This window comes from Ranitomeya imitator, chromosome 3 (assembly GCF_032444005.1).
Source record: "Ranitomeya imitator isolate aRanImi1 chromosome 3, aRanImi1.pri, whole genome shotgun sequence".
Taxonomy (NCBI): domain Eukaryota; kingdom Metazoa; phylum Chordata; class Amphibia; order Anura; family Dendrobatidae; genus Ranitomeya; species Ranitomeya imitator.
Genome location: NC_091284.1, coordinates 209,653,005 through 209,941,362, shown reverse-complemented (window position 1 = coordinate 209,941,362; position 288,358 = coordinate 209,653,005). Strand labels below are relative to the sequence as shown.

The window sequence follows — 288,358 nt, the reverse complement described above, 5'->3', positions numbered from 1 at the left end:
ATTTGTAAAACACTTATGAATGTGCCTCTCATCTGTCGTGGCTCTGCAATGGGCGTTGCTTTCTTCTACTCCGTTAGCCTACAAGAAATTTTCCTGCTGGAAGATAGCAGATTGCATGTACTGTATATGTCTGTTTTCCCGGTTTACTGCATCCCTGCTGGAGAATACCAGATAGCATATACATCTTAGCTGTTCCTGTAAGTATCCACATCTATGCAAGCAAGTGACCAGTTTGCCTATACATCTACTTTGACCATGTATATCCTCACGCCTGTCTCTGCTTTATCTGCTGCTTCCTGCTCTGCTTGTCTATCTGCTGTCTTCCATACCATGCTCTCCTTTTTTTCACATGCCATCCACTGCACCATCGCCACCTGTCTGTACTGCTAACCCTGAAATACAAGTTGAAGAATCCATGCTATAGCATAATGTACAGCCGAACATAGAGTTGTGTAATGTAGACTCTACCAAAAGAGCAAATACAGATACCAATCGTTGGCTTACTGCAGTGTAGGAGGAAGTGTATATTGAGAAAGTTTTGTTTAAAAAAAATAACCCCTTCTCCTACCTGTCCTTTGCATTTATATACAGTACAGACCAAAACTTTGGACACACCTTCTCATTTAAAGATTTTCTGTATTTTCATGACTATGAAGATTGTAAATTCACACTGAAGGCATCAAAACTATGAATTAACACATGTGGAATTATATACTTAACAAAAAATTGTGAAACAACTGAAAATATGTTTTATATTCTAGGTTCTTCAAAGTAGCCACCTTTCACTGTGATGACTGCTTTGCACACTCTTGGCATTCTCTTGATGGGCTTCAAGAGGTAGTCACCGGAAATGGTCTTCCAACAATCTTGAAGGAGTTCCAAGAGATGCTTAGCCCTTGTTGGCCTTTTTGCCTTCATTCTGCAGTCCAGTTCACCCCAAACCATCTCGATTGGGTTCAGGTCTGTTGACTGTGGAGGCCAGGTCATCTGGCGTAGCACCCCATCACTCTCCTTCTTGGTCAAATAGCCCTTACACAGCCTGGAGGTGTGTTTGGGGTTATTGTCCTGTTGAAAAATAAATGATGGTCCAACTAAACGCAAACCGGATGGAATAGCATGCTGCTGCAAGATGCTGTAGTAGCCATGCTGGTTCAGTATGCCTTCAATTTTGAATAAATCCTCAACAGTGTCAGCAGAAAGCACCCCCACACCATCACACCTCCTCCTCCATGTTTCACAGTGGCAACCAGGCATGTAGAGTCCATCCGTTCACCTTTTCTGCGTCGCACAGAGACACGGTGGTTGGAACCAAAGATCTCAAATTTGGACTCATCAGACCAAAGCACAGATTTCCACTGGTCTAATGTTCATTCCTTGTGTTCTTTAGCCCAAACAAGTCTCTTCTGCTTGTTGCCTGTCCTTAGCAGTGGTTTCCTCGTAGCTATTTTACCATGAAGGTCTGCTGTACAAAGTCTCCTTTTAACAGTTGTTGTAGAGATGTGTCTGCTGCAAGAACTCTGTGTGGCATTGACCTGGTCTCTAATCTGAGCTGCTGTTAACCTGCGATTTCTGAGGCTGGTGACTCAGATAAACTTATCCTCAGAAGCAGAGGTGACTCTTGGTCTTACTTTCCTGGGGCGGTCCTCACGTGAGCCAGTTTCTTTGTAGCGCTTGATGGTTTTTGCCACTGCACTTGGGGACACTTTCAAACTTTTCCCAATTTTTCGGACTGACCTTCATTTCTTAAAGTAATGATGGCCACTCGTTTTTTTTTACTCTGCTGCTTTTTTTTGCCATAACACAAATTCTAACAGTCTATTCATTTGGACTATCAGTTGTGTATCCACCAGAGTTCTACTCAACACAACTGGTGGTCCCAACCCCATTTATAAGGCAAGAAATCCCACTTATTAAACCTGACAGGGTACACCTGTGAAGTGAAAACCATTCCCTGTGACTACCTCTTGAAGCTCATCAAGAGAATGCCAAGAGGGTGCAAAGCAGTCATCAAAGCAAAATGTGGCTACTTTAAAGAACCTAGAATATAAGACATATTTTCAGTTGTTTCACACTTTTTTTGTTAAGTATATAATTCCACATGTGTTAATTCATAGTATTGATGCCTTCAGTGTGAATGTACAATTTTCATAGTCATGAAAATACAGAAAAATCTTTGAATGAGAAGGTGTGTCCAAACTTTTGGTCTGTACTATACTTCCACCACATGCAGTATCTGTAAACTAATGGACCCATACACATTAGATTCAGTTTGACCAAATGTTCAGATCTTGTCAAAATTGGATGAAATGTTTTTGGGGCCTCCTGACTCAAAGCTAACGGATGATGTTGCAGAAGAAAAGGATTCGGCTGTGGGAATTTCATTGGCCAATCCTTTGGTTTATTAGGGAGATAGGCCGCTGCCTGAGGAGTCTGCTCACTCGCAGGGAACACAGGAAGACTGGACAGAGTCGAACATTCCTGTGTTTGTTGGATCTGGAGACGTAAATGTCGGGCGAAGGATCGTTTACCGGCGTAGCTAGAGCTTTTGCCGCCCGGGGCTGTTCCCGAGTTTGGCGCCCCCCCCGGCTCAATACACACAAAGGTTACCAAAAACGGTTTTCCTGTTTTGTAGAACTTAAACTGGGCCTAATGGTGTCACCCCCACATGCCACACCTGTGACTTAATACCACCACACCATGACCAGGCCACATAGTGACCGAATAATACTACATACAAGGGACAAATACCACAACACCATTTCCAGACCACATATTACCACCACATAGTGACTGAATACTACAATACTGATCAGTAATAAAAAAAAAACCACAATACTATCACCATAAGTGCCAGTATTCACAGGAGATCTGTACTTAGTATGCAGTGTCTGTGTTGAGGTAATACAGAGATCACTGGTGACATTATACACAGGACCTCTATATAGTATACAGTGTATAGTGTCAGTGTATAGGTAACACTGACTCACCAGTGACGTCTCTAGGTGAAGTCCTTCATCTTTCATCCAGCACAGACCGCCATCATTCCTTCCAGCCAGGACTCGTTTCTGCAGGAAATAACACAGTTATCTCGAGCTCCGCTTGCAGAACACATTACTTAATTTTTCACAACTTCTACATTACATCACATGAAGAAAAAAAGGTGATATAGTGTCACTCTGCACAGTAACAGGACCGCCCCCCCATTTAAAACAGTATACTCAAAAAATAAAATAAATACATCACTGCAGTAATAATATCCCTTAATTAGCCCCTATGGTAATAATATTCCCCACCCTGGCCCCGTTTCTCATTCCTGGCTCCAGCCATATGTTCTCGCATCCTGCCCTCATGAGTATCCATTCTACCCCATATGATCTCCACATCCTGCCCCACCAGCCTCCATCGTATCCGTCCTGCCCCATGATCCAATCCTGCCTCGTGTCTCCAATCATGCCCCGTATCTACATTCTGCCCATGCCTCAAGTCCTGCCCCCAGTGTGTCCAGCATATTACCCCCATGTTGTCCAGCAATCTGCCCCAGTGTGTCCAGCATATTACCCCCATGTTGTCCAGCAATCTGCCCCAGTGTGTCCAGCATATTACCCCCAGTGTGTCCAGCAATCTGCCCCAGTATGTCCAGCACTGCCCCCAGTGTGTCCAGCAATCTGCCCCAGTGTCCAGCAGTCTGCCCCAGTGTGTCCAGCATATTACCCCCAGTGTCCAGCATTGCCCCAGTGTGTCCAGCATATTACCCCCAGTGTGTCCAGCAATCTTCCCCAGTGTCCAGCATTGCCCCAGTGTGTCCAGAAGTCTGCCCCAGGGTCTCCAGCATTGCCTCAATGTGTCCAGAAATCTGCCCCAGGGTCTCCAGTATTGCCCCAGTGTGTCCAGCAATCTGCCCCATGGTCTCCTGTATTGCCCCAGTGTGTCCAGCATTCTGCCACATGGTCTCCTGTATTGCCCCAGTGTGTCCAGCAATCTGCCCCATGGTCTCCTGTATTGCCCCAGTGTGTCCAGCATTCTGCCACATGGTCTCCTGTATTGCCCCAGTGTGCCCAGCATTCTGCCACATGGTCTCCTGTATTGCCCCAGTGTGTCCAGCATTCTGCCCCATGGTCTCCAGTATTGCCCCAGTGTGTCCAGCAATCTGCCCCATGGTCTCCTGTATTGCCCCAGTGTGTCCAGCAATCTGCCCCATGGTCTCCTGTATTGCCCCAGTGTGTCCAGCATTCTGCCACATGGTCTCCTGTATTGCCCCAGTGTGTCCAGCAATCTGCCCCATGGTCTCCAGTATTGCCCCAGTGTGTCCAGCAATCTGCCACATGGTCTCCTGTATTGCCCCAGTGTGTCCAGCAATCTGCCCCATGGTCTCATGTATTGCCCCAGTGTGTCCAGCAATCTGCCCCATGGTCTCCTGTATTGCCCCAGTGTGTCCAGCAATCTGCCCCATGGTCTCATGTATTGCCCCAGTGTGTCCAGCAATCTGCCCCATGGTCTCCTGTATTGCCCCAGTGTGTCCAGCATTCTGCCACATGGTCTCCTGTATTGCCCCAGTGTGTCCAGCAATCTGCCCCATGGTCTCCAGTATTGCCCCAGTGTGTCCAGCAATCTGCCCCATGGTCTCCTGTATTGCCCCAGTGTGTCCAGCAATCTGCCCCATGGTCTCATGTATTGCCCCAGTGTGTCCAGCAATCTGCCCCATGGTCTCCAGTATTGCCCCAGTGTGTCCAGCATTGCCCCAGCCCCAGACAGTCAGACATAAAGAAAAAAAAAAAAAAGTAAAATCCTCACCTCTCCCGTTCCTAGCGCAGGTCCGGTGCAGTCAGCGTCTCTCCGGCTCTGCGACGCTCAGGACAGAGAGGCAGAGCGGCGCGCACAGTAGTGACGTCATCGCGCCCTCTGCTCTGAGACGTCGCAGAGTCAGAGGACGCTGAAGCCGCAGGAACCAGGAGAGGTGAGTATAGAGCGGGGGGCGGGGTCCGGTGGTGGGGGGAGCTGGCCCTGGTCGTGGCGGCGGACGGCGCCGCCCGAAGATTTAAAGGGGCGTCTTTTTTCTTTTTTTTTTTCTTCTCCTGCAGCGCCGGCCGCCCCCCGCATTGTGCCGCCCGGGGCGGACCGCCCCCCCCGCACCCCCCTTCCTACGCCACTGCCTGAAAGCTATCTGATGACAGCTATCTAATGTGCTTGCGGGCCATAAAGATCTATTATGAAAACTAATACAATAATACAACTTTTTATTCTAATACCAAGAGATCACTGTAAAATAAGTTCTAATATTTGCACTAAATTCATGTTCTTCCTCTAATAAATGATATTCCTCCCATTTTCTGTCTACTGATGTCTATTCTTTCTACATTCATAAATTGGGGGATTTCACAAGTATTGATGATAGAGCATATTGCCGAAAATGTAGAGGCAGACGGCTTATACTGTGCACCAGCCAAAATGAGGACCATCTATCTCATAGTCATCATACTGTAACCACACAGATGCTGAGATAGAACTGCAGTCCAGATATCGATATTAGACCAGAATCTGGAATAGTTCCAAAACATCTGCAGATACTGAATCCCAGCTATGCTATTAAATGGATGTGATCTATTGCTTCCATTACCAAATGTAAGTATACAGTGGGGCAAAAAAGTATTTAGTCAGTCAGCAATAGTGCAAGTTCCACCACTTAAAAAGATGAGAGGCGTCTGTAATTTACATCATAGGTAGACCTCAACTATGGGAGACAAACTGAGAAAAAAAAATCCAGAAAATAACATTGTCTGTTTTTTTTATCATTTTATTTGCATATTATGGTGGAAAATAAGTATTTGGTCAGAAACAAAATTTCATCTCAATACTTTGTAATATATCCTTTGTTGGCAATGACAGAGGTCAAACGTTTTCTGTAAGTCTTCACAAGGTTGCCACACACTGTTGTTGGTATGTTGGCCCATTCCTCCATGCAGATCTCCTCTAGAGCAGTGATGTTTTTGGCTTTTCGCTTGGCAACACGGACTTTCAACTCCCTCCAAAGGTTTTCTATAGGGTTGAGATCTGGAGACTGGCTAGGCCACTCCAGGACCTTGAAATGCTTCTTACGAAGCCACTCCTTCATTGCCCTGGCAGTATGCTTTGGATCATTGTCATGTTGAAAGACCCAGCCACGTTTCATCTTCAATGCCCTTGCTGATGGAAGGAGGTTTGCACTCAAAATCTCACGATACATGGCCCCATTCATTCTTTCATGTACCCGGATCAGTCGTCCTGGCCCCTTTGCAGAGAAACAGCCCCAAAGCATGATGTTTCCACCACCATGCTTTACAGTAGGTATGGTGTTTGATGGATGCAACTCAGTATTCTTTTTCCTCCAAACACGACAAGTTGTGTTTCTACCAAACAGTTCCAGTTTGGTTTCATCAGACCATAGGACATTCTCCCAAAACTCCTCTGGACCATCCAAATGCTCTCTAGCAAACTTCAGACGGGCCCGGACATGTACTGGCTTAAGCAGTGGGACACGTCTGGCACTGCAGGATCTGAGTCCATGGTGGCGTAGTGTGTTACTTATGGTAGGCCTTGTTACATTGGTCCCAGCTCTCTGCAGTTCATTCACTAGGTCCCCCCGCGTGGTTCTGGGATTTTTGCTCACCGTTCTTGTGATCATTCTGACCCCACGGGGTGGGATTTTGCGTGGAGCCCCAGATCGAGGGAGATTATCAGTGGTCTTGTATCTCTTCCATTTTCTAATTATTGCTCCCACTGTTGATTTCTTCACTCCAAGCTGGTTGGCTATTGCAGATTCAGTCTTCCCAGCCTGGTGCAGGGCTACAATTTTGTTTCTGGTGTCCTTTGACAGCTCTTTGGTCTTCACCATAGTGGAGTTTGGAGTCAGACTGTTTGAGGGTGTGCACAGGTGTCTTTTTTGTTGTGAATTCTGTGGCTGAATTCACTCCTGTGGTCACAAGTGGTACTGCAGCTTCTGGGCTTCCTCCCTCAGGTGTTCTGGTGAGCTCGTTGGCTGCCTTGTTATTTAACTCCACCTGATTCTGTCTTCCTTGCTCCTTGTCAATGTTCCAGTGTTGGATCTGAGCTTCTGGATCTTTCCTGTGGCCTGCTGCTCTGCTTAGATAAGTGCTTCTTTGCTTTTGTTGCTGTTTTTTTCTGTCCTGCTTGTCTATTCGTTTTTGCTGGAAGCTCTGAGACGCAAAGGGTGTACCGCCGTGCCGTTGGTTCGGCACGGTGGGTCTTTTTGCCCCCTTTGCGTGGTTTTTTGCTTTAGGGTTTTTTGTAGACTGCAAAGTTCTCTTTGCTATCCTCGTTCTATCTAGAATATCGGGCCTCACTTTGCTGAATCTATTTCATCCCTACGTTTTGTCTTTTCATCTTGCTAACAGTCATTATATGCGGGGGGCTGCCTTTTCCTTTGGGGTATTTCTCTGAGGCAAGTCAGGCTTGTATTTCTATCTTCAGGCTAGTCAGTTCCTCAGGCTGTGCCGAGTTGCATAGGTAGTGTCAGGCGCAATCCACAGCTGCCTTTAGTTGTGTATAGGTTAGGTTCAGGTATTGCGGTCTACAGAGATTCCACGTCTCAGAGCTCGTTCTATTGTTTTTGGGTTTTTGTCAGATCACTGTATGTGCTCTGATTACTGGCACACTGTGTTACTGGATTGCTTTCATAACACTTATTATACTGATAACAAGTTTAAACAGGTGCCATTACTACAGGTAATGAGTGGAGGAAAGAGGAGACTCTTAAAGAAGAAGTTACAGGTCTGTGAGAGCCAGAAATCTTGATTGTTTGTTTCTGACCAAATACTTATTTTCCACCATAAAATGCAAAAAAAATGATAAAAAAACAGACAATGTGATTTTCTGGATTTTTTTTTTCTCAGTTTGTCTCCCATAGTTGAGGTCTACCTATGATGTAAATTACAGACGCCTCTCATCTTTTTAAGTGGTGGAACTTGCACTATTGCTGACTGACTAAATACTTTTTTGCCCCACTGTATATGTTTTTTATGGTAAAGTTGTATAGTAACAGTATACAGTACACAATATTTATACAATCGTCAGATGCCAGTACATCTCAGGAATCACATATGGCGGATTAAGATTACAGTATAAAAAGAAATAACAAGTGAGCAAAGGAAATATCTGTTTTTCTTAACTATTTCTATAATAACTTGATTGTTTTAATAAGTCATTCCTATTATCCACATTCACAGAATTCAACCATGGAAGCACCTCTTCTTCTAAAAGTAAGAATCCTGCTCACGGCCTGCATGTTTTTCCGAATGCTATATACATGGTGGATGACGTGACTTCTCCAAGCAGAGATTATGCCTACAATTCCTGTGAGTGTACATCCTAATGGAGAGTTGCAATCTGCCAGAGTCCTCATAAAGCTCGGAAGAGCAGAATTATACTAACCATTGGACTACTGCAGTAGAAGAGGAAGAGTGTGTTGAGAAAATTTCATAAAATGAAAAATTAAGCGAAGAAATAAAAAAATACAAAAAAACAAAGAAAGTTAATCCGAGATATATTCTTTAAATAAACCCTTCTATACCATATAAAAAATATAATCTCTTTCATTACTCAAACCACAAACAAAAACAAAAAAGATATATACTCTAAAGTACTGCACTGCGCAGGCGCTGGGCCTCTCTGACCTTTCCCGGCGCCTGCGCACTGCAGCACTTTGCTCTGCCCTCAACAGGGCAGGCAAAGTACGCCGGAGCCGGAGCCGCAGCGTGAAGACAAGAAGAGGACGTCATCGTAAGAAGATGGGAGGCCCCGAACTGGACCGTGACGCCCATCGGACCGGACTGCAGCGGGACCGCCCCTGAGTGAGTATAATCTAACCTCTTTTTCTCAACTTTCATGTACATCGGGGGATTATCTACAGCATTCCAGAAAGCTGTATATAAGCCCCTGATGCCGGTGGGCTTAGCTCACCTTTGATTTTGGGGGTGACAGGTTCCCTTTAACCCCTTCATGACCCAGCCTATTTTGACCTTAATGACCTGGCCATTTTTTGCAATTCTGACCAGTGTCCCTTTATGAGGTAATAACTCAAGAACGCTTCAACGGATCCTAGCGATTCTGAGATTGTTTTTTGTGACATTTTTAGCTTCATGTTAATGATAAATTTAGGTCAATAATTTTTGCGTTTATTTGTGAAAAAACTGAAATTTTGCAATTTTCAAATTTTGAATTTTTATTCTGTGAAACCAGAGAGTTATGTGACACAAAATAGTTAATAAATAACATTTCCCACATGTCTACTTTACATCAGCATAATTTTGCAAACAAAATTTTTTTTTGCTAGGAAGTTATAAGGGTTAAAATTTGACCAGCGATTTCTCATTTTTACAACAAAATTTACAAAACCATTTTTTTTAGGGACCACCTCACATTTGAAGTCACTTTGAGGGGTCTATATGGCTGAAAATACCCAAAAGTGACACTATTCTAAAAACTACATCCCTCAAGGTGCTCAAAACCACATTCAAGAAGTTTATTAACCCTTCAGGTGCTTCACAGCAGCAGAAGCAACATGGAAGGAAAAAATTAACATTTAACTTTTTAGTCACAAAAATGAACTTTTAGCAATAATTTTTTTATTTTCCCAAGGGTAAAAGGATAAACTGAACCCCAAAAGTTGTTGTACAATTTGTCCTGAGTATGCCGATACCCCATATGTGGGGGGAATCACTGTTTGGGCGCACAACAGGGCTCGGAAGGTAAGGAGCACCATTTTACTTTTTGAATGAAAAATTGGCTCCAATCTTTAGCGGACACCATGTTGCATTTGGAGAGCCCCTGTGTGCCTAAAGATGGGAGCTCCCCCACAAATGACCCCATTTTGGAAACTAGACCCCCCAAGGAACATATCTAGATGCATAGTGAGCACTTTCAACCCCCAAGTGCTTCAAAAATTGATCCGTAAAAATTAATAAGTACTTTTTTTTCACAAAAAACTTATTTTAGCCTCAATTTGTTTGCTATCACATGGGTAACAGGATAAAATGGATCCTAAAATTTGTTGGGCAATTTCTCCTGAGTACACCGATACCTCATATGTGGGGGTAAACCACTGTTTGGGCACACGGCAAGGCTCGGAAGGGAAGGAGCGCCATTTGACTTTTTGAATGAAAAATTAGCTCCAGTTGTTAGCGGACACCATGTCGCGTTTAGAGAGCTCCTGTGTGCCTAAAGATTGGAGCTCCCCCACAACTGACCCCATTTTGGAAACTAGACCCCCCCCACGGAACTTATCTAGATGCATAGTGAGCACTTTGAACCCCCAGGTGCTTCACAAATTGATCCGTAAAAATGAAAAAGTACTTTTTTTTCACAAAAAAATTCCTTTAGCCTCAATTTTTTCATTTTCTCATAAGCTACAGGATAAAATGTGTTGGGCAATTTCTCCTGAGTACAGTGATACCTCACATGTGGGGATAAACCACTGTTTCGGCACATGGCAGGGCTCGGAAGGGAAGGAGCGCCATTTACCTTTTTGAATGAAAAATTAGCGCCAATCGTTAGCAGTCACTATGTCGCGTTTGGAGAGCCCCTGTGTGCCTAAACATTTGAACTCCCCCACAAGTCACACCATTTTGGAAACTAGACCCTCCAAGGAGCTCATCTAGATGTGTGATGAGCACTTTGAACCCCCAAGTGCTTCACAGAAGTTTATAACGCAGAGCTATGAAAATAAAAAAATCTTTTTTCTTTCCTCAAAAATTATTTTTTAGCCCACATTTTTTTATTTCTACAAGGGTAACAGGAGAAATTGGACCCCAAAAGTTATTGTCGAGTTTGTCCTGAGTACGCTCATACCCCATATGTGGGGGTAAACCACTATTTGGGCGCATGGCAGAGCTCGGAAGAGAAATAGTGATGTTTTGGAATGCAGACTTTGATGGAATGGTCTGCGGGCATCATGTTATGTTTGCAGAGCTCCTGATGTGCCCAAACAGTAGAAACCCCCACAATTGACCCCATTTTGGAAACTAGAGCCCGCAAGAAACTTATCTAGATGTGTGGTGAGCTGTTATGAATTCCGCTCTTGGGCTCCCTCCGGTGGTTGTAAGTAGCATTTTTGTGAGTTCTGCTCTTTGGCTTCCTCCTGTGGTTTTAGTGGTATTGCTGCTTCTTGGATTTAGCTTCAGCAGCTGTTTTCACTGATCGTCTTTCTGGCTTGGCTATATTAGTCTGGCCTTATCCCTCATTCAATGCCAGTTGTCAATTGTTCCTGCCTGGAGTCATTGCTTTTAGGACTTTCCTGACACTCTGACCAGTTCATCAAAGCTAAGTCCTTGCTTGTCCTTTTGCGGTTCTCTTGTTGTGGACTTTGTTGTTCAGCACTTTCTTTGTTTTTGTTCATTTGTCCAGCTTTTCAGTATGGATCTATTCAGTTAAGCTGGAAGCTCTGGGCAGCAGAGTTTGCCCTCCACACCTTTAGTCAGGTGTGGAGATTTTTGCATTTCTCTGCGGTGGACTTTTTCTAGTTTTTATTACTGACCGCACAGCGTTCTATCCTGTACTATTTCTAACTAGCTAGAAGTGGCCTCCTGTGCTAAATCTTGTTTCATACTACGTATGTCATTTCCTTCTCCTCTCACAGTCATTATTTGTGGGGGGCTAATCTATCCTTTGGGGATTTTCTCTGAGGCAGGATAGTTTTCCTGCTTCTATCTTTAGGGGTAGTTAGCTCTTGGGCTGTGACGAGATGCCTAGGCAGAGTTAGGAGCATTCCACGGCTACTTCCAGTGTTGTTTTGAGCTTAGGGACTGCGGTCAGTATAGTTGCCACCTGCTCAGAGCTAGACGCATGTCGCTCCTTAATCACCAGATCATAACAGTACAACTGGCCAAAAATGAGCTGAATGCCTCTCAAAAGAAGGAAGAGAAAAAGAGTTCTGAGCCATTTTTTTTTCTTTAGTTTGTTTTGTCTTTTTCCTTCCTATTGATCTCTGGGTGATTCGGGATTTGGATGCAGGCATGGATGTTCATGGTTTGTTTTCTCGTGTGGATCAGCTTGCTGCAAGAGTACAGAGTATTCAAGATTATGTGGTTCAGACTCCGGCCTTAGAGCCTAGAATTCCTACTCTGGATTTGTTTTACGGGGATAGATCTAAGTTTTTGAACTTTAAAAATAACTGCAAATTGTTTTTTGCTCTGAAACCCCGTTCCTCTGATGACCCCATTCAGCAAGTAAAGATAGTTATTTCTCTACAGCGTGGCGACCCTCAGGACTGGGCATTCTCACTTGAGTCAGGGAATCCGGCATTGCTTAATGTAGATGCATTTTTTCAATCGCTCGGATTATTGTATGACGAACCTAACTCTGTAGAGCATGCTGAGAAAACACTGTTGGCCCTGTGTCAGGGTCAGGAAGCGGCAGAATTATACTGCCAGAAATTTAGAAAATGGTCTGTGCTCACTAAATGGAATGAGGACACTCTGGCAGCAATTTTCAGAAAGGGTCTTTCTGAAGCCCTTAAAGATGTTATGGTGGGGTTTCCCACGCCTGTTGGTTTGAGCGAATCTATGTCTCTGGCCATTCAGATTGATCGGCACCTGCGCGAACGAACGCAAAGTGGTGCACCATATGGCAGTGTCCTCTGAGCAAAGTCCTGAGCCCATGCAATGTGATAGGATTTTGACTAGAGCGGAACAGAGGGGATACAGACGTCAGAATGGGCTGTGTTTTTACTGTGGTGATTCTGCTCATACTATTTCTGATTGCCCTAAGCGTATTAAGAGGGTCGCTAGATCTGTTACCATTAGTACTGTGCAGCCTAAGTTTCTCCTGTCTGTGACCCTGATTTGCTCATTGTCATCTTTTTCTGTCATGGCATTTGTGGATTCAGGCGATGCTCTGAACTTAATGGACTTGGAGTTCGCTAGGCGCTGTGGTTTTTCTTTGCAGCCTTTGCAGAGCCCCATACCCTTGAGGGCCATTGATTCTACACCATTGGCCAAGAATAAACCTCAGTACTGGACGCAGATGACTATGTACACGGCTCCTGCACATCAGGAAGATTGCCGTTTTCTGGTGTTGCATAATTTACATGATGTTGTTGTACTGGGTTTTCCATGGTTACAAGTATCCAATCCAGTGCTGGATTGGAAATCTATGTCTGTGACTAGTTGGGGTTGTCAAGGGGTACATAGTGACGTTCCTTTGATGTCAATTTCCTCTTCCCCCTCTTCTGATGTTCCTGAGTTTTTGTCGGATTTCCAGGATGTATTCGATGAGCCTAAATCTAGTTCCCTTCCACCACATAGGGACTATGATTGTGCTATTGACCTAATTCCAGGTTGTAAGTTCCCTAAGGGTCGACTTTTCAACCTGTCTGTGCCAGAACATGCCGCCATGCGGAGCTATATTAAGGAGTCTTTGGAGAAGGGGCATATTCGGCCATCTTCTTCACCATTGGGAGCAGGTTTTTTTTTTGTTGCCAAGAAGGATGGCTCCTTGAGACCGTGTATTGATTATCGCCTCTTGAATAAGATCACGGTCAAATTTCAATACCCTTTGCCCTTGCTTACTGATTTGTTTGCTAGGATTAAGGAGGCCAGCTGGTTTACTAAGATTGACCTTCAAGGGGCATATAATCTTATTCGTATTAAACAGGGTGACGAATGGAAAACTGCATTTAATACGCCCGAAGGCCATTTTGAATACCTGGTGATGCCATTCGGACTCTCTAATGCCCCATCTATGTTCCAGTCTTTCATGCATGATATCTTTCAGAGTTATCTTGACAAATTCTTGATTGTGTATTTGGATGATATTTAGATTTTTTCCGATGATTGGGAGTCTCATGTGAAGCAGGTCAGGATGGTATTCCAGATCCTTCGTGATAATGCTCTATTTGTGAAGGGGTCTAAATGCCTATTTGGAGTTCAGAAGGTCTCTTTTTTGGGGTTTATTTTTTCTCCTTCGTCTATAGAAATGGATCCTGTTAAGGTCCAAGCCATTCATGACTGGATTCAACCCACATCTGTGACGAGCCTTCAGAAATTTTTGGGCTTTGCTAATTTTTATCGCCGTTTCATTGCCAACTTCTCTAGTGTGGTTAAACCCCTGACCGATTTGACGAAGAAAGGCGCTGATGTGACTAATTGGTCCTCTGAGGCTGTTGAGGCCTTTCAGGAGCTTAAACGCCGATTTACTTCTGCCCATGTGTTGCGTCAACTGGATGTTTCTCTTCCTTTTCAGGTTGAGGTTGACGCTTCTGAGATTGGGGCAGGGGCCGTTTTGTCACAGAGGAATTCTGATGGTTCCTTGATGAAGCCATGTGCCTTCTTTTCCCGAAAGTTTTCGCCTGCAGAACGCAATTATGATGTCGGCAATCGGGAGTTGTTGGCTATTAAGTGGGCATTTGAGGAGTGGCGACATTGGCTTGAGGGAGCCAAGCAGCGCATTGTGGTTTTGACCGATCATAAGAATTTGATTTACCTTGAGTCGGCCAAATGGCTGAACCCTAGACAGGCTCGGTGATCCCTGTTTTTCTCCCGTTTTGTTTTTGTGGTCTCATATCTTCCAGGATCTAAGAATGTTAAGGCGGATGCCCTCTCTAGGAGTTTTTTGCCGGATTCTCCTGGAGTCCTTGAGCCAGTTGGCATTCTTAAGGAAGGGGTGATTCTTTCTGCCATCTCCTCTGATTTACGGCGGGTGCTTCAGGAATTTCAGGCTGATAGGCCTGACCGCTGTCCTGTGGGGAAGCTGTTTGTTCCTGATAGATGGACGAGTAAGGTGATTTCTGAGGTCCATTGTTCGGTGTTGGCTGGTCATCCTGGGATTTTTGGTACCAGAGATTTGGTTGCTAGGTCCTTTTGGTGGCCTTCCTTGTCGCGCGATGTTCGTGCTTTTGTGCACTCCTGTGGGACTTGCGCCCGGGCCAAGCCTTGCTGTTCCCGCGCTAGTGGGTTGCTTTTGCCTTTGCCCGTCCCGGAGAGGCCTTGGACGCATATTTCCATGGATTTTATTTCGGATCTTCTTGTGTCCCAGAGGATGTCTGTTGTCTGGGTGGTTTGTGACTGGTTCTCTAAAATGGTCCATTTGGTACCTTTGCCTAAATTGCCTTCCTCCTCTAATTTGGTTCCATTGTTTTTTCAGCATGTGGTTCGTTTGCATGGCATTCCGGAGAATATTGTGTCTGACAGAGGTTCCCAGTTTGTTTCCAGGTTTTGGCGGGCCTTTTGTGCTAGGATGGGTATTGATTTGTCTTTTTCTTCGACGTTCCATCCTCAGATCAATGGCCAAACTGAGCGAACTAATCAGACCTTGGAAACCTATTTGAGATGCTTTGTGTCTGCTGATCAGAATGATTGGGTGACTTTCTTGCCGTTGGCCGAGTTTGCCCTTAATAATCGGGCCAGTTCGGCTACTTCGGTTTCGCCTTTCTTTTGTAATTTTGGTTTCCATCCTCGTTTTTCTTCAGGGCAGGTTGAGCCTTCTGATAGTCCTGTGTTGTGAATTCTGTGGCTGAGTTCACTTCTGTGGTCACAAGTGGTATTGCAGTCTCTGGGCTTCCTCCCTCAGGTGTTTTGGTGAGCTCATTGGCTGCCTTGCTATTTAGCTCCACCTGAGTCTGTCTTCCTTGCTCCTTGTCAATGTTCCAGTGTTGGATCTGAGCTACTGCATCTTTCCTTGGGCCTGCTGCTCTGCTAGATAAGTGCTTCTAGTTTGTTTTCTGTTTTTTCTGTCCAGCTTGCTATTATCTTTTGCTGGAAGCTCTGAGAAGCAAAGGGGTGCACCGCCGTGCTGTTAGTTCGGCACGGTGGGTCTTTTTGCCCCTTTACATGGTTTTCGTTTTAGGGTTTTTTGTAGACTGCATAGTTCTCTTTGCTATCCTCGCTCTGTCTAGAATATCGGGCCTCACTTTGCTGAATCTATTTCATTCCTACGTTTGTCTTTTCATCTTGCTAACAGTCATTATATGTGGGGGGCTGCCTATTCCTTTGGGGTATTTCTCTGAGGTAAGTCAGGCTTGTATTTCTATCTTCAGGCTAGTCAGCTCCTCAGGCAGTGCCGAGTTGCATAGGTAGTGATAGGCGCAATCCACTGCTGCTTATAGTTGTGTGAGGATAGATCAGGTACTGCAGTCTACAGAGATTCCACGTCTCAGAGCTCGTCCTATTGTTTTTGGTTATTGCCAGATCTCTGTATGTGCGCTGATTACTGCACGCTGTGTTGCCTGATTGCCAGCCATAACAGTACAAGGAGCCACCCAATGATTCCCAATAGAGGGAAAAAAGAAATCCTGACATCATTTTTTTTTCTTAGCTCTGTCTTCAGTCTTTTTTTCCCCTAGACATTGGAGTGCTTCAGGACACAGCTGTGGACATGGATATTCAGGCTCTGTGCTCCTCAATGGATAATCTCGTTGTAAATGTACAAAAGATTCAAGATACTATTGATCAGAAATCGATGCTAGAACCAAGAATTCCGATTCCTGATTTGTTTTTTGGTGACAGAACTAAGTTCCTGAGCTTCAGAAATAATTGTAAGCTATTTTTGGCCTTGAAACCTCATTCTTCTGGTAATCCTATTCAACAGGTTTTGATTATTATTTCTTTTTTGCGCGGCGACCCACAGGACTGGGCGTTTTCTCTTGCACCAGGAGATTCTGCATTGAGTAATGTTGATGCATTTTTCCAGGCGCTGGGATTGCTTTACGATGAGCCTAATTCAATGGATCAGGCTGAGAAAAATCTGCTGGCTTTATGCCAGGGTCAGGATGATGTAGAAGTATATTGTCAGAAATTTAGGAAGTGGTCAGTACTCACTCTGTGGAATGAATCTGCACTAGCGGCTTTGTTCAGAAAGGGTCTCTCTGAAGCTCTTAAGGATGTAATGGTGGGATTTCCTATGCCTGCTGGTTTGAATGAGTCTATGTCCTTGGCCATTCAGATCGGTCGTCGCTTGCGCGAGCGTAAATCTGTGCACCATCTGGCGGTATTGTCTGAGAGTAAACCTGAGCCTATGCAGTGCGACAGGACTATGACTAAAGTAGAACGGCAAGAACACAGACGTCTGAACAGACTGTGTTTCTATTGTGGTGATTCTACTCATGCTATTTCTAATTGTCCTAAACGCACTAGGCGGTTCGATAGCTCTGCCGTTATTGGTACTGTACAGTCCAAATTCCTTTTGTCCATTACCTTAATGTGCTCTTTGTCATCGTATTCTGTCATGGCGTTTGTGGATTCAGGCGCTGCCCTGAATCTGATGGATTTGGATTATGCTAAACGTTGTGGATTTTTCTTGGAGCCTTTGCGGTGTCCTATTCCGTTGAGAGGAATTGATGCTACACCTTTGGCCAAGAATAAGCCTCAGTACTGGGCCCAGCTGACCATGTGCATGGCTCCTGCACATCAGGAAGTTATTCGCTTTCTGGTACTGCATAATTTGCATGATGTGGTCGTGTTGGGGTTGCCATGGCTACAAACCCATAATCCAGTATTGGATTGGAACTCTATGTCGGTAACCAGCTGGGGTTGTCAGGGAGTACATGGTGATGTTCCATTTTTGTCTATTTCGTCATCCATTCCTTCTGACATCCCAGAGTTCTTGTCGGACTTTCAGGATGTATTTGAAGAGTCCAAGTCTGATGCCCTACCTCCGCATAGGAATTGTGATTGTGCTATCGATTTGATTCCTGGTAGTAAATTCCCTAAGGGTCGTTTATTTAATTTGTCCGTACCTGAACACACCGCTATGCGCAGTTATGTGAAGGAGTCCCTGGAGAAGGGACATATTCGCCCATCGTCGTCACCATTGGGAGCAGGGTTCTTTTTTGTAGCCAAGAAGGATGGTTCGCTAAGACCGTGTATTGATTACCGCCTTCTTAATAAGATCACTGTTAAGTTTCAGTATCCCTTGCCATTGATTTCTGACTTGTTTGCTCGGATTAAGGGGGCTAGTTGGTTTACTAAGATTGATCTTCGTGGTGCGTATAATCTAGTGAGAATCAGGCAGGGAGATGAATGGAAAACGGCATTTAATACGCCCGAGGGTCATTTTGAGTATCTGGTGATGCCGTTCGGACTTGCCAATGCTCCATCTGTTTTTCAGTCTTTTATGCATGACATTTTCCGTGAGTATCTGGATAAATTCTTGATTGTTTACTTGGATGACATTTTGATCTTCTCAGTTGATTGGGAGTCTCATGTGAAGCAAGTCAGAATGGTTTTCCAGGTACTGCGTGCTAATTCCTTGTTCGTGAAGGGATCAAAGTGTCTCTTCGGTGTGCAGAAAGTTTCATTTTTGGGGTTCATCTTTTCCCCTTCTACTATCGAGATGGATCCGGTTAAGGTTCAGGCCATCCAGGATTGGACTCAGCCGACATCTCTAAAAAGTCTGCAGAAATTCCTGGGCTTTGCTAATTTTTATCGTCGCTTCATCTGTAATTTTTCTAGCATTGCCAGACCATTGACCGATTTGACCAAGAAGGGTGCTGATTTGGTTAATTGGTCTTCTGCTGCCGTGGAAGCTTTTCAGGAGTTGAAGCGTCGTTTTTGCTGTGCCCCTGTGTTGTGTCAACCTGATGTTTCTCTTCCGTTCCAGGTCGAGGTTGATGCTTCTGAGATTGGTGCAGGGGCGGTTTTGTCACAGAGAGGTTCTGGTTGCTCAGTGTTCAAACCATGTGCTTTCTTTTCCAGGAAATTTTCTGCTGCTGAGCGTAATTATGATGTGGGCAACCGAGAGTTGCTGGCCATGAAGTGGGCATTCGAGGAGTGGCGTCATTGGCTTGAGGGTGCTAAGCATCGCGTGGTGGTTTTGACTGATCATAAGAACCTTACTTATCTTGAGTCTGCCAAGCGCTTGAATCCTAGACAGGCCCGTTGGTCGTTATTTTTTGCTCGTTTTGATTTTGTGATTTCATACCTTCCGGGCTCTAAAAATGTGAAGGCGGATGCTCTGTCTAGGAGTTTTGTGCCCGACTCTCCGGGGTTATCTGAGCCGGCGAGTATCCTCAAGGAAGGAGTCATTGTGTCTGCCATCTCCCCTGATTTGCGGAGAGTGTTGCAGAAATTTCAGGCTAATAAACCTGATCGTTGTCCGGCCGAGAAACTGTTCGTCCCTGATAGGTGGACTAGTAAAGTTATCTCTGAACTTCATTGTTCGGTGCTGGCCGGTCATCCAGGAATCTTTGGTACCAGGGAGTTGGTTGCTAGATCCTTCTGGTGGCCATCTCTGTCACGGGATGTGCGTGCTTTTGTGCAGTCCTGTGGAATTTGTGCTAGGGCTAAGCCCTGCTGTTCACGTGCCAGTGGGTTGCTTTTGCCCTTGCCGGTCCCGAAGAGGCCTTGGACACATATTTCGATGGATTTCATTTCTGACCTTCCCGTTTCTCAAAAAATGTCGGTCATTTGGGTGGTCTGTGATCGCTTTTCTAAAATGGTCCATCTGGTGCCCTTGGTTAAATTGCCTTCCTCCTCTGATTTGGTGCCTTTGTTCTTCCAGCATGTGGTTCGTTTACATGGCATTCCTGAGAATATTGTTTCTGACAGAGGTTCCCAGTTTGTCTCGAGGTTCTGGCGAGCCTTTTGTGGTAGGATGGGCATTGACCTATCTTTCTCCTCGGCCTTCCATCCTCAGACTAATGGCCAGACCGAACGAACCAATCAGACCTTGGAAACATATCTGAGATGTTTTGTTTCCGCTGACCAGGATGATTGGGTGTCATTTTTGCCGTTGGCTGAGTTCGCCCTTAATAATCGGGCCAGCTCGGCTACCTTGGTCTCTCCATTTTTCTGCAATTCTGGGTTCCATCCTCGTTTCTCTTCAGGACAGGTTGAGTCTTCGGACTGTCCTGGTGTGGATTCTGTGGTGGACAGGTTGCAGCAGATCTGGACTCAGGTAGTGGACAATTTGACCTTGTCCCAGGAGAAGGCTCAGCTTTTCGCTAATCGCAGACGCCGTGTGGGACCCCGACCGTGTTGGGGATCTGGTTTGGTTATCTTCTCGTCATATTTCTATGAAGGTTTCCTCTCCTAAATTTAAACCTCGTTTTATTGGTCCGTATAGGATTTCTGAGATTCTCAATCCAGTGTCTTTTCGTCTGACCCTCCCAGACTCCTTTTCCATACATAATGTATTCCATAGGTCGTTGTTGAGGAGATACGTGGCACCTATGGTTCCATCTGTGGAGCCTCCTGCCCCTGTTTTGGTGGAGGGGGAATTGGAGTATATTGTGGAGAAGATTTTGGATTCTCGTGTCTCTAGACGGAAACTCCAGTATCTGGTCAAATGGAAGGGTTATGCTCAGGAAGATAATTCCTGGGTTTTTGCCTCTGATGTCCATGCCCCAGATCTTGTTCGTGCCTTTCATGTGGCTCATCCTGGTCGGCCTGGGGGTTCTGGTGAGGGTTCGGTGACCCCTCCTCAAGGGGGGGGTACTGTTGTGAATTCTGTGGCTGAGTTCACTTCTGTGGTCACAAGTGGTATTGCAGTCTCTGGGCTTCCTCCCTCAGGTGTTTTGGTGAGCTCGTTGGCTGCCTTGCTATTTAGCTCCACCTGAGTCTGTCTTCCTTGCTCCTTGTCAATGTTCCAGTGTTGGATCTGAGCTACTGCATCTTTCCTTGGGCCTGCTGCTCTGCTAGATAAGTGCTTCTAGTTTGTTTTCTGTTTTTTCTGTCCAGCTTGCTATTATCTTTTGCTGGAAGCTCTGAGAAGCAAAGGGGTGCACCGCCGTGCTGTTAGTTCGGCACGGTGGGTCTTTTTGCCCCTTTGCGTGGTTTTCGTTTTAGGGTTTTTTGTAGACTGCATAGTTCTCTTTGCTATCCTCGCTCTGTCTAGAATATCGGGCCTCACTTTGCTGAATCTATTTCATTCCTACGTTTGTCTTTTCATCTTGCTAACAGTCATTATATGTGGGGGGCTGCCTATTCCTTTGGGGTATTTCTCTGAGGTAAGTCAGGCTTGTATTTCTATCTTCAGGCTAGTCAGCTCCTCAGGCAGTGCCGAGTTGCATAGGTAGTGATAGGCGCAATCCACTGCTGCTTATAGTTGTGTGAGGATAGATCAGGTACTGCAGTCTACAGAGATTCCACGTCTCAGAGCTCGTCCTATTGTTTTTGGTTATTGCCAGATCTCTGTATGTGCGCTGATTACTGCACGCTGTGTTGCCTGATTGCCAGCCATAACAGTCCTGGTGTTGATTCTGTAATGGACAGGTTACAGCAGATTTGGACTCATGTGGTAGACAATTTGACGTTGTCCCAGGAAAAAGCTCAGCGTTTTGCTAACCGCCGTCGGTGTGTTGGTCCTCGGCTTCGTGTGGGGGATTTGGTTTGGTTGTCCTCTCGTCATGTTCCTATGAAGGTTTCTTCCCCTAAGTTCAAGCCTCGGTTTATTGGTCCTTATAAGATTTCTGAGATTATCAATCCTTTGTCTTTTCGTTTGGCCCTTCCAGCCTCTTTTGCCATCCACAATGTTTTCCATAGATCTTTGTTGCGGAGATATGTGGTGCCCGTTGTTCCATCTGTTGGTCCTCCTGTCCCAGTGTTGGTTGGGGGGGGAGTTGGAATATGTGGTTGAGAAAATTTTGGATTCTCGTTTTTCGAGGCGGAAGCTTCAGTATCTTGTCAAGTGGAAGGGTTATGGCCAGGAGGATAGTTCTTGGGTTGTTGCCTCCGATGTTCATGCCGCCGATTTGGTTCGTGCTTTTCATTTGGCTCATCCTGATCGGCCTGGGGGCTCTGGTGAGGGTTCGGTGACCCCTCCTTAAGGGGGGGGTACTGTTGTGAATTCCGCTCTTGGGCTCCCTCCGGTGGTTGTAAGTAGCATTTTTGTGAGTTCTGCTCTTTGGCTCCCTCCTGTGGTTTTAGTGGTATTGCTGCTTCTTGGATTTAGCTTCAGCAGCTGTTTTCACTGATCATCTTTCTGGCTCGGCTATATTAGTCTGGCCTTATCCCTCATTCAATGCCAGTTGTCAATTGTTCCTGCCTGGAGTCATTGCTCTTAGGACTTTCCTGACACTCTGACCAGTTCATCAAAGCTAAGTCCTTGCTTGTTCTTTTGCGGTTCTCTTGTTGTGGACTTTGTTGTTCAGCACTTTCTTTGTTTTTGTTTATTTGTCCAGCTTTTCAGTATGGATCTATTCAGTTAAGCTGGAAGCTCTGGGCAGCAGAGTTTGCCCTCCACACCTTTAGTCAGGTGTGGAGATTTTTGCATTTCTCTGCGGTGGACTTTTTCTAGTTTTTATTACTGACCGCACAGCGTTCTATCCTGTACTATTTCTATCTAGCTAGAAGTGGCCTCCTGTGCTAAATTTTGTTTCATACTACGTATGTCATTTCCTTCTCCTCTCACAGTCATTATTTGTGGGGGGCTAATCTATCCTTTGGGGATTTTCTCTGAGGCAGGAAAGTTTTCCTGCTTCTATCTTTAGGGGTAGTTAGCTCTTAGGCTGTGACGAGATGCCTAGGCAGAGTTAGGAGCATTCCACGGCTACTTCTAGTGTTGTGTTGAGCTTAGGGACTGCGGTCAGTATAGTTGCCACTTGCTCAGAGCTAGACGCATGTCGCTCCTTAATCACCAGATCATAACAGTGAGCACTTTGAACCCCTAAGTGCTTCACAGAAGTTTATAACGCAGAGCCGTGAAAATAAAAAAATCATTTTTCTTTCCTCAAAAATTATCTTTTAGCCCGCAATTTTTATTTTTACAAGGGTTACAGGAGAAATTGGACCACAAAAGTTGTTGTCCAGTTTGTTCTGAGTACGCTGATACCCCATATGTGGGGGTAAACCACTGGGTGCATGGCAGAGCTCGGAAGGGAAGTAGTGACTTTTTGAAATGCAGACTTTGATGGAATGGTCTGCGGGTGTCATGTTACGCTTGCAGAGCCCCTGATGTGCCTAAACAGTAGAAACCCCCCACAAGTGACCCCATTTGGGAAACTAGACCCCCCCAAGGAACTTATCTAGATGTGTAGTGAGCACTTTGAACCCCCAAGTGCTTCACAAAAGTTTATAACGCAGAGGAATGAAAATAAAAAATAATTTTTTTCCTCAAAAATGATTTTTTTAGCCCGCAATTTTTTATTTTCAAAAGGGTAACACGAGAATCTGAACCCCAATAGTTGTTGTCCAGTTTGTCCTGAGTACGCTGATACCCCATATGTGGGGGTAAACCACTGTTTGGGCACACGTCGGGGCTCGGAAAGGAAGTAGTGACGTTTTGAAATGCAGACTTTGATGGAATGGTCTGCGGGCATCACGTTGCGTTTGCAGAGCCCCTGATGTACCTAAAAAGTAGAAACCCACCAGAAGTGACCCCATTTTGGAAACTAGACCCCCCAAGGAACTTATTTAGATCTGTGGTGAGCACTTTGAACCCCCAAGTGTTTCGCAGAATTTTATAACGCAGAGCCGTGAAAATAAAAAATCTTTTTTTTCCCCACAAAAATAATTTTTTAGCCCCCATTTTTTTATTTTTCCAAGGTTAACAGGAGAAATTAGACCCCCAAAATTGTTGTACAATTTTTCCTGAGTACGCTGATACCCCATATGTGGGGGTAAACCACTGTTTGGGCACGTCGCGGCTCGGAAGGGAGGGAGCACCATTTGACTTTTTGAATGCAAGATTGGCTGGAATCAATGGTGGCGCCATGTCGTGATTGGAGACCCCCTGGTGTGCCTAAACAGTGGAAACCCCTCAATTCTAACCCCAACACACCCCTAACTCTAATCCCAACTCTAACCATAACCGTAATCACAACCCTAACCCCAACACACCCCTAACCACAACCCTAACCACAACACACCCCTAACCCTAATCACGACCCTAACCCTAATCCCAGCCCTAACCCCAACACACAACCAACCCTAATCCCAACCCTAACCATAACCCTAACCACAAGCCTAACCCTAACCTCAACACATCCCTATCCCTAATCTTAACTCTAATTCCAACCCTAACCCTAATTCCAACCCTAACTCTAGTTCTAGCCCTAACCCTAAGGCTATGTGCCTACATTGTGGATTCGTGTGCGGATTTTTCCGCACCGTTTTTGAAAAATTCGCAGGTAAAACGCACTGAGTTTTACTTGCGGATTTATTGTGCATTTCCAGTGTTTTTTGTGCGGATTTCACCTTTGGATTCCTATTGAGGAGCAGGTGTAAAACATTGCGGAATCCGCACAAAGAAGTGACATGTTGCGGAAAATACAAGGCAGCATTTCCGCATTGTATTTTCCGCACCATGGGCACAGCGGATATGGTTTTCCATAGGTTTACATGGTACTGTAAACGTGATGGAAAACTGCCACGAATCCGCAGCGGCCAGTCCGCTGCGGATCCGCAGCCAAATCCGCACCGTGTGCACATAGCCTAAGGCTAGGTTCACACTTGCATTGTGCAGTCCGTTCAACAAATCCGTTAAACGGACTGCTCTAACGCAAGTGTCGACTTTGGCACTGCGCTAGCGCAGATGCAGCATCTGCTAGCTGCATCTGCGCTAGCAGTGCGCTAGCAGTGACGGACCCGGAAATGCTGCAGCCCGTGTCTCGGGTCCATCACTCAATGACGGGACAATGGGCGTGCGCTAGCGATGCGTTCGCCATTGCAAGTAAAGATGGCGTTAACGGACTGCGCTACATCGCGTTATGCCATGGTGTAACGTAGTCCGTTAAACGGGTTCACACAACGCAGTGTGAACCCAGCCTAATTCTAACCCTAATTGCAACCCTAGCCCTAACCCTAGCCCTAACCCTAACCCTAACCCTAGCCCTAACCCTAACCCTAACCATAGTTCTAACCCTAACCCTTGTGGAAGAATAAAAATAAATATATTTTATTTATTTCATTATTTTTCCTACCTATGGGGGTGATAAGGGGGAGCTTTATTTACTGTTTTTTTTATTTTGATCACTGTGATATAACCTATCACAGTGATCAAAATGTATCTGTAATGAATCTGCCGGCCGGCAGATTCGGCGGGCGCATGCACATGTGCATGCGCCCCTCAAATTGGAAGATGGCGGCGCCCATCGAAGATGCCCAACGGAACTCCCGGGACTCCAGCGGTACGGGGGTGGGATCAGACAGCAGGGGGGCACCGGAGGGGAGAGGAGGGGAGAGGAAAGCAGCGGAGAACAGCGGAGCACCGAACGGAGGGGAGGAATGACTGACAGCAGCGGCAGATCACCGCTGTCAGTCAGTGGGGGGGTCAGATCGCGGTCTCCAGCGATGGCCGATGATATTGCAGCATCGGCCATGGCTGGATTGTAATATTTCACCTGTTTTCATAGGTGAAATATTACAAATCGCTCTGATTGGTATTTTCACTTTCAAGAGCCAATCAGAGCGATCATAGCCACGGGTGGGGGGGAAGCAACCCCCCCTGGGCTGAAGTACCACTCCCCCTGTCCCTGCAGATCGGATGAAATTGGAGTTAACCCTTTCACCCGATCTGCAGGGACGCGATCCCTCCATGACGCCACATAGGCATCACAGGTCGGATTGGCACCGACTTTCATGACGCCTACGTGACGTCAAAGGTCGGGAAGGGGTTCAAGAACAAAAGCATCTGCTATCTGAAATCGTACATACCGGATCATTATCTCAACCTATATCATCAATCAAAGGCCCCAATACGCATTAAACTGTTGACCGAACTAATAAATATTTGCAGATTCGAATGAAGGTAGTTTCACTTGTATGGATGCTTTATCTACTATCTAAAATAAATATTCCCTCTTACTGAATGGGCATATAACAGCTTATTTTATAGGAGGAGATTAGTGATGAGTGAGCAATAAAATGCTCGGGTGCTCGTTTCTTGGGTCGAGCAGATTGGTATACTTGGGTACTCGGCCAGAACAACAAGTCCAATGTACAGTTAGTGTATGGGAGACCAGAGTATTTTTACCGCGATCCCCCCGGGGGGTCATTTTAAGGTCTAAAAACGCCTGAAAATGATGGAATCACTGCTCAAATGACACAGGGATCTCATGGGGATCACCCATGGAAGCATTCCTGACTCCTAGTTCACAGCCTTAATCATTTTTTTCCGAGATTCATGCCATTTTTCCCGATGCAGCAAAAAACACACTAAAACGAAACCAAAAACAGATTTTGCTGGGAAATATGTCAAGGTACATCTTTGCAGGTTAATGACTTGCCTGTAAGGCCAAATATTTAACCCCAGACCAAAAATTTCCTCCCCCACTTAGGCTTAGTTCAGACGCAGCGTTTTTGAATCGTTTTTCAACTTTAACATTGCTTTCAACCACTACACATGCATTCAGTGGGAAATGTCATTGTAACATTTAACAACCCTAGCTGGCCATGTGGTGTGTGACACATAAGCAGACCCATCTTGTTTCATTTAGGAAGGAGGGACTCTTAAAGTCACAGAGCCTATTTTTGCTGGTGCATCAGGCGGCATTAATCTTCTTAAAGGGCCTTTATTAAACAGTAGGTCTCCTAAGCTGTTGTAGCCTATGTTGTGAGTGGATGGGCTGCCAAGAATTACGACGCACCACAATACCCCTTTCATAAGATGTCCAGGGGGGACTCCTGAAAAAGTGTTGCATTGAATTCAAGGCCTACCCTGCTACCAATTCATATGCACCCCAATAAGCCTTTGAACCCACATACTGGATGGGCCCCTTAAAAATCCACTTCACAATATGCATTTTGTACTCTGTACTCCTTTGTTTTACACATTGGCAGCAAGGCCAGCCCTGCTGCATAGTCAGTCATATGTACCCTATTACGCCTTGGAACCCACATACTGGATGGGCCCATGAAAATCCACTTCACAATATGCATTTTGTACTCCGTACTCCTTTGTTTTACACATTGGCAGCAAGGCCAGCCCAGCTGCATATTCAGTCAACTCTCCTGCCAAACTGAAGCCTCCATTTGCCACGGATACAGTCATAGTCATATGTGGAGAGAGAATACTCCCACCAAGGGCAGTCTCTCCCACTGGCCCAAGGTTTTAGAGTCTTTTAAGCTTCACCAAAATCCATCAGGATGTTCTGCACAATTGCAGTGATATTGCAATTCCATGTCATGGACAAATTCTGGCTTCTGCTCAGCCTGCCATGGTCGACCTCATGGATTCTACACGGTTAGCTGCCTCAACAGGCTGGGGAACGGGTGGTCTTTGAAAGCACAGGACCAGAAGTGACAGTATCTTCACTCGCATCACCCATCTGGACTGCTCCTGGAAGCTGGAAAGGGAAGTTTTTGCAGAAGGTTCTGGGTTTAGCTCATCATATGTGATAGGAGCCCCTTTCTCCTGTAGGGCAATGAGCCATGCTAAGGCATCTTCTGCTAGGTAGGACATTAGGTATCACACCTTGGCCCTATCTGAGGAAAACTGCTGGCTGAAATTTTCATAGTGCTGCATGCACTGCTACAGGAGCTCATGGCACTGCTTTGGATCCCCATAATATCCAGGTGGATGAGACGGGACGGGTTTCATTATGGGAGGCCAAGTTTCATGCTGACCAGATGTCAAGGCTTCCAGTCGGGCATCTATTGTCATCTGATGTAACAAGGGGTGTAGCTAAGTGACTTCAAGGAGTTCACTGGAGCTCCTGATGGTTGAGACAGTTTGAGCTGCAGGTAGCCGCCAGGTGCCACTCCAAGGTAGAAACTGATACTGCAGCTGCTGGCCCCAAGGGTCAGGTTCACTGACACTGATTTGGGATATGTACAGACACACAGATTTGAGGATACTGAATCCGGGACTGGCCACACATAGAACAAGGCAGAATGTTCAGGCGCCGGCTGCACTGGGACCAGGGGACTTCGGGAACAGGACTGGCCACAATGGGACAAGGAGACTTTGGATTCAGGACTGGCCACTCCAGGACCAGGGGACAACGTTAATGAAGTGGCTGCACTGGGACCAGGGGACTACGGGAACAGGACTGGCCGCATCGGGACCAAGGGACCTCGCCATGGGCCAGAGCGGTGAGTAAGCCGGTTTCTCTGCATAGAGGGAGAAGGGGACACCATGCAGGGGCGCCGGCAATAGCACTACACATATGTTCTCTTGACGCAATTAAAAGAAGTGACATGGTCATTTAATTTTACCTATTACTTAAAAGCATAGAGTAAAACACACCTGAGCCGATGCAGCCGAAAAAAGCAAGTCAGAACCAGATGTTGTCTTGAAGCAGTTTCACCTGGGAAAGCTCTGTGGGTGCGAAGCAGTGCCATGTGCTCATACCCTGCATAAGGTTTTCTTCAAGATTCATGGATCAGCTAAAGAAGTGCAATCAGCTTAATAAAAGAATATAACACTAAAACATTATTCATGCTCTCAATGTTTTAGCAATTGTATTTCACCATTACACATACATTTGAAAATACCAACAATGACACCGTGTCTGCAAACTGAGATACTGATTTGGCTTTTATCCTAAGTCATATTGCACGACTCGTTAAAGGGTTGATTGTGACTTGTAGAATCGATACTTCCAACAGGTGGCGCTATAGAGTTCAATTTGCATACATGTGATTTTGTCATTTCACACTTTTTTTGCTAGTAAGAAAAGCCTGAGGGAAAAATATTTTTTATTTATGTTATTTTATTTATGTGGAACAGCATGTATAATGGTTACACTTCAGTGTTACAAACAAATGTAATAAATATGTCTGTTATGTTCAATTCTTCCACTTATTATTTAAAATAAACTGATATATCTATTATAAAGCACCATTTAAATAAATCATGGTAAATGTGACTACGATTTTAGCAAATGTAATACTATTCATACGGGGAACCACACATTAAGCTTCACTTACTATGACTACTGCCAGCGCAAGGCAAGAATTCCCCTGGGGTGTCTCAAGACTGAGTGTCTCTAATTACCAATGATATTTCCCTGGGGAAACCCATGACAAACATTACTACTATTTCCACTACCTATCCTGATTTCTCTGCTGCAGCTTGGATTGTGTTATCAGAGTTCCCTCTGCTGGCTGCATTTCATTATTGCAGCTTGGTTAAGTTCCCCCAATGAATATTTAGTATGTTTTTGACACTGCACATTTTTGTGCAGAAAGAATGTGGCATGTTACAGTACCTGTGGTGCAATTTTGAAATCTGCAACATCAAATTCTCTTGCACTTTATATCCTTTTATCTGTGGATTTTTCCAATAGTCTTTAATATGATGAAGAAAATCTGCAGACAAAAAATATAGGCATTTTATGGTGCTTCCACAGTGGAAGCATACATTAGTAAGAATAGATTTAATTTGCATATGACTTTATCAATAAAGTTTGATCACAGCAAATAGGAAACTGAGAGAGGATAACAACAGGGTACCTCTTGTGGTCACATACAACCCCCACATGAGCATCCTAAGGAAAATTGGTGCTGATCTTCAACCCATATTCCATAGAGATCACAAATTGAAAGACGTATTCCCAGAACTACCACTTCTCTCCTATAAACAGCCCCCTAACTTAAGGAATCTGCTTGTCAGAAGTGTCCTCTCATCGCCATCAGTGACTGGCACATACCCCTGTAACAATAAAAAATGCAAAACTTGTACCCACATATTACCAACAAATATAGTCCATGTACCAAACACAACTCAGGACTATAAGGTCATGGGTTCCTTTCCTTGTACATCCTCCAACGTGGTGTACATGATACAATGTACGAGGTGCCCTGGAAGTATTTATATTGGGGAAACTATGCAAAGACTACAAACTAGGATGAATCTACACAGACACACAATCAGGAATGAAGTGGACACACAGGTGGGAAAACATTTTCTCTGGACCTGGACACAGTATGACAGATTTAAAAGTCTTAATACTAAAAGGTAATTTTAAGGACCACAGGGAAAGAAAAATTTGTGAATACAAACTAATGAATATGTTTAAGTCGTTGACACTAGGACTCAATTTAACACCTGGATTTATGAGTCACTACATGGATACAATTCACACCCTCACCTGACATACTCCAGATAACTAAGAACATTATTCCCATTGCCTCTACATTTGTAAGAAAATGCCTAATTTGATTACCTTGGCTTATCTATGGACTCATCACACTTCCACCACCTAACAAATGTCCTACTGCAGTATTCTTTAAATGTTGTGCTTTTTTCTTATTAATCCATTTGTAATCTGCCTGAAGAAGGAGCCACTGTGCTCTGAAAGCTTGCAAACATATTATTTTCTGGTTAGCCAATAAAGGTATCACTCCTAGAATACTTCTGTCATCATTGGGCAGAAAAGTATTCACATCGATTTTTCTGGCTAACACGGTACCACAATACAATTTGTTATTGTACATCATCACAGCAAATAGAAAGTTTTCAAAACAAAGTAGGTTTATTTAAAAAAAAAAACATACCAAAAAGAGATAAAAACTGTACCTGAAAAAAAAAATGCAATAAAAATACATGAAAAGTAATGCAAGTAGCCTAATTTAGCTAATTGGTGCAGAAATGCCGCAGAAAACCCGCAGCAATAATGTGGCTGTCACAGATAGGCAGTAGTCCCAAGGCTGTCTTTAGGAAAACATGTTCAAGGAATGTACAGGAGTGACGAGTATAACCTCATAGTCCACTAATGCTGAGTACTCGAATTGTTTGACCTCTCACAAGTTTTATAAGTTTGTCATTAATATGGTTAGGCTTCTTTGATCACCAAGGAAGATCAGTTTTCCACAGCAAATGGAAGGGTTCCCAGCCTAATTCCTTGGTTGTTGTTGTTGGCAAACGTCATGGACAGGTTTGGAGCCACAGATGCAGAAGCCAAAATGAGTAAACTTACCTTTGCACCTCCACCTCCGTAATATACCTCATAAGGATTACAACAGCTGTTTTACACTAGGGATGAGGAAGGTATCTGTAGATTGTACCAACCTCTAAAGAAATAAAAAAACAGACAGTGGCACTGCTCTATCAGTACCATAGAGGCTACAATGAAAATAGCTCCTCAACAGAACCCAAATAGTTTTACCCAACACCTAAACACCTAAAATTTGTACGCACCTGCCACAAGCTCAACTGGTACTTGAGACACTTTGTGGGACAGAAAATTATTACCTATGAATGGCCAGAATGGTTCGGGTGGCAGATTACCAAGAAGACTCTAAAAGAACACACTGGCAAGAATAGAGACCCTGTGTGACCCTACAGTTGACATTTTCCCCACTGATTCTTGGAGTACCAAGGTATCTGGGGACGAAAGAACATAGTATCTTAATACACTGACAAATCCCTGGGTCCTGGAGAAGACAACTGGGACAACTCAAAGTCCTATGGCTTCCAGTACCATCTACATGCTGATGACACTCAGCTCTACCTCTCTGGCCCAGATGTCACCTCTCTGCTCTCCAGAATCCCAGAGTGTCTATCAACCATATACTCCTTCTTCTCCTCTCGCTTCCCCAAACTCAATGTGGACAAATCTGATCTAATTATCTTTCCTCCATCTCGCATACCCTCCCTACCTGATCTATCTATCATAATAAATTAATTCACACTTTCCCCTGTCCCCAAAATCCGCTGCCTCCGATAACCATTGACTCTGCCCTGTCTTTCAAACCGCACATCCAAGCTCTTCCCACCTCCTGTCGCCTCCAGCTCAAAAATATTTAATAATATTAGAATGTGATCCCATACGTTATGATAAATGTAATCCCAAACGTTATGTAAAATGTTCCCAATAAAAGCTTCAACTTAATCCACAAAAAAAGCAAGTCCTCTCAGATCTTTCATCAGTTAATGGAAATATTGGGGGCTTCCACGCTACTGGTAGCACTAAGGGTCTGGAAAAGCTAAATGACTCCTCGCTCCCCAAAAGAAATTGAGCAAATTCTCTGCTGCCAAATCCATATGCCCCCCCCCCCCCCCCGTTCCTTCCAAGCCCCAGTGTGCCTAAAGCACATTTAGTGCCCACAAGTTTGGCATTTCTGTAGTGATGAGAACCTGCCTAATTTACCGGTGTTTGTCTCCAGAAGCATGAGCTGGGCATAATGTACTGGTGACTGCAATGTACTGGTCACTACAATGGCAGTTTGCAATTTTCTCTCAGCAACATCCACTGCTGCCTGTTTATGGAAAATGCCCATGGAGTCAAATTCATCAATACATCTGTAGATAAATTCCCAAAGGGTTATAATTTACGAAATGTCATTACTTGATGGGGATTCTGCTTTTCTAGCACTGAGGGGCTCTTTATATGGAATCTGCAAACTAGTCTAGGAAAATCTGGGCTCCAGGAGGCAAATAATGCTCCGTCCCTCCTGAGCCACTTCGTATGGCAAAAAAATAAATAAATAAAAATTAGATTTTATTTATGTCCGCGGTTCTACGTTATAAACTGCTGTAAAGCACCTGTTGATTCAAGGTGCTCAATGCACATCTAGATAAGTTCCCTAAGGAGTCTAGTTTCCAAAATGGTGTCAATTGTTGGGGATTTCTACTGTTTAGGCACATCAGTGTCTCTCAAAACATAACATGCCACTCGCTAATTTTACATTCAAAAAGTGAAATGGCACTCTTCCCTTCAGAGCCCTGCCATGTGCCCAGACAGTAGATTTCTCCAACATATGGGGTATTGACATGCTCAAGAGAAATTGCACAACAAATTGTATGGTCCAGTTTCTCCGGTTACCCTTGCAAAATTAAAAAATTATGTCTAAAGGAAAATGTTTGTGAAAGAAAAGTACCGTATATACTCGAGTATAAGCTGAGATTTTCAGCCCAAATTTTTGGGCTGAAAGTGCCCCTCTCGGCTTATACTCAAGTCATGGTCGGCAGCAGGGTCGGCGGGTGAGGGGGAGAGAGGACTGTCGCATACTCAACTGCTTCCGGGGCTCCTGGCGCTCCCCCTGCCTGTCCCATGGTCTTCGGGTGCCGCAGCTCTTCCCCTGTTCAACGGTCACGTGGTACTGCTCATTAAAGTTATGAATATGGACTCCACTCCCATAGGGGTGGAGCCGCATATTCATTCCTCTAATGAGCAGTGTCAGTGACCGCTGACAGAGGAAGAGGCTGCGGCACCCAGAGACCATCTGTCCGGGAGAAGGAGCCATGGACACCGGGAGCAGGTGAGTATTACATATTTACCTGTCCACGTTCCACCCGCCAGGTGCTGCTCCATCTTCCCGTCCTCTGCACTGACTGTTCAGGTCAGAGGGCGCGATGACGTACTAATCTGCGCGCCGCCCTCTGCCTGAACAGTCAGCGAGGAGAGACGCCGAGACAGGACGCTGAGGAGCTGCGGGCAGCAAGAGAGGTGAGTATGTCATTTTTTTTATTGCAGCAGCAGCAGCATTATATATTGCACAGCCTTATATGGAGCATCTATGGGGCCATAATGAACGGTGCAGAGCATTCTATTTGGCACAGCTTTATATGGAGCATCTATGGGGCCATAATGAACGGTGCAGAGCATTCTATTTGGCACAGCCTTATATGGAGCATCTATGGGGCCATAATGAACGGTGCAGAGCATTCTATGTGGCACAGCTTTATATGGAGCATCTATGGGGCAATAATCAATGGTATGGAGCATTATTGTTGTGAATTCAGCTTTTGGGCTCCCTCTGGTGGTTGTAGAGGGTAATGCAGTTGTGCCTGGACTGCAGGAGTGGACAGGTGTATCTACTAATTGCAAAACTGACTGGGGTATATAGCTTTGCAGGATCCTTTAGTCAGTGCCAGTTGTCCATTGTCGTTGAAGGATTCACTTCCCTACTGGTCTCTCCAGTTTGCTGTGTTTTTCTACAAAGATAAGTCCTGGCTTTGTTTTTGCTGTCCACCTGCTGTGGACCTTATCGTTCTGTGCATTCTCATGTTTTTGTCTTGTCCAGCTTAGTCTGTGAAGGATTTTTTGCAGCCTAGCTATTTCTCTGGAGATGCAGATATACCCCCCATGTCTTTAGTCAGATGTGGTGATTCGTATTTTCTGCGGTGGATATTTTCTAGTGTTTTTATACTGACCGCATAGTACTCTGTTCTATTCTTTCTTTTTAGCTAGTATGGCCTCCTATGCTAAAATCTGATTTCATATCTGCGTATGTTATTTCCCTCTCCTCTCACAGTCAATATTTGTGGGGGCTATCTATCCTTTGGGGATTTTCTCTGAGGCAAGATAGGTTTCCTGTTTCTGTCTTTAGGGGTAGTTAGATCTTAGGCTGTGCCGAGGGGTCTAGGGAGTGTTAGGTACCCCCCACGGCTACTTCTAGTTGCGCTGCTAGATTCAGGGTTTGTGGTCAGTACAGGGTCCACCTTCTCCAGAGTCCGTCTCATGCTGCTCCTAGGCCACCAGATCATAACACATTATATATGGCACAGCTTTATATGGAGCATCTATGGGGCCATAATAAACGGTGCAGAGCATTATATATGGCACAGCTTTATATGGAGCATCTTATGGGGCAATAATGAACAGTATGGAGCATTATATGTGGCACAGTTTTATATGGAGCATCTATGGGGCCATAATGAACGGTGCAGAGCATTCTATATGGCACAGCTTTACATGGAGCATCTTATGGGGCAATAATGAACAGTATGGAGCATTATATGTGGCACAGTTTTATATGGAGCATCTATGGGGCAATAGTGAAATGTATGGAGCATTATATGTGGCACAGTTTTATATGGAGCCTATATGGGGCCATAATGAAATGTATGGAGCATTATATGTGGCACAGCTTTATATGGAGCATCTTATGGGGCAATAATGAACGGTATGGAGCATCTATTTTTATTTTTTAAATTCACCGGTAGCTGCTGCATTTCCTACCCTAGGCTTATACTCGAGTCAATAAGTTTTCCCAGTTTTTTGTGGAAAAATTAGGGGGGGTCGGCTTATACTCGGGTCAGCTTATACTCGAGTATATACGGTAAATGTTTATTTTTTCCATCCACATTTTAAAAATTCCTGTGAAGCACTTGAAGGGTTAATAAACTTATTGAATGTGATTTTGAGTACCTTGAGGGGTGCACTTTTTGGAATGGTGTCATTTTGGGTTATTTTCTGTCATATGGGTCCCTCAAAGTCACTTCAAATGTGAGGTGGTCCCTAAAAAAATGGTTTTGCAAACCAGAAATTGCTGGTCAAATTTTAACCCTTATAACTTGCTAACAAAAAATATTATGTTTCCAAAATTGTGCTGATGTAAAGTAGACACGTGAAAAATGTTATTTATCAACTATTTTGTGCGATATGACTCTCTGATTAAAGGGCCTAAAAATTTAATTTTGAGAATTGTGATTTTTTTTTTTTTTTTTTGCCAAATTTCCGTGGTTTTTTAAAAAATAAAACGCAAGTCATATCAAATAAATTTTACCACTATCATAAAGTACAAAATGTCACAAGAAAAAATTCACAGAATCACTGGGATCTATTGAAGCGTTCCAGAGTTATGTCCTCATAAAATGAAAGTGGTCAGAATTGTAAAAATTGGCCTGGTCAGAAAGGTGAAAACAGGCTTCAGTGTGAAGGGGTTCAAATCCAAAATGTTGGCCTACTGAAATGTATGTTCAGTAAATGCACTCAATACTTGGTTTATTGCATCAATGCAGCATGGCATGGAGGCGATCAGCCTGTGGCACTGCTGAGGTGTTATGGAGGCTCAGGTTGATTTGATAGCAGCCTTCAGCTCGCCTGCATTGTCGGATCTGGTGTCCCTCATCTTCCTCTTGACTAGAGATGAGTGAATATTTCAATGTTCGGTTTGGCTTACGATTGCCGAATTTCCAATATTTGCCTATTAATTAGTCGATTATTCGCTGAACATAACCGAATGCCAATCATGTCAATGGGAGGCAAAAACAAACGCATGCACAACACCTTATAACAGCCCCAAATGCTACCAAAACACATCAAATGAGGGACAGACACCAGAAAAGTGGCCTCAATTCACCCAAAATTGTAGCATGGCACTGCAGCAATCAGCCAGGAATAAGGTATCGGGGTCTGGGACAGCATTTACAGCTTTAAATTTAGCGTCACAGTAAGACGTGGTGGGGGAGGGCTCAGTGTAGGCCTCCTTTGCTGGGTGCCCTGACACCACATGCAACCCCTTTACCTGCTTTCATGCTGAACCATACTCAGGTGGCACCAATATCAGTTAAGTAGACAACCATTGTCAGAAAAATGTAAGGATAGTAAAACAGGTAGTTGAGTCCAAGGAAGTGGAGGCCTGATAGACAATACCAAAATGGCATCAATTTTACCACAGTAGAAATAGTACAATAGGGACTGACAGGTCTTCCACTACACCCGATCAAGCAGATGGACACCCGACCAGGAGTGTTCACATTTAATCAACTGAGGGACTTACATCACAGAAGTGCCATCAATTTCAGGAGAGTAGAAATAGTATAATAGGGACCAACAGGTCTTCCACTACACCCAATCCAGCAGATGAACAACCAAACAGGAGTGTTCACATTTCCAAAAATTATTGGCAGACACCACCAAAGTGGCATCAATTTAAAAAAAAAGTATAGATAGTATAATAGGGACTGACAGGTCTTCCACTACACCCAATCCAACAGATGGACACCCAACCAGGAGTGTTCACATTTAAACAAATGAGGGCCTTACACCACATAGGTGGCAACAATTTCACGAAAGTAGAAATAGTCTAATAAGGAGCGACAGGTCTTCCTTTACACCCAATCCAGCAGATGGACACCCAACCTGGAGTTTTCATATTGTAAAAAATGAGGGTCACGAGAATAGAAATAGTATAATAGGGACCATGACTGTTCACATTTCCACAAATTTGTGTTAACATCAGCAGCAGCAGCCACAGCAGGCACAGAAGCCACACTAAATATATCACAGAGTGCAGTTGCGTGAGATTAATTTAATGCATCACACTAAAAAATGCAATGTCACCTAGTTTGTACAGTCTGCAATTGTGGTGCACAGGTCCTTAGAGATCCATGACTTGTTCATTTTTATGAAAGTTAGGCGGTCTACACTTTCAGGGGACAGCCAGCTCTGCTTATCGATCAGGACACAACTAGCAGCACTAAAGACACATTCTGAGAGAACGCTGGCTGTTGGGCACAATAAAACCTCCAAGGCATGTGAGGCAAGCTCAGGCCAGTCATCCATTTTGGAAGGACAAAATTTGAAGGGGTCCAAACCTTCCATGATGGTATTATGTTAAATTCTAGATACTCCGGCACCATTCTCTCTATTCGTTCACCATGTGTAAGACTTGGACTCTGTTATGCAGGTACACGGGCTAGTTCCACTTACACCACTGCTGCTTCTGCTGCTGTTAATGTTTAGGCATTGACGAATTAATGGGCCAGAGGTTGGAAGTCTAGAGCTGCGATGTGAACTGTGTGCTTCACTGTTGTCTTGGGAAAAGTTCTCTCATGGTGCAAAAGCGTGTTCGATACTCCAGCATTTGCAGGTCCCTTTCCAGGGTGGGAAGCATCTGGCAAAATTTTGTTTTATATCGTGGATCTAATAAAGTGGCAACCCAGTAGTCATCATTATTCCTAATCATAACTATACAGGGATCATGTTGCAGATAGTGCAGCAAGAAGGCACTTATATGTTGGGATTTACCTTGAAGTCTAAGTCCATGCTGTGTTGGTGTCTGGGTAACAATGATGCTTGTTTCCCCCATCCCCTTCCACCAACCATGAACAACAGAGAAGGGAGGATTATCCTCTTCATCTGACAGTTGCTCGCCTATCACCTCTTCCTCCTTCATTTGTTCCTCTGAGCTTGCACCTTCGATAACAGTTTGTCTGTTATCACCAGCCTCTCATCCATCGCAGTAATCCACCCTCACTTGGCACATGCCTGTGTTGACGACAGTCTGGAACTTAGAGACAATGTTATCCCTTCCACATCCTCCTCTGCCTCCTCTTCTTCTGGGACCACCATCTCCTCCTGCAGGCTAATCAAAGTCTGCTCCAGTGCATAGATGACCGGAATAGTGATGCTGATGATGTTGTCGTCAGCGCTAGCCATCTTAGTAGCCATTTCAAAATTGTGCAGAAGGATGCAGAGGTCCTTATTCTGTGCCCACTCTGTAAAAGTGATATGCGCCAAGTCCATACTGCGTTGGTCCAGACCCCGGTTGGCATCAATGAGGAGCTCCTTTATACCGGCTTCTACAAACAGACTTAGTGGGATAATAATCATGTAGTGTTGGTATATTGTTTCCCTATCACCTGTACTTCTTTATCTTTTTCAGACTGAATTATTATCCATGCCTCTTTGATTCCCCCTATGCAAGCAGTTTGTGACCACATCTGGATCCTCACATCGTCTTTGATACATAAAGTTTACATCTGACATGTGTCTCCCTCTATGCATTGTATATATTTTTTAGGGAAGTTCTTTCGTCTTGCTGCCAGCTGTACCCGTTCCTATATGGGAACTGACTCGTTTTTGCTTTAACCTTGATATTTGTTTTCTTCGTTGGAAAATCTTTATATGCAAGGTGGTATTCAGTTGGGGGGGTCGTGGTTGTGATATATTACGCATAATTGATTAACGATCGAAGCAAAGTAGGCATTCTCTATCTGTGCTCATTGATAATAAAGGAGACAAAAAGAAGGAACAATCTGGTGTCCATTGTGACTATTCAGCTGATTGGGAGATGTTGGCCTATTTGTGATATCCATGGGGGCGTCTGACGATTGGGAATTGATTATTCTTTTGCTGACATCCATGTTAAGAGATGTCCTTTTTGAACATTCTCTCTAGGAATCCACCCAAATGCCTACCATGTATGAGCAAATCTTGTACCCTCACCTAAACGTATGTACACACGGAGGATGGGGTCCATGTTGATCCCTGATTTATCTTTGTCTCTACATACCATATAGCCCGATCAGTGCAAGTGGTGTGCACTTATACTGCTTGCTCTTTGGGTAATCTTTGCTTTCGGGGCAGTATGTGAGGTCCATATCTTTGGACCTCCACTGCCCGTGGCCTTGGAAAAGTGCTTTCTCCATGGGTATGGTCTTGATATAGCATTGGTATTATCTACGGTTTGATCTGCAAAATTGGCACATTAGTACTATAGTATACTGACATGATGTTCCTTGGCTATCAGTGTAGAATTAGAGAGAGAGAGAGTACAAAGGAGGGCAACAAAATTAATAAAGGGGATGGGAGAACTACAATACCCAGATAGATTAGCGAAATTAGGATTATTTAGTCTAGAAAAAAGACGACTGAGGGGCGATCTAATAACCATGTATAAGTATATAAGGGGACAATACAAATATCTCGCTGAGGATCTGTTTATACCAAGGAAGGTGACGGGCACAAGGGGGCATTCTTTGCGTCTGGAGGAGAGAAGGTTTTTCCACCAACATAGAAGAGGATTCTTTACTGTTAGGGCAGTGAGAATCTGGAATTGCTTGCCTGAGGAGGTGGTGATGGCGAACTCAGTCGAGGGGTTCAAGAGAGGCCTGGATGTCTTCCTGGAGCAGAACAATATTGTATCATACAATTATTAGGTTCTGTAGAAGGACGTAGATCTGGGTATTTATTATGATGGAATATAGGCTGAACTGGATGGACAAATGTCTTTTTTCGGCCTTACTAACTATGTTACTATGTTACTATGTTAGATGGCAAATGCCTAAGTGCCTCGCCTTTGTAGGATATATATATATGAATGTGTCCTTGGGTGCAATTGGTATAAAACCTGATGCCCTTTACCATCATAGGGTTTTGTTTGCATGGATGAATGGTACTCCAGTGTATATCTACAGGATTCTTATATGACTGGTAGTCATTGGAAACCCATGCTATATGTGCCAATCATCCATTTTTACTTTATTTTTGGTTTACAAAGGAGTAATAAGACTCATGGCTTATGATCCTGTACATAGGGACATATAGTGTGTCTTACAATGTAGATTTGGGAGGCCATTCTATGACTTGGAGTATGAGTACTTGAATTTGCAATGGCTGCTATGGTCGACCCGGTGCATGCGCAACAGCTAGGCTGGGTGCTTCAAATTATATATGTGTCTGTGTCTTCCCCCCATCGCCATCATGCATGCTGCTCTGTAGTTAACTTAGTGCTCACACTGCCCTCATTACTAGAGCGCAGGCGCGCTCAGTGGTGGCTGTGGTATTCGCCGTTGTTCTGACACTCTATGCGCAAGTGCATCTGACTTCGGCGCACTGACCGTGTTGAGGTATGCGCATGCGCTTATTAGTGCAGAGGAGCGCATGCGCGCTTAGCGATAATTGTGTCATTCATCGTCTCCATGGCATTTCGTGCGCAGACGCACTCAACTCCGGCCTACTTACCATAGCAAAGAACGCGCATGTGCCTTTGGGAATATGGGGCTAATGTGTCTACCCGGAATCTCTTGCTGAGTAAATGAGCAGAGGGATGGGAGTCTTCCTGCACGCCGTCATACCCTCACAGGTGATGCCTACTTTTATGTAATTATTTCTATATAAACTCGGCAGGGTTTAAGTATTACTCACATTTTCCCCTGAGGAAGACGCTCTAGTAGTGTCGATACGCGTGGGGCCTTTGCTCCCCCACGGACTACACCTGGTAATGTGCTTTTGCACTGGCAAATCTGACCACCACCATTGATTTCATACGCCGGCCGTCCATAGAGTCTTTGTGGTATTAGCTAGGTTATTTTGTTCAGGCTTGGCACTATCTCTGTGATGGTTGGGGTTAGCATGACTCTTTATTATCAGATGCCAAGGTGGTGTTTTTTTGGTAATGCACTTTAATTGTATATAATATAGGGTTGGTAGGATGCATGGGTGCTTACTCTGTGTGAACAGGATATCTATTATCATATCTCCCATGTCTTAGTAATGTAACCTTTTTTTATACTATTTATGGTATTTATTGGGACAGGTGGCTGCACAGTGTATAGTATTTTGATATCTACATGAGAAGTCATACTTTAAAGCCTGTACCTAACCTATTTGTACCATGTATCTCTCTATGAGCACTACAATTATTGCATTTTTCTGTCCGTTTGGGGTCACTATGTCAGGGCTATTTAGCCTTTTTGGTTTTTAAATGCTTTTAAATTTGTTACTTTCCTTGCCCTGTTTGTATAAGTCATATGAATAAAGTATAATATTCAGGTTGATCCCTTTTGTGTGCATATCCTTTTCTTGTTCTTTTTCTGTGCTGCCTCATATGCACGTGGTAGATCCCTCTTGTGGATATTGATGTGGTGCCCGCTACATCCTTTTTTCTCATGGTGAAAAATTTAACAGAAACAAAATCTAGATAAACAGACACCGCCAGTGGGACTACAGTGGGCGTGTATTATGAGACATCTATATATAGACCCTTGGACTGCTGAAATCTTCCCAGTTTGCTACTGTATTTTGTGTCATGATGGATCTTCGCATGGAGAGCTTTTATTTCAACCTGGATTTAAGCATCAAGCAGTTTCTTGCCTGTGCGTTTGCTTGGGAGCAACAAAGAAATAGAGAATGACAGAAAAGGACACGGCGTAGGCGTTTTTGGAGACACTCCATTATTGAACTCCGGGAGAGCCGTGGAGCCTACCACATGCTATATAGCGAGCTTAATGCCAACCCGGACAAATTCCCTGAATATACCAGGATGTCTCAAGAGTCAAGACTCTTTCCGGGAATTGCTTGATTGTGTCCAAGGAGCCATCCAGAGACAGGACACCCAGCTCCGTAGAGCGATTCCAGCAGAGGAATGTCTCCTGTTTACATTAAGGTGCATAATAATTCTAAGCAAATGCCAGTCATAATTATTATTGGTCTGCCAGGTATTTGTATTTTCCTTTAGGTCTTTAGCTAAACACCACCATAAATGGAATTGATTGTAAATTTATTTTTTTATTCTTATTTCAGATTTCTGGCAACCGGAGAGAGCTTATCATCCCTCCACTTTCAGTACCGGCTTGGAATTTCCACCATGTCTGGAATAGTTGCGGACACCTGCCGGGCTTTGTGGAATGTTCTTCGGGATGAGTTTATACCCCTACCCACGGAGGACATGTGGATTGAAATTGCTGAAAAATTCTGGAGTGTGTGATTTCCCCAACTGTTTGGGTGCAGTGGATGGAAAGCACACACACATTATCAAACCCGCCAGAACTGGATCGGAGTACTTCAACTACAAAAAATATTTTTCTGTTGTGCTCATGGCAATAGCAGATGCGGACTGTCGCTTCATCGCCATGGACATTGGAGCTTTTGGCCGTGGGAATGACTCACAGACTTTCAAGAACTCGGATATGGGCCGACGTGTGTTTTGAAGAAATTTTAATTTTCCACTGCCACGACCTCTCCCCAACACTCAAGGCCCACCGATGCCATTTGTCATGGTTGGGGATGAGGCCTTTCAGATGTGTGAAAATCTACTGAAGCCATATTCCAATCGGGACTTGAACCACACTAAAAGGATTTATAACTACAGACTGACCAGGGCCCGAAGAACAGTGGAGTGTACCTTTGGGATTCTTGTCTCAAAATGGCATATTCTTGCGACAGCCATTAATCTAAAAATGGAGACAGTCGATGAGGTGGTCAAAGCCTGTGTGGTTCTCCACAATTACATAATGGCTAAGGAGCAACCCAACATTGAACTGGATGAACCAGTTGCAAACCCATTGCCAGATTACCAGCATCACCCGCTGCGGTCAACTGTTGCAGTTGGCCACATGCGGGACCAATTTGCTGCCTATTTTGATTCTGATATTGGACGTGTGGCATGGCAAGAAAATATTGTGTAAAATGTCCTGTTGGGTTTGGGTCTGTACCAGTTATGTTTTAAATGTTACTAAGATTTTTTGTTAATAAACTTCGTGTTTTGATATCTTGACCGAGTCTCCTATGTATTTCCTCTAAAAAACACTTAGGTTGCTAGTGATAAGGTAGTTGACGTCATTACGTCCTGATTCTGTTCTGCAGTATCTATTGGACGCAAACTGAAGGGACGATGGAGGCATAATACAAAGCAGATCTACACTCATCAAGTCAGGTGTCAAATAATGAATTCATGATGCACAAATAACAGCCTCATGAATTCACTATTTCTGACACATGTCCAGGTGAGTATAGATATGCCTTATATGACCTCCATTGTCTCTTCAGTTTGTGTGAAATAAATTACGTACACTGAAGAAAAAATGGAGGTTATACATGGCAGTTCTCTACTCACCAGGTCAGGTGTCATAAATAATGAGTTCAAGACGCAGAGTTTTGTACATCATGAACTCATTATTTATTACATATGACCTGTTGACTATAGTTCTGCTTTGTATTACTGCCATATTCTCTTCAGTCTGCGACACAGATTAATCAGACTGAAGAGATTATAGAGAAAATACAAGTTATATTTTCTTTTTGCCACCTCATAGCTCTATACCAAACACACAAAGCTGCAGTGTTGTACTTAATAACTACTGGACCTATGAGTTGGCAAAAAAATATACTGTGCGGCGCAGTGTTTTATTATACGCACGGTGTGTGTTGTCGGCGGCGAATTACACAAATAACCAAATATTATTGGAGGCAAAAAACATTATTATTTATTTTTTACCAAAAAAAATTAACTGCGCCTGCTTGGGATAGAATGAAGGAACTGGGGGGGGGGGGGAGGGGTGTAGCTGTGAGGCCTGGCTAAATGTGGAGGAGGTCCAAGCTGGAGCAGTAGTTGTCATGGTGGTGGTGGCGGTGGCTGTCCAACAGCACTCGGCATGGTGGTGGTGCTGTAGTGGTGTCCGGCAGTGCTTGGAATGGAGGTGGCTGTGCAGTGGTATGCAGCAGAGCTCAGCATTGAGGTCAAGCGTGACAGTGTTGGCACATGTGGATATGCCGCCACTGTCTGCTGAAAATACCGACTCTGCTGCATAGCTTGCATGTAAGTAGAATTGCAGGCCTGCATGACACTAAGCTGGAGATCAAGAGAAAGGTGTTCCGACATGCCCTGTTCAATTTGATTAAAAAAATGATATTCTGGCCTTTGGAGGTCGGCTTTCACTTGATTAAGGCTTTTGGTGACCTCCTGGATACGTGTATTCATATGGCTAATGGCAGTATCCAGTCAGTCACCCATCTCCTTGAGTCCATGATGAAAGACCGAGCTCAAGTGCAAAAACTTGGGCATGAGTGAGCTGTCCGAGGCCCTCTGTCACTGCCAGGAAGAGCCCCCCCAAAAAGGGGCGGAAGCAGAGGACTGGGAAAGGGGATCACCTGATGGACCAGCTTCCTAGTCTCCAGTTTGTGTGGCAGGCCCGCTTGCTGCAGTGCTGCTGGATGGCTGGGATGGGTCCGTGGCTGTCTGATGATGGACCTCTCCAGAACCAGGATCAGGAGTGCTGCTCCATGTGCTGTGAAAAAAGAAGAAAAAAAATTAATACCAAACATTTAAAAAATGCCAACTCCTGTGGAATAGAAACATACAGATTATGGCAATACAACACAACCTAATACACCAAAAAATACTTACGTTCTCTGGGCAAGGACTGGTCTCAAAAATGCCTGAATGCGGTGGTATTTATCCTTGCTCCCGAACCTCTAGGAAGCCGGCTCTCTTGACGAAGGTCCTTGTTGAAGTGATCCTTCATCGAACGCCAACGTGTTTTGACTTTAAACAAAAAAAAGAATGGTTAGACAATGGACTTTTGGCCATGATCACACAACTGTGTGTGACGAGAGAAACTCCTGAGAGTTTCTCTCATCACACACAGTTGTGTGATCCCAGCCAAGGTCACTGCTGCAGCACACCACATTGCAATACTTACAAAATGCATTTCAGACCCGAGTCGGGGCATTGTCCCAGCCATCCCACATCGCTTTGGCCACCTCATTCCATAGCCGCCGGATCGTCACGTTGTCCGAGTGCTGCGGAACCCGGGTGTCCCACAACGGGACTTGTTCATGGACCAGGGAGATTAGTAAGTCATTTTCAATGAGGTCCTCATCCCATTCTGGAACCTAAAAAAAAAAAAGACATTAATGTTGGAGAGATTAACATAAGGAAAAGAAAGAAAACAGAGACAGAAAACTGGCATGAATATTGAAAGTCAAGAAAAAAAGGAGTCAGGAAGTAAATGGTAATAAATGAAGATTGTAAAGAAATGAACATTCAAGAATAGTAAAGTGAGGATACAATAAACAGTCAGCCAGGTATACTTACACGCTGCCGCCTTGCCACCCGACCGTTAATCCACTGCGCCTGCTCAGCCTCTGCCGCAGTGGGAGAAGTGCTCTAAAAAAAGGAAAAAAAATTGTCACATGTGTAGATGTCTATAAAGGCACGGATGATTGACCTCGTGGAGACCAAAACATCCAACACCGCGGAGACACCATCACGTGTTTCTCAACGCAGTGATCCAGAACACTGCCCCCAAATATGCAAATGCAAGTAGAGGAGCTGCGGAGACACCATCACGTGTTTCTCAACGCAGGCAGTGAATAGCCAGGCCTTTCACCGGGAAGGAACAACCAAGGGAAGGGCAGCATCCAATAAAGGAAAACATCCAATAAAGGAAAACCACCTATGCCAAGCATGGTATCCATCCACAGACAGCTGTTTCGGGGTTTTTGCCCCTCATCAGTGTGGAGTAGGAAACTGGCTATCAGGAGCAGTGCCTAGTGGAAAGTCTATAAAGGCACGGATGATTGACCTCGTGGAGACCAAAACATCCAACACCGCGGAGACACCATCACGTGTTTCTCAACGCAGTGATCCAGAACACTGCCCCCAAATATGTAAATGCAAGTAGAGGAGCTGCGGAGACACCATCACGTGTTTCTCAACGCAGGCAGTGAATAGCCAGGCCTTTCACCGGGAAGGAACAACCAAGGGAAGGGCAGCATCCAATAAAGGAAAACATCCAATAAAGGAAAACCACCTATGCGAAGCATGGTATCCATCCACAGACAGCTGTTTCGGGGTTTTTGCCCCTCATCAGTGTGGAGTAGGAAACTGGCTATCAGGAGCAGTGCCTAGTGGAAAGTCTATAAAGGCACGGATGATTGACCTTATCATCCGTGCCTTTATAGACTTTCCACTAGGCACTGCTCCTGATAGCCAGTTTCCTACTCCACACTGATGAGGGGCAAAAACCCCGAAACAGCTGTCTGTGGATGGATACCATGCTTGGCATAGGTGGTTTTCCTTTATTGGATGTTTTCCTTTATTGGATGCTGCCCTTCCCTTGGTTGTTCCTTCCCGGTGAAAGGCCTGGCTATTCAATGCCTGCGTTGAGAAACACGTGATGGTGTCTCCGCAGCTCCTCTACTTGCATTTGCATATTTGGGGGCAGTGTTCTGGATCACTGCGTTGAGAAACACGTGATGGTGTCTCCGCGGCGTTGGATGTTTTGGTCTCCACGAGGTCAATCATCCGTGCCTTTATAGACTTTCCACTAGGCACTGCTCCTGATAGCCAGTTTCCTACTCCACACTGATGAGGGGCAAAAACCCCGAAACAGCTGTCTGTGGATGGATACCATGCTTGGCATAGGTGGTTTTCCTTTATTGGATGTTTTCCTTTATTGGGTGCTTTCCTTTATTGGATGCTGCCCTTCCCTTGGTTGTTCCTTCCCGGTGAAAGGCCTGGCTATTCACTGCCTGCGTTGAGAAACACGTGATGGTGTCTCCGCAGCTCCTCTACTTGCATTTGCATATTTGGGGGCAGTGTTCTGGATCACTGCGTTGAGAAACACGTGATGGTGTCTCCGCGGTGTTGGATGTTTTGGTCTCCACGAGGTCAATCATCCGTGCCTTTATAGACTTTCCACTAGGCACTGCTCCTGATAGCCAGTTTCCTACTCCACACTGATGAGGGGCAAAAACCCCGAAACAGCTGTCTGTGGATGGATACCATGCTTGGCATAGGTGGTTTTCCTTTATTGGATGTTTTCCTTTATTGGATGCTGCCCTTCCCTTGGTTGTTCCTTCCCGGTGAAAGGCCTGGCTATTCACTGCCTGCGTTGAGAAACACGTGATGGTGTCTCCGCAGCTCCTCTACTTGCATTTGCATATTTGGGGGCAGTGTTCTGGATCACTGCGTTGAGAAACACGTGATGGTGTCTCCGCGGTGTTGGATGTTTTGGTCTCCACGAGGTCAATCATCCGTGCCTTTATAGACTTTCCACTAGGCTCTGCTCCTGATAGCCAGTTTCCTACTCCACACTGATGAGGGGCAAAAACCCTGAAACAGCTGTCTGTGGATGGATACCATGCTTGGCATAGGTGGTTTTCCTTTATTGGATGTTTTCCTTTATTGGATGCTGCCCTTCCCTTGGTTGTTCCTTCCCGGTGAAAGGCCTGGCTATTCACTGCCTGCGTTGAGAAACACGTGATGGTGTCTCCACAGCTCCTCTACTTACATGTGTAGATGTGACAGTGCATACTTGCCAATCTGAGGATGCGAGTACTCACTTCACTGACATGTTCGGCTTGTGCAGGCCCAGGATGTTGCTTCTCCTCAGAAGAAGATGACATTCTAATGCATGCAGAAAGAAAAAAATGGCAGAAATTAGGACATATAGAGACAGAAAATAGAAAATAAAGGCATTGGCTTTGATATACTCACATTGTTCAGAGTCTTGTTTCCTCCAAGGTGCTTTCCTCTGTCTGGTCTGCTTCTCAGTCTGCTGTATAGTGACCTGCAAATGCCCACTCCCTCCTTTTATCAGTTTGTATGTGGGGGGTGGCTAATCAGTGTCTAGATATGTTTTCCTGTGATGCAACGCATGCGTTCACATAGACCGCAATGCGTTTTTTTGCTGCATTCCTTCACTTAACAACCACATACCTTTCTAGGCGGCAAATTGACACCTCTAAAATTACTACATGTAGCGTTTACTGCACCAAACCGCAGACGACGAAACGACGCATGCATCGTCAAACGCGGCAAAACGCAACTGATCGCAGACACATGCGTCCCTAATGTTAAATATAGGAATACACGACGCTTGCGGATAATTGCGGAAGAAATTTTTGTTTTTAGGGTGGTGGGAATCCACGGTCGTCTATGTTTCAAGCCAGTACAACAACAAAGTACGCCATTGGTCGCGATTCATAGACGACATTTTCTTCATTTGGTCAGGTTCTCCAGAGGAATGTATGGAGTTTTTGGATTTGCTCAATCATAATCCCTTTAATATTTTTTTGACTCACCAGTTTTCTTCTGTTGCAGTTTATTTTTTAGACCTTGAGGTCAAGTGTCAAGACGGCATTCTGTCCACCTGCCTATATCGAAAACCTACAGCGGTTAATAGTTTGCTGGAGTATCGCAGCTTTCACCCTGGACACACGAAAGATGGAATTCCAAGAGGCAAGTTCCTTAGGACAAGACGTAACTGTACAAGTTACGAAGACTTTCGAAAGGAAGCACGAGATCTCACAGAAAGATTTAAAATGAGAAATTATCCCAGGAAGTGCATATCTCGAGCATATCAGGGAGCCAAGTCTAAGTCACAGGATGTCCTACTTGTCCCCAAAAAGAAAAAAACGGACAACTTTGCACGCTTTATTACAGGATACCACACTCAGTGGGATCAGGTAAGAAACATCTTAAATAACCATTGGAGAATATTGACTACGGACACACAAACGGCGCAAGTAATTAGCCCACGACCCTTGGTGACGGCTAGAAGGGCCCCAAATTTTAGGGACATGCTCATGAGGAGCCACTACTCCAGGCCCACCATTAGACTCAATCGTGGTATCTGTTATGAGAGGCAATTCAGTACCACAATGAACATAGCGGTCAGAGCACATACAGTGATCTGACAATAACCCAAAATCATAGAACGAGCTCTGAGACGTGGGAACTCGGCAGACCGCAATCCCTAATCCTCTCCAAACAACACTAGAGGCAGCCGTGGATTGCGCCTAACTCTGCCTATGCAACTCGGCACAGCCTGAGAAACTAACTAGCCTGAAGATAGAAAATAAGCCTACCTTGCCTCAGAGAAATACCCCAAAGGAAAAGGCAGCCCCCCACATATAATGACTGTGAGTTAAGATGAAAAGACAAACGTAGAGATGAAATAGATTAAGCAAAGTGAGGCCCGACTTTCTTAACAGAGCGAGGATAGGAAAGATAACTTTGCGGTCTACACAAAACCCTAAAGAAAACCACGCAAAGGGGGCAAAAAGACCCTCCGTACCGAACTAACGGCATGGAGGTACACCCTTTGCGTCCCAGAGCTTCCAGCAACAAATTAGACAAGCTGGACAGAAAAAATAGCAAACAAATAGCAAAGACGAACTTAGCTATGCAGAGCAGCAGGCCACAGGAATGATCCAGGGAAAAACAAGTCCAACACTGGAACATTGACAGGAAGCCAGGATCAAAGCATTAGGTGGAGTTAAGTAGAGAAGCACCTAACGACCTCACCAGATCACCTGAGGGAGGAAACTCAGAAGCCGCAGTACCACTTTCCTCCACAAACGGAAGCTCCCAGAGAGAATCAGCCGAAGTACCACTTGTGACCACAGGATGGAGCTCTGCCACAGAATTCACAACAGTACCCCCCCCTTGAGGAGGGGTCACCGAACCCTCACCAGAGCCCCCAGGCCGACCAGGATGAGCCACATGAAAGGCACGAACAAGATCGGGAGCATGGACATCAGAGGCAAAAACCCAGGAATTATCTTCCTGAGCATAACCCTTCCATTTAACCAGATACTGGAGTTTCCGTCTTGAAACACGAGAATCCAAAATCTTCTCCACAATATACTCCAATTCCCCCTCCACCAAAACCGGGGCAGGAGGATCAACAGATGGAACCATAGGTGCCACGTATCTCCGCAACAATGACCTATGGAATACGTTATGTATGGAAAAAGAATCTGGGAGGGTCAGACGAAAAGACACAGGATTAAGAACCTCAGAAATCCTATACGGACCAATAAAACGAGGTTTAAACTTAGGAGAGGAAACCTTCATAGGAATATGATGAGAAGATAACCAAACCAGATCCCTAACACGAAGTCGGGGACCAACACGGCGTCTGCGATTAGTGAAACGTTGAGCCTTCTCCTGGGACAAGGTCAAATTGTCCACTACATGAGTCCAAATCTGCTGCAACCTGTCCACCACAGTATCCACACCAGGACAGTCCGAAGACTCAACCTGTCCTGAAGAGAAACGAGGATGGAACCCAGAATTGCAGAAAAATGGCGAAACCAAGGTAGCCGAGCTGGCCCGATTATTAAGGGCGAACTCAGCCAAAGGCAAAAAGGACACCCAGTCATCCTGATCGGCAGAAACAAAGCATCTCAGATATGTTTCCAAGGTCTGATTGGTTCGTTCGGTCTGGCCATTAGTCTGAGGATGGAAAGTCGAGGAAAAAGACAAGTCAATGCCCATCCTACCACAAAAGGCTCGCCAAAACCTCGAAACAAACTGGGAACCTCTGTCAGAAACGATATTCTCTGGAATGCCATGTAAACGAACCACATGCTGGAAGAACAATGGCACCAAATCAGAGGAGGAAGGCAATTTAGACAAGGGTACCAGATGGACCATCTTAGAAAAGCGATCACAGACCACCCAAATGACTGACATCTTTTGAGAAACGGGAAGATCTGAAATAAAATCCATAGAGATATGTGTCCAAGGCCTCTTCGGGACCGGCAAGGGCAAAAGCAACCTACTGGCACGAGAACAGCAGGGCTTAGCCCGAGCACAAGTCCCACAGGACTGAACAAAAGCACGCACATCCCACGACAGAGACGGCCACCAAAAGGATCTAGCCACTAACTCTCTGGTACCAAAGATTCCAGGATGACCAGCCAACACCGAACAATGAACCTCAGAGATAACTTTATCAGGGACAAACAGTCTCTCCGCTGGACAACGATCAGGTTTATTAGCCTGAAATTTTTGCAGCACCCGCCGCAAATCAGGGGAGATGGCAGACACAATTACTCCTTCCTTGAGGATACCCGCCGGCTCAGACAAACCCGGAGAGTCGGGCACAAAACTCCTAGACAGAGCATCCGCCTTCACATTTTTAGAGCCCGGAAGGTACGAAATCACAAAGTCAAAACGGGCAAAAAACAGCGACCAACGAGCCTGTCTAGGATTCAACCGCTTAGCAGACTCGAGATAAGTCAAGTTCTTATGATCAGTCAATACCACCACGCGATGCTTAGCTCCTTCAAGCCAATGACGCCACTCCTCGAATGCCCACTTCATGGCCAGCAACTCTCGGTTGCCCACATCATAATTACGCTCAGCAGGCGAAAACTTCCTGGAAAAAAAAGCGCATGGTTTCATCACTGAGCAATCAGAACCTCTCTGCGACAAAACAGCCCCTGCTCCAATCTCAGAAGCATCAACCTCGACCTGGAACGGAAGAGAAACATCTGGTTGACACAACACAGGGGCAGAAGAAAAACGACGCTTCAACTCTTGAAAAGCTTCCACAGCAGCAGAAGACCAATTGACCAAATCAGCATCCTTTTTGGTCAAATCGGTCAATGGTTTGGCAATACTATAAAAATTGCAGATGAAGCGACGATAAAAATTAGCAAAGCCCAGGAACTTTTGCAGACTTTTCAGAGATGTCGGCTGAGTCCAATCATGGATGGCTTGGACCTTAACAGGATCCATCTCGATAGTAGAAGGGTAAAAGATGAACCCCCAAAATGAAACCTTCTGCACACCAAAGAGACACTTTGATCCCTTCACAAACAAAGAATTAGCACGCAGGACCTGAAAAACCGTTCTGACCTGCTTCACATGAGACTCCCAATCATCCGAGAAGATCAAAATGTCATCCAAGTACGCAATCAGGAATTTATCCAGGTACTCTCGGAAGATGTCATGCATAAAGGACTGAAACACTGATGGAGCATTGGCAAGTCCGAATGGCATCACTAGATACTCAAAATGACCCTCGGGCGTATTAAATGCAGTTTTCCATTCATCGCCTCGCCTGATTCGCACCAGATTATACGCACCACGAAGATCTATCTTGGTGAACCAACTAGCCCCCTTAATCCGAGCAAACAAATCAGATAACAATGGCAAGGGGTACTGAAATTTAACCGTGATCTTATTTAGAAGGCGGTAATCTATACAAGGTCTCAGCGAACCATCCTTCTTGGCTACAAAAAAGAACCCTGCTCCTAATGGCGACGATGACGGGCGAATATGCCCCTTCTCCAGGGATTCCTTCACATAACTGCGCATAGCGGCGTGCTCAGGCACGGATAAATTAAACAGTCGACCTTTTGGGAATTTACTACCAGGAATCAAATTGATAGCACAATCACAATCCCTATGCGGAGGTAGGGTATCGGACTTGGGCTCATCAAGTACATCCCGGTAATCAGACAAGAACTCTGGAACCTCAGAAGGGGTGGATGACGAAATTGACAGAAATGGAACATCACCATGTACCCCCTGACAACCCCAGCTGGACACTGACATGGATTTCCAATCTAATACTGGATTATGGGCTTGTAGCCATGGCAACCCCAACACGACCACATCATGCAGATTATGCAACACCAGAAAGCGAATAACCTCCTGATGTGCAGGAGCCATGCACATGGTCAGCTGGGTCCAGTATTGAGGCTTATTCTTGGCCAAAGGCGTGGCATCAATTCCTCTCAATGGAATAGGACACTGCAAGGGCTCCAAGAGAAACCCACAACGCTTAGCATACTCCAAGTCCATCAAATTCAGGGCAGCGCCTGAATCCACAAATGCCATGACAGAATATGATGACAAAGAGCAGATCAAGGTAACGGACAGAAGAAATTTTGACTGTACCGTACCAATGGTGGCAGACCTAGCGAACCGCTTAGTGCGCTTAGGACAATCAGAGATAGCATGAGTGGAATCACCACAGTAGAAACACAGCCCATTCAGACGTCTGTGTTCTTGCCGTTTAACTCTGGTCAAAGTCCTATCGCACTGCATAGGCTCAGGTCTAAGCTCAGGTAATACCGCCAAATGGTGCACAGATTTACGCTCACGCAAGCGTCGACCGATCTGAATGGCCAAAGACATAGACTCATTCAAACCAGCAGGCATAGGAAATCCCACCATGACATCCTTAAGGGCTTCAGAGAGACCCTTTCTGAACATAGCTGCCAGCGCAGATTCATTCCATTGAGTGAGTACGGACCACTTTCTAAATTTCTGACAATATACCTCTATCTCATCCTGACCCTGACAAAGAGGCAGCAAATTCTTTTCTGCCTGATCCACTGAATTAGGCTCATCGTACAGCAATCCGAGCGCCAGGAAAAACGCATCGATATTACTTAATGCAGGATCTCCTGGCGCAAGAGAAAATGCCCAGTCCTGAGGGTCGCCGCGCAAAAAAGAAATAATAATCAAACCTGTTGAACAGGATCACCAGAGGAGCGAGGTTTCAAGGCCAGAAATAGCTTACAATTATTTTTGAAACTCAGAAACTTAGTTCTATCTCCAAAAAACAAATCAGGAATAGGAATTCTTGGTTCTAACATAGATTTCTGATCAATAGTGTCTTGAATCTTTTGTACTCTTGCCGAGAGCTGATCCACAAATGAAGACAGACTTCTAATGTCCATCCAAACACAGTGCAAAGAAAAAAAAATGGTCTCAGAACTTCTTTTTTCCCTCTATTGAGAATCATTAGTACTTTCGGCTTCCTGTACTGTTATGAGAGGCAATTCAGTACCACAATGAACATAGCGGTCAGAGCACATACAGTGATCTGACAATAACCCAAAATCATAGAACGAGCTCTGAGACGTGGGAACTCTGCAGACCGCAATCCCTAATCCTCTCCAAACAACACTAGAGGCAGCCGTGGATTGCGCCTAACTCTGCCTATGCAACTCGGCACAGCCTGAGAAACTAACTAGCCTGAAGATAGAAAATAAGCCTACCTTGCCTCAGAGAAATACCCCAAAGGAAAAGGCAGCCCCCCACATATAATGACTGTGAGTTAAGATGAAAAGACAAACGTAGAGATGAAATAGATTCAGCAAAGTGAGGCCCGACTTTCTTAACAGAGCGAGGATAGGAAAGATAACTTTGCGGTCTACACAAAACCCTAAAGAAAACCACGCAAAGGGGGCAAAAAGACCCTCCGTACCGAACTAACGGCACGGAGGTACACCCTTTGCGTCCCAGAGCTTCCAGCAACAAATTAGACAAGCTGGACAGAAAAAATAGCAAACAAATAGCAAAGAAGAACTTAGCTATGCAGAGCAGCAGGCCACAGGAATGATCCAGGGAAAAACAAGTCCAACACTGGAACATTGACAGGAAGCCAGGATCAAAGCATTAGGTGGAGTTAAGTAGAGAAGCACCTAACGACCTCACCAGATCACCTGAGGGAGGAAACTCAGAAGCCGCAGTACCACTTTCCTCCACAAACGGAAGCTCCCAGAGAGAATCAGCCGAAGTACCACTTGTGACCACAGGAGGGAGCTCTGCCACAGAATTCACAACAGGTATCATACTTAGGGGTTCGTTCCCATGTGGAGATTGTACGGTATGTCCATATATGCATCCCACTCGTGACAGTTTCATTAACCCACTTGATCAGAGGACTTATAAATTGAAATCTTATATCAACTGTAAAACCTCTAATGTTATTTATGCCATCATTTGTCCCTGCCCTCGTGTATATGTAGGGCAAACCTCACAAGGGTTAAGACGAAGGATTCAGGGACATTTCTCTACGATCAACACTGCAGCTGCTGACAAGCGGAAAGGTAAAACTTTAAGCACAGTGGCAGCTCATTATCTGACCCATCACACTGGGAGCTATACGGATACGAGGGTGGTTGGACTTAAACATTTGAAATGTTCAGGCAGGGGTGGATCTTTACGGACCAAGCTGTTACAGGTAGAATCCCGATGGATCTACCTACTTCACTCCATGGCACCCCACGGGATTAATGAAGATCTTTTATTTACAGGCTTCCTGGGATAATTGGACTTTATTATGTGAACACGAAATGGGACCTTGTCTAGTCAAAACTACATCTATACCGCGTGGATCTGGAAAATATGGGGCTGCGTGCTATGTTCAAGCATGAAGAATTGGTCTCTGGCGAGTGAGACTTGGCTCGATCCTGCTCGGGAGATGATTATATGAGAACAAACTTTGTTTTGAATGGAAGAAATTCACTGATTTTTCGGCATCTTGGCTGTGCATTGCCATTCATTTGCTTGTTCCTTATGGAGAATGCATAAATATGTATATCACCATTTTGTATTCCTACTAATTATATATTATGGACATCCATGTGTATGTATTTTTCATGTTGTTATAATATCTAGTGTGGCATACACACATCCCTATGCCTTATTTAATTATGCAACTTCTCTTTCAGATTAGGGGGGGGACGTTCTTCTGCCCTCCTGCTTTTTCTTGGGCTTATATAACAGCTTTTTTTTTTTTTTTTTTTTTTTTCTTTCACTATAGGACTTATCTTTGTCCTCTCTCTGCATATGTGTACAAATTAGTTATCTTCTCATTTTCTAGTGTGTTCTCCTTGGTACTGTGACAACAGGACTTATGGCAATAGGACTTATTTTTGTCCCCTCTTTCTGCATATGTGCACAGATAAATTATGTCTTCATTTTTCAGTGGGTTCTCTGTGGCACTGTGACAGTCGAGCATGTTTGACTGTCACATCGCCCGCACCCGGGAGCCGCGCGTGCGCTTTAGCATTTCCTATCTATTTGTTTTCCCCTGCTCCAGCTTCTTACTTTTTCCTCTGTGCGATCCGTCGGTCTGGCAGGCCGGCGTATGCGCTGTTCATCCACCAGGGGTCAGTGCAATATCTTCTTACTACAGCCTCTGACATCGTTCCTAATTACCTGCACACCAGACTGCGATCTGCTTCATTAGATCAGGTATATACAAGCACTGTTGGTGCTTTTAGAGCTCACTTCCCCTGACGAAGCTGTCTTGAACAGCGATACGCGTAGGGCTCCCCCTCCGTTGCCCTTCACTTGCTGGCTGCCCAGTTCTTGCTATATTTTCTCTATATTTTGTGAGCCTTCTGTCTGGATCACCTTCTAGCTGCCGCAGCATGTTCCCCTCTTATGCTCAGGACGGGTGACAGCCGTGCTCCTTTTTCCTATTTGGGGTAATTATTTGGCCGTATTTGCATGTGCCCTACTAATTATATACCAGGAGGACTATTTGCTGTGGGTCAGCTGCAGCCTGACAGGGTTTTGCTATTGACAGATATCTTTTGCTGATCAGGACAGGGCGGCTTTGCCAGTAATTATTTGTGTGTATACTATTTGATTATCTGCCATATTTGATGCATGTTTTCCACTACTATATGGAAGTATTGGGCAGTGTTGGGCACACGTATATGGAGGGAGTTGTGTGTATGGTTTTAATTGTTTTTATATGTTACCAATAAAGCTTGTGTGACTTATTATAACTTTTGGTGGTGTGCATACATTATAGTGGCTTTTCTTTTCTTGTTTATTATCTGCTCTGTGTATTAGCCATTGTTTTGCACCCCCAATATATATTTATTTATTTGATATCATTGTGGTGCGCCAACTAATTTTTCTATGATGCATAATTGTGGAAGAAACGCTGCGTATACAACCACAAATGTGAAAACAGCCTAGCACACTAGATGCTACAAACTACCGTATATACTTGAGCATAAGCCGAGACCCCTAATTTTGCCACAAAAAACTGGGAAAACTTCATGATTCGAGTATAAGCCTAGGATGGAAAATGCAGCAGCTATAGGTAAATTTCAAAAATAAAAATAGATACCAACAAAAGTATAATTAATTGAGACATCAGTAGGTTAAGTGTTTTTGAATATCCATATTGAATCAGGAGCCCCATATAATGCTCAATACAAAATACACCCCATATAATGCTCCATAATTTTTATGATGGGCCCCATAAGATGCTCCATAGAAACATTTGCCCCATATAATGCTGCACAAAGGTTGATTATGGCCCCATAAGATGCTCCATAGAAACATTTGCCCCATACAATGCTGCATAAAGGTGGATTATGGCCCCATAAGATGCTCCATAGAAAATGTGCCCCATATAATGCTGCATAAAGGTTGACTATGGCCCCATAAGATGCTCCATAGAATATTATGCCTCATATGCTGCTGCGATTAAAAAAAATGACATACTCACCTCTTGTCCTGAGCAGGCAGGGACACCAGCACTTGCGATATTCACCTGTCCTCGTTCCACTGCCGAACGCCGCTTTGTCTTCTGGCTCTCTGCAGTGACTCTTCAGGCAGAGGGCGGCGTGCACTAAACACGTCATCGCGCTCTCTGACCTGAACGTCACAGCCAGAGGACGCAGAAGACGGAGCCCAGCGGCGGAACGGGGACAGGTGAATATCGCAATGCTCACCCTCCCTGTCATACTCACCGATGCGGTCCCTGGCAGCTTCTCCGATGCGATTGTCTCTGGCACTGGCAGCTTGTTCCTGTGTTTAGCAGTCACTGGTACCGCTCATTAAAGTAATGAATATGTGCTCTACCCCTATGGGAGTGGAGTCGCATCCATATTCATTACCTTAATGAGCGGTACCACATGACTGCTGAACACAGGAAGAGGTGCGGGTGCCCGGAGACCATTGGAGAAGCTGCCAGGGACCACGCCGGGAGGGTGAGTTTGATGCAACAGTTGCCGCTCCCCCTCCCTTGTCGACCCCCTGGGACAATGACTCATGTATAAGCCAAGAGGGGCACTTTCAGCCTAAAAAAATGAGCTGAAAATCTTGGCTTATACTCGAGTATATATGGCAATTGAATGTGAAATATCCCCTACTGTATGACACTAGGAACAGAAGAATTTTTTGGTGGTCTCTGTATCAGGCCTCTATAACACACTAGATGCTACAAACTATTTGGATGTGAGATATCCCCTACTGTATGACACTAGGAGCAGGACAATTTTTGGTGGCCTCTGTATCAGGCCTCTGTGAGATATGGGAAAATGATATCTAGTTAATATCATTTTGATATCTGATGGAAGGCCTTGTCAGATACATTTTGCCCCAGAATGCGTGCTCCCAAACTCAGCCCCCACCCTTGGGATTCCACAAGACTATTCATTGTTTTTCTTTAATTAACCCAAGCAACAAGTCTTTTGAATCTCTCTAGGGGGACCGAAAGCCCTAGACTGTGTCCCCAACAATTATCACAAGGGTGTGCCACCTGGGTTCCTTTTGTTTGCTGCCATCATGGCACAACAGATCCCAGGCTAACCAGTGCAAGGTTCTGAGATATGGAATCTAGAAAATGACCTATAATAAAAGAATGAAATATCTGTGAACCTAGCCGAGCACATAATCAGAATCAGCATTCCTTTTCCCACACCCCCCATACCATTTAGCCACCTACAGAACTCTGCATTATAGAGTTATAAAGCATAGCTACCAGGAATTAAATACATTCGCTGTATTTAGTCTCCCTGCACAGATAAAATCCAGCAGAACCCAGTGGCGGTGCCGCCGACCCATTTGGAGCTACAGGCGGAAAGTTATGGGCCATCCACGGTTCTGCCTGGAAAATCATACTCTCAGATATGGGAGAAGGGAGGTGGCCCAGCCCAGGGGTTGGGTGCAGCATGTGGGAGGGAGCATCCTAGGAGATATTAGGCAGCCCCCTCATTTTGGACTTAGTTTTGCTACTGGCAGGAGGTCCGTTATCTGACGCTGCCAGAGGGAATCACTAAGTAACTAAGATTTGGACCTGTGATCCATCAGTTCCTCCCTGTGGTCACATGCTACATAACACGGTAATTGTAACCTATCTGTACTCTACCCTTGTACCACACTCTTGACTGTATACCTGTATATTTGCTCTTGTATATATACCTGTATTTTTCTAGTGTGCCTTTTTGGGGATTAAATATAAAATGAATCTTGGGCTGCTCTTTTATCTCGATTCAGGAATCCCCACATCCGCACGCTCAGTTGGTTATATTAAACGCTACCCCAGGGTTGGTTCCTGACCTGATATAAGCCTGTTGTCTGACAGGACTTGTATATTGAATGAGGAACTGGTGGCAGCATACCGTACTGGGTTAGTGAGGAACTCTGAGAGTGATGGCCAGTCTGGACTGGTGATATATATCCCCCCTCACTGGGAGCACCTCAATAACTTGTACCTATAAAGGAAGACTTTCGGTGACCATTTGCCCTCGGTGCAGTTTCCTGGCCTGGGGCTAGTGGTGGCACCAGAGAGCCGATCCCTGCTGAATCCTTCTCTCCCCTGCCCAGTGGTGGGTGAAGTCAACACACCTCTTCCCCTGTGGATCCGTCACAGACTCTGTAACATGCTACAAACTAAATGAATGTGATATGTCCCCACTGTATGAAACAAGGAACAGAAGAATTTTTTGGTGGCCTCGGTATCAGGCCTCTATAACACACTACATGCTACAAACTATTTGAAGTCAAGTCCCCTACTGTATGGCTCTAGGAACAGAACATTTTTTTGGAGGCCTCTGTATCAGACCTCTATAACACACTAGATGCTACAAACTAATTGAATGTGAGATGTCCCCTACTGTATGACACTAGGAACAGAAGAATTATTTGGTGGCCTCTAGATCAGGCCTCTATAACACAGAAGTCAGATCCCCTACTGTATGACGTTTAGCAACAGAAAAATGTTTTTGGTTATGTGTGTCAGATCTGCAGACAGCTTAATTTCAACCCAACAAAATGAAAAAGTGTGATACGGCTAACTTTTTGTAACTGAAAAACTAATATTTTTTTTTTAATGTGTGTTAGGTCTGCAGACAGTTTCAAATTACCACAGTGACAGCACTAAATGACAAGGTGGGATACAGCAGGCTGTTTCCCATTTAGCTAGTGAAAAAATAAGATTTAGAACGCGATACTCGTGCATGGAGCACAATAGAAGCAGTGCACAGCACACTTGTAGGGCATGTGCCCTGCTGGCTTTGTCTGTGGCTAAAAAAAATGCTGTAAGGTCAATTTAACAGCCACACTGGACACTAGCTAGCTACACTATCTGACTGATATACAACTGCCTAGCTAATTAGCGAAAATCTTGCTGCTAACAGTGCCAGCATCAGAAACAGCCTCTCTTCGCTGTTACAGTGTCAAAATGGCGCTAAAACAAGATGTCAGCTCTTTATGTCACGCTCCTGCACAGAGGGCATAGCAAAGTACTGCAGTGCGCAGGCGCCGGGCAAAGTCAGAGAGGCCCGACGCCTGCACACTGCAGTACTTTGCTCTGCCCTCAACAGGGCAGATAAGTACACCTGCATAGGAGCGCAGTGCTGGCGAGTCATGACGCAAGCAGGAGCATGGCATTGCAAGAAGGCGCTGGACATGGACCTGCAACACCCATCGGACCGGACTGTCCCCCGGGTGAGTATAATAAAACTTATTTTTCTTATCTTTCAGGTCAGATCGGGGGCTTATCTATGGCATTATAGAATGCTGTAGATTAGCCCTGAAAGGTGGTGGCCATATCTTATAACGGCCAAAACTGGTGACAGGTTCTCTTTAACAAAGCAAGGAGTATAACATAAAATATCAGAGACAATCCTAAAATTACAGCGAAGTGCACAGCACAAAACAGAAATGTCCAGCAACTATGAAAGCGAGGCGCGACCGCTAATACAAGCAAGTTCAGAAGATATATGAAGCAAGAGTGCAACCGGCACTCCTATGTGGTGGTCCAGAAATAGGCAGACAGTGGAACCGACACCTTTCATGGAAGTCCAGAAATATGCAGGTGGAGCACAAGAAGTCAAAAGTTTTTCAGTGTACCTCTTTTTGGGCTGAAAAGTCCTGCTCAAGTCCAGCACAGTAGCCCACACAGAACAGTCCTAGAATTAGTTCTCAAATAATAGAAATGTCAGAAATTCTTATGAACCACAGCAGAACCAGGAATGTATAGCTCCTCTCTTTAGTAGTTTGGACAAAAGGTAACCACTAGGGTTGAGCGACCTTGACCTTTTTAGAGTCGAGCCGTGTTTCGCGAAACCCGACTATCTTAGAAGTCGAGTCGAGTGGAATCGGCCGATTATCGCGAAAAGTCGGGTATCGACCGAAACACGAAACCCAATGCAAGTCAATGGGGGAGCATAGTCGGCAGTGAGTGGAGGCCAAGAAAACACCTACACTGCCCATTTTAATGGCAAAAACATCCATTCTTGTTACAGAAGCTTGTCAATCGTAATTTACCTTATAATAATTGGAAGGCATTTGAAATTGGGGGTCATTTGGCTAAAGTTGTGGGGGGTAGGGCTGGTTCAAGCAATTAGTGGGCCCAGGAAATCTGGACCACGTCACGGCAGTGGAGCAGGGAGAGGTAAGTATTTCAACTTTGCAAGTGCTGTGATCCTGAGCAAGCAGGGAGGGCCCACTCGTTGGCATTGGCACTGGCACAGGGCCCCTCAAAGTACAGCGGTGTGTTTGCACGGCGGGGGCACCTCCCACCAGCAGCAACACTTTTGCATACTATGAGAGGCCCTGTGCCAGTGACGTCACCAACTAGTATTCCTCCCCCCACCTGATGAAGGAACCTGCACTTTCATCTTCACCTTCCTCTTTGTCCCCGTGTAAGGTGGTATGGTATGCGGGAAGAGGAACCTGACTTTCAGCAGGGTCACAATCTTGCTGTGTAGCGTGCACGGGGAATGTTGCGTTATGGGTCAATGTACCAGCAGACTCATCTATCACTGGCTGGGCAATGGGCAGGATGAGGAGGAAACACAGATATAGGCCCAAAGAATAAAGTGGGCTAAATGCAGTTCAAAATTGGTAACACAGGAGTAACCAGGGGGCATTGCAGTGGAGGACAACTGGAATGAGAGGCTGACACAGAGAGTAGGCCCAAATCAGTAAGTAGTCGAAATGCAGTTCAAAATTGGCAACCGTAGTAAACAGGCGGCACAGCTTTGTTCAGTGGAGGAGAACAGCAAGGAGTGGCAGACACCGATAGTAGGCCCCAACCCAACTAGTAGGCCAAATGCAGTCTAACATTAACAACTACTTAACGAGAGCCTGAAAATGGAATTTCAGGACAGGAAACCAGGAGAACAGCAAGGAGCGGCAGACACTGTTAGTAGGCCCCAAACCAACTAGTACGCCAAATGCAGTTGTTCCATTTAACCACTATTTAACAAGAGCCTGAAGATAGAAGCTCAGGAAAGGCAACCTGGAGAACACCTTGGAGTGGAAGACACCGTCTCTACACCCCATACCCAATTTGTAGGCCTAATGCAGTGTAGTTTCCAACAACTACTAAACGAGAGTAGGAAGATCGAAGCAATGTGGACGAAACCTGGGGAACACCTTGGAGTGTAACACACCGTCTCTCTACACCCCATACCAAATTTGTAGGCCTAATGCAGTGTAGTTTGCAACAACTACTAAACGAGAGTAGGAAGATCGAAGCAATGTGGACGAAACCTGGGGCACACCTTGGGGCGGCAGACACCGTTAGTAGACCCTACCAAAGTCTAGAAGAGAAGATAGTATTCTGCTACAGATGGATCTGGATAAGTTGGAAACTTGGGCTGAAAGGTGGCAGATGAGGTTTAACAATGATAAATGTAAGGTTATACACATGGGAAGAGGGAATCAATATCACCATTACACACTGAACGGGAAACCACTGGGTAAATCTGACAGGGAGAAGGACTTGGGGATCCTAGTTAATGATAAACTTACCTGGAGCAGCCAGTGCCAGGCAGCAGCTGCCAAGGCAAACAGGATCATGGGGTGCATTAAAAGAGGTCTGGATACACATGATGAGAGCATTATACTGCCTCTGTACAAATCCCTAGTTAGACCGCACATGGAGTACTGTGTCCAGTTTTGGGCACCGGTGCTCAGGAAGGATATAATGGAACTAGAGAGAGTACAAAGGAGGGCAACAAAATTAATAAAGGGGATGGGAGAACTACAATACCCAGATAGATTAGCGAAATTAGGATTATTTAGTCTAGAAAAAAGACGACTGAGGGGCGATCTAATAACCATGTATAAGTATATAAGGGGACAATACAAATATCTCGCTGAGGATCTGTTTATACCAAGGAAGGTGACGGGCACAAGGGGGCATTCTTTGCGTCTGGAGGAGAGAAGGTTTTTCCACCAACATAGAAGAGGATTCTTTACTGTTAGGGCAGTGAGAATCTGGAATTGCTTGCCTGAGGAGGTGGTGATGGCGAACTCAGTCGAGGGGTTCAAGAGAGGCCTGGATGTCTTCCTGGAGCAGAACAATATTGTATCATACAATTATTAGGTTCTGTAGAAGGACGTAGATCTGGGTATTTATTATAATGGAATATAGGCTGAACTGGATGGACAAATGTCTTTTTTCGGCCTTACTAACTATGTTACTATGTTACTATGTTACTATGTTAAAGTTGTAGCCCCAATGCAGTTTTAAAATTCCTAGAGGCTGAAAACAAGACGATTGACGCTCAGCTTTTTTCAAAGGAACACAGCTGTATTGAGTGGCGCAGACAGACACAGGTAGTAGGCCTTAAACCAAAAATGTGGCTCACTGCAGCTTAAAAAAGGTTACAGGGGTACACGGGCAGCAGTGGTCTGGTCAGTGTAGTAGTAGTAGAAAGAACGGGCCGCAGACAGGCTTCGAAGGCCTAACATAAAAAAATATTGGGCTGTAGGCACTTTTAAATAAGTTCCAGGGGTACACGGGCAGCAGTGGTCTGGTCAGTGTAGTAGTAGTAGAAAGAACGGGCCGCAGACAGGCTTCGAAGGCCTAACATAATAAAATATTGGGCTGTAGGCACTTTTAAATAGGTTCCAGGGGAACACAGGCAGCAGTGGTCTGGTCAGTGTAGGAGTAGTAGAAAGAACGGGCCGCAGACAGGCTTCAAAGGCCTAACATAAAAAAATATTGGGCTGTAGGCACTTTTAAATAGGTTCCAGGGGTACACGGGCAGCAGTAGACAGGTCAGTGGAGGCTTAGTGGAAGGAGGGACCGCAGACAGGCTTTGAAGGCCTAAGATAATAAATTAGGCTGGCTGTAGGCAATTTAATATTGGTTCAAGGGGTACACGGGCAGCAGTAGACAGGTCAGTGGAGGCCTAGTGGAAGGAGGGACCGCAGACAGGCTTCGAAGGCCTAACATAATAAAATTGGGCTGGCTATAGGCAATTTAAAATTGGTTCCAAGGGGTACACGTGCAGCAGTGGTCTGGTCAGCGGAGGCCGATTGTAATGAGTGTCTGCCAGTTAGTAGTCCAAAACAATAAATAAATGTGAATGTCTCGCATTAAAACAAAACGAAAACACTAAAGGGTGCAATCATTAGGTACAGGGGTGGGATCCTCTGCGTAGTTTCAGACCTACTAATTTGGCGCAAAGTATTTACTTTGGTAAATAGAGGACACTGCCCCTGACTATGTTAAGTACCATCATACATGTCAACACAATGGTATTGTCAGTGGCAGGAATGGAAGGATGTCAGCGCATAGACTAAACATTGGTGGAAGTGTGAGAGATAAATGTGGAATTGGTAGAGCAATGTTTGACCTGGGGGTGGGTGAACTTTCTTGTGGCCGGCGGTACAGGCCCAGGGCCCCTCATGTTACAACAGTGTGTCTGACGTTGGGTGCGCACCACCACCGCCAGAGACACTTTATTGTACTATGAGGGACCCAGTGGCAGTGCTGTCGACCAAAAGCGGGCACACCCACCTCTTCAGACAAACAGCACTCTCACGGGTGCTTGCGCCAAGTCGCGATACCACGGCCCCGTGTGGGGAGTTTGGCCATTTAGGGAGGTGTAAACATGTCGTATGATGGACAATCAGCTGCAGCAAATTAAGACATTAGAAAAGTAATTCACAGTAGTCCACAGGCAAGAGCTTTTCATAGGAAAGCTAGGTGTCGGCCGGGCAAGGTGGGGCAAAAGAATTCGAAATCCAGTTGTGGTTCATTTTAATGAATGTTAGATCATCAACATTTTGGGTAGCCAGACGAGTCCTTTTTTCGGTTAATATTGAACCTGCAGCACTGAATACTCTTTGTGATAGGACACTAGCTGCCGGGCAAGCAAGCTCCTGCAATGCATATTCTGCCAATTCTGGCCAGTAGGGTTGAGCGAAACGGGTCGAACATTTTCAAAAGTCGCCGACTTTTGGCGAAGTCGAGTTTCATGAAACCCGATCCGACCCCTGTGCGTGGTCGGCCATGCGGTATGCGACTTTCGCGCCAAAGTCGCGTTTCAATGACGCGAAAAGCGCCATTTCTCAGCCAATGAAGGTGAACGCAGAGTGTGGGCAGCGTGATGACATAGGTCCTGGTCCCCACCATCTTAGAGAAAGGCATTGCAGTGATTGGCTTGCTGTCTGCGGCGTCACAGGGGCTATAAAGAGGCATTCCCGCCGACCGCCATCTTACTGCTGCTGATCTGAGCTTAGGGAGAGGTTGCTGCCGCTTCGTCAGAAGCAGGGATAGCGTTAGGCAGGGTCCATTAACCACCAAACCGCTTGTGCTGTAGCGATTTCCACTGCCCAACACCACCTTCTGTGTGCAGGGACAGTGGAAGCTACATTTTTATTTTTTTTCCTCAGCGCTGTAGCTCATTGGGCTGCCCTAGAAGGCTCCCTGATAGCTGCATTGCTGTGTGTACGCCGCTGTGCAAAGCAACTGCTTTTTTCAAAGCACAAATCCTCTTGTTCCTTCCTTTCTGCACAGCTATCTTTTTTGTTTGTCCACACTTTTTATTTAATTTGTGCATCAGTCCACTCCTTATTGTTGCCTGCCATACCTGGCTGAGATTACTGCAGGGAGATAGTAATTGTAGGACAGTCCCTGTTTTTTTTTTTTTTTTTTTGTGGGAGATTAAGATTGGCATTTCTGCTAGAGTGCCATCCCTGTGTGTGCCATCTCTCAGTCAGTGGGCCATAGAAAGCCTATTTATTTTTTTGCTTGATTTGGGTTCTAAAATCTACCTGAAAAAATCACTACATCAATCAGTGGGAGAAAAATATTGGCCTCAGGGCTTGTGTGCCACTCCTGACTCCTGTGTGTGCCATCTCTCAGTCAGTGGGTCACAGAAAGCCTTTTTTTTATTTTTTTTATTTGGTTTCTAAATTGTCATTGAAAAAATCATTTTATTTTATTTGGTTTCTAAATTATTCCTGAAAAAATCATTTTATTTTATTTTGTTTATAAAGTCTCCCTGAAAAAAAAAAATAGGTGGGAGATTAATATTGCCCTTTCTGCTTGTGTGCCAGTCTTGACTCCTGGGTGTGCCATCTCTCTCTCTCTCTCTCTCAAATTGTGGGCCATAGAAAGCCTATTTATTTTTTTGCTTGATTTGGGTTCTAAAATCTACATGAAAAAATCACTACATCAATCAGTGGGAGAAAAATATTGGCCTCAGGGCTTGTGTGCCACTCCTGACTCCTGTGTGTGCCATCTCTCACTCAGTGGGGCATAGAAAGCCTTTTTTTATTTTTTTTTTATTTGGTTTCCTAATTGTCATTGAAAAAATCATTTTATTTTATTTTGTTTATAAAGTCTCCCTGAAAAAAAAAAATAGGTGGGAGATTAATATTGCCCTTTCTGCTTGTGTGCCAGTCTTGACTCCTGGGTGTGCCAGCTCTCTCTCTCTCAAATTGTGGGCCATAGAAAGCCTATTAATTTTTTTTGCTTGATTTGGGTTCTAAAATCTACCTGAAAAAATCACTACATCAATCAGTGGGAGAAAAATATTGGCCTCAGAGCTTGTGTGCCACTCCTGACTCCTGTGTGTGCCATCTCTCAGTCAGTGGGCCATAGAAAGCCTATTTATTTTTTTGCTTGATTTGGGTTCTAAAATCTACCTGAAAAAATCACTACATCAATCAGTGGGAGAAAAATATTGGCCTCTGGGCTTGTGGGCCACTCCTGACTCCTGTGTGTGCCATCTCTCACTCAGTGGGGCATAGAAAGCCTTTTTTTAATTTGGTTTCTAAATTGTCATTGAAAAAATCATTTTATTTTATTTGGTTTCTAAATTATTCCTGAAAAAATCATTTTATTTTATTTTGTTTATAAAGTCTCCCTGAAAAAAAAAAATAGGTGGGAGATTAATATTGCCCTTTCTGCTTGTGTGCCAGTCTTGACTCCTGGGTGTGCCATCTCTCTCTCTCTCAAATTGTGGGCCATAGAAAGCCTATTAATTTTTTTGCTTGATTTGGGTTCTAAAATCTACCTGAAAAAATCACTACATCAATCAGTGGGAGAAAAATATTGGCCTCTGGGCTTGTGGGCCACTCCTGACTCCTGTGTGTGCCATCTGTCACTCAGTGGGGCATAGAAAGCCTTTTTTCTTTTTTTATTTGGTTTCTAAATTGTCATTGAAAAAATCATTTTATTTTATTTGGTTGATAAATTATTCCTGAAAAAATCATTTTATTTTATTTTGTTTATAAAGTCTCCCTGAAAAAATAGGTGGGATATTAATATTGCCCTTTCTGCTTGTGTGCCAGTCTTGACTCCTGGGTGTGCCATCTCTCTCTCTCTCTCTCAAATTGTGGGCCATAGAAAGCCTATTAATTTTTTTGCTTGATTTGGGTTCTAAAATCTACCTGAAAAAATCACTACATCAATCAGTGGGAGAAAAATATTGGCCTCTGGGCTTGTGGGCCACTCCTGACTCCTGTGTGTGCCATCTGTCACTCAGTGGGGCATAGAAAGCCATTTTTTTTTTTTTATTTGGTTTCTAAATTGTCATTGAAAAAATCATTTTATTTTATTTGGTTTCTAAATTATTCCTGAAAAAATCATTTTATTTTATTTTGTTTATAAAGTCTCCCTGAAAAAAAAAAATAGGTGGGAGATTAATATTGCCCTTTCTGCATGTGTGCCAGTCTTGACTCCTGGGTGTGCCATCTCTCTCTCTCTCTCTCTCTCAAATTGTGGGCCATAGAAAGCCTATTAATTTTTTGGCTTGATTTGGGTTCCAAAATCTACCTGAAAAAATCACATCATCAATCAGTGGGAGAAAAATATTGGCCTCTGGGCTTGTGGGCCACTCCTGACTCCTGTGTGTGCCATCTGTCACTCAGTGGGGCATAGAAAGCCTTTTTTCTTTTTTTATTTGGTTTCTAAATTGTCATTGAAAAAATCATTTTATTTTATTTGGTTGATAAATTATTCCTGAAAACATCATTTTATTTTATTTTGTTTATAAAGTCTCCCTGAAAAAATAGGTGGGATATTAATATTGCCCTTTCTGCTTGTGTGCCAGTCTTGACTCCTGGGTGTGCCATCTCTCTCTCTCTCTCTCAAATTGTGGGCCATAGAAAGCCTATTAATTTTTTTGCTTGATTTGGGTTCTAAAATCTACCTGAAAAAATCACTACATCAATCAGTGGGAGAAAAATATTGGCCTCTGGGCTTGTGGGCCACTCCTGACTCCTGTGTGTGCCATCTGTCACTCAGTGGGGCATAGAAAGCCATTTTTTTTTTTTATTTGGTTTCTAAATTGTCATTGAAAAAATCATTTTATTTTATTTGGTTTCTAAATTATTCCTGAAAAAATCATTTTATTTTATTTTGTTTATAAAGTCTCCCTGAAAAAAAAAAATAGGTGGGAGATTAATATTGCCCTTTCTGCATGTGTGCCAGTCTTGACTCCTGGGTGTGCCATCTCTCTCTCTCTCTCTCTCTCAAATTGTGGGCCATAGAAAGCCTATTAATTTTTTGGCTTGATTTGGGTTCCAAAATCTACCTGAAAAAATCACATCATCAATCAGTGGGAGAAAAATATTGGCCTCAGGGCTTGTGTGCCACTCCTGACTCCTGTGTGTGCCATCTCTCTTTTTTTTTTTTTTTTGGTTTCTAAATTGTCCCTGAAAAATCATTTTATTTTATTTGGTTTCTAAATTCTTCCTGAAAAAATCATTTTATTTTATTTTGTTTATAAAGTCTCCCTGAAAAAAAAAAATAAAAAAATTGGGAGATTTATATTGACATTTGTGCTTGAGTGACAGTCCTGCGTGTGTGGCATCTCTGTGATTTGGTGCCACAGAAAACAGAGTGTGTAACATTGTGCCTGATTTTCCTTGTGGTATCACCAACCTGTAAAGGGATATTGAAATCAAACAGAAGTTATAGCTCACCGTGTATGTTGTTTGACAGCAACAAATAAAGTTACTTTGGTTAAGTTTTTAAAACAATGAGGAAGTCTGGTGCAAGAGGTCGTGGCCGTGGGCGTTCATTGTCAGCTGGTAATGATGGTAGTGGTAGTGGAGCATCAGGTGGTCGTGGGAAAAAAAATATTCCACCTAAGTCTGGAGCTGTGGAGCCAGGTTCGTCGTCTGGCTACACAAGGCCTCGAACGCTCTCTTTTCTGGGAGTAGGAAAACCGCTTTTAAAACCGGAGCAGCAACAGCAAGTTTTGGCTTACCTTGCAGACTCAGCCTCTAGCTCTTTTGCCTCCTGTTCTGAAACTGGTAAATGTAAAAGCAGCGCGTCGTTTGTGGATGTTCACGGTCAGGGACAAGTCGCTTCCTTGTCCTCTTCAACAAAAACAACAACAAGAGAGAAGGATGCAGCAGGCGACACAACGGGTTACTCCATGGAGCTCTTTACACATACCGTCCCTGGCTTAGAAAGTGAAACAGTTAACAGGCCATGCCCATTACAAGTAGATTCTGACATGGAGTGCACTGATGCACAGCCACAGCCAGACTACTATGCTGGTCCTTTGACTCAGACCACAACATTGCCCTCTCAGGGTACTGATCCACAATCAGACCCTGATGAGACTATGTTGCCCCATCACGAACGCTATACCACCGACCGACACGGTGACACAGACGAAGTTGCACACGAGGTAGAAGAGGAGGTAATAGATGACCCTGTTGTTGACCCCGATTGGCAGCCATTGGGGGAACAGGGTGCAGGCGGCAGCAGTTCTGAAGCGGAGGAGGAGGGGCCGCAGCAGGCATCAACATCGCAACAGGTTCCATCTGCCGGGCCCGTATCTGGCCCAAAACGCGTGGCAAAGCAAAAAACTGTTGGAGGACAGCGTGTCCATCCGGTTAAAGCTCAGTCTGCAATTCCTGAAAAGGGATCCGATGCTAGGAAGAGTGCAGTCTGGCATTTTTTAAAACAACATCCAATTGATCAGCGCAAAGTCATCTGTCAAAAATGTTCAACTAGCTTAAGCAGAGGTCAGAATCTGAAAAGTCTCAATACAAGTTGCATGCATAGACATTTAACCACCATGCATTTGCAAGCCTGGACTAACTACCAAACATCCCTTAAGGTTGTAGCACCCTCGGCCAATGAAGCTAGTCAGCAACGCAACATCCCTTCCGTCACTGTAAGGCCACCATTTTCCGCACCACCGGCAGTATCTGTGCAGGTTTCTTTGCCAGCCCAAAGCAGTCAGGGTCAGGGAATCACCAGTTTTGTAGGAGGAAATACTGCATCTAGGGCACTGGCGGAAACAATACCGTCTCCAACAGTCTCTCAGTCTGCCATGGCCACCGGCACACCCGCTAGTTCCACGATCTCCAGCTCTCCAGTCCAGCTCACCCTACATGAGACTCTGGTTAGAAAAAGGAAGTACTTATCCTCGCATCCGCGTACACAGGGTTTTAACGCCCACATAGCTAGACTAATCTCGTTAGAGATGATGCCCTACCGGTTAGTTGAAAGCGAAGCTTTCAAAGCCCTGATGGAGTACGCTGAACCACGCTACGAGCTACCCAGTCGACACTTTTTTTCCAGAAAAGCCATCCCAGCCCTGCACCAGCATGTTAAACAGCACATCGTCCATGCACTCAGGCAATCTGTGAGTACAAAGGTGTACCTGACTACAGATGCATGGACCAGGAGGCATGGCCAGGGACGTTACGTGTCCATCACGGCACACTGGGTGAATGTTGTGGATGCAGGGTCCACAGGGGACAGCAAGTTTGGGACAGTTCTGCCTAGCCCACGGTCTAGGAAACAGTTGGCTGTAGCCGTTCGCACCCCCTCCTCCTCCTCTTCGTCATCCTGCAGAAGCGAGAGCTCGTCCACAGACCGCAGTCGCACAACCACTCCATCCGCAGCTGCCACTGTTGCACACCAGGTCTCCCATTATGGGGCAGCTACTGGCAAACGTCAGCAGGCTGTATTGGCTATGAAGTGTTTGGGCGACAACAGACACACCGCGGAAGTTCTGTCCGAGTTCTTGCAGCAAGAAACGCAGTCGTGGCTGGGCACAGTAGATCTTGAGGCAGGCAAGGTAGTGAGTGATAATGGAAGGAATTTCATGGCTGCCATCTCCCTTTCCCAACTGAAACACATTCCTTGCCTGGCTCACACCTTAAACCTGGTGGTGCAGTGCTTATTGAAAACTTATCCTGGTTTCTCCGACCTGCTCCTCAAAGTGCGTGGACTTTGCTCACATATCCGCCGTTCGCCTGTACACTCCAGCCGTATGCAGACCTATCAGCGGTCTTTGAACCATAGACGTTGCAACAAGGTGGAACTCAACACTGCACATGCTTCAGAGACTGTGCGAACAGAGGCGGGCTGTTATGTTTTTGTGGGAGGATACACATACACGGGCAGGCAGTAGGATGGCAGACATGGAGTTGTCGGGTGTGCAGTGGTCGAAGATACAAGACATGTGTCAAGTCCTTCAGTGTTTTGAGGAAGCACACGGCTGGTTAGTGCAGACAACGCCATAATAAGCATGAGCATCCCCCTAATGCGTCTGCTGATGCAAAGTTTGACGCACATAAAGGATCAGGCGTCTGCAACAGAGGAAGAGGAAAGCCTTGATGACAGTCAGCCATTGTCTGGTCAGGGCAGTGTACAGGACGAGGTAGCGGGCGAAGAGGAGGTGGAGGACGAGGAGGATGATGGGGATGAGTATATTTTTAATGAGGAAGCTTTCCCGGGGGCACTGGAAATTGGTGGCGTGGCAAGGCCGGGTTCTGGTTTTTTGAGGGACACAAGTGACGTAGATTTGCCTGCAACTGCACCTCAACCAAGCACAACCGCAGATTTGACAACTGGAACTTTGGCCCACATGGCGGATTATGCCTTGCGTATCCTCAAAAGGGACACACGCATTACTAAAATGATGAACGATGACGATTACTGGTTGGCCTGCCTCCTTGATCCTCGCTATAAAGGCAAATTGCAAAATATTATGCCACATGAGAACTTGGAACTAATATTAGCAACAAAACAATCAACTCTTGTTGACCGTTTGCTTCAGGCATTCCCAGCACACAGCGCCCGTGATCGTTCTCACATGAGCTCCAGGGGGCAGCAGACCAGGAGTGTTAGGGGTGCACACATCAGAAGTGGCGTTGGACAGAGGGGTTTTCTGACCAGGTTGTGGAGTGATTTTGCTATGACCGCAGACAGGACAGGTACTGCTGCATCAATTGAAAGTGACAGGAGACAACATTTGTCCAGTATGGTAACAAACTATTTTTCATCCCTTATCGATGTTCTCCCTCAACCGTCATTCTCATTTCATTACTGGGCATCAAAATTAGACACCTGGCCAGAATTGGCTGAATATGCATTGCAGGAGCTTGCTTGCCCGGCAGCTAGTGTCCTATCAGAAAGAGTATTCAGTGCTGCAGGTTCAATATTAACCGAAAAAAGGACTCGTCTGGCTACACAAAATGTTGATGATCTAACATTCATTAAAATGAACCACAACTGGATTTCGAATTCTTTTGCCCCACCTTGCCCGGGCGACACCTAGCTTTCCTATGAAAAGCTCTTGCCTGTGGACTACTGTGAATGACTTTTCAAATGTCTTAATTTGCAGCAGCTGATTGTCCAGCATACGACATGTTTACACCTCCCTAAATGGCCAAACTCCCCACATGGGGCCGTGGTATCGCGACTTGGCGCAAGCACCTGTGAGAGTGCTGTTTGTCTGAAGAGGTGGGTGTGCCCGCTTTTGGTCGACAGCACTGCCACTGGGTCCCTCATAGTACAATAAACTGTCTCTGGCTGTGGTGGTGCGCACCCAACGTCAGACACATTGTTGTAACATGAGGGGCCCTGGGCCTCTACCGCCGTCCACAAGAGAGTTCACCCACCCCCAGGTCAAACATTGCTCTGCCACTTCCACAATTATCTCTCACACTTCCACCAATGTTTAGACTATGCGCTGACATCCTTCCATTCCTGCCACTGACAATACCATTGTGTTGACATGTATAATGTACTAACATAGTCAGGGGCAGTGTCCTCTATTTACCAAAGTAAAAACTTTGCACCAAATTAGTAGGTCAGAAACAACGCAGAGGATCCCACCCCTGTACCTAAAGATTGCACCCTTTAGTGTTTTCGCTGGATTTTAATGTGAGACATTCACATTTATGTATTGTTTTGGACTACTAACTGGCAGACACTCATTACAATCATCCTCCGCTGACCAGGCCACTGCTGGCCGTGTTCACCTGGAACCAATTTAAAATTGCCTACAGCCATATATTATTATGTTTGGCCTTTGATGCCTGTCTGCGGTCACTCCTTCCACTAGGCCTCCACTGACCACACCACTGCTGCCGTGTACTCCTGGAACCAATTTAAAATTGCCTACAGCCAGCCCAATTTTTTTATGTTAGGCCTTCGAAGCCTGTCTGCGGTCCGTTCTTTCTACTACTACTACACTGACCAGGCCACTGCTGCCCGTGTTCCCCTGGAACCAATTTAAAATTGCCTACAGCCATCTGTTATTATGTTAGGCCTTCGATGCCTGTCTGCGGTCACTCCTTCCACTAGGCCTCCACTGACCAGACCACTGCTGCCCGTGTTCCCCTGGAACCAATTTAAAATTGCCTACAGCCATCTGTTATTATGTTAGGCCTTCGATGCCTGTCTGCGGTCACTCCTTCCACTAGGCCTCCACTGACCACACCACTGCTGCCCGTGTACCCCTGGAACCAATTTAAAATTGCCTACAGCCAGCCCAATTTTTTTATGTTAGGCCTTCGAAGCCTGTCTGCGGTCCTTCCTTCCAATAGTTCTCCACTGACCAGACCAATGCTGGCCGTGTACCCTTGGAACCCAGCTGAAAGTGCATGGAGCCTCCTTTTTTTCTTTGTTTTATATTTAGAAAGCCCAGATGAACTACGCTGTACCACGGTTCAAGCTACCCAGTCGACATTTCTTTTGCGAGAAAAGCCATCCCAGCCCTCCAGCGGCATGAAAAAGTCTGCATTGTCATAGTACTCAGGCAATCAAACAGTAGAAAGGTGCACCTGACAAGAGACGCATGGACCAGTAGGCATGTCCACAAAAAGTTACGTGTCCATTACGGCGCACTGGGTTAATGTGTTGGATGCATGGTCCACAGGGGACAGCCTACAAAGTCTGTCTGCAGTCCCTAATTCAAATTTTCCTCCGCTGACCACACCACTGCTGCCCGTGTACCCCTGGAACCAATTTTAAAGTGTCTACAGCCTAATTTTGTTATGTTAGGCCTACTACGCCTGTCTGCGGTCCCTCCTTCCAATACTCGTCCACTGACCAGACCACTGCTGCCCGTGGACCCCTGGAACCTATTTTTAATTGCATAGAGCATCCTTTTTTTAATAGTAGGCGTACAAAGTCTGTCTGCGGTCCACTATTGAAATTGTCCTCCACTGCCCAGAGCAATGCTGCCTGTGTACCCCTGTAACTTTTTTAAGCTGCAGTGAGCCACATTTTTGGTTTAAGGCCTACTACCTGTGTCTGTCTGCGCCACTCAATTCAGCTGTGTTCCTTTGAAAAAAGCTGAGCGTCAATAGTCTTGTTTTCAGCCTCTAGGAATTTTAAAACTACATTGGGGGTACAACTTTGGTAGGGCCTACTAACGGTGTCTGCCGCCCCAAGGTGTGCCCCAGGTTTCGTCCACATTGCTTCGGTCTTCCGAAAACTACACTGCATTAGGCCTACAAATTGGGTATGGGGTGTAGAGAGATGGTGTGTTACACTCCAAGGTGTTCTCCAGGTTGCCTTTCCTGAGCTTCTATCTTCAGGCTCTCGTTTAGTAGTTGTTGGAAACTACACTGCATTAGGCCTACAAATTGGGTATGGGGTGTAGAGAGATGGTGTGTTCCACTCCAAGGTGTTCCCCAGGTTTCCTCTCCATTGCTTCGATCTTCATGCTCTCGTTTAGTAGTTGTTGGAAACTACACTGCATTAGGCCTACAAATTGGGTATGGGGTGTAGAGAGATGGTGTGTTACACTCCAAGGTGTTCTCCAGGTTGCCTTTCCTGAGCTTCTATCTTCAGGCTCTCGTTTAGTAGTTGTTGGAAACTACACTGCATTAGGCCTACAAATTGGGTATGGGGTGTAGAGAGATGGTGTGTTACACTCCAAGGTGTTCTCCAGGTTGCCTTTCCTGAGCTTCTATCTTCAGGCTCTCGTTTAGTAGTTGTTGGAAACTACACTGCATTAGGCCTACAAATTGGGTATGGGGTGTAGAGAGATGGTGTGTTCCACTCCAAGGTGTTCCCCAGGTTTCCTCTCCATTGCTTCGATCTTCATGCTCTCGTTTAGTAGTTGTTGGAAACTACGCTGCATTAGGCCTACAAATTGGGTATGGGGTGTAGAGAGATGGTGTGTTCCACTCCAAGGTGTTCTCCAGGTTGCCTTTCCTGAGCTTCTATCTTCAGGCTCTCGTTTAGTAGTTGTTGGAAACTACACTGCATTAGGCCTACAAATTGGGTATGGGGTGTAGAGAGATGGTGTGTTACACTCCAAGGTGTTCTCCAGGTTGCCTTTCCTGATCTTCTATCTTCAGGCTCATTAGGCCTACAAATTGGGTATGGGGTGTAGAGAGATGGTGTGTTACACTCCAAGGTGTTCTCCAGGTTGCCTTTCCTGAGCTTCTATCTTCAGGCTCTCGTTTAGTAGTTGTTGGAAACTACACTGCATTAGGCCTACAAATTGGGTATGGGGTGTAGAGAGATGGTGTGTTCCACTCCAAGGTGTTCCCCAGGTTTCCTCTCCATTGCTTCGATCTTCATGCTCTCGTTTAGTAGTTGTTGGAAACTACGCTGCATTAGGCCTACAAATTGGGTATGGGGTGTAGAGAGATGGTGTGTTCCACTCCAAGGTGTTCCCCAGGTTTCCTCTCCATTGCTTCGATCTTCATGCTCTCGTTTAGTAGTTGTTGGAAACTACGCTGCATTAGGCCTACAAATTGGGTATGGGGTGTAGAGAGATGGTGTGTTACACTCCAAGGTGTTCTCCAGGTTGCCTTTCCTGAGCTTCTATCTTCAGGCTCTTGTTAAATAGTGGTTAAATGGAACAACGGCATTTGGCGTACTAGTTGGTTTGGGGCCTACTAACAGTGTCTGCCGCTCCTTGCTGTTCTCCTCCACTGAACAAAGCTGTGCCGCCTGTTTACTACGGTTGCCAATTTTGAACTGCATTTCGACTACTTACTGATTTGGGCCTACTCTCTGTGTCAGCCTCTCATTTCAGTTGTCCTCCACTGCAATGCCCCCTGGTTAGTCCTGTGTTACCAATTTTGAACTGCATTTAGCCCACTTTATTCTTTGGGCCTATATCTGTGTTTCCTCCTCATCCTGCCCATTGCCCAGCCAGTGATAGATGAGTCTGCTGGTACATTGACCCATAACGCAAAATTCCCTGTGCACGCTACACAGCAAGATTGTGACCCTGCTGAAAGTCAGGTTCCTCTTCCCGCATACCATACCACCTTACACGGGGACAAAGAGGAAGGTGCAGATGAAAGTGCAGGTTCCTTCATCAGGTGGGGGGAGGAATACTAGTTGGCGACGTCACTGGCACAGGGCCTCTCATAGTACGCAAAAGTGTTGCTGCCGGTGGGAGGCGCCCCCGCCGTGCAAACACACCGCTGTACTTTGAGGGGCCCTGTGCCAGTGCCAATGCCAACTAGTGGCCCCCCCCTGCTTGCTCATGATCACAGCACTTGCAAAGTTGAAATACTTACCTCTCCCTGCTCCACTGCCGTGACGTGTTCCAGATTTCCTGGGCCCACTAATTACTTGAACCAGCCATACCCCCCACAACTTTAGCCAAATGACCCCCAATTTCAAATGCCTTCCAATTATTATAAGCTAAATTATGATTGACAAGCTTCAGTAACAAGAATGGATGTTTTTGCCATTAAAATGGGCAGTGTAGATGTTTTCCTGGCCTCCACTCACTGCCGACTATGCTCCCCCATTGACTTGCATTGGGTTTCGTGTTTCGGGCGATACCCGACTTTTCGCGATAATCGGCCGATTCCACTCGACTCAACTTCTAAGATAGTCGGGTTTCGCGAAACACGGCTCGACTCCAAAAAGGTCAAGGTCGCTCAACCCTACTGGCCAGGTGTCTAATTTGGATGCCCAGTAATCAAATGGGAATGACGGTTGAGGGAGAACATCGATAAGGGATGAAAAATAGTTTGTAACCATACTGGACAAATGTTGTCTCCTGTCACTTTCAATTGATGCAGCAGTACCTGTCCTGTCTGCGGTCATAGCAAAATCACTGCACAACCTGGTCAGAAAACCCCTCTGTCCAACGCCACTTCTGATGTGTGCACCCCTAACACTCCTGGTCTGCTGCCCCCTGGAGCTCGTGTGAGAACGATCACGGGCGCTGTGTGCTGGGAATGCCTGAAGCAAACGATCAACAAGAGTTGATTGTTTGGTTGCTAATATTAGTTCTAAGTTCTCATGTGGCATAATATTTTGCAATTTGCCTTTATAGCGAGGATCAAGGAGGCAGGCCAACCAGTAATCGTCATCGTTCATCATTTTCGTAATGCGTGTGTCCCTTTTGAGGATACGTAAAGCATAATCCGCCATGTGGGCCAAAGTTCCAGATGTCAAATCTGCGGTTGTGATTGGTTGAGGGGCAGTTTCAGGCAAATCTACGTCACTTGTGTCCCTCAAAAAACCAGAACCCGGCCTTGCCACGCAACCAATTTCCAGTGCCCTCGGGAAAGCTTCCTCATTAAAAATATACTCATCCCCATCATCCTCCTCGTCCTCCACCTCCTCTTCGCCCGCTACCTCGTCCTGTACACTGCCCTGACCAGACAATGGCTGACTGTCGTCAAGGCTTTCCTCTTCCTCTGTTGCAGACGCCTGATCCTTTATGTGCGTCAAACTTTGCATCAGCAGACACATTAGGGGGATGCTCATGCTTATTATGGCGTTGTCTGCACTAACCAGCCGTGTGCATTCCTCAAAACACTGAAGGACTTGACACATGTCTTGTATCTTCGACCACTGCACACCTGACAACTCAATGTCTGCCATCCTACTGCCTGCCCGTGTATGTGTATCCTCCCACAAAAACATAACAGCCCGCCTCTGTTCACACAGTTTCTGAAGCATGTGCAGTGTTGAGTTCCACCTTGTTGCAACGTCTATGATTAGGCGATGCTGGGGAAGGTTCAAAGACCGCTGATAGGTCTGCATACGGCTGGAGTGTACAGGCGAACGGCGGATATGTGAGCAAAGTCCACGCACTTTGAGGAGCAGGTCGGAGAACCCAGGATAAGTTTTCAATAAGCACTGCACCACCAGGTTTAAGGTGGGAGCCAGGCAAGGAATGTGTTTCAGTTGGGAAAGGGAGATGGCAGCCATGAAATTCCTTCCGTTATCACTCACTACCTTGCCTGCCTCAAGATCTACTGTGCCCAGCCACGACTGCGTTTCTTGCTGCAAGAACTCGGACAGAACTTCCGCGGTGTGTCTGTTGTCGCCCAAACACTTCATAGCCAATACAGCCTGCTGACGCTTGCCAGTAGCTGGCCCGTAATGGGACAACTGGTGTGCAACAGTGTCAGCTGCCGATGGAGTGGTTGGGCGACTGCGTTCTGTGGAAGAGCTCTCGCTTCTGCAGGAGGACGAGGAGGAGGGGGTGCGAACGCCTACAGCCAACTGTTTCCTAGACCGTGGGCTAGGCACAACTGTCCTGAAATTGATGTCCCCTGTGGACCCTGCATCCACCACATTCACCCAGTGTGCCGTGATGGACACGTAACGTCCCTGGCCATGCCTACTGGTCCATGCATCTGTAGTCAGGTGCACCTTTGTACTCACAGATTGCCTGAGTGCATGGACGATGCGCTGTTTAACATGCTGGTGCAGGGCTGGGATGGCTTTTCTGGAAAAAAAGTGTCGACTGGGTAGCTCGTAGCGTGGTTCAGCGTACTCCATCAGGGCTTTGACAGCTTCGCTTTCAACTAACCGGTAGGGCATCATCTCTAACGAGATTAGTCTAGCTATGTGGGCGTTAAAACCCTGTGTACGCGGATGCGAGGATAAGTACTTCCTTTTTCTAACCAGAGTCTCATGTAGGGTGAGCTGGACTGGAGAGCTGGAGATCGTGGAACTAGCGGGGGTGCCGGTGGACATGGCAGACTGAGAGACGGTATTGTTTCCGCCGGTGCCCTAGATGCAATATTTCCTCCTAGAAAACTGGTGATTCCCTGACCCTGACTGCTTTTGGCTGGCAAAGAAACCTGCACAGATACTGCCGGTGGTGCGGAAAATGGTGGCCTTGCAGTGACGGAAGGGATGTTGCGTTGCTGACTAGCTTCATTGGCCGAGGGTGCTACAACCTTAAGGGACGTTTGGTAGTTAGTCCAGGCTTGGAAATGCATGGTGGTTAAATGTCTATGCATGCAACTTGTATTGAGACTTTTCAGATTCTGACCTCTGCTTAAGCTAGTTGAACATTTTTGACAGATGACTTTGCGCTGATCAATTGGATATTGTTTAAAAAAATGCCAGACTGCACTCTTCCTAGCATCGGATCCCTTTTCAGGGATTGCAGACTGAGCTTTAACCGGATGGCCACTCTGTCCTCCAACAGGTTTTGGCTTTGCCACGCGTTTTGGGCCAGATACGGGCCCGGCAGATGGAACCTGTTGCGATGTTGATGCCTGCTGCGGCCCCTCTTCCACCTCCGCTTCAGAACTACTGCCGCCTGCACCCTGTTCCCCCAATGGCTGCCAATCGGGGTCAACAACTGGGTCATCTATTACCTCCTCTTCTAGCTCGTGTGCAACTTCGTCTGTGTCACCGTGTCGGTCGGTGGTATAGCGTTCGTGACGGGGCAACATAGTCTCATCAGGGTCTAATTGTGGATCAGTACCCTGAGAGGGCAATGTTGTGGTCTGAGTCAAAGGACCAGCATAGTAGTCTGGCTGTGGCTGTGCATCAGTGCACTCCATGTCAGAATCTACTTGTAATGGGCATGGCCTGTTAACTGTTTCACTTTCTAAGCCAGGGACGGTATGTGTAAAGAGCTCCATGGAGTAACCCGTTGTGTCGCCTGCTGCATCCTTCTCTCTTGTTGTTGTTTTTGCTGAAGAGGACAAGGAAGCGACTTGTCCCTGACCGTGAACATCAACAAACGACGCGCTGCTTTTACATTTACCAGTTTCAGAAGAGGAGGCAAAACAGCTAGAGGCTGAGTCTGCAAGGTAAGCCAAAACTTGCTGTTGCTGCTCCGGCTTTAAAAGCGGTTTTCCTACTCCCAGAAAAGAGAGCGTTCGAGGCCTTGTGTAGCCAGACGACGAACCTGGCTCCACAGCTCCAGACTTAGGTGGAATATTTGCTCCACTACCACTACCATCATTACCAGCTGACAATGAACGCCCACGGCCACGACCTCTTGCACCAGACTTCCTCATTGTTTTAAAAACTTAACCAAAGTAACTTTATTTGTTGCTGTCAAACAACATACACGGTGAGCTATAACTTCAGTATGATTTCGATATCCCTTTACAGGTTGGTGAGACCGCAAGGAAAATCAGGCACAATGTTACACACTCTGTTTTCTGTGGCACCAAATCACAGAGATGCCACACACGCAGGACTGTCACTCAAGCACAAATGTCAATATTAATCTCCCATTTTTTATTTTTTATTTTTTTCAGGGAGACTTTAGAAACAAAATAAAATAAAATGATTTTTTCAGGAAGAATTTAGAAACCAAATAAAAAAAAAAAATAGGCTTTCTATGGCCCACTGAGTGAGAGATGGCACACACAGGAGTCAGGAGTGGCACACAAGCCCAGAGGCCAATATTTATCTCCCACTGATTGATTTTGTGATTTTTTCAGGTAGAATTTAGAACCCAAATCAAGCAAAAAAAAAAGGTTTTCTATGGCCCACTGAGTGAGAGATGGCACACACAGGAGTCAGGAGTGGCACACAAGCCCAGAGGCCAATATTTATCTCCCACTGATTGATTTAGTGATTTTTTCAGGTAGATTTTAGAACCCAAATCAAGCAAAAAAATAAATAGGCTTTCTATGGCCCACTATTTGAGAGAGAGAGAGAGAGAGATGGCACACCCAGGAGTCAAGACTGGCACACAAGCAGAAAGGGCAATATTAATCTCCCACTGTTTTTTTTTGTTTTTTTTTTCAGGGAGACGTTAGAAACAAAATAAAATAAAATGATTTTTTCAGGAAGAATTTAGAAACCAAATAAAATAAAATGATTTTTTCAGGTAGAATTTAGAACCCAAATCAACCCAAAAAATAAATAGGCTTAATATGGCCCACTGAGTGAGAGATGGCACACACAGGAGTCAGGAGTGGCACACAAGCCCAGAGGCCAATATTTATCTCCCACTGATTGATTTAGTGATTTTTTCAGGTAGAATTTAGAACCCAAATCAACCAAAAAAAAAAAAAGGCTTTCTATGGCCCACTGAATGAGAGATGGCACACACAGGAGTCAGGAGTGGCAAACAAGCCCAGAGGCCAATATTTATCTCCCACTGATTGATTTAGTGATTTTTTCAGGTAGATTTTAGAACCCAAATCAAGCAAAAAAATAAATAGGTTTTCTATGGCCCACTGAGTGAGAGATGGCACACACAGGAGTCAGGAGTGGCACACAAGCCCAGATGCCAATATTTATCTCCCACTGATTGATTTAGTGATTTTATCAGGTAGATTTTAGAACCCAAATCAAGCAAAAAAATAAATAGGCTTTATATGGCCCACTGAGTGAGAGATGGCACACACAGGGATGGCACTCTAGCAGAAATGCCAATCTTAATCTCCCACAAAAAAAAAAACAGGGACTGTCCTACAATTACTATCTCCCTGCAGTAATCTCAGCCAGGTATGACAGGCAGCAATAAGGAGTGGACTGATGCACAAATTAAATAAAAAGTGTGGACAAACAAAAAAGATAGCTGTGCAGAAAGGAAGGAACAAGAGGATTTGTGCTTTGAAAAAAGCAGTTGGTTTGCACAGCGGCGTACACACAGCAATGCAGCTATCAGGGAGCCTTCTAGGGCAGCCCAATGAGCTACAGCGCTGAGAAAAAAAAATGTAGCTTCCACTATCCCTGCACACCGAAGGTGGTGTTGGACAGTGGAAATCGCTACAGCACAAGCGGTTTGGGGGTTAATGGACCCTGCCTAACGCTATCCCTGCTTCTGACGAAGCGGCAGCAACCTCTCCCTAAGCTCAGATCAGCAGCAGTAACATGGCGGTCGGCGGGAACGCCCCTTTATAGCCCCTGTGACACCGCAGACAGCAAGCCAATCACTGCAATGCCCTTCTCTAAGATGGTGGGGACCAGGACCTATGTCATCACGCTGCCCACACTCTGCGTTCACCTTCATTGGCTGAGAAATGGCGCTTTTCGTGTCATTGAAACGCGACTTTGGCGTGAAAGTCGCGTACCGCATGGCCGACCACGCACAGGGGTCGGATCGGGTTTCATGATCGGCGACTTTTGAAAATGAACGACCCGTTTCGCTCAATCCTAGTAACCACCACAGGATCAGGAAGCAGCACAGAGGACTGAAGACAGCTGAAAGTGGTGAGGCATAGCACAGAGTAAACGAGAAGCAGCAGGAACTGCAGAAGCAAGCCAGAAGGAAGCTCAGGCAAGGAGTATTTCCCGACCTGTACTTAAATAACAGAACTGACAGGAAGTTCAAGGACAGGGCGAAGTACCAGACTCCATCTTGGATGAGTTCAAAACAGGCTCCATAGAACATCCAGAATCCTTACATTACTCCCACCTTAGAAGCGGCCTCAGGACGATCCAGGACCAGGTTTCCCAGGATATTTTTGATGAAAAAGAGCAATCCTTTGAGGCACACAGATATTGCTTACAGGCTCCCAAGAGTTCTCCGATGAATATCCCTGCCACTTAATGAGGTACTGCAGCTGATTCCTGCGGTTCCTGGAGTCTGGAATCTCTTTCACAATGAATTGTTTTTGCCCGTCCACCAACACAGGCTCAGGAGGAAGTGCAATAAGACCCTGAAAAGTATTCGGAGACACAGGTTTTAATAAGGAGACATGGAACACAGGATGTACCTTCATGGTCCTTGGTAACTTCAGACGACAGGCAACGGAGCTCGTGATACCAGAGATCTTGAATGGACCGATGAATTTTTGTCCAAGCTTCTGTGATGGAATATTCAATTTCAAATTCTTAGTGGATAACCACACAGAGTCCCCAACCTTAAACATGGGTGCAGGTCTATGGAACCTATCGGCTGATGTTTTGTATCTCTCCTGTGCAGTAAATGGTGATTCCTTCAAAGTTTCCAGATTCTATTTCATCACCGCCAACCTCTCATCTACTGCAGGCACTGGAGCATCGATCGGGGATCTGGGCAAAATACTAGGATGATAACCAAGATTGGCAAAGAAGGGTATTACCTTAGTAGTTGCATTCTGCGAGTTATTGTAAGAGAACTCTGCAAAGGAAGCAACTCCATCCAGTCATCCTGCGAGTTCCTTCGCTGTGTGTCCAAGGTTGAATTTGATGAGACACCTAGTTACCTCCCTCCAGGGGCAAGCAAACAGCAAGCAAGCAGGAGGATGGCGATAATAAGAAGATGGCAGGTGCAGGACCAAGGCAAGCAACACCCATCGGACTGGACAGCACCGCAGGTGCGTATAATAAAAGTTATTTTTCAGTTTTTCCAGGTCGGGTTGTGGGCTTACAGTATATACAGCATTATAGAATGCTGTATATAAGCCCTGAAAGGTGATGGCTGCATCTTATATCGACCAAAACTGCTAACAGGTTCACTTTAAATTGGTTAGAGGACACTGCAAAGTACTGCAATGTGCAGGCGCAAGGAAAGGTCAGAGAGGCCCAGCGCCTGTGCACTGCAGTACTTTACGCTGCCCTCAACAGGGCAGATAAAGTATGCCTTGCAGGAGCCGTGGCACGAAGCAAAGAAGAAGACGTCATCGTATGAAGATGGGAGGCGCTGGACCCGGACCACGATGCCCATCGGACCGGACCGCACCGGGACCACCCCTGGGTAAGTATAATCTAACTTTTCTTTCAGGTTACATCGGGGGCTTATCTACAGCATTACAGAATTCTGTAGATAAGCCCCTGATGCCAGTGGCCTTAGCTTATAGGTGAATTTTGGGGTGACAGATTCCCTTTAAAAGAGGGGAAGAGTACATATAACATGAGTGGGAAAAATCAAGGTAGTGGTGGAAGGGGGAATAGGCTTGGTGTTCGACATGTACGTGGGTTAGGTATTACTGTTAATGTTAAAGAAAGCTCAACTAAACAAACACTGTCTCGTCCTATCCATCTGTTACTGGATGGGCTTCTCGACTCCCTTTCTTTGGCAGCTGTACAGTACAATCCTCAGAAGTGGCACTCCAATCACCCTTGTTTCTCCCCATGTCACAAATTTCCAAACACCCAATTGTCTGTAGAGCTGTTCCCACATTATATTCCATCAGAGGTCTGCTGCAAAGATTCACAGAATCCAGAGGAGGAAAGTATCTGTACCAATGCCCAACATTTTTTCATGTTGTATCTGGGACCGGACGAAGTAGGGTCCAAGCAAAATCCAGACCCTTGTCACTAGACGTTAACCCCCGAGGGTGTAGGTGATACTCATGAAATTCAAATGCCCGAGGAGCAAAGGGACTGTACTGTGCTGTAAGGGCAGGAAGAGGAGGAGGGGGACTCTGAGTGCGAGGAGTGGGAGAATAGAGAGGATGACAATGTGGTTGTAGATTTCACTTGGTGTGAACCCAAAGGCATGCAGCAGAGTAGCTCAGCAGAGGAGGTGGAAGAGGAAGATGAGGAGGTTATGTTGTGGATTGCCACACAGTGTTGCAACTGCATTAAGCACTGCATCCTCAGCCACAGTCTTTTGCTAGCAGCGGTCACGAGTCTGGAGTTCGCAGGGGTGGCAAGGGTTGTCTAGCCTGGGTCCTTTTTGATACCACAAAGGATAAAACAACTCCCATTATCTGCAACAATTCCAAAATAAGATTCAGTAGAGGCAAAATTTGCAATAATTTGATGACTACATGCATGAACCGGCACATGCGCGATCAACATGCCTTGGTCTGGGAATCTCAATGCGCTAAAATGCATTTTAGGGCCTTGCCAACTCCTAGCCATCCTATCAAACACATCTGCTGCTTCTTTCTCCTCTGTCACCATGCCAAGTGTTCTTACACAGGTCTACAGCTGCAGAAACTCCACTTGTTTACCCCCTACAGTTGGGGTGAGAGAGAGGGAGAGAGAGGGCCTGTCAGCTGTTACAAAAGTGGACATGCCTGCTGTTTTTGTGTTGCCTAGCGCAACACATCGTTCTCAATCCACCATAACATCTCCAACTGCACCTCACTCGCAGTCCAGCAGTTTGTCCTGTTCACACACAGCAGCCAGCCTTCGGTCCTACAGTTGTGGTCACGTAATAGAATGTTTCCTCCTATACATGCAAAAGCTAAGAGCTTCAACTCCACCATCTCCAATCTGTTGGCCATGGAAATGCAGCATTTCTATCCGGTGGATACAGATGGTTTCTGAAAGTTCATTACTTCTCTAAGGCTGGTTTCATATTTGCGGCTGTGTACGCAGCGTTTCTTCCGCAATTATCCGTATGCGTCGTGTATTTCTATATTTAGCATAAGGGACGCATGTGTCTGCGATTGGTTGCGTTTAGCCACCCCCCACATACAAACTGATAAAGGGAGGTAGTGGACATTTGCAGGTCACTACTCAGCCGACTGAGAACAAGAGCAGACGCAGCAGACCAGACACAGGAAGGAATCTACACTCTGAACAATGTGAGTATATCCTAGCCAATGTTTTTATTTTCTATTTCCTGTCTCTATATGGGTCACGGTCGGGTGGCAAGGCGGCAGCATGTATGTATACGTGGCTAACTGTTTATTGTATCCTCACTTTACTATTGGATGTTCATTTCTTTACTTTCCTCTTTCTTTCCCTTTTTCTTCTTAACTCCTTTTGTTTCTTGACTTTCAACATTTATGCCAGTTTTCTGTCTCTGTTTTCTTTCTTTTCCTTATGTTAATGTCTGCTACATTAATGTCTTTATTTATTTTTTAGGTTCCAGAACGGGATGAGGACCTCATTGAAAATGACCTCCTTATCTCCCTGGTCCATGAGCGAGTTTCGTTGTGGGACACCTGGGTTCCGCAGCACTCGGACAACGTGACGATCCGGCGGCTATGGAATGAGGTGGCCAAAGCGATGTGGGATGGCTGGGACAACGTCCCTACTCGGGTCCGAAATGCATTTTGTAAGTATTGCAATGCAGTGTGATGCAGCAGTGACCTTGGCGGTGATCACACACAGTTGTATAATCACGGCCAAAAGTCCATTGTCTAACTATTCTTTTTTGTTTTTTCAACAGTGCTCAAAGTCAAAACATGTTGGCCTTCAATGAAGGATCGCTTCAACAAGGACCTTCGTCAAGAGAGCCGGGTTCCTAGTGGTTCTGGAGCAAGGATCTGAAAATATAAATACCACCGCATTCTGGCATTTTTGAGACCGGTCTTTGCCCAGGGAACGCAAGTATTTTTTGGTGTATTATATTGTGTTGTATTGCCATAATCTGTATGTTTCTATTCCACAGGAGTTGGCGCTTAACTTTTGTAAATGTTTGGTAGTAATGTGTTTTTTTTCTTCTTTTTTCACAGCACATGGAGCAGCACTCTTGACCCTGGTTCTGGAGTGGTCCTTCATCAAACAGCCACGAACCCATCCCAGCCTTCCAGCAGCACTGCAGCAAGTGGGCCTGCCACACAGACTGGAGACCAGGAAGCTGGTCCATCAGGTGTTCCCCTGTCGTAGTCCTCTGACTCTGCCTCTTGTTTTGGGCTCTTCCCGGCAGCGGCAGAGGGCCTCGGACAGGTCACTCATGCCCGAATTTTTGCACTTGAGCTCGGTCTTTCATGATGGACTCAAGGCGATGGGTGACCGACTAGATACTGCCATTAGCTATATCAATACACGTATCCAGGAGGTCACCAAAAGCCTTGATCAAGTGAAAGCCGACCTCCAGAGGCCAGCACATCATTTTTTAAATCAAATTGAACAGAGCATGTGGAAACACCTTACTCCTGATCTCCAGCTTAGTGTAATGCAGGCTTGCAATGCTGCTTATGTGCAGGCTATGCAGCAGAGTCGGTATTTTCAGCAGACAGTGGCGGCAAATCCATCTGTGCCTACACTGTCACGCTTGACCTCAATGTTGAGCTCTTCTGCATACCACTGCACGGCCACCTCCATTCCAAGCACTGCCGGGCACCATTACAGCACCACCACCATGCCGAGTGCTGTTGGACAGCCCACCGCCACCATCATGACAACTGCTGCTCCTGCTTGGACCTCCTCCACTGACACCACCATGCAGCAGCAGCAACAGCAGCAACAGCAGCAACCGGACCCTGGCATGGCCTTCCCCACCTCCACCATGCAGCAGCAGCCGGACCCTGGTATGGCCTTCCCCACCCCCACCCCCACAACCATGCAGCAGCAGTGGCACACGGACCCTGGCATGGCCTTTCCCACCACCACAATCATGCAGCAGCGGCACATGGACCCTGGCATTGCCTTCCCCACTACCACAACCATGCTGCGGCACACAGACCCTGACAGGTCAGTCACCACGGCCAGGCCACTAGAAATGAGCCCAACGAGGCTCCCCGTACTGCAGCGCTGATCCCAAAAAGGGAAAGGAAAAAAGAAACAGGACTATCGCTATCCCTCCTCCCTCACCTCCCAATGTGTCTGTAATGTCTGGTTTGTCTCACCCTTCCAGTGTGTCTCTGCCCTCTCACGTGTAAAGCCCCATCCCCGAACTACCAGACCCCAGTAATTTAATTGCCCCTTCTCCTGCCACCCCTCCGTCGTCCACAGTTAGTCAAGCTACACACCCCCCATTTTCGGCACTCTACCCCAAGCAGGCGCAGTTAATTTTTTTTGTGTAAAAAATAAATAATAATGTTTTTTGCCCCTAATAATGTTTGGTTGTGTATTTCACCGCCGGCAACACACACCTTGTGCCGAATAAAACACTGCGCCGCACACTTTATTTTTTTGCCACCTCATAGCTCCAGCTTTGTGTGTGTTTGCTATAAAGATATGAGGTGGCCCAAAAAAATAATACTTGTATTTTCTCCATAATCTCTTCCTTCTGCTTACTCTGTGACTTTGTGTTGCCGACTGAAGAGAAAATGGCGGTAATACAAAGCAGAACTATACTCAACAGGTCATGTGTCCAAAAACTCATTAGTTATGACACCTGACCTGTTGAGTAGAGAACTGCCTTATATAACCTCCATTTTCTCTTCTGTGTACGTAATCTATTTCACACAAAGTGAAGGGATGATGGAGGTCATACAAGGCATATCTATACTTACCTGGACATGTGTCAGAAATAGTGAATTCATGAGGCTGTCATATGTGCATCATGAATTCATTATTTTTGACACCTGACTTTATGAGTATAGATCTGTTTAGTAAACAGCCATCGTCTCTTCAGACTGCGTCCAATAGATACTGCAGAACAGAATCAGGTCGCAATGACATCAACAACCTTACCACTAACAACCTAAGTGGTTTGTAGAGGAAATACATAGGAGACACAGTCAAGATAACAAAACACGTAGTTTATTAACAGAAAATATTAGTAACATTTAAAACATAACTGGTACAGACCCAAGCCCAACAGGACATTTTACACAATATTGTCCTGCCATGCCACACGTCCAATATCGGAATCAAAAAAGGCAGCAAATTGGTCCCGCATATAGCCAATTTCAGCAGTTGATCGCAGCGGGTGATGCTGGTAATCTGGCAATGGGTTTGCAATTGGTTCATCCAGTTCAATGTTGGGTCGCTCCTTAGCCATAATGTAATTGTGGAGAACCACACAGGCTTTGACTACCTTATTGACTGTCTCCATTTTTAGATTAATGGCTGTTGCAAGAATGCGCCATTTTGAGACTAGAATCCAAAAGGTACACTCTACTGTTCTTCGGGCCCTGGTCAGTCTTTAGTTAATGATCCATTTAGTGTGGTTCAAGTCCCGACTGAAATATGGCTTTAGTAGGTTTTCACACATCTGAAAGGCCTTATCCCCAACCATAACAAATGGCATCGGTGGGCCTTGATTGTTGGGGAGAGTTCGTGGCCATGGAAAATTAAAATTTTTGCCATACACACGTTGGCCCATATCAGAGTTCTTGAAAGTCTGGGAATCGTTGCCACGGCCAAAAGCTCCAATGTCCACGGCGATGAAGCGACAGTCCGCATCTGCTATTGCCATGAGCACAACAGAAAAATATTTTTTGTAGTTGAAGTACTCCGATCCAGTTCTGGCGGGTTTGATAATGCGTATGTGCTTTCCATCCACCGCACCCAAACAGTTGGGGAAATCACACACTCCAGAATTTCTCTGCAATTCCCATCCACATGTCCTCGGTGGGTATGGGTATAAATTCATCTCGGAGAACGTTCCACAAAGCCCGGTAGGTGTCCGCAACTATTCCAGACAGGGTGGAAATTCCAAGCTGGTACTGGAAGTGGAGGGATGATAAGCTCTCTCCGGTTGCCAGAAATCTGTAATAAAATAAGTAAAAAATGAATTACAATCAATTCTATTTATGGTGTTGTTCTGCTAAAGACATAAAGGAAAATACAAAGAATACATGTCAGACCAACAATAATAATGACTGGCATTTGTTTAGATTTATTACGTACCTTAATGTAACCAGCAGACGTTCCTCTGCAGGAATTGCTCTACGGAGCTGGGTGTCCTGTCTCCGGATGGCTCCTTGGACACGACCAAGCAAATCCCGAAAAGTGTCTTGCAACATCTGGGTATATTCCGGGAATTTGTCCGGGTTGGCATTCAGCTCGCTATATAGCGTGTGATAGGCTCCACGGCTCTCCCGGAGTTCGATAATAGGGTGTCTCCAAAAACCCTGACGCCGTGTCCTTCTCTGTCTTTCTCGATTTCTTTGTTGCTCCCAAGCAAATGCACAGGCAAGAAACAGCTTGATGGTTAAATCCAAGTTGGAATAAAAGCTCTTCATGCGAAGATCCATCATGACACAGGATACAGTAGCACACTGTTAACATTTCAGCAGTCCTAGGGTCTATATATAGATATCCCATAAAACACGCCCTCTGTAGTCCCTTTGGCGGTGTCTGGTTATCTAGATTTTTCTCCTGTAAAATTTTCCAACATGCATACAAAAAACGCAAACGCATGCAAAAGCATGAAAACGCCGCGTTTTTTAAACAGCATGCGTTACCGTATGTGTCTAAAAAATGCTGTGTTTATACGCATTACCATGCGGTTTTACCTTCATTTGCGGTTGCGGTTTAAACGCTGCGGATTCTAATGCAAATGTGAAACTAAGAAAGCTGTGCCTGTGCTACACCAGCATTTTGCAGACAGCATCACCCATTCCCTGAAAATATCTATGTCTGCTACTGATACCTGGACAAGCAAACATGGGATTGGGCATTGGATGACTCTGATGGCTGTGGGGTCAGGCTGTAAAGGGGCTGATGCACAAGTCTTGGAATCCCCAAGACTTGTGGGACAAACCTCTGCATCCAACACTTCCTCCACTGCTCCTGGATCCTCCACCTCCTCTAGGGCCTCCACCTGTGCCCTCAACCTCTCCCTTAATCAGACATGCGTTCCAACAGTGCAGATAGAATCACCCACCTCCATACTGTACAGCAATGGCTCACTGCAATCAGACAGTGTTAAAATTAATATGCTAATGTTAATTTTTTAATAAGCTAAATTACTATTTATCCTTTTGAGGTGAGCCATAAGATCAAATACTTAATTAACCTCAAGACATAACAGATTGAGAGCAGCAACCCATAACGTGAATTGTTTAACCTTACATAAGCTTTCTCAGATCAAAAGTGAGACCCTAAAGATGGCTGCCATTTCCTGTTTCAGCACACCATGTGCTGGTATCCAAGATGACGCCCACCCTGATGACCACATGGATCCACCCACAGTGATGCCCACCTTGATGGCCTCATGGACCAACCCACCCTGATGACCTCATGGATCCGCCCATGGACTTGCTCATTGCCCAACCCACTAACCAATGGAACACATCCGATCACTCCCATTTTAGAGCTAACCGAGCCCCCCTTACAGGGGTTTTATAAACCTGTGTTCTGACTAAATAAAGCCCTTGGAGCTGAGCCATAGATTGATCAAGGAGAGTTCACATCTGACTGTGTGTGTCTGGTGTATTTCTTTAGTGCGCACCTGATCAATATCCATTAGGCCAGGAGTAGGCAACTGGAGTGAACATTTCTTAATTGTTCAACCTAACATATTTGGCTGCCCAAAGTGGGGCCAGCAGAGGAAGAGCCCTAAACCCTGAAGATCGGCGAATGGAATGGCAGGAAGCACTGAATACCCCGAACCAGGAGACTGATCACCTCCTTATCAGAACACGGTAAGTCTGCTGAATTTTTATAATCTGTAGTCTTTACCTGTGTCCTTCGGGGTATTCTGTGCAGATTGCCAGACCGTGTCCGGTTTTCGCGGTATCTGTAAGACGGCAGAAAGGTCTCTCCACTGCTGGTCATTTAATTGCAAGAACCGTCACATGTTTTAGTTGCCTACTGCCTGTTACGTGTTGTGAAGAAGGGAGATGACTGGTAGTTAAGAGAGCAAGTGGATTTTTCAGCGTTTAAAAAAAAAAATTATTGCATGTGGTACAGTGTTGTGAATTCTGTGGCTGAGTTCACTTCTGTGGTCACAAGTGGTATTGCAGTCTCTGGGCTTCCTCCCTCAGGTGTTTTGGTGAGCTCGTTGACTGCCTTGCTATTTAGCTCCACCTGAGTCTGTCTTCCTTGCTCCTTGTCAATGTTCCAGTGTTGGATCTGAGCTACTGCATCTTTCCTTGGGCCTGCTGCTCTGCTAGATAAGTGCTTCTAGTTTGTTTTCTGTTTTTTCTGTCCAGCTTGTTATTATCTTTTGCTGGAAGCTCTGAGAAGCAAAGGGGTGCACCGCCGTGCTGTTAGTTCGGCACGGTGGGTCTTTTTGCCCCTTTGCGTGGTTTTCGTTTTAGGGTTTTTTGTAGACTGCATAGTTCTCTTTGCTATCCTCGCTCTGTCTAGAATATCGGGCCTCACTTTGCTGAATCTATTTCATTCCTACGTTTGTCTTTTCATCTTGCTAACAGTCATTATATGTGGGGGCTGCCTATTCCTTTGGGGTATTTCTCTGAGGTAAGTCAGGCTTGTATTTCTATCTTCAGGCTAGTCAGCTCCTCAGGCAGTGCCGAGTTGCATAGGTAGTTGATAGGCGCAATCCACTGCTGCTTCCAGTTGTGTGAGGATAGATCAGGTACTGCAGTCTACAGAGATTCCACGTCTCAGAGCTCGTCCTATTGTTTTGGGTTATTGCCAGATCTCTGTATGTGCGCTGATTACTGCACGCTGTGTTGCCTGATTGCCAGCCATAACAGTACAAGGAGCCATTCAATGATTTCCAATAGAGGGAAAAAAGAAATCCTGACATCATTTTTTTTTCTTAGCTCTGTCTTCAGTCTTTTTTTTCCCCTAGACATTAGAGTGCTTCAGGACACAGCTGTGGACATGGATATTCAGGCTCTGTGCTCCTCAATGGATAATCTCGTTGTAAATGTACAAAAGATTCAAGATACTATTGATCAGAAATCGATGCTAGAACCAAGAATTCCGATTCCTGATTTGTTTTTTGGTGACAGAACTAAGTTCCTGAGCTTCAGAAATAATTGTAAGCTATTTTTGGCCTTGAAACCTCATTCTTCTGGTAATCCTATTCAACAGGTTTTGATTATTATTTCTTTTTTGCGCGGCGACCCACAGGACTGGGCGTTTTCTCTTGCACCAGGAGATTCTGCATTGAGTAATGTTGATGCATTTTTCCAGGCGCTGGGATTGCTTTACGATGAGCCTAATTCAGTGGATCAAGCTGAGAAAAATCTGCTGGCTTTATGCCAGGGTCAGGATGATGTAGAAGTATATTGTCAGAAATTTAGAAAATGGTCAGTACTCACTCTGTGGAATGAATCTGCACTAGCGGCTTTGTTCAGAAAGGGTCTCTCTGAAGCTCTTAAGGATGTAATGGTGGGATTTCCTATGCCTGCTGGTTTGAATGAGTCTATGTCCTTGGCCATTCAGATCGGTCGTCGCTTGCGCGAGCGTAAATCTGTGCACCATCTGGCGGTATTGTCTGAGAGTAAGCCTGAGCCTATGCAGTGCGACAGGACTATGACTAAAGTAGAACGGCACGAACACAGACGTCTGAACAGACTGTGTTTCTATTGTGGTGATTCTACTCATGCTATTTCTAATTGTCCTAAACGCACTAGGCGGTTCGATAGCTCTGCCGTTATTGGTACTGTACAGTCCAAATTCCTTTTGTCCATTACCTTAATGTGCTCTTTGTCATCATATTCTGTCATGGCGTTTGTGGATTCAGGCGCTGCCCTGAATCTGATGGATTTGGATTATGCTAAACGTTGTGGATTTTTCTTGGAGCCTTTGCGGTGTCCTATTCCGTTGAGAGGAATTGATGCTACACCTCTGGCCAAGAATAAGCCTCAGTACTGGGCCCAGCTGACCATGTGCATGGCTCCTGCACATCAGGAAGTTATTCGCTTTTTGGTACTGCATAATTTGCATGATGTGGTCGTGTTGGGGTTGCCATGGCTACAAACCCATAATCCAGTATTGGATTGGAACTCTATGTCGGTAACCAGCTGGGGTTGTCAGGGAGTACATGGTGATGTTCCATTTTTGTCTATTTCGTCATCCATTCCTTCTGACATCCCAGAGTTCTTGTCGGACTTTCAGGATGTATTTGAAGAGTCCAAGTCTGATGCCCTTCCTCCGCATAGGAATTGTGATTGTGCTATCGATTTGATTCCTGGTAGTAAATTCCCTAAGGGTCGTTTATTTAATTTGTCCGTACCTGAACACACCGCTATGCGCAGTTATGTGAAGGAGTCCCTGGAGAAGGGACATATTCGCCCATCGTCGTCACCATTGGGAGCAGGGTTCTTTTTTGTAGCCAAGAAGGATGGTTCGCTAAGACCGTGTATTGATTACCGCCTTCTTAATAAGATCACTGTTAAGTTTCAGTATCCCTTGCCATTGATTTCTGACTTGTTTGCTCGGATTAAGGGGGCTAGTTGGTTTACTAAGATTGATCTTCGTGGTGCGTATAATCTGGTGAGAATCAGGCAGGGAGATGAATGGAAAACGGCATTTAATACGCCCGAGGGTCATTTTGAGTATCTGGTGATGCCGTTCGGACTTGCCAATGCTCCATCTGTTTTTCAGTCTTTTATGCATGACATTTTCCGTGAGTATCTGGATAAATTCTTGATTGTTTACTTGGATGACATTTTGATCTTCTCAGATGATTGGGAGTCTCATGTGAAGCAAGTCAGAATGGTTTTCCAGGTACTGCGTGCTAATTCCTTGTTCGTGAAGGGATCAAAGTGTCTCTTCGGTGTGCAGAAAGTTTCATTTTTGGGGTTCATCTTTTCCCCTTCTACTATCGAGATGGATCCGGTTAAGGTTCAGGCCATCCAGGATTGGACTCAGCCGACATCTCTAAAAAGTTTGCAGAAATTCCTGGGCTTTGCTAATTTTTATCGTCGCTTCATCTGTAATTTTTCTAGCATTGCCAGACCATTGACCGATTTGACCAAGAAGGGTGCTGATTTGGTTAATTGGTCTTCTGCTGCCGTGGAAGCTTTTCAGGAGTTGAAGCGTCGTTTTTGCTGTGCCCCTGTGTTGTGTCAACCTGATGTTTCTCTTCCGTTCCAGGTCGAGGTTGATGCTTCTGAGATTGGTGCAGGGGCGGTTTTGTCACAGAGAGGTTCTGGTTGCTCAGTGTTCAAACCATGTGCTTTCTTTTCCAGGAAATTTTCTGCTGCTGAGCGTAATTATGATGTGGGCAACCGAGAGTTGCTGGCCATGAAGTGGGCATTCGAGGAGTGGCGTCATTGGCTTGAGGGTGCTAAGCATCGCGTGGTGGTTTTGACTGATCATAAGAACCTTACTTATCTTGAGTCTGCCAAGCGCTTGAATCCTAGACAGGCCCGTTGGTCGTTATTTTTTGCTCGTTTTGATTTTGTGATTTCATACCTTCCGGGCTCTAAAAATGTGAAGGCGGATGCTCTGTCTAGGAGTTTTGTGCCCGACTCTCCGGGGTTATCTGAGCCGGCGAGTATCCTCAAGGAAGGAGTCATTGTGTCTGCCATCTCCCCTGATTTGCGGAGAGTGTTGCAGAAATTTCAGGCTAATAAACCTGATCGTTGTCCGGCCGAGAAACTGTTCGTCCCTGATAGGTGGACTAGTAAAGTTATCTCTGAACTTCATTGTTCGGTGCTGGCCGGTCATCCAGGAATCTTTGGTACCAGGGAGTTGGTTGCTAGATCCTTCTGGTGGCCATCTCTGTCACGGGATGTGCGTGCTTTTGTGCAGTCCTGTGGAATTTGTGCTAGGGCTAAGCCCTGCTGTTCACGTGCCAGTGGGTTGCTTTTGCCCTTGCCGGTCCCGAAGAGGCCTTGGACACATATTTCGATGGATTTCATTTCTGACCTTCCCGTTTCTCAAAAGATGTCTGTCATTTGGGTGGTCTGTGATCGCTTTTCTAAAATGGTCCATCTGGTGCCCTTGGTTAAATTGCCTTCCTCCTCTGATTTGGTGCCTTTGTTCTTCCAGCATGTGGTTCGTTTACATGGCATTCCTGAGAATATTGTTTCTGACAGAGGTTCCCAGTTTGTCTCGAGGTTCTGGCGAGCCTTTTGTGGTAGGATGGGCATTGACCTATCTTTTTCCTCGGCCTTCCATCCTCAGACTAATGGCCAGACCGAACGAACCAATCAGACCTTGGAAACATATCTGAGATGTTTTGTTTCCGCTGACCAGGATGATTGGGTGTCATTTTTGCCGTTGGCTGAGTTCGCCCTTAATAATCGGGCCAGCTCGGCTACCTTGGTCTCTCCATTTTTCTGCAATTCTGGGTTCCATCCTCGTTTCTCTTCAGGACAGGTTGAGTCTTCGGACTGTCCTGGTGTGGATTATGTGGTGGACAGGTTGCAGCAGATCTGGACTCAGGTAGTGGACAATTTGACCTTGTCCCAGGAGAAGGCTCAGCTTTTCGCTAATCGCAGACGCCGTGTGGGACCCCGACTTCGTGTTGGGGATCTGGTTTGGTTATCTTCTCGTCATATACCTATGAAGGTTTCCTCTCCTAAATTTAAACCTCGTTTTATTGGTCCGTATAGGATTTCTGAGATTCTCAATCCGGTGTCTTTTCGTCTGACCCTCCCAGACTCCTTTTCCATACATAATGTATTCCATAGGTCGTTGTTGAGGAGATACGTGGCACCTATGGTTCCATCTGTGGAGCCTCCTGCCCCTGTTTTGGTGGAGGGGGAATTGGAGTATATTGTGGAGAAGATTTTGGATTCTCGTGTCTCTAGACGGAAACTCCAGTATCTGGTCAAATGGAAGGGTTATGCTCAGGAAGATAATTCCTGGGTTTTTGCCTCTGATGTCCATGCCCCAGATCTTGTTCGTGCCTTTCATGTGGCTCATCCTGGTCGGCCTGGGGGTTCTGGTGAGGGTTCGGTGACCCCTCCTCAAGGGGGGGGTACTGTTGTGAATTCTGTGGCTGAGTTCACTTCTGTGGTCACAAGTGGTATTGCAGTCTCTGGGCTTCCTCCCTCAGGTGTTTTGGTGAGCTCGTTGGCTGCCTTGCTATTTAGCTCCACCTGAGTCTGTCTTCCTTGCTCCTTGTCAATGTTCCAGTGTTGGATCTGAGCTACTGCATCTTTCCTTGGGCCTGCTGCTCTGCTAGATAAGTGCTTCTAGTTTGTTTTCTGTTTTTTCTGTCCAGCTTGTTATTATCTTTTGCTGGAAGCTCTGAGAAGCAAAGGGGTGCACCGCCGTGCTGTTAGTTCGGCACGGTGGGTCTTTTTGCCCCTTTGCGTGGTTTTCGTTTTAGGGTTTTTTGTAGACTGCATAGTTCTCTTTGCTATCCTCGCTCTGTCTAGAATATCGGGCCTCACTTTGCTGAATCTATTTCATTCCTACGTTTGTCTTTTCATCTTGCTAACAGTCATTATATGTGGGGGCTGCCTATTCCTTTGGGGTATTTCTCTGAGGTAAGTCAGGCTTGTATTTCTATCTTCAGGCTAGTCAGCTCCTCAGGCAGTGCCGAGTTGCATAGGTAGTTGATAGGCGCAATCCACTGCTGCTTCCAGTTGTGTGAGGATAGATCAGGTACTGCAGTCTACAGAGATTCCACGTCTCAGAGCTCGTCCTATTGTTTTGGGTTATTGCCAGATCTCTGTATGTGCGCTGATTACTGCACGCTGTGTTGCCTGATTGCCAGCCATAACAGTACAGTACACGGTTGTCGCCTGTGATATGATTTTCAGTTCTGTATAGGAGAACTAGGACCTGGAGTGAATTGACTCGGCCTAGTAGGGGCCCGTTAACTTGGAGTGAGATGACTCAGTTCAGCGCCTAATAAATTGTGTAGCGGCCCGTTAACTTGGAGTGCGATGACTCAGTTTGAGCCTAATAAATTTAGTTTTGCCTTGTGACTTGGAGTGAATTGACTCAGCACGGGGCCTGGTAATTTAGGAGTAATTTGATTGAGTAGGGATAATTGGTTTGTAAAGTACGGAACACGGAAGTCAGACAGGGACCACGTGACAAGAAGGAATAGGAAGTTTGTGCTGCAGACTCAGTTCTCTTTAGAATCTCAGGTTTGAGTCATCTCACCCGTCTTATTGTTTGTTTGGTGACTTATCTTGATAGATAGATATATATATATATCTATAGAGAGATGGAGAAATTAATGCAGTTCTGCCGTATTGGCACTAAGCCAAATTCAGATGGCAAGTTAGACCCGTGTACATTAGTAGCGACTTGTGAAGGGAAGAGTCATGTTAAACAATGCAAAAAGCTTATGAAGTTGTGTGGAATGCCAGAAGGGGGGAGGTTACAGCCCCTGGAGTAGAAGATTGTCTTGAAAGAAAAAAAAAAGGTACCCTAGACGATAATGGATTGTTGTCTACTGCTAGGGCATGGGAAAGAGTCTCTGAAAGTCGGTATAGAGAAAATTGGTAGAAGAGAAAAGGAATAAAAAGAGTAGAGTTTTGAGTTATGTGTATTACAAAAATGTATCCTGTAAGCGGCCACCACCATATAATGGTGGCCCAGAGCCATGTGTTAATTCTTGCAGCAGCCATTTTGTGGATGTGCCATGTGCTTATTCTGATGGCAGCAGCCATTTTGTGGATGGCAAATGTAATTCTGATAGCAGCCATTTTGTGGATGGCAAATGTGCTAATTCTAATGGTAGCTATTTTGTGGATGGCAAATGTGTTAATGCTGGCAGCAGCCATTTAGTGGATGGCAAATGTGTTAATTCTGGCAGCAGCCATTTTGTGGATGGCAAATGTGTTAATGCTGGCAGTAGCCATTTTGTGGATGGCAAATGTAATTCTGGCAGTAGCCATTTTGTGGATGGCAAATGTAATGCTGGCAGCAGCCATTTTGTGGATGGCAAATGTGTTAATGCTGACAGCAGCCATTTTGTGTATGGAAAATGTGCTAATTCTAATGGTAGCCATTTTGTGGATGGCAAATATAATGCTGGCAGCAGCCATTTTGTGGATGGCAAATGTGTTAATTCTGACGGCAGCCATTTTGTGGATGGCAAATGTGTTAATGCTGGTGGCAGCCATTTTGTAGATGGCAAATGTGTCAATTCTAATGGTAGCCATTTTGTGGATGGCAAATGTGTTAATGCTGACAGCAGCCATTTTGTGGATGGCAAATGTAATTCTGGCAGCAGCCATTTTGTGTATGGAAAATGTGCTAATTCTAATGGTAGCCATTTTGTGGATGGCAAATATAATGCTGGTGGCAGCCATTTTGTAGATGGCAAATGTGTTAATTCTGACGGCAGCCATTTTGTTGATGGCAAATGTGTTAATGCTGGTGGCAGCCATTTTGTAGATGGCAAATGTGTCAATTCTAATGGTAGCCATTTTGTGGATGGCAAATGTGTTAATGCTGACAGCAGCCATTTTGTGGATGGCAAATGTAATTCTGGCAGCAGCCATTTTGTGGATGGCAAATGTAATTCTGGCAGTAGACATTTTGTGGATGGCAAATGTAATTCTGACAGCAGCCATTTTGTGGATGGCAAATGTGTTATTCTGGCAGCAGCCATTTTGTGGATGGCAAATGTAATTCTGAAGGCAGCCATTTTGTGGATGGCAAATGTAATTCTGATGGCAGCCATTTTGTGGATGGCAAATGTGATAATTCTGGCAGCAGCCATTTTGCGGATGGTAAATGTGCTGCTCCTGGTAGTGAACATCTTAGACTAAGGCTACACACCACATCACGAAATCCTTCTTACCCAGTAATGACCACTAACGGCCAATACTATATTCCTTCGAGAAGTGAACAGGCATTATTCATGCTTCCCTGTTGTGAATTCCGCTCTTGGGCTCCCTCCGGTGGTTGTAAGTGGCACTTTTGTGAGTTCTGCTCTTGGGCTCCCTCTTGTGGTTTCTAGTGGTAGGGCTGCTCCTTGGAGTTAGCTGTCATCAGCTGCCTCCACTTATCGTCTCTTCTGCTCGGCTATTTAAGTCTGGCTCTATCTTCAGCCAGTGCCACTTGTAAATGGTTCCTGGTTGGATTTGGATTCACATCTCTTTGGAGTTCCCTGTTATCCTGACCAGTTCAGCTAAGCTAAGTTTTTGCTTGCCCTTTTCTGTCCATAGATTGTGGACTTATCCATTCTGTGCTTTCTATGTTTGTCCAGCTTATCAGTGTGAATTAATTCTGTCTTGCTGGAAGCTCTGGGAGTCAGGTGTGGAGATTTTTTGTAAACTCTGCGTGGATTTTTGTAGTGTTTTATACTGACCGCACAGTATTCCATCCTGTCCTATCTATTTAGTTAGACTGGCCTCCTGTGCTCATCCTGGTTTCATTCTGTGTATGTCTTTTCCCTCTCCACTCACAGTCATTATTTGTGGGGGGCTAATCTATCCTTTGGTGATTTTCTCTGAGGCAAGATAGCTTTCCTGCTTCTATCTTTAGGGGTAGTTAGCTCTTAGGCTATGACGAGATGTCTAGGGAGAGTAAAGGTACCGTCACACTAAGCGACGCTGCAGCGATACCGACAACGATCCGGATCGCTGCAGCGTCGCTGTTTGGTCGCTGGAGAGCTGTCACACAGACAGCTCTCCAGCGACCAACGATCCCAAGATCCCCGGTAACCAGGGTAAACATTGGGTTACTAAGCGCAGGGCCGCGCTTAGTAACCCAATGTTTACCCTGGTTACCATCCTAAAAGTAAAAAAACAAACGCTACATACTTACCTACCGCTGTCTGTCCTCGGCGCTCTGCTTCTCTGGTCTGGCTGTGAGCGCCGGGCAGCCGGAAAGCAGAGCGGTGACGTCACCGCTCTGCTTTCCGGCCGCTGTGCTCACAGCCAGAGCAGAGAAGCAGAGCGCCGAGGACAGACAGCGGTAGGTAAGTATGTAGCATTTGTTTTTTTACTTTTAGGATGGTAACCAGGGTAAACATCGGGTTACTAAGCGCGGCCCTGCGCTTAGTAACCCGATGTTTACCCTGGTTACCAGCGAAGACATCACTGAATCGGTGTCACACACGCCGATTCAGCGATGTCTGCGGGGAGTCCAGCGACGAAACAAAGTTCTGGACTTTCTTCCCCGACCAGCGACAGCACAGCAGGGGCCTGATCACTGCTGCCTGTCACACTGGACGATATCGCTAGCCAGGACGCTGCAACGTCACGGATCGCTAGCGATATCGTCTAGTGTGACGGTACCTTTAGGAGCATTCCACAGCTACTTCTAGTGTTGTGTTGAGCTTAGGGACTGCGGTCAGTACAGTTACCACTTCCTTCAGAGCTCGTTTCATGTTGCTCCTAGACCACCGTATCATAACAGTACAAGTGGCCAAAAATGAATTAAATGCATCTCAAAAGAAGGAAAAGAAAGTTCTGAACCATTTTTTTTTCTGTGCTCTAGTTTGTCTTTTTTTTTTTTCCTCTTGATATCTGGGTGGTTCAGGATATATGCTTTGGCATGGATGTTCAGGGTTTGTTTTCTCGTGTGGATCAACTTGCTGCAAGAGTACAGAGTATCCAGGACTAGGGTTGAGCGAAACGGGTCGAACATTTTCAAAAGTCGCCGACTTTTGGCTAAGTCGGGGTTTCATGAAACCCGATCCGACCCCTGGGCGGGGTCGGCCATGCGGTACGCGACTTTCGCGCCAAAGTCGCGTTTCAATGACGCGAAAAGCGCCATTTCTCAGCCAATGAAGGTAAACGCAGAGTGTGGGCAGCGTGATGACATAGGTCCTGGTCCCCACCATCTTAGAGAAGGGCATTGCAGTGATTGGCTTGCTGTCTGCGACGTCACAGGGGCTATAAAGAGGCGTTCCCGCCGACCGCCATCTTACTGCTGCTGATCTGAGCTTAGGGAGAGGTTGCTGCCGCTTTGTCAGAAGCAGGGATAGCGTTAGGCAGGGTCCATTAACCACAAAACCGCTTGTGCTGCAGCGATTTGCACTGTCCAACACCACCCTCGGTGTGCAGGGACAGTGGAAGTTTTTTTTTTTTTTTTTTTTTCCCCTCAGCGCTGTAGCTCATTGGGCTGCCCTAGAAGGCTCCCTGATAGCTGCATTGCTGTGTGTACGCCGCTGTGCAAACCAACTGCTTTTTTCAAAGCACAAATCCTCTTGTTCCTTCCTTTCTGCACAGCTATCTTTTTTGTTTGTCCACACTTTTTATTTCATTTGTGCATCAGTCCACTCCTTATTGCTGCCTGCCATACCTGGCTGAGATTACTGCAGGCAGGGAGATAGTAGCTGCCTGCCATACCTGGCTGAGATTACTGCAGGCAGGGAGATAGTAATTGTAGGACATTCCCTGTTTTTTTTTTTTTTTTTTTTTTTGGTGGGAGATTAAGATTGGCAATTTGGCATTTCTGCTAGAGTGCCATCCCTGTGTGTGCCATCTCTCTCACATAGTGGGCCATAGAAAGCCTTTTCATTTTTCTGTATTTTTTTTTGTGGGGTGTATAAATTCTCCCTGAAAAAAATACAGTGGGAGATTAATATTGGCCTTTGGGCTTGTGTGCCAGTCCTGAGTGTGCCATCTCTCTCACAAATAGTGGGCCATAGAAAGCCTATTTTATTTTTTTTTGGGTTTTATAAATTCTCCCTGAAAAAAAGGGAGATTAATATTGGCCTCTGGGCTTGTGTGCCAGTCCTGAGCGTGCCATCTGTGCCAGCCCTGAGCGTGCCATCTCTCTCACAAATAGTGGGCCATAGAAAGCCTATTTATTTTTTTTTTTGGTTTTATAAATTCTCCCTGAAAAAAAGGGAGATTAATATTGGCCTCTGGGCTTGTGTGCCAGTCCTGAGCGTGCCATCTGTGCCAGCCCTGAGCGTGCCATCTCTCTCACAAATAGTGGGCCATAGAAAGCCTATTTAATTTTTTTTTTTGTTTTATAAATTTTCCCTGAAAAAAGGGAGATTAATATTGGCCTCTGGGCTTGTGTGCCAGTTGTGAGCGTGCCATCTGTGCCAGTCCTGAGCGTGCCATCTCTCTCACAAATAGTGGGCCATAGAAAGCCTATTTAATTTTTTTTTTGGTTTTATAAATTTTCCCTGAAAAAAGGGAGATTAATATTGGCCTCTGGGCTTGTGTGCCAGTTGTGAGCGTGCCATCTGTGCCAGTCCTGAGCGTGCCATCTCTCTCACAAATAGTGGGCCATAGAAAGCCTATTTAAATATTTTTTTGGTTTTATAAATTCTCCCAGAAAAAAAGGGAGATTAATATTGGCCTCTGGGCTTCTGTGCCAGTCCTGAGCGTGCCATCTGTGCCAGTCCTGAGCGTGCCATCTCTCTCACAAATAGTGGGCCATAGAAAGCCTATTTAATTTTTTTTTTGGTTTTATAAATTTTCCCTGAAAAAAGGGAGATTAATATTGGCCTCTGGGCTTGTGTGCCAGTTGTGAGCGTGCCATCTGTGCCAGTCCTGAGCGTGCCATCTCTCTCACAAATAGTGGGCCATAGAAAGCCTATTTAAATATTTTTTTGGTTTTATAAATTCTCCCAGAAAAAAAGGGAGATTAATATTGGCCTCTGGGCTTCTGTGCCAGTCCTGAGCGTGCCATCTGTGCCAGTCCTGAGCGTCCCATCTCTCTCACAAATAGTGGGCCATAGAAAGCCTATTTTTTTTTTTTTTTGGTTTTATAAATTTTCCCTGAAAAAAGGGAGATTAATATTGGCCTCTGGGCTTGTGTGCCAGTTGTGAGCGTGCCATCTGTGCCAGTCCTGAGCGTGCCATCTCTCTCACAAATAGTGGGCCATAGAAAGCCTATTTAAATATTTTTTTGGTTTTATAAATTCTCCCAGAAAAAAAGGGAGATTAATATTGGCCTCTGGGCTTCTGTGCCAGTCCTGAGCGTGCCATCTGTGCCAGTCCTGAGCGTCCCATCTCTCTCACAAATAGTGGGCCATAGAAAGCCTATTTTTTTTTTTTTTTGGGTTTTAGAAATTCTCCCTGGAAAAAAAAAGGGAGATTAATATTGCCCTTTGGGCTTGTGTGCCAGTACTAAGCGTTCCATCTCTCTCTCTCTCTCAGTCAGTGGGCCATAGAACGCCTATTTTTGGTTTTATTTGTTTTCTAAATTCTCCCTGAAAAAATCATTTTATTTTATTTGGTTTCTAAATTCTTCCTGATAAAATCATATTTTTTTTATTATTTTTTTTTCTAAAGTCTCCCTGAAAAAAAAAAAAAAAAACAGTGGGAGATTAATATTGGCCTTTCTGCTTGTGTGCCAGTCTTGACTCCTGGGTGCGTCATCTCTCAGTCAGTGGGCCATAGAACGCCTATTTTTGGTTTTATTTGTTTTCTAAATTCTCCCTGAAAAAATCATTTTATTTTATTTGGTTTCTAAATTCTTCCTGATAAAATCATATTTTTTTTATTATTTTTTTTTCTAAAGTCTCCCTGAAAAAAAAAAAAAAAAACAGTGGGAGATTAATATTGGCCTTTCTGCTTGTGTGCCAGTCTTGACTCCTGGGTGCGTCATCTCTCAGTCAGTGGGCCATAGAACGCCTATTTTTGGTTTTATTTGTTTTCTAAATTCTCCCTGAAAAAATCATTTTATTTTATTTGGTTTCTAAATTCTTCCTGATAAAATCATATTTTTTTTATTATTTTTTTTTTCTAAAGTCTCCCTGAAAAAAAAAAAAAAAAAAACAACCAAAAAAAACAGTGGGAGATTAATATTGGCCTTTCTGCTTGTGTGCCAGTCTTGACTCCTGGGTGTGCCATCTCTCTCTCTCTCTCTCTCTCTCTCCAATTGTGGTCCATAGAAAGCCTACATTTTTTTTCCTTGATTTGGGTTCCAAAATCTACCAGAGAAAATAACTCCATCAATCATTGGTAGAAAAATATTGGCCTCTGGGCTTGTGTGCCACTCCTGATTCCTGTGTGCGTCATCTCTCACTCAGTGGCCCATAGAAAGCATATAGTTTGTTACATTTGTTTTCTAAATTCTCCCTGCAAAAATCTATTTTTTTTTTTTTGGGGGGTTTCTAAAGTGTTCCTGAAAAAAATAAAAATAAAAAAAAAATAATAGTGTGACATTAATATTAACATTTGTGCTTCAGTGACAGTCCTGCGTGTGGGGCATCTCTCTAATTTGCAGCCACCAAAAAAAGAGTGTGTAACATTGGGCCTGATTTTCGCTGTGGTCTCACCAACCTGTAAGGGGGTAGCTAAATCATACTGAAGTTATAGCTCACCGTGTAAGTTGTGTGACTGCAACAAATAACGTTAGTTTGGTTACGTTTTTAAAACAATGAGGAAGTCTAGTGGAAGAGGTCGTGGCCGGGGGCGTTCATTGTCAGCTGGTAATGAGGGTAGTGTTAGTGGTGGAGCATCAGGTGGTCGTGGGGAAAAAAATATTGCACCTAAGTCTGGAGCTGTGGAGCCAGGTTCGTCGTCCGGCTACACAAGGCCTCGAACGCTCCCTTTTCTGGGATTAGGAAAACCGCTTTTAAAGCCGGAGCAGCAAGAGCAAGTTTTGGCTTATCTTGCTGACTCAGCCTCTAGCTCTTTTGCCTCATCTCGTGAAACTGGTAAAAGTAAAAGCAGCGCGTCGTTAGTGGATGTTCACGGTCAGGGACAAGTCACTTCCTTGTCCTCTTCAGCAAAAACAACAACAGAGAAGAATGCAGCAGGCGACACAACGGGTTACTCCATGGAGCTCTTTACACATACCGTCCCTGGCTTAGAAAGTGAAGCAGTTAACAGTCCATGCCCATTACAAATTGAATCTGACATGGAGTGCACTGACGCACAGCCACAGCCAGACTACTATGCTGGTCCTTTGACTCAGACCACAACATTGCCCTCGCAGGGTGCTGATCAAGAATCAGACCCTGATGAGACTATGTTGCCCCATCACGAACGCTATACCACCGAACGACACGGTGACACAGACGAAGTTGCGCAGGAGGTACAAGAAGAGTTATTAGATGACCCAGTTCTTGACCCCGATTGGCAGCCATTGGGGGAACAGGGTGCAGGCGGCAGCAGTTCTGAAGCAGAGGAGGAGGAGGGGCCGCAGCAGGCATCAACATCGCCACAGGTTCCATCTGCCGGGCCCGTATCTTGCCCAAAACGCGTGGCAAAGCCAAAACCTGGTGGAGGACAGCGTGGCCATCCGGTTAAAGCTCAGTCTGCAATGCCTGAAAAGGTATCCGATGCTAGAAAGAGTGCAGTCTGGCATTTTTTTAAACAACATCCAATTGATCAGCGCAAAGTCATCTGTCAAAAATGTTCTACTTCCTTAAGCAGAGGTCAGAATCTGAAAAGTCTCAATACTAGTTGCATGCATAGACATTTAACCACCATGCATTTGAAAGCTTGGACTAACTACCAAACGTCCCTTAAGGTTGTTGCACCCTCGGCCAATGAAGCTAGTCAGCAACGCAACATCCCTTCCGGCAGTGTAGGACCACCATTTAGCGCACCACCTGCTGTATCTGTGCAGGTATCTTTGCCAGGCCAAAGCAGTCAGGGTCAGGGAATCACCAGTTTCGTAGTAGGAAACACTGCATCTAGGGCACCGGCGGCAACAATACCATCTCCCACCGTCTCTCAGTCTGCCATGTCCACCGGCACCCCCGCTAGTTCCACGATCTCCAGCTCTCCAGTCCAGCTCACCCTACATGAGACTATGGTTAGAAAAAGGAAATACTTAGCCTCGCATCCGCGTACACAGGGTTTGAACGCCCACATAGCTAGACTAATCTCGTTAGAGATGATGCCCTACCGGTTAGTTGAAAGCGAAGCTTTCAAAGACCTGATGGACTACGCTGTACCACGCTACGAGCTACCCAGTCGACACTTTTTTTCCAGAAAAGCCATCCCAGCCCTCCACCAGCATGTTAAAGAGCGCATCGTCCATGCACTCAGGCAATCTGTGAGCACAAAGGTGCACCTGACAACAGATGCATGGACCAGTAGGCATGGCCAGGGACGTTACGTGTCCATCACGGCACACTGGGTAAATGTGGTGGATTCAGGGTCCACAGGGGACAGCAAGTTTGGGACAGTTCTGCCTAGCCCACGGTCTAGTAAACAGTTGTCTGTAGCCGTTCGCACCCCCTCCTCCTCCTCCTCCTCGTCCTCCTGCAGAAGCAAGAGCTCGTCCACAGACCGCAGTCGCACAAACACTCCATCCGCACCTGCCACTGTTGCACACCAGGTCTCCCATTATGGGGCAGCTACTGGCATACGTCAGCAGGCTGTATTGGCTATGAAGTGTTTGGGCGACAATAGACACACCGCGGAAGTTCTGTCCGAGTTCTTGCAGCAAGAAACGCAGTCGTGGCTGGGCACTGTAGATCTTGAGGCAGGCAAGGTAGTGAGTGATAACGGAAGGAATTTCATGGCTGCCATCTCCCTTTCCCAACTGAAACACATTCCTTGCCTGGCTCACACCTTAAACCTGGTGGTGCAGTGCTTCCTGAAAAGTTATCCGGGGTTATCCGACCTGCTCCTCAAAGTGCGTGGACTTTGCGCACATATCCGCCGTTCGCCTGTACACTCCAGCCGTATGCAGACCTATCAGCGTTCTTTGAACCTTCCCCAGCATCGCCTAATCATAGACGTTGCAACAAGGTGGAACTCAACACTGCACATGCTTCAGAGACTGTGCGAACAGAGGCGGGCTGTTATGTTTTTGTGGGAGGATACACATACACGGGCAGGCAGTAGGATGGCAGACATGGAGTTGTCAGGTGTGCAGTGGTCGAAGATTCAAGACATGTGTCAAGTCCTTCAGTGTTTTGAGGAATGCACACGGCTGGTTAGTGCAGACAACGCCATAATAAGCATGAGCATCCCCCTAATGCGTCTGCTGATGCAAAGTTTGACGCACATAAAGGATCAGGCGTCTGCACCAGAGGAAGAGGAAAGCCTTGATGACAGTCAGCGATTGTCTGGTCAGGGCAGTGTACATGACGAGGTACCGGGCGAAGAGGAGGTGGAGGATGAGGAGGATGATGGGGATGAGTATATTTTTAATGAGGAAGCTTTCCCGGGGGCACGGGAAATTGGTGGCGTGGCAAGGCCGGGTTCTGGTTTTTTGAGGGACACAAGTGACGTAGATTTGCCTGCAACTGCCCCTCAACCAAGCACAACCGCAGATTTGACAACGGGAACTTTGGCCCACATGGCGGATTATGCCTTGCGTATCCTCAAAAGGGACACACGCATTACAAAAATGATGAACGATGACGATTACTGGTTGGCCTGCCTCCTTGATCCTCGCTATAAAGGCAAATTGCAAAATATTATGCCACATGAGAACTTGGAACTAATATTAGCAACAAAACAATCAACTCTTGTTGACCGTTTGCTTCTGGCATTCCCTGCACACAGCGCCCGTGATCGTTCTCACACGAGCTCCAGGGGCCAGCAGACCAGAGGTGTTAGAGGGGCAGAAATCAGAAGTGGCGTTGGCCAGAGGGGTTTTCTGACCAGGTTGTGGAGTGATTTTTCTATGACCGCAGACAGGACAGGTACTGCAGCATCAATTCAAAGTGACAGGAGACAACATTTGTCCAGTATGGTTACAAACTATTTTTCATCCCTTATCGACGTTCTCCCTCAACCGTCATTCCCATTTGATTACTGGGCATCCAAATTAGACACCTGGCCAGAATTGGCAGAATATGCATTGCAGGAGCTTGCTTGCCCGGCAGCTAGTGTCCTATCAGAAAGAGTATTCAGTGCTGCAGGTTCAATACTAACAGAAAAAAGGACTCGTCTGGCTACCCAAAATGTAGATGATCTAACCTTCATTAAAATGAACCACAACTGGATTTCAAAATCTTTTGCCCCACCCTGCCCGGCTGACACCTAGCTTTCCTATGAAAAGGTCTTGCCTGTGGACTATTCTGAATGACTTTTCCAATCTCGTAATTTTCTTCACCTGATTGTCCAGCATACGACATGTTTCCACCTCACGAAATGGCCAAACTCCCCACACGGGGCCGTGCTATCGCCACTTTGCGCTTGGACCCTTGAGAGTGCTGTTTGTCTGAAGAGGTGGGTGTGGCCGCTTTTGGTCGACGGCACTGCCACTGGGTCCCTCATAGTACAATAAAGTGTCTCTGGCGGTGGTGGTGCGCACCCAACGTCAGACACACCGTTGTAATATGAGGGGCCCTGTGCCTGTACCGCCGGCCACAAGACAGTTCCCCCCCCCAGCTCAAACAGTGCTCTACCACTAGCAAAATTATCTCTCACAGCTTCACCAATGTGTAGTCTAGGCGCTGACATCCTTCAATGCCTGGCACTGACAATACCATTGTTTTGACATTTTTGTTATGTTAGGCCTTCGAAGCCTGTCTGCGGTCCCTTCTTTCTACAACTACTACACTGACCAGGCCACTGCTGGCCGTGTTACCCTGGAACCAATTTAAAAGTGCCTACAGTCAGCCCAATTTTGTTATGTTAGGCCTTGGAAGCCTGTCTGTGGTCACTCCTTCCACTAGACTTCCACTGACCAGACCACTGCTGCCCGTGTACCCCTGGAACCAATTTAAAAGTGCCTACAGCCAGCCCAAGTTTGTTATGTTAGGCCTTGGAAGCCTGTCTGCGGTCACTCCTTCCACTAGACTTCCACTGACCAGACCACTGCTGCCCGTGTACCCCTGGAACCAATTTAAAAGTGCCTACAGCCAGCCCAAGTTTGTTATGTTAGGCCTTCGAAGCCTGTCTGCGGTCACTCCTTCCACTAGACTTCCACAGACCAGACCACTGCTGCCCGTGTACCCCTGGAACCAATTTAAAAGTGCCTACAGCCAGCCCAAGTTTGTTATGTTAGGCCTTGGAAGCCTGTCTGCGGTCACTCCTTCCACTAGACTTCCACTGACCAGACCACTGCTGCCCGTGTACCCCTGGAACCAATTTAAAAGTGCCTACAGCCAGCCCAAGTTTGTTATGTTAGGCCTTGGAAGCCTGTCTGCGGTCACTCCTTCCACTAGACTTCCACTGACCATACACTGCTGCCCATGTACCCCTGGAACAAATTTAAAAGTGCCTACAGCCAGCCCAAGTTTGTTATGTTAGGCCTTGGAAGCCTGTCTGCGGTCACTCCTTCCACTAGACTTCCACTGACCAGACCACTGCTGCCCGTGTACCCCTGGAACCAATTTAAAAGTGCCTACAGCCAGCCCAAGTTTGTTATGTTAGGCCTTGGAAGCCTGTCTGCGGTCACTCCTTCCACTAGACTTCCACTGACCAGACCACTGCTGCCCGTGTACCCCTGGAACCAATTTAAAAGTGCCTACAGCCAGCCCAAGTTTGTTATGTTAGGCCTTCGAAGCCTGTCTGCGGTCACTCCTTCCACTAGACTTCCACAGACCAGACCACTGCTGCCCGTGTACCCCTGGAACCAATTTAAAAGTGCCTACAGCCAGCCCAAGTTTGTTATGTTAGGCCTTGGAAGCCTGTCTGCGGTCACTCCTTCCACTAGACTTCCACTGACCAGACCACTGCTGCCCGTGTACCCCTGGAACCAATTTAAAAGTGCCTACAGCCAGCCCAAGTTTGTTATGTTAGGCCTTCGAAGCCTGTCTGCGGTCACTCCTTCCACTAGACTTCCACAGACCAGACCACTGCTGCCCGTGTACCCCTGGAACCAATTTAAAAGTGCCTACAGCCAGCCCAAGTTTGTTATGTTAGGCCTTGGAAGCCTGTCTGCGGTCACTCCTTCCACTAGACTTCCACTGACCATACACTGCTGCCCATGTACCCCTGGAACAAATTTAAAAGTGCCTACAGCCAGCCCAAGTTTGTTATGTTAGGCCTTCGAAGCCTGTCTGCGTCCCGTTCTTTCAACTACAACTACACTGACCAGGCCACTGATGGCCGTGTTCCCCTGGAACCAATTTTAACTTGCCTACAGCCAGCCCAATGTTAGGCCTTTGATGCCTGTCTGCCGTCACTCCTTCCACTAGGCCTCCACTGACCTGTCTATTGCTGCCCGTGTACCCCTTGAACCAACATCATTAAATATAAAAAAAATCAATTTGATTATAAAAAATAAGATCGTGTTGAGATCTCAAATGCAGACATTTTAACAATCAAAACAAACACACAACAAATATCTGGAACTGTACTACAAAGGTCCAACAGCTACAATTTCTTTCTCCTGCAAGAAGTTAACTGAAAGTTTTTTGGAGTTGTTAACACAGATATGGCATCCACCGAGTGTTGTCCTGTCGCGTCTCCTTTAAATTATTTCCAATAAGATGTTAAACTATTAATTTAATAAAATCAATAATTAAAAAAATAATTGAGTAAGTCAAAAGCACATTGCAAATAAACATTAATTACAAATCAAGAAGCATGGCGCGTCCGAGGGTGAGTAGATACCGAATAAGAATATAATCACCCTCGGACGCGCAATGCTTATTTACAACAGCCTTCCTTCCTAAGAATCAGCCCTTCCGTGGTGTAGAGAGAGGTTGTGTTACACTCCAAGGTGTTCCCCAGGTTGCCTTTCCTGAGCTTCGATCTTCCGGCTCTCGTTTAGTAGCTGTTGGAAACTACGCTGCATTAGGCCTACTAATTGTGTATGGGTGAAACAGTGGCGCATCTGCGGTCCCTCCTTCCACTAGGCCTCCACTGACCTGTCTACTGCGGCCCGTGTACCCCTTGAACCAACCTAATAAAATATTTAAAAAATTAATTTGATTATAAAAAATAAGATCGTGTTGAGATCTCAAATGCAGACATTTTAACAATCAAAACAAACACACAACAAATATCTGGAACTGTACTACAAAGGTCCAACAGCTACAATTTCTTTCTCCTGCAAGAAGTTAACTGAAAGTTTTTTGGAGTTGTTAACACAGATATGGCATCCACCGAGTGTTGTCCTGTCGCGTCTCCTTTAAATTATTTCCAATAAGATGTTAAACTATTAATTTAATAAAATCAATAATTAAAAAAATAATTGAGTAAGTCAAAAGCACATTGCAAATAAACATTAATTACAAATCAAGAAGCATGGCGCGTCCGAGGGTGAGTAGATACCGAATAAGAATATAATCACCCTCGGACGCGCAATGCTTATTTACAACAGCCTTCCTTCCTAAGAATCAGCCCTTTCGTGGTGTAGAGAGAGGTTGTGTTACACTCCAAGGTGTTCCCCGGGTTGCCTTTCATGAGCTTCGATCTTCCGGCTCTCGTTTAGTAGTTGGTGGAAAAGTACACAGCATTAGGCCTACAAAATGGGTATGGGGTGGAGAGAGATGGTGTGTTACACTCCAAGGTGTTCCCCAGGTTGCCTTTCCTGAGCTTCGATCTTCATGCTCTCGTTTAGTAGGTGTCGGAAAGTAGGCTGCATTAGGCCTACAAATTGGGTATGGGGTGGAGAGAGATGGTGTGTTACACTCCAAGGTGTTCCCCAGGTTTCCTTGCCATTGCTTCGGTCTTCCGACTCTCGTTTAGTAGTTGTAGAAAAGTACACAGCATTAGGCCTACAAAATGGGTATGGGGTGGAGAGAGATGGTGTGTTCCACTCCAAGGTGTTCCCCAGGTTGCCTTTCCTGAGCTTCGATCTTCCGGCTCTCGTTTAGTAGTTGTTGGAAACTACGCTGCATTAGGCCTTCAAATTGGGTATGGGGTGTAGAGAGATGGTGTGTTCCACTCCAAGGTGTTCCCCAGGTTGCCTTTCCTGAGCTTGGATCTTCCGGCTCTCGTTTAGTAGTTCTTGGAAACTACACTGCATTAGGCCTTCAAATTGGGTATGGGGTGTAGAGAGAGGGTGTGTTACACTCCAAGGTGTTCCCCAGGTTGCCTTTCCTGAGCTTCGATCTTCCGGCTCTCGTTTAGTAGTTCTTGGAAACTACACTGCATTAGGCCTTCAAATTGGGTATGGGGTGTAGAGAGAGGGTGTGTTCCACTCCAAGGTGTTCCCCAGGTTGCCTTTCCTGAGCTTCGATATTCCGGCTCTCGTTTAGTAGTTGTTGGAAACTACACTGCATTAGGCCTACAAATTGGGTATGGGGGAAACATTGGCGCATCTGCGGTCCCTCCTTCCTCTAGGCCTCCACTGACCTGTCTACTGCTGCCCGTGTTCCCCTGGAACCAATTTAAAATTGCCTACAGCCATGTGTTATTATTTTAGGCCTTCGAAGCCTGTCTGCGGTCCCTCCTTCCACTAGGCCTCCACTGACCTGTCTACTGCTGCCCGTGTACCCCTTGAACCAACATCATAAAATAAAAAAAAAAGTATTTTGCTTATAAAAAAGAAAATACTGGTGAGATATCAAATGCAGACATTTTAACATTAAAAACAAACACACAACTAAAATCTGGTACAGTACTAAAAATGGCCACCAGCTACAATTACTTTCTCCTGCAAGTAGTTAACTGAAAGGTTTTTTCAATTGAAAACACACATATGGCATCCACCGAGTGTTGTCCTGTCGCGTCTTCTTTATATTATTGCCGAGAAGATGCAAAACAATGAAAATAATAAAATCATTAATTACCAAAATAATAGAGAAAGTCAACACCACATTGCAAATAAACATTCATTCCAAATAAAGAAGCAGGGCGCGTCCGAGGGTGAGTATATACCTAATAGGAATATAATCACCCTCGGACGCGCAATGCTTATTTCCAACAGCCTTCCTTCCTAAGAATCAGCCCTTCCGTGGTGTAGAGAGACATTGTGTTACACTCCAAGGTGTTCCCCAGGTTGCCTTTCCTGAGCTTCGATCTTCCGGCTCTCGTTTAGTAGTTCTTGGAAACTACACTGCATTAGGCCTTCAAATTGGGTATGGGGTGTAGAGAGAGGGTGTGTTCCACTCCAAGGTGTTCCCCAGGTTGCCTTTCCTGAGCTTCGATCTTCCGGCTCTCGTTTAGTAGTTGTTGGAAACTACGCTGCATTAGGCCTTCAAATTGGGTATGGGGTGTAGAGAGAGGGTGTGTTACACTCCAAGGTGTTCCCCAGGTTGCCTTTCCTGAGCTTCGATCTTCCGGCTCTCGTTTAGTAGTTCTTGGAAACTACACTGCATTAGGCCTACAAATTGGGTATGGGGTGGAGAGAGATGGTGTGTTACACTCCAAGGTGTTCCACAGGTTTCCTTGCCATTGCTTCGGTCTTCCGACTCTCGTTTAGTAGTTGTAGAAAAGTACACTGCATTAGGCCTACAAAATGGGTATGGGGTGGAGAGAGATGGTGTGTTACACTCCAAGGTGTTCCCCAGGTTGCCTTTCCTGAGCTTCTATCTTCAGGCTCTCATTAAATTGTGGTTAAATGGAACAACTGCATTTGGCGTACTAGTTGGTTTGGGGCCTACTATCGGTGTCTGCCACTCCTTGCTGTTCTCCTGGTTTCCTGTCCTGAAATTCCATTTTCAGGCTCTCGTTAAGTAGTTGTTAATGTTAGACTGCATTTGGCCTACTAGTTGGGTTGGGGCCTACTATCGGTGTCTGCCACTCCTTGCTGTTCTCCTCCACTGAACAAAGCTGTGCCGCCTGTTTACTACGGTTGCCAATTTTGAACTGCATTTCGACTACTTACTGATTTGGCCCTACTCTCTGTGTCAGCCTCTCATTCCAGTTGTCCTCCACTGCAATGCCCCCTTGTTATTCCTGTGTTACCAATTTTGAACTGCATTTAGCCCACTTTATTCTTTGGGCCTATATCTGTGTTTCCACTTCATCGTGCCCATTGCCCAGCCAGTGATAGATGAGTCTGCTGGTACATTGACCCATAACGCAACATTCCCCGTGCATGCTACACAACAACATTGTGACCCTGCTGAAAGTCAGGTTGCTCTTCCCGCATACCATACCACCTTACACGGGGACAAAGAGGAAGGTGCCGATGAAAGTGCAGGTTCCTTCATCAGGTGGGGGGAGGAATACTAGTTGGCGACGTCACTGGCACAGGGCCTCTCATAGTACGCAAAAGTGTTGCTGCCGGTGGGAGGCGCCCCCGCCGTGCAAACACACCGCTGTACTTTGAGGGGCCCTGTGCCAGTGCCAATGCCAACAAGTGGGCCCCCCCTGCTTGCTCAGGATCACAGCACTTGCAAAGTTGAAATACTTACCTCTCCCTGCTCCACTGCCGTGACGTGGTCCAGATTTACTGGGCCCACTAATTACTTGAACCAGCCCTACCCCACACAACTTTAGCCAAATGACCCCCAATTTCAAATGCCTTCCAATTATTATAAGGTAAATTACGCTTGACAAGCTTCATTAAGAAGAATGGATGGTTTTTACATTAAAATGGGCACTCTAGGTGTTTTCCTGGCCCCCACTCACTGCCGACTATGCTGCCCCATTGACTTGCATTGGGTTTCGTGTTTCGGTCGATCCCGACTTTACGTCATAATCGGCCGATTTCACTCGACCCGACTTTGGACATAGTCGGGTTTCGCAAAACCCGGCTCGACTCTAAAAAGGTCAAGGTCGCTCAACTCTATCCAGGACTATGTTGTCCAGACTCCGGCTTTAGAGCCCAGAATTCCTACTCCTGATTTGTTTTTTGGGGACAGATCCAAGTTTTTGAACTTTAAAAATAACTGCAAATTGTTTTTTGTTTTGAAACCCCGTTCTTCTGGTGATCCCATTCAGCAAGTAAAAATCATCATATCCTTGCTGCGTGGTGACCCTCAAGACTGGGCTTTTTCTCTTGAAACAGGGGATCCGGCATTATTGAATGTAGATGCATTTTTTCAAGCGCTCGGATTATTGTATGACGAACCTAATTCTGTGGATCATGCGGAAAAAACCCTGTTGGCCTTGTGTCAAGGTCAGGAAGCGGCAGAGTTATACTGCCAGAAATTTAGAAAATGGTCTGTGCTCACTAAATGGAATGAAGAGGCTCTGGCTGCTATTTTCAGAAAAGGTCTTTCTGAAACCCTTAAAGATGTTATGGTGGGCTTTCCTACGCCTGCCGGTTTGAGCAAATCTATGTCTCTAGCCATTCAGATTGATCGGCGTCTGCGCGAGCGCAAAGCTGTGCACCATATGGCAGTATCCTCTGAGCAAAGTCCTGAACCTATGCAATGTGATAGGATTTTGACTAGAATAGAACGGCAGGAATTCAGACGTCAGAATAGGCTGTGTTTTTACTGTGGTGATTCGGCTCATGTTATCTCTGATTGCCCTAAGCGTACTAAGAGAGTCGCTAGGTCTGTTACCATTAGTACTATACAGCCTAAATTTCTCTTATCTGTGACCCTGATTTGCTCATTGTCGTCCTTTTCTGTCATGGCATTTGTGGATTCAGGCGCTGCCCTGAACTTAATGGACTTAGAATTCGCCAGGCGCTGTGGTTTTTCCTTGCAGCCTTTGCAGAGCCCTATTCCTTTGAGGGGCATTGATGCTACACCCTTGGCCAAGGATAAACCTCAGTACTGGACACAGATGACTATGTGCATGGCTCCTGCACATCAGGAAGATTGCCGTTTTCTGGTGTTGCATAACCTGCATGATGTTGTACTGGGATTTCCATGGTTACAGGAACATAATCCGGTGCTGGATTGAAAAACTATGTCGGTGACTAGTTGGGGTTGTCGAGGAGTACATAGTGACGTTCCTTTGATGTCAATTTCCTCTTCCCCCTCTTCTGAGGTCCCTGAGTTTTTGTCGGATTTCCAGGATGTATTTGATGAGCCCAAGTCCAGTTCCCTTCCTCCGCACAGGGACTGTGATTGTGCTATTAACTTGATTCCTGGTTGTAAGTTCCCTAAGGGCCGACTTTTCAATCTGTCTGTGCCAGAGCATGCCGCCATGCAGAGCTATGTTAAGGAATCTTTGGAGAAAGGGCATATTCGGCCCTCTTCGTCACCATTGGGAGCGGGTTTCTTTTTTGCTGCTAAGAAGGATGGCTCCTTGAGACCCTGTATTGATTATCGTCTTCTTAATAAGCTCACGGTCAAATTCCAATACCCCTTGCCTTTGCTTACTGATTTGTTTGCTCAGATTAAGGGGGCTAGTTGGTTTACTAAGATTGACCTCCGAGGGGCATATAATCTTGTTCGTATTAAACAGGGTGACGAATGGAAAACTGCATTTAATATGCCCGAAGGACATTTTGAATACCTTGTGATGCCATTCGGGCTCTCTAATGCTCCATCTGTGTTCCAGTCTTTCATGCATGATATTTTCCGCAATTATCTTGATAAATTCATGGTCGTATATTTGGATGATATTTTGATTTTTTCCAATGATTGGGAGTCTCATGTGAAGCAGGTCAGGATGGTGTTCCAGATCCTTCATGATAATGCTTTATTTGTCAAGGGGTCTAAGTGCCTATTCGGAGTTCAGAAGGTCTCTTTTTTGGGTTTTATTTTTTCTCCCTCGTCTATAGAAATGGATTCTGTTAAGGTCCAAGCTATTCATGACTGGATTCAACCCACATCTGTGAAGGGTCTTCAAAAATTTTTGGGTTTTGCTAATTTCTATCGCCGTTTCATTGCCAACTTTTCCAGTGTGGTTAAGCCCCTTACTGATTTGACGAAGAAAGGCGCTGATGTGACGAATTGGTCCTCTGAGGCTGTTGAGGCCTTTCAGGAGCTTAAACGCCGATTTACTTCTGCCCCTGTGTTGTGTCAACCGGATGTTTCTCTTCATTTCAGGTTGAGGTCGACGCTTCTGAGATTGGGGCAGAGGCCGTTTTGTCTCAGAGGGAGTCTGATGGTTCTTTGATGAAACCATGTGCTTTTTTTTCCAGAAAGTTTTCGCCTGCAGAACGCAATTATGATGTCGGCAATCGGGAGTTGTTGGCTATGAAGTGGGCGTTTGAGGAGTGGCGACATTGGCTTGAGGGAGCTAAACACCGTGTTGTGGTCCTGACCGATCATAAGAATCTGATTTACCTCGAGTCGGCCAAGCGGCTGAATCCTAGACAGGCTCGATGGTCCCTGTTTTTCTCCCGTTTTGATTTTGTGGTCTTGTATCTTCCGGGATCTAAGAATGTTAAGGCTGATGCCCTCTCTAGGAGTTTTTCGCCTGATTCTCCTGGAGTCCTTGAGCCGGTTGGCATTCTTAAGGAGGGGGTGATTCTTTCTGCTATCTCCCCTGATTTACGGCGGGTGCTTCAGGAATTTCAGGCTGATAGGCCTGACCGCTGTCCAGTGGGGAAGCTGTTTGTTCCTGATAGATGGACAAGTAAGGTAAATTCTGAGGTTCATTGTTCAGTGTTGGCTGGGCATCCTGGGATTTTTGGTAACAGAGATTTGGTTGCTAGGTCCTTTTGGTGGCCTTCCTTGTCACGCGATGTGCGTGCTTTTGTGCAGTCCTGTGGGACTTGCGCCCGGGCCAAGCCTTGCTGTTCCCGCGCTAGTGGGTTGCTTTTGCCTTTGCCGGTCCCTGAGAGGCCCTGGACGCATATTTCCATGGATTTTTTTTCGGATCTTCCTGTTTCCCAGAAGATGTCTGTTATCTGGGTTGTTTGTGACCGGTTCTCTAAAATGGTCCATCTGGTACCTTTGCCTAAGTTGCCTTCCTCCTCAGATCTGGTTCCATTATTTTTTCAGCATGTGGTTCGTTTGCATGGCATTCCGGAGAATATTGTGTCTGACAGAGGTTCTCAGTTTGTCTTTAGATTTTGGCGGGCCTTTTGTGCTAGGATGGGCATTGATTTGTCTTTTTCTTCGGCGTTTCATTCTCAGACTAATGGCCAAACTGAGCGAACTAATCAGACCTTGGAGACCTATTTGAGATGCTTTGTGTCTGCTGATCAGGATGATTGGGTGTCTTTCTTGCCGTTGGCCGAGTTTGCCCTTAATAATCGGGCTAGTTCGGCTACTTTGGTTTCACCTTTCTTTTGTAATTTTGGTTTTCATCCTCGTTTTTCTTCTGGGCAGGTTGAGCCTTCTGATTGTCCTGGTGTTGATTCTGTGGTGGACAGGCTGCAGCAGATTTGGACTCATGTGGTGGACAATTTGACGTTGTCTCAGGAAAGGGCTCAACGTTTTGCCAACCGCCGTCGGTGTGTTGGTCCCCGGCTTCGTGTGGGGGATTTGGTTTGGTTGTCTTCTCGTCATGTTCCTATGAAGGTTTCTTCTCCTAAGTTTAAGCCTCGGTTTACTGGTCCTTATAAAATTTCTGAAATTATTAATCTGGTGTCTTTTCGTTTGGCTCTTCCTGCCTCTTTTGCCATTCATAATGTTTTCCATAGATCTTTGTTGCGGAGATATGTGGTGCCCGTTGTTCCCTCGGTTGACCCTCCTGCCCCGGTGTTGGTTGAGGGAGAGTTGGAATATGAGGTTGAGAAGATTTTGGATTCTCGTTTTTTGAGGCGGAGGCTTCAGTATCTTGTCAAGTGGAAGGGTTATGGCCAGGAGGATAATTCTTTGGGTTGTTGCCTCCGATGTCCATGCCACCGATTTGGTTCGTGCTTTTCACTTGGCTTGTCCTGATCGGCCTGGGGGCTCTGGTGAGGGTTCGGTGACCCCTCCTCAAGGGGGGGTACTGTTGTGAATTCCGCTCTTGGGCTCCCTCCGGTGGTTGTAAGTGGCACTTTTGTGAGTTCTGCTCTTGGGCTCCCTCTTGTGGTTTCTAGTGGTATGGCTGCTCCTTGGAGTTAGCTGTCATCAGCTGCCTCCACTTATCGTCTCTTCTGCTCGGCTATTTAAGTCTGGCTCTATCTTCAGCCAGTGCCACTTGTAAATGGTTCCTGGTTGGATTCACATCTCTTTGGAGTTCCCTGTTATCCTGACCAGTTCAGCTAAGTTAAGTTTTTGCTTGCCCTTTTCTGTCCATAGATTGTGGACTTATCCTTTCTGTGCTTTCTATGTTTGTCCAGCTTATCAGTGTGAATTAATTCTGTCTTGCTGGAAGCTCTGGGAGGCAGATTTGCCCTCCACACCTTTAGTCAGGTGTGGAGATTTTTTGTAAACTCTGCGTGGATTTTTGTAGTGTTTTATACTGACCGCACAGTATTCCATCCTGTCCTATCTATTTAGTTAGACTGGCCTCCTGTGCTCATCCTGGTTTCATTCGGTGTATGTCTTTTCCCTCTCCACTCACAGTCATTATTTGTGGGGGGCTAATCTATCCTTTGGGGATTTTCTCTGAGGCAATATAGCTTTCCTGCTTCTATCTTTAGGGGTAGTTAGCTCTTAGGCTGTGACGAGATGCCTAGGGAGAGTTAGGAGCATTCCACGGCTACTTCTAGTGTTGTGTTGAGCTTAGGGACTGCGGTCAGTACAGTTACCACTTCCTTCAGAGCTCGTTCCATGTTGCTCCTAGACCACCGCATCATAACACTTCCCGTCTCAGTGGTTTCCAATGGGGCACCGACCCTTTCCCCTATCTAGCAATCCTCCCACCTGGATCATCCATGGCATCGACCCTTTCTACTGTCACTTCCACTGCCAATTTAGCCACACACCCACACAAGATGCTCCAAGCAATGGCCTCTCCTCCCAATGCTTACGCTACAACAGCAATCTCACACAGTCTACCTAACCCTATACCCAGTACCCCACAGGCTCTCTTGCAGCCAAGCGCACACCTATATGGGACTGTGTCAACTGTATCAAGGGGGGGCTCAATCAGGGAGGGGGATACTAATAGCACAGGAAGCACAAAGGGGAGGGAATGTTGGCAACCTATTTTTGAAAAAGAACTTCCTGAGGGACCCTTGTTAGTGGTGGGAAAGGGTGACATAGCAACAATGGAAACGGACGCAATTGTTAATGCTGCCAATTCTCGGTTAGAGCACTATGGAGGTGTAGCTAGAGCTATAGTGGAAGCAGGAGGGGCAACTATTCAAGCTGACAGTCGAATCATTGTTGCGTCACGTGGTCAGATAGCTGTTGGGGACATAGCGGTGACTAAATCTGGCAATCTTCCGTGCAGAATGATCATACACTCTGTGACCCTTACTTTTGACCCTATTCATCCAGACGTTAGTACTCAACAACTTCGTGCAGCAATAACTCGCATTTTAGAGTATGCGAATATTAGTGATTGAGACCTTGACAATTCCCGCCATTGGTGTTGGCATTTTCAGTTTCCCTGTTCATGCATGTACAAGAGAAATCATTGGAATTATAATAAACAAGTGTAGCCCCCCAAGCATTTGCTGCCTGTCTGAAATCAGGTTAATTAGTAATGAGGACAGGTCTGCTAAAGCTTTTAAGACTGCCTGCGTCACCTGGACCCCACACCATGATACTGGAGCTGCCCAAATAGAGCCACTCATTCCAGGACTGTTACCAATGTTACTCCCAGTGCCATCTCTACTCCCGCCTCAGGTGCCATCACCAACAGTGCCAATGCTTATGTCTGAGGAGCCCACCCTCTATGTCAAGTTTACACCCCAGCAAGCTGCTACTCTGTTGAACCAAGTTCCAGATCCATAATAACAGCCGATGCCTTTCTACAAAAGCATGCTTCAAATCCAAAGTTATTACCCAGCCACGTGGCAAGATCTCATTTCCCTGGCAAATCTTAAAGCAGGCGATGCATATTGGCCTGTTATGGAAATCGCGTTCAATGATGCCTCACTTGCCAGTGACATTACATGGGACTCTGGTGTTGAGTTCTGCCAACAACTTAAGACATGGGCCTCTGATGAGTTGGCTGACCTATCACATATTGTCGCCAATGGATTCCAGATGCCTCCAAGCTGATGCAGCCATTGTACGATGACCTCAAGACATCAGCATTTCCACTATGTACCAAATCCATGGAAGATTTCTACTCTTAAACAGGCCATACAGTCTGCACCAACTTTTGGAATCCCAAATTCTGATATCATCTTAAAACATCCGGTTCTCTTAATGGCGCCACACAACATAAAAGCAATTTTTGAAACCTAAACGTCTGTCGCTGCAGCGTCATATGAGACTCCAATGTTGCCTCTTGGTCCGGATAATGTCACTCTTGTCCGCTGCACCATCCTCAACCCATCCATTCTGCTTCCTGTTTCCAGGGGGGATGTGGATGATGATGCTGATGCTCTCGGTGAAGATGCTTCTACACACTCAGAAGAGGATCATGACTGTCTTAAACAAATGCAGGAAGAAGTAGCCTCCAAGAAAAACGTGTCTGAAGATCCATTCCCACATGCTGACCTGACGTTCTTCACTGATGGTTCCAGATTTGCAGATGAAACAGGAAGGTTCCATATGGGATATGCCATGGTTACACATGACCAGGTCATCTCAGCTGGATCCCTACCACCGCATATGTCTGCACAAGAAGCGGAACTTAAGGCTTTGACACTGGCTTGTCAGGAAGCGATGGAGAAGCTGGTCAACATCTACACGGATTCAAGATATGCTTTCGGAGTGGCTCATGACTTCAGCAGTATCTGGGCAGCCAGAGGATACCTAATGTCCAGTGGAACTCCTGTAAAACATGCTGCTACCATACAAGAACTTGTGGCCGCTCTAGATCTACCTTCGGAGGTTGCAGTGATCAAGTTCAAAGCTCATGGGAGATTGGATTCTCCAGAAGCAAGGGGGAACTTCTTTGCTGACAAAACAGCAAAAACTTATGCTGCGTATCCATTTGGGAAAGAGAAAGCAGTGATGTATGTGTCATAAGACACTGAAGAAGGTCCTCAAAGCTCTCTTATGAGGTTTATCCATCTACCTCAAGACAAGACACCAGATGATGAAAAGAAGTCATGGCAAGAAGGAGGAGCTAAAAAGGATGAAGATGGAGTCTGGAGGATAAACAAAGAGGTCTGTTTACCCAGTAATCTGTACCCCTCGGTGACAGAATGGGCACATGGTATCACCCACAGAGGCAAGAATCAGATGAATGACCTGATTTGGAAGACTTATATGACACCTGGGATCTCTACTATCACCCAAAAATATTGCAAGTCCTGCCTTGTGTGTGCAACATGCAATCCAGCACCGCCTCAGAAAGTTACTCAAAAACATTTGGCTAAACCACTCTATCCCGTTCAGAGAGTTCAGATTGATCACATTCAAATGCCAAAAGTAGGGAAGTACGAGTATGTACTGGTAGTGACTGACATGTTCTCAGGATGGCCCGAAGCCTATCCAGTAACAAACATGACTGCCAGAGTGACTGTTAAGAGACTGATGACTGAAGTAGTATGCAGATATGGGGTCCCAGAGGTAATTGAGAGTGACCAAGGACCTGTGTTCATTGCAGCACTGACTAAGGAACTATGGACATTGGTGAGAGCTGATTTGGGTTTACATACTCCATATCACCCACAGAGCAGTGGGAAAGTAGAAAGATTGAATGGCACCTTGAAAAATAAAATACTGAAAGCCAGTCAGGAAGTCAGACTTCCTTGGACAGATATTTTGCCCATTGCCTTATACTCAGTCAGAAACACTCCAAGGGGTCCCACTAAACTCACACCATTCAAGATTCTTCTTGGGGGGGCCTCCAAGGTTGGGTCAATATTTTCCACAACAGCTAGACTTAGGAAGTGAAACTCTTGTAAATTATGTAATTGTCTTTACTAAAGAACTGTCAGTAACACATGTACAAGTTTTATCATCCATTCCAGGTCCAGATTCCAGTGAAGGTACCCATGCTTTCCAACCTGGTGACTATGTGCTGGTAAAGAAGTTCATCAGAAAGACATCCCTGGAGTCGAAATTTGAGGGTCCCTACCAAGTGCTCCTGACTACTCCTACTTCGGTCAGGGTTGCTGAGCGCTTCATGGATCCATCTCTCACATTGTAAACGTGTTAGACAGTTAGGGACAGAGTAGGATCTGACCTGCTTGTCAAAGTCCAGCTACAAAGTGAGGTTTTCCACAAGGGAAAACTTGTCTCAAACTGGTGAAAACTCCAATTCCCCCCTCCTGGGCGAGACGGTCAGATCTAGGATGTGTATATCAGGGTGAGTCACATGTGTATTTTATGTAACCATGGAGATGGGAGATTGGAGACTGGATAGATCCAGCAGGTAGGAAAGTCCCAAGGACATGGGTAATGCACTCCGATATACCTCCTGATATACCCATAATTGGTCACACATTCTCAGGTGTCAATAGCATCCATATTGTCATGAAGCCTTTGATGTCATAGTGACACTTAACACTGGTGGGTTAGGGAAACATGGTGGGAACAAGGAAAAAAAAAGGTTAATAAAGTATTTAGGGGGGACTGTTGAGGAGAGCCATAAGATCAAATACTTAATTAACCTCAAGACATAACAGATTGAGAGAAGCAACCCATAACGTGTATTGCTTAACCTTACATAAGTTTTCTCAGATCAAAAGTGAGACCATAAAGATGGCTGCCATTTCCTGTTTCAGCACACCATGTGCTGGTATCCAAGATAACGCCCACCCTGATGACCTCATGGATCCACCCACAGTGATGCCCACTGTTAGGACCTGGTGGTTAGGACAATAATAGACCTGGTGGTTAAGAGCACACGGAATGACCTGATAGTTACTAATAATACAGAACAAGCTCTGAGACGTGGGAACTCTGCTGACCGCAATCCCTAATCCTATCACACACACTAGAAATAGCCGTGGATAGCTCCTAACGCTCCCTATGCAACTCGTCACAGCCTAAGGAACTAGCTAGCCCTAAAGATAGAAAAATAAAGCCTACCTTGCCTCAGAGAAATTCCCCAAAGGAAAAGGCAGCCCCCCACATATAATGACTGTGAGTTAAGATGAAAATTACAAACACAGAGATGAAATAGATTTAGCAAAGTGAGGCCTGACTTACTGAACAGACAGAGGATAGGAAAGGCAACTTTGCGGTCAGCACAAAAACTACAAAAAGACCACGCAGAAGGCGCAAAAAGACCCTCCGCACCGACTCACGGTGTGGAGGCGCTCCCTCTGCATCCCAGAGCTTCTAGCAAGCAAGACAAAAATCAAAATAGCAAGCTGGACAGAAAAATAGCAAACCAGAGAAAAACAAGCAGGAACTTAGCTTCTCCTGGGAAGACAGGTCACAAGAACGATCTAGGAGCGAACTAGACCAATACTGGAATATTGACAGGTGGCATGGAGCAATGATCTAAGTGGAGTTAAATAGAGCAGCCAGCTAACGAATTAACCTCGTCACCTGTGGAAGGAAACTCAGAAGCCGCAGCCCCACTCACAACCACCAGAGGAAGCCCATGGACAGAACCAGCCGAAGTACCATTCATGACCACAGGAGGGAGCTTGACAACAGAATTCACAACAGTACCCTCCCCTTGAGGAGGGGTCACCGAACCCTCACCAGAGCCCCCCAGGCCGACCAGGATGAGCCAAATGAAAGGCGCGAACCAGATCGGCAGCATGAACATCAGAGGCAAAGACCCAGGAATTATCTTCCTGACCATAACCCTTCCACTTGACCAGGTACTGGAGTTTCCGTCTCGAAATACGAGAATCCAAAATCTTCTCCACCACATACTCCAACTCCCCCTCAACCAACACCGGGGCAGGAGGATCAACGGATGGAACCACAGGCCCCACGTATCTCCGCAACAACGACCTATGGAATACATTATGGATGGCAAAAGAAGCTGGAAGGGTCAAATGAAATGACACAGGACTGAGAACCTCAGAAATCTTATACGGACCAATGAAACGAGGCTTAAACTTAGGAGAGGAAACCTTCATAGGAACATAACGAGACGACAACCAAACCAAATCCCCAACACGAAGTCAGGGACCCACACAGCGCCGGCGGTTAGCGAAACGTTGAGCCTTCTCCTGGGACAATGTCAAATCGTCCACTACATGAGTCCAAATCTGCTGCAACCTATCCACCACAGTATCTAAACCAGGACAGTCCGAAGACTCAACCTGCCCTGAAGAGAAACGAGGATGGAAACCAGAATTGCAGAAAAACGGCGAAACCAAAGTAGCCGAGCTGGCCCGATTATTAAGGGCGAACTCAGCCAAAGGCAAAAAGGACACCCAATCATCCTGATCAGCAGAAACAAAGCATCTCAGATATGTTTCCAAAGTCTGATTAGTTCGTTCGGTTTGGCCATTTGTCTGAGGATGGAAAGCCAAGGAAAAAGACAAATCAATGCCCATCCTAGCACAAAAGGATCGCCAAAACCTCGAAACAAACTGGGAACCTCTGTCCGAAACGATGTTCTCCGGAATGCCATGTAAACGAACCACATGCTGGAAAAACAATGGCACCAAATCAGAGGAGGAAGGCAATTTAGACAAGGGTACCAAATGGACCATCTTAGAGAAGCGATCACAAACCACCCAAATGACCGACATCTTTTGAGAGACAGGGAGATCTGAAATAAAATCCATAGAGATATGCGTCCAGGGCCTCTTCGGGACCGGCAAGGGCAAAAGCAACCCACTGGCACGAGAACAGCAGGGCTTAGCCCGAGCACAAGTCCCACAGGACTGCACAAAAGAACGCACATCCCGCGACAAAGACGGCCACCAAAAGGATCTAGCCACCAAATCTCTGGTACCAAAGATTCCAGGATGACCAGCCAACACCGAACAATGAACCTCAGAGATAACTCTACTAGTCCATTTATCAGGGACAAATAGTTTCTCCGCTGGGCAACGGTCAGGTCTATCAGCCTGAAATTTTTGCAGCACCCGCCGCAAATGAGGGGAGATGGCAGACAAACTTACCCCCTCTTTGAGAATACCCGCCGGCTCAGGAACACCCGGAGAGTCGGGCACAAAACTCCTTGACAGGGCATCAGCCTTCACATTCTTAGAGCCCGGAAGGTACGAAACCACAAAATCAAAACGGGAGAAAAATAGCGACCAACGAGCCTGTCTAGGATTCAACCGTTTGGCAGACTCGCGATAAGTCAAATTCTTGTGATCCGTCAAGACCACCACGCGATGCTTGGCTCCTTCAAGCCAATGACGCCACTCCTCGAATGCCCACTTCATGGCCAACAACTCTCGATTGCCAACATCATAATTGCGCTCAGCAGGCGAAAACATTCTAGAAAAGAAGGCACATGGTTTCATCACCGAGCCATCAGAACTTCTTTGCGACAAAACAGCCCCTGCTCCAATCTCAGAAGCATCAACCTCGACCTGAAACGGGAGCGAAACATCTGGCTGGCACAACACAGGGGCAGAAGAAATACGATGCTTCAACTCCTGAAAAGCTTCCACAGCCGCAGAAGACCAATTGACCACATCAGCACCCTTCTTGGTCAAATCAGTCAACGGTTTAGCAACACTAGAAAAATTACTGATGAAGCGACGATAAAAATTAGCAAAGCCCAGGAACTTTTGCAGACTCTTCACAGATGTCGGCTGAGTCCAATCATAAATGGCCTGGACTTTAACAGGGTCTATCTCGATAGTAGAAGGGGAAAAAATGAAACCCAAAAATGAAACCTTCTGAACTCCAAAGAGACACTTTGACCCCTTCACAAACAAAGAATTCGCACGAAGGACCTGGAACACCATTCTGACCTGCTTCACGTGAGACTCCCAATCATCCGAGAAGACCAAAATATCATCCAAATATACAATCAGGAATTTATCCAGGTACTCTCAGAAGATGTCATGCATAAAGGACTGAAATACTGATGGAGCATTGGAAAGCCCGAATGGCATAACCAGGTACTCAAAATGGCCCTCGGGCGTATTAAATGCTGTTTTCCATTCATCGCCCTGTTTAATACGCACAAGATTATACGCACCACGAAGATCTATCTTGGTGAACCAACTAGCCCCCTTAATCCGAGCAAATAAATCAGACAGCAGCGGCAAAGGGTACTGAAATTTGACTGTGATCTTATTAAGAAGGCGGTAATCAATACAAGGTCTCAAAGAACCATCCTTCTTGGCCACAAAAAGGAACCCTGCTCCCAATGGTGACGACGACGGGCGAATATGACCCTTCTCCAAGGATTCCTTTATATAACTCCGCATAGCGGCATGTTCTGGCACAGATAAATTGAACAGTCGGCCCTTAGGCAACTTACTACCAGGAATCAAATTGATAGCACAATCGCAATCCCTATGAGGAGGTAGGGCACTGGATTTGGGCTCATCAAATACATCCCTGTAATCCGACAAAAACTCCGGAACTTCAGAAGGGGTGGATGATGAAATAGACAAAAATGGAACATCACCATGTACCCCCTGACAACCCCAGCTGGACACAGACATAGATTTCCAATCCAATACTGGATTATGGACCTGTAGCCATGGCAACCCCAAAACGACCACATCATGCAGATTATGCAACACCAAAAAGCGAATATCCTCCTGATGTGCAGGAGCCATGCACATGTTCAATTGGGTCCAGTACTGAGGCTTATTCTTGGCCAAAGGCGTAGCATCAATTCCTCTCAATGGAATAGGATACTGCAAGGGCGCCAAGAAAAAACCACAGCTCATAGCAAACTCAAAGTCCATCAAATTCAGGGCAGCGCCTGAATCCACAAATGCCATAACAGAATAGGATGACAAAGAGCAAATCAGAGTAACGGACAAAAAAAATTTCGACTGTACCGTACCAATGGTGGCAGACCTAGCGAAACGCTTAGTGCGCTTAGGACAATTGGAGATAGCATGAGTGGAATCACCACAGTAAAAACACAGCCCATTCCGACGTCTGTGTTCTTGCCGTTCAGCTCTGGTCAAAGTCCTATCACATTGCATAGGCTCAGGTCTATGCTCAGATAATACCGCCAAATGGTGCACAGCTTTACGCTCACGCAAGCGTCGATCGATCTGAATGGCCAAAGACAGACTCATTCAGACCAGCAGGCATGGGAAATCCCACCATGACATCCTTAAGGGCTTCAGAGAGACCCTTTCTGAAAATTGCTGCCAGAGCACATTCATTCCACTGAGTGAGTACAGACCACTTCCTAAACTTCTGACAATATATCTCTACCTCATCCTGACCCTGACACAGAGCCAGCAAGATTTTCTCTGCCTGATCCACTGAATTTGGTTCATCATAAAGCAATCTAAGCGCCAGAAAAAACACATCAACATCACGCAATCCTGGATCTCCTGGCGCAAGGGAAAATGCCCAGTCTTGAGGGTCGCCACGTAACAAAGAAATAATGATTTTCACTTGTTGAACAGGGTCACCTGAGGAGCGAGGTTTCAAAGCAAGAAACAATTTACAATTATTTTTGAAATTCAGAAACTTAGATCTATCCCCAAAAAACAAATCAGGACTTGGAATCCTAGGCTCTGACATCGGATTCTGAATCACAAAATCTTGAATGTTTTGTACCCTTGCAGTGAGATTATCCATCCAAGAGGACAGACCTCGAATGTCCATATCTACACCTGTATCCTGAACCACCCAGAGGTAAAGGGGAAAAGACAACTGATGAGTTTGTTATTTTATGTTCTTTACACACTTTTGGGACCACTTTACTGAAAGTGGACATCTACTTAAAACTAAAATCTTCATTTTAAAGGAAATCTGATAGCAGACTTTTGCTATTTAATATGAGAGCAGCATAATATAGGGCCCAAGATCCTGATTCCAGGGATGTGTCACTTATTTGGCTGTGTGCTGTAGCTTCAATACAAACAGTCTTTTATCACTAGGAGATTATCACTGCCAGTACTACAGCTCATGCAACCAGCAGTCAGGTTAAACTGTGTAACCCAACCCCACCACTGATCAGCAGCTTGACCACAATGCACAGTAAACATAGGAAGCTGCCAGTTGGGGGTCTGGCCAGAGTTATACACAGAACAATAGACTTAGCAGTAGACAAAACAGGTATTCTATGAAAACGACATCAAGCAGCCCCAGTAAGTGATACATCACTGTTATCAAGTTCTCTTGCCTACATTATTCTGCTCTCAGATTACATAGCAAAAACCTGCTGACAGATTCCCTTTAATTGCAGGATTGTGTACAATTACTCTGATGTGGATTTTCAAAGTAAGTACACCGGCATCAACAGCACTAAGAGATCTTTTTATTGGTAAATGTAGTTAGTATTGTGATATGTAGTGACAGATACACTTTTTATAGCTATAGATATACTGCACTGTGGCCCTAAAATGGCACAAGTGTATCTTCAAAAGAGCAACTTTCTGGTGATCTATATCAACAAAGAACACATTGTGTAAGAGACAGAGGAAGAGGTAACCAGATATTGTCGCAGCAGCAGCGTGTAGCGTATGTGCGCGCCCTCGGAGGGATGTGTGTCCTCACAGCTGCCGTGTGAAGCGTCTACTGAATTATCAAGCTGAACATTTTCTACCACAAAGTCCAGAACCCAGGCCCTGAACAATAACCCGACCACTCGCTGTACATGACCTCACGCTGGAAGGCAGTAGGACCCAGTTGAGTTCTGGTTTATCTTGACCACAAGTAGCTGTCAGTAATAGCTTCCGCTTCAAACTTTATTCTTGTTTAGTGCTGTAGAGATGTTTGCTAACCACAGTCCTCGCCTCTGCCTGGTGGTCTCAAGAAACAAACACTTCATGTGACCATATTCACGGCTGGCCTCGTAATGGAGCAGAGAGAAATCATTCAGAGCTACATCAATGGTTATGAAAGAAAAAGAGCAAAATCCGAAGAGTTTGCCAATGATTTCATGGTAAGACAAAGCTTAATCTAATCATTTTGTAGTTATGTTATTTCGTATGGTTAGTTTTTTTTATGTACTTGATGCCCCACGTACACCTGTAATACTAGATGAAGAGGTCAGGATATTGGGAAATACTGCCTATATTAGGTGTAAAGCCTTCAGAAGAGCTGAAACCTAGCGGTACATGAGATAACACTGAAAGACGTCTTCTATAGGGGTGGTCTCAGTACGGTCAGTATACATAATATATGGTACAGCTTAAAATACGTCACAGGGAATAAGGACTGGAAACTGTACTAGTCTTCTCAATGAGGTGGTCTTTCACTATTTGTCCAAAAAATATGAACAACAGATTGATTAAGGGCTAGATCAAGAGGCCGGCACTTATAAGATGCAAGACTTCGTTATTTATGGTTGGAGTTATCGTCATTTCATGTATAGTTGGGCAGAGTATACAGCGTATAGGAGCACTCGTGCTTGGTCTTTATCTTTGGAAAGGCTCCAATTTAATTTACCTTCCCCTGCCGGTCACACTTCAGTCATACAAGCAGCAGGGCTGTGGAGTTGGAGTCATGGTGTCAGTCGGAGCTCGTTTTACTTGGAGTCATTAACCCCTTCATGAAACCAGCTTTTTTCGGTGTTGCGTTTTCATTTTTCGCTCCCCTCTTTCCCGGAGCCATAACTTTTTTATTTTTACGTCAATATGGCCATGTGAGGTCTTATTGTTTTGCCGGACGAGTTGTACTTTTGAACGACATCATTGGTTTTAGCATGTCGTGTACTAGAAAACGGGAAAAAAATTCCAAGTGCGGTGAAATTGCAAAAAGAGTGCAATCCCACACTGGTTTTTTGCTTGGCTTCTTTGCTAGATTCACTAAATGCTAAAACTGATCTGCCAATATGATTTTCCAGGTCATTACGAGTTCATAGACATCAAACATGTCTAGGTCCTTTTTTACCTAAGTGGTAAAAAAAAATTCCAAACTTTGCTAAAAAAATGTGCCATTTTCCGATACCTGTAGCGTCTCCATTTTTCGTGATCTGGGGTGAGGGCTTATTTTCTGCATGCTGAGCTGACGTTTTTAGTGATTCCATTTTGGTGCAGGTACGTTCTTTTGATCGCCCATTATTGCATTTTAATGCAATGTCTCGGCGACCAGTAAAACGTAATTCTGGCGTTTTGAATTTTTTTCTCGCTACTCATTTAGCGATCAGGTTAATCTTTTTTTTTGATAGATCGGGCAATTCTGAACACGGCGATACCAAATATTCGTAGGATTTATTTTTTTATTGTTTTATTTTGAATGAGGCGAAAAGGGGGTGATTTAAACTTGTATTTTTTTTTTTTCATATTTTTAAAAATATATATTGCTGGCACAACTCGATCGGCTCTGCTACATAGGAACGATAAAGACACAAAAGAGCACAGTGTGGTCAAAAATACTCTGTAGTAAAAAAAATCACAGTAATAAGCAAATGCTAGTCAAAAGATGGAAAAAACAAGGTATTTAGTTGATACGTTTTTTGTGTCTGGTACATAGGAACGATGCATAGATCGCTCTTATGTAGTAGATTTACTGCATTGCTATGAGCGCCGGCCACAGGGTGGCGCTCATAGCAATCCAGCATCAACAACCATAGAGGTCTCAAGGAGACCTCTGGTTGTTATGCTGATGCATTGCTGATCCCCGATCACGTGATGGGGGTCAGCGATGCGCTCATTTCCGGCCTAATGGCCGGAAGCGCTAGTTAAATGCTGCTGTCAGTGGCATTTAACTAGTTAATAGCGGCGGGCGGATCACGATTCCACCCGCCGCTATTGCGGGCACATGTCAGCTGTACGAAACAGCTGACATGTCCCGGCTTTGAAGCGGGCTCACCGCCGGAGCCCGCATCAAGGCGGGGGTTCTGACCTCGGACGTACTATCCCGTCCGAGGTCAGAAAGGGGTTAATATGTACTGACTCTGACTATCGTTTTTTTTTTAAATCTGTTATGAATAATGTATCATTTTTAAAAAATTCACATAGGAATTTAGCAAAGTTTAGAAATGTTAATAATTCAGATCTATTTTATTTTCTTTGCTCTACAACTCCTATTTATTAAGAAACAGAAATAACTGGGGTGTTCAAGTGGTGATAGATAATGAGTTACCAACTCCCTGTGTTCTATCCCGCTAATTGTTATAGGTATCATTAAGAGTAGCCATTGTCTTACTTTTTTTTATTTATGAGATATCAATAATACAATTGAAAATAGGAAAGTTTCATATATCTAATTAGAGAAATCCATTTCTTTCTCCTCCTGGACTGATCATTCTCAAAATTCTCAATTCACCTGTAAAATTTGTCTTCAGTGAATACAGATTTTCCCATTCCTGACATAGAACATGGAAGTTTGGTGCTCATAAAGTAGCAAGGAACTTGCAGCAGAATGATTGTGTCCACCTCTATCTCCTCCCTCCTCCTCCCAGGCATCTCCTATCTCAGTAATGGGAATATGTGTCTTCACTGGACACTGATTTTACTCATTTTACCCATGAATTGAGATTGAAAGTTCAGTCCAGGAGGAGAATGAAGCCATTTTCTCTGATAAGATATAGGACAAAGTTGTTTATTTTCATGTGTACTATTGATTTATGATATTAAAAGGATGGATACTCATTAAAATGTCTAAATCCGAGCTTCACACGTTCAAAAATGGAGTTCCTCTTCTAAAGACCAGAGGAAGAGGGAAGAAGAACATGGAAAAATTGAGTTGAAGTTAGAACATTAGCTTACCAACTTCCTAGCCCTGCGTACAAAGTCGGCAAATGAACTCCAGGTGGCCAGAGTACCATTTCTGATCAACCTAGATGTGTGGACCTTATTTATGGCCTAGTGTGCACCTAGTCTTTGTACTTTCCACTAGCTGTAAGGGCAGTCCCACACGTCCAGATAATTCCGATACCGGAAAAATCGGTACCGGAATTATCCGTGTCCATGTGCCCGTGCGTTTCTGTGGCACATCAGTGTGGCACACGTGCGGCACACGTGTGCCGCCCGTGTGCCCACTGGGTACCACACGCACCGTGCAGGAGACAGCGCTAAAGTTTAGCGCTGTCCCCTGCATCTGGTGCTGAAGCCGCGATTCATATCTTCTCTGCAGCAGCGTTTGCTGTAGAGAAGATATGATAAATCCTTTTTTTTGTTTGTTTCTCATGTTTAAAATAAAGGTCCATGTCCCCTAGACCCCTCCCACCCCCTGTGTGCCCGCCCGCTGGTAATAAAATACTCACCCGGCTCCCTCGCTGGCTGGCGCTGCTTCCTGTCCTGGCCGCACCTTCTACTGTATGAGCCGTCACGTGGGGCCGCCGATTACAGTCATGAATATGCGGCTCCACCTCCCATAGGGGTGGAGCCGCATATTCATCACTGTAAATGAGCGGCCCCACGTGACCGCTTCTGCAGTTTGCTGAAGGAGCCTACCAGGTAGAGCAGGGGCGTCAAACTGCATTCCTCGAGGGCTGCAAACAGGTCATGTTTTCAGGATTTCCTTGTACTGCACAGGTGATAATTTAATCACCAACTCATTATTTGTGTAGGTGATTAAATTATCACCTGTGCAGTACAAGGAAATCTTGAAAACATGACCTGTTTGCAGCCCTCGAGGAATGCAGTTTGACACCCCTGAGGTAGAGCAAATATTTGCCCACACCATTCGACCACTGATAATAACATTGCCTTTACATCATTTTACTAAATCTATGCACCAGTACTTAACAGGTTAAGCTGGGAGTTCATTTTTTCCCATGACATCAATATAAAATTGTGTACGGATATTCCCTCCCATGCTCATATGTCAGATGACAGTAATCAGGGCAAGAACCCAAACATGAAGAAACCATTATATCTGGAGACATACAGTAGCAGATAGGAATTTGCATTAAAGCTGTAGAAAAAAAATGATGGCGCTTTAAGGGTATGTGCACGCATCAGGATTTCTTGCAGAAATTTTCCTGACAAAAACCGGACATTTCTGTCAGAAATCCGCATGCATTTTTTCGCGTTTTTGATGCGGTTTTGTGCGTTTTTTGTGCGTTTTTTTCCAAATGCATAGAATAGCAGGAAAAATGCAGAAAATCCGCAAAATTAATAAACATGCTACTTTTTTTTACCGCAATGCGTTTTTTTTTTTGCGGAAAAAAACGCATCATGTGCACAAAACATGCAGAATGCATTCTAAATGATAGGATGCATAATGTATGCGTTTTTAATGCGTTTTAATAGCGTTTTTATCACGAAAAAAACGCAAAAAAACCTGAACGTGTGCACATACCCGTCTGAATATAGCTAGCTACATCTCAAACCAAGTTTAAGGATACATTTTTTACAATGGATATCACAATTTTCCACTCTATATTATGTTTACTTCTTGACAATGATCAGACACCCTACCGGCTTACTAGCTGATGCTTTAGCATAATTTACACGAATTATAAATATTAACTTTAAAAAAAAAAAATTGTGACTGATTAAGTTTTAGCTGCTTATTTACATACACTATTGGAGACAAATCAGTCCAGAGGGTACATATATAAACAAAAATAAGGTGCAAAGCCCCATTAATATCATCTCTCTAACAGGTTATTAGAATATAACTTTTATTATATATTTTAAGATTTTAAAAGTTGAATTAGGAGGTTCCCATTAAAAAATACATTCATAACTGTGTTTACCTAAATATAATAAATCTATTGGATCGTGAACTATCCCTCAAACTATTGCATAACACCCCGGGGTGCCATCCATGAATAGTGTAATTTAAACACATTGCACATGTCCCCTCAACATGTTTCACCACAATAATGGCTTCATCAGGGGATAGGACAATGGCGCACGGCCAGACTGCGAGAGGATTGGAGCACAGTAGCATGACACTCCACTCACACTAATAGCTCTGGCTCTCGCATCGGATGCCATACACTGGTGTGACTCCGGCCTTACGTTAAGTTCCCATGATGAGTATTTGATGAGTTTCTAATGTGGCAGATATTTAGCAGCATTTCTGCACCTGTTAGATTAAATTAGGTTACTGGCATTTTTTATTGCATTTTTGTCAAAGGGAAACTGTCACCAATTTGGGCCGATATAAGATACGACCATCACCTTTCTCCATTTCAACTTTATATAAGCTCCGAACCTGACCTGTAAGCGAAGAAAAATAACTTTTATTATACTCACCTGCTGGCGGTCCGAGGGATGTCACTCTGTTGGTCTGGTGCCTCCCATCTTCTTGCGATGCTGCCCTCCTGCATTACTGCATCATCCACACGATCTCCTCACCTCCAGTGCTCCTGTGCAGGTGTACTTATCTGCCCTGTTGAGGGCAGAGCAAAGTACTGCAGTGCGCAGGCACCGAGGCTCTTTGACCTTTTCCGACACCTGCACACTGCAGTACTTTGACCTGCTCTCATGAGGGCAGATAAGTACACCTGCACAGGAGCACAGTGCCGGGCAGTCTATATGGATGATGCAGCGATGTGTCATCCACATGAAGCAAGAAGGAGGACAGCATCACAAGAAGATGGGAGGCGCTGGACCAAGAAGAGCATGTAGAAAAGCTGCGGAGACACCATCACGTGTTTCTCAACGCATGCAATAAATAGCCAGGTCTTTCACCGGGAAGGAACAACCATGGGAAGGGCAGCATCCAAAAAGGAAAACCACCTATGCCAAAACATGGTATCCATCCACAGACAGCTGTTTTGGGGTATTTGCCCCTCATCAGTGTGGAGTAGGAAACTGGCTATTAGGAGCAGTGCCTAGTAAAAGGACTATAAACATAAGGATGAATGACCTTGGGGAGATCAAAACATCCAACACCGCGGAGACACCATCACGTGTTTCTCAACGCAGTGATCCAGAACACTGCCCCCATCCCTTATGGGAAATATGCAAATGCATGTAAAAAAGCCACGGAGACACCATCACGTGTTTCTCAACGCAAGCAATAAATAGCCAGGTCTTTCACAGGGAAGGAACAACCACAGGAAGGGCAGCATCCAAAAGGAAAACCACCTATGCCAAAACATAGTATCCATCCATAGACAGCTGTTTTGGGGTATTTGCCCCTCATCAGTGTGGAGTAGGAAACAGGCTATTAGGAGCAGTGCCTAGTAAAAGGACTATAAATATAAGGATGAATGACCTCGGGGAGATCAAAACATCCAACACCGCGGAGACACCATCACGTGTTTCTCAACGCAGTGATCCAGAACAGTGCCCCCATCCCTTATGGGAAATTATTATTATTATTTATTATTATAGCGCCATTTATTCCATGGCGCTTTACATGTGAGGAGGGGTATACATAATAAACAAGTATATACAAGGAAATATGCAAATGCATGTAGAAAAGCCGTGGAGACACCATCACGTATTTCTCAACGCAAGCAATAAATAGCCAGGTCTTTCACCGGGAACATTATACACATATACGCCATTTTTAAGTCAATTTGCTAATCATCTAATTTTTCAGATGTAAAAAAAACAACGAAAAACATTATTTTGGTAAAGCTACTACTGACAAATATTTAAAGAAAATGTTCTCTTCCTCTGTTTTTATTCCTCCTGGGAGTGTATAAATAAATTGAGAACTGGGTGTTCATAGTCATTTCATAATTATTACAATCATATTGTAACACTGTGTTGGACCCACCACTTTGGCCAAACGCTACATACAAGCAAATTATCTGTCATTCAATGGCATGTTAAGACAGGCCGACTACATTTCCATGTGCACTGTATGGTTCTTACTATGACCGTTCTATGCACTTGGAACTTCATGTTCTGTGTTTAACCCCTTAAAGAAGCACACCCACTAGCATTTTTATTGTTTAAAGCTGAGTGTATGTGGATGTAATGTAGTGTGAGTGCATTAATATACTCACCTACCGCAATTCTCTCCGGTGTCCAACGCCATTTTACTTCTCTTCTGAATGATGTCAGCGCTCTGTAGACTCCTCTGGGTCACGTGACTTTTACAATGTAAACCTATAAAGCTTCAGAATGAGACTTTATAGGCTTTTATTGTAACAGCAACTTCCGGCTCCCCCATGTATAGTGTATGTATATAACGTGAGTGTAGAATGAGTCGGCAGATCTCATTTGCAGTGACGGCACTGAGAAGAGCAGAAGAACAGCGCTGGACACCGGAGAGAGCGGCTGTAGGTGAGTAAATTAATACACTCACATTACATGCATGTATACACATGTAAACAATAAAAATGTTAGTGGGAGTACTTTTTTAACCCCTTAGCGACCGCCGATACGCCTTTTAACGGCGGCCGCTAAGGGTACTTAAACCAATTAATTAACAGCGCTGTGGAAAAAGTAAATAGCGCCCCCCAGAGTCGGATTTTCTCCGGGGTCTCGGCTGCCGAGGGTAGCCGAGACCCCAGAGAACATGATTCGGGGGGTTTTTAACCCACCCCGCATTTGCGATCGCCGGTAATTAACCGTTTACCGGCGATCGGAAAAAAAAAAAAAAAAAAAACGCGATCTTTTTAATTTCTCTGTCCTCCGATGTGATCGCGCATCGGAGGACAGAGAAAAGGGGTCCCAGGTAGCCCCCCAATACTCACCTATCTCCCCCGATGCTCCTCGTGTCTCCCGGTGGGTGCAGCCATCTTCAAAATGGCGGGCGCATGCGCAGTGCGCCCGCCGGCCAACCCTGCGAGAATCTTTGGGGTCTCGGCTGCCGGGGGTAGCCGAGACCCCAAAGAGCATGATCGGGGTTGGTTTTAGCGACCCCTGTTTTGCGATCGCCGGTAATTAACTGTTTACCGGCGACCACAAAAAAAAAACGTCAAAGTGTAATTCTTTGTCCTCTGATGTGATCGCACATCAGAGGACAGAGAAATAGGGGGATTCGGGGACTCTACCATACTCACCTGCGTCCCTGGATCCTCCTGCTGCTCCTCCTGGCCGCCGGCAAAAGAAAATGGCGGGCGCATGCGCAGTGCGTTGTGAAAATTGTGCACAACGTGGGCAGCGGATGAAGTTTTTCAACGCATCTGCTGCCCAATCTATGTCCTGGGGAGGAGGGGGCGGAGATACGGCCACGCATGCGCGGTCAGAAATGGCGGATGCGACGTACAAAAAAACGTTACATTGAACGTTTTTTTGTGCTGACGGTCCGCCAAAACACTGATCCAGTGCACGACGGACGCGACGTGTGGCCATCCGTCACGATCCGTCGGCAATACAAGTCTAGGGGCAAAAAACGCATCCTGCGGGCACATTTGCAGGATCCGTTTCTTGTCCAAAACGACGGATTGCGACGGATGCCAAACAACGCAAGTGTGAAAGTAGCCTTAGGGCTGGGGTTAGGGTTGGGGCTAAAGTTAGGGCTAGGGTTGGGGCTAAAGTTAGGGTTAGAGTTGGGATTAGGGTTAGGGTTTGGATTAGGGTTGGTATTAGGTTTAGGGTTGGCATTAGGGTTATGCTTGGGATTAGGGTTAGGTTTGGGATTAGGGTTAAGGTTAGGGTTGTGATTAGGGTTAGGGTTAGGGTTGTGATTAGGGGTGTATTAGGATTAGGGTTAGGTTTGAGGTTAGGGTTGAGATTAGGATTAGGGGTGTGTTGGATTTAGGGTTTTGATTAGGGTTATGGTTAGGGTTGACATTAGGGTTGTTTTGGGGTAAGGGTTGTGATTAGGGTTAGTGATTAGGATTATGGATCAGGTTGGGATTAGGGTTAGGGGTGTGTTGGGGTTAGGGTTTGAGCTAGAATTGGGGGGTTTCCACTGTTTAGGTACATCAGGGGGTCTCCAAACACGATAGCCAATTTTGCGCTCAAAAAGTCAAATGGTGCTCCCTCCCTTCTGAGCTCTGCCGTGCGCCCAAACAGTGGGTTACCCCCACATATGGGGCATCAGCATACTCGGGATAAATTGGACAACAACTTCTGGGGTCCAATTTCTCTTGTTACCCTTGTGAAAATAAAAACTTGGGGGCTACAAAATCCTTTTTGTGGAAAAATATATATATATATTTTTTTATGACTCTGCATTATAAACTTCTGTGAAGCACTTGGGCATTCAAAGTTCTCACCACACATCTATATAAGTTCCTTGGGGGGTCTAGTTTCCAAAACGGGGTCACTTGTGGGGGGTTACTACTGTTTAGGTACATCAGGGGCTCTGCAAACGCAACATAACGCCCACAGACCATTCTATCTGTCTGCATTCCAAAATGGCGCTCCTTCCCTTCCGAGCTCTGCCCTGCGCCCAAACAGTGGTTTACCCCCACATATGGGGCATCAGCATACTCAGGATAAATTGGACAACAACTTTAGTTGTCCAATTTCTCCTGTTACCCTTGTGAAAATAAAAATTTGTGGGCAAAAAGATCATTTTTGTAGAAAAAATGCAATTTTTTTTTCACGGCTCTACATTATAAACTTCTGTGAAGCACATGGGGGTTCAAAGTGCTCACCACACATCTAGATAAGTTCCGCAAGGGGTCTAGTTTCCAAAATGGGGTCACTTGTGGGGGGTTTCTACTGTTTAGGCACATCAGGGGCCGCCAGGGACCGCCAGGCCTCGACCAATCAGCAACGGGCATGGCGACGATGATGTCATAATGGTTGCCATGGCGACGATGATGTCATAAAGGTTGCCTCAACCAATCAGTGACGGGCACAGCGACGATGATGTCATAATGGTTGCCATGGCGACGATGATGTCATAAAGGTTGCCTCGACCAATCAGCGACGGGCACAGTATGCCGCGAATTCTGGAATCATCATTGTCCATATACTACAAGCACATGCATATTCTAGAATACCCGATGCGTTAGAATCGGGCCACAATCTAGTTTATTTATATTTTGCTAGATTGGACTTTTACACGAACATAGCTGTATATAGAAAAAAAATCACAGTCTCTTATGAAAGCCAGCCACAAGCTGGCTTTCACAGGAGTGCAGTCATAACAGGCAAAGGGATCTTCAGCACAACCCTGGTCATCATGGCAACCCATTGGAAACCCACGATCATGTCTTGGGAACTCCAATTAGTACATGGGATGACACGCTCTCCATCAGCATATTGTAAATGCCACTATCACAGAATGCATTTAACAGGTTAACAGGCAAATGATGGTTGATTATCACAGCCATCACCTGCCAGCAAAGATAAAGGCTTGGCTTGCGACTTGCGAGCCTGCATCAAAGTCAGGCATGCTACATATGACGTCCTTATTACATCATATGTCATTAAAGGGATGTTTGCTTTTCTATTTTAATTGCTCATCCGCTGACTGCCAGCTTATTTAGACAGTGCGATAATCATGAGACTGGAATAGACATGTCAGAAGAGATGACGTCTCATCATTATTCATCATAACCTCATAGACTGATGATAGAAGCAAATTCTTAACTTTCCGCATAACTTTTAAATTCCCAGAATAATTTGTAATAGATGTAGTTTCCAAACAGAAGTAGACAAAGGAGGGGGAAGTAGAAACAAGTCAGATCAATGTTTCATGAGGCCTTTTGGGAAAAAAAAAGTACTGTCATTTAATGTGGACCACATTTTTCCTTGTATTTTTGAACTATATGTTTACTTTAGTAAAATGTATTTTCAATACTATAAATATAAAAAATATTAGTGTCCTCATTATTAATCCCTTAAATAAGTTGTCAACTACTTGGACAACTCCTTGTCATACCGCTCGCTGGGCTCCCATAAAAAAAAGCCTATACTCATCTCCCACGCTGGCACCTTTCCCGCAGTATGAGCACTTGCCCTCCCCAGGTTTTTTGTGCTGTTGTAGTCACACTCGATCCCCGACCCTAATCAGCGCTATGGTCACTGTTCCTGCCTCCTGTTGAATTGAACATGTAGAGTAATTGAGAGAGCAGCTGCAGCCCGAACGTCCTCTTCATGTTCATTTTCTCCAAAGGTGGAGACAGTAACGCTAGCGCTGATTGGGCATCGGGGTCACATGTCACAGCTGGAACGGCACCAGCTTGGGTGGTTACCGTAATATAGATTTTTTATTTTATTGGGGCCAAACATTTAGATCAATAAGGGGTTGTTCAAGTAGTGGAGAAACCCTTTAAGGATGAGACCTAATGACCAGACTTTCATTTTTCCATTTTTCTTTTTTAATGTCATTTTTCAGGCGCTATAAGTTGTTGTTTTTTTATTAGTGATGCCATATGATTGCGGACAAGGAGAGAGATGGCAGCACTCACCAATCTTGAAGGCACAGACCTGTTGAAGCGCTCTAGCTGCACGAAACGGCCGTCATTTGACCTGCACACTCATCTGTACATGCACCCCCGAGCCGTGAAGATTTTATAATATTAAAGCTTTACCTGCCTTCAAGATTGATGAGTGCTGCCATCTCTCTCCTTGTCCTCATCTATGTTTGGCTGAATCTTCCTGGCAATAGCACCCGAAGTCTGGGTATCGGCTGCAGTGCATGTTTGCGGAGCTCAGTCAGTCAACCTTCAGGCATCCTGGTGGTGCGGTCAGCTGTACCTGCTTTGGATGCCATATAATTGCTCACTTTTGGCAGGATGACTTGTATTTTTTTTTTTTTGGTACCACCCTGTGGCAGTATATATAACTTATTAACTGTTTAACCCTTTATGGGGAAGAATAGAAAAAGACAGTTCCATATTTCACTAATTTATTCGCTGCACAGCTAAAGTGTTAACTTTGTTCTATGGTTAAATACTACTACAGCGATATCACATTTATAATTTTATGTATTATTTTGTACAAAAAAATACACAAAAAAAATGTTTTCATGCCATCATAATTGGAGAGTCATAAGTTTTAGATTTTTCAGTCAACGGAGCTTCAAGACGACTTACTTTTTTGCAAGACAAGCTACAGTTTTCATTGTTACTATTTTGTGGTACATACAAATTTTTCATCACGTTTTATTACATTGTTTTGGAAGTAGAATAAACAATTCAAATCTGTATTTTTCTAAATAGCTTTTTTATTTTTTGTCATCATATTCTTAAACATACAAATATATTTTTCCGTAGAAAGTACTGTGAGTGGTCTTTTTGTGGGACTTGCTGTAGTTTTCAATGGCACAATTTTAGGGTGCATATGACTTTTTGATCACTTTTTATTCCAGTTTTTTGTAGGAGCAATGATGTCTAGAATTGCTTTTTATTTTTATGGTATATAACATGTAGTATAAGTCACATGCTATTTAGATTGATACAGTTACTTTGATACCTAAATTCTAAGGCCACATTCAAACGTTCAATATTTGATGAGTATTTACCTCAGTATCTGTAAGCCAAACCAGTGGTGGAATCAGAGGAAAAGTATAATAGAAACACGTGCACCACTTCTGCAATTTTTGCTCACTCTTGATTTTGGCTTACGAATACTAACAAAAACCTATTGTCACACTGTGACTGTACGTGATTGGGAAAAGGGCTCTGCACTGTGTCTACATCTGGGGCTATAACTATCCCTGCTCCCAAAGGTACCTCTGATGATGAGCAGGTTTAGGTCACCGGCCATACTGTTCTTCATCTATACCTTAAGCTATCCCCTTGCCATCACCGAGGAGGCCTGGGAAATAAATGCTAGTGTGTAAACAAATGAGCTGGGAAGTAGAACTTTCATTGGCAAGGAAGAGAAGGTCTGGCCAGATTTTATGGAGAGGAAATGACCAGGTAAGGAATAGGTGCTAGATGGAGCTGCAGGTTTCTCCTCAGCATAGAAACGGTAGTTAACTTGTTCAGCACCAAAGGAAACAAAATCTATTTAACATGGAACACAAAACACACAAGACCTGTGATTCACAATAAGTATTGATTTTCTAACCCCAGATTTCCCAGGAGGAAGTGACACACCCGTCAAAACCATGGAGTCAAATGTTTTAGCTAATTAGCAAACTACTTAAGAGGAACCTGAAAATGACCCCACAAATGGCTCTTCTCTCACGCAACATGGAAAATTTGACCCATGAACCCAATCTATACTGATTCATAATTTCTTGTGGATGAAAAATTCAATTGCATTCTTCTAGAAAAATACAACTTCGCCCAAATTTTGGGATATTGTTGAAAAGATATCAACGCATAAATCATATGAATCTAGATATGCTATAGCAAATAACTCACATGGGAAATTTCAAAAGAAATGGAAACTCTGGAATCTCGCTTTTCCTTAAAACTGTTTAATAATAGCTCTCTTTTATAAGTATTTTTATCTTGGTACACAACGCAGTGAGAATTTTTAAAACTTTCTGAAACATTTGATTGTATTTACCTACATATATAGTTCTCCACTTTCCTCTCCCTACATACATATTCTTTCCTTGTTTTTCCTCCTAATAAATATCTGACTCACCTTACCATTTTTACTTTTTGACCCTTCTCCTCCTTTTATCCCCATTTAAAATGTCTTAAAAAATAATTAAAACTATTGAAACCCAAAAACAGAGTTAAAAAACTCACCAAATACTCAACGTGTGCAAATTGTTTAAGGCTATGTTCTCACGATGAGCATTTGTGGAGTTTTTGACATTACAAAATTTTTGCACCATTTGTGCACCTATTGTTTCAATTACCGTATATACTCGAGTATAAGCCGACCCCCCTAATTTTGCCACAAAAAACTGGGAAAACTTATTGACTCGAGTATAAGCCTAGGGTGGAAATGCAGCAGCTACCGGTGAATTTCAAAAATAAAAATAGATCATTATTTCCTCAAAGCTGTGCCATATAGTGCTCTGCACCATTCATTATTTCCATAGTGCTCTGCACCGTTCATATTTCCCCACAGGTGTGCCATATAGTGCTCTGCACCGTTCATACTGCCCCATAGCTGTGCCATACAGTGCTCTGCACCGTTCATACTGCCCCATAGCTGTACCATATAGTGCTCTGCACCATTCATACTGCCCCATAGATGTGCCATATAGTGCTCTGCACCGTTCATACTGCCCCATAGCTGTGCCATATAGTGCTCTGCACCGTTCATACTGCCCCATAGCCGTGCCATATAGTGCTCTGCTGTCATGATTCCAATGGCAGGGAATCACAAAAGGACAAGCACCAACGAGCTCTAGGGTGATGGAACCTGAGCTGACCGCGACCCTAAACCTGAACACACAAATAACAATAGCCGGGGAACGTGCCTACGTTGATCCTAGACGTCTCGCACCAGCCGAAGATCTAACTTCCCCTATTAGAAGAAACACAGACCTCTCTTGCCTCCAGAGAAACACCCCACAGAAATAGCAGCCCCCCACATATAATGACGGTGAAATGAGAGGAAGGCACATACACAGTATGAAAACAGATTCAGCAAAATGAGGCCCGCTAAAACTAGATAGCAGAGGATACAAAAGTAAACTGCGCGGTCAGCAAAAAACTCTTCAAAAAACCATCCTGTAATTACTTGAACTCATGTTCCAACTCATGGAACATGAGGAGCAATAACAGCCCGCTAGAGCAACCAGCAGCAAAGAAACAATTATATGCAAGCTGGACAAGACAAAAATAAAGCAAAACGTGGAACAAGAAAATCAAAAACTTAGCTTGTCCTGAAGATTACTGAAGCCAGAAGCTGAGGTAACAAAACACTCTGATAACCCTGATAGCCGGCGGGGAAATGACAAGAAAGCCCGGCTAAATAGGAAACTCCCAAATCCTAATAGAACAGGTGGACACCAGAGACAGCAGAACACAAATCACCCAGTACCATCAGTAACCACCAGAGGGAGCCCAAAAACAGAACTCACAACAGTACCCCCCCCTTGAGGAGGGGTCACCGAACCCTCACGAGAACCACCAGGGCGACCAGGATGGGCCCTATGAAAAGCGCGGACCAAATCATCAGCATGAACATCAGAGGCAACCACCCAAGAATTATCCTCCTGACCATAACCCTTCCACTTGACCAAATATTGGAGTTTCCGTCTGGAAACACGAGAATCCAAGATCTTCTCCACAACATACTCCAATTCTCCCTCCACCAGCACCGGAGCAGGAGGCTCAAGCGAAGGAACAACAGGTACCTCATACCTCCGCAACAACGACCGATGGAACACATTATGAATAGCAAACGATGCCGGGAGATCCAAACGAAACGACACAGGGTTAAGAATTTCCAAGATCCTATAAGGACCGATGAACCGAGGCTTGAACTTAGGAGAAGAGACCTTCATAGGAACAAAACGAGAAGACAACCACACCAAGTCCCCAACACGAAGTCGAGGACCCACGCGGCCACGGCGATTAGCAAACTGCTGAGCCTTCTCCTGGGACAACTTCAAATTGTCCACCACATGACTACAAATCTGATGCAACCTATCCACCACCATGTCCACTCCAGGACAATCAGAAGGCTCCACCTGACCAGAGGAAAAACGAGGATGAAACCCCGAATTACAAAAGAAAGGAGAAACCAAGGTAGCAGAACTAGCCCGATTATTAAGGGCAAACTCGGCCAGCGGCAAAAAGGTAACCCAGTCATCCTGATCAGCAGAAACAAAACACCTCAAATAAGTTTCCAAGGTCTGATTAGTTCGCTCTGTCTGGCCATTCGTCTGAGGGTGGAATGCAGACGAAAAGGACAAATCAATGCCCATCTTAGCACAGAACGTCCGCCAAAATCTAGACACAAACTGGGATCCCCTGTCAGAAACGATGTTCTCCGGAATCCCATGCAAACGAACCACGTTCTGGAAAAACAGAGGGACCAACTCAGAGGAGGAAGGCAACTTAGGCAAGGGTACAAGATGAACCATTTTAGAAAAGCGGTCACACACAACCCAGATGACGGACATGTTTTGAGAGACAGGGAGATCCGAAATAAAGTCCATGGAAATGTGCGTCCAAGGCCTCTTCGGGATAGGCAAAGGTGACAACAATCCACTGGCTTGAGAACAGCAAGGCTTAGCCCGAGCACAAACCTCACAAGACTGCACAAAAGAACGCACATCCCTCGACAAGGAAGGCCACCAAAAAGACCTGGCCACCAAGTCTCTAGTACCAAATATTCCAGGATGACCTGCCAACGCAGAAGAATGGACCTCGGAGATGACTCTACTGGTCCAACTATCCGGAACAAACAGTCTCTCAGGCGGACAACGATCAGGTTTACCCGCCTGAAACTCCTGCAAAGCACGTCGCAAGTCTGGGAAGACGGCCGACAAAATCACCCCATCCCTAAGGATACCAGTGGGCTCAGAATTTCCAGGGGAGTCAGGCACAAAACTCCTAGAAAGAGCATCCGCCTTCACATTCTTTGAACCTGGCAGGTATGAAACCACAAAATTGAAACGAGAGAAAAACAGTGACCAACGAGCCTGTCTAGGATTCAGACGCCTGGCAGACTCAAGGTACATCAGATTTTTGTGATCAGTCAAGACCACCACACGATGTCTAGCACCCTCCAGCCAATGACGCCACTCCTCAAATGCCCACTTCATGGCCAAAAGTTCCCGATTACCCACATCATAATTCCGCTCAGCGGGCGAAAATTTTCTAGAAAAGAACGCACATGGCTTCATCACCGAGCAATCGGAGCTTCTCTGTGACAAAACCGCCCCCGCTCCAATCTCGGAAGCATCAACCTCAACTTGGAAAGGAAGCGAAACATCAGGCTGACGCAACACAGGAGCAGAAGAATACCGGCGCTTAAGTTCCTGAAAGGCCTCCACAGCCGCAGGAGACCAATCAGCAACATCAGCACCCTTCTTAGTCAAATCCGTCAAAGGCTTAACAACACTAGAAAAATTAGTTATAAAACGACGATAGAAATTAGCAAAGCCCAAGAACTTCTGCAAACTCTTAAGAGATGCAGGCTGCGTCCAGTCACAAATAGCCCGAACCTTGACGGGATCCATCTCAATAGTAGAAGGGGAAAAAATATACCCCAAGAAAGAAATCTTCTGGACTCCAAAGAGACACTTTGAGCCCTTTACAAACAAGGAATTAGCCCGCAGGACCTGAAACACCTTCCTGACCTGCTGAACATGAGACTCCCAGTCATCAGAAAAAACCAAAATATCATCCAAATACACAATCATAAATTTATCCAGATATTCACGGAAAATATCGTGCATAAAGTACTGGAAGACTGAAGGAGCATTAGAAAGTCCGAAAGGCATTACCAAATACTCAAAATGGCCCTCAGGCGTATTAAATGCGGTTTTCCACTCATCACCTTGCTTTATTCGTATAAGATTATACGCACCCCGGAGATCAATCTTAGTGAACCATTTAGCCCCCTTAATGCGAGCAAACAAATCAGTCAACAAAGGCAAAGGATACTGATATTTTACGGTAATCTTATTCAAAAGACGATAATCTATACAAGGCCTCAAGGACCCATCTTTCTTGGCCACGAAAAAAAAACCTGCTCCCAAAGGGGACGAAGATGGACGGATATGTCCCTTTTCCAAGGACTCCTTAACATAATCCCGCATAGCAGTATGCTCTGGCACTGACAGATTGAACAAACGACCTTTAGGAAATTTACTACCAGGAATTGAATCTATAGCACAATCGCAATCCCTGTGAGGAGGAAGCGAACTGAGCTTAGGCTCCTCAAAAACATCCCGATAATCCGACAAAAATACAGGAACCTCAGAAGGAGTAGATGAAGCGATAGAAATCGGAGGTGCATCATCATCCCCAGCTTAACACAGACATTGTTTTCCAGTCAAGGACTGGATTATGAGTTTGTAACCATGGCAGACCAAGTACTAGAACATCATGTAAATTATACAATACCAGGAAGCGAATCACCTCCTGATGAACGGGAGTCATACGCATGGTCACTTGTGTCCAGTACTGAGGTTTATTCATAGCCAAAGGTGTAGAGTCAATTCCCTTCAAAGGAATAGGGACTTCCAGAGGCTCCAGACTAAACCCACAGCGATTGGCAAATGACCAATCCATAAGACTCAGGGCAGCTCCTGAATCCACATAGGCATCGACGGAAATGGATGATAATGAACAAATCAGAGTCACAGACAGAATGAACTTAGACTGTAAAGTACTAATGGCAACAGACTTATCAACCTTTTTTGTGCGTTTAGAGCATGCTGATATAACATGAGCTGAATCACCACAATAAAAGCACAACCCATTTTTCCGCCTATAGTTTTGCCGTTCACTTCTAGACTGAACTCTATCACATTGCATTGTCTCAAGTGCCTGTTCAGAAGACACCGCCAAATGGTGCACAGGTTTGCGCTCCCGTAAACGCCGATCAATCTGAATAGCCATAGTCATAGACTCATTCAGACCCGTAGGCGCAGGGAACCCCACCATAACATCTTTAATGGCCTCAGAAAGGCCATCTCTGAACTTTGCAGCCAGGGCGCACTCATTCCACTGAGTAAGCACTGACCATTTCCGAAATTTTTGACAATATATTTCTGCTTCATCTTGCCCCTGAGAGAGAGCTAATAAAGCTTTTTCAGCCTGAATCTCTTGGTTAGGTTCCTCATAGAGGAAACCCAATGCCAGAAAAAACGCATCCACATTAAGCAACGCAGGATCCCCTGGTGCCAATGCAAATGCCCAATTTTGAGGGTCACCCCGCAGGAAAGATATAATAATCTTAACCTGCTGAGCAGGGTCTCCAAAAGAGCGAGATTTCAAAGAAAGGAACAGCTTGCAATTGTTCCTAAAATTCAGAAAACTAGATCTATCTCCAGCAAAGAACTCTGGAATAGGAATTCTAGGTTCAGACATAGGAGCATGTACAACAAAATCTTGTATATTTTGAACCTTAGCAGCAAGATTATTCAAGCTGGAAGCTAAACTCTGGACGTCCATGATAAACAGCTAAGGTCAGAGCCATTCAAGGATTAAGAGGAGGAGAAAAAAAAAATCAGCCAGGCTGCAATTAGGGCTAGGCAGCAACCTCAGAGGAGAAAAAAAAAAAACTTCCTCAGACTACTTTTCCTCCTACTTCAGCCCAAACATTTTGGGCCGGCTATACTGTCATGATTCCAATGGCAGGGAATCACAAAAGGACAAGCACCAACGAGCTCTAGGGTGATGGAACCTGAGCTGACCGCGACCCTAAACCTGAACACACAAATAACAATAGCCGGGGAACGTGCCTACGTTGATCCTAGACGTCTCGCACCAGCCGAAGATCTAACTTCCCCTATTAGAAGAAACACAGACCTCTCTTGCCTCCAGAGAAACACCCCACAGAAATAGCAGCCCCCCACATATAATGACGGTGAAATGAGAGGAAGGCACATACACAGTATGAAAACAGATTCAGCAAAATGAGGCCCGCTAAAACTAGATAGCAGAGGATACAAAAGTAAACTGCGCGGTCAGCAAAAAACTCTTCAAAAAACCATCCTGTAATTACTTGAACTCATGTTCCAACTCATGGAACATGAGGAGCAATTACAGCCCGCTAGAGCAACCAGCAGCAAAGAAACAATTATATGCAAGCTGGACAAGACAAAAATAAAGCAAAACGTGGAACAAGAAAATCAAAAACTTAGCTTGTCCTGAAGATTACTGAAGCCAGAAGCTGAGGTAACAAAACACTCTGATAACCTTGATAGCCGGCGGGGAAATGACAAGAAAGCCTGGCTAAATAGGAAACTCCCAAATCCTAATAGAACAGGTGGACACCAGAGACAGCAGAACACAAATCACCCAGTACCATCAGTAACCACCAGAGGGAGCCCAAAAACAGAACTCACAACACTCTGCACCGTTCATACTGCCCCATAGCTGTGCCATATAGTGCTCTGCACCGTTCATACTGCCCTATAGCTGTACCATATAGTGCTCTGCACGTTCATATTTCCCCATAGCTGTGCCATATAGTGCTCTGCACCGTTCATTATTTCCCCATAGCTGTGCCATATAGTGCTCTGCACCGTTCATTATTGCCCCATAGCTCTGCCATATAGTGCTCTGCACCGTTCATATTTCCCCATAGCTGTGCCATATAGTGCTCTGCACTGTTCATACTGCCCCATAGGTGTACCATATAGTGCTCTGCACCGTTCATACTGCCCCATAGGTGTACCATATAGTGCTCTGCACCGTTCATACTGCCCCATAGCTGTGCCATATAGTGCTCTGCACCGTTCATATTTCCCCATAGCTGTGCCATATAGTGCCCTGTACCATTCATATTTCCCCATAGCTGCCATATATTGCTCTGCACCGTTCATATTTCCCCATAGCTGCCATATAGTGCTCTGCACCGTTCATATTTCCCCATAGCTATGCCATATAGTGCTCTGCACCATTCATACTGCCCCATAGCTGTGCCATATAGTGCTCTGCACCGTTCATATTACCCCATAGCTGTGCCCCATATAGTGCTCTGCACCGTTCATATTGCCCCATAGATGCTCCACATAAATCTGTGCCGCTGCTGCCGCTGCGATATAAAAAAAACGCCATACTCACCTCTCTTGCTTGCAGCTCCCAGCGTCTGGTCCCGGCGTCTCTGCGCACTGACTGATCAGGCAGAGGGCGCCGCGCACACTATATGCGTCATCGCGCCCTCTGACCTGAACAGTCAGAGCGGAGTGACGCCGGGTAGATGGAGCGGCGCCGGCAAGATGGAGCGGCGCCCGGCGTGTGGAACGGGGACAGGTAAATATGACATACTTACCTGCTCCCGGCGTCCTGCTCCTTCTCCCGGACAGCTGTCTTCGGTGCCGCAGCTTCTTCCTCTATCAGCGGTCACCGGCACCGCTGATTAGAGAAATGAATAGGCGGCTCCACCCCTATGGGAGGTGGAGCCGCTTATTCATTTCTCTAATGAGCGGTCCCACGTGACCGCTGAAGAGGGGAAGAGCTGCAGCACAGAAGACCGTGGGACGGCAGGGGGAGCGCCAGGACCGCCGGGACTAGGTGAGTATGCCTCAGCGCCCTCTCCCCCTCACCCGTTGACCCTGCCACCCACCTTGACTTGAGTATAAGCCGAGAGGGGCACTTTCAGCCCAAAAATTTGGGCTGAAAATCTCAGCTTATACTCGAGTATATACGGTAGGTTACTAGCACTTTTTGATTATGTTTTGTGTGCGTTTTATGCCATTTTTGACACTGCAGTTTTTGTCTCTTGTTGGTGTGTCATGCTTTATATAAAGCTGCTTTGTTTTTTATATTTCCTACTATTTGGCTTTAACAAAACTTTATTGACATAATTAGGTGCGGATTACATGAATTTTTCATTAGTTTCCACACTTAAAATGCATGCAAATTTTTTACTTGCAGAATTTCCACACCTAACGCAATTCTATGGGCAAACTCAGCGTACCCGAAAAAGAAATTGACATGTTGTGTTTTTGAAGCATCCACGTCAGATGACTTTACACTGCTTTTAATAGGAACACAGTGCGTATAAGATTTCTATAAATCCCATCCACTTTGCTAGATCTGTAAGATGCTGTGTTTTTGATGCAGCGAAAAAAAGCAGTATAAAAAATTCACCAAAAGCTCATTGAGAGAATGTAGCCTAAAGTTTTTTACGTTCATTACTTTTTGTACATGAACATCACCTTCTTTGGTTGTCATATTCAGAGAATTTCCAGAGGTTTGTGAGGATTTGATTTTTTGCGTAACAAACTGTGATTTTTATTGGTACCATTTTGGAACATATACAACCTTTTGATTACGGTATTTTGTTTCATTTTTTTGTGACATAGAATGAAAACAAAAGTAACTCACTCTCTATATGTTTTTTCTTACAGTGTTTCATGTGCAGAATAAATGTTAAAACAGTTGAGTACGACAAGTTGTGGAAGCGCTGATACTAAATATGCATCTTTTTGAAAGGGATGTTTGTTTTTTCTGAAATTAAACTATTTTTTATTGGTTGGGGAAACCTGTATTTTTTTAAAACTTAAAAACATTCATTTTTTTCCCATTATTTTTTAGTCCAATGATGGGATTTGAAAATGCAATACTTTAGTAGCACAGATAATGCATTGTACTGCTGTTATATTGCAGTGAATTATCCCAGAATGTCAGTGTTATGCAGACAGGCATCCGACAAGATGGTATGGGTATATGGCAGATGCAGAGGATTTTATTATACTGCCCATTGACAATGGAACTCATCTGCACCACGGTTTTGTACTGTTGAGGGAGAAAGCAATGGACTGACAGAGTAGATCAGACCGATCTTCCTCTGTCAACCTCATCCGCTGCTGCAGTGGGATCTGACATCTGAGGGATTATAGTGCTGGGATCAGTGTTCTCATGCAATCATTATGACCTGTATAGCCATCTTAGAAAACTAATAAACGACTGTTCTTGATGAAGATGTCGATATACACAAAAGAGAGGAGAAATTCAATCTAAATTTTAAATTACAAATTTTCACTGAAAAATCGAATCTAGTTTAGGAGTAGCCATCTGAAAGAGTTGCTCTTCTAAAGAGATTTCACTGTATTTATTGGTCTCCTCTGGGAAGAATAACAGCACTGACTTGCTTTCAGTAATGCTAAAAGGCTGGTCTGATGATAGCAATCCATGTTTAGATTAAAGGAATTGCCCAGAGATAACTTGCTAATCGGTGGGTGTCCCACGATTGTAACCTCCACTGATTGGCACATTTGGGCATTTTTATCCCCGACTGAGAACTTTTATCCTTGCTACAAAATTGCTCTTTGATCATTTTCTATAGAGAAGAAGCCGAGCACAGCAATTAGCAGCACCACAGAGAATAAATGGAGCGCCTGGCGAGCATTCTCACTGCCACTCGTTTCAAATGGGGATTAAAAAAATAACCCATTCTGCAGACTGGTGCAGGTCCCAGTGGTCGGACCTCCCTCCCCTCCAATAAATAAGATATTACCTATCCCCTTCAATAGCAATCTGCTTCCAAGGCCACAATCACACATTCAGTATTTGGTCAGCTTTTTACCTCAGTATTTGTAAGCCAAAACCAGGAGAGGGTCATAACTACAGAAGTGGTGACTAGTGTTGAGCGATACCGTCCGATACTTGAAAGTATCGGTATCGGATAGTATCGGCCGATACCCGAAAAATATCGGATATCGCCGATACCGATATCCGATACCAATACAAGTCAATGGGACATCAAGTATCGGAAGGTATTCTCATGGTTCCCAGGGTCTGAAGGAGAGGAAACTCTCCTTCAGGCCCTGGGATCCATAGGGATGTGTAAAATAAAGAATTAAAATAAAAAATATTGATATATTTACCTCTCCGGCGGCCCCTGAACTCAGCGCGGGTAACCGGCAGGTTTCTTTGTTCAAAATCAGCGCTTTTAGGACCTGAGAATCACGTCCCGGCTTCTGATTGGTCGCGGGCTGCCCATGTGACCGCCACGTGACCAATCACAAGCCGCTACGTCTTTGAAAGCCATTAACGCGCTCATTTTTAAAAATGAGTGCGTTAATAGCTTGCGGTGACGTCGCGGCTTGTGATTGGTCACGGCCACGCGACCAATCACAAGCCGCTACGTCTTTGAAAGCCATTAACGCGCTCATTTTTAAAAATGAGCGCGTTAATAGCTTGCGGTGACGTCGCGGCTTGTGATTGGTCGCGGCCACGCGACCAATCACAAGCCGCTACGTCTTTGAAAGCCATTAACGCGCTCATTTTTAAAAATGAGCGCGTTAATAGCTTGCGGTGACGTCGCGGCTTGTGATTGGTCGCGTGGCGGTCACATGGGCGGCCCGCGACCAATCAGAAGCCGGGACGTGATTCTCAGGTCCTAAAAGCGCTGATTTTGAACAACGAAGCCTGCCGGTTACCCGCACTTCGTTGTTCGAGTCCAGGGGCCGCCGGAGAGGTAAATATATCAATATTTTTTATTTTAATTCTTTATTTTACACATCTCTATGTATCCGATACCGATACTCGATACTACAAAAGTATCGGATCTCGGTATCGGAATTCCGATACCGCAAGTATCGGCCGATACCCGATACTTGCGGTATCGGAATGCTCAACACTAGTGGTGACGTGTTTCTATTATACTTTTCCTCTGATTGTTCAATTCCTGGTTTGAAAATACTGAGGTAAAAAACTGACCAAATACTGATAGTGTGACTGCAGCCTAATTTTGTAGGAAAATACAACTACCCGTATGACCTTTATGAGTGACATTTCTTTGCCATTTATCAAAAACATGTAAATTAGTCTATACAGTATGTTCACATGTGGAATTTTATTGCATACATCAAAAATGAATGCCTTAAATTTGAGTAAAGTAAAAAATCCACATCCATGTTGCAGAAACAATACCGAAGGCATGGAACAGATTCCTGTTGAAGACCTTTCTATAACAAGTCTATCATTGGTGATCATACACTTACAATACATGTTAAGGAATGGAAATGACTAAAACAATTACTTCCCCTTTACATAAACCAGTCAGCTGATTTCTTGAAATAGGTTTGTAAACATGAAAAAATCCCTGTAGTTTTCAGGCAGGAACAACCGGTACAGAACACATTTTGTCATTTTGCTTTATTTGATTGCTGTTACAGGAATAAAGGGAATCAATTGTCTAAAAATGTCCAACTGTTTAAAACAAATTTTTATGCTAAAATATTGTAATCATTTTGTGTTTTTTTTTTAATATTTCTATTTTTTTACACTGACCCTCCTAGAACCCGGACTATTTTGGTGTTGTAGAAATCTTTTTCAGCGGTTGTTTCATTAGCATCACTGGGCATCTGAATTAAAAAGCTAGAAGCAGATGTCATAGAGTCCGCTCCTATTAGCGTAGGTCACAGCTCAGCTCTTCCCTCTCCCTAAACAGTGTCCTCTGCACAGCTAAAAGAGCGTGCCCACAACACTTTCTCGTAAAATGTTAAAGGTACAATGGATCAGTGGCATGTTTTTGCTGTAAAGAAAATCTTTGAAATGCAGTTAACAGCTCAGAATAAAATCTGAAGCTATATGGCTGTCCATAATCATTTAAAAGCTTTGATGAATAAGACCCTATGTGTGAAAATGTATTGTTCAGAATCTACTATATAATCGTCGAATTCTGTCTGTTTATCTGTAACAGAAATCCCGCGTCGCTGATTGGTCGCACCAGCCGCCTGAGACCAATCAGCGACAGGCACAGTCCAGATGCGGATTGCCGTGGGATTAAAACCCCGCTTCACTGATTGGTTGCTCACGGCCAGCCACGACCAATGAGTGATATTGGCACGGAAATTAACACCCACTCACAGTGCGACGTACTTCACTCACGTTTACTGAACAAGTTCTGTCAGTCACAGTGCCACGTAGTTCAGTCACGTTTACTGAACAAGTTCTGTCAGTCACGTTTACTGAACAAGTTCTGTCAGTCACAGTGCCACATAGTTCACTCACGTTTACTGAACAAGTTTGGCAGTCACAGTGCCACACAGTTCAGTTACGTTTACTGAACAAGTTCTGTCAGTCACAGTGCCACGTAGTTCAGTCACGTTTACTGAACAAGTTCTGACAGTCACAGTGCCACGTTGTTCAGTCACGTTTACTGAACAAGTTCTGTCAGTCACAGTGTGATGTAGTTCAGTCATGTTTACTGGAAAAGTTCTGTCAGTCACAGTGCCACGTAGCTGAGTCACGTTTGCTGAAAAAGTTCTGTCAGTCACATTGCGACATAGTTCACTCACGTTTGCCAAACATGTTCAGTCACAGTGCGAGATAGTTCAGTCATGTTCACTGAACACGTTCTGTCAGTCAAAATATTCTAGAATACCCGATGTGTTAGAATCGGGCCACCATCTAATATTTATATAATTTGGCATGGAGTCTAACATGGAATCTTAACTGTGTTTAATATACTAACTATTAGGATTCTGCTGTTTCTACACTTTCAGTGCTCATCCTCTGACCCCTCATATACTATTTGCATTCCTGTAATCACGTGCCACCATTTTCTCTTCTTTTCCTATTTGAGGTGACTGAGATAAAAAGAAGTGGCGCATAATTGCAAGTATGCAAATAGCATATGAAAAGTTTCATGCTAGTAACATAGTAACATAGTTATTAAAGTTGAAGGAAGACTTTAAGTCCATCTAGTTCAACCCATAGCCTAACCTAACATGCCCTAACATGTTGATCCAGAGGAAGGCAAAAAAAACCATGTGGCAAAGAGTAAGCTCCACAATGGGGAAAAAAATTCCTTCCCGACTTCACATACGGCAATCAGACTAGTTTCCTGGATCAACGCCCTATCAAGGAATCTAGTATATATAACCTGTAACATTATGCTTTTCAAGAAAGGTATCCAGTCCCCTTTTAAATTTAGGTAATGAATCACTCATTACAACATCATACAGCAGAGAGTTCCATAGTCTCACTGCTCTTACAGTAAAGAACCCACGTCTGTTAATATGCTTAAACCTTCTTTCCTCCAGACGTACAGGATGCCCCCTTGTCCCTGTCTCAGGTCTATGATTAAAAAGATCATCAGAAAGCTCTATGTACTGTCCCCTCATATATTTATACATCAAAATAAGATCACCCCTTAGCCTTCGTTTTTCCAAACTAAATAGCCCCAAGTGTAATAATCTATCTTGGTATTGCAGACCCCCCAGTCCTCTAATCACCTTGGTCGCTCTTCTCTGCACCCGCTCTAGTTCAGCTATGTCTTTCTTATACACCGGAGACCAGAACTGTGCACAGTATTCCAAGTGTGGTCGAACTAGTGACTTGTATAGAGGTAAAATTATGTTCTCCTCATGAGCATCTATGCCTCTTTTAATGCATCCCATTATTTTGCCTTTGTAGCAGCTGCCTGACACTGGCCACTAAATGTGAGTTTGTCATCCACCCATACTCCAAGGTCTTTTTCATTGACAGTTTTGCGCAGAGTTTTAGAATTAAGTGCATAGTTATGCATCTTATTACTTCTACCCAAGTGCATGACCTTACACTTATCCCCATTAAAGCTCATTTGCCATTTATCAGCCCAAGCTTCTAGTTTACATAAATCATCCTGTAATATAAAATTGTCCTCCTCTGTATTGATTACCCTGCAGAGTTTAGTGTCATCTGCAAATATTGAAATTCTACTCTGTATGCACCCTACAAGGTCATTAATAAATATGTTAAAAAGAAGAGGGCCCAATACGGACCCCTGTGGTACCCCACTGCTAACCGCAACCCAGTCCAAGTGTGGTTAATAACCACCCTTTGTTTCCTATCCCTGAGCCAGCTCTTAACACACTTACACATATTTTCCCCTATCCCCATTATTCTCATTTTATGTATCAACCTTTTGTGTGGCACCGTATCAAAAGCTTTTGAAAAGTCCATATATACTACATCCACTGGGTTCCCTTGGTCCAGTCCGGAACTTACCTCTTCATAGAAGGTGATCAGATTGGTCTGACATGAACGGTCCCTAGTAAACCCGTGCTGATACTGGGTCATGAGGTTATTCTTCTTCAGATGCTCCAGTATACCATCTCTTAGAATACCCTCCAGGATTTTACCCACATTAGAGGTTAAGCTTATTGGCCTATAATTTCCGCGTTCAGTTTTTGTCTCCTTTTTGAATATTGGAGCTCAAAGAGTGTAAAAACAGCAGAATCCTAACAGTCAGTATATTACACAGTAAGGATTACACATGTCAGACTTCCTGACAGCGTATATATACTATTTCACTCCATAGCTCATCTATAATTTCTATAGATACCTGTGGGTAGATCTCCCATGTATTGGTGTGTAATATAGGAATTCTGTATGATATTAAACTATCTTGATAAACACATGGCTATGTTTTCTTTTAACTTTACAATTGCACCAAGCATCTATTTTAACCTTTTCTTTCTTTATGCACCAAGATTAGGCAGTATATTTCCACTTCCTGAAGAGTAGGAAAATATGAGTTGTGTGTTTGTGCAGCGCTGCACTTCATGTTCTATAATATCTGTCGTGGTAGACTTACAATCATGTAGTAGTCTTTGTCCCCTCCTCAGAATTAAGGATGCTTATAGCTATGTAGACTAGAGATAAAGACAAGTACTCCATATTCAGTACAATATATTTACATGAAAAACACCAAAAAAGGAAAACTTCAAGAAAACACACCAAAAACAGGCAGAGATGCTTACCTGTCTGAATGGGCCTCAATACAGGACGAAGGACAGGACCGAAACGCGCGTTGGGGCGGGCACTCACCCCCCCCCCCCCCGGTTCCCCACTTGCTGTGCACCTTGCAATTATGTAAGTATTAGAGAGTTCTTTATTCCCGGTTGAGAGGCCTGTTAGGAAGACATCTCCTACATTTGGTACCGGACCTTATTCCCTGTGGGGGATTCTCCCCGGGGATTCTAATGTGACCGTGTGCTTTGCACCGATATGGATATGATACATGTTTTAGGCCGGAATTAGGAGTCACATGAGTAGTTTATACAGGTTCTCCTAGAGGGACTGTGCGCAGCGGATCATAGTTGTGATAGGCAATAGATATAGGGACACTGTTCATTATATTGATACTCTGGTTAAAGGGTGCAATAGTTTAGCTCCTTTATGGTGGGGTCCGGTGGGGGTGGGGCCCTTGGTGTTTATTGTTTCTAGTTGTAAACTGACACGCACCTGGTTTAGGTCTTTTTTCATGTATTTTAATGTGTTAAATAAAGATTTAATGTAATTTTATGGACTAGTACATCATTTTTCCCTATGGGAATTAGGCTCTCTCAATACAATTGCACAGACAGGGTGCAGCGGACCCAAGTAAAATGGCAAAAGCACAGGTGCAATACCAAATGAAACAGCCAGCCTTCAATCAGGGATTAGCCGTGTGGTACACCAATGCACTAAGATATAGACTCTGTATGTGGCATGTTCACACAAGGAATGCAGAGCATCTGGCTACAGCCTATTAATAACGCCCTATGGCGGGCTGCCCAGTGCTACAATGCATCCTGTGTGAACAGAGGCCACAGTGTACAGAACCATTTGGGCCCAACTGCACCCTGCAAAAAATACAAGGTGCAAAACAAAACATATGTAAGGTATTGGTTGATATTCTGGCCATAATATGTAAGCCGGCAACCCGCGTCAAGGGTCCTTACGTTTGCCACATACAGAGTATTTTATCTTAGTGCATTGGTGTACCACACGGCCAATCCTTGATTGAAGGCTGGCTGTTTCATTTGGTATTGCACCTACGCATTTGCCATTTTACTTGGGTCCGCTGCACCCTATCTGTGCAATTGTATTGAGGCCCATTCAGACAGGTAAGCATCTCTGCCTGTTTTTGGTGTGTTTTCTTGAATTTTTCCTTTTTTGGTGTTTTTCATGTTAGAGTAGGACTGGCAAACGTGAGGACCCTTGACGCGGGTACATATTATGGCCAGAATATCAACCAATACCTTACATATATTTATATGTTTTGTTTTGCACGTTGTATTTTTTGCAGGGTGCAGTTGGGCCCAAATGGTTCTGTACACTCTGGATTCTGTTCACACAGGATGCATTGGAGCACTGGGCAACCCGCCATAGGGCGTTATTAATAGGCTGGAGCCAGATGCTTTGTATTCCTTGTGTGAACACGCCACATACAGAGTCTATATCTTAGTGCAGTGGTGTATCACACGGCCAATCCCTGATTGAAGGATGGCTGTTTCATTAGGTATTGCCCCTGTGCATTTGCTATTTTACTTGGGTCCGCTGCACCCTGTCTGTGCAATTGTATTGAGGCCCATTCAGACAATATACTTACATCATATGCCTACGCATATCATTTCATTACCTGTATTACACAGAATCTGAGAGCTAAGGGGTAAGTTTTATCATTATGGAGAGTGACATGCCAGGTCTGGCACTCCAGTATCTGAGTAACAGGTTAATAGATACAGTATATAAATAAATATCTTTATTTTTATATAGCGCTAACATACTCAGCAGCGCTTTACAGTTTTGCACACATTATCATCACTGTCCCCGTTGAGGCTCACAATCCAAATCCCCTATCAGTATGTCTTTGGAATGTGGGCGGAAACCGGAGAACCTGGAGGAAACCCACGCACGGGGAGAACATACAAACTCCTTGCAGATGTTGTTCTTGGTGAGATTTGAACCCAGGACTCCAGTGCTGAAAGGTTGCAGTATATGACAATGAATAGCTGCCTTCTCAATGTGGCTACTTATAATTGGAAACCTACAAAAGGTTTTTAGTCAGCAAAAGCATTGGGAGTGCGAGGGCTATAGGGACGTTTGCACTACCTTGTAAAATCCTTAGGGGTGCAAAGTTTTAAAAGAAAAGAAAAAACCTAGAGAACATAGAAAATAGCAGTGTAATCATTAGTGTCACTGATTCAGGTCTGATTTTAGACAAAGTGGGGCCCTGGGCAAAAGTTTAAAGTGGGGCCCCAAATGCTAACATATTGCACCTCACACAAATATTTTGGCTGCATTTACATGCACTGAGTTTACGCTGTTAAACGAGCGTGATCGACAATATTCAAATCGTTTGACGCTTATTCCCGAGCCTCTTTACACCGGCTGAGGAAGAATGATGGGCACAGAACGATCACTAGTAGTTCAATCTGTCCCCATACAGTATCATGTTATCTACATCATATCTGCAGTTTTCACCGGGTGATGTGCTGCTGAAAACAATTATTTTTGTTCCGGAATAAACAATCCAATCACTCAATTAATAGGCGGCATTTTGCTCGTTTAGTAAAATGCACCACATAGTCCTCCACATAGTGTAATGCACTCCATTGTCCTCCATATTGTATAATGCACCCCATAGTCCCCCATATAGTAAAAAGCACATGCCATAGTCCTCCATATTGTATAATGTGCCCCATAGTCCTCCATATAGTATAATACACACCCCATAGTCATCCATACAGTACAATGCACTCCATAGTCCTCCATATAGTACAATGCAGCCCCCATATGAGTATAATGTAGCTCACACAGGAGTATAACGCAGCCCCCATAGGAGTATAATGCAGCCCCCATAGGAGTATAATGCAGCCCCATAGGAGTATAATGCAACCCCCATAGGAGTATAATGCAGCCCCATAGGAGTATAATGCAACCCCCATAAGAATATAATGCAGCCCACATAGGAGCATAATGCAGCTCCATTGGAGTATAATCCAGCCCCATATAATATAATACAGCCCCATAGAATATAATGCAGCCCCCTAGGAGTATAATGCAGGCACCTAGGAGTATATTGCAGGAGTATGATGTAGCCATCCATAGGATTATAATGCAGCGCCTATAGGATTATAATGCAGCTGCATAGGAGTATAATGCAGCTCCATAGGAGTGTAATGCAGCCCCATAGAATATAATGCAGCCTCCTAGGAGTATAAAAACAGAAGGGAGGGCACCATCAACACTAGTAAAAAAGACGATAAAGGGGATCTACCCAGAGATATGTCAAATATCACAAGTATATATGTCACAAGTATAGCTACTCATATATGATGTATTCTTTGTCAAGTGCATACTAGACCCATTGTTTGGGGTCCAGGGGGTCTTATTTTCACCTTCTCTCTTTGGGATGGTCTCTAGTATTGGTGTTTTTAATCCTTTTGGTTTTATATTCTTTCTACTGTCTATGTGGTATGTGTTGTTCGGATTCATATAAATAAAATTTATACATATATTTATATTTAGGGTGGTCCCTAGGTTTTGGTATGTCTCTTTTCTTTTTGTGCTTTGCCTCCTAGGAGTATATTGCAGCCCCCACAGAAGAATAATTCAGTCCCCATAGGAGTTTAATGCTGCCCCTCATAGGATTATAATGCAGTCTCCATAGGATTATAATGCAGCTCTATAGGAGTATAATACCGCCCCATAGAATATAATGCAGCCCCCTAGGAGTATATTACAGCCGTCATAGGAGTATAATGCAGTCCCCATAGGAGTGTAATGCATCCCCCATAGGATTATAATGCAACATCCCATAGGAGTATAATGCAGCCCCCAAAAGGAGTTTATTGCAGCCCACACAGGAAAATAATGCAGCCCTACGGGCGTATAATGCAGCCCCATAGGAATGTAATGCAGCCCCTATATTCCTCAAATATTATGACCACCATGTACTCACTGATTTAAAAAAATAAATAACTACAATACTCACCTCTCCTCGTTTCCCGCTGCAGCGCATCTCCTCACCTCAGCAGCTCCACTACCCGGAACAGCGTGGTAGTGTCCCAGAGCTTTGGGCATACAACACTTTGAATTCTACTGGCATCAACATGTGCTACAGTTGGATTTTCTGTCCAGGAATCTCTAGACTATTGACAACCCTAAACTCATCATGTGGAAAAAAATTGATGCATTTCCAACAATAATTGTGCTTCAGAATTTTACATTGTAGCAATAAAACATGATAGGCAGCCAGATTTGTGACCCAGGGTAGCTGTGCAGTGACAGCAGCCTAGACCACACAGTAAAGATTTATGATGGGGCACAAAAAGAGATGCATGTCAGAACAGTGCCAGCACTGGTAGCCTGGCAGCAGCAAAAGATTTGGCCACTGGCACTTGGACTGCAGACAGGGAGGCATTATCATGGAGGTAGTGTTACAGGAGCTAATAAAAATTATAATCTTTATTTATATAGCGCCAACATATCCCGCAGCGCTTTACAGTTTAACAGGTTCAAATACAACAGTCATAAGTAACAACGTTAGCAATACAATAATCAAAGCGAAATAAGACGACCCTGCTCATGAGAGCTTACAATCTACAATGAGGTGGGGGCGATACAAAGCACAGGTGTGCATTTACAATGATGTATTTACAATGAGGGTCCAGCCTTCTTCAGGGGGTGGTGGATAGATGGAGATAGTGAATGGGCTACACACACAAACATAAAATGAGTTTGATTAGTGAACGTGGTAGGCCACTCTGAACAAATGTGTTTTGAGGGCACGCCTAAAACTAAGCAAATTGTGGATGGTGCTAATGTCTTGAGGTAGAGCATTCCAGAGGATTGGGAGAAGTCTTGGAGTCGAGAGTGGGAGGTACGGATTAGTGCAGAGGTTAGTTGAAAGTCATTTGCAGAGCGCAGTGGTCGGTTAGGCCGATAGACCGAAATGAGGGAGAAGATATATGATCTTCACTGCTCGCTGCTCCGTCTGTGACATTGCAGCAATATGCAGCTCCATGCTGTTACTATCAGCCAGTCTCTTGATAATAGCTGTTTCTCTGTAGATAACAGGGGCTATGGCCATGACCCCTCTTCTGAGACTGGCTGTTACTCAAAGTGAGGAGCTGTACACTGGTGTGTGATGTAATGCCCAAGACGTGGGGGGGAGCAATGAAGAGCTGCTGCTGTCACACAGAATTACAAGTGTTCTAAAGATAAAAGTTTAAGTGTTATAGCGATGGAATCGGTGGACTGAGCAGAATACCGACTCCAGCTGATGGTTTTGGGACAGATATCCCATTGCGGTCTCCACTTCTTCAACACAAACTCATTTGCCAGAGGCAAAGGAGGCCAAGTATGACCGGTGTTTGGTACCGCAATTGCTACCAGCCGTGCCGGAGGCTTTTCTGCTGCTAGTGACACCCATATTTTTTTTACATGATATGAAGTTTTTTTCCATTATGCTACCATGTCTGTTGCCAGTGCCACATACATTTTAGACATAAGCATAACTTTTAATTAATGTACAAAGCTTTTCAACCACACTTAGCCAACCCAGGAAAAGAATCAAATCAACCACAAATTCTAAGCAGGGTTTATGTGACAGACAAAAAGTAAAATTCAAAAATAGCCTGCTTGTGGGGCGTGCCAGTGTTTCAGAATTGGCAGATGTGGTCAAATGGACCTGCACAGTTAAATGTCTCGCTTTACTGTAATAATTTGTTTGCAAGTTTTGAGCTAGCGCAAATTAATTCCCGCTGGCCAAAAAGGACAACGTAAAAAACGCGGCAGTAGCTAGAAACATGCTGCAAAGGAGTACAGTATATTTGTGTGGTGTACTGTTGCCAATGTGGATTATTCAAATAGATATGCAAAAAAGTGTTTTGTATGTACAATTTTTTTTACAATTTTCATTTCTTATTTTTGGGGATAGATATTTTATGTTTGAATTTAACCTCTTCCCTCAGACAAAAATATGCTTGACCCTGAAAAACTAGGTTGCAACATAGGTAAACACAAGAAAAGTAAGTTATGACAAAACCCAGCAGTATTTTTATGGCACTTGTGCTTAAATGCAACTTAAAACAGTTGCAAAACCTTAAAATCTTATTGTTGTTTTTTTACTTTTTTTACTATTCCCAATTCAACAAAAATGCAACATAAATTATGTAATCAGGGCAAGCTCCAGGTTTTCTTGGGCCCCGGGTGAAAAAGTCTCAGTGGGCCCCTTTAACGCATGCCACAATTCATGATGCACAGATACAGCAGAGAAATCTAGGTATAGTACAATGCCAAAGATTTCACTTACTTCTTACATTACATGAGTGATATCAATAGCTCAGAAACCGGACAGTATAGTCCTCCATACAGTATTATGGGCACCACATAGTGCTCCATACAGAATAATGAGCCCCATATATTGCTCCATACAGTGTTATGGGCACCACATAGTGTTCACACAGAATAATGAGCCCCATATATTTCTCCATACAGTATAATGAGCCTCATATATTGCTCTAAACAGAATAATGAGTCCCCTTTTTTGCTCCATACAGTATTATGGGAACCACATAGTGCTCCAAACAGAATAATGAGGCCTTTATAATGTTCCATACAGTTTATGATGGACCCCATATATTGATCTATACAGAATGGGACCCATATAATGCTCCATACAGAATAGACCCCATATAATGCTTCATATATAATTAATGCCATAAAATTCTCCATATATAATGGGCCCCATAAGATTTTCCATATGTAATTGGACACATAAGATGCTCCAAATGTAATTGGCCCCATATACTGCTCCATAAATAATTGGCCTCATATACTGTTCCATATGTAATTGGCCTCATATACTGCTCCATATATAATTGGCCTCATATACTGCTCCATATATAATTGGCCCCATATACTGCTCCATATATAATTGACCGTATATATTGTTCCATATAGAATGACCCCATATAATGCTCCATATATAATGGGTCCCACATAGTGCTGTATTTATAATTGGCCTCATTATATTGCTCCAAACATTTAAAAAAAAATGAAAACAAAAATGAAATATTCACCTATCCTTGCTGGCTGCTGCTCTGCTCTGAACTCCTCAGCATCGCCGTCTCTGCACTGTGACTGTTCAGGCAGAGGGCGCACACTAATCATGTCATCGTGCCCTCTAACCTGAACGTCACAGTCAGGAGATGCGGACGACGGCGCAGTGGTGGAACAGGAAGAGGTGAGTATCGCAAGTACTGGTGCCATGGAGCAAGTGGGGGGGGCCCACTCATGGGCGCCAGCACTGGCACAGGCACCGGGCACCCAAAGCGCACCGGTGTCCCTGACGGCGAGTGGGCCCCCTGCCTGCTCAGAGTCCCGGTACTTACCCAGGTGCTGATGCCGGCCCTTTAACTCTAAAATACTATGTAGTGAAGTAGCTACACGTAGATTCAGGAGGGGTAATAGACACGTGGCAACAGCATACATTATGGTTGCTAAATTGAACAATTAACAACATTTTTCAAAAACTAAAATGTGACCTTTCTTTAACAGATTTTTTTTGCAAAAAGGACAGGACAAGAAAGCTGGGTAAATTCACATCCCAAAAGCAATCATCTGCAACAGGCCAGGTATTAAGGTGGCATATGTACAGGTCTAATATTGAAATATCACAATAACAAAGTGTTGAAAAGAATTCACATGGGCGTGCAAATTTCTGAAAAATTGACTTCAAGTCGATTCTCCTCATACCTATTCACTCAGCTCTACTGTACAACAATCGGGACTCAACGTTGAGGGTAGCCCTCCATGGCAATGGGACACCAAACAGAATCTCTGTCTAGTTAGAGAAAATAAATAACTGTTAATGTACCATGACTATACTATGATTTTTCCACAGAAACCATGAATACTTGACAGGCACTTCTAGAAAAAAATTAGAATGAAAAATGCTCGGTATATGTCTACGCAAATAAACTGCAAGGAAGTGGTTGAGCAGCTCCGATGGACCCTATGTATAGGGGTCCCTAGATGGCAATGACTTATAGTAAATGTTCATGATGCCATATATAAGCCTCTAAATTTTGTTTTGTAAGGAGTTAATCAAAATAGCATTAGTTCGACCAATGTGGTCCACAGGCATAGAAACTTGTCAAGTATATGATTACATTTGTGCTTTGTAACTGGGGCTCGGCACATGAAAGCACATACTGAAGTTATTTCAGGCAGAGGAGAGAGGAAGATGCCACTTCCGTCTTAAAGCATGAAAGCATTTCATAAAATAATTAGTAAACCCAAAGCTTTTTTTCCCTGCTTTTTGTAATAGCATAAAAATAAATTTTCTAACTGAGGTCATATAAAAATTATGCTAGACGAGGCAGGCTCGTGGGAGCTTGGGTTGTATGGGCCGTGTGTGTTAAATATGAGGTTAACGTGTTTAGCAAGCAATGTAGGGGAAGTGATTGTGAGGAAATGCAGGCGCTTAAAATATATGGTGAGAAGCAAGTATTCACTACATACAAAGATAAACATAAAAAGCCATATTCATTATTGAAATTGCACTTTATTTTTGTCTCGTTTTAGATGATTTTAGGCTGTTTTAATTTGCGCATTATTCTTCTTCTAAATTGTGGATTTTGTAAAATCTATTTTATATGTGTTCACCTTTTTATGATTGCCATTGTGGACAGGGTTTGGGGCTCCCAGATGTTTTTGGCTGTTTCATCAGATGCAACTTTTTATAAAATTTGCTAGATTTTGGTTGGCACAGTTGTACTCTAATCCTCCCTTGGAACGATCTTATCTACACCTGATATTTTTATGCAAATTTTTTAGCTAAAATGTCTCAAAACAGATTAAAGAAACAAATAAAGAGCATTTTGTATTTTACACAAAATTCATGAGCCATTTTGAAAAATGTGCTGCAAAACAACATCAACTGATACCGTCCACAAGACAATGAAAAGTGGCTTAAAAAATGCAAATGATGAATCGGGACTAAAGTTCAGTACATATAAAAATAATCAGAAAGCAGATGCATTGTATGATTTCTACCAGAATAATGTAAATAACACTTCTTGAGAGATCAATAATGATAATTTACAAAAGAAAAGGTTCAGAGTATAAAAACAATAGTGATGAGAGTCCCACAATCCCCTCATGCTGCAACCAATCACTAACTGCAGCAGTCACATTTCCCCGTGATGGGACATCATCATTGCAGCCGGAAGCTGAAAAAAGTGGAGGACACAGTTCAGTGACAGAATAAGAGCGGAGGAAACAATAATCGAGTTGTTGTTTTTTACTCCTAATTTCCACTCATGTCAAATACAGCTGAGAACAAATACAATCTACGGTAATTGAATAACATTGGTCCCAGTGTGATACCTTTTCTCATCGTATTGCACTTATTTGATTTATATGTTCTAATAATTACTATAGTTTCAAATCGGAGATTCACAAAGACTGTGGGACTTCTGCAGTTTTGATTTCAATAGGATTCTCATTTAGTTCTTATTTAAGCAGGATCTTGTGCTGAATTGTTTATGTTGAGCTGGACCTACAAAGTAATAGTGGTGGAAGAGCGTAATAAAACATTCTTGCTTTTCTTTAGCTCTTTTTTTATTTAGCCCCTCTGTTGCAAAGATATTAACAGTCAAAGTATTTGGCACCTAATGAGCTAACTTTTTTAAAGTCCAAGTTGGTGTTAATATAGAGTTTTTACTGGGGGTGTGCACTTCATCTCCCTGTATGATGCTGACCAATCATGAGCAGGCAGTAACACTCAGAGGAAAAAAGGCCACGCCTCCGCAATAGCTTTAAGTAGGTTTATCAGTGTGCGATAGGTATAATAAAAGACAGCCCTGATCTACTGGTCTAACCTTCTACATTAAGGTACCGTCACATTTAGCAACGCTCCAGCGATATAGACAACGATCCGACCTAAACTAGATCGCTGGAGCGTCGTTGTTAGGTCGCTGTAGAGATGTCAAACACAGCAACTCCAGAACGATGCAGGAGCGATCCAGTGACGTACTTATCGTTCTCGCTGGTTGTTAGCTCCGTGAAAAAACATTGCAGGCATCGTTGCTTTTGCTGTCAAACATGACGAATCACGCCGACCTGACGACCAAATAAAGTTCTGGACTTTCAGCTACGACCAGCGATGTCACAGCAGGATCCTGATTGCTGCTGCGTGTCAAACACAACAAGATCGCTATCCAGGACGCTGCAACGTCACGGATCGTTGTCGTTCTCGTTGTAAAGTTGCTCAGTGTGAAGGTACCTTTAGTCAGTGTAGGGAAGTGCAGCTGAGTTTAGCCATGTCCCATTACAAACACTTTTATCAGCTTTCCTGATTACAGAGTGTGTGAGAATCACATTTATGCCTCTTGTGCTCATGCAAATTGTAATCAATCTGCAGTGAGATCAGGGCTACCTTACATCTTAAGGTACCTTCACACTGAGCAACTTTACAGCGAGAATGACAATGATCCGTGACGCTGCAGCGTCCTGGATAGCGATCTCGTTGTGTTTGACACGCAGCAGTGATCAGGATCCCGCTGTGACATCGCTGGTCGTAGCTAGAAGTCCAGAACTTTATTTGGTCATCAGGTCGGCGTGTATTGTCATGTTTGACAGCAAAAGCAACGATGCCAGCAATGTTTTTTCATGGAGCTAACAACCAGCGAGAACGATAAGTACGTCACTGGATCGCTCCTGCATCGTTCTGCTGTTGCCGTGTTTGACGTATCTATCGTTGTCTATATAGCTGCAGCGTCGCTTAATGTGACGGTACCTTTACACATGTCTCGAATGACTGTTCGGCACTACTCCTGTGTGAAATGTAATGCCTCTCCCCATACACTGACTCATGCAGGAGGTAGACCAGGTAAACTCATTAGGTGCCAAATACTTTGTTGCTAATATCTCTGCAATTGAAAGGCAAAATAAAAAAAAAGTTTTATTACTCTCTGCAGCCAGTATTATATTACGTGCTTAGTTAAACATGAAAAATTTGGTGAAACGTCCTCTATAAGAAGAATTTTCCAGGTTTATTTTCTCCCAACAGCGATGAATATAAGAGATAATCACCAAATAATTCTACTACTTCAGTGAACCCTGCAAGTCTGTTTACCATATATATTCGTGTATAAGCCGGGTTTTTCAGCACATTTTTTTTGTGCTGAAGACGCCCCCCTCGGCTTATACACTAGTCAATTGTCCCAGAAAGCTGACGGGGGAGGGGGAGCGGCAGGTGACAGAGGCAGGAGTCGGCGGCTGTGGCTAAAGCCTGTGCTGCTGCTGAAGAGAATATTCATTTCTCTTATAGTGCGCACAGTGACACCCGCAGCCGCCGGCTTCCAGAAGACATCCTACTTACCCTCCTATGTGTCTTTGCAGCATCTCGCTGGTCCCAGCGCCCTTGTAGCATCTCGTTAGTCCCAGTGCTGGCAGCTTTTCCTGTGCCGAGCGATCACATGCCCCACTCATTAAGGTAATGGATATGCATGCCTCTCGACTCCCATAGGTGTGGAGGGAATATTAATTACTTTAATGAGCGGGGCCACGTGATTGCTCGGCACAGGAAGAGCTGCCTGCACCGGGACCAAAGAAATTCTACAAGGGCGCCGGGACCAACGAGATGCTGCGAGGGAGCATGGAAGGTGAGTAGGATGTTTTGTTTTTTTTTAATAGGAACCATTCATACAAGGATAGGGGATAAGAAGCCATGCATACCATGACAGCTATGGGGGAGCCATGCATAGAGGACAGGACGGGGGAGCCATGCATACCAGGACAGGACGGGGAGCCATGCATACCAGGACAGGTCAGGGGAGCCATGGATACCAGGACAGGGATGAGGGGACAATGCTTATACTTGAGTCAATAAGCTTACCCAGTTTTCCGTTGCAAAATTAGGTGCCTCTGCTTATACTCGGGTCAGCTTATACTCGAGTATATACGGTACTTTATATATTCATAGACCTCCAGAGCAGCGGGAAATAAAATAATATAACCTGGATAATCCCTTTAAGTCTTAGAATTAAAAAAATAATGAAATCCTTGCATTACGTATTATACATATAAAAAAGGGAAAGCACATACAAACCATGTCTACCTGAATGTAGTAAATGATGTGTAGGATGATGTGGTAAGTAAAGAAAACCCAGAAACTCCTGTGTTTGCAATACTTCAAAGGATAATAGACGCCAGTTGTCATTGTTTTCTTCTTCCTATGATGAAATATAGTGCTCATAACGGAATTCTGATGATGATTTAAGTGTTCCCCAGGCGCTCTATATATTACTTTGATGAGCATATTTTTCTGCACCATACTGTGCTATACTGTATATGTTACATACAAATTCCATTTACGTGGGACTGCCTTAGCATGTTTTTTGAGTTACCACAATTGGACACATTTGAGACTTCTTTCTTCTGATAGTATCTCAGATAGTTATTGCACTATATGGCTCTTATATAAGCAGTATATAGAGAATGTAGGCTGGTTACTTTTTGCAGAAATGTCACTAGACAACTCGCTCTCATTAGCTATGACTTGCAGCTGAAGACATAAGATCGCAAATGTTTCTAGGGTGGCTATATACAACTTGTTTGCTCGGCATTTGTTAACCTAGCAATAACCTATTCTTAAAATTAAGTTCTTTATGTTGAATTTGTTTTGTTTGTTTTTTTTTAATATTTTGTTGCCATCTTTTTTAGTTTTTTATGTTATTATCTTTACTTAAGAATAATCCTGAAATCTTGCAGTTTTCAGACTGGACACTGAGTCACATAACAGGTGACTTGTTAATCACTTCTCATTAATCATCTCACTATAATGAAAGAATAAAATGTAGATTTACAATGACAGATATAGGAACCATCATTTACAAAAGGTGATATCACAGATCACCTCCTCCTCCTGTGACTAATGTAAAGCATATTTCTGAATGTTGTTAACAGAGAAAAGCAGCAAAAAATACAATAAGAAATATACAACTAGAAAATAAACTGGTCAGAAAAGTTCATGGCTTTTGCTTGTTCTCCTTTGTATATTAGGATGATTTTCTCATATAAACTGCTACATACCTCATGTTTAATCCAGTTACCTAGTCTCCTTTCTTGTGGTCACTGGGATCACTTCCCAGTTATCTGCCTGCACCTCCCCAAGCCCCCAGGAAGCTGTCTTTTTCATTGCATATACTGCTTCTGTCCTGCTGCCATGTTTTAACCCCTTAACAGCCTATGGCAGCTAATTCCATCATGGAGTGGGTTGGGGAATGAGGAGCAGGCTCAGTATCCGAGCTCCACACGGGAATCATGTTTACAGGTCATTTTACCATGCAATAAACCATAAAAACAAAAAACTATGACAGATTTGCATTTTCTTCCCATATGAATTTTTTTTACCATTTTTGAGTACAGTGTATGATAAAATGAATGATGTTGTTGATATCTGCTATTTGGCATGCAAAAAGCAAGCCCACATTTGGCTATGTCAACAGAAAAATAAACATCTTACTTAAATCTTGTGGGTTGAGTCACAATGAAGGAGAAATAGTAAAATATAGATCCATGGAAACATCAAAGTTCCTGGTCTATGAGCTGGGCATTCTCTGGTCCATGGGCTGGGCATTCCCCGATCCATGAACTGGACATTCCCCGGTCCATGAGCTGGACAATCACTAGTCCATGAGCTGGGCATTCCCCGGTCCATGAGCTGGACAATCACTAGTCCATGAGCTGGGCATTCCCCGGTCCATGAGCTGGACAATCACTAGTCCATGAGCTGGGCATTCCCCGGTCCATGAGCTGGGCATGCCTTGGTGCATGGGCTGGCCATTCCCCAGTCTATGAGCTGGTTATTCCCCGCTGGCACACTTCCCTAACTGCAGGGGGCAGCATTTTTTCATATGATCTTATGAACAGTTATCTTCAATTTGTGGGAGCAGCGGGTCTTTTCTATTTTTTATTGAGAGAGCAAAGAGGCTAGCATTGTCTCTGGAAAAAGTAATTCCGGCCTAAAAACTTGCAAAGGCAAGATCTAGTCAATTCCTTCAGTTTTTGATGTAAAACATGTAAACACTATTTACACAGGAAAATGTGACGCCCAGGAGACCGGGATACCCAGCACCGGACCAATGGAGTCTGTCTCTTGAGGGGGATGTCACGGGTGGCTTGACCCGGCGCTGTGGCCTCAGGCAAAGCACAGTGTAAGGGGTATCATGAGGGGACAGGCACTTACTTGATCAGCAGCAGGTTCTCCCAGCGGTGACGATCCCGATCCTGGATAGATGGCTATTGTCCAAATGAAAGACTGAGGCACTGAAACGTTTAACCAGTTTACTTTAACATAAAAGGATTTACAACCAGTCCTGTCACCGGAGTCTGTATGGGAACTCTGAGTTACTTTGACCCTGCCGGGGTCTTCGCCTCTTATTGTGCGCAATTTCTGTGTGGCCCTGCTGCTGTATGTGAACTGGCTGCCGGCCCAATCTGTCCCCTCCGGGTCCTGGTTCGACGGGCAACCCGAGTCCTTTTATCGGTTTACCCCCTCTGGGAATACCGCTGAACTCTGTGTCTGTTGCTGCGTCCGGCCCTAGTGAAGCTGATATCACCTCACGTTTTTCCGGTTGCTGTATTATATATAATGAATACAGCCACGGATCCGGTATCTGTCTTTGCGCCTGTTCTGGGTAGTGATTAATGCTACCCGGTTCTCACAATGTCCTTTTTCTCTATCCCTCTTCTCCTCAGGCAGGTGATTTAGGCCTGGTAACAGTCACAGGGCTGTTAGAGATTCAACTGTATGACCTCTCACTTTCAGCTCCTTAGCCCAACTGCCATTTCTTCTCTCAGACCAGAATGGATCAAGGGGAGTCTCTGGAGCTCCCCCTTCTGGCCGGAGGTGGTAGTGCAGTCTTGCTATTTTAGTATTTGTACTTACTGTCAGTAACTATTTTTGTGGCAAATACCCCTAGGGGTGCCACATTCCCCCTTAGTTAAGAACAGTACTCCGGGACTGTGGGACAATAACATTTTGAAATAACAATTAATATGTACAGAGTCTTAAAAATGAAAAGTTACAAAAACCACTCAAGGAAACAAAAATAGAGTTCTGTAAAAAGTCACTTCAAATAGCGTCCATTAATACAGTTCTATCCTTGAAGGTATTAGGAAAGGCACTGTACTTAGTGTCCAGGAATTTAGTTCCATTTTTCCAACGGAGTTATCAATATAAAGTCTAAAGAAAGTTCAAAAAGAGCAAAAAGCAAAGTTCAAAAAGCAGTCTTTCCGGAGCTTTGATTTAGTGCCTCCGGGCTGATAAAAAGTTCAAGAATATGCAAGAAGTTCATACAGACAAGTCTCTGTAGGCACTGGGCTTAAACGTTGCAGACTGATAACAATGACTATACTACATTTTCTGTTTAACTATATACGGCATAACATATATACAATTCACATTATGAGCTTTATAGTTGGTAATCTGCATACCTGGCCGGTAATTGACCCTGGGTACTACGCTGTGATCTACGTAATAGCGGTGTCTCTTCATGTGGTGTACTACTGTCTACTGCGGATGTAGTATCTGCCCGCTCTGCTAAAGATAATTCCACGACTATGGAGTTGGCAAGTCCACCGTGAATGGGATTACTCTGACCAGGAATCTGTTCTTCCTGGCCTGGAACCTCCTGTAGTACGGGGTCAGCCTCTTCCTGTCTTGGGACTTCTGGTATTGGGTTCGGTGTTGGGTAAAAGGCCACCATGGGAACCACTACTGCACCATGGTATGTTAGTAGAGTTTTGGGAAAGTCTCCTATACAGGTGTGATACACTTCCTCTTCTTTTTCCTTTACTGGTTGAACCTGTATGGGTTGAATAACTTCTGGTTCTGGCTGGACAACGTCTGGCTCTTTCAATGCTTCCGGACATAATTTAAGATTGTCTCTTGACACTAGTACAGATGTTAAGCCTCCGTTTTTGCTAATGAGACACATTTTAGGATTATCCACTCTTGTTGGTAAAACTGTGTAGGGTACGGCTTCCCACTGATTGTCCAGTTTATTGGTTCGACGATTTCTCTTGAGCACTTGGTCACCCGGTCTTAATGGGGTCGCTAGAGCATTCGGGTTGAAAGTTCGCTCTTGTCTTTCTCTAGTTTGCTGAAGGCTTCTTTCCACACTCTCTTGCACTTGGCGATACTGCTTTTGCCGTATGATATCCCAATTGGAGTCTTGAACTTCTGCGTCTGGTTTCAGAATTCCCATTTCTAGATCGATTGGTAATTGGCCGGGTCTTGCACGCATAAGGTAAGCTGGGGTGCAGTTGGTGGAGCTCACCGGGACATGATTATACAGATCCACCAAGTCAGGCAATTTCTCTGGCCATTGATTCCTTTCTGTCTCAGGTAAAGTCTTTAGTAGGTCTATTACAATATGGTTCATCTTCTCGCATAAGCCGTTTGTTTGTGGATGATAGGCCGTCGTCCGGATCTTTTTGCAACCATACATATTACAGAATTCTCTGAAGATCTCTGATTCAAAGGCTGTACCTTGGTCGGTGAGAACCTGTTCCGGATATCCATGGGGTCTACAAAAGTACGTTTGGAACACTTTGGCTGCTGTTTTTGCTGTCAGATCTTTTACGGGTACTACTACCAAGAAGCGTGAATAATGGTCCACGATGGTCAAGGCATAGACATAGCCGGACCGGCTTGGTGTCAACTTCACATGGTCCATGGCTACAAGTTCAAGTGGTTGTTTGGTGATTATGGGCTGCAGTGGTGCTCTTTGGTTCTTTTGATCGTTTCTTCTGAGGTTGCACGGGCCACAATTTCTGCACCACTGTTCGATTGATTTTCTCATCCCGACCCAATAAAATCTTTCTCTTAGAAGTACTTCTAACTTTTTCCAACCGAAGTGACCAGCACCATTATGGTAAGCTTCGAGGACCATCTTCACATCTTGTTTAGGCACAATAATCTGCCAAACCAATTCATGTGTTTTCGGATTGGTGTATCTTCTACAGAGCTTCCCTTGATACAGGAACATTTTGCCTCTCTCTTTCCAGAGTTGATGCGTCTCTTCTGGGGCATCCTCATCGGGATATGCACTTTGCTCAGTCAACAGTTCTTTCACCAACTTCACAGCCGGATTGCTGTCTTGGGTGTCAGCCCATCTATGGTGTGCTAACGGATTAAAATTCACCTCTTGTTGTTTCTGATAGGTACTTGACTGATGATGTTTTGCCTTGGGACGATGGAAGGCTGGTAGTTCAATTTCTTCAAGCTTCCCCGTTTCCTCTTCTACATCTCTCAAGTGTGGCATCCGGGATAGGGCATCGGCATTTCCATTCTTGCGACCTGCTCGATACTTGATTATGAAGTTGTAATTAGATAACCGGGCTATCCATCGCTGTTCTAACGCACCTAATTTGGCTGTGTCCAGGTGGGTCAACGGATTGTTGTCAGTATAGACAATAAATTCTGCAGCGGCCAGATAGTGTTTGAAACGCTCCGTCACAGCCCAAACTACTGCCAGTAGTTCCAATTTGAAGGAGCTGTAATTTTCTGAATTTCTTTCAGTAGGCCGGAGCTTTCTACTTGCAAAGGCGATGACTTTCTCCCGACCTTCTTGCTTTTGTGACAGCACCGCTCCTAGTCCCACATTACTGGCATCGGTGTAGAGGATGAAAGGTTTATGGTAATCTGGGTATGCCAGAACCTCTTCTCCGGTTAGTGCCTTCTTTAGTTGTTCAAAGGAGTCTTCCCTTTCGTCGTTCCACTGAAAAGGAGGGTTTCGGTTTGAAGGTTTCTTCGTCTGCCCTACCAAGGTGTCTTGCAAGGGTGCTGCCAACTTGGTAAATCCTTTTATAAATCTGCGATAGTAACCCACCAATCCCAGGAATTGTCTCACTTCTTTTGCGCTGGTAGGTCTTGGCCAATCCCTTATGGCGCTTATTTTCTCGGGATCTGGTGCTACTCCCTCCGAACTCACGATGTGTCCCAGGTACTGTACCTTTGGCTTGAGAAGGTGACATTTGGATGGCTTGACTTTCATGCCATACCTGGATAAGGCTTCGAACACTTCTGCCAGGTCTATTAAGTGTTGTTCGTAAGTCTTTGAGTAGACGATCACATCATCTAGGTACAGGAGGACGGTCTCGAAGTTCTTGTGTCCGAGGCAGCATTCCATCAGCCGCTGGAAGGTACCGGATGCGTTGCAGAGTCCGAACGGCATGCTATTAAATTCACATAGACCCATTGGTGTGGTGAATGCCGTCTTTTCCTTATCTCTCTCAGCCACAGGGACTTGCCAATACCCGCTTGTTAAGTCTAAGGTGGAAAAATAATTAGCAGATTTCAAAGCAGTTAAGGACTCTTCTATCCTAGGCAAGGGGTAGGCGTCTTTATGGGTGATGTTATTAATCTTCCGGTAGTCTACGCACATTCTCATGGTTCCGTCCTTTTTTTTGACAATCACTAGAGGGGCCGCCCAGGGGCTACAGCTGTCTCTTATTCCCCCGGCCTGTTTCATTTCCCTCAGCATACTTTTGCACATTGATAGTGAGCGGGCGGTATGGGTCTATATCTTTCTTTTATTGGGGGATGGTCACCTGTGGGGATTGTGTGTTCTACCCCTTCTATCCGTCCGAAGTCCAATGGGTGTTTACTGAAGACTTGTTCATATTCCGTCACTAGCCTATACACCCCTTGTTTTTGATGGGTAGGTGTTGAATTTATGCCCACGTGTAGCTGTTGGCACCAATCCTCCATTTCTCCATCTGAGCCATTGCCTTCCACCTGACAGGTTGGTTCTAAGGGCTCAATGGTTGTGATGGCATTGTTGTCAACAGTATATAGCTTTGCCATTGTAGCATACCTTGGCAAAGTGACCTCTTCCTCTCCACAGTTCAAAAGTCGTACCGGCACTCGTCCCCGGTGTACCTCGACTATCCCTCGTGCTGTGAGTATAGTGGGCCTGCTGTCGGTGTACACTGGTTCTATTAAGGCTTGATAATCTCGTCCCTTAGTACCAATGGCTGCTCTACACCATACCAGCATTTCTGTTTTTGGTGGGATTACAATAGACGTTGGATCACTTACCCTCACACTGCCGATTTCTCCACCTGCAACTTCTACCTGTTGCCTTAACATCAATACTTTTATTTCCCTCCGGAGAACTCTCTGCTGGCAGGATTGGGCAGTTTCAGCAATTTGCTGTAAGACAGAAATGACTTCGGAAAAGCAGTTCTCTAACACATTCATTCCTATCAATACAGTTGGTTCACAGTTCCGCCGGTCAACATCAACAACAATTATACCCTGTTTCTTCAGTTCTACTTTACCAATCTTTATGGTCATCTCCCTGAATCCTAGTTTCGGTACCAACTTACCATTACTGGCCCATATATCTAGTTCAACATCAGAGGGCCCTTTATCAATATCTGCATCAGCCCAGTACCTCTTATAAAGGATATACGGTATAGATGAAATCTGGGAACCTGTGTCCAGCAAAGCGTTGAGGGGAATTCCGTCCAGTACGATCGGGATAATGGGTCGTCCTCCGATGTACCTGTCGTGCCAGGGTGTTGGGCCTTGAAAGTTCATTCCTGCGAAGCGGCCCGCATTCCCAGGGGATTCCCGTTTAAATCACAATCTCGTGCAAAGTGTCCTGGCTGCTGGCAACGGCGGCAAATGGGCTGTCCATCCGGTTGGTAGCGGTCGCGGGGTCGTCCTCTCCATGTCGGGTATCTCCGGGGTCTCATCCATGGAACATCCTCTCTACAGTTTGCCAACTCCATCTTGTGTCCTCTCATCTCCTGCATGGTTTTAGCCATTGAAGCAACAACATCAGCTAAAGAGTCAAGCTTTTGTTGAAGAGCCTCATTAGTACTGGGCCCCAGGGGCTTAGCAATGACCCCAGACATAGCTGATGTCACTGGCACTCCCTGTTGTTGAGGTGCCTCTGCCATGGGTTGCGCAGGATCCTGATCCCGAGGTGCCTCTGCCAGCTGGAGACGTATAGCGCTCTCCTTTAATTGGGCAAATGTCAATTCAGGGTTCTTAAAAACAAGCATGCTCACATGCCCCCGGTGAGAAGGGGTGTAGAGTCCCTCAATAAATTGATCTCTTAGCAGTTTATCCGCTCCGGTGTTAAAAATGGGTTCAGCCAGTGTAAGTGATTTAAGGGCTTCCTGCAGGTTTAAGGCAAAGTCTCTCACGCCCTCATTAGCTTTTTGTTTGCAATTAAAGAATCGTATTTTAGCTTTGCTGCTGGCCGTGGTTTCAAATGTAGCTTTTAATCCAGCAAATATGCGTTCAACAGTGCCTTTTAGATCAGCTGCCCATGCTGTGACTTCTCGCTTAGCATGGCCACTTAACTGCATCATCAGGAGACTAACACGCTGAACTTCACCCACAGGGAACATGTCAAAATGGGCCAGCATCTTTTCTCTGAAATCGTCAAGGGTATTAGGCTCACCTTCATACATTGGAAGCCATGGGCCACCCGGGGTATATGGCATCAGCACCGGCATGATGGGCGCCACTCCTTGCACCGCTGCGCTGCCGGACTCTCTATTGACACTCTGTCTTTCAGCTGCATTAGCGTTGCCGGGTGCTGCGGCGTCTCCGTGCTGCGACATACTGTGCCCCCTTAGTTAATCCGGACCCTTCCGGTCCTCCACTTCCGTCGGGATAGTGTAGATTCGTTCCGCTGTGCAGCAGGATCGATTTTCCCCTTGCTCTGATGTCAGAGCGCTCAGCTTGGTGCCGCCCACAATGACACGCCCCCTGCTGCTCCCACCCACCGCGCTCTGTAATGGCGGATTCTGAAGTTTTTCAGTTAGACTGGGGCTCAGGTGATGGCGTAGCTCAATTAACAGTCTCGTGCCTAACGGTTATGAAGTGATTACCTCAGGGGATGGCGGCCATCTTTACTCCATTATAACCAATGGGGAAAAGTCACTTTCAATAGTTTTCAATGGGGAATGGATTTTTCTTTAATAAAGTCAATTTTCAAGATTTTTCATCCCAGTTTTCACAGTTTTGGGCTCCAATCACGGCACACAATACCCGGTATACGGGCTGGCTAGATCCTGTTCGTGACGCCAATTGTGACGCCCAGGAGACCGGGATACCCAGCACCGGACCAATGGAGTCTGTCTCTTGAGGGGGATGTCACGGGTGGCTTGACCCGGCGCTGTGGCCTCAGGCAAAGCACAGTGTAAGAAGTATCATGAGGGGACAGGCACTTACTTGATCAGCAGCAGGTTCTCCCAGCGGTGACGATCCCGATCCTGGATAGATGGCTATTGTCCAAATGAAAGACTGAGGCACTGAAACGTTTAACCAGTTTACTTTAACATAAAAGGATTTACAACCAGTCCTGTCACCGGAGTCTGTATGGGAACTCTGAGTTACTTTGACCCTGCCGGGGTCTTCGCCTCTTATTGTGCGCAATTTCTGTGTGGCCCTGCTGCTGTATGTGAACTGGCTGCCGGCCCAATCTGTCCCCTCCGGGTCCTGGTTCGACGGGCAACCCGAGTCCTTTTATCGGTTTACCCCCTCTGGGAATACCGCTGAACTTTGTGTCTGTTGCTGCGTCCGGCCCTAGTGAAGCTGATATCACCTCACGTTTTTCCGGTTGCTGTATTATATATAATGAATACAGCCACGGATCCGGTATCTGTCTTTGCGCCTGTTCTGGGTAGTGATTAATGCTACCCGGTTCTCACAATGTCCTTTTTCTCTATCCCTCTTCTCCTCAGGCAGGTGATTTAGGCCTGGTAACAGTCACAGGGCTGTTAGAGATTCAACTGTATGACCTCTCACTTTCAGCTCCTTAGCCCAACTGCCATTTCTTCTCTCAGACCAGAATGGATCAAGGGGAGTCTCTGGAGCTCCCCCTTCTGGCCGGAGGTGGTAGTGCAGTCTTGCTATTTTAGTATTTGTACTTACTGTCAGTAACTATTTTTGTGGCAAATACCCCTAGGGGTGCCACATTAACATGAATCTTTAAATCAGTAAAAGATTGAACTGATAGTATTTAGAATGCTGTACCTTTAATTAAACAATGACTAACCCGTTTCTCTATGTGTCGCATAAATTAACAGGGTAAGGCCACGTTCACACTAGCAGTATTTGGTCAGTATTTTACCTCTGTATTTGTAAGCCAAAACCAGGAGTGGGTGATAAATACAGAAGTGGTGACGTGTTTCTATTATAGTTTTCCTCTGACTGTTTCATTCCTTGTATTGGCTTACAAATACTGAGGCAAAATACTGACCAAATACTGAGATAGAGTAGAGATGAGTGAAGTTGCTCGGGTTCCCTCTTATTCGGGAAGCAGCAGAGGGAACCCGGCTTCCTGGATCACGCTGGCCGATCAGCTCCGCAGCTGCATGTGTCGCGGCTATGTGACAGTCACCACACATGCATGGAGAGCCAGTGTGTTGGGCTCTCCATGCATGTGTCGTGACCAGTAGCGTAGCCACCAGGGGGGCAGAGGGTGCGGTCGCCCCGGGCCCCTTGCTCTGAGGGGGCCCACTCAGAGTTACTGCAGCTGTTAACTATGCCGGCTTATGCAGCACTCCGATGTAGTTCTCTCCACTGTAGTGTGGGGAGACATAATCTCCATGCACTACCACTGTCTGTCTGTTCTATAGCACACGCCCCCATTGCACCCTGTGTGTCTGCACGAGAGACTGCACCAGAGCTCAGAGCACCGGCTGCTTCTTCCGGCTGGAGAGGAGCAAGACAAGACAAGGTGGTGCTGTGAGTATTTAGAGCTTGGGTTGCTGCGTGCAGGGGGGGTTGTGTCTGTGCAGTGAGGAGGGGGCAGGACGCTGCTCCCCTCCTTACAAGTCCTGGATTGTTTATTTTCTTGTAGTGGTCTTGTATCTGAGGCAGGGCACCATTGACAAAATAAAAACATTAGTGTTTTAGTAGCCCATTGGGGCTCAGCCACATGTTGGTTCTACTGAGAACCATTATCCAAGAGAACCAAAACTGTTTTTTCATTTTTTTTGCTGCTACATTGAAGATCGGTAAATGCCTGGAATGTTTGGGTGTAGCAGCTGTATATTACACACTGTTTGCTAGCGCTGCTTTAAAGGGAACCTGTCACCCCGTTTTTTCAGATTGAGCTATAAGTACTGTTAAATAGGGCCTGCGCTGTGCGTTACTATAGTGTATGTAGTGTACCCTGATTCCCCATGTATGCTGAGAAATACATTACCAAAGTCGCCGTTTTCGCCTGTCAATCAGGCTGGTCTGGTCAGGTGGGCGTGTTCACAGCGCTCTTTTCGTCTCCAGCTTTCCGTTGGTGGCGTAGTGGTGTGCGCATGTCCAAGGTCCGAATTCCCTGCGCCCACGTGAAGACACAGCGCGCGATCTGCGCTGTTATCCCTTGCATCGGTGGGGGCGGCCATCTTCCTGGGGCCGCGCGTGCGCAGATGGAGTGCTCTGCTGCACGGGGCTTCAGGAAAATGGCCGCGGGATGCCGCGCGTGCGCATTAGAGATCGCGGCGGCCATTTTTCCAAAGCCGAGATGCAAACTCGGCTTTGGGAAAATGGCCGCCGCGATCTCTAATGCGCACGCGCGGCATCCCGCGGCCATTTTCCTGAAGCCCCGTGCAGCAGAGCACTCCATCTGCGCACGCGCGGCCCCAGGAAGATGGCCGCCCCCACCGATGCAAGGGATTACAGCGCAGATCGCGCGCTGTGTCTTCACGTGGGCGCAGGGAATTCGGACCTTGGACATGCGCACACCACTACGCCACCAACGGAAAGCTGGAGAAGAAAAGAGCGCTGTGAACACGCCCACCTGACCAGACCAGCCTGATTGACAGGCGAAAACGGCGACTTTGGTAATGTATTTCTCAGCATACATGGGGAATCAGGGTACACTACATACACTATAGTAACGCACAGCGCAGGCCCTATTTAACAGTATTTATAGCTCAATCTGAAAAAACGGGGTGACAGGTTCCCTTTAAAGTCTCACTCTCTATCTATCTATCTATCTATCTATCTATCTATCTATCTATCTATCTATCTATCTGTCTGTCTGTCTATTATCTATCTATTATCTATCTATCTATCTATCTATCTATCTATCATCTATCCATTATCTATCTATCCATTATCTATCTATCTATCTATCTATCTATCTATCTATCTATCTCATATCTATTTATTTATCTATCTATCTATCTATCTATCTATCTATCTATCTATCTATCTATCTATACACACACACCCTGTGACTTGGTCCTGTAGCCGGGGTGAGGGTCCTATCATCTCATATTGTAAATCCAGGGTGGCAAGCATGAAAACCCAATTATATAAGTTTTTATTAAAAAAAATAATCCCCACACAGTTAAGGATGAATATATGATAAAGAGCCAAATAGAAGAAAATACAAACAGTCAGTAGGTGCGTGTAGATGATCACCTATAGACCCCTGAATAGGGTTGAGCGACCTTGACCTTTTTAGAGTCGAGCCGTGTTTCGCGAAACCCGACTAAGAACTCGAGTCGAGTGGAATCGGCCGATTATCGCGAAAAGTCGGGTATCGCCCGAAACACGAAACCCAATGCAAGTCAATGGGGGAGCATAGTCGGCAGTGAGTGGAGGCCAGGAAAACACCTACACTGCCCATTTTAATGGCAAAAACATCCATTCTTGTTAAAGAAGCTTGTCAATCGTAATTTACCTTATAATAATTGGAAGGCATTTGAAATTGGGGGTCATTTGGCTAAAGTTGTGGGGGGTAGGGCTGGTTCAAGTAATTAGTGGGCCCAGTAAATCTGGACCACGTCACGGCAGTGGAGCAGGGAGAGGTAAGTATTTAAACTTTGCAAGTGCTGTGATCCTGAGCAAGCAGGGGGGGCCCACTCGTTGGCATTGGCACTGGCACAGGGCCCCTCAAAGTACAGCGGTGTGTTTGCACGGCGGGGGCGCCTCCCACCGGCAGCAACATTTTTGCGTACTATGAAAGGCCCTGTGACAGTGACGTCGCCAACTAGTATTCCTCCCCCCACCTGATGAAGGAACCTGCACTTTCATCTGCACCTTCCTCTTTGTCCCCGTGTAAGGTGGTATGGTATGCGTGAAGAGGAACCTGACTTTCAGCAGGGTCACAATCTTGCTGTGTAGCGTGCACGGGGAATTTTGCGTTATGGGTCAATGTACCAGCAGACTCATCTATCACTGGCTGGGCAATGGGCAGGATGAGGAGGAAACACAGATATAGGCCCAAAGAATAAAGTGGGCTAAATGCAGTTCAAAATTGGTAACACAGGACTAACCAGGGGGCATTGCAGTGGAGGACAACTGGAATGAGAGGCTGACACAGAGAGTAGGCCCAAATCAGTAAGTAGTCGACATGCAGTTCAAAATTGGCAACCGTAGTAAACAGGCGGCCCAGCTTTGTTCAGTTGAGGAGAACAGCAAGGAGTGGCAGACACCGATAGTAGGCCCCAACCCAAGTAGTAGGCCAAATGCAGTCTAACATTAACAACTACTTAACAAGAGCCTGAAAATGGAATTTCAGGACAGGAAACCAGGAGAACAGCAAGGAGTGGCAGACACCGATAGTAGGCCCCAAACCAACTAGTACGCCAAATGCAGTTGTTCCATTTAACTACAATTTAATGAGAGCCTGAAGATAGAAGTTCAGGAAAGGCAACCTGGAGAACACCTTGGAGTGTAACACACCATCTCTCTACACCCCATACCCAATTTGTAGGCCTAATGCAGTGTAGTTTTCTACAACTACTAAACGAGAGTCGGAAGACCGAAGCAATGTGGACGAAACCTGGGGAACACCTTGGAGTGGAACACACCATCTCTCTACACCCCATACCCAATTTGTAGGCCTAATGCAGTGTAGTTTTCTACAACTACTAAACGAGAGCATGAAGATCGAAGCAATGGAGAGGAAACCTGAGGAACACCTTGGAGTGGAACACACCATCTCTCTACACCCCATACCCAATTTGTAGGCCTAATGCAGCATAGTTTCCAACAACTACTAAACGAGAGCATGAAGATTGAAACAATGGAGAGGAAACCTGGGGAACACCTTGGAGTGTAACACACCATCTCTCTACACCCCATACCCAATTTGTAGGCCTAATGCAGCGTAGTTTCCAACAACTACTAAACGAGAGCATGAAGATTGAAGCTCAGGAAAGGCAACCTGGAGAACACCTTGGAGTGGAACACACCATCTCTCTACACCCCATACCCAATTTGTAGGCCTAATGCAGCGTAGTTTCCAACAACTACTAAACGAGAGCATGAAGATTGAAGCAATGGAGAGGAAACCTGGGGAACACCTTGGAGTGGAACACACCATCTCTCTACACCCCATACCCAATTTGTAGGCCTAATGCAGCGTAGTTTCCAACAACTACTAAACGAGAGCATGAAGATTGAAGCAATGGAGAGGAAACCTGGGGAACACCTTGGAGTGGAACACACCATCTCTCTACACCCCATACCCAATTTGTAGGCCTAATGCAGCGTAGTTTCCAACAACTACTAAACGAGAGCATGAAGATTGAAGCAATGGAGAGGAAACCTGGGGAACACCTTGGAGTGTAACACACCATCTCTCTACACCCCATACCCAATTTGTAGGCCTAATGCAGCGTAGTTTCCAACAACTACTAAACGAGAGCATGAAGATCGAAGCAATGGAGAGGAAACCTGAGGAACACCTTGGAGTGGAACACACCATCTCTCTACACCCCATACCCAATTTGTAGGCCTAATGCAGCATAGTTTCCAACAACTACTAAACGAGAGCATGAAGATTGAAACAATGGAGATGAAACCTGGGGAACACCTTGGAGTGTAACACACCATCTCTCTACACCCCATACCCAATTTGTAGGCCTAATGCAGCGTAGTTTCCAACAACTACTAAACGAGAGCATGAAGATTGAAGCTCAGGAAAGGCAACCTGGAGAACACCTTGGAGTGGAACACACCATCTCTCTACACCCCATACCCAATTTGTAGGCCTAATGCAGCGTAGTTTCCAACAACTACTAAACGAGAGCATGAAGATTGAAGCAATGGAGAGGAAACCTGGGGAACACCTTGGAGTGGAACACACCATCTCTCTACACCCCATACCCAATTTGTAGGCCTAATGCAGCGTAGTTTCCAACAACTACTAAACGAGAGCATGAAGATTGAAGCAATGGAGAGGAAACCTGGGGAACACCTTGGAGTGTAACACACCATCTCTCTACACCCCATACCCAATTTGTAGGCCTAATGCAGCGTAGTTTCCAACAACTACTAAACGAGAGCATGAAGATCGAAGCAATGGCGAGGAAACCTGGGGAACACCTTGGAGTGGAACACACCATCTCTCTACACCCCATACCCAATTTGTAGGCCTAATGCAGCGTAGTTTCCAACAACTACTAAATGAGAGCATGAAGATCGAAGCTCAGGAAAGGCAACCTGGAGAACACCTTGGAGTGGAACACACCATCTCTCTACACCCCATACCCAATTTGTAGGCCTAATGCAGCGTAGTTTCCAACAACTACTAAACGAGAGCATGAAGATCGAAGCTCAGGAAAGGCAACCTGGAGAACACCTTGGAGTGGAACACACCATCTCTCTACACCCCATACCCAATTTGTAGGCCTAATGCAGCGTAGTTTCCAACAACTACTAAACGAGAGCATGAAGATCGAAGCTCAGGAAAGGCAACCTGGAGAACACCTTGGAGTGGAACACACCATCTCTCTACACCCCATACCCAATTTGTAGGCCTAATGCAGTGTAGTTTTCTACAACTACTAAACGAGAGCATGAAGATCGAAGCAATGGAGAGGAAACCTGGGGAACACCTTGGAGTGGGACACACCATCTCTCTACACCCCATACCCAATTTGTAGGCCTAATGCAGCGTAGTTTCCAACAACTACTAAACGAGAGCATGAAGATCGAAGCTCAGGAAAGGCAACCTGGAGAACACCTTGGAGTGGAACACACCATCTCTTTACACCCCATACCCAATTTGTAGGCCTAATGCAGCGTAGTTTCCAACAACTACTAAACGAGAGCATGAAGATCGAAGCAATGGCGAGGAAACCTGGGGAACACCTTGGAGTGGAACACACCATCTCTCTACACCCCATACCCAATTTGTAGGCCTAATGCAGCGTAGTTTCCAACAACTACTAAACGAGAGCATGAAGATCGAAGCAATGGCGAGGAAACCTGGGGAACACCTTGGAGTGGAACACACCATCTCTCTACACCCCATACCCAATTTGTAGGCCTAATGCAGCGTAGTTTCCAACAACTACTAAACGAGAGCATGAAGATTGAAGCAATGGAGAGGAAACCTGGGGAACACCTTGGGGAGGCAGACACCGTTAGTAGGCCCTACCAAAGTTGTACACCCAATGCAGTTTTAAAATTCCTAGAGGCTGAAAACAAGACTATTGACGCTCAGCTTTTTTCAAAGGAACACAGCTGAATTGAGTGGCGCAGACAGACACAGGTAGTAGGACTCAAACCAAAAATGTGGCTCACTGCAGCAGAAAAAAGTTACAGGGGTACACAAGCTGCAGTGCTCTGGGCAGTGGAGGACAATTTCAATAGTGAACCGTAGACAGACTTTGTACGCCTACTATTAAAAAAAGGATGCTCTATGCAATTATAAATAGGTTCCAGGGGTGCACGGGCAGCAGTGGTGTGGTCAGTGGAGGCCTAGTGGAAGAAATGACCGCAGACAGGCATCGAAGGCCTAAAATAATAACACATGGCTGTAGGCAATTTTAAATTGGTTCCAGGGGTACACGGGCAGCAGTGGCCTGGTCAGTGTAGTAGTAGTAGAAAGAACGGACCGCAGACAGGCATCGAAGGCCTAAAATAAAAAAATTGGGCTGGCTGTAGGCAATTTTAAATTGGTTCCAGGGGTACACGGGCAGCAGTGGTGTGGTCAGTGGAGGCCTAGTGGAAGGAGTGACCGCAGACAGGCATCGAAGGCCTAAAATAATAACACATGGCTGTAGGCAATTTTAAATTGGTTCCAGGGGAACACGGGCAGCAGTGGCCTGGTCAGTGTAGTAGTAGTACAAAGAACGGACCGCAGACAGGCATCGAAGGCCTAAAATAAAAAAATTGGGCTGGCTGTAGGCAATTTTAAATTGGTTCCAGGGGTACACGGGCAGCAGTGGTGTGGTCAGTGGAGGCCTAGTGGAAGGAGTGACCGCAGACAGGCATCGAAGGCCTAAAATAATAACACATGGCTGTAGGCAATTTTAAATTGGTTCCAGGGGTACACGGGCAGCAGTGGCCTGGTCAGTGTAGTAGTAGTAGAAAGAACGGACCGCAGACAGGTATCGAAGGCCTAAAATAAAAAAAATTGGGCTGGCTGTAGGCAATTTTAAATTGGTTCCAGGGGTACACGGGCAGCAGTGGTGTGGTCAGTGGAGGCCTAGTGGAAGGAGTGACCGCAGACAGGCATCGAAGGCCTAAAATAATAACACATGGCTGTAGGCAATTTTAAATTGGTTCCAGGGGAACACGGGCAGCAGTGGCCTGGTCAGTGTAGTAGTAGTAGAAAGAACGGACCGCAGACAGGCATCGAAGGCCTAAAATAAAAAAATTGGGCTGGCTGTAGGCAATTTTAAATTGGTTCCAGGGGTACACGGGCAGCAGTGGTGTGGTCAGTGGAGGCATATTGTAAGGAGTGACCGCAGACAGGCATCGAAGGCCTAAAATAATAACACATGGCTGTAGGCAATTTTAAATTGGTTCCAGGGGTACACGGGCAGCAGTGGTGTGGTCAGTGGAGGCATAGTGGAAGGAGTGACCGCAGACAGGCTTCGAAGGCCTAACATAACAAAAATGTCAATACAATGGTATTGTCAGTGGCAGGCATTGAAGGATGTCAGCGCATAGACTAAACATTGGTGGAGCTGTGAGATCATTTTGCAAGTGGTAGAGCACTGTTTGAGCTGGGGGGGGGACTGTCTTGTGGCTGGCGGTACAGGCCCAGGGCCCCTCATATTACAACGGTGTGTCTGACGTTGGGTGCGCACCACCACCGCCAGAGACACTTTATTGTACTAGGAGGGACCCAGTGGCAGTGCCGTCGACCAAAAGCGGGCACACCCACCTCTTCAGACAAACAGCACTCTCACGGGTGCTGGCGCCAAGTGTCGATACCACGGCCCCGTGTGGGGAGTTTGGCCATTTAGTGAGGTGTAAACATGTCGTATGCTGGACAATCAGGTGCAGAAAATTACGAGATTGGAAAAGTCATTCAGAATAGTCCACAGGCAAGACCTTTTCATAGGAAAGCTAGGTGTCAGCCGGGCAAGGTGGGGCAAAAGATTTCGAAATCCAGTTGTGGTTCATTTTAATGAAGGTTAGATCATCTACATTTTGGGTAGCCAGACGAGTCCTTTTTTCTGTTAGTATTGAACCTGCAGCACTGAATACTCTTTCTGATAGGACACTAGCTGCCGGGCAAGCAAGCTCCTGCAATGCATATTCTGCCAATTCTGGCCAGGTGTCTAATTTTGATGCCCAGTAATCAAATGGGAATGACGGTTGAGGGAGAACATCGATAAGGGATGAAAAATAGTTTGTAACCATACTGGACAAATGTTGTCTCCTGTCACTTTGAATTGATGCTGCAGTACCTGTCCTGTCTGCGGTCATAGCAAAATCACTCCACAACCTGGTCAGAAAACCCCTCTGGCCAACGCCACTTCTGATTTCTGCCCCTCTAACTCCTCTGGTCTGCTGGCCCCTGCAGCTCGTGTGAGAACAATCACGGGCGCTGTGTGCAGGGAATGCCAGAAGCAAACGGTCAACAAGAGTTGATTGTTTGGTTGCTAATATTAGTTCCAAGTTCTCATGTGGCATTATATTTTGCAATTTGCCTTTATAGCGAGGATCAAGGAGGCAGGCCAACCAGTAATCGTCATCGTTCATCATTTTAGTTATGCGTGTGTCCCTTTTGAGGATACGTAAGGCATAATCCGCCATGTGGGCCAAAGTTCCAGTTCTCAAATCTGCGGTTGTGCTTGGTTGAGGGGCAGTTTCAGGCAAATCCACGTCACTTGTGTCCCTCCAAAAACCAGAACCCGGCCTTGCCGCGCCACCAATTTCCAGTGGCCCCGGAAAAGCTTCCTCATTAAAAATATAATCATCCCCATCATCCTCCTCGTCCTCCTCCTCCTCTTCGCCCGCTAACTCGTCCTGTACACTGCCCTGGCCAGACAATGGCTGACTGTCATCAAGGCTTTCCTCATCCTCAGCTGCAGACGCCTGATCCTTTATGTGCGTCAAACTTTGCATCAGCAGACGCATTAGGGGGATGCTCATGCTTATTATGGCGTTGTCTGCACTAACCAGCCGTGTGCATTCCTCAAAACACTGAAGGACTTGACACATGTCTTGAATCTTCGACCAATGCACACCTGACAACTCCATGTCTGCCATCCTACTGCCTGCCCGTGTATGTGTATCCTCCCACAAAAACATAACAGCCCGCCTCTGTTCGCACAGTCTCTGAAGCATGTGCAGTGTTGAGTTCCACCTTGTTGCAACGTCTATGATTAGGCGATGCTGGGGAAGGTTCAAAGAACGCTGATAGGTCTGCATACGGCTGGAGTGTACGGGCGAACGGCGGATATGTGAGCAAAGTCCACGCACTTTGAGGAGCAGGTCGGATAACCCCGGATAACTTTTCAGGAAGCACTGCACCACCAGGTTTAAGGTGTGAGCCAGGCAAGGAATGTGTTTCAGTTGGGAAAGGGAGATGGCAGCCATGAAATTCCTTCCGTTATCACTCACTACCTTGCCTGCCTCAAGATCTACAGTGCCCAGCCACGACTGTGTTTCTTTCTGCAAGAACTCGGACAGAACTTCCGCGGTGTGTCTGTTGTCGCCCAAACACTTCATAGCCAATACAGCCTGCTGACGTTTGCCAGTAGCTGCCCCATAATGGGAGACCTGGTGTGCAACAGTGGAAGCTGCGGATGGAGTGGTTGTGCGACTGCAGTCTGTGGACGAGCTCTCGCTTCTGCAGGAGGACGAAGAGGAGGAGGAGGGGGTGCGAACGGCTACAGCCAACTGTTTCCTAGACCGTGGGCTAGGCAGAACTGTCCCAAACTTGCTGTCCCCTGTGGACCCTGCATCCACAACATTCACCCAGTGTGCCGTGATGGACACGTAAGGTCCCTGGCCATGCCTACTGGTCCATGCATCTGTTGTCAGGTGCACCTTTGTGCTCACAGATTGCCTAAGTGCATGGACGATGCGCTCTTTAACATGCTGTTGGAGGGCTGGGATGGCTTTTCTGGAAAAAAAGTGTCGACTGGGTAGCTCGTAGCGTGGTACAGCGTAGTCCATCAGGGCTTTGAAAGCTTCGCTTTCAACTAACCGGTAGGGCATCATCTCTAACGAGATTAGTCTAGCTATGTGGGTGTTCAAACCCTGTGTACGCGGATGCGAGGCTAAGTACTTCCTTTTTCTAACCATAGTCTCATGTAGGGTGAGGTGGACTGGAGAGCTGGAGATCGTGGAACTAGCGGGGGTGCCGGTGGACATGGCAGACTGAGAGACGGTGGGAAATGGTATTGTTGCCACCGGTGCCCTAGATGCAGTGTTTCCTACTACGAAACTGGTGATTCCCTGACCCTGACTGCTTTGGCCTGGCAAAGAAACCTGCACAGATACTGCAGGTGGTGCGGAAAATGGTGGCCCTACACTGCCGGAAGGGATGTTGCGTTGCTGACTAGCTTCATTGGCCGAGGGTGCTACAACCTTAAGGGACGTTTGGTAGTTAGTCCAGGCTTGCAAATGCATGGTGGTTAAATGTCTATGCATGCAACTTGTATTGAGACTTTTCAGATTCTGTCCTCTGCTTAAGGTAGTTGAACATTTTTGACAGATGACTTTGCGCTGATCAATTGGATGTTGTTTAAAAAAATGCCAGACTGCACTCTTTCTAGCATCGGATACCTTTTCAGGCATTGCAGACTGAGCTTTAACCGGATGGCCACGCTGTCTTCCAACAGGTTTTGGCTTTGCCACGCGTTTTGGGCAAGATACGGGCCCGGCAGATGGAACCTGTTGCGATGTTGATGCCTGCTGCGGCCCCTCCTCCTCCGCTTCAGAACTGCTGCCGCCTGCACCCTGTTCCCCCAATGGCTGCCAATCGGGGTCAAGAACTGGGTCATCTATTACCTCTTCTTGTAGCTCGTGTGCAACTTCGTCTGTGTCACCGTGTCGGTCGGTGGTATAGCGTTCGTGATGGGGCAACATAGTCTCATCAGGGTCTGATTCTTGATCATTACCCTGCGAGGGCAATGTTGTGGTCTGAGTCAAAGGACCAGCATAGTAGTCTGGCTGTGGCTGTGCATCAGTGCACTCCATGTCAGATTCAACTTGTAATGGGCATGGACTGTTAACTGCTTCACTTTCTAAGCCAGGGACGGTATGTGTAAAGAGCTCCATGGAGTAACCCGTTGTGTCGCCTGCTGCATTCTTCTCTGTTGTTGTTTTTGCTGAAGAGGACAAGGAAACGACTTGTCCCTGACCGTGAACATCCACTAACGACGCGCTGCTTTGACATTTACCAGTTTCACGAGAGGAGGCAAAAGAGCTAGAGGCTGAGTCAGCAAGATAAGCTAAAACTTGCTCTTGCTGCTCCGGCTTTAAAAGCGGTTTTCCTACTCCCAGAAAAGGGAGCGTTCGAGGCCTTGTGTAGCCAGACGACGAACCTGGCTCCACAGCTCCAGACTTAGGTGCAATATTTTTTTTCCCACGACCAGCTGATGCTCCACCACTACCACTACCCTCATTACCAGCTGACAATGAACGCCTCCGGCCACGACCTCTTCCACCAGACTTCCTCATTGTTTTAAAAACGTAACCAAACTAACGGTATTTGTTGCTGTCACACAACTTACACGGTGAGCTATAACTTCAGTATGATTTAGCTACCCCTTTACAGGTGAGACCACAACGAAAATCAGGCACAATGTTACACACTCTGTTGTTGGTGGCAACAAATGAGAGAGATGCCACACACGCAGGACTGTCACTGAAGCACAAATGTAAATATTAATCTCCCACTGATTTGATTTTTTTTTTTTTTTCAGGGAGACTTTAGGAAAAAAAAATAATAGAATAAAATGATTTTTTCAGGAAGAATTTAGAAACCAAATAAAATAAAATGATTTTTTCAGGGAGAATTTAGGAAACAAATAAAACAAAAAAAGGCTTTCTATGGCCCACTGAGTGAGAGATGATGCACACAGGAGTCAGGAGTGGCACACAAAACCAGAGGCCAATATTTATCTCCCACTGATTGATGTAGTGATTTTTTCAGGTAGATTTTGGAACCCAAATCAAGCTAAAAAAATAATAGGCTTTCTATGGCCCACAATTGGAGAGAGAGAGAGAGAGATGGCACACCCAGGAGTCAAGACTGGCACACAAGCAGAAAGGGCAATATTAATCTCCCACTGATTTGATTTTTTTTTTTTTTTCCAGGGAGACTTTAGAAAAAAAAATAATAAAAAAAAATGATTTTTTTCAGGAAGAATTTAGAAACCAAATAAAATAAAATGATTTTTTCAGGGAGAATTTAGAAAACAAATAAAAGAAAAAATAGGCTTTCTATGGCCCACTGAGTGAGAGATGACGCACACAGGAGTCAGGAGTGGCACACAAGCCCAGAGGCCAATATTGTTCTCCCAATGATTGATGTAGTGATTTTTTCAGGTAGATTTTGGAACCCAAATCAAGCTAAAAAAAAAAATAGGCTTTCTATGGCCCACAATTGGAGAGAGAGAGTGAGAGAGAGAGATGGCACACCCAGGAGTCAAGACTGGCACACAAGCAGAAAGGGCAATATTAATCTCCCACTGATTTGATTTTTTTTTTTTGCCAGGGAGACTTTAGAAAAAAAAATTATAAAAAAAAAAAGATATTTTCAGGAAGAATTTAGAAACCAAATAAAATAAAATGATTTTTCAGGGAGAATTTAGAAAACAAATAAAAGAAAAAATAGGCTTTCTATGGCCCACGGAGTGAGAGATGACGCACACAGGAGTCAGGAGTGGCACACAAGCCCAGAGGCCAATATTGTTCTCCCAATGATTGATGTAGTGGTTTTTTCAGGTAGATTTTGGAACCCAAATCAAGCTAAAAAAAATAATAGGCTTTCTATGGCCCACAATTGGAGAGAGAGAGAGATGGCACACCCAGGAGTCAAGACTGGCACACAAGCAGAAAGGGCAATATTAATCTCCCACTGATTTGATTTTTTTTTTTTTTTCCAGGGAGACTTTAGAAAAAAAAAATAATAAAAAAAAATGATTTTTTCAGGAAGAATTTAGAAACCAAATAAAATAAAATGATTTTTTCAGGGAGAATTTATAAAACAAAACAAAAAATAGGCTTTCTATGGCCCACTGAGTGAGAGATGACGCACACAGGAGTCAGGAGTGGCACACAAGCCCAGAGGCCAATATTTATCTCCCACTGATTGATTTATTGATTTTTTCAGGTAGAATTTAGAACCCAAATCAACCAAAAAAATAAATAGGCTTTCTATGGCCCACTATTTGTGAGAGAGATGGCACGCTCAGGACTGGCACACAAGCCCAGAGGCCAATATTAATCTCCCACTTTTTTTTTTTTTTCAGGGAAAATTTATAAACCCAATAAAAAAATAATAAATAGGCTTTCTATGGCCCACTATCTGAGAGAGAGAGATGGCACGCTTAGGACTGGCACACAAGCCCAAAGGCCAATATTAATCTCCCTTTTTTTTTTCAGGGAGAATTTATAAAACAAATAAACCAAAACATAGGCTTTCTATGGCCCACTGAGTGAGAGATGACGCACACAGGAGTCAGGAGTGGCACACAAGCCCAGAGGCCAATATTTATCTCCCACTGATTGATTTATTGATTTTTTCAGGTAGAATTTAGAACCCAAATCAACCAAAAAAATAAATAGGCTTTCTATGGCCCACTATTTGTGAGAGAGATGGCACGCTCAGGACTGGCACACAAGCCCAGAGGCCAATATTAATCTCCCACTTTTTTTTTTTTTTCAGGGAAAATTTATAAACCCAATAAAAAAAATAATAAATAGGCTTTCTATGGCCCACTATCTGAGAGAGAGAGAGATGGCACGCTTAGGACTGGCACACAAGCCCAAAGGCCAATATTAATCTCCCTTTTTTTTTCCAGGGAGAATTTATAAAACCAAAAAAAAATAAATAAATAGGCTTTCTATGGCCCACTATTTGTGAGAGAGATGGCACGCTTAGGACTGGCACACAAGCCCAAAGGCCAATATTAATCTCCCACTGATTGATTTATTGATTTTTTCAGGTAGAATTTAGAACCCAAATAAAGCAAAAAAAAAAAAAAATGGGCTTTCTATGGCCCACTGAGTGAGTGATGATGCACACAGGAGTCAGGAGTGGCACACAAGCCCTGAGGCCAATATTTTTCTCCCACTGATTGATGTAGTGATTTTTTCAGGTAGATTTTAGAACCAAAATCAAGCAAAAAAATAAATAGGCTTTCTATGGCCCACTGACTGAGAGATGGCACACACAGGAGTCAAGAGTGGCACACAAGCCCTGAGGCCAATATTTTTCTCCCACTGATTGATGTAGTGATTTTTTCAGGTAGATTTTATAACCCAAATCAAGCAAAAAAATAAATAGGCTTTCTATGGCCCACTGAGTGAGAGATGGCACACACAGGGATGGCACTCTAGCAGAAATGTCAATCTTAATCTCCCACAAAAAAAAAAAAAAAAAAAAAAAAAAAACAGGGAGTGTCCAACAATTACTATCTCCCTGCAGTAATCTCAGCCAGGTATGGAAGGCAGCAATAAGGAGTGGACTGATGCACAAATTAAATAAAAAGTGTGGACAAACAAAAAAGATAGCTGTGCAGAAAGGAAGGAACAAGAGGATTTGTGCTTTGAAAAAAGCAGTTGGTTTGCACAGCGGCGTACACACAGCAATGCAGCTATCAGGGAGCCTTCTAGGGCAGCCCAATGAGCTACAGCGCTGAGGGAAAAAAAAAAAATGTAGCTTCCACTGTCCCTGCACACCGAAGGTGGTGTTGGGCAGTGGAAATCGCTACAGCACAAGCGGTTTGGTGGTTAATGGACCCTGCCTAACGCTATCCCTGCTTCTGACGAAGCGGCAGCAACCTCTCCCTAAGCTCAGATCAGCAGCAGTAACATGGCGGTCGGCGGGAACGCCCCTTTATAGCCCCTGTGACGCCGCAGACAGCAAGCCAATCACTGCAATGCCCTTCTCTAAGATGGTGGGGACCAGGACCTATGTCATCACGCTGCCCACACTCTGCGTTTACCTTCATTGGCTGAGAAATGGCGCTTTTCGCGTCATTGAAACGCGACTTTGGCGCGAAAGTCGCGTACCGCATGGCCGACCCCGCACAGGGGTCGGATCGGGTTTCATGAAACCCGACTTTGCCAAAAGTCGGCGACTTTTGAAAATGAACGACCCGTTTCACTCAACCCTACCCCTGAACGTATACTCAGTCTGGACATCAAGACCCCCCAAAGGCAGAAAAGGGAATAAAAGAGAAGACCTACCAGGGGGTGCACTTTCTTCTTTACATGAGTAATATTTTACCTCTCTCTCTTCTGATTTCCTCTTTCTTTCCGGTCCCCTCTTTGGGGTCTTGTCCAGACAATAGTATTTCTTTTAGGGTTACCTGGGTACATTAAGGGAGCTATTCACATACGCTGGCCTCTATACACACCCACTGGCTGTTTCTGTTTTCTTCTATTTAGCCCTTTGTGATATACGTCAGGACTGTGCAAGTTGTAGCCCACAAATAGGGGGACCGACAGAGACCAGAATCAAAGGCATGGGAGGTACAGCGGGGGCCATTATACAGGGTTAGTGCTAATTCGGGGGTCATTATACAGCGGATGAGCTAATGCGGGGGTCATTATACAGCGTGAGAGCTAATGCAGGGGTCATTATACAGTATGGGAGCTAATGTGGAGCCAGCATACAGCATGTTAGCTATTTTTGGGACCCATCATACAGTGTTAGAGCTAATTTGGAGGCCATTATACAGCAGATGAGCTAATGCGGGGGTCATTATACAGCATGTGAGGAAATGTAAGGGTCATTATACAGCATGGGATCTAATGCGGAGTCCATTATACAGTACAGTTTAAAGGCTACTGTGGGGGCCATCATACAGTATGGGGACCTATATACAGTGTGGGGGCTACTGTGAGGGCACAAAAGAGACATTCTACTTTGTAAATGTCCCAATGATGGCATTATTATGTGAGGCAATATGAGCAGCATTGCTTTTGTATCACACAGCAGGAGCAATAGTAGGGACACATGCAACAGCAGTGGCTCAGTATTGGGTTGAGTAGTTTGTGCAGGTTGGAGATAGATGGGTACTGGGCTGGAAATGTGAAAGAGGTCAAATTTGTCTTTGTCTCTGCAGAGGAGTCCTGGCTGGAGAAGTCGTCATATTGGTCTGAGTAAGGTGTAAAAGTGAATGATTATCAAAAAGAACATCACCTGTAAGTTATTGTCTGTAACTGTATTGTAAACTCTTGTATATTCTGCAGCACTGGTATAATAATAATAATAATAATAATTTTTATTTATATAGTATTATATGGTATCTACCATTATGACGTCAACATATGGCGGTAATATCAGTATTGTTTTTTGTATAGAGATTTTTTCAGTTACAGCACTGTAATCTGCTGAGGTTCTCCTATAACCACAAATAGAGTGCGCCACCTCAGTTGCAATCAGGGCTACTGGTTAGGGGCCCACTCAGATTTTTCGCCCCCCCTGAGCTGAACCCCTAGCTACGCCTCTGGTCGTGACTGTGACACAGCCGCGACACATGCAGCTGTGGCGCTGATCAACTGATTGGCCAGCGTGATCCAGGAAGCTGGGTTCCCTCTGCAGCTTGCCGAATAAGAGGGAACCCGAGCAACTTCGTCCATCTCTACTGATAGTGTGAACCTGGCCTGAAGCTGAGGTTTCCTTGTCATTAGGCAATTTCCTTCTTTTACCAGTAATGTATAGGGTTAATCAGTTTAACCCTTTCACGACCTATGATGTATAGGTATGTCAAAGGTCGTGTCCCCGCATCAGCTGAAGCACTGCTATGTGTAGCACAAGCAATCAGATGATTGCAGCTTCAAGTCTCCTAGGGGTCTATTGAAGAAAGTAAAAAGTAGAAAACAAATATTTTTAAAATATTTTAAAAATATATAAAGGTTAAAATCACAACCTTTTGCCCCATTTCAAAATAAAACAATAAAAAACATATTTTGTATCACTGCATTCAGAAATGTCTGATGTATAAAAATATAAATTAAATTAAAGTAAATGGTGTAACAAGTAAAAATGAAAACTCCAGAATTATGTTTTTTTAGCCGCTGCAACATTGCACTAAAGGCAATAACGGGGATCCAAACATCGTATCTACAACAAAATGGTATCAATGAAAACGCTCAGAGCACAAAAAATAAGACCTCACCCAGTCCCAGGTCCCAAAAAATGGAGACACTAGAGGTTTCGAAAAATTTCGCCATTGTTTTTTTTAGCTTTGGATTTTTTTTTTCACCACATAAATAAAAACGAACCCATAGATGTTTGGTATCTGCAAACTCGTAAAGACTTGGAGAATCATAATGGGTTAAATAGGCTGTTAACCAAGTGTAATTGATGTGTCATATTATTTTGCTTTTTTCGGTTTTTAACATTATTAGTCTACAAACATATATGGTATAGTCAGGATCGGACTGGCCCTCCGGGAGATTGGAGAATCCTCCGGTGGGCCTGCCCCCCAGAGGTCCCTCCCCCTCCTGCTCTGTCCTGTATTTTAGTGCATTATGATTGCATGCACCCAGCAGTGAGTGGGTTATTCCATACCCAGTGCTGGCCACCTGCACTGCTCAGTAACAAGTGATGTGAGGTGAGAGCTTTCTCATCACCTGCTGCGGCTTCTACTGATGTTGTGGTGCCGCTCTCTCAGCTGTGCAGTGCTCATGAGATCAATAGAAGCGGCGGCAGCAGGTGATAGAAAGCTCTCACCTTACATCACTTGGTGCTGAGCAGTGCAGGCGGCTAGCACCGGGTACAGAATAACCCGCACAGCGCCACGCACAGCACAGAGCCACAGGCTGTGAGACACTACACACAGAGTATAGAACGAGTTGATTTTTTGAGGGCATGATGTCACCGGAAGGGGCGGGCCTCCATCAGACCAGTGACCTGATAGCAGGAAGCAGCGCTGTGCTGACTGAGGCTGCTGGAGCCCTGTGAGTAGAGGACTGAGGAGGCTGCACTATGGAACTGTGTGAGGAGAGGAATGAGGGTCTGCACAATGGACCCTTGCACAGATGAATGAATGAAGACCAAGGATTCAGTGTGAGTGGTCAGAGGATGTATTTATTTGATGTAACTTGAAAGGGGCTGTGTGGAGAAGTAGGGATGATGAGGGGCTGTGTGGAGAAGGAGAGATGATGAGGGGCAGTGTGGAGAAGGAGAGATGATGAGGAGCTGTGTGGAGAAGGAGGGATGATGAGGGGCTGTGTGAAGAAGGAGGGATGATGAGGGGCCTGTGTGGAGAAGGAGGGATGATGAGGGGGCTGTGTGGAGAAGGAGGAATGATGAGGGGACTGTGTGGAGAAGGAGGGATGATGAGGGACTGTGTGGAGAAGGAGTGATGATGAGAGGCTGTGTGATGAAGGAGGGATGATGAGGGGGCTGTGTGGAGGAGAGATGACGAGGGGGCTATGTGGAGAAGGAGAGATGATGAGGGGCTGTGTGATGAAGGAGGGATGATGAGGGGGCTGCATTGAGAAGGAGGGATGATGAGGGGCAGTGTGGAGAAGGAGAGATGATGAGGGGGCTGTGTGGAGAAGGAGGGATTATGAGGGGCTGTGGAGAAGCAGGGATGATGAGGGGGCTGTGTGGAGAAGGAGTGATGATGAGGGGCTGTGTGATGAAGGAGGGATGATGAGGGGGCTGTGTGGAGGAGAGATGATGAGCTGTGTGAAGAAGGTGGGATAATGAGGGGGCTGTGTGGAGAAGGAGGGATGATGAAGGGGCTGTGTGGAGAAGGAGGCATGATGAGGGGCTGTGTGGAGAAGGAGGGATGATGAGGGGGCAGTTCAGGGGCCTGGCTGGGAACACAGCCTCAGTGACTTGCCATAACCTCGATGAGGTTAGCCAACGCCAGTGACCAGAGGTAAACTTTATACCTCCGATCACAGCTGTGGGCTCGCTTCATTTGACAGCATGTGAACATCAGCTGTCTGACTGGCGGTAATGATTTTACCGCCGATCAGAAGCAGTGTTTGCCGCTCTGTCTTGCATGTGACAGAGTGGTAAACACTGGATGTATGGGCCCCCCATTCAAGTGAATGGGGTCCAGGTACTATTCTGGTACCCGAACCTGGACTCATTTTTAACTGTTCGGCCAGACCCGAACATCTAGGGGTCCGCTCATCTCTAATCCTGTGTCTAGTGTGTGACTGGTGTTTGTATGGCATATGAGTGTGTCATGTGGCTAGCGTGTGACTGATGTGTGTGTCACGTGTATGTATCCTGTGCCTAGCGTGTGACTGGTGTGTATGTGTTGTGTCTATTGTGTGTATGTGGCACATGTCTAAATAATAAAATCTTTCTGTGCTTATAGAATGTCATTGTTCTCGGCAGCACTTGTCTTGTTTACACAAAATTATCTGCTGCCGATAAGGGTGCTTAACTAGATGGAAACTAAGGGAAGACTCTGCAGCTAGTACTCCTTAAGCATGGTGAACCGTTAGAATGATTTTCTCTGGTGGGCCCAAACTACTCCAGTCCGACGCTGGGTATAGTAAATGTAACTTGGTACGATCATGGAAGTGATAAAATAGTTCACAAAGAAGCGTTCCGGTATGCGCAATCTACTGACATGAAAGAGCAGGTGATGTGAGGTATACAGTGGATATATAGAGTCTACGCACCGCTGAGATATGCCAGATTTTGTCATGCAATTATTTATCAGTGGAGCTTTCAGACACATACGTTTAATGACAGCGGCATCTTTTATCCGTGGGTTATTATGGTTAAACACTTAAGGTACCGTCACATTAAGCGACGCTGCAGCGATCTAGACAACGATGCCGATCGCTGCAGCATCGCTGTTTGGTCGCTGGAGAGCTGTCACACAGACAGCTCTCCAGCGACCAACGATCCCGAAGTCCCCGGGTAACCAGGGTAAACAGCGGGTTACTAAGCGCAGGGCCGCGCTTAGTAACCCGATGTTTACCCTGGTTACCATTGTAAAAGTAACACTACATACTTACATTCCTGTCGCGTCCCCGGCCTCAGCTTCCCTGCTCTGTGTAAGCGCGCTTGCCGGAAAGCAGAGTGGTGACGTCACCGCTGTGCTTTGCTTTACGGCCGGCCGGCGCTGACACTGGGGGACGCAGGGAAGCTGACGCTTCCGGCTCACGCTGATTCAGCGATGTCTGCGGGAGATCCAGCGACGAAAAAAAGTCCTGGACTTTCACCAGCAACCAACAATCTCCCAGCAGGGGCCTGATCGTTGGTCGCTGTCACACATAACGATTTCGTTAATGATATCGTTGCTACGTCACAAAAAGCAACGATATCGTTAACGATATCGTTAACGATATCGTTATGTGTGACGGTACCTTTAGGTACTTTACAGGATACTGTGGTGTGATATAAAGTTATCTACTGCACTATTCTAAACCTTTTTGTGAGAAATATACTGATGTACATAATGGCCAGATGGAGGTCAAAAGGACACTATTTTTGGCTTCTGTCTGAGAATTGCTAACTTAAGCGTGTACATTGCATACTTTGCCAACATTAATGCTAAACATGGATGAAAAACATCATGAGAACACAGCCTGATACTGCTCAATGTCTGGTCGCCAGGTACACAAAACTACAGGATATGTATGCATACAGTGTGTCCACTCCTGTGAGTTGGGGAATTGCATGCCTACTGCACTGCAGAGATCATGCAGAATCCCACCGTGGCCACCACATGTGATCATTATTATATCTGAAGGATCACATAGTGTGGTCTCCCCACTTTCAGAAACATGATGTTCCGCACCCCCTGGGGACTCATAAGGTCAGCTGGGCACAGTTTTACACAGACACCTCGACAGTCCCAGGGAGGCACAGGGAATGAGTGGATGTGGCGCATGCAGTCACTGATTTGGAACCGCACTCACTCACAAACCTGACATGTTGAGAGGCTTCTTTCACTAGCACCAGTGAAACAGCCCAGTAGAACTGTCACCAGTTCCTGGTTAGATTTAAGCCTGGCCCATTAACCAGCCATAAACCAGCCCCGGTAGCATGAAAAGTTAAACCTCAAAACGGACATGTAGATTGGTGGATCGAGATAAAAGAGCAGTTCAAGGTTAAATTATATATTTAATCTCCTTAAGTGCACACTGGACAATATTCTGTATACACAATGGTTATACATATACAATGGTCAGATATGCAAATACAATAGAATTAGGACAAAAGATATGAGCAGATAAATCATGGTTTGATGTTAGACTATGTGTGCACTGGGCTGCAGGGGGCATGGGCTTGACCCCTTTTGAGGCTTGTATCCCATGCCAAATAGGATACAAATAATTGACATGAAATTATATCTCCAATATTATTCACAAGTAGGCTATTAGGCTCACCCTTGTGGTGACCTCAAGCAGGTGAAAAAATGCATTATTTAACGCTAAATCTATATAGGAGCTTTATAACTCTGCATAAGGAAGACAGTTCCAGAGCTCCAACCATTATAGAGATATACTTAAAAATAACAATATATCTAATTAGATATAGATATAAGTTTAAGAAATAATGATCATAGAATGTTAGACATAAAAAAAACGCTGTAATATTAGCATGTGAACATTTGTTAAAACACAAATATACACATAAATTATCACTTTCTAATTACTAAAATAATTTTATTGATCAGCTATTAAGCAATATATCCCTTGGGTAGAAAATTAGATATTGTTCAAAACAGTGCTTTTGTTCATCTTGTGAAATCTGGATATTATAATACTGTACTATAATAAATGTTAGTAATAATCTTATCAAATAATTACATCTTTTTTACCATTCAAAAGCACCTTAAGCGACAATCGGCAAAATATAAGACGGATAACAACTATACTACGAGGGCAGCGGAGAGGCCAGAAAACTTTAAAAAGAATCGATACAAAGACATCTTGCCATGTAAGCCATGCACTGTTATTATTCATATTTGGATATTATGTTTGTTTTGTAATCAAATAAAATCAACAAGGGTGAGGAGGGTTAAAAAGTATTCGACAGGCTGAAAAGGAATGTGTTATCAGGAAATTACCTACAATTTAAGCTAGATTTTTATGTTATGTTATGTTTGCTCCTCCATCCGTGAGCAGTATGATGTAGGGCAGAGACCCTAATACAGGTCCTTCTCAAAAAATTAGCATATAGTGTTAAATTTCATTATTTACCATAATGTAATGATTACAATTAAACTTTCATATATTATAGATTCATTATCCACCAACTGAAATTTGTCAGGTCTTTTATTGTTTTAATACTGATGATTTTGGCATACAACTCCTGATAACCCAAAAAACCTGTCTCAATAAATTAGCATATCAAGAAAAGGTTCTCTAAACGACCTATTACCCTAATCTTCTGAATCAACTAATTAACTCTAAACACATGCAAAAGATACCTGAGGCTTTTATAAACTCCCTGCCTGGTTCATTACTCAAAACCCCCATCATGGGTAAGACTAGCGACCTGACAGATGTCAAGAAGGCCATCATTGACACCCTCAAGCAAGAGGGTAAGACCCAGAAAGAAATTTCTCAACAAATAGGCTGTTCCCAGAGTGCTGTATCAAGGCACCTCAATGGTAAGTCTGTTGGAAGGAAACAATGTGGCAGAAAACGCTGTACAACGAGAAGAGGAGACCGGACCCTGAGGAAGATTGTGGAGAAGGACCGATTCTAGACCTTGGGGAACCTGAGGAAGCAGTGGACTGAGTCTGGTGTGGAAACATCCAGAGCCACCGTGCACAGGCGTGTGCAGGAAATGGGCTACAGGTGCCGCATTCCCCAGGTAAAGCCACTTTTGAACCATAAACAGCGGCAGAGGCGCCTGACCTGGGCTACAGAGAAGCAGCACTGGACTGTTGCTAAGTGGTCCCAAGTACTTTTTTCTGATGAAAGCAAATTTTGCATGTCATTCGGAAATCAAGGTGCCAGAGTCTGGAGGAAGACTGGGGAGAAGGAAATGCCAAAATGCCTGAAGTCCAGTGTCAAGTACCCACAGTCAGTGATGGTGTGGGGTGCCATGTCAGCTGCTGGTGTTGGTCCACTGTGTTTCATCAAGGGCAGGGTCAATGCAGCTAGCTATCAGGAGATTTTGGAGCACTTCATGCTTCCATCGGCTGAAATGCTTTATGGAGATGAAGATTTCATTTTTCAGCACGACCTGGCACCTGCTCACAGTGCCAAAACCACTGGTAAATGGTTTACTGACCATGGTATTACTGTGCTCAATTGGCCTGCCAACTCTCCTGACCTGAACCCCATAGAGAATCTGTGGGATATTGTGAAGAGAAAGTTGAGAGACGCAAGACCCAACACTCTGGATGAGCTTAAGGCCGCTATTGAAGCATCCTGGGCCTCCATACAGAGGCGTAGCTAGAGCTTTTGCCGCCCGGGGCTGTTCCCGAGTTTGGCGCCCCCCCCCCTCATCCCCCCGCCCCAGCTCAATACACACAAAGGTTACCAAAAATGGTTTTCCTGTTTTGTAGAACTTAAACTGGGCCTAATGGTGTCACCCCCACATGCCACACCTGTGACTTAATACCACCACACCATGACCAGGCCACATAGTGACCGAATAATACTACATACAAGGGACAAATACCACCGCACCATTTCCAGACCACATATTACCACCACATAGTGACTGAATACTACAATACTGATCAGTAATAAAAAAAAAAACCACAATACTATCACCATAAGTGCCAGTATTCACAGGAGATCTGTACTTAGTATGCAGTGTCTGTGTAGAGGTAATACAGAGATCACTGGTGACATTATACACAGGACCTCTGTATATAGTATACAGTGTATAGTGTCAGTGTATAGGTAACACTGACTCACCAGTGACGTCTCTAGGTGAAGTCCTTCATCTTTCATCCAGCACAGACCGCCATCATTCCTTCCAGCCAGGACTCGTTTCTGCAGGAAATAACACAGTTATCTCGAGCTCCGCTTGCAGAACACATTACTTAATTTTTCACAACTTCTACATTACACCACATGAAGAAAAAAAGGTGATATAGTGTCACTCTGCACAGTAACAGGACCGCCCCCCCATTTAAAACAGTATACTCAAAAAATAAAATAAATACATCACTGCAGTAACAATATCCCTTAATTATCCCCTATGGTAATAATATTCCCCACCCTGGCCCCGTTTATCTCATTCCTGGCTCCAGCCATATGTTGTCGTATCCTGCCCTCATGAGTATCCATTCTACCCCATATGATCTCCCCATCCTGCCCCACCAGCCTCCATCGTATCCGTCCTGCCCCATGATCCAATCCTGCCCCGTGTCTCCAATCATGCCCCGTATCTACATTCTGCCCATGCCTCAAGTCCTGCCCCCAGTGTGTCCAGCATATTACCCCCATGTTGTCCAGCAATCTGCCCCAGTGTGTCCAGCATATTACCCCCATGTTGTCCAGCAGTCTGCCCCAGTGTGTCCAGCATATTACCCCCAGTGTGTCCAGCAATCTGCCCCAGTATGTCCAGCACTGCCCCCAGTGTGTCCAGCATATTACCCCCAGTGTCCAGCAGTCTGCCCCAGTGTGTCCAGTATATTACCCCCAGTGTGTCCAGCAATCTGCCCCAGTGTCCAGCATTGCCCCAGTGTGTCCAGAAGTCTGCCCCAGGGTCTCCAGCATTGCCTCAATGTGTCCAGAAATCTGCCCCAGGGTCTCCAGTATTGCCCCAGTGTGTCCAGCAATCTGCCCCAGGGTCTCCAGTATTGCCCCAGTGTGTCCAGCATTCTGCCCCATAGTCTCCTGTACTGCCCCAGTGTGTCCAGCATTCTGCCCCATGGTCTCCAGTATTGCCCCAGTGTGTCCAGCAATCTGCCCCATGGTCTCCTGTATTGCCCCAGTGTGTCCAGCATTCTGCCCCATGGTCTCCAGTATTGCCCCGGTGTGTCCAGCAATCTGCCCCATGGTCTCCAGTATTGCCCCAGTATGTCCAGAAGTCTGCCCCAGGGTCTCCAGCATTGCCTCAATGTGTCCTGAGATCTGCCCCATGGTCTCCAGTATTCAGTGTGTCCAGCATTCTGCCCCATAGTCTCCTGTACTGCCCCAGTGTGTCCAGCATTCTGCCCCATGGTCTCCAGTATTGCCCCAGTGTGTCCAGCATTCTGCCCCATGGTCTCCAGTATTGCCCCAGTGTGTCCAGCATTCTGCCCCATGGTCTCCTGTATTGCCCCAGTGTGTCCAGCATTCTGCCCCATGGTCTCCAGCATTGCCCCAGCCCCAGACAGTCAGAAATAAAGAAAAAAAAAAAAAAGTAAAATCCTCACCTCTCCCGTTCCCAGCGCAGGTCCGGTGCAGTCAGCGTCTCTCCGGCTCTGCGACGCTCAGGACAGAGAGGCAGAGCGGCGCGCACAGTAGTGACGTCATCGCGCCCTCTGCTCTGAGACGTCGCAGAGTCAGAGGACGCTGAAGCCGCAGGAACCAGGAGAGGTGAGTATTAGAGCGGGGAGGCGGGGGCGGGACCCGGGGGTGGGGGGAGCTGGCCCTGGTCGTGGCGGCGGACGGCGCCGCCCGAAGATTTAAAGGGGCGTCTTTTTTTTTTTTTTTTTTTTTTATCTTCTTCTCCTGCAGCGCCGGCCGCCCCCAGCATTGTGCCGCCTGGGGCGGACCGCCCCCCCCCGCACCCCTCTTCCTACGCCACTGCCTCCATAACATCTCAGCAGTGTCACAGGCTGATTGCCTCCATGCCACGCCGCATTGAAGCAGTCATTTCTGCAAAAGGATTCCCGACCAAGTATTGAGTGCATAACTGAACATTATTATTTGATGGTTTTTTTGTTTGTTATTAAAAAACACTTTTATTTGATTGGATGGGTGAAATATGCTAATTTATTGAGACAGGTTCTTTGGGTTATCAGGAGTTGTATGCCAAAATCATCAGTATTAAAACAATAAAAGACCTGACAAATTTCAGTTGGTGGATAATGAATCTATAATATATGAAAGTTTAATTGTAATCATTACATTATGGTAAATAATGAAATTTAACACTATATGCTAATTTTTTGAGAAGGACCTGTACTAGTGAGTATCACTGGGTTGCTTACTGTTATTTTAATAAAATCATTTTATCTGCAGCAGATCTTTGAATGCTGAGCCCTATATAACCCCGCCCACACCACTGATTGGCTGCTTTCTGGACATGCTCACAGAAAGATGCCAATCAGTGCTGGGGATAGGGTGGAAGGGTGGGCAAACTTATGAATGTGCTTGACTACCTGGCAGCAGGTGTACTAGTCCTCTAATGATGATTTGCTGCTGACAAAAAGTGATTTTATGAAAACAACGTCAAGCAATAAGTGGCACATCTCTGGAATCAAAGTCTCTGTCTCTACAATATCCTGCTCTCAGATTAGGGGGAAAAATGTGGACAGATTCTCTTCAAAGAGGAGCTTTCACAAGCGCTAAATTAATGGAAAGTGCGAGATCTCACAAGAGATAAGGGCCATGGGGGGTTGCAGGATCCCGTTCTGTATGTCTGGATCACAACCTGGAAATTCGGGCCCAACTTTGCTAGAAAGTCGGCCCTTTTGGGGAGACATTAGGGCTGTGTTTCTAAGGTTTTGGCACTGGAATATATTTAGAATGACCAACTTGAGGCTGTCCATTGTTTATTAAATAAAAAGGTCATCCCCAAATTGGTGCTAGGTATTCTATGCTTTATTGAGTTTGAGGGCGAGAGGCTAATAAGCCCAAAGCTGCAGTATGCAAGGCATGATACATGGCTCTGTACTTTACTAGTGTTTCACTAGACTCTACTATTTGCCGGGCAGTTTCACAGTGTTGTACTTGTTACGTGAGCCGCCATTTGTGTTATTGAGGTCCCTAGCACTCTCTGTGCAATCCCTCTCGATTCTGGATGCATAAATGGACACCAAAGGCACAAAAATAACCTGGAAACTCTTAAACCCCCCTAAAGTGCAGTCTTTTCCCACCCTAATGGTATATAACATAACATATCTTTCGTATAGGCGCAAACATGATTAGGGTAAAGTGGAAAAACACAAAAGATGGTGGGTGGACAAAAAATGGGTGGAGCGGAAACTTTTCAGTGGGTTTGTGGTAAAATACAACATACATAAAACAGATGTATTAGAAAATGAGCATGACACTCATACAATATATGTAGCAGCACAACACACAATTTGGTGAGCAGGGAACGTTTTCAGTGTTACTTCATCTTATTTCTCTATGTTACAGTTGACCACAGTCGTGTAGAGCTCTCTCTGATCACATCGGATGAAGACACGGATTACATCAATGCCAGTTTTATTAAGGTAGAGAGTTTAAATAATTCTGGTCTCTGCAAAAAGCATTTAGAATCTGTCACCAGGTTTGTGCTGCCCATCTGAGAGCAACATGATGTAGAGGCAGAGGCTGTGGTTCCTGTGTTACATCATTTCCTAGGCTGCATGCTGCAGTTTTAATAAGATTACTATTTCTCTACTGCAGATCTAGCAGGTCTCTGAATGCTGAGTTCTGTATAATCCCACCCACACCACTAATTCATGTCTTTCTGTGTACACCGTGCATAGACAGAAAGCTGCCAATCAGTTTTGGATGCAGGGTAATGCAGAGCTCATGATTATGGAAAGAGGTTTACTAATGTTAAAAACTCCTGCTAATAATAAAGATAATAAAACAATTTTATCAAAACTACAGCAAGCAGCTCAGTATGTGATACATCGCTGGAATCAAGGTCTCTGTCTCTAGATTTTGCTGCTCTCGGGTAGCAAATACCTTGTGAAATATTAATCAATTAGCTCTAACATATACAATAAATCATCTATAAGCAGAGCCATAGTTAGGCTTTCTATCTCCCATGGCAAAAGTACAGATACGGTAGTTGTGCCAATACCTGTTTATATAAATATGGCTTGTTGGCATCGGCCTCGTCACCCAGTATACCCAACCACAGCCATCACCCAGTACACCCAACCATAGCCATCACCCAGTACACCCAACCATAGCCATCACCCAGTACACCCAACCATAGCCATCACCCAGTACACTCAACCATAGCCATCACCCAGTACACCCAACCATAGCCATCACCCAGTACACCCAACCACAGCCATCACCCAGTACACCCAACCACAGCCATCACCCAGTACACCCAACCATAGCCATCACCCAGTACACCCAACCATAGGCATCACCCAGTACACCCAACTATAGCCATCACTCAGTACACCCAACCATAGCCATCACCCAGTACACCCAACCACAGCCATCACCCAGTACACCCAACCATTTGCCATCACCCAGTACACCCAACCATAGGCATCACCCAGTAAACCAAACTATAGCCATCACCCAGTACACCCAACCATAGCCATCACCCAGTACACCCAACCATAGCCATCACCAGGTACACTCAACCATAACCATCACCCAGTATACCCAACCACAGCCATCACCCAGTACACCCAACCATAGCCATCACCCAGTACACCCAACCATAGCCATCACCCAGTACACCCAACCATAGCCATCACCCAGTACACTCAACCATAGCCATCACCCAGTACACCCAACCATAGCCATCACCCAGTACACCCAACCACAGCCATCACCCAGTACACCCAACCACAGCCATCACCCAGTACACCCAACCATAGCCATCACCCAGTACACCCAACCATAGGCATCACCCAGTACACCCAACTATAGCCATCACTCAGTACACCCAACCATAGCCATCACCCAGTACACCCAACCACAGCCATCACCCAGTACACCCAACCATTTGCCATCACCCAGTACACCCAACCATAGGCATCACCCAGTAAACCAAACTATAGCCATCACCCAGTACACCCAACCATAGCCATCACCCAGTACACCCAACCATAGCCATCACCAGGTACACTCAACCATAACCATCACCCAGTACACCCAACCATAGCCATCACCCAGTACACCCAACCATAGCCATCACCCAGTACACCCAACCATAGCCATCACCCAGTACACCCAACCATAGCCAACACCCAGTACACCCAACCATAGCCATCACCCATAACACCAACCATAGCCATCACCCAGTACACCCAACCATAGCCATCACCCAGTATGCCCAACCATAGCCATCACACAGTACACCCAACCATAGCCATCACCCAGTATGCCCAACCATAGCCATCACCCAGTACACTCAACCATAGCCATCACCCAGTACACCCAACCATAGCCATCGCCCAATACACCCAACCAAAGCCATCACTCAGTACATCCAACCATAGCCATCACCCAGTACACCCAACCATAGCCATCACCCAGTACGACCAACCATAGCCATCACCCAGTACTCCCAACCATAGCCATCACCCAGTACACCCAACCATAGCAATCACCCAGTACACCCAACCATAGCCATGACCCAGTACACCCAACCATAGCCATAACCCAGTACAACCAACCATAGCCATCGCCCAGTACACCCAACCATAGCCATCACCCAGTACACTCAACCATAGCCATCACCCAGTACACCCAACCATAGCTATGTATATATTACATAAATTCATTAATGTTTTATTGATTGTTTCTGAACTAAGAAATCTACAGTATATGTGTCTCCTATCCATGGTTTGTGTGAGACATATGACTGTCTCATCCACCTGTCACTTACATTTTAACTCATGTCTATGTGAAAACTGTGCATCGTAGCCTGCAGTTTTAGGGTATGTGCACACGATGCAGATTTAGTGCAGATTTAGTGCAGAACTGCAGCAGATTTTTCTGCAGCAGAAACGCTGCAGAACTACACTGTGATTTACAGTACAATGTAAATCAATGTGAAAAAAAAGCTGTGCACATGGTGCAGAAAAATCTGCGCAGAAACGCTGCAGATTTCAAAGAAGTGCATGTCACTTATTTTGTGCAGTTCTGCAGCGTTTCTGCACCCCTCCATATAGAAATCCACAGTGGTAAAATCTGCACAAAAACTGCGCAAAAAAAGCATAAAAAACGCACAAAAAATGCACAAAAACGCATAAAAAACGCACCTGCGGATTCTGCCAGGAGATGCAGATTTAGTGCAGAAAATTCTGCACCACATTTCCTACGTGTGCACATAGCATTAGGGTTAATCTGCAGGTTAATAGCATTAGAGAGCTTGCACACCTACAGTACAGACCAAAAGTTTGGACACACCTTCTCATTTAAAGATTTTTCTGTATTTTCATGACTATGAAAATTGTGCATTCACACTGAAGGCATCAAAGCTATGAATTAACATATGTGGAATTATATACTTAACAAAAAAGTGTGAAACAACTGAAATTATGTCTTATATTCTAGGTTCTTCAAAGTAGCTGCTTTGCACACTCTTGGCATTCTCTTGATGAGCTTCAAGAGGCAGTCACCGGGAATGGTCTTCCAACAATCTTGAAGGAGTTCCCAGAGATGCTTAGAACTTTGGCCCTTTTGCCTTCACTCTGCGGTCCAGCTCACCCCAAACCATCTCGATTGGGTTCAGGTCTGGTGACTGGAGGCCAGGTCATCTGGCATAGCACCCCATCACTCTCCTTCTTGGTCAAATAGCCCTTACACAGCCTGGAGGTGTGTTTGGGGTCATTGCCCTGTTGAAAAATAAATGATGGTCCAACTAAACGCAAACCCGATGGAATAGCATGCTGCTGAAATATGCTGTGGTAGCCATGCTGGTTCAGTATGCCTTCAATTTTGAATAAATCCCCAACAGTGTCACCAGCAAAGCACCCCCACACCATCACACCTCCTCCTCCGTGCTTCACGGTGGGAACCAGGCATGTAGAGTCCATCCGTTCACCTTTTCTGCGTCGCACAAAGACACGGTGGTTGGAACCAAAGATCTCAAATTTGGACTCATCAGACCAAAGCACAGATTTCCACTGGTCTAATGTCCATTCCTTGTGTTCTTTAGCCCAAACAAGTCTCTTCTGCTTGTTGCCTGTTCTTAGCAGTGGTTTCCTTGCAGCTATTTTACCATGAAGGCCTGCTGCACAAAGTCTCCTCTTAACAGTTGTTGTAGAGATGTGTCTGCTGCTAGAACTCTGTGTAGCATTGACCTGGCCACTAATCTGAACTGCTGTTAACCTGTGATTTCTAAGGCTGGTGACTCGGATAAACTTATCCTCAGAAGCAGAGGTGACTCTTGGTCTTCCTTTCCTGGGGCAGTCCTCATGTGAGCCAGTTTCTTTGTAGCGCTTGATGGTTTTTGCCACTGCACTTGGGGACACTTTCAAAGTTTTCCTAATTTTTCGGACTGATTGACCTTAATTTCTTAAAGTAATGATGGCCACTTGTTTTTCTTTACTTAGCTGTTTTTTTTCTTGCCACAATACATATTCTAACAGTCTATCCAGTAGGACTATCAGCTGTGTATCCACCAGCCTTCTGCACAACACAACTGATGGCCCCAACCCCATTTATAAGGCAAGAAATTCCACTTTATGAACCTGACAGGGCAAAACTGTGAAGTGAAAAGCCATTCCCGGTGACTACCTCTTGAAGCTCATCAAGAGAATGCCAAGATTGTGCAAAGCAGTCATCAAAGCAAAAGGTGGCTACTTTGAAGAACCTAGAATATAAGACATAATTTCAGTTGTTTCACACTTTTTTGTTAAGTATATAATTCCACATGTGTTAATTCATAGTTTTGATGCCTTCAGTGTGAATGTACAATTTTCATAGTCATGAAAATACAGAAAAATCTTTAAATGAGAAGGTGTGTCCAAACTTTTGGTCTGTACTGTATATAGCTGAAAGTCGGGGGGCTCCCGGGTGGAATAAAGTCAATTTTCTTACAGCTGATGCACTTTCAGTAGAGTGGCCTGGCACCTTCCTAACACTATAAACCTGTACATTAACACTATATCTGCTGGTTAGTATCGTTATCTGACCTGACAGGTTCTCTTTCAACATTACAGCTACAAAAGAAAAATTACAATGTGTTACATTTTATTGAACTAGAACTTAAGATATCTGTTTTATTGCTTGAGTTCTTGATGTCTATTAAATTAAAGGGGTTATCCCACAATTACAACTTAATACCTATAGATGGGACAGAGGATTTGTCACAAATTATTATTGTCATACTGACAGTCTCCTGTTTGAACAGAATGCTGGTCAAGAATGTACATTTCCACCTGATTATTTGTCTATGGCACTTACAGACATAGCCAGTGGCAAAACTAGAGCCCGAAGGACACCCATGTAAAATTTGGACCTGATGTATGGGCCCTTGTGGCATTCTAAATCCTATAAAGACATACATGTCCTACCCACCATAATGTAATAATGTCACCATTCTATACTAATGTCAGCCATCCAGGGAACTTTCCTGATATAATGTCCTCTATCCTGGTCCCCTTCCAGTAATATATGTCCAGCTTCCTGGGCCCCTTCCTGGTATAATGCCCCCATCCCGGGCCCCTTCCTGGTATAATATCCCCCATTCTGGCACAATTTCTCTATTCCCCTTTTTCCATCCTGTAATAACATTCCCCGTTCTGCCACTACTCTTTAGCACATTTAAAAAAACAAACAAACATTCTTCTCACATTCTCCTGTTTCCACGGCATCCTCGTCTTCTTCTGAAACAGGCGCTGGCATTGGTGGTCCCCCATTCCGCATGGACCTGGTCGCGGTTGCACCCTCTGGGTATGCCCCTGGATATAGCCAAGCATTTTGCTCACTGATCTCCATCAGTTACATAGACATTAAAGGCGGACTGCCACTCCATTCACACGGGAACTCTGGACCTCTGTTCTCACAATTAGTAGAGGTTCCAGAGGTGGGAACACCAGTGATCTGGAACTTATGAAATATCTAGTGGATCATTTTAATTATGGGACAATTGTATGAGATAATTGTAATTATTTCCCTCTGTCCTGTTAGCACTTCGATGATAAATCTATCAGATAGCAGCACTCATTGCATAATCAGAACATTTGTTTTGTAATTTCCTTAATGCACATATTATGTGTTAAAGGCTGAGCCCTAGAGACTAACGACTATAGACAACTATTGCTATACTGTACATGTACAGAATATTACAAATAATCAGCTTACAGATGAAGAAATGAGTAAAGGTACCGTCACACTAAGCGACGCTGCAGCGATACCGACAACAATCCGGATCGCTGCAGCGTCGCTGTTTGGTCGCTGGAGAGCTGTCACACAGACAGCTCTCCAGCGACCAATGATGCCGGTAACCAGGGTAAACATCGGGTTACTAAGCGCAGGGCCGCGCTTAGTAACCCGATGTTTACCCTGGTTACCATCGTTAAAGTAGAAAAAACAAACGCTTCATACTTACCTACCGCTGTCTGTCCCCGGCACTCTGCTTCTCTGCTCTGGCTGTGAGCGCCGGGCAGCCGGAAAGCAGAGCGGTGACGTCGCCGCTGTGCTTTCCGGCCGCTGTGCTCACAGTCAGAGCAGAGAAGCAGAGCGCTGAGGACAGACAGCGGTAGGTAAGTATGAAGCGTTTGTTTTTTTACTTTAACGATTGTAACCAGGGTAAACATCGGGTTACTAAGCGCGGCCCTGCGCTTAGTAACCCGATGTTTACCCTGGTTACCAGCGAAGACATCGCTGAATCGGCGTCACACACGCCGATTCAGCGATGTCTGCGGGAGAGCCAGCGACGAAATAAAGTTCTGGCCTTTCTTCCCCGACCAGCGATATCACAGCAGGGGCCTGATCGCTGCTGCCTGTCACACTGGACGATATCGCTAGCCAGGACGCTGCAACGTCACGGATCGCTAGCGATATCGTCTAGTGTGACGGTACCTTAAGGATTCCCACGCGTTTCAATATAGGCATATCATTTGGTGACTTGTCAATTGTTTACATGTGACAAATCCGCAATGAAGTGATGACATTGTAACCATAATCACTTGATAAATCACCTAAATCCAGGTTCTAGGTTTACAGTATATGCCAGACAATCAAGCAACAACAGTGTATACACAACAATTTGCAGATCTTGCTATTTTAAATGTGTGTACCTACAGTGGGGAAAATAAGTATTTGATACACTGCGGATTTTGCAAGTTTTCCCACCTACACAGAATGGAGAGGTCTGTAATTTTTAACATAGGTACACTTCAACTGTGAGAGACAGAATACAGAAAAAAAACAGAAAATCACATTGTATGATTTTTACATAATTCAATTGCATTTTATTGCATAAATAAATATTTGATCATCTACCAACCAGCAAGAATTCTGGCTCTCACAGACCTGTTAGTTTTTCTTTAAGAAGCCCTCCTACTCTGCACTCATTACATGTATAAAAGAAATCTCCTTACACACTCAATTAATCACACTCCAACTTCTCCACCATGGCCAAGACCAAAGAGCTGTCTAAGGACACCGGGGACAAAATTGTAGACCTGCACAAGGGTGGGATGGGCAACAGGACAATAGTTAAGCAGCTTGGTGAGAAGGCAACAAGTGTTAAAACAATTATTAGAAAATGGAAGAAACACAAGATGGCTGTCACTCTTCCTCGGTCTGGGGCTCCATGCAATATGTCGCCTCGTGGGGTAAGGATGATTCTGAGAAAGATAAGGAATCAGCCCAGTAATAAATGGAAGGACCTGGCCAAAGATTGGAAGACAGCTGGGACCACAGTCTCAAACATTACCGTTAGTAATAAACTACACTGTCATGGATTATAATCCTGCAGGGCACACAAGAGCCCTCTGGAATCTTTATCTGTAACATCATTTTCCATAGTCTTGACTATATAATGTATATTTTGTTTATTGCAGGGTGTTTATGGTCCTCGGGCGTATATTGCCACTCAAGGCCCCCTGCCACATACTGTTGTAGATTTCTGGAGAATGATCTGGGAATATAATACTGGGGTAAGTAAAGTAGTGATCTAGAAGCAAAACGTAAGGCTTCATTCAGATGTCAGACAATCACAGACATATTCTACCTGTGGTTTTCATGAAAAGAACGTGTCCATGTTTTTTTTGCAGATTGTTTGTCCATAAAATAAAATCATATATGTAATAAGATGTGTCAAACAGAGTCTGACGTCAAAATTACCCTAAAAACTCTAAAGGTCTGTGAAAAATGGAGAGTACACATTGGCATCCGCGTGCAACCCGTCTACAGTCCATTTTTAACATTTACGGTAAATTGACAGGAGAATCTTTGCAATTTATTTATTTTTACATACGAGAAAAACACTGATGAAACAATAATGGTGAAAATTCACACATTGACCAAACGCTGATAAAACTCGGACACAGAACACTAATGAAAAATTTAATGTGTGTTTAGTTAACAAAAAAAATCACTCACATCTGAACAAGACTAAAATTAACATGAATAGTATCAATGGTAAAGTATACATTACGTGTTCAATAACTGACACTCATAACACCTTACCACATGTGGTAAATTCTGGTAAATGACCAATATACACAGCCATATTAACCAAACTCACTCGTGGATAGCCTGACTGGATAATTGTAGGCCTTTATGTCTAAGCTCTTAACAAAGACAACGCCTTTCATTGAAAAGAGAAGCCTAGGAGAAAAAGTACATTTCCTGCAAGTTTGGAGGGTACTATCTTTCCTGGTGGCGACCGCCAGCCGTCGAAGTGAGGCCACGCAATGCTCCTTGGGAAAACAAAGATGCAAATTAGAAAGCTATCAGTCGTGTGCCACTTATTGGAAGTATCCACAGTATAAATTAATTTCCTTTGTTTAACGAATCTTGCCACTTGATTTAGGATTAGTGATGAGCGAGCACGCTTGTGTGCTAATAGAATATTTTTCACCTGTTTGAATACTATGTTAGAGTCGCCGTTGCTGCATATCACATGGCAAACAGGCAATCCCAGCATGTGTTACAGGGACTGTAACCACTGCTCAAAAATATACCTGCTGCAACCGCTGACAAGAATTAGGGATGGGAGCGCATCTGCACCCACACTGTATGCTAGCCCACAGTGTCACTCATTTAGTGCCAGTGTGTGAAAGACTGAGTTCAGGTAGTGCTCACACTGGACCAACATGTAATTTCAATTAGGATAAGGGGAAGTGCTCAGAATGCTGGAGTCACACTTAACGTATGAAAAATTGGTCCGAGCCTCCCTGCCGAGAGTCGCACGAGTGTAATGCGAGTGTCATGCGAGTACAATCCGATTTTTCACACCTAGCATCTGAGTGCAGTGCGATTGCTATCCGACTGCAATGCGATTTTAACATGAGCTTTTACATACAGCAATTCTCCGTCATTTACACATCATTTTCAAGGGAAATATTTATCAAATCACACACACACATATATATACAGTGGGGCAAAAAAGTATTTAGTCAGTCAGCAATAGTGCAAGTTCCACCACTTAAAAAGATGAGAGGCGTCTGTAATTTACATCATAGGTAGACCTCAACTATGGGAGACAAACTGAGAAAAAAAAATCCAGAAAATCACATTGTCTGTTTTTTTAACAATTTATTTGCATATTATGGTGGAAAATAAGTATTTGGTCAGAAACAAACAATCAAGATTTCTGGCTCTCACAGACCTGTAACTTCTTCTTTTAAGAGTCTCCTCTTTCCTCCACTCATTACCTGTAGTAATGGCACCTGTGTAAACTTGTTATCAGTATAAAAAGACACCTGTGCACACCCTCAAACAGTCTGACTCCAAACTCCACTATGGTGAAGACCAAAGAGCTGTCAAAGGACACCAGAAACAAAATTGTAGCCCTGCACCAGGCTGGGAAGACTGAATCTGCAATAGCCAACCAGCTTGGAGTGAAGAAATCAACAGTGGGAGCAATAATTAGAAAATGGAAGACATACAAGACCACTGATAATCTCCCTCGATCTGGGGCTCCACGCAAAATCCCACCCCGTGGGGTCAGAATGATCACAAGAACGGTGAGCAAAAATCCCAGAACCACGCGGGGGGACCTAGTGAATGAACTGCAGAGAGCTGGGACCAATGTAACAAGGCCTACCATAAGTAACACACTACGCCACCATGGACTCAGATCCTGCAGTGCCAGACGTGTCCCACTGCTTAAGCCAGTACATGTCCGGACCCGTCTGAAGTTTGCTAGAGAGCATTTGGATGATCCAGAGGAGTTTTGGGAGAATGTCCTATGGTCTGATGAAACCAAACTGGAACTGTTTGGTAGAAACACAACTTGTCGTGTTTGGAGGAAAAAGAATACTGAGTTGCATCCATCAAACACCATACCTACTGTAAAGCATGGTGGTGGAAACATCATGCTTTGGGGCTGTTTCTCTGCAAAGGGGCCAGGACGACTGATCCGGGTACATGAAAGAATGAATGGGGCCATGTATCGTGGGATTTTGAGTGCAAACCTCCTTCCATCAGCAAGGGCATTGAAGATGAAACGTGGCTGGGTCTTTCAACATGACAATGATCCAAAGCACACCGCCAGGGCAACGAAGGAGTGGCTTCGTAAGAAGCATTTCAAGGTCCTGGAGTGGCCTAGCCAGTCTCCAGATCTCAACCCTATAGAAAACCTTTGGAGGGAGTTGAAAGTCCGTGTTGCCAAGCGAAAAGCCAAAAACATCACTGCTCTAGAGGAGATCTGCATGGAGGAATGGGCCAACATACCAACAACAGTGTGTGGCAACCTTGTGAAGACTTACAGAAAACGTTTGACCTCTGTCATTGCCAACAAAGGATATATTACAAAGAATTGAGATTAAATTTTGTTTCTGACCAAATGCTTATTTTCCACCATAATATGCAAATAAATTGTTAAAAAAACAGACAATGTGATTTTCTGGATTTTTTTTTCTCAGTTTGTCTCCCATAGTTGAGGTCTACCTATGATGTAAATTACAGACGCCTCTCATCTTTTTAAGTGGTGGAACTTGCACTATTGCTGACTGACTAAATACTTTTTTGCCCCACTGTAGATATATAATCATCTAAGGGGCACTTCCGTTTGTTTGTCTGTCTGTCTCTCTCTCTGTTTGTCTCTCACAGAAATCCCGCGCCGCTGACTACCGGCTGCGACCAATCTGCGACGGGCACAATCCGGCCGTGAATACGCCCCTTCCTACTCTCTGTCAGTGCCCCCTCCATACTCCCCTCCAGTCAGCGCTCACACAGGGTTAATGGCTGCGTTACACCGCGTTAACGCAGTCCGTTAACGCTGCTATTAACCGTCTGACCAACTTTTTACTATTGATGCTGCCTTTGCAGCATCAATAGTAAAAAGATCTAATGTTAAAAATAATAAAAAAATAAAAAATCATTATACACTCACCTTCCGGCACCTTTCCCGCTCCTTGCGACGCTCCGGGCCATGCATTGCGGTCTCGCGAGATCATGACCTAGCGGTCTCGTGAAACCGCTACGTCATGATCTCGCGAGACCACAATGCATTCGTGGGACGGGAGAGTCGCGAGGAGCACCGCTAAACGCCTGGCCTGGATCTGGGGGCCGCCGGAAGGTGAGTATATAACTATTATTTATTTTAATTCTTTTTTTAACAGGGATAAGGTGCCCGCATTGCTATATACTACGTGGGCTGTGCTATATACTACGTAGCTGTGCAATATATTACATAGCTGGGCAATATACTACATGTCTGTGTTATATACTGTGTGAGCTGTTCTATATACTACATGGGCTGTGTTATATACTACGTGGCTTATGTTATATACTACGTGGCTGTGTTATATATTGCGAGAGCTGTGCTATATACTACGTGGCTGTGTAATATACTACGTAGCTGTGCAATATATTACGTGGCTGGGCAATATACTACGTGGCTGTGTTATATACTGTGTGAGCTGTGCTATATACTACATGGGCTGTGTTATATACTACGTGGCTGTGTTATATACTACGTGGCTGTGTTATATATTGCGAGAGCTGTGCTATATACTACGTGGCTGTGTTATATACTACGTGGGCTATGCTATATACTACGTAGCTGTGCAATATACATGGCTGGGCAATATACTACGCAGCTGTGCTATATACCACGTGGCTGTGTTATATACTACGGGGCCTGTGTTATATACTACGTGGGCTGTGTTATATACTACGTGGGCTGTGCTATATACTACATGGGCTGTGTTATACACTGCGTGGGCTGTGTTATATACTATGTGGGCTGTGCATATACTACGTGGGCTGTGTTATACACTGTGTGGGCTGTGCTATATACTATGTGGGCTGTGTTATACACTGCATGGGCTGTGTTATATACTACATGGCCTGTGCTATATACTACGTGGCCTGTGCTATATACTAAGTGGCCTGTGCTATATGCTATATGGCTGTGCTATATGCTAAGTGGGCTGTGTTATATGCTACTTGGCTGTGGTATATTTCTCTGCTGTATCTGTGCATTATGAATGGTGGTATGTGTTAAAGAGGGGGGCCCACTGAGACTCTTTCGCCCTGGGCCCTCAAAAACCTGGAGCCGGCCCTGGCTTCACTGATTGGTCACGCCCAGCTGGCTGTGAACAATCAGAGACAGTTGCAGTCCGCCCATGAATTGGCACGATATTTGAACCACGCTTTGCTAATTGGTCGCACCCAGCCAGCCGAATCCTGTGTATAAATTGAATTATTCTGAAAACTTCATAAATAAACTGCGTACATATTCTAGAATACCTGATGCGTTAGAATCAGGCGTCCATCTAGTATATATATACAGTGGGGCAAAAAAGTATTTAGTCAGTCAGCAATAGTGCAAGTTCCACCACTTAAAAAGATGAGAGGCGTCTGTAATTTACATCATAGGTAGACCTCAACTATGGGAGACAAACTGAGAAAAAAAAAATCCAGAAAATCACATTGACTGTTTTTTTAACATTTTATTTGCATATTATGGTGGAAAATAAGTATTTGGTCAGAAACAAACAATCAAGATTTCTGGCTCTCACAGACCTGTAACTTCTTCTTTAAGAGTCTCCTCTTTCCTCCACTCATTACCTGTAGTAATGGCACCTGTTTAAACTTGTTATCAGTATAATAAGACACCTGTGCACACCCTCAAACAGTCTGACTCCAAACTCCACTATGGTGAAGACCAAAGAGCTGTCAAAGGACACCAGAAACAAAATTGTAGCCCTGCACCAGGCTGGGAAGACTGAATCTGCAATAGCCAACCAGCTTGGAGTGAAGAAATCAACAGTGGGAGCAATAATTAGAAAATGGAAGACATACAAGACCACTGATAATCTCCCTCGATCTGGGGCTCCACGCAAAATCCCACCCTGTGGGGTCAGAATGATCACAAGAACGGTGAGCAAAAATCCCAGAACCACGCGGGGGGACCTAGTGAATGAACTGCAGAGAGCTGGGACCAATGTAACAAGGCCTACCATAAGTAACACACTACGCCACCATGGACTCAGATCCTGCAGTGCCAGACGTGTCCCACTGCTTAAGCCAGTACATGTCCGGGCCCGTCTGAAGTTTGCTAGAGAGCATTTGGATGATCCAGAGGAGTTTTGGGAGAATGTCCTATGGTCTGATGAAACCAAACTGGAACTGTTTGGTAGAAACACAACTTGTCGTGTTTGGAGGAAAAAGAATACTGAGTTGCATCCATCAAACACCATACCTACTGTAAAGCATGGTGGTGGAAACATCATGCTTTGGGGCTGTTTCTCTGCAAAGGGGCCAGGACGACTGATCCGGGTACATGAAAGAATGAATGGGGCCATGTATCGTGAGATTTTGAGTGCAAACCTCCTTCCATCAGCAAGGGCATTGAAGATGAAACGTGGCTGGGTCTTTCAACATGACAATGATCCAAAGCACACCGCCAGGGCAACGAAGGAGTGGCTTCGTAAGAAGCATTTCAAGGTCCTGGAGTGGCCTAGCCAGTCTCCAGATCTCAACCCTATAGAAAACCTTTGGAGGGAGTTGAAAGTCCGTGTTGCCAAGCGAAAAGCCAAAAACATCACTGCTCTAGAGGAGATCTTCATGGAGGAATGGGCCAACATACCAACAACAGTGTGTGGCAACCTTGTGAAGACTTACAGAAAACGTTTGACCTCTGTCATTGCCAACAAAGGATATATTACAAAGTATTGAGATGAAATTTTGTTTCTGACCAAATACTTATTTTCCACCATAATATGCAAATAAAATGTTAAAAAAACAGACAATGTGATTTTCTGGATTTTTTTTTCTCAGTTTGTCTCCCATAGTTGAGGTCTACCTATGATGTAAATTACAGACGCCTCTCATCTTTTTAAGTGGTGGAACTTGCACTATTGCTGACTGACTAAATACTTTTTTGCCCCACTGTATATATATATATATATATATATATATATATATGTATATATACAGGGTGGTCCAAAAGTAGGTGGACAGTACGTGTAATAGGGTTGTGAAGGGGGAGATTTATCAAACATGGTGTAAAGTGAAACTGACTCAGTTGCCCCTAGCAACCAATCAGCTTCCAGTTTTCATTCTTCACAGACTCTTTGGAAAATGAAAGGTGGAATCTGATTGGTTGCTAAGGGCAACTGAGTCAGTTTCACAGATCCAGTTTTCACAGATAAATCTCCCCCAAATCTGTTTTCTTTTCAGATAATTCAGATAACCCATAATGACAAATAATTTAAATACAGATCAAAGAAAATGGATTTTAAAAGAGTATTGGAAATCTCAAAATGCTGAAATAGTTAGAGCAAATTGGGTTGAAACAATTACTCAAGTCCCAAAGAGACAAACCATTTACCGCATTCGTGAAAAGTTCAATGCCACTGGCTCAATCCTTAATGCTCCAAACACTGGTCGACCCAAAACAGCCTGTACAGAAAATAATAAACATATTGTTGCTGAAACATTTGTTCAGAGTCCAAAAAAGTCCACCAAAAGAGTCTCTTTAGAATTGGGAATTTCACCAGCTTCCAGCATGCGAATCCTGAAATCTATTGGGTGGAAAGCTTATCGTCCACGTCTAATTCATGGTTTATTGGAGGATGATCCAGACAAGCGGCTGCAATTTAGTGAGATTATGCTTAACGAAATTGAAGAAAATCCAGTAATTTTAGATAACATTATGTGGAGTGATGAAGCTTCTTTCAAATTATCTGGCCATATTAACAAACATAATTGTATTTACTGGTATAGTGAGAACATGCATTTAACATTAGAGCAACAACTAAATGAGCCTCCTGTCAATGTTTGGGGTGGTATTTCAAGTTTTGGTCGTTTTGGACCTTTTTTTTTATGGAACAGTCACAGGAGATAAGTATGTCTAAATTCTAATGAATCAAGTTGTTCCCCAGTTACAGTGTGCTCAGTGTTTCTGTGTGAACAGCTATTCCCTGTCTGAGGGCACCGCGAGTGTGAGAAAGTTCTGCTTGCGGTGCTATCTGACAGGGAACAGGAGTTCACGGCCAATGAACTCACTCCACCCATGTGACGTCGGCGCAGCGCCGTGGAAATTTTCCCATGGTGCTCGCACTGATTTCAGAAAAGTAAAGTGAGTTCACTGGATGTGAACTCCGGGGACCTGTCAGTCATCTGTATTCTACGTAGGGCCTAAGGGGCGTAACGGTGCACAAAGCCCTAGGCCACACCAAGCTTGCACCAGAAAGCCCTGATATGCATAGGAAGTATTTTTTTTCTCAGAATATTGAAATCTATACAGTGGGTAAGAATTATAGCCACTAAGTCCCCTATAAATAGTTTATATTTATATTGTTTTATGGGGTGTCAGACTCCCTTTAAGGCTGGTTTCACACTTGCGTTTCAAAACGCATGCGTTTAAAAAAAAAACGCATGGTGAAAAAACGCATGTAAACGCGTGCAAACGCTGCGTTTTTTTGACGCATGCGTTTTTGCATGTGGTGAAAAAAACATGGCGTTTTGACGCGTTTACATGGGTTTTTTCATGCGTTTCCGTTTTTTAAACACATGCAGATAAATGTGTGACAGCTGCCAATCATCAAAATAAAGTAAAAAACCCACTATAAACAGAAATCAGATCCTAACCCTAACCCTAAAGGGATCCTAACCCTAACCCTAACCCTAAAGGGATCCTAACCCTAACCCTACCCCTAACCGTAACCCTACCCCTAACCCTACCCCTACCCCTAACCCTACCCTTAAATGGATTAGGGTTAGGGTTAGGGGTAGGGTTAGGGGTAGGGGTAGGGTTAGGGGTAGGATCCCTTTATCAATTTTATGGTGTGGGGTCGTTTATCAGTGTGTTTTTTTTTTTTTTAAATAAAACGCATGCAAACGCATGTGGTTAAAAATGCATGCATTTACATAGACAGCAATGCATTTTTTTGCCGCAAAAAAACGCATGCGTTTTTTTGCCGCAAAAAAACGCCGCTAAAAATACTACATGTTGCATTTCTGCAACACAACGCATGCAGAAAAAAACGCATGCATTGCAAAAGCGCGTCAAAACGCATACAAAAAAAGCATGCATTTTTAATGTTAAATACAGGGGGAAAAACGCATGCGTTTTTTTGCGTTTTTTACCGCAAAAACGCAAAAAAAAACGCAAATGTGAAACCACCCTAATACTGTCATGGTCCTCTAATTAAATATATATTGCCATGAGATCAATGTTAGTAAATGAAAGCAGCTCCACAATCTTATGCTGGACTGGAGGTCCTGTGTAACATTATGCACTCTAGAAGAAAATGTTAAAAATGGAGAAAAATTACTTCAGGATACATCAAAATGTACGTTACAAATATCCAGTGTGCCTAAAGGAATATTTTCCTTTATAATTTTATGGCAAGGTATACAAATCAACTCTAAGAAGATGAAAGCTAGCTGTCGAGCACCCTATAAGTTAATGTCGTCCTTTTTACGGGTCTTGTCAAATGACAAGAATATAATTAACGTCAACAGAATCTGTAAAAATGCAGAAAAATTATTACAGGCCATATCAGATGTTCGTTCATAATAACCAGTGTGCTTAAGGGGATATTCTGATTTATATTTTTATGGAATATAGCTATGATTGGTGAAGGACCTCCAAATCCCTACTGATGAACAGTGATATCACAGTTCCACCAGCCCCTGGCCTGCTACGGCCAGTTATTGACTACAAACATCCGTAAATGCACTGCTAAAGTCACCTGACCACTGCAGTCAATCACAGGCAGCAGTAGCTTAGCAGCTGGTAGAACAGTGACATTACTGCAGACCACAGATCAGCCTATCTTGGATTCAGGTGAGTACCAGTAGGCGAGTACGACTGAGTTTGATATTTTTTACAGATCCCGTCCGCTGGGCAATGTTTTATATTACACAGGCACTCTCTTTAAATGCAAAATATACTATCAATTTCCCTCACACTTTTTATCTTGTCATGAAAACATTTGGGGTATTCTGATGTCAGCAATGTTTTCCAGTAGACAAAAATCTTTTTATTCACAGCATATAAATAATGGAGACTACTATTGAATGGCAGCAAGCAGAAATCTTTACAATTCATACGGAACTGATACAAAGGGTATATTGTACAATAACTAAGGTCACTAATCACTATTCATTATACCATGAAAAACATTAATCCCCTGAAACAAAAATACTCCTTACATGTATATATTTTTTTATTTTCCAGATTATTGTTATGGCCTGTATGGAGTTTGAAATGGGAAAAGTAAGTATAAAAGCCAATAGATCATCATTTTCTTCCCTCTCAATGCTAGACTCTGTCTTACTCATAAATGAAAAATTCGAAATAAAAAAACTGTTTCTCCCACAACTAGAAAAAGTGTGAACGTTACTGGGCAGAAGTAGGATGTGAAGTGTTGCAATGTGGACCATTCTCTATTACATGTGTAAGTATCATGATCACTATTTTTGTGATTGGCACAAGCAGAAATCTGTAATTTTTCCTTTAAATTATCATTCCTTGTTCCTTAGACTAAAGAAGAGAAGAAGATGGACTACGTTATCAGGCTATTGGCCATAACTCATGGGAATGTAAGTGTTTTTTTATTCTTTTTTTTCATAAATACATTATATAACATACCTTTTTACTGTCTTAAAGTAGATCTGTCACTAGAACAACAATGCCCATCTAAGGTTCTAAGGTCACCAACACAATTTCAAGTTCACTAATCCTGTTGTCCACTACTTTATAATTGATGACATACCTTTAGGTAGGTCATCAATGTCTGATCGGTCGGGGTACGGCACCCGGAACCCTCGCCGATCAGCTGTTCTCGGTGGTGGCTATCACAGTCACCGGCCAGAACTGCTCAATAGTGGAGCTGCTCCATCTTCTGATAGAAGCCATGGATACTGCACATCCACCTCCTGTTGATTTGAATAGGAGGCTGATGTGCAGTCCCCGGCCGTGGCCACTATGAGAAGACAGAGCAGCATCGCAATGAGCAGTCTTGGTTGGTGGCTGCCGCCATGAACAGCTGGGAGTATCCTGAGGATAGGTCTTCAATGAAAAAGTAGTGTACAATCTCTTTAAAGAAGTAATTTCACCAGATTTAACATGTTAAACTGGCCACATCATGGAATAGTGGCTGCAGAGCTGAATAAAACATAGTTTTTATTCTTTAATTTCTCATGATCGTTGTGGCGATATTAGCTTATGAAGTTTAGATTTTCATTTATGTTAAGACCAAGGGGGCGTTAGCTGAGATTTGTCAGTGGGGCGGTAACTTTTTCCAGCTTCATTACTTAAAGCTGCAATAGGTGTATGAAATGACACATATCTCTACTTTTTCCCCTTTCCCCTACACTGATTACTGTGAGATGAATGTATTGAAAACACAAGATGAATAAAATGCGGGGAAAAAAAATTCAATTATGCCATTGATCATTGGGGAGTTGTTTTGTTTTCATGGTATTCACAATAGAAAAAATAAAACCGTAACTTGATACAACTGGTCTGTACAGTTATGGCAATAACATATTTAAATATATTTTTTTTATGTTATTTTAATTATTTTAAAATAATTCAGAGCTTTTTTGTTTTCCATTGATAGGCCTGTGTAAGGGCATTTTTTTGTGATGAACCTTTCTTTTTCTCTATCGCCTTTCATTGGGGGACACAGGAACCATGGGTGTATGCTGCTGCCACTAGGAGGCTGACACTATGCAAATAAAAAAAGTTAGCTCCTCCTCTGCAGTATACACCCTACCGACAGGAAGTAGGATATTCAGTTTAGCTTAGTGTCAGTAGGAGGTGGACACGGGTCTTTCATTAGACCCTTATCTACCTCAATGTGCGTCGTTTTCTTACAGGTTTCCGGAGGGATACAGGGTGAACAGTCACACCTGTACTCCCACAATACGGACTATGAGTACGGCGTGTACTGCCACCCCGTATCCTCATAGATCCCTCTCCAGGACCAAGATCCTAGCACACAAGCGTGCTCAGAAGTCCGGTCCTGGCTCCGTCCCCCACCCACTCGCCCACCAGAGCCTGTCGGTTGGAGGAGACGAGGACGTCCATCACAGCTCCGTGGACGTCTCAATCCCCTCAGGTTAGTAACTGCGTGGGATGTTTAGGTGAGTATTTCCCCTAAATTTTCAGATCTTCCCCTTACTCTCGCAGTGTGGGGGAGTAGAAGTCCCTAAATGCGCGCTGCACTATCTTCTAGGGCGGCGCTGATCCTATTTTAAAAGGGATCCCTGGGGCACCAAGTCGAGCAATAGCTCTGCACTATTGGCTATCCCCTTCATCAGGGCCGCAGTGTCCTCCCCGCGGCCGCACTGCGCAGCGGCCGCAATGTCACCTTTCTGGCGGCGCTGGCACCGCTCTCCCCTGCGGCCGCCCTGCGGGCTTCGGCGGCGCATTCCTCTTTCTGGCGGCGCCGGCCTCTAATTTAGGTCCCGGCTTCTGCCGGGGCCTACTTCGGCGTCGCGTCCCTCTGCTCCGCCTCACCCTGCGGCCCTGGCAGGTTGCAGCGCTGCTCTGCGGCGCACTGTTCCGGGGCCGCAGTCTATTTTGCAGCGGCGCCGGCCTCTAATTTAGGTCCCGGCTTCCGCCGGGGCCTACTTCCGGTACCGCGCTCCTCCACTTCCGGTTTCTTCGGGCGGGCTTTCTCCCGCCCGACAAACTGCCCTGCAATCTCCGCCCACCGGCGCCATCTGGGCTGACTCCGCCCCTTCCTCCACGTCGCTGCTGAGCACAGGGCAGGAGATTTCACTCGTGCCCACATCTTCTCCTGGGGGCACAGCACATCGTTGCAACAGAGGCCGCAGGGCAGCAGCTCCATCCTTCTGTTCCACTGCTGTTCTTCAGGCCTGCAGAAAGTTCCGGACAAGAGTGCCCCAGATGTGTCTACCTGTTCTACTAGGGGCTATCGTTCCAGAGGAGCATCTTCCAGGCCGTGCAGCCTTCCATCTGGACACTGCAGCGTCTGCCGTGAGTACCTCTGCACCGCAGTTTCACTCAATCCCCTGCCCCCCCCCCTGTTCCTTAATCTTCCCTCAGGGGCCCGTTCGGTCTAATTTTAAGGGAGATCGCTCCCGGCCTCCCACCTTTTCCTGTGTCTTAGTGAAACACTTTCAGGGTTCGCCTTGTACCCGCAAGCTCCCCTCAGACAGGCCTGCAGCAACCCACATTATGTTCAGCTCCGCCTCAGAGCGAAGTCCCCACCACAGGCTGGGTCTCCCCTCTGTCTCTATCAGTAGCGGATCTCACTCCGGTTTCCCAGACCCTCGTGTCCGTGCTCGATCGGTTGCCCCTGCAGACTTCCGTAGTAGCCAGCGGGTCGCAAGAAGCTCTGTCCGAGTCTTCCAATACAGGCCGCGTAAGATCCAGACGGGAACACCGGTCTGAGTTCTCTTCTCGATCCATCTCACGGTCCTTCTCTGTGGTCGAGCTCCCCCCCCCCCCCCCGGAGTCAGAATGAGAGGCGATGCTTTCTCTGATGTGCCTTCGGAGGATAATTTGGGACCGGAGTCGAACCATATCTCAACATGAGGGATATGGTTCAAAGCCTCATTGGAGCGTCCAATCTGACCTGTGGCATCAAAGATTCCTCTACGGAACCCGCAGATCAGGCGGTTTCGTTTAGACGGGCGAAACTTCCTCCCAAGGGATTCGCTCCTCATCCTGAATCGAGGAGCTTCTGGCCAGAGAGAGAGAATTCGACCAGACGTTCTCAAAGAGGAAAGCGTCTTGGAGTCTCATATCTCTTTCCTCTGGATCTCATCGCCAACCGGAATGAGAGGCGATGGAGAACGACCTCTCCCTCTGTGGATCCGCCGGCTGCTAGACTTGCCACTAACACAGTCCTCATGCGGTCCGGTGGGGCGACTCTGACAGATTCCATCGATAGGATCATGGAATCCTTCGTGAATTCGGCTCTCGAACCTGCCGCATCATCCCTATGCCCGGCTTTCGCTTCCACTTGGGTTTCGAAGTCGGTATCCGAAGGGGCTAAAACAACTCCGTTGGGGCATTCAAGCCGGAGCTCCACCAGACTGGCTAGCGGAAGTTGCCACCCAGATTACTCACGCCGGGGAATAATTTGTTCCCTGCATGTCGCGTCTTCTGCCGCTCAGACACCCAGTAATGTTGCCAGCCGTCGCACTGCTTGGCACACGAGTCATCAAAGAAGTCCCTTACGAGCCTGCCCTCTTCAAGGATCACGTCTCTTTGGTTCCAAGCTGGACCAAATTATTAAGGACGCCACTGACGGCACCAATTCTCTTCTTAGGCGGCAACTTCTGTCCTTTCGGCCTTTTTTTCGTCGTTTCGCGACATCAGATTCCTTTTCGCAACAGAGGCCACAGGCACGTTAAGGGAAGAAGGTATTCTTCGACTCAATCCTTCCTGGTGTTCCCGCTACTCCTAAGGTGGATTCTCCAGGTCCAGGTCTGGAAGTTCCACCTAGGCAGGACCCACGACTAGACCCCAGCCCGTTTCTCAGGCTGGGCAGCCGTCTCCTGTTCCTCAAGGACGTCTGGGTCTCCTCAGTAGAGGACGCTTGGGCCAGGGCACTTGTGTCCTTTAGATACAAAATCTTCATTTCTCGGCCCTGGGATCGTTTTCTTCGAATCCCAACTTCCAAGAGACCCCGCTCTGGTCCCGTGTTTCTTTACAGCCATTGTTTCCCTCCTTAAATCCGGGGTAATCGTTCCCGTCCCAGAACAGGAACGGTTCAACGGTTCACAGGCTTCTCTTAGAATCTTTTTGTACTGACAGAGGACGACAAGGTTCGTCCCAGTCCGGATCTCAAATTGCTGAACAGGAAGTTTCGTCGGAGACACTTCAGGATGATATTCCCTCGTTCAGTAATCCCTTCCATGGAGGCTCAGGAACTTCGGTTTCAGGCTCCCGAAAGTCTATCCATCTTTCCCGACACTCTAGCCGTTGCGGGTGGCTCGTCAACAGGAAGAAGTTCAGTCTTGTTCAGTGCCTCGTATCTCCGGGCATGTTCTTCGACACTTGTCGGACCAGAGTCTTCCTTCCCGAAGACAGGATATCCCTCCTTTGTCAGGAAGTTCGCTTGCTCCAGGGTTTTCGACTCCCCTCCTTTCCGATGGGCCTTAAAGGTCTTAAGGAGGTTGGTTGCAACATCGGAAGCAATTTTCCCTTTGCCCGTTTCATTCAAGACTCCTTCAGCAGGCTATTCTATCACAGGGGGACAGGTCTCTCGTCTCCTGCATCGTCCGATCCGGCTTTCTCCCGGGTCAAACTGTTCCTCGACTGGTGGCCGAGGTCGCTTCTCTTATCCCGGAGTAGACCCTTCACAGCATATCCTTCCTTCCAGTTCCCTGGCAGGTGGTGACGACGGACGCCAGCCCGCTCGGCGGAGGCGCGGGACTTTGTCACCTGTTCTTTTCAGGTTTGTTTGGTCGGCGCAGGAGTCCTTTTTGCCGATCAAGGTCCTCGAGTTCCAGATCTTCTTTCTGTCTTTCCTTCACTGGGCAAGGATTCTCGGCAGCCTGCCAATTCGAATCCAGACAGATAATGACACAGCTGTGGCATATGTCTACCACCAGGGGTGGACTCGGCGTTCTCTGGCATCGGCTGAGATTCCAGGATCCTCCTTTGGACAGAGGCAACGGTCCTGGTGAGCTCTGCAGTGCATGTCCCCGACGTGGACATTTAGGCCGCCGACTTCCTTGGCCGCGAGGGCATCGCGGCAGGGGAATGGTACTTCAGGAGGTTTCCTATCGGATTGTTCTTCGATGGGGGACTCCAGAGGTGGACCTCATGGTGTCCCGATTGAACAGGAAGGTCCCTCGGGTCGGCCCAAGGTTCCGCGACCCTCTCACAGTGGTGTTGACATTCTGGCCATTCCTTGGTCGCAGTTCGTGCTCCCCTATCGTTTCCCTCCCCTTCCCTTGCTTTCCAAGCTTTCGAAAAAGATCAAGGCGGGATGGTTGCTGGTCATTCTGATCGTCCCGGATTGGCCCAGGAGGTCTTGGTTTGCAGACATCGTCAATCTCCTCGCGGACTCCCCTGGTGCCTTCCAAACAGACCCGAGCTGCTGTCTCAGGATCCGATTTGCCACCCGAATTATCGGTCGCTCTGTTTAACGGCGTGGCTGTGGACTCCACAGTTCTAAGAGCGTCCTGCCTTTTGGCCCGGATGAGTCACACTATAATCAAGGCTAGGAAGCCTTCGTCTTCTTCAAGGATCTTCTATCGTACCTGGAAGGCTTACTTTCGTTGATGCGAGCCCAACCGCTTTTCACCTATGTCCTTTTCCCTGCCTTCCATTTGGGTTTCCTTCAGGCAGGACTGGATTCGGGCTTCGCTCTCAGTTCCCTAAAGTGCCAGGTTCCTGTGCTCTTCTTCCCTTTAAGAAGACGTTTTCTTCTTAGCCACAGGTTAAGACTTTCCTTCAAGGAGTAGCCCACGCTGTCCCTCCGTTCAGGGCCTCTGTGGATTCATGGGATTTAAAGGATGTGCTGGTTGTTCTAGGGGTTCCCTCTTTGAGCCTCTCAGGGAGTTTTTTTCTCTGTCAGCACTATCTCGGAAGGTGGCTTATCTCAGGTCCATCTCTTCGATCCGCCGCGTTTTTGAGTCGGCGGCCATTTCTTGCCGACCTCCTTTCTTGATTTCCACCAGGACAAGGTGGTCCCAGGTCTCCGCCTTCCTTCCTTTCACGAGGTGGTTTTCATCTTTCCACCTCAATGAGGACATCGTTCTACCTTCCTTTTGTCCAGCTCCGACTCATCCTCTGGAGCGATCGTTGAACAGGCTGGACCTCGTCAGGGCAGTGAGGATCTCCCTGGCTAGCACGGCCGCTTTCCGAAAGATGGATTCTCTTTTCGCCATCCCTGATGGCGTGCGTAGAGGCCTGCCGGCTCCCATGGCAACTATTGCTCGCTCGATTAGAACGGCAATTTTGGAAGCTTACCGGGTAAAGAACAGAGTGCCCCCTCCTGAGATAAAAGCTCACTCTACCCGGGCAGTCGGCGCATCCAGTGCGGTACGTCACAGGGCTTTCGCCGACGGCTTTGCAAAGCGGCAACGTGGTCTTCCATCCACACGTTTCACCGAACTACAAGGTCCATACCTATGCTTCGGCTGACTCCAGCCTGGGCAGAAGGATCCTGCAGGCGGCAGTGGTGAGTCCTCGGACTTGATGGAAGTATGTTTTTCCCACCCCAGGGACTGCTTTGGGACGTCCCATGGTTCCTGTGTCCCCCAATGAAAGGCGATAGAGAAAACAGGATTTTTGGTTGCTTACCGTAAAATCTGTTTCTCGGAGCCTTCATTGGGGGACACAGCACCCTCCCAAGTTGAACAGCTCTGTTTACTGTATACGTTTGAGTTCTTTGAACACTCTTTGAGTGTTTGAAACTGTTAATCTGTGGAGCGCCGTGGAATTTGTTGGCGCTATATAAACAAAGTTTATTATCATTATTATATTATTATTCTTTCTCTTTTACACGTTGCTTCTCCTACTGCTTTCTCACTAACTGAATATCCTACTTCCTGTCGGTAGGGTGTATACTGCAGAGGAGGAGCTAACTTTTTTTATTTGCATAGTGTCAGCCTCCTAGTGGCAGCAGCATACACCCATGGTTCCTGTGTCCCCCAATGAAGGCTCCGAGAAACAGATTTTACGGTAAGCAACCAAAAATCCTGTTTTTTTGGTACTGTAGAGATTCAAGCTTTCTGGCAGCTGTTTGGGTACACACAGGCACTTGGATCTTGTATAAAAACAATCTCAGTTTTATTATCCGTCACAACCTTTAACAGCGCCCAAATGAAAGAAAACAGCCATTTCCCAGCTTAAATGAATAACAACAAAAGCAGTCCTTCCACTGGGTAGGCAAAGAAAATATGGTCTCATCCATGCAACAATACAGGCACAGCTTTCGGCTCCATTTTGTCAGCAATCATGGTCAATCTCCAACACAAACTGGTCAGGCATACATACCTAAACCAGCCCAGCTACCTTTCATAGGCCTGCAAGACCTGAGCTGGAGTGTATGGGAGCGACCTTTCCCACCCAAGCTCTTTTAGTCGCTCCTAAATCCCGGACCCAAAATCTGGTCCACTAAAAATCTCTTCAGTAACCTGTTGTTAATGGAGCACTCTACATCACCGAGGCCAGTCACATCGGTGATACATACTTGCCATCCAGGACTTTACCTCCTGCTTCCCTACAATACATACAAGGTTTTGACATTTTTTTTATTACGTTGTTGAGAGGGAAAAATGGTGATTAAAAAAATGGCAATTCTGATGTTTTGATTTTTTATTCTTTACAGTGTTTATGACATAAAATAAATCACTAGTTTTTAAGGATTCACCAAGTAAATAAACTACTGTTCATTGACATTTACAGCGCTAGAGGCATATACCTTCTACTCAGCACTGTTAATGTATGACACATGGATGGAACTGGCATAGAAGCAGTGCCCATACCATCAATAGGGGGTATAAGCTGTATATTACAGCACATTCTACACAAATCAAGCATTCATATGGCTTGGCTGATGTAAAAATCAATTCATGGTTAATTTATGGCTATTCTGAAACAAATAGCTGCAATCCACAATCAATCCCTGGTCAATAACGTACAGTATGCTACATCACCGCCTCATTACTTCTCTGATGCAGGAGATACGAATAGTTTACCAAATTCATTACAAGAACTGGCCTGATCATGATGTCCCCTCTTCTGTGAAGCATATCTTAGAAATGATACAGGACATTCGTCTTCTCCAGAAAGATGACAGTCCGCCAATATGCATCCACTGCAGGTAAGGAAAGTGTGATTTCATTTGTTTCTACTAAAGTGTTTCTAGAAGGAGATTTCAGCTTCTAGATGTAAAAATGATTTATTAGACATACATGATGTGGAGTTTATTCGGTGACGCATATAACGCATTGGTTTATATCAGTATAGGAAAATTCAGTTCGTTCATTTTCATCAGTTATCCATTGCTCCTTAATAGCTATTAAAAAACTACTGGAAACTGTTATATCTATACTATCTATCATTTTTCGTTTAATGGGAATGAGCTATGTGAAGACATTGAGGAACGTCTTGTTATGATCAGTAGTTTACGGTCCGGGAGGCTGATTAATTATTGGAGCTGCTGCGCCACCTAGACTCAGATTACTGAACCATCAACCATGATGTACATAGCAACTGATTAAACATTATTCTACATGACTAAAATATCGCTTTGCTTTGTTTGTCATGTGTTGTTAAACTTAGTGCTGGCTGTGGGCGAACTGGCGTCATTTGCACCATTGATTACATATGGAGGCTTCTTAAAGATCAGGTAAGACTGATCATGTCACAGATGCAGACATCAATAGGTTTCAGTGTCTTTGTAACATATTTTAATATTATTTCGTTCCCAACCTAGATTATTCCAGTTAATTTCAGCATTTATTCCATTATCCAAGAGATGAGAACACAAAGGTCTTCTCTAGTCCAGACCAAAGTAAGTACTTACGGTAATCATCAGCAACAATGTTTTATTATATTCGCTATCCTTTCCTTGGATACCCATTTAAAGAGGACCTATCAGTCGTGAGAAAAACACCACACGTGAAACTAGATGAATTTATAAGACTCTTCTCAAATACATGTCATTAGCTAATCACTTGATTTTTCTCAGTATTACGTGGACACAGGTTTTAGTTCCAGTTTTCCATGGTGAGCTCTAAATCTGGTGAGGTTGGGATAAATCAAGTGTCAGATGTTATAGCATATGAATGATAAATGGAGCCTTGGGTTTAGATCTGCAGGATTTCGGGTTGACTCATCAATTTACCTGTTTTGTCAAGGTGATACAATACAATAAGGAGAATAGATTTATTCATTTTTCTTACAAATACTCCAACAACAGATTCACAAACACGGTGAATCAGGTCCTAAATGCATCCCAGAGAGAAGTAAATCTATGAGACACAAATCAGGTAACATTTTTCCTCCCTTCAACCTAGAGTCTGAAACTGATTATTGCTATTCATCATAAATGTAATGGCATTTCCTGTGTATTCCTGCAGACCAACTAAAGGAAGAGGACATCGCTGTTTATAAAGGGTTAATATGCTAATCGGAGGACATAGCAGCTTATAAAGGGTTAATCTCAGTCTCTTTTTACATACTTCACAGAAACAATAGTAGCAAAACTACCCAGAGAAGGCTGTAGGATTTACTTGTGCTGTTGCTTCTATCCTTCTGCTGCTACATAATATACAGGGAATATTCTGATTTTGCCACATAAAATTACATTCAGCACCAAGTAAGGCTTCTTTCACACTAGCGTCGGGCTCGGCTACCGACGCTAGCGTTGTAAGCGCCGCACAACGGGTGCAGCGGATGCAGATTTTCATCGCATCCGCTGCCCCATTGTGAGGTGCGGGGAGGTGGGGGAGGAGTTCCGGCCGCGCATGTGCGGTCGGAAAAAGCGGTCCGTCGGCAGCAAAAAACGTTACATGTGGCGTTTTTTTGTGCCGACGGTCCGCCAAAGCACGACGCATCCGTCGCACGACGGATGCGACGTGTGGCAATCCGTCGCAATGCGTCGTCAATACAAGTCTATGGGGAAAAAACGCATCCTGCTAGCACTTTTGCAGGATGCGTTTTTTCTGCAAAACGACGCATTGTGATGGATTGCAGTTAACGCTAGTGTGAAAGTAGCCGTAAGAAACTCTTTTGTGTTACTTACATGCAGCAATCTCCCCACACAAGTATCTAGTATCTACCAGCTCAGAAACATGAACCCTTAAACTGCTATTATACCGTGTGACTCCACTTAGGCTGACTTCAGTCTCCTTTTCTTAAAGGGCCAAAGCTTTTATCACTATATCAATGAGGAAATATTGGTTAATGTAATTAATTTTCCTTATTATACGGTATATATTTTAGAAAGGTATATATTTGTTTTTTTAGTTTATGATGTTTCCTATGAGGTGATAGGTCCTCTTTAAGTCTACCATACGTAAAGAGATTAAATAAAAAAAGGGTGTCCAAGTATTGTGGTACCATAGATAATGCAAATCAACATGTATTGCCTCTAGTCAATCAACATAAGGGGGAAAGGCATACAAAGATAACCACTTAGGGAGAATTATTAAGAACAGTACACTTTATTTAATTAATATTAAAATCAGCAAAACGGAAGGTGCCCCTTGTGTGAGGGGCTGCACATCAGATGATCACTAAATAAATTAGTAATAATAAGATGCATTGATCAGTGAATGGATCATGTCAGATGATTATTTTTTAACATTCAATAGGTTATATATAGAATATGCACAGTCACAGGATTATTGAAATTAGCTGTATTGATAGTTCACAATGTTTAGAAAGTGCAAGTGCATAAATGGATCGTCCCCGTAGGGCAGTGGTGTACTCAGTATCGGGTCCTTTGGTTCACAGGGGGATGTCACAGTGGCTGACCCGGTCCGTGGTCCTGGGACATCCATGTAAAAGGGAAAGGTCTTTAAGGGGAATGTTCATGACGCCACCTGTGGTATTCAGTCAGGGTGACTGACGCTGCTTTAAGAGGTCCGCTGGGGTGATGTTATGGCAGCTAGATGGTATACCTTACCACAGGTGAAGTGTATCCCCAGGGCTTACTGGTGTGTAGATGGTGAATGATGAATAGCGCAGTGAAGAACGAGGACGCAAGGTTGCAGTCTCTTTAGATTTACTGAAGACTTCAGTATTCACAGTCCAGGGCACCAGATCACAGGGCAGGCAGAGTCCTGCCGGTTTGGGGGCAAGTCCAGAGTTCCCTTATCTAGGTGGATATCAGTAGCTTTCCTTTGAGCTGTTATGGTGTAGTCCCTTACTGCCTATGGCTTCACATAAGGGTCTCACAGATGCGATGTTTCGCTCTCTATGTCCCCCATATAGGATAGGACAATACCCGTATGACTAGTGACTTGAGCCTGTTTATAGGGTCTCTTAGATAACCCGGCTCTGTAGATGTCACCATGCCTCCTGGGTGTAGGTGTGGACAGGTAACCTGCAATTAGCTATCCTGCCAGTCTCTGAAATAAGGCGTAGAGATCCTTACTCCCTCGGTGTTCCGGCTAACGGGATTTTGCGCCTCAGAAGGAGACAGCTTGAGCGGGGCTGGTCCCCTTCTGGAATCCTCTCCTTTGCTTCGACTTCCTTCACGCTCGCTGCAATACAGTTCTGCCTTTCAATGTCTCTTTCTGAGAGCTGCAGCTCTGAGGGCAGGCACAGCTCCTTTAACCTTCCATCCTCCTCAGACTCTGGTCTGGAACGTTCTAACTTTCCCTACAGACTACCAGCTATATATAGCCTGGTGGCCTGGAGTGTGAAATGTGTTGCATGTTTGTGATACCTGGATACAGTTATCCTTCTTTGCCTCCAAACGTAGCATCACTCTCCCCGAGTGGCCTTTTTGTACTAATGTCCAAATGCCTAGAGTACCATATCAGAAAATAGAATGAAGGGTTTTTACCTATAGAAGTCCGGAATCGTGAAGATCTTTGTAGTACTGCGGGCTTTGACTGTGCTTCCCTCTGCCCCAATGCACGTTTTGTAAATACTTCCTCTGGGGTCATTAAAGTGAACCCGACAACTGCCACATGCTAGCCGATCCATGGACACCATGTATCAGGCACTGGCTGTATTATCTTAGGCAGGTACGCTTGACTCTGAAATGCTGCGGTATTTCAGAAAAAAAAAAACATATTTTAAAAGCCACAAGAGACCAGCAGTGCTGGAGACAAGTCGGACAGGCAAGTCCCCAGTGGCTTTTCTACACCCGCTGCCTTGGATTGACAGGTCTCTGTTGACACACGCAAGTACCCAGGGATCTGTAAATCAAGAGCAGTGGGACTATCGAGTACTCTCCTTTCAGACTAGTCCCTGTCGTGGCCTGGTCCCTGGCGATCTTTACAGTAAGTTTTCCTCTGAACCTCTGTTGTATTTTAAAGTAAACATATATGGCTGAGATCATACAGAAAGTGTCTGATACAATCTGCCCATGGATCGGGCAGCATGTTCCAGCTGTCACTTTCATATAATTTAATGAATCAAAATGCAAGATAATTTCTATATAAATGTGAGATGAATGACCTCCAAGTATCTCTGTTTCCATAGTTCCAGGGGTCAAATCAATAGGAATGGCAGTGCAAATTAAATATATCCAATTTAGTTCCCCACATACCCCCCCCCAGAGTGGATGTCTGCGTGCAGCTGAAAACTCACATCATTTTCCTTCATTCTTGGCAATATTTCTCAGCAATTGAATTGAATTCCAATAGAATGTTAACATTTAGGAACAAAATATAAAAAATATTAATAGCATTAATAACAAGTTGCAACTTCTTGACTATGTATAGCACTGTATAATTCAATAACTTGGCAGAGATTACAAGTATATAATCATGCATGGTTTGGTTTGTAATAATTTCCAGGAACAGTATGAGCTGGTCTACAGTGCAGTTATTCATCTATTCAAACAAGAAGTTGGAATGATAAATGTGATATCAGGCGATGAGGAGAATATGGTAAGTGTGATACCTAGCAAAATTCCTTGATCATGTATATCTGCCTGATGTATTATGTGCTACTAGCATAATGACAATACACTTGGCCTGTAGCCTAGTTATAAAAGGTGCAGAAGATGCAGTGGATAGAATAAAACAAAGACTTCTGTATAATGGGTATACACTGAGCTACAGTGTTTAAGTCTTGTATCTGATGAGGATGTCTGTCAGAATAGTTATATAAAACTTTCAGAAAAATGTAAACTCTCTGCCCACATAGACTAATTGACAGCTCCTCAGCGTTCCTGCTCTCTGTTGCTACTGAGATCTCACAATGCTTAGTACAAGCTACAGCTGTCAGCCAGGCTGTTCAAGTGGAGACTAAATACACTTGGACTCATGAGCTATTTGGTCCTGATTCAACAAGACCAGAGATTGTTTTTGCTGATCTTGATGAGGTATCGTGGGGGCGTCAGATGTTTTGACTGATGAAAAGGCCTCTTCATGAATCAGGTGATGAGTGGCGTGAACCTCACCAGAAATCTTACTCCAGATTCCTGACTCCCACTCCAGCTCCACTCATTTAGGCGATGTTGGGAGAAACTGATGTTATATCTCCAAAAATCTCAATATTTTTCCACGAGTTTCACGAAAAGTTTGAGACTTTTCAAAGCAATTTCATCAAAATTCTAGTGACATTGCTTTGATGAATCTGGGCCTTTCATTCTCTATCTCATTTTAGTTTCAGGATCAGACAGCCATTTTGAAATGGATTGTCAAAGCAAGTACATGTTTTGTTAAGAAGGAGAGCACTCACCATCCGCATCATCATGACCCGTAGTAGCGCGACAGCGCAAAACGGCGTTGTCTCTGGGAACCACTGTTCTCCCGATATGGTCCTGCTATTGACTTAATGTTAGAATAAAGACTAAAAAATATGCGGATGGTGAGTGCTCTCCTTCTTGATAGTGGATACAAATGTTTGAACTCACCTTTTTTCTGAATAAGCACCCAGAGTTCGCTGTGGCATTATAATGCTATATCAGCTGTGAAGTGGTATGTGCTGGTGACTTATTGAGCTGATTGTGCGGACACTTTCTTTCCTTTTTTTTGTTTTTGCACATGTTTTGTTATGGTTCAAAGAATTGTGATGAATAAATAAATGCTCACACGACAATTGAATAAACTAATATGAATTTAGTTAATAATAATGAGAAAATAGACAGTCACTAAAACAGTAAAATAACATTATTCATACATTATATTATGGTACAGGTCATCTGGCTGTCTCTCTCTCATCTCTCTTCCATGTGAGTGTTCCTTGTCAGCCTCTCTCCCTGTTGCATGTCTCTCTTTTATATCTTATACTGTCCAATGTATTTCAGTAAAAAACTTTGATGGTCATTGGAATGCCAGGAAGAAACTACCAGTCAGTTACTGACAACAAGTAGCTGGTCAGTTACTAACAACAAATACATTTACTGTCATGATCCGTTCCAGGGTTTATTAGTGTCTGCCCTTTTTTCTGGACGGTTCATGTCAAGGGTTAACTTTGCTCTGCCTCATTCTGGGTTCAGGTTTGCTATTTAGCTCCAATGAATCTTGCTGGCAGTGTCAGCTATAGTTCTGCCTTTGGCGTGTTAACCTGACCCTGCTGGTAGCTCTTGATTTGCCCTGCTGTGAACCCTGACTTGTCCTGTGTCTGTTAACTCCCTCTGTCTGCCCTTTTCCCAGTATTTCTCTGTCTGTTTGTCTGCTTGATTCTCCGGTTCTGATCTCCTGGCTTGGTTATTTACTTTGTTGCTGTTTGTCCCTATTGTACCGTATATTGCCCGTTCTGGTTTACTGATCTCTGGCTACGTCCTGACTATCCATCTGTCTAATCCTATTATACTGTCGTGTTATCTCGTGCTTTTGACTCGGCTTGTCTGACTACTCTCTCGCCACTTGGTGGCGTCTGTTCTGCTGTCCTGTGTGTGCAGTCTCACTTTCCTCTCAAGCTCTCCCTGGTGGAGGTTGCGCTGTACTGCACTGCAGCAGCCTGATATTTACTAATAACAACTAACTGGTCAGTTACTAAACAACAAATGACCTTCTGCTTGATGGGTCATCTGGTTTGACATTTAAACTTCAATGACCTTATGCAAACTCCATACATTAAGGATATACTGAATATTATAACTGATTGAAACCATATCAATATATATCAATAATTAATATAAATTATTTCGAGTGTTTGAAACCATTAAAGATAACTTACTACACAGTACACCAGCCTCATTAAGTCTAAGAGATCTAATTATTAATGTATTCAGCTTGTATTGTGATATCTGGTGAAAAATCCACAGTAAAAGGTGTGCACCGTTTAGTAAATGTAGTTCTATGTTTATGCAGGAGATTTTTGAATTGTGTGTCAGAAAAGCAAAGATAATGGGCCTGATTCAATAATATTGGAGTTGGAGGCACACCCCTCGGACATCTTACACCTGATGTGTTCCTCTGCCAGAAATGTTACTACAGCAAGGGGCTCTCGTACATTTCTGGTGTAATTTATGACACTAACATGGCAAGCATTTTGATTCATTTTCCGGGCAGGCTTTGTCATGCCCCATCCAGCCCCAGATCTGCCTTCTTTAGCAAAGCTGGCTTAGTCTTGCTTAAAAACGCCAACAGTCATCAAATTTCGAGCTGCGCAGAAGATTTTCTTTATGAGTCAGGCCCATTGTTGTTTTAATATTTGGACTATAGAAACAAGGAAGGGAAAATATTCACTTTTATGGTGGAATTTCTGTCGGGGAACAATGTAAACTGACCAGTATTGAGGGTTTTAAAAGTGCAACATGTCACTTTATACTTCATACATTCAATATGGAACAGGTAAGGTAAACTACATGTAAATTAACGGCATGGAAGAAAATGACTAATAATCAATTTCCCCTTTAAAGGCTACTTGAGTGGTTTTCTTTTTCCGAAATGTACTATATTCTTATTCCCTCTTAAACTCTTGAGTCTCTTGATGTCCACAGACCTGTATTTGTATATGTGTCCTTGAAATATCAAGTCAAATTATCTATTTCATCCTGTCCTTCTAATGGTTCTTAATGAGATGAGCTGTTTTGTCATATTATCAGAAGGCCATTACATTGTTGTACTTCACAGGCAGAAAAGGGTGGTCCTGCATCGCAAGTAGAACATGTCTCTCTGTGCAGTAAAGTTATTTAAAAACTTGCAAAATGAGTGCTTCCTTTAATGGATACGTTGCTAAATGTGTGCACCTGCACCCATTTTTACGGTTAAGCAAATTGTTTCATAGAGTAAAACTGTTGTTATCTTAAAGAGTGAATAATACAGAATATGGGTTTCTCTACTATTTTCTCATATTCCCTTTAGCGAGGGCTAAACTGTTGTCCCATTCAAAGTTAATGAGTCAGGCTGTTACACCGAATATGGCCTAAAAGATCAAAACTATGGAAGGGGCCAATGAGAAAGGACAAAATGCGACTGACCTATTCAAAGAGGTCATCGGTGTTGGTGCCAAGAGACCAACCCTCACCAATTTAATATTGAAGGTAATTCTAGGGATTCGCAATACATTTTAAAGAACTAGATAATCATTAAAAATTTTATGTATTTAATTTGTAGGTTTTCAAGAACACAACAGAGCCACAAAGCACTGAAAGATGTCTGCCCAGCGGGTAAATATAAAACCTTGAGAAAATCAACATAGATTCTTCCAATTTAAACAAGCAGTGTAGGCTTTTGAAAAGATAGATGCACCAAGTGCCATAAGCACTGTTGTAGAAACGACCAACACTACTGCCTCCGCCAACTTGTCACGAACAGCTCTCACTCTCGACACACGTGCCACAGATGCTACTGTAAAGGGTGACTCCGGTTCCCACACTCACTTATCCTATCACCTATTGAAATAGGCTGAGAATGAGTTGTGCACATCCAACGTTTTGCTGCTACCACTCCCCATTTTGATAGGCCAGCGAGATGTTTGCACACAGGAAACCAAGGACGCTAGCACATATGCCACCTTGCTTTCCCGAGCATCTGATAGCTACCCTTCTTGCACTCTGGCATACACAGGGTAACACAACCAAGCTATTCTACCCTTCTTAAAGGGAAGGTACCGCATTTGTAGATCATTAATAAATCAATGTAATGTATCATGACATGCTGTTATAACCAAGTCTTGAATGAATTTGAAGCATATTTTGTGTGTTATATGAGTTTAACCCCTTGATGACAGAGCGTTTTCGTTTTATTTTTCCGTCACTATGGCCATATAAGAGCTTATTTTTTGTGGGATGAGTTGTACTTTTGAATGACACCATTAGTTTTACCATGTCGTGTACTAGAAAACGGGAAAAAAGTGTGGTGAAATTGCAAAAAAAGTGCAATACTACACTTTTTTTTGTTTGGCTTTTTTGCTAGGTGCAATAAATGCTAAAACTGACCTGCCATTATGATTCTCCAGGTTACTACGAGTTCATAGACACCAAACATGTCTAGGTTTATTTTTATCTAAGTGGTGAAAAAATTCCAAACTTTGCTAGGAAAAAAAAATTGTGCAATTTTGCAATTTTCTGATACCCGTTTTGTCTCCATTTTTCGTGATCTCAGCTTGGGTGATGGTTTATTTTTTGCATGCCGAGCTGATGTTTTTAATGATACCATTTCAGTGCAGATACGTTCTTTTGATCGCCCGTTATTACATTTTAATGCAATGTCACGGCGACCAAAAAAATGTAACTCTGAATTTTTTTCTCGCTATGCCGTTTAGCGATCAGGTTAATTCTTTTTTTTATTGATAGATTGGGCGATTCTGAAGGCGACGATACCAAATATATGTAGGTTTGGGTTTTTTTCATTGTTTTATTTTGAATGGAGCGAAAGGGGGGTGATCTGAACTTTCATGTTTTTTAATTTTTTTCATATTTTTAAAAACTTTTTTTTTTTTACATTTGCCATGCATCAATTGCCTCCATGGGAGGCTAGAAGCTGGCATAGCCTGATCGGCTCTGCTACATAGGGGCGATGCTCAGATCGCCTCTATTTAGCTGAATTACAGCATTGCTATGAGCGCTGACCACAGGGTGGCGCTCACAGCAATCTTGCATCAACAACCATAGAGGTTTTCAGGAGACTTCTGCTTGTCATGCTGATACACCGCTGACCCCCAATCACATGACGAAGGTCATCGGTGCACGCATTTCCTGCAGGATGGCCGGAAGCACTTGGTAAATGCCACTATCAGAGTTTGACAGCGGCATTTAACTAATTAATAGGCGCTGGCGGATCACGATTCTGCCCACGCCTATTGTGATCACATGTCAGCTGATAAAAACATCAAAGCAGGGGTTCTGCCATTGGACCTACTATTCTTTAGAAGGCACTGGGGGCTGACATCTTGCTTTCACAGTAGCAGCACGACACTTTCAGTGTCGTTATATGGCACCCCATGGTCATAGGAGATAACAGACGGACTCCGACCCTATCTGTTGTAATAGAACTCTCACTGCTGTGAACTGGGTACGCCTCTGTGGGCTGCACAATTCACAGTAGTGGGAGTGTTCTGCTGCCTCATTCATGGAGCCCTCAGATCTGCTAACGTAAGCAGTACTGCTTCCAGCAGAACAGATCCTAGATTGACAGCTGAGGGGAGTAAAATGCAGGAGAAAAGCACAGGCAGAATAGCAGAGACATCAAGGAGGAACAGTGTATCATTAGCATTATGGGAGCAGGAGCTGTCAGCTGCTCGGCAGAAGTTGTGATTTATCCCTCAGTAAGATAAGACAAGGAGCTGCAGGTCTGCAGTGAATGGCCAGACATTGTGGAGGGGGGTGAGAGAATCATGTAATCTGGGTGAGAGAGACTGATGGGAGAGAGAGAAAGAAAGAAACTGCTGGTGATAGCAGATCACAGGGCAGTCACCCACAAAATGGCACTGCCCTGTGATGCTACTCTTCATTCTGCCCCACGGATACTAGACCACTCAAAAGGGGAGGGAAATGACGATGTCAGCAGTTACGAATTTTGCTGCTAACAGTAAAGCTGGTAAGCCTGGCCAAATGTGAAAACTGATCACCGGTTTCCAGCTTCTGGGGGACAATATTTACTACCCTTACATTTCAGGGTACCTTTCAAAGTTAGGTCCCTGAGTTGGGTGGTTCCAAAGTTTTCCCTGGATACCTCCAGCTCAGGGATGCTTCCACATCTTTTTTGGCAAGCCCTACAGATAATGGTAACCTGTAGGTCGTAGCATGTGACAAGGTTTTTACTGACGAAAAATGGTTGACAGTCGAGCTACAAGACAGTACCATTTTCCCCACAAATCCTAAAACAGAGGAAAATCATTGTCAACAATTAAAGGATGCAACAAATTTTTACCACTTCCACTTTGTGGGTCACAGAACCACAGTCTGTGTCAATGTCGGCCCAAGCCATGGGAATGTTCTTTGCTTCTCCATGAATACACTGGATGCCCACCACCTTCCATCTGGAACATGTTGAAGTTTGACCTCTAACAGGGTCATAAAACTCCCAGAGTCCAGAAGTCCCATCACTTGGACACTGTTCACAGTCACCTGGCACTCCCGAGGCCCGTCGCCAGGATGAGGAACACTGCAGGGGGATAGATAGAAGAGAAGAGATAGTAGTACCAGCCTACAGAGCAGTCCATCAGCTCCGAATTCAAGGGACAATTGGCTGATATATGACAGCCGTGCTGTCTGACTTCGGGGTAGGCATCTTCACCTTACACTGATTAGCACCTCTTTAGTAAATAGGATATACACAGTCAAAGCTTGCCCTTCTAACAACTGTGCGCTACCTGTTAATTACATTGTGTACACATTACATGTCTGCTCTCCATGTCTGCTCTTTATCAGATAACCGGTTCACAGCGAGGGGTGCAGGCAGTGATTCATTACACCCAACCATTGATCTGTATAAGTATAACTCAATTTATGGCATACACTAATATCATAGAATACTTACTAAAACTGCAGAGCACAGCAGCCGGGCTATGCAGTTAGTGCATGGGGAACAGATGTCTGCAGCACACCAATCCTTGGTTTGAAATATCCCATATGTGTAAAAGATTCTAATAGTGTCCTTTTAGATATAATTTACAGAATTGTCCAGGTAATACAATACTGAGAAAATATTAAAATACTGAAGATGATGAAAACATTGTGTATATTTAAGGCATATGGTGTGGAGCTAAAACCTTAATCCATAGAGCAGATGTTGGATGTTAGTGTATGGAGTGATCTCAAGAGCTGAACCCACTCTATAAAAGGAAGTTGCCAGTAGGGTCGGCATTAGAGGCGGGCAGACTAGGCAGCTACCTAGGGTCCCCTCTCCCCCAAGGGCCCCCAGCCAGTGGTGTGCCACTAATAGTGGCACACCATGCGGTCGCTATGGGGCCCGTGAGTCAGAGTCACCCCCCCACGCACCACATTCAACTATATTGGCATCAAAGATGTCAATACAGGTGAAAGCAATATGGAGGAGGGAGCATCATATGACCCTCCTTCATCATTCCCACTTGATCGAACGTCACTTTATCGAGTACCATGCTGTGTGCTGGGCAGTGCAGCTGATGAGACGCTCTGCAGAGCCTGGATGCATTATACTATGGGGAGTGCAGTGTACTACATGGAGGATTATGGGGGGTGTATTATACTATTTGGAGGACTATGGGGGTGTATTATACTATATGGAGGACTATGGGGAGTGAATTATACTATATGGAGAACGAAGAGGATTGTATTATACCATATGGAGAACTATGGGGAGTGTATTATTCCACATGGATGACTATGGGGAGTATATTATACCACATGGAGGATTATAAGGAGTGTATTATACCATATGGAGGACTATGGGGAGTGTATTATACCATATACAGTAGATGACTATGGGGAGTTTATTATACTATATGGAGGACTATGAAGAGTGTATTACACCCTATGGAGGACTATGGAGAGTGCATTATACATATGGAGGACTATGGGGAGGGCATTATACCATATGGAGAACTGTGGAGGATGTATTATACCATATGGAGGACTATGAGGACTGTATTATACCATATAGAGAACTATGGGGGGTGTATTATACCATATGGAGGACTATGGGGGTGTAGCATACCATAAGAGGGACTACGGAGAGCATATTATACCATATGGAGTACTATGAGGAGTGTATTGTACCATATGGAGGATTATGGGGAGTGTATTATATCATATGGATGGGGTGTATTATACTAAACAAGCAAAGTGCTGCCTATTCATCGAGTGATTGGATTGGTTATGCTGGAACAAAAATAATTGTTCTCAGCAGCATTTCGCCTGGTGAAAGATGCAGATATGCTGCTGATAACATGATACCGTATGGGGACAGATTGATCTACTAGTGATCCTTCTGTCCTCATCATTGTTCCTCAGCCAGTGTAAAGAGGCAGGGAAACAAGCGTCGAACGAGTTCAATATTGTCGATCACACTCGTTTAACGGCCTGTACTCAACCCCTCTAAATACAACCGAAATGTTTGTGTGATGGTGCAATATATTAGCATTTTGGGCCCCATTTTAAACTTTTGCCAAGGGCCCCACTTTGCTTAAAACCGGCCCTGTTTGCAGGTTGCATCATTCTAGCTCCGATTACGGCAGTTAAACCCTTTCGTCAGGCAGTAGGCTATAGTGTATTAATTCAATGATCTTGCATATGTCTATGAGATTATTACTGTCCCTTTTAAAGATTTACAGGGCAGATGAAAGAAGATGTTCATCAATGGATCGGAGCCTGTAATACGGGAATAAGCTTTAATAACACATTGGAGAAGTTAACACCACCAGAGATGTATAAAATCTGTGGCAATACCGAGTTAAATAACCTCAAAAGCCAGACGCAGGACCTTATTGACCTACATTTTGATGAACCCCACCCTTTACCAAGGACACAATATCGCAAGCATATCCAGAATGTAATTTGTGATGACTCCAATACTAAATTTCCAGCAGTAGAAAAAACTATGTATGGTGGACATGCAGCATTAACAAGAGCCAAATCCACTCCTTTTGAACTACACCAACAGAGACAGTCCTGTATATTGGAAAATTCCTCAAAAGAGTCAGATATGTGCCATAATAAGTGTAATGTTACGGAGCAAGGACCCAAACTGACAGGCTCATTAGTCAACATAAGTACTGTTCATAGCAGTCATGTATATATTCGTTTGACAGAAGACCCTTATTTTTCTCCAACTCCATCATCCGATCCGGGCTCACCCAAATTTGCAGATTTTTGCCTAGAAGCTGTTGGTCCTGAAATGACTGAATCAAAAATCAATAGCATACAGGACCCTGGTTCACTGTTTTCACATAATTTGTACCCTATGAAGGAGCCTTCCATAGAACTACCACTGGAGCAGTTAGATGTTCCTCAATGTAGCAACCTAAATGGAAATAGTAAGTATCAACAGAATATTAGACTTACAGTATGCAATTAGATCATGATCACCAATTCCATTATGTATACAAGCACTAACAAACATTCTGCTAACTGCCACTTGAAGCTATCTGAATATTTGGTAAAAGGAATCTGTCACCAAGTCTTTTCTACCCCATCTCAGAGCGGCATGATGTATGGGCAGAGACATCAAGCGATTAGTGATGAGCGAACATGCTCAAGAGCTGAAACACATGCATGTCTAACAGCCGCGAGACATGAAGACGCTGGGACTTGAACATATTATTTGAGTACACCGAAGTCACTCGGTCAGCGCCTTATGGTGGCAAAAACCTGGTGACAGATTCTCTTTAACAGACACTTTAGTGCTGCTAGGATCCTATAATTCCATAGAGAAATGTTTTAATTCTAACAATGGCTGATGTAAAGATGCAAGTTTAGCCCTCTACACTAAATCTGTAGGGGTTACTGGGGGTAAAATACGAATGTTCTGGGCAACATGGTAGAGCTATGATACAAACAGTTGATCCATGAATGAGTAATGTACAGTCATCTATCACAAGTTTATCACCAGTTTAAGAAGTTTGTCCAACAAACACAACTTTTTACCTCTCCACAGAGTAGGACACAAATTGTTAATCTCAAGGAATCTTATGACTCCGACCCCAAGCATTCAGGAGAACTGGGGTCCTGAGTCTCCTGTTGATTAAAGAAGAACTCCAACTAACTTTTTTATTCATCAAATGTGTGTACATACATGTAATTTAGTGTGAGTTGTATTAATGTACCCACCTAAGGTGCCTAGGGCTGGTCTTCTCCGCTTCTCTGTGATGTCACCACTCTGCAGCCTGGCCGGGGTCTTGCTGCGCTCTGACTGACCCGGAAGTTTCTTTTACTTTGAAAGCCTATGGAGCGTCAGAACGAGACTCCATAAGTTTTCATTGTAAAAAAGATACAGCATCTGCATCATGCATAGCGCATAGAGTGAGCTGGGTAGATTCAATTGCGGTGACATCACTCAGAAGAACGGCACTGGACCCCGGATAAAGCAGCGATAGGTGTGTAAGGTATATTAATATACTCACACTACATTACATATATATATCTAATAAATAAAAACAGGGTCGGTTGAGCATATACACTGGCGCTCCATGCAAAGTTATTGAACTGATAGAGATGGCTGTCTACAACTGCAGATAGCTGTCAGGTTGAATAACTAGTTTGTTTGACAGTTAAAAAGTGACAGTGAAATTTGCTACAAAAGTAGGAATGATTTCAAAAACAGAAGTGTTAATAGTTTATTTTTATCAATTAAGAAAAATGAAAAGTGAAAGAACAAAAGAGAAATCTAAATAAAATCAATATTTAATGTTGCCACCCTTTTGCCTTCTAAACAGCATCTATTCTTCTAGGTACACTTACACACAGTTTTGAAGGAAACAGCAGGAAGTCTTTTCCATACATCTGTAAGAACTAACCACAGATCTTCTGTGGATGTGTACATCCGCAACATCTTCGGTCTCTTCATGTAGTCCCAGACAGACTGATGATGTTGTGATCAGTGCTCCCTGGGGGCCATATCATCACTTCTTCAACTCCTTATGCTGAATATAGTTCTTATAGAAGCACTCCTATCAAAGTTTTAATCTTCTTAATATATTGCAGTCATCATATAATATAGCACAGTGTACTTCCAATTGCTCATTTTGCCTTTCTACCTGCTGGATATTTTTTGATTTTTGAAAAAAGTAAATGATATGTGTAGTGACACTGACAATGTAACTATGGAAAGCCTAGATGGCGCAAGCAGGGGTCCGAGACCAAGGGACAGAAGTTTAAGGAGCAGAGCATGCAGTGTGCGCAGGACCAGAAACTTTGGCACAGAGTAAGCACAGGACCTGAGACTAGACAGTCACGTGATGGCAGAGGGGTGGAGCTACTGCGCGAGAGAATGGGGAGACGGCTGAGAGCGCGGAGCACAGGACAGAGAACAACGATGTAGTCAGTGGAGAGTCGAGGATCAAAAGCCAGACGAGAGCGAGGTACCAGGGACAAAACCAAAGAGTAAACCGAGAGGAGCCTGGGGGTCAGAGAACCAGGAAGGACAGAACAGTACCGAGCAGAAAACAGAGGCAGGAGTCAGGGGTCATAAACAACAAAGCTCACACACACTGAGGCACAGCGATTACAGATGAGTAACCTTGGTCAGCAATCACAAACTGAGTAAACGGAAGTATCACCGATACCTGACCCAGGAACCAGCAGCATTAAATAGCTGCCCCAGAACCAGAGAGAGGCAATCCTAGTTAACCCTGACCTGATCTGGACAGAGGCTGGAAAATCCCGTCCAGAGTCATGACAATATGTCTTTGATCTGCTGCACTGTTTCTTTGGTGACAATTGCTTCTATGGTCCTAGATGTTGCCATTTCTTGGTGTCCTCAATGCTGAGATATACAGGCAGATACGTTTCTATGATCCAACACGATCAGGAATTTGATTGGCTCCACATTTATTCTGCAGTAGAACAACTACCCTAAACATACAGCCAATGTCATTAAAGCGAACCTGTCAACAGGATTTTGCTAAGTAAACTACTACTGCCATTATATTGACTAAAATGATACCTGGGTTGATGAAATTCGTATTGTGGTTCTTGTTCTGTATTTTTAGTTTAACTTTTCAGTTAATGAGAACCTAGTGCTTTGTGGTGGCCTGTGAGTGGTCTTCATGTGATGCTTTGCTTACATATTCATCTGTATGGCTTATGACAAGTGACTGATCTCTCCATGAATAGCCTCCTATTTTACATGCTGCATAAAATAATATTGTTGGCTTTGAAAAAAAAAATTAACTTTAGGCTTGCTGATAGATGCTACTGAGCAAGCGCTGCCACCATTTTGCTGCAGCCAAATTGTTTTAGCCTCCAGCAAAATTGCAGGGGCAGCATATGCACAGTAGTACCATAAATGCTACTGTGCGAGTACAGCCAGCGGCACCATTTTTAGGAGGAAAAAAAATTGGCAGTGGAGCTTGCGCAGTAGCATCTATCTGCAAGAAAAAGATGCCACTGTGCATGCGCCGCCAACTGCACCACTTTATTACAGGATTTTTTTTGTTGCAGCAAAATGGCAGTGGCAGCGCTTGCACAATAGCATCTATCGGCAAGCAATAGATGCTACTGCACATGCGCCTCCACTGGCGCCATTTTGCTGAAGTCAATTTTTTTTCAAAGCCAACAATATTATTATATGAAGTATTTAAAATAGAAGGCAGGTCACTTAAGGTCCAGTGGCCTGTCAAAAGCCCATAAAGATAAATATATAGACAGAGCATAAAAAAGGTCCCCCCACAGGCCGCCTCGAAGCTCGAGAATCTCAGTAACTGAAAACTGCAAATAAAGATTAAACAACAACCACAAGACAGAGTTAATCAACCAAGGTATCATTTTAATCAGTATAACGGCGCCAACCTGACACTGTCTATAGTTTACTTAGCAAAATCCTACAGACAGGTTCAGTTCACTTTAAGAACTCTCTTAAGAGTGCAGAAGACTAAGGAAGCTTGGAAGAGATGATAAGGTCCACTACAAAGCCGAGATAACTAAATCATCAATACAGAATTGATTTAGATTTCTCTTTTGTTCACTTATTTTATTAATTGATAAAACTAATAAATATTTTTGAAAGCATTCTTATATTACAGCAGTTTTTCCACACCTGTCTAAAACTTTTGCAGTCATGTATATCTCCCATCATCTCCATACATATATGTGTTCAACTTAGCCAATGTGTTTTCAGTAAGAATAGGGATGTAAGCCATAGGCAGACACCTATCACAAAAAAACAAAAGGACTGGGTTGTTTAAAATCAACCCAGGAAGCCCTCATACACTTTAAATGATTAGCTGATTCTCCCAAATGTGTGTTGGTGGGAGTATCAGGTATTGTATATCTGGAGTGTATGGCTAGCTTAATGCTTTACAAAAAGAGGCTTCTTTACATTCTTGTACTGTGGTAGCATTTGTCTTCTCTGGAACCTGTAATTTCAAATGCTATTTGGATCAGTTTATACTTAAGAAATGTAATTCCGTTGGACTGCATTCCTGTTACAGATGATGGTAGCCCCCCTCCTTTGCCAGAGCGTACACCTGAGTCCTTTATAGTTCCTGATGAATTAGGTAAGCAAACTGCAGATATAAGAAAAATTGTTCATTATAAATATTCAATATAACTAAATGTGTGAATGATAATCCTCAATTATACCAAGGTAGAGAGCCAGGGGATGGCGCTGTCTTTTCCCACCAAGTTGAATCAAGGTGAAAAAGCTTCAGGTAATGAATGCAAAATTTATTCACACTGATATAAAAACAAATAAAAACTATATACAGAACACATTTTGGCTGTTTACAGCCTTCTTCAAGTGAATGGAGAAAATGAATGTGATCCTTCTTATGTAGCCCTTTCCCAAAATGAGAGAAAGAGGGGTTATAGAAAAAGAAGCAGGAAGAGGAGGAATAATTCATCCCGTTTCCTAATTTTTTTTCTTTTAAATATGATAATTAAAAGGAGAAATAATTCATTCTGCATTGTTCCCTGAGTTAAAAAAAATAATAATCAAATAAAAGACTGTTATAAAGTAACAAGTCATTTCATAAAAACCGTATGTCTAATTAAACCTCCAATTGTCTTAATATATCATATCAACATGAAAATATACTTTTTTCTTTTTTCAAAATACCTCTCATAATCACATCAAAACATACAAAATAACTGGTAAAAACAGACACGAGAAAACATTTATTTTATCCTGTACTATGTGTCACAAAAGTAACAACTCAGTATCCTGGCTCTTTCTGTGCATTAAATATCCTATTTTATACGGCACATATAATTGTGCTATCTAGCTGCTGTAATGATTTCATGCTGAGAGGAACGAATCTGTGAAGGGCTAGAGAACTACAGTGGCTGCACAGTCTTGGCTTTCCACATTTAAAATTACCACCCACGGACCTATCTTCACCACTGTTGATCAAGATAAAGTGAGTGACTTTCAAAAGGGAACTGGAACCTTTTTAATTTATTTCACCTATTTGCTCCAAATTTGTGCAGATAGCATAATATATATATACATATATATATATATATATATATATATATATATATATGTTTTGACACTGGTAAAGTACTGGAGGGGAGATATGTTTCAATACGATTATCTACGTCAGTGATGTGAAACCCAGAATATTTTCCTCCAGCATAGTAAGTGCTGTGAGGGTTGAAGCTAATTTACATATTTGGGCTATTTTTTTATGTTGATATCCAAAGAATGGGTGGGAGGATGTCAACTTTATCTCCACTTGCAGAGTTGGCACCTCCGTGTGCTGACAGGACCTGTGTGATGTCATAGTCATGTATGTGTTCAGTCACATAGGGGAGGAGTCACATGGTCTGGGGCTTATAAAGAGAGAGGATCTCCATTGGTTTTGTGTCTTGAGGAGGAAAGACTGAACCTGTGTTGCTCCAGAGTGGACTGCTACCCGCATACATATAGACTGTGTTACAGTGTTTTGTTTTCTTTGTTGTTTTCCTGTTTTTGCATGAAGGACTGTGTTTACCTTCCTTTTCTTGTTGGTTTATGCTGCCATATAATAAACCAACCGAAGATTTAAAGAGACAGTGTTCCTCTTCTCTACCTCCGTGTATCGCCGAGTTGAACTACCACACTATATATATATATATATATATATATATATATATATATATATATATATATATATATATATGTATATATATATGTATGTATATATATATATACACACCACTGTGGCTGAACGACATACATGGGAGGTTCTAAGGCAGGACTGGGTCAGTGGAGTGGTGAAGCAAAGTTAACTCAGTGAAGAAGCAGAGCTGAGTTTTCAGAAGATCAATATAATTCAGAGCTAGCAGCAAAACAGCAGATCCGAGTCTGTTGCAAAGTTATATGCAGAGCTGGCAGGGACATGGCAGGCTAGAGTCAGCATCATAGCAGAGCTGGATTTGCAACAGTGGCCAATGCAGAGCTGACAGCGATATGGCAAAGTAGACTTGCAGAATTCACTATAGCAGAGTTGGTAATGAAGCATAAATTACCAACGATATATAGCAGAGTACAAAGAGATGTAGCAAAGCTGGGTTTGTTACAAGAGCAAGGCCTAACATCAGAGACAGGTGCCAGATTAAGATGGCAACCTGAAACTCCAAAGAACATATAGAATCTTTGGCAGGAGGAGGACACAGCTATTAGTGCGGGATCCAGGAGAGGTCAGTTACATCATCAATATGTTATCGCACGGAAGATTTTGATGCTTTAAAAAAAGTTAAAAATGCTGAAACTTCTACCAATAGTTCGGAAACATCATCTCTTTATGTTAGTGCAGAAGATTATGATCCTTTAAAGGATAAAAACAGCTAAATTGATTCCAATAGGAAGGAAATACGTCTGCCACCAGGTGAGAAGACAGGGATCACAGCTTGACACCAAAGCGCATGCGCCAGTTTGTGGAATGCATGTGACAAAGATGTACGGCTAAACAACAAGATGTACGAATACATGTGTGAATAAATGACACTGACTGTTAAACATGAAAAAATGTTGGTTGATGATAGAATGTGAACGGAAATGCTGTATATATAGATGCCTATAAAGAAAATAAACTAATAATGATAAATGGCATAATAAAAAGTTAAATTATACATAAAAATGTGAAATTATGCATACAAAATGTGAATGGGAATCTAAATAATATAAAAATATAAGATAATATATACTTTTCTTACTATAAATATCTTAAAGAATAATAAGGCCTATTTCACACTATTAAAATTTAGTTTATGTAAAAGGACAGGGTTTTCCTCCAAAAAGTATTACCAAAGGGGGAAACCTCCTTACACCTCTACTGAGGTCCATTATTAATGCCAAACTTGACTATTAATAATTAGTATCCACTTAATATGCCTCAACGTTATCTTATCCTTATACTATATACTAACTGAGACAAGACAGTGTAACAATAAAGGATATTTATTACACACACAAGTCTGCAGTCTATAACATACATATATATTTATACCCAAGCTGGCGACTATATATATATATATATATATATATATATATATATATATATATATATATATATATATATATGTATTTATATATATATATATATATATATATATATATATATACAAATATATGGATCTACAACTCTAATACAGTAATATCACTACAGTATACAGTGATATCCCAACAATATCACACAGTAATAACCCTCAATATAAGATGTGACACAGTAAAAACCCACAATTAACTGCTCAAATCACCCAAATCACACATACAATATCAGCCCTTCCACCTATGGCTCATCTATCCCTAAGGCCTAGTAAGTAGAGTATACTCAGCCATGGCCATGTGTGTCCATCCCAGGAAGCAAGAGGTAAGAGAGAGACCTCCAAGCACATGTGTTGTCCCTTTTATGTCCAGCCAAGAAGAGGTGTGTCCAGCCCCAGGTGTGGGGATGAGGTCACAAGTCTATTGTCCACTGTCAAAGGTACATCCCCCTCAATAATGCAAGATGGAGGAGGGGGCCTCCTGTGGAATACATAGCAGGATTATATCACTAAACACATCTCTATGTAAAGATATACATTTTGGGGCACTTCCCCTTCTACAGTTTATACAACACTATAAAATCATATACTGATCAAGATTTCTTTTACTCCAGCACAAAAGAAAACAATCCACCATCACCCACAAGGGGGAGTAACACAATAACCATGATTCTGTTGAAGGTTTCAATAGTTTTTGGTAACTTCACCAGGCTCTAAATTAAAAGTCCATGCAACATCTTCTTCTCATAGTTACGCAAAGGCTCCAAACCCGAATGGTAGATGGCCAAAACGGTCGTGCATCCATCAAAATGAAATTCTATTGAAATAAACATTGGTAAAAGAAGATAAAGATTAATAAAAACACATAAAACAACAAAAATCACTTCCCATAAAACAGCATTGGACAATTACAAAAGTTGATACAATATATATACAGGTATACAAAACTATATATAAAATGACCACTTATAGGAAAGCCCTGAACCCAAAGCTTTCATTTAGTCCTTGGGGTGACAGAGTGCCCAGCCTGTACATCCATCGACTTTCTAACTGGGCCAGGACTTTCTCCAAGTCAACACCCCGGATACCCAAAGAAACTGAATCAATCCCTTTTACCAGTAACCCCACTGACTTACATCCATGATATTTGAGAAATGTCTCGGCAAGGTTTTGAGGGTTGATTCATCCTCCACCATCTTGGTTTTCTCTACATCCCTGCAGTGTTCTCGTATTCTGGTTTTGAGCTTGTGGGTAGTCAGACCAATGTATATTTTCCCACACGGGCATGTGGCATGGTATATGACTCCTCGAGTAACACATGTAATGTGTTTTCTAATATTAAACTGTTTCATATTGTCAAAACAAGAAAAATTCATGGTTTTTATGGTATTTAAACAGGCTTTACATAAGCCGCATGGGAAAAAGCCAACAATGGTAACATCTGTGGAATAACCTTTGGACCTAGTTGGATCGTACAGACTATGCACCAAAGTATCTCTTAAATTTTTTGATCTGCTCGCCGTTATCAGTGGTCTTTCTAGTAGGATTTTCTTCAAAATTGGATCGGTAAAATGAACCTTTCAATGCTTTATTCATCACATCCCTGAATTGGTGCCATTTATTGTGATAAGTAGTAATCATCCGGACTTGATCAGCATTATTTTGTCCATTTTTTATTATCAAATTTATTAACTTCACCATATAACGAATCATTTCTGAAAGTGTTTTTGCTCTTTTATATCCCCTTTTTAGTGTTTCTATTACTATAGCCTCTTTCTTGGAATCGGCTCATAAGATCCATTGATTGAAATTCAAAATCTTCTTGATTGGAACATATCTTTTTAGCTCTCGAGAATTGTCCAAAAGGAATTCCCATTATAGTGGCTGGTGGGTGGGATGATGTTGCATGAAGAAAAGAGTTTGTTGCTGTTGGTTTCCTGTATAAATTGGTAAACATAGGGGCAGCACGGTGGTGCAGTGGTTAGCACTGCAGCCTTGCTGCGGAATATATTAGCGCTATATAAAAATAAAGATTATCATATATATATATATATATATATATATATATATTACACAAAACTATAGATAGCAGACACTGATGTATGTATCAAAGTGCATAATAGGACTTGTACGTTACGTTGATGGTCAAACTTGTCATTCAGACCAGCCGGAAATAAACTTTGCAATTTAAAAATCTAGAATGATTCTTTGGCATTAAAAGTCTTTTTTTCCTATTTAATAATTTCATATTGATTTGTTCTAGTGGTGTATCGTTGACCAAATCGAAGTTTTTATTGTACTTCGATAGACTTTGTTTTAAAAAAACATTTTTTACACTATGTCTGTGGCCATTCATGTGTGATCTCAAAGTCTGGGTAATACAACCCATATATTGCAGACCACAGGCACAAGTTACCACGTAGATCACTTAGTCAGAATTGCTTGTTAGAGTTTGTGACATATTATGTTTTTCTCCCGTACTATTGGAATTAATTCCTATAGCTGTATGGTTTTTAATTCTGCAGCAGCAACACTTTTAATAATGCATTTGAAGACTTTCCCCTCCTCTTTATGAGCTAATGAATCAACACTGATTTTTTGGGGTCCTCTTTTCTTCAATTTACTTGAAGCTATCATGATTTTTACTGTTGTGCCCATTCTAAAGGTGATTTGTGGTTGTTTTGGTAAAATTGCTTTTAATATAGGATCCTTTCACAATAAATAACAATATTTCCGTAAAGTATTATGGAAATATTAGTTGCCCCGGTTGTATGCCGTAACAGAGTTGTATCTCCAAAGGGTTTCTTCTTTACTTTCTTTTCCCCTTTTATCTTATTTATTAAGACAATCTGATTGTGTAAAAATTTTTTAAAGATTGAAAAGCTGTTTCCACAATTCCCTTAGGATATCTTTTTTCTTTTAAACTTTTTTTCAAGGATTTGGATTGACTTATTTAAATCAGAAATTATTGTACAATTTCTCCTGATTCAGTGAAATGGCTTGATGGGATATTCTTTTTCCATTTTCGGAAATGAGTACTATTAGAATCTAAATATCCATTCCCATCTACTGTTTTAAAGTGTGTGTTGTTGTTGATGGGCTTATCCATAAGAAATAATTCCAGATCTAAATATATAATTTTATCACGCGCAATATGAGCTGCGCAATATGAGCTGTGAATATGAGGCTCCATTCATTATCATTGAGTCCACTCACAAATTGTGTAGCCTCCATATAATAATTAGATCGTCAATATATCTGTGATAGTATTTGACGTAAGTTTTATATTTATCTGACATACGGTAATTGAGGATTCGGACTCAAATCACCCCATAAATAAATTGCAAAACTTGTAGCGACCTGAGTCCCTCTTGCTATTCCAAACCGCTGCAGGTGTAGTTTGTCCTCAAGCATGAAGAGTTTATGCTCTAACATGGAGCGCAGACATGCCAGCAAAAAAAGCTTTTGTTCCAATTGTAATATAATATCTGTATTAAAAAAAATGAAAAGAGATTCATACACACATAAAATTGCAAAGTTTATTTCCGGCTGGTCCGAATGACACGTTAGAACAAGTTTGACCATCAATGTCATGGAGAAGTCCTATTATGGGCTTTTGTATCTTTGATATACACATGTGTATCCGCTATCTATGGTCTTGTATATATACAGTAGTTACAAGACCCTCTATGTATAAATAATATATTATCATTTTTTGAAAAAAATAATCAGGGAACAATGCGGGTTGAATTACTCCTCCTCTTCCTTTCACTGGATCCTCTACCTCTGTCTTTTTGGGAAAAAGCTATATAAGAAGGGTCAAGTTAATTTTCTCCATGCACATGAAGAAGGCTGTAAACAGCTGAAAACATTTTGTATATGGTTTCTATTTGGTTTATATCATTGTGAATACATTTTGCATTCAAGTAACCTGAAGCTTCTTCATCTTGATTCAACTTGGTGACAAAGACAGCGCCATCCCCAGGTTCTCTAACTTGGTATCTGTGGCACATTCCTGCAAAGGGTTTAACCCCACACCACGAGGTTGCCGGCAGTCTTTTGCAATATCATCCATACTTGAAGCAGGAGTTGTGCCTCTGATTGCACATCCTCATGAGGTGAGCAAATCTTTCTATGCTTAGAAAGCACCACAATTTTTCTACTTTATTATTGAATCCCCAATTATAGCTATACTTATGTAAGTACATTTATTCTCACATACACTTAGTTAATTTTTTTACACATTTCATGAAATTATGCTATAAATACACATGACGTACCATAACCCTCTGATAGACGCTGCTCGTCTGACCTCTAGCCCACATCTTTGTTCAGAAGAGGGGTCCACTAAATCTTTGTATTGGATAGTTAGAATTCTCAGCTGTTTCCATAATGCCAATAGAACTGCAGCCAAGTCTATATTCACTGTCCACCTGGGTTTGCAGCTAAAGACCCATTTACCAAGGCCAATTTTTAACTATAAACAAGCATTGATTGACTACAAAGGGAATGAAAAGTCTACACAACCCCGTTAAAATGCCAAATTTTTGACATCTAAAAAAATCATACCAAGAAGAATAATTTCAAAACTTCTCACGTTTAATTTTTTTTTTCGGGTGAAACAAAGAAGAGCTAAAATAATGTGGTTGCATAGATATGCACACCCTTAAACTAACACTTTGTTGAAGTACCCTTTCATTTTATGACAACCTTCAGTCTTTTGGAGAAACAGTCTATCAGCATGGCACATCTAGAATTAGCCATCTTTGTCCACTTTTCCTTATATCACTGTTCCAAATCTGTCAGATTACAAAGGCTTCTCCTGGGTACAGCCGTATTCACATTACCCCTCCACAGATTTTCAATTGGATTCAGGTCTGGGCTTAGATTGGGCCATTCTAAAACTTTGAATTTCTTTTGGCAAGAGTATTCTTCGATTTATTTGGAGGTATGCTTATTAAGGAATATGTTATCCAGAAAAGTGAAGGTTCTGATGCAATATTGACTGATATTTGGAACTTTTAATAATTACCCCGTCTTTCTGCAAACTACAGTTCCAGCTGCCAGAATACATCCACAAAGCATAATGCTGCCTCCACCATGCTTTACTGTGGGTATGGTGCTCTTTTAGTGATGTGCAGGGTTGGCTTTGTGCCAAACATACCTTTTTGAATTCTAGCCAAAGTGTTCGACCTTGGTCTCATCACACCATAATACATTTTCCCACATGCTTCTGGTAAACTTGATATAAGTTTTGACAAAACATATCCATGCATTGGATGTTTTTCTTTACAAGGAATGACTTATGTCTTGCTACCCTACCTTACAGGCCAGGAATATTAAGGATATGGTAGTTTATTGTCACATGCAGTACAGAACCAGTGCTTCCAAAAAACCCTACAGCTCCTTTAATGTTTCTGTAGGCCTCTTGACAACCTCCCAGACCTATTTTCTTCTTGTCTTTTCACAAAATTTTGAGGGACTTCCAGCTCTAGTTAATGTCACTGCAGTGGCAAGTTTAAGTTACTTCTTGATGACTGCATTCACCGTATTCCATGGTATATTTAATGCCTTTTTTTTAACCTTCTCGTGACTGATAACTAGTAACATTGAGATCCCTTTGCTATGTTGTAAGGTGTTTACTGATCATGGTTTTTGTTGTAAAATGCAACTAAGAAAATGTTAGAAAAATCTTACCAGAACAGCTAAACATTATATGGGGTTAATCTGAATCACTGTAAATGACAGCAGCTGTGTGTTGACTAATATTTTACAAAAATCTAGCATTTTAACAAGGATGTGTAGACTTTTTATACCACTGTAGATGTCAATGCCACAACTGGAATCTGAATCTATTAGACAGTTATGGAATATTCTATGGATTTTTCATGAATATCTGAGTGGAGAATGACTGTAAAGGGGTTGTCCAATTCTGGGGATATTTTCTTCCCCTTAAATACATGTATTTCAAGCTAAAATTATTCTTTTCAATTTGATTTAATTAAAGATTTTGCACTGTTTTATTTTTCCTGATTCTTTGTTTCCTGCACATTCAACTTTGATGTGGTCTGTGGTCATAAATAAACTGAAAGGAGCATAGAAAAGACAAATAAATGCCTCTGACTGGGCCATTAGAAAAAACTTCACTGATGGATTCTCAGCTAACTCATTCTGCGGCCACCAGTAGATAATGCAACACATAGGATATAGAAGAAAAATGGTGCAACATTTTATTGAAATCCAGTTACAAAAATGATATTAGTAAAAAAGAAAAAATGTCCCCTTTGGTGGAAAACCCCTTTTAATGCCAAATAATGGAATTTGTCTTTTCCAATCCCGCCATGGGTTCTTATTAAGATACATTTATTCACATCATGCAGTATTAAAAACAAGTAGTGGAAATTAAGCACTAGCTTCAGGTTGCCCTTAAGTTATTCACTAGAGCCATAAACTACTGCAATAAAACTGGAAGAACTGAGCATGACGAACAAATTGCAAACTGAGATTTATGTTGGAAAAGTTAAATCTTAATTAGCTCCTAGAGCAACTAGCACAGATATAACAAAGTGCTCCAAAAAGAACATATTATAAGAAAACCCAATGAGAATTATTATCCTCTCCCCCATTCAAAAAATAAATGACTATAAAAAGACAGAGAAAAAGAAACATGCTGTAAAAGTATTGCAATTTTATATTTGAAGGATTTGTCCACTTTCTTTGCAATCTTTGTATCTACTATTATTAGAAACTGGACAAACACATTAACATTAGTGATGAGCGAATATACTCGTTACTCGAGATTTCCAGAGCACACTCGGGAGATCTCGAGTAACGAGTATATTCACTCATCACTATTTAACATGCTTTTTGCTATGTATCATGGATTTAATATCTTGGTACTACCATTTCTTTCCTATTTAATCTAGTAGTGGAGCAACCACAGGACTCTTCTAAGTTACAGCCAAGACTGCAACCAACAGCTCCCTGCGTAAGAATTGGCAAGTCACGGGAGTGGAGTGGTATGTCCCAAAGTAAGATTGGTGATTTCAGGCTCATGGCACGCAGCAAGGTAAATCTGTCTATGAAAACAGAAGTATTGGGGATACCCAATAGAGCTATGACTACCAAACCTTTTTTATTTTGAGTGACTATAATGAAGCATGAGTGCAAGAATCAATATTACTATGTCAACTCCATAAACCTTCCAATCTGTACACCAAACTTGTCCAAAGCTAAGCCAAATTGTCACCAAAAAAGTGTCCCTAAAAAGTTAGCAGGACAAAAATGACTAGTAATAGGATCTGATTACACAAGACAATGGACTTCCAAGAATGATAATGTTTTGCACTGCAAAAAAAAAATTTTTTACCCAATGAACAAGCATTTTGATCATTCATTGGGTGATTACATGGAGAGATTATCATGAAACGAGTGTTATTAATAATTAGTGATGAGCGAGTATACTCGTTGCTCGGGTTTTCCTGAGCACGCTCGGGTTGGTCTTGGAGTATTTGTGACTGCTCGGAGATTTAGTTTTCCTCTCCTCCGCTGCATGACTTACTGCTGATAGACAGATTGATTACATGTGGGGATTCCCTAGCAACCAGGCAACCCCCACATGTACTCAGGCTGGCTAGTAGCTGTAAATCATGCAGCTGCTTCAACAAAAACTAAATCTCCGAGCAGTCACAAATACTCCGAGACCACCCGAGCGGGCTCAGGAAAACCCGAGCAACGAGTATATTCGCTCATCACTATTAATAATGCTTGTTGACAATATCTTTCAGTGTGAATGCAGCTTTTCTTAGCTTCTTATTCCCATTGCAAACTTTACACCTACTTCTATGGCTCACAGCTCTCTTTATTTAGCTGATGAAGGGGTTGAAATTTCTACTAGTTTGTTAGTGAGCCATATACGCTACATGATATATTGAACTAAACAAATCGGACAAACAGACTATATGGTAATAGACTATTCATCTGCTTTTTATATGAGCATAAAAAGGAAGGAATACAATGTCCGCTTTAGCCATCCTGTTCTTTTTTCCCTCTTATCTTTCCTTACATACATGAACATTTCTATGGGCGTACAGGATGCATAGAGTCTGATGTATGCAGCAATTCTATAAAGACACAAATGCGCCAAGGACACACCACATAGATTATGTCAATCTAAAATAACAGAATTATTCATAGAGTTATCACATTCAGGATTTAGCGCTCATCCCAATAATGCCAATAATAACATTAAAGTGGTTGTATAGGACCTTTATATTGATGTCCATCAATACCTGATTGGTCGGAGTGCAAAACCTGGCACCCCCTTTGATCAGATGTTCTCACTGCAGCCGGAATGTACTGAGTTGTGGATAGCGGCAGATGTGCTCGTAACCAGCCGTGGCCACTACTCAGTAGACAGATCTGTGCAGATTCGCTACTCTGCACATCTGGTCACCAACATCGGGAACAGCTGACCGACAGGGTTGTCAGGATAGGCCTATAGGTATAAAAGTCCCCTGTTGCAAGGATTGTGTGGAAAAAAAGTCTGCAGTCATTTTATCTGACTGCAGAATCATGATCGTGTTTGATGTATACCATGTTATGATTCACTGTTTATTATTATTAATTATTATTATTGTTATTAAGTTTGTTCTTTACCTTTTTTAGAGTGTAAAAGTGAGAGGATCAAAATTGGGTAAGTCTATCATTCCATTTGATCCATTGATTTCAATAAAGAGACTGCGAACGTGGCCAATACAATTAATCAACCCTATATAACAATTCGCTGAAAATACATGTGACCATAATTCATAGGTAAAATAAAGAAAATAATAAAAAAGGGTAATACTACAAATATACTAAAAGATCGTGCAATTTATCAACCACTAGGCACCAGTTTAGTGTAATTCTAATGCACTCTACATTGGAATTGCAATCGCAAGAAGGAAATGTCATGAAATTTTGGTAATCACATCATCGATAGATAGGTTAATCGTATGCAAATGATGAAACATGGAAACTAAATTTTCAAAACCTCTTGATTCATCTAGTTTTGAGTATGAGCACCAAGCACAGAAATACATACACTACCATGTCTTTGTATATACAGTACAGTTAATTATATTAATAGTTGGATAAGGAATGTTCTACCATGGGAATGCAAGTTATAAAGATCCGCTGCTGGCAGCCTCCTTTGCAACAGACAAAGATGTCCTAGTTTTGCGTGATGAGAGATAATTTCAGAGAAGCTGAAGCCATGGTAGCACTTTTAGGGAACTCAGGCTGTTGATTAAATTGATTTTATTCAACAGCCTGAGTTCCCTAAAAGTGCTACCATGGCTTCAGCTTCTCTGAAATTATCTTTGTCCGTGGGAAAACCTCTTTAAGTTTGGTATATGATGTTCAATTTCACTTGCAGTACAGAATGGATTAATCATGGAACCAGTGGTACAACTATTTCTCCAAAGTGTCCCAGTAGCAGTTTTTCAGCAAGACAATGTCAGGCTGCTTGTTACTCATGCTGTGTGTCCTATATGTGCTACCGTGGCCTGCAGAATCTCCAGACTTGTTGTCATTGGTCGGCAACTGCAAATGGAGCTGCCAGCAGCGAATCATGATGATCTGCCCAAGGTCTTTCAGGGGCCTCAAACTATCCTTGGAACGGGGACCCTAACTATCCCCGTCCCGATGGTATTCTTAAAGGTAGAGAGCCTGAGTCTCTGACCTCACTATGCTCTTATTAATGTCCTAAGCTGTCCCCTCCCCCAGGAAGCCTGGGACAGATATGTTAGTGTATATACACATAAGACAAACAGCGATAACAAAAAGCAACGTACATACAAAAACACTCAAAGGTAGAGAGAAATACAGAGAAGGATAGGAAGATACAAACCAAATGGGAATAGGATAATGGAGAAAACATACACCCAAAAGCAGCATACAACAATCTCCAGCAGCAACTATGAACTCCAACTTCAGCACACCAACTACAGCAAGCCAGGAAGCAAAATTTTCACATGCCGGGATGAGAAGGTCTGGCCAGGTATTATAGAGAGAATAAACAAGCAAGTCAGGAGCAGCTGTGAGCTAGAGCTGCATATCACTAACCAGCATACAAAGAGTTGTCAACCTCGTCAGTGCCAAATGAAACAAAGTCCATTTAATATGAGGAACAAAACACACAGGCAAAATGGAAGATCTGCGATTCACAGCACATGAAGATCAGCTAACCACAGATCTCTCAGGAGGATGTGACACAGTCATGACATCAACGTCGCACACCATTCCTTAGACAACCATTAATAACTTGATTGATAGCATGCCAAGGCATGTAAGCACTGGTATTCCTGCACTTGTTGCTCATACTTGATACTGAATAACTTGGGATGATTGAAAATCTTCTTTTCATTTTGACATTATTTGCATATTATTAAAGGGGTTACCCAGTAATTGTATTTGTATGACTTATCTCTGGGATAGCCTAGGTAATATCAGATCGATGGTGGTGCGACACCTTGCACTTACACCAATCAGCTATTTCTGGTGCTAGCGGCAGCTGGATGTGATCTGTTCTGGTGTGAAATAGAACAACTTCATCAATAGTATAGTCTTGGGGTACCACAGATCCATTCCTATTCAATAGAAAAGAGGCAGATGTTCAGTATTTGCCCACGGATACTATACAGTTGACGGAGCTATGCTGTTCCTCTCCACAACTGATCACATGCAACTGCTGTTGGGAACCGCTAATCGGCGGCGGTGCCAGGTGTCACATCCCCTCCAATCTGATATTGATGACCTATGCTAAGGATAAACCCTCAATATAAAAGTATTGGACAACCCTTTTATCATGTCGATCAACACTATGATTTTCACAACTCCATGACTTTTCCTTCCTTGGTGTTGCAATTTCAATGCTGAGGTGTGTTTAACTCATAAAAGATAATAAATAGACTACAACCTCTTCTTAAAGGGTTTTCCCACTAAATACATTTACTACTTATCTAGAGGATAGATATTAAAAGTATGATTGCTGGGGGATCTGACAAATTGGGTGCCCATCAATCCAGAGGAAGAGGGTTCCAAAGTCTCCTGTATGAAGCAGTAGTTTGCATGGATTAGGGGTGCTTACTTCTATGGGGTAGACGTTGACAGCCATTCTAGCAATACCAATGAAATTAATGGATTTGGGGTCATGCATATGCAGCTCCATTTTGGGACCCCATTCACAGAATCATTGGGGGTCCAGCAGTTAAACCAGAGATTATACATGTACCATCTATCTGATGAATAGGTGAATAATGTATTTACATAACACCTAAGAATGAAGCTTTAAACAAAAGCCTAAAAATTATTTATTAATGATCGTGATAAAACATGAAAGAACATGAAAATATGTAAATACAGGGCAGTACAAATACAGAAAAAGGTGGGTATTCCTGGATAAAGATATTATAATACAATATACTGCTCAATAAAAAATCCTGCTATATTTAGCAAAGTTGATATATAGAACAAAAATATACATGTATATTTGTGTATGAGGTAGTACAAACATCTAAATAATATAGGTATATCTTAGTATGATGACAATAGAAAGCATTTTATAAAGAGGTGTACCTAATACACCCAATAAATTGCTATAGAAACACCATAGGCAGCTGCAACCAACAGTGGTTTGACCAATAACAGGATAAGGGAGATATATCAATATAAATAACTCATAATACTAAGATATATCAAAATTGTCTCTTCAGAGAGGAAGAGGGCTAGAACTCTAGTGCCACCCATAGGATTTAGCTCCCGATGCATCATGTGATGTTACTCTCCTTTAGGGGAACCTCTCAGTGCTTTGAGGGTTGGCTATAAGCCTCTGTGGTAGCCCCTGAAATTTCCCACGCTTGGCCAGTTCTGCAATAGTCACCGAAGCCGGAAATTCTATGGAAAGCCCTTCCACAGAGATTTCAGGATATTGCATAGCCTGTGCACTAAATCATTGGTATACAGTATATATTTGTTTTTAAAGGGAATCTGTCAGCAGGATTGTGCACAGTAACCTACACACAGTGTCAGATCAGTGCCATTATACTGATTGCAATGATACCTTGGTAGATGAAATCCGTCTTTTGGTTGTTGTTTAATCTGCATTTGTAGTTTTGAGTTACGCCCATGTTGCTTGGCAGGCCCGGAGGGGGGTCTTCATGTGGTTTTATGAAAACTAGGGGGCAGGTCACTGAGGGATCAGTGATCTGTCAGCAATCTACATTATGAATACCTAATCAGAGCACCCCATAAAGACCCCCCCCCCTCCAGGCCCGCCCCACAGCACGGGCATAACATTAACACAAAACTGAAAATAAAGATTAAACAACAACCACAAGACGAATTTCATAAAGACATGGTATCATTGTAATCAGTATAATGGCGCCGACCTGACACTGTCTGTAGGTTACTGAGCACAATCCTGCTGACAGGTTCCCTTTAAGTCACAGTGGCCATTCCAGCTACCAGCAGTGTTACTCCAGTCTTGCCTTTTTTTAAAAGTCCCGGATATTCCCTTTAAGATAGGTTATCAATTACAGATCAGTAGGGGTCCAACATTCGGCACCCCCACCGATCATCTATTATCAGCTCTGACGGTTTCCAAATGTAAACAGTGGATGGAGCAAGAACAGCACAGCTCCATACGCTACTTAGTGGCTGTGGCTGAGAACAGCTTCCAGCTCATATTCAATTGCTTGTCTTTTTTCTTTTTTGTTTTTAATACCAAAACAAACATATCGTTTTCCATGTTTTAGAAAAACCCCAGAACAGATCCCCTTCTCCACCTCCCATACCAGAAAGAACTGAGGACTCTTATATTATCGCCGATGAAGCTTGCTGTGAGTATGAAGACAGAACAGAAAAAACCATAATAAGCTCATCATCATACATGCTGCTTTAACCTTCCCTTTTGTCATTGCCAATGCCTAGACAGAGAGGGATAGCTTAGCTGTCTAAGGCTATGTTTCTTCCACAGACCGGAAGCTCTGCGCTTTGGACGCAGCAGATACCCCACTCCGCACAAAGCGCCGCCCCTGGTGTACACGCGGTGATTCCGGATGTGCTCATTGAACACATGCGGAATCACCGCATCATATTCAGAGACCGGGTTATTTATCTTACGGAGACGGAGTGCTATAGGGGATAGTCGAAGGGAATAGATGATGATTGGGGCAGTTGTGATAATACAGACACTGTACAAGTCATTATTGTAAGGGCAGTTAAGTAGCTTTTTTTCTTTTACTGGACAACCCATTTAGGGGATTATTGTTCGTATTGATAATCTTTGTAAAGACTTTGTAAATGCTGTATAGGGGAACGTGTAGGAATCAGAGTGGAAGGACCCTCCTCAAATAGCAAAACCTACGAGTTCAGAATCTCAATGGGGAAGAGTACAGCCATCACATGAAAACAATTGTTAGCTATTGATTACAATATACCATAGGCAGTGATGTGGTAACAGTATGTATTGATTTCTGCTTTTGGTGTTCCCAGCAGTAGATCCCAGGAATCAACTGCTTGCAGTCAGTCCAACATGAGTAAAATATTGAAAAAAATCTGATTTTGTTTTAATTTTTCTATTATAATTATAATTAATAATCAGAATAACCAAAATGAAAACTGTAACAGACATGCATTCGTTTTTAATGGCTTAACAAAGTGTTTACAAAGTTTTATTAGACTGGTGGAAAAAAAGAAAGAAAAAGATTAATGAAATTATTTAGGCAAATTTTCCATCTGAGATGATAGGATGAGTGTTTAAAGGGAGTCTGTCAGCAGATTTTTTCTATGTAATCTAATATCAGCATGATATAGGGAGAGGAAATGAAGCGCGGTCTGGGGGAGCGCTGAGGAATAGTCCTGTCGGCAGGTAAGGGGAGTTACATGAGGACTCAGGGCCGGCGTCAGCACCCGGCGCCAGGGTCCTAGCGAGAGGAGGGGGCCCATTTTGACAAGTGTGACCAGCTTTTTACTATTGACGCTGCCTATGCAGCATCAATAATCAAAAGATATAATGTTAAAAATAATAAAAAAATTAAAAATCATGATATTCTCGCCTTCCGGCATCCTTCACAGCTTTCCCGCTCCTCCCGATGCTCCCGGCAGCTCCCGTTCCCAGTAATGCCTTTCGAAATGACCCCAGATGACGTAGGATCACGTGAGACCACTACGTCATCACATGTCATTGTCGCAAAGCATCACTGGGAACAGGAGCTGGCGGGAGAATCACTAAGGCCTGGGCTGGATCCAGGGGCCGCCAAAAGGTGAGTAAACTTTTTAATTTTAATTCTTTTTTTAACAGGTATATGGTGCCCTCATTGCTATATACTACGTGGCTGTGTTATATACTACGTGGGCTGTGTTATATGCTACGTGGGCTGTTATATGCTACATGGCTGTGCTATATACTACGTGGCTGTGCTATATACTACGTGGCTCTGCTATATACTATGTGGGCTGTGTTATATACTACGTGGGCTGTGTTATATGCTACATGGCTGTGCTATATACTATGTGGCTGTGCTATATACTATGTGGCTGTGCTATATACTACATGGCTGTGTTATATACTACGTGGGCTCTGTTATATACTACATGGCTGTGTTATATACTACGTGGCTGTGTTATATACTACGTGGGCTGTGTTATATACTACGTGGGCTGTGTTATATGCTACGTGGCTGTGCTATATACTACGTGGCTGTGCTATCTGCTACCCATTTTGCACTTTTTCAAATGTTCTACCATAATACTTTCTAATGTTTACTTTAAAAAGTTTTCCATTAAAAAATTGTCATATTCAATGTATGCAGATTTTTCTTTGCAGCAAGTTTAGCTAACAATAAAATGCCTACTGGTAACTGAGGAAGAGGGAGTAGGTCACAAAAATTGGCATATAAGGGGCTAACTTATATAAAGCTCCTCTGCTGTATGGTATTGTAGAATTTACAATAGCTATCACTCATTGTACTATCCCTATATTTCTCTGCTGTATCTGTGCATCATGAATCGTGGTATGTGTTAAGGGGGGCCCAATGAGACTCTTTTGCCCGGGGCCCTCAAAAACCTGGAGCCGGCCCTGCATGAGGTCCATCTCTAGCTCCAGCTGTGTTCCCCCGAGAGAGGGATGGAGTGTGAAGAAAAAAAAATTGTAACGCAGAGCGCTCAGATGAAAGCCGCAGGGGGCCAGTGGTGAAGAGAATAAAAACCTTTAATCCACAACACGTTTCAACAGCATATCGCCATCTTCATCAGGTAGTATATTTATATATCTATTTATACCACCTGATAAAGATGGCGAAATACCGTTGAAACTTGTTGTGGATTAAAGGTTTTTATTCTCTTCACCACTGGCCCCCTGCGGCTTTCATCTGAGCGCTCTGCAGACTGCATTGCAATTTTTTTAATTCAGTATGATATGGGGGCAGAGACTCTGATTCCACTGATGTGTCACTTGCTGGACTGCTTGGTGTAGTTTGGATAGAATCCCTGTTTTTTCTGCTGCTGATGTAGTAGTGGTCAGAATGCTGAGTTGTGTATAACCCCGCCCTCACTACTGATTGACAACTTGCTGACAATGTACAGTGTACACAGGTAACTGCCATTCACTGGTGGGGGCGGCCTGCATGTGAGACATAGTCCTATAGTGATAATCTCCTGCTGATAATACACTGATTGCATTTAAACTACAGCACACAGCCTAATAAGTGACAAATCCCTGGAATAAGGGTCTGTGCCCCTACATTATGCTGCTTTCGGATTACATAACAAAAACCTACAGACAGATTCACTGTAAAGGGAATTTGTAAGCAGTATATCACCCCACCTCCTCCTCTCCCCTTTAAACTATCTAAATATGCATGTACTGTAGCTCTTTAAAATGCAAGTACCTTTCTATGGCCAGTCCATTCCTCAGACACCAAGAAATTAGCATTTTAACTGATATGCAAATGAGGCTGAAGGACTATGGTAGAGCTGAAGCGTCTTTCACACCAGCTTTTGTTTTACAGCCTCTATTCTGTGTGACTTCAGTCAAAGGCGCAGAGAAGCAGGAGGAGGCGGCCCTGGGAGGGGAATAGAGCTGGAGTGACAGAGGCATCAGATCTACTGTCTCATTTGCATATCAATTAAATGTTGATTTCTCATATGTAGTTATTCTCGAGGTGGTGTGCGCTCCTGGAACACAGTGGGTGAGATACGATGATAAGTTTTATTAGTACAGCATACAATGCGTTTCAATTCTTATGAGTCTTCTTCAGGTATTATACTGTATATAAGCTTTTACCGCTTTGTGCATTTTATATATAAAGGAAGTCGGTGCATATCATTTTTAGGCGTGTGCCATACCAGGGTTTAACCCTTTTTAGACACACCCATGTCACTCCAACTTTATCCAGAGCTTTACACGCATAAAAGCAAAAACATTAAAAAACTAATCCAAATAAAATCCAATTTAAAAAAAAAATTGTTAAATATTTTTCTGATGGCATATACAAAATTCATAAAGAAAATGTTTCATATCTCAATAAAAATTATTTTCTTTTTTTTCAAAAAAATATAAAGTTTTATAAGACCATATATACGTATGAATATAAATATTTCAAAATAAAAGCAGATATTTTCTAAAAGAGACAAAAAGTCCTATACAAAAAACATTATTACCTTTTTATTATTTATCTCTAATTATTTGAATTTTTCTTTCTTTCTCTTTTTCCCCTTCCCTTCTTTCTGCCTTCTCCTCCTCTTTATCAAACCCCTTCTACCACATCATTTAGCCCATCAGAATATAATGTCCTTAATCGAAAGATCCAAAAGGATTCTTTCCAGTTAAGCATTTGTATTCTGATCCTGTTTCTGTTGATTTCTCAGTAATGGAGGAAAGGACTGGTCATGTAAAGGTTTTGCAGGACTTGTCTTTGAAGGAGGGGTTAGATCCTGCTGACAGATTCCCTTTAAATATTATTGAGCAAATACCAGTTGTGTTTCAGTGTGTTCTTGCTGCGTAGACCTTACACGTGGGCTCCTCTTTTTCAGATGTAGAAAGTATTGTTCCTGAGATCCCCGAACCCTTAAATCTTATTGAAACAGAAATCAGTGGCTCTGCGCCATCTTCAGGGCCTGAACAACTAATCACTAGAAAAAAGGTAAGGAACACTTTGAAGGCAGCAAACAGGAGTATTCAAAGGGTTCTCATCTAAGAAAGAACCTGCATTTTCACATTTATATGATAGTTAACCATTAAGAGTGATAGCCCATTGTATTGAGGTAATAGTGCAAAATCTGACAACAGTTCCTCTGCAAGCAAAGAAGACCAAGATATGGTGGGCAAAATGTCTCATCTCTGTCATCAGTGACAGTAAATCTCATCCGACTCATAGATCTTTAAATTTTTTTTTTATCTGAGATTTTTTTATGACAAATGAAGAGTTTATTGCGCAATATATAGTCTAATACTAATGGTCCCCCAAAAAATTTCACTTATCTAAGGCTGCTCTCAAAAGGATCTTGTCACATCCAAAAATGCTATTAACATGCAAATAAAAGATTAATCTGCACTTAAATAGCGTTTAAATTCAGCTTAGCCATCTAACTGCAACTGTAGCTACAGGGAGAAAATGACATTTTATTTTCCCTGCAGCTGCTTGCTTCCAGTCAATGGGGCGGTGCAGACAACGGTTACAGTTGCCTCTGGCTATATACATGCTGTAATAACTCCTTGGCACTTTGATTGACAACTGGACGTCAAATAATAAATATAGAAAATCAGGGAAAATTATAAACTGTGTCACATGTAGTCCCTTAAAACAATAACTTTATTATAAATATTATAAAAATACCAAATCCCGGTGAAACACAAAAAACATATATATTGAAAAAAAGATCTATTTGTGTACCTGTCCTGACAAATAGCCCTACACTTAGCTGCTATCCCTTCCTAACAGTGGAGGTTGGCACCCTGACAGAACGATTTGGCGCCCCCACTCAGCGGCGGCTATCCCCGGCTCACCCTGTTAAACACCTAACAAACTATAGGTAGGAAAACAATGAGCTAATAAAAGGAATGAAGGAAGGTGTAAGGTAATAGGCTAAGGTGCACAACTAATATCAAACATAAACCCCCATGTACAGAAACTTGCAACATCGCTTAGTATGTCTACTGCACACAAATATCAGTCCCAACATACAATTGCTCAACTCGTAGCGTGCCGGCTAGAGGCCACTAGATATACAGATGCAGCCGGCACTGCAAGAAGTTGCAAACTAAAGCAAAGTAACATTGATAGCAGGGGTAGGTAAAGTAAGTGATACAACATGTAATCCATCTCAGACCATGTAACAGATAGGCCTGCCTAGGTATCATGGCGCCTGCATCCATATCCCACTGGTTCTGATACCTCTGCCTCCTGAGGAACCGTCTAACGGGGAAACGCGTCGGGGCGATTATTTGGAAGCTAAGTAGATCAGGGTTAATACCCTCCTCTGGCTACCTTGTATAGTATCCATACTAACATGCAGAGACTGTACATTGCTGATAATGGTGATTTACTTGCAGCTTAGGCTACGTTCACATTAGCGTTGCGCAACGGCGACGCAACGCACGACGCACAAAAAACGCGCGCAAAAACGCTGCGTTTTGCGACGCGTGCGTCTTTTTTTGACGAAAATCGGACGCACGAAAAATGCAACTTGTTGCATTTTCTTGCGTCCGACGCTAGCGTCGGAAACGACGCACGTGTCGAAAAACGCAACCAAAAAAACGCACGCGTCCCCTATGTTAAACATAGGGGCGCGTCGCCGCTGCGTCGCCGCTGCGTCGCCGACGCAACAGCGATGCACATTAGCGGAACGCTAATGTGAACGTAGCCTTAGTGCTTGGTGATAAGTCTTTTTTACCAGACGTCAATACTATCTGTTACATGGTCTGAGATGGATTACATGTTGTATCACTTACTGTCCATCTCTGTACTACTGGCACATGCTGCTTGAGGTTGTTTAATGAATTTCTGCCATAAACAGTCTGTTGTTATATTGAACCAGATTATTTTAGGTTATTTTACCTACCCCTGCTATCAATGTTACTTTGCTTTAGTTTGCAACTTCTTGCAGTGCCGGCTGCATCTGTATATCTAGTGGCCTCTAGCCGGCACGCTACGAGTTGAGCAATTGTATGTTGGGACTGATATTTGTGTGCAGTAGACATACTAAGCGGTGTTGCAAGTTTCTGTACATGGGGGTTTATGTTTGATATTAGTTGTGCACCTTAGCCTATTACCTTACACCTTCCTTCATTCCTTTTATTAGCTCATTGTTTTCCTACCTATAGTTTGTTAGGTGTTTAACAGAGTGAGCCGAGATTAGCCGCCGCTGAGTGGGGGCGCCAAATCGTTCTGTCAGGGTGCCAACCTCCACTGTTAGGAAGGGATAGCAGCTAAGTGTAGGACCATTTGTCAGGACAGGTGCACAAATAGATCTTTTTTTCAATATATATGTTTTTTGTGTTTCACCGGGATTTGGTATTTTTATAATATTTATAATAAAGTTATTGTTTTAAGGGACTACATGTGACACACTTTGATTGACAGCCTGCGTTGCAGCATATGTGAGTCAATCAATGTGCTGGGGAGTGAGTACAGCACACTGCATAGTGAGAGGTGACTACAACCGCTCCCTACAGTGCCCTATCATTGGGAAGCAAGCATCTACAGAGACAATATAACTTCATTTGAATTAAATGCTATTTATCTGAACAATAACCCAATATTTGCAGGCAAATTTCAGACATAATAGGTTCCCTTTAATGCTTTACTGACATACATACACTACCGTTCAAAAGTTTAGGGTCACCCAGACAATTTTGTGTTTTCCATGAAAACTCATACTTTTATTAATCAAATGAGTTGCCAAATGAATTTAAAATCTAGTCCAGACATTGACAAGGTTCGAAAGAAAGAATTTTATTTGAAATAATAATTTTCTCCTTTAAACTTTGCTTTCGTAAAAGAATGCTCCCATTAATCCTACATAAGACCAGAAAGGAGTAAATGTCCTACTCATTATTAATTAAATATAAATATTTTTATTAATATATTCAATATTTAAAACAATATACAACAAATAAGAAAAGTGAAAAACAATAACTCATGAGGGTGACAGCCCCCGGAAGAAGCCCACGCGAAACGCGCGTTGGGGCTGCTGTGGAGCGCACACTGACAGATACGACTATGGGTGAGTTGTAGCATCCTGTCTAGGGGTCCTGTTTTTATATTTGGGTTGCACTTGGCCCCATAGAAGATTCACTATTTATGCTATACATGTGGATAAGACGGCCATAGCAGTGTCATTAGTTCCCAGCCCTATGTTTTGTGGCTTATAGTGATTGTAAGGGATACTTATGAGTCTGGATTACATCCCTGCCAGGTTTTGCTCACATACCCGGTCTGTTACTACAGTTGTGTTGCTCCTTCCCCTCATGAGTTATTGTTTTTCACTTTTCTTGTTTGTTGTATATTGTTTTAAATATTGAATATATTAATAAAAATATTTATATTTAATTAATAATGAGTAGGACATTTACTCCTTTCTGGTCTTATGTAGGATTTATGCTGTTTTGGAGTGTCCTGTGGTACCGATCAGTAGTCTACCATTGTGGCAGTTTGCCCTCTGGAGAGAATTCTGTGTATTTCAGTGGTCTCTTTTTCTATAAGAATGCTCCCATTGCAGCAATTACAGCATTGCAGACCTTTGGCATTCTAGCAGTTAATTTCCTGAGGTAATCTGGAGAAATTTCACCTCATGCGTTCAGAAGCCCCTCCCACAAGTTGGTTTGGCTTGATGGGCACTTTTTGCGCACCATACGGTCAAGCTGCTCCCACAACAGCTCAATGGGGTTGAGCTCTGGTGATTGCACTGGCTACTCTGTTGTGAATTCTGTGGCTGAATTCACTCCTGTGGTCACAAGTGGTATTGCAGCCTCTGGGCTTCCTCCCTCAGGTGTTTTGGTGAGCTCGTTGGCTGCCTTGCTATTTAACTCCACCTGAGTCTGTCTTCCTTGCTCCTTGTCAATGTTCCAGTGTTGGATCTGAGCTACTGCATCTTTCCTGTGGCCTGCTGCTCTGCTAGATAAGTGTTACTTTGTTTTTGTTTCCGTTTTTTCTGTCCAGCTGTGCTATTCTCTTTTGCTGGAAGCTCTGAGACGCAAAGGGTGCACCGCCGTGCCGTTAGTTCGGCACGGTGGGTCTTTTTGCCCCCCTTTGCGTGGTTCTGCTTTAGGGTTTTTTGTAGACTGCATAGTTCTCTTTGCTATCCTCGCTCTGTCTAGAATATCGGGCCTCACTTTGCTGAATCTATTTCATTCCTACGTTTTGTCTTTTCATCTTGCTAACAGTCATTATATGTGGGGGGCTGCCTATTCCTTTGGGGTATTTCTCTGAGGCAAGTCAGGCTTGTATTTCTATCTTCAGGCTAGTCAGCTCCTCAGGCAGTGCCGAGTTGCATAGGTAGTGTTAGGCGCAATCCACTGCTGCTTTTAGTTGTGTGAGGATAGGTTCAGGTATTGCAGTCTGCAGAGATTCCACGTCTCAGAGCTTGTTCTATTGTTTTTGGGTTATTGCCATATCACTGTATGTGCGCTGATTACTGCACACTGTGTTGCCTGATAGCACAGCATAACACTACTCCATTACAGATAGAATACCAGCTGCCTGCTTCTTCCCTAAATAGTTCTTGCATAATTTGGAGGTGTGCTTTGGGTCATTGTCCGGTTGTAGGATGAAATTGGCTCCAATCAAGCGCTGTCAACAGGGTATGGCATGTCATTGCAAAATGGAGTGATACCCTTCCTAATTCAAAATCCATTTTACCTTGCACAAATCTCCCACTTTACCAGCACCAAAGCAACCCCAGACCATCACATTACCTCCATCATGCTTGACAGGTGACGTCAGGCACTCTTCTAGCATCTTTTCAGTTGTTCTGTATCTCAAAAATGTTCTTCTGTGTGATCCAAACACCTCAAACTTGGATTCGTCTGTCCATAACACTTTTTTCCAATCTTCCTCTGTCCAATGTCTGTGTTCTTTTGCACATATTAATATTTTCCTTTTATTAACCAGTCTCAGATAAGGCTTTTTCTATGCCACACTGCAATGAACGCCAGCATCCCGGAGTCGCCTCTTCACTGTAGACGTTGACACTGGCATTTTGCGTGTACTATTTAATGAAGCTGCCAGTTGAGGACCTGTGAGGCGTCGATTTCTCAAACTACAGACTCTAATGTACTTGTCTTGTTGCTCAGTTGTGCAGCGGGGCCTCCCACTTCTCTTTCTGCTCTGGTTAGAGCCTGTTTGTGCTCTCTTCTGAGGGGTGTAGTACACACCATTGTAGGAAATCTTCAGTTTCTTGTCAATTTCTCACATGGAATAGCTTTCATTTCTAAGAACAAGAATAGACTGTCGAATTTCACATGACAATTCTTTTTTTCTGGCCATTTTGAGAGTTTAAAGGGACACTGTCACCTGAATTTGGAGGGAACAATCTTCAGCTATGGAGGCGGGGGTTTTGGGTTTTTGATTCACCCTTTCCTTACCCGCTGGCTGCATACTGGCTGCAATATTGGATTGAAGTTCATTCTCTGTCCTTCATAGTACACACCTGCGCAAGGCAAGATTGCCTTGTGCAGGCATGTACTACGGAGGACAGAGAATGAACTTCAATCCAATATTGCAGCCAGCATACAGCCAGCGGGTAAGGAAAGGGTGAATCAAAAACCCCAAAACCCCACCTCCATGGCTGAAGATTGTTCCCTCCAAATTCAGGTGACAATGTCCCTTTAATGGAACCAACAAATGTTATGCTCCAGATTCTCAACTAGCTCAAAGGAAGGTCAGGTTTATAGGTTCTCTAATCAGCCAAACTGTTTTCAGCTGTGGTAACATACTTGCAGAAGGGTTTTCAAGGGTATTCTAACCATCCATTAGCCTTCTTACATAGTTAGCAAACACAAAGTACCATAAGAACACTGGAGTGATGGTTGTTGGAAAGGGGCCTCTATACACCTATGAAGATATTGCATTACAAACCAGACGTTTGCAGCTAGAATAGTCATTTACCACATTAACAATGTATAGAGTGTATTTCTGAATCATTTAATATTAGCTTCATTGGAAAAAAAACTGTGCTTTTCTTTCAAAAATACGGAAATTTCTAAGTGACCCCAAACTTTTGAACAGTAGTGTATGTCATATTGTTACGTCATATGCCGGCTACCTGATTTTGATGCGAGCTCAGGAACTGAGTTTGCATCTTTCCTTGAAGAAGAACTGTGATATGCAGCCATATTCTCCCTCTAACAGCTGCATGTAGAGCAGAGCTCCACCCACTACTGTTAACCTGTTAAATGTCTCTGTCAATCACTACCAACGACATTTACAGCATGTTAATCTATACGCCTGTTGGCATGGTGACACGATCGTGGGGCAGCGATGAGTTGCCATGATGGTTGAGGATCTGCTGAAGACCCCTGTGGCTGTCAGGCTGTTGCAATTATAAACAACAGTTTCTGGTTGGTTTTCTAAAGGAGACCCTGATTTTTCCTATTTGTAGAAATATTTTGGTATTGCTGTATATAGCACAAGCAATCAGATGATTGGAGGTTCAAGTCTCCTAAGGACTTTTTCCTTTTTAAAAATCTGAAAAAAAAAATATATATATATATATATATGTGTGTGTGTGTGTGTTCGAATTAACCCCTATTTCCCCAATTTAAAATAAATAAACAATAATAAAAAATATATGTGGTATCATTACATCAGTAAATGTTCAATCTATCAAAATATAGAATGAATAAACCTGATCTGTAAATGGTGTATGAAGAAAATAAATCTAAACAGCAGAATTTCAACACTGCAAGAAAATGCAATAAGAGATCCTGTGTTTCCTTAACTTGCTGATAAATCTGTGAGAAGATAGACATAAGCTAAAATGTTGTCAAATTTCTGACAAAAGTCAAACTAGTAAAATGTTTAGTCTGTACAATAAAGCTACTGTCTAAAAAGAAAACCCTCTAACTTTTTTTCTGATACCCAACAAACATTGGAAGCATTTTGTATTATTCATAAATTCTATTTCCTTTGCTTATTACCAGGGTGATGAGGTCATTGATGTAAACTCCCCCTCTAAACCTATAGACTGTATTTGCTTGTATCTAGATCATTAGTTACATAGTAATTTATTTTTAAATAAACAAAGATATATTATACTTTTTATTATTTTTTTCACCCGCATAATGAAAGTTATAACCAATGACAACAAAACATCCAAGTTCTGACAAATATAGTTACAGACTTGACTCGTTATGCAAAAAATGGTTGGTATCTATGAAGAGGATTATATAACCAATAGATGGTAGCCCGATTCTAACGCATCGGGTATTCTAGAATATGCATGTCCACATCGTATATTGCACAGCCCACGTAGTATATTGCCCAGCCACGTAGTATATTGCCCAACCACGTAGTATATTGCCCAGCCACATAGTATATTGCCCAGTCACGTACTATATTGCCCAGTCACGTAGTGTATTGCCCAGTCACGTACTATATTGCCCAGTCACGTACTACATTGCCCAGCAATGTAGTATATTGCCCAGCCACGTAGTATACTGCCCAGTTACGTAGTATATTGCCCAGTCACGTAGTATATTGCCCAGTCACGTACTATATTGCCCAGCCATGTAGTATATTGCCCAGTCACGTAGCATATTGCCCAGTCACATAGTATATTGCCCAGTCACGTAGTATATTGCACAGCCACGTAGTATATTGCACAGCCCGCGTAGTATATTGCACAGCCTACGTAGTATATTGCCCAGCGTGCGTAGTACATTGCACAGCCCGCGTAGTATATTGCCCAGCGTGCGTAGTACTTTGCACAGCCCGCGTAGTATCTTGCATAGCCTATGTAGTACATTGCCCAGCCCACGTAGTATACTGCACAGCCCACGTAGTATATAGCAATGTGGGCATCATATCCCTGTTAAAAAAAAGAATTAAAATAAAAATAGTTATATACTCACCTTCCGTTGGCCCCTGGATCCAGGAAGCGTTTACCGACGTTCCTCGCGCGCTCCGGTCTCAAGAGTGCATTGCGGTCTCGCGAGATGATGACGTAGTGGTCACGCGAGACCGCTACATTTAGCGGTCTCGCGAGACCGCTACATCATCATCTCGTGAGATCCCAATGCATGGACCGGTCACCGGAGCGTCGCGAGGAGCGGGAAAGGCGCCGGAAGGTGAGTATATGATGATTTTTTTATTTTTTTATTATTTTTAACATTAGATCTTTTTACTATTGATGCTGCATAGGCAGCATTAATAGTAAAAAAGTTGGTCACACAGGGTTAATAGCAGCGTTAATGGAGTGCGTTACACCGCGGCATAACACGGTCCATTAGTGCTGCCATTGACCCTGTGTGAGGGCTGACTGGAGGGGAGTGTGAAGCGGGCACTGACTGCGGGGAGGAAGGAGCGGCCATTTTCCGGCGGACTGTGCCCGTCGCTGACTGGTCGTGGCAATGTTCGTGGGCGTTTTGCCACGACCAATCAGCGACTTGCATTTCCATGACAGACAGAGGCCGCGACCAATGAATATCCGCGACAGAAAGAAGGACAGACGGAAGTGACCCTTAGACAATTATATAGTAGATTTTTCATTTTCATGTTATTCATTATTATTTTTTGGGTCAATTTACAGAGTCTGAAAATATTGAGAAACATGAAAAAAAGTAAGTTTGAATTGAAATTACAAAAGTAGTAAAGTAATTTTATTTCTGTACAATATTCAGAACGTGGTTTTACAATGACGCTCTATGACTGGGGTCCACATTCCGGGGATCGGTGAAGGTCCAAGCCACCAAACTCATCTATTTATCACTGATCTCATACATGATAATGTCTGGAATATGCCCCTAAAAAAATTCACTATCTAAATAGTAAAAGATATTTCCTATGGCTGTATAAGATAGAGGTGCATGGCAGTCTATCTGTCGCCAGTTCAATACGGGCATGTGCTGCCTGAGAAAAATTGGGCAGCGCTCCAACCAATGTAACTCAAAAGGGCCATACAGATAACAGTTTTTTCGCATGGAGGGAAAATGTTAAAAAATCATAGCATACACTATTTTTTCAAAGTAAGGTATGACAGCTGCCCATTCAAGTGTATCGATGCACAAAAAAAAATCAGATCTCATACAGATTATTCATATTCCATGTGATTTTTCCAGACACATTGCAATTTTTAACCTAGGAAACTGTATTAGATCATGCACATTTTAAAATGTTGATGTATAAAAATGGATGTCACATGGAGGTCACATGGATGTGAAATATGGACACAGATGTTTTTATGATAATTGGACACTTTTTCATACATTCATTTGAACCAAGCCTAAGCTCTCTCTTCTATTTATCCGGTCATTCAGCTATTTTTCCCCCCCAGTATGCTACTAAAATTCTATAGAAAAACTGATGTAGGAAGCGATCTCAGAATTTTGTATGGGATCATTCCCATTTATTCAGCACATCAATGATTGTCTTAGAAGTGAACTTTTTAATCCCTATGTCTCATATTTCACCCTTGTAAAATAACACTCATACTCACCTCCAGTTCCAGGCACCATTCCAGTGGTGTTGGCACTGGCTCTACTGGGGATGACATGACATTAAAGCGTTGGCTTTTCTTTCCCGCATTCAGACACACCACATACAACATGGCTGGAATGACACTCATACCGGAGGTGAATATAGGTGTTATTTTACAAGAGGGAAGCATAGGGATTGTGAAGTGGTTTCCAAGCACTGGATAACTTCTTCTATGAGCCGGATCCAAAGACACTGGGTGCCGATTCATCAAGACTGTTGTCTGCGATGTTCACACTGGTCTTGATGAGAGGGCATGTTGGAATCAGGCGCTCTTGATTCAGAAGCCTCTTAATGAATCTGGAGCATCTGACAAGTGCCACGCGCCTCCTTCGACTGCAGTGACATTTCGGGCATAGGGAAGACCACAGCTTGTCATGAGTTAGGGCATCTGATGCAGTTTTGACAATTATGAAAGTCGAGGCATGAGAAACGTGACCCTGATGCTCAGATAAATGGAAACCCAGCCTAAGGGCTCATTCACATGTCAGTTTTTTTGGTGTGCAAAGGCTACCCAAGTTTTTTTACGGATAGCACTTATCCCCATAATAGTGAAAGTGGCCATACACATGTTCGTGATTTTTCACAGATCAAGAAAAATCCCAGAGACGTGTGTGATATTAATCTGAGCATCGGATCAAACTCTGCAATGCAAGCCTGTAATGGTTCTTGAAAAAAAAAAATCGGACGGCACTCAGAAGCCCTCTGAGGGTTGTCTGATGTTCACAGACTGGTAGATAGGAGAAGATGGAGAAGGTTTTTTTTCACATACGAGAAGCCTAGTTTATATAGAAATACATCTAAATGAATCTGTTGTAATATGGAAACACAACAAGCATAGTCTGAAAAGGGATTTGTTTAAATATTCTTTTCCAATAATGGAAACTAGACATACTTTCACATAAGTGTAGTTTACTGAGACTGAAGTTCTGTTTATACATGAAAGAACATTCCGGACAAAGCAGCTAAATACACATGAAATGCCTGTTAATATGTAATGTAGTTGTTGTGTTTTCTATGGCTAATAATACTTGATAAGCTGCTCTTGAAGATCGTTTATAACTGTGTAGGATGGAAATAAAAATGTTTTTTTTTCTTTTAATAGATGTTAGCAGTTTGGCAAAAACAGAATCTTCCTCTTCTCAATCCAGTAGTCCTCTCTCATTTTTGCATTTTGGTAATTTTTATTACTTATTTTTATGGTGCAGCATGAAGACATAGAAATATAAATAGCATTAAATATTATCAAATTCTAAGGTGACGTTCACATGTTCAGTATTTGGTCAGTATTTTACCTCAGTATCTGTAAGCCAAAACCAGGAGTGGGACAATCAGAGGAAAAGTATAATAGAAACATATGCACCACTTCTGTATTTATCACCCACTCCTGGTTTTGGATTACAAACACTGATGTAAGGAGCATTGCGGCTTTAAGTCTCCTCATCTCGACATGCTTAACATGCTACGTTCCACAAGGAGAAACGATACTTCTTGGATCCCGGTCAGACGTTTCTCACACAGCCAAACCAGATCTCCACTTTGCACTGACGAGGGGCAGTACCCCGAAACACAGTGTCTACAAATTGAGATTCTTGTTTGGCTTTTATCCTAAGTCATGTGACAAGGCTCGTTAAAGGGTTGACATTGACTGTCATGATTGCTACTTCCAATAGGTGGCACTAGAGGTTCTAGTCCTCTTCCTCTCTGAAGAGACAATTTGCATATTTCCCAGAGGAGCATTGCTGCATTAAGTCTCCTCACCTCGACATGCTTAAAATGTCACCCTCCGCAAGGAGAAACGATCATTCTTGAAACCCTGAGGTAAAAAACTCACCAAATACTCAATGTGTGAATGCGGGCTTACTGTAAGTGGCTACAATTCTGTAAATCACTAAAATTAGACCAATTAAGAAAAAAGATGGGCTGAAATTTTCCAATGTGATACAAATGAAAAATGGAAAAGTCATTTAGTTCATGGCAAAATATCATCCCGTTCTTACTGCAAATTTGTATCTACTAATCTGAGGGGTAAATGTTACAACTAATGTTATCCTAAAGGGGTATTACTGTACCACTCGCTTCTACATTGGAGGCGAGCAGAGCCAATGACATACCTGTCAGGACGAGTGTACGATTGGCAAGTATCAGGAGCTTGCTCTATTCTAATCAACACGTTCATGATGCCTGTTAATCGTGCACGGGTCCCAATAGGTATGTGGATTGTAATGTCATCGGCATTGCTAACTTCCAAAGCAGACATCCTTTTAAGACACACGTAGATACACCTGTAAAGCATCTAGATTTTTGTTTAAGCTTCCCAGAATTGTAAAGGGGTCGTCCAGCCCTAGGATACAAGTCGGCAGTCATTCTGTGTGACTGCAGGCTTGTGAATCCTCACATGGCACGCACTGCGCACTGTGAGGATTCTTCGGCGCTGGGAGTGGAGGGCACTTGACTGCAAGTATGTGATTTGCATATATATAGCTGCGTGCAGACTATAATAATCTTTATTTTTTTTATATAGCGCTAACATATTCTAGGTGGACACATCTAGTCGGAATGTGGCTGAAAGAATGCAAATCGCATATTTGCGGTCACATGACTGTAGGTACCAGACAATATTGCCAGCGCACAGTGCGCAATATGAGGATTCACAAGTCTGCAGTCACATAAACTGGTACCTCAAAGCCAAACAACCTCTATAATTAATCTAGACTCCCCTAACTTACCAGTATAAAAACCAATCTGAAAACATTACTAACAGCATGTCTTTATATTACGTGTAATTACACATTGCAATTAAAATGTGTTTTGCAAACTGGCAGTGTTCTTGGCATAGTTTGGTGAAGATCATAATTCAAGCAAAATGAATAAATCATCTCAATAAGCTCCTATAGGGTCCAGCTTCTGGAACTCATGGCTGGTATTCCTATTCTAGCAGTGCGGAAGGCAAGTAGAAGATGATAGAAAAGAACAGGCTTTAACTGTCTACGCCTGTGGAGTATATACTCAGAGCAAGGTGGTCAAGGATGATTGCTTGCTACTAAAATATTAATGACTGATTCTTTACACTGCTACTTTATTAGCAAATGATAGCTTAACCTTCTCCTTAGGCCTCATTCAGACTTCAGTAATTTTTCTAGTAAGCAAAAAAGGATGATTTTTACCAGAAATTTGGATCGGATTTTCATCAGAGTTTGGTCAGTGTATCAGCTTTTACCATCAGTATTTCATCAGTGATTTTTTTCGTATGCCCAAAATAAAATTGCAGATCTTCTCCTGACATTGAACAACACCTGGATGGCAATACCTGTGCTGTCCCTGAGGATGACAAATGCATAGAACTTGATTTTGATCAGTTTATTAGGCTAAGTTCACACTGCGTTAGTGCAGTCCGTTCAACACATCCGTTAAACGGACTGCACTAACGCAAGTGCCGACGTTTGCACAGCACTAGCGCAGATGGAGCATCTGCTAGCTCCATCTGCGCTAGCAGTGCGCTAGCAGTGACGGACCCGGAAACGCTGCAGCCCGCGTCTCGGGTCCGTCACTCAATGACGGCACATTGCTAGCGCATGCCCATTGTGGGCGTGCGCTAGCGATGCATCCGCCATTGAAAGTAATGGCGGCGTTAACGGACTACGTTACACCGCGTTATGCAGTCACACTAACGCAGTGTGAACCCAGCCTTAAATAAAAAATGGAAATGTCCCCATTTTTTTTTAGAGGATTATTCACAAAAAAACATGGACATGTGAACAGCCACATAGACTTTAAAGGGACACTGTCACCTGAATTTGGAGGGAACAATCTTCAGCCATGGAGGCGGGGTTTTTGGGTTTTTGATTCACCCTTTCCTTACCCGCTAGCTGAATGCTGGCTGCAATATTGGATTGAAGTTCATTCTCTGTCCTCCGTAGTAAATGCCTGCACAAGGTAATCTTGCCTTGCGCAAGCGTGTACTATGGAGGACAGAGAATGAACTTCAATCCAATATTGCAGCCAGCATGCAGCTAGCGGGTAAGGAAAGGGTGAATCAAAAACCCCAAAACCCCGCCCCTATGGCTGAAGATTGTTCCCTCCAAATTCAGGTGACAGTGTCCCTTTAATGGGAACTTTGGAAAACATAGAGCAGGAACATGAAAAAAACGGAGATTTGAATGACGTCTTCAGCCTCATTCATACATCCATGTGTCACGATCCGAATATGGGCCATGATGCATGGAATGGCTGCAGGTGTCCTGACCTAAACTTCACAGTCTCATATCTGCCTATTAAGTATACAGTATATACCTGTCAAGTAAAGGTTAAGAGTATCAAGGTCAATCCATGCATTGCGTTACGTAGACATCTGAAATTGGCCATAGTGTGAGGACCCTGAACATAAATCCCTGTACCTCATCTACCTGAACCTGCGTGAGAATGGCACAAAATTTGGAGGATTTTGGACTTAGTTTGCGTCAAATAAATCCTCCCATAATTATTGCATTCTAACACTACTCTTGACTATTTTCAGGTTTTGGGAATCGATTTGCAAAGCCAAAGGGGCCTAGAAAACCACCAGCAACTTGGAACATATAAAGACTGCCTGCACATTTTCCTAATAATATCTAAGAATCTAAATATTTAGAAATAAACACATTGTGCTATTATTCTATTTATTATAGCAATTCTTTATACATCTGTTACATTGTTCCGGACATCTCACTGTGAGAACTATTCTATGCCAAGGTGACACGCATATTAAATGTCGGTTTTTACATGACAAATTGGTTGAGAATTTTAAGCTATTGGGTATTTAGGCTGAGATATTCGAGTACCTTTTACCCATGGAAGTGCGTTATATGGACAAAGATACGGTATGTGAATGAACCGCTATGCTGTTGTCATCAGAATGTAACTTTTTAATGCTTTTATAAAAAAACTGAAAATGGAAAATGATCCACAACAATATAAACTAGTAGGAAAGTGAGTAAAAAAGGAATAGAACTGTTTGACTCAATAGGACATGAAACCACGATAAAGGGAACCAGGACAGCTGCTCCTTGTTGCCTGACCCTCGGACAGCATGAATCAGGAGTTGGCTGTGTAGGGCTGGGTGATGTGTTCGCAACACCAGTTCCGTGACCCAAAACAATTTGTGGTAGTGATTATTTTAGTGCTATGTTTTTCTGTAAAACAACAAGTAACATACAAGCTGCAGTCACATGCGCCTTGTTTTGCAGTCTATGCAAGTGAGTTACATGCGACTTTTGACCATGCGCTGTAGGACACAATGCCATACCATAGGAAATCATTAGTTGAGAGGTTGTAATGCAACTCCGCAATTTTAATGTTACATAATATGTCACCATGTAGGACTAGTATAACTGCAGTCATTTTTTTTTACTATATAACACATACTTTTAAAAGCAATCCGGACTATGTAACATGGACAATTAGAGACAGGTCCTTAGCAGTTTTTCCCCACCTCGTCCACCTTGATTGACAATTCTTACATAGGGAAGAGACCTGTCAGTTCAGGGGAAGAGTTCAAGAGAAGCCACAGGAGACCTGTCTATTGGACTAGTCAATGGAGTTGCATCATCCTCAGACAGACAGCTTGAATCAGGTTCCCTTTAAATGTTTACAGTATATATATAATCCACAGTGAACAGTAAAATGCTTTGAGCAGAAAAGGAGCATCTGATCTGCTCATAAGAAAGATGCTTTCCCATAGGGCGGCACCAATAGACCTGCACAGAGTAAAAATCATAGCACATTCCAAATATTATTATATTACAATCTCACATTTTTAATAAAAGTTGTAGAGTTGGAAATATAGAAAAGACACATGCAAGAAATGCATAAAAGCAGTTTTGCAGACCAAATTTCGATTACAGCTCTATGTTTATTGGTTGCCGTTAAACAGTGGTCTGAACTCAAATTAAAAGTCATTCTAAATCCCCTTCTATTTAGTGCAATATTCCTAACTATTTTTTAATATACTTCCATTAAAAACTCCATATCCTTCCTTAAAAGGAATCTGTCACCTCAATTTGGCCCTATAAACTGCGGCCACCACTATCAGGGGCTTATCTACAGCATTCTGTAATGGGGCTCACCTGGGGGGCCGGTCCAGTGCGGTCGGGTCGGATTGGCGTCACAGGTCTGGGTCCGGCGCCTCCCATCTTCATGTGATGTGTCCTCTTCCTTGCT

At 44.1% G+C, this 288,358-nt stretch overlaps 1 protein-coding gene and 1 long non-coding RNA gene across 3 annotated transcripts in view; both read left to right on the top strand.

Moving 5' to 3' along the window:
* The window catches only part of LOC138671998 (uncharacterized), a 9,490-nt gene extending 943 nt beyond the window's left edge, over nt 1-8,547 (top strand). The window contains exons 3-4 of the long non-coding RNA XR_011319525.1: nt 1-197; nt 8,220-8,547. The exon at nt 1-197 is cut by the window's left edge and continues 94 nt beyond it. This is a non-coding gene — a long non-coding RNA (uncharacterized lncRNA). The remainder of the gene's footprint in view (nt 198-8,219) is intronic.
* A 121,377-nt stretch (nt 8,548-129,924) lies between these two features.
* PTPN22 (protein tyrosine phosphatase non-receptor type 22) lies at nt 129,925-286,817 on the top strand. 2 transcript variants are annotated; one of them, XM_069761768.1, is made up of 21 exons: nt 129,925-130,361; nt 202,681-202,789; nt 208,111-208,187; nt 215,676-215,771; nt 225,479-225,517; nt 225,627-225,698; nt 225,784-225,843; nt 233,920-234,062; nt 234,524-234,590; nt 234,678-234,755; nt 238,720-238,812; nt 242,434-242,486; nt 247,566-248,275; nt 252,389-252,454; nt 262,352-262,494; nt 264,093-264,120; nt 268,223-268,306; nt 272,502-272,611; nt 281,217-281,247; nt 283,266-283,337; nt 286,677-286,817. In XM_069761768.1, exons 1-21 carry the CDS (start codon nt 130,275-130,277, stop codon nt 286,739-286,741), a joined length of 2,283 nt encoding a protein of 760 aa, XP_069617869.1. In that variant the 5' UTR covers nt 129,925-130,274; the 3' UTR covers nt 286,742-286,817. The 2 variants fall into 2 exon arrangements, with proteins under 2 accessions (XP_069617869.1, XP_069617870.1); XM_069761769.1 differs by having other exon boundaries at nt 130,141-130,361; nt 262,355-262,494.
* The last annotated feature ends 1,541 nt before the right edge of the window (nt 286,818-288,358 follow it).

Excerpts from the sequence above, each read along its gene's own strand:
- PTPN22 (XM_069761768.1), top strand. The coding sequence starts at position 130,275 with ATGGAGCAGAGAGAAATCATTCAGAGCTACATCAATGGTTATGAAAGA. Across the intron at positions 248,276-252,388 it reads TAGCAACCTAAATGGAAATA|ATGATGGTAGCCCCCCTCCT; the intron begins GTAAGTATCAAC and ends TTCCTGTTACAG. Across the intron at positions 268,307-272,501 it reads TATCGCCGATGAAGCTTGCT|ATGTAGAAAGTATTGTTCCT; the intron begins GTGAGTATGAAG and ends CCTCTTTTTCAG.